Source organism: Moschus berezovskii, chromosome 11 (assembly GCF_049115385.1).
Source record: "Moschus berezovskii isolate FMDL1 chromosome 11, NW_MosBer_1.0, whole genome shotgun sequence".
Taxonomy (NCBI): Eukaryota; Metazoa; Chordata; class Mammalia; order Artiodactyla; family Moschidae; genus Moschus; species Moschus berezovskii.
This window is the reverse complement of record NC_142470.1, coordinates 38,021,686-38,286,679: the sequence shown is the minus strand read 5'-3', so window position 1 is coordinate 38,286,679 and position 264,994 is coordinate 38,021,686. Positions and strand designations below refer to the sequence as shown.

The following is a 264,994-nucleotide window of genomic DNA, read 5'->3' as shown; positions in this document are numbered from 1 at the left end:
ACTGAACACACACAGACACACACACATATGTATGGCTGGGCCCCTTCACTGTTCGCCTGAAGCTATGACAACATTGTTAATTGTCTGTATCTCAAGAAAAAATAAAATTTAAGAAAAAAAGATGTGAGCTCACCCTGATTTCTCAGATGGGGGCGGGGTCGGGGGTTGGGGGATTCAGCCATCTGTGGCATGTACTGAGGCTCTATAGACACTAGATGGCGCCCTGTTGCCATGCTAGGGCTCCTTCCTGGGAGCTGGACTGCCACTAACATCTTCAACCCCTAGCCTGGGAAACCCTGGCTGATTTAGAGTCCTGATACCTGCTGCTGCTGCTGCTGCTAAGTCACTTCAGTCGTGTCCGACTCTGTGTGACCCCACAGACGGAAGCCCACCAGGCTCCCCCGTCCCTGGGATTCTCCAGGCAAGAACACTGGAGTGGGTTGCCATTTCCTTCTCCAATGTGTGAAAAGTGAAAGTGAAGTCGCTCAGTCGAGTCCGACCCTTAGCGACCCCACGGACTGCAGCCTACCAGGCTCCTCCATCCATGGGATTTTCTAGGCAAGAGTACTGGAGTGGCTTGCCATTGCCTGATACCTGACTCAGCTCAAAAAGCCACTTTCAGCCCCACGTGGGTTCAGTCCTTTTCTTGTCTCCTTTTTCTGCTTAGGTTCTAATTGTTGCACTGCACTTCATTTTACACAGCTTATTCGTTTCTGGGAAAAAAAAAAGCAGGCTGTGCTTCTAAGCCCTTGTTTCAAATGCATCTCTGATGAGGCACCCAGTTCTCTCATCCTTGGACCCCAGCGCCTGCCTTAGTGCCTAACTCACGTTTGGTTTTTATTGAATGAATGGATGATTTTTTGAAACAATTCAGGTGAATCCTGTCATTTAAAAAGACACCATCTATTCAAGTTTCTAGCTGAAAATATCAGTACATAAAGGTTGCCTAGGGACAAACGACTTTCCTCTGAAAGGTCCCTCAGATGTTGTATAAGGTTTAGTTGCATGCTGATGCTGAGCACCGTTTTCTGACCAAGGGGACAATTCGGACCACCTGTGAAAAGTGTTATCAGGCTCTATCTGAAAACATTTTCCACATCTTGACATTCTGGGGACTCAGGCATCATTTTCTCTTACACATTCAGAATTCAGTGGTATTAACCAGTTGGGGAAAGTCCCAGAGACTTTTGCTTTCAGGGTGGCAGTGGCAGCTCTGTGGGCAGTGGGAGGGGGCAGGTCCTGGTTATTGAGACATCTCCATCCTAAGCCTCAACATCTCCCCCTGCTGGCAGAAGTATATGAGGCCAGCAGTTGCGCAGCCCAATTCAGGCAGGGAGCGGGGGTGGAAGGAGCAAGGCTCACCTAGGTGGGTAGTCTGGGTGTTTTTTGTTTTCCTGGAAAGCTCACCATGGGGCCTTAGATGCATTTCCTAACTTCTCAATTCAACTATTTACAAATGTTATGTGTGCAGTTGGAGGAGGCTGGACTGTGTAACTTCTAAATCTGCCTCTGGCTGGAGATAAATTTGCCAAGAGCACAGACTGGGCTTGGAAAAAAAAAAAAGCCTGCCTGAGTCTGGCTCCACCATTTACTAACGTAAGTTACCTTTGGTGAGTTGCCAATGTTTCTGTGGTCCACAGGATGGTGTGGATCACGTGTCATGTGGTTATGATGGTGAGCTGCTTAGCACCCAGCCAGGCCTCTGCTATGGTTTACCGTGGACCCACAGGAGGGGCCGTCTCCACTATGCAGTGGCCCCAGGATTCCCTCAGGCATGAAGCCAAGTGGTTTCTGAACCAGGGCAAACCAGAAGCCTCAGGGCTCTGATGCCTGAAACCCAAGCTTTAGTTCTGCTTGGAAAACATGGCTTTCAGAGCTTTCATACAAAGAATGTTTCCCAGATTCATTTTCCTTTTGGCCGAATGGAAGGATCAAAATGATCTTTGTTCTGACTTCTCATTGACTTCACATCAAGTCACCCCCAAGAGGGAGTGTCATCGAGGTTGACTGTCCACTCACTCAATTAATGGCCAAATTGCTCTTGAGCAGTAACAGGAGAGGCAGCCCAGCCAAGGCCACACAGTGGCCGCAGCAGCCTTGCTCAGGCAGAGCGGGCAGACCAGCTTGCAGCCCTGGGCCAGCCCCTCTGCTCTCTCACCCTCGGTTTCACACACACGCAAAGGAGTGGACTTGTTCAGGCCCCACAGCAGGGATGACTCCCATTTTGCATGGTCCAGGGTTCTCTGGGTACAGCTTGGATGGTTGACGGACACAGAACGTTCTTTTCCTGGTCTTTGGCCAGGAATCAGAGGAGTCAGAAATTGTTAGAGGGCCTTGGCCAGGACTTTCATGCTGGAAGGGCCATGATGTTCTCAGGACCCCTGCTTCTGGGTGGGGGCAGGGCGTCTGGAGGAGGGAGCTACAGGGGGCCCTCCTGGGGACTCTGGAGGTTGTGTGTTTGAAGTTTGGTTTGTAGGGGATACCTGGAAAGGGGCCTGAGAGACTGTCGCTCAGGCCTGCTCACTGCTGCCTGGGTGCATGTGTGTCTGACACCCAGGCTCCCAGAATCAATGGTTTCTTCAGATCAGGCTATGTGGGACTGGAGGCTCAGGAACTGAAAGGAATTATGAATCCTTCAAGGTCTGCTGTGAAAGTTGGGGTCCTAAAGGGGGTAAGGATGACTCAGGAGTAGGCTAGTAAAAAGGGCAACACGCCTGACCAGAAGCCAGATGATGTGAGCTTATGTCCCTTCTACCAGCAACTGGAGGTAAGGTTGGGTAGCCTTAGGAAAGTATTTGACCTCTCTGAGAATCGGTATAGTCATCTTCTGATTTGGGATGGTGACTCCTGGCTCCCAGGATGGTGGCAAAGATTAAGTAAGATTGTGAGTGTAAGAGAGAATTGCAGATTGTAAAGTGGGGGCTACTATTCTAGTGCATAGACCTGGAGTCATGTGTGTCTGCTGGATTATTTGAAAATATTTGATTCTACTCTAGAAAATAAGGGAACCAAACAAATAAAGAGGATAGATAAAATTTAGTATAGAAGCAAATGGCTTGAAAGACAAATGAGAAGTAGATAAAGAGAGTGAGCCACAGCGTGAGCATAGGAAGGGATGGAGAAGAGTGGACTCTGCATATTCATGATTCGCACTAAATATACACGAGGCACGTGAAGCATCAAATATTCAGGATACGCCAAACGTACATGAGACTCAGTCTTCAATCAGCTGCTCGTCAGTGACGCCCATCTGGTCCCATTCTAACCCTTAGAAACGCAGATAAGCAGCTCGGCTTTCAGCTGACTAAATCGATGATCTGCAGCTGTGCCCCGCCGTCCCTGCCCGAGGCTCACTGATAGAGCACCTGTGTGGCTGGGCCCAGAACCTTCTGTGTTTTACTCAAAGCCTCAGCTCTGTTGCTTGTGACCACACCAACAGCAGGAAGGGCTGATGTGGCAGACGGACGGGACACCCAGGATTCGGTGGTGTGGTCCTTTCCCAATACCCTGAGTGTCTCTCCCCACCTTGCGTTCGCTGTGTTTGAAATTGATCCAGTCACCCACGTGAGCTGCAGCTCTTGCTTTGGTCTGCGAGCCTTTCGGCTTGGTGATCTGTTGGCAGTGGAGTTGGACGCTATCCTTGCAGCAAGGTAATCCCCCCAGGACACCTGGGGCCAGAAGCAGGGACTGGGCGCTGGGGGTGGGAGGACTGCATGCTTCCAACTCTAGCCCAGCTGCTGAGATGTGGGTGCTGTGTCTGCATGTGTGGTGCGTGGAGGGGTCCCTCAGAACTCCCCCGTACCCCCGGTCAGGTGGGTCAGCTCTCACGCAGAGCGCTGAATGGTGCCCAAGACTACACAGTGGACAGCATCCCAGGGGTCCTGCCACCCTTCTCCTCTTGTCCTGAAAGCGCAGAAAGTCAAGTGACTTCAGCAACCACCTGACAAAATTTCCTGCTCTCCTCATTGTCCTGACCAGTGTCCCAACTTTCTTACCATCGCCTTCCCGCAGACCTTCCGAATGTCATCCTGAAGAGGCTACGTGTCAGAGAGCAAAGAAAACTGGGTCAGTGTCCTGCCTGTCACGTGAGATATACATGAGTCCCCTAAACTCTGTGCCTCTGTTTCCTCATTAGTAAAATGATGCCTGACCGTGCACTTATAACAGCTGATGTTTATTCAATAAGCCCAAGTACAAACAAGGCAGGTAGTTGTTTGTTTTATTTTACTTACGGTGCTGCTGCTGCTGCTGCTGAGTTGCTTCAGTTGTGTCCATCTCTGAGGTACACTATGGACTGTAGCGTGCCAGGCTCCTCTGTCCATCGGATTCTCCAGGCAATAATACTGGAGTGGGTTGCCATGCCCTCTTCCTGGGGATCTTCTCAACCCAGGGATTGAACCCACGTCTCCCTCATTGCAGGTGGATTCTTTACCGTCTGAGTCACCAGGGAAGCACCTTACTTACTCTACTTGATTTTATTATTTAGATTTTTAAAAAAAATAGACATACAGGTGCTGGCCTAGATCCTAACATATGAAGATGAAAATTTAGCTCCTGTCCTTAAGGAGATTGCAATCTGCTTGGAGGAAAATACTAGAAAGTAGCTCAGTGTAGAGGGTAAGAACATACCTGGGGAGCTCAGGTTCACTCAGGGAGTCTTGGAAGAGTTCCTGGAGGATGTGGTACTTTGCTCAAAGTCAGATCCAGGGACAGAGGTTGAGCTGAGTCAAAGGAATGGCATGGGAAAGGACCGAGGATTAGAAAGTGGATTTATCAGAAGAGGGACAAATGTTATAATGACAAGTGGTGTAGAGGATAGAGGGTGATTTGGAGAGATTGTTCTAGCAGCTTAGCAGAGGACAGGTTGGCAGGAGTAGAAATGGGAAGAGTTCAGAGATTGCAAGTGACCTACTCAAGGTCCACAGGAAGTGGCAGGTCCCCGTGACTCAACTCTCTCTGGGCCTTCTCCTCAGGTTTCTTAGAATCCCAGAAGGGCCTGACCCCAGGTCGGTGCCTTTCCAGACAAGTTGTTGTCAACCCCACCCTGGCAGCTGTAGATCAAGCTGTTCTGGAGGGAAAGCCGTGAGGAGGCTGCCCCATCCCACATCATGTCATCAGACACACAGACAAAGGCCACGCTGAGGGTGTGACAGGGACAGCGTGGCTCTGGGACAGGCAAGGGTGGAGCGGCAGCCTCCCCAGAACCTGTGCCCTGCCCAGCCATCCCTCCTCAGGGGTTTCCTGCAGGAGGTAGAGGAGGAGAAGGAGGAGGAGGCGACTTCAAGCTTCCCCTCACTCCTCAGTATCGCTCCCTCAGCCAGAAGGCGTTTGGTTTCAGGAGCAAATGGGGCATTCAGTGAACAAGCAAGGTCCCGACCCCACCGCCAACCCCTCTGACTCGCACTACACAAGACCAGCCCTCTGAGCATGCTAAGTAGCATCAGTCATGTCCGACTCTGCGACCCCATGGACTGTAGCCTGCTAGCCTCCTCTGTCCATGGGATTCTCCAGGCAAGAATACTGGAGTGGGTTGCCATTTCCTTCTCTAGGGGAATCTTCCTAACCCAGAGATCAAACCTGTGTCTCCTGCATTGCAGGAAGTTTCTTTACTGTGTGAGCCATAATTGGAAGTCCCTTTATTAAGAGGCAGTGGGAGGTTGAGGAAGAGAAGAGATCAGCTCCTGTCTGGGCCTCCAAGGGGCTGTACGGTAGTGTGACTTTCACAGCTCAAGATGCAGCAGGTCAGAAACCCCGGGTCACCCGGAAGTGACCAGTCTCTGGACAACTGGGTCCCCAGTGCCTGCTCATGTCCTTGTAATGCATCCTGGAAATGCATCCACCTGGAGGAGGCTCTTTTAGGGTGACTAGATGCTCATGTCCACCCTCCAAGAAGCACCACCTCTGGGAACCTGGAAAAGCAAACAGATCATTAAATGACTAAACAGACTTAAAGCCCAGGGAGTGAGACAAGCCTGTGCCACTGCTGCACAGGCCTTCTGAATGATTAAATATTTGTGCTGCCAGATGCGCACTCCCATCGTCTCCCTGGACGGCGCTCCACAGCCTCGGTGGGCTCTGCCTTCCCGCTGCGCCCCCATCAGCTGTCAGTTACTTCCATCCATCTGCTGGCGCTTGTATGACATCATCTCCATCTGAACACATGGAGCGTCTGTCGCAGGCCGCGCTAAGTTTACAGATCATTATATGTTGATTGCATTTTTGAGTGGCTGCTTCCCTGAGCCTGTGGGGAGGGCCTATAATTCACCAGGGCAAACTCTCAGTCACTGCCCCAGCCCGACTTACTCCAGGAGAGATTTCCTTTTAGACAGTTAATCCCCGTCAGGAGTGTAGATTCCCATTTGTTTTGATCAAAGAGATTCTCTGTGATCTGTCCTACCCTTAAAGCACCATGTGTGTTGGTTTATTTCACTAAAAACTGCTGCCTTTAATGTTGCTGGCAGCCCGTGGGAGCTTACATAAATATCCTTTAAGCCAAAAACAATAGAAAGTGTGTAGGGGCCTTAAGGAAGGCCAACCTTTGCGTTAAGAGTTTTGGATTTCGAAACAGAAAGCTTTTCCACTCCTCAAAAATAATTCTTTTTTTTTATAAGGCAAGCAATTAAATGTTGTTAATAAATGTTGTTAATAGGCATTTGGGCTTCCCTGGTGGCTCAGAGATTAAAGCGTCTGCCTTCAATGCGGGAGACCCGGGTTCGATCCCTGGGTTGGGAAGATCCCCTGGAGAAGGAAATGGTAACCCACTCCAGTATTCTTGCCTGGAGAATCCCATGGACGGAGAAGCCTGGTAGGCTACAGTCCACGGGGTCGCAAAGAGTCGGACGCGACTGAGCGACTGAATGGAACGGAATAGGCATCTAGAAATTAATTTTTTTAAGAAGAAACAAAGACCTTAAAGGTCAACCCCAGGTCTTTATCTTCAAGTGTGAATTTCTCCCTCAGACTCCCACATTTTTGAAGTTCCATTTGGGGAGTACCTACTTCTTGTCCCCAGCAGCTTTGTTTCCTAATGGTTTGTAAGAGTTCTCACTATTCACTCCCATTCATAAGGGAAGTGGTCTTTAACAGAGCTCAGTTTTGCTTCAGAACTGAGGTTCTTGATTGTTTACTTGGTTTAGACAAGTGGACTCTGGAATTTGGGTAATTGACATGCTGTGGAGAAGGAAATGGCAACCCACTCCAGTATTCTTGCCTGGAAAATTCAATGGACAGAGGAGCCTGGCAGGCTATAGTCCATGGGGTCCCAAAGAGTTGGACACGACTGGGCAACTTTCACTTTCATTTTCAGAGGACCTGGTTACCTCCTCAGTGTGTCTGACCAGTGTGACCTTATATCAGATTGCCTGGGGCTTTTAATTGCACAGCTTTCAGGAGCCCATAGATCACCCTCTTCATTTTAACATGTGGTACTTTCAGGCAGGGCATGGCATGTTCTCCTAGCTTATAGATGATTTTCTGTTGGTTGAACTTAAGAATGGCTGATTCTCAGGGAATGCAGGGAGGCACCTTCATTCACCACTTAAATCTGAAATTCTGGGGCCAAGACGTGAAAGTCCAAGTTTTCACACACACACAAAAATCACTAAAATGATTCTGATGTATGCAAAGTTCTGATGTTATTCAGAACCAACTTTGCTTTGCCAGATTTCATTTGTTCCCTGTTTCTTTCCAAGATGCGCTCCAGAGACAGGTTTCTGGAACACACCAGCGTCATATAAGGTACCCATCAGTTGGGCACTGGTAGCACTCACCTCGGAGAAGGCAATGGCACCCCACTCCCGTCCTCTTGCCTGGAAAATCCCATGGATGGAGGAGCCTGGTAGGCTGCAGTCCATGGGGTCGCGAAGAGTCAGACACAACTGAGCGACTTCCCTTTCACTTTTCACTTTAATTCATTGGAGAAGGAAAAGGCAACCCACTCCAGTGTTCTTGCCTGGAGAATCCCAGGGACAGGGTAGCCTGGTGGGCTTTTTCTATGGGGTTACACAGAGTCGGACATGACTGAAGCGACTTAGCAGCAGCAACACTCACCTCTTGGCATAAAGGTAAATGCTGGGCGGTGTACATTTCTGCATCCTTCCTCCTCTCCCTCTTAGACCTGCACTTTCTCCAGAGCTCCCCGATGTAAAGAGATCTGAAGATGCCTAATGTGGCCTGTTGGCAGTGTGTGGGTACCTTTCTGAGAAGAGGATGAAGTGAGCATTTAGCTTCCTGGTGCTGGCATATACACGTTCATTTTAGGGTCTTCATCTGCTTTGGTAGATAAATCGCAAACATTTCCATGAATAACTGCGTCTGTTATGCAAATTGATTTCCGTCTGCTGGTCTGTAGAGAATAATGTTCCATAATTACAACAGTTATTTACTTATGGGCAAATCAGCTTTCCTACCACCTTCTCCATTTGGGGGAGGCCTCCAGCTGCCGCGGGAGCCTGTGTATCTGGAAGGGCTGGGGGGCTCTGCCTTTGTGGGCCTGTGGTCTGAGTTTGCAGGTCCTGAGACAGAGAAGGATCCAAATGCCATACATTACTTATTTGTACATTTATCCTAGGAGTGTTTATTGAGCACCTACTTCATGCCAAGAGCTGTGCCAGGCTAGGTATTCAGAGATGAACAGACCCAGTCTTATTCTCCATCATTCACAGTCTGGTTAAAGAGAAGTCAGCTTGGTATTCTGGTAAGGGGACAGTGCAAGGGGTCATGTAAATCCAGGGGGGATCCATAGTCCAGGATCAGGAAATGCTTCCAGGCAGAGGTGACGTTTTCTCACTATGCTGGTCTGTCCTGCTGTAACAGATTCCTCCCAACACCAGGGAATTTTCATTCTCTGTTCCCTCAAAATTAAATGCTGTTCCTCCCTCTTTTTGGCTATGTCCTCCCCTACATCTTCAGGTCTTCGCATAAACACTGTTTTCTCAGGGAGGCTTCCCCTGGCTTTACTCCCCACAAATCTAAATGATGATTCCTCTGCCGCGTCTCTTCCCTACCTTCCCATTCCTTTACAACACAATATATCTATATCTGTGGGCATGCGTGTGTGCTAAGTTGCTTCAGTCGTGTCTGACTCTTTGCAACGCTATGGACTGTAGCCCGCCAGGCTCCTCTGTCCATGGGATTCTCCAGGCAAGAATACTGGGGTGGGTTGCCATGCCCTCCTCCAGGGGGTCTTCCCAACCCAGGGATCGAACCCATGTCCTCAGCACCTCCTGCATTGGCAGGCAGCTTCTTTACCACTAGTACCACCTAGGAAGCCCATTTGTATCTATGTGAGTCTTTAAATAACTGTTTATTGTTCTTACCAGCTGTAAGCTCCTCAAGGTAGATTTTCCTCTGCTGTGGATATAACTGTCTGCCACCCAGAAGACACTCAGTAAATGTTGGTGGGACACGTGAATGAACTTACCCAACAAAGGCGAGTCAAGAAGCCTTCTGGATTTCAGTTTGTTCCTCTGCAAAATGGGATTTAGGTGTGCCTGCTCTGTAGGATTTCTAGAGTGTGGTTACCCGAGCAATGCCCCCGTCGCCCCCAAGATTTTCACACCCTTGGAACCTGTAACTATGTGACCTTATACGGCCAAGGGGACTTTGCAGATGTAATTAAATTTTGTAATTTGAATGTAATTAAACCTTGAGATGGGGAGATTATCTTGGATTATGCAGATGGGTCTGGTGTAATTGCAGGGGTCTTTGTAAGGAAGAGGCAGGGGACCAGAGGGACAGAAGGCAACGTGGTCACAGAAGCAGAGAGACCAGGAGACGTTACGTGACTGGCCTTGAAGGTGCGAGAAGGGGCCACAGACCAAGGACTACAAGTTGGAAGAGGGAAGAAACAGATTATCCCAGCGCCTTCATAAGGAAAACCCTCCCTAACCCCTCTGACACTTTGATCTAGCCCTGCAAGACTCATTTTGAATTTCTGACTTTCAGAGCTTTAAGAGAAAAAAAAGGTGATTTTAAGCCCATCGATGTGTAGTAATTTGTTACAGCAGCAATAGAAAACTAATACATGTAGGGATCCAGTAAGATTGTGTGTGGGAAGACTCTCAGAAAAACACAAAGCCAGGAGTCATTATTAGTTTATGACAACTCACCCCTTGTTTATTCCATTTCTGTGCAGTGCTATGTAAGTTTCAGCGATGATAATGAGGCGAGATGCTTGAATAATAGCCTTACACCCCAAGGAAGGGTATTTTTTCATAGTTTATAATTGCCATAGAGCTTGAAAATCTTCCAGGTCTTATAGTTCTTAATTATGCTCTCATGCATATGTATCAATTACCCACACGCTCCTACCTAGCTTGTTACTGCAAAGATATTTTAAAATATATATATTTGGAACAGTTTCCTCTGCATGCATCTCTGTCTGAAAATATCCTATGAAATATTTCACCTCCACTGCAATAATCCGTGCCGGTTGGGACATGCTTGCCAATCTTCCCCTGCATGATGAAATTAAACCTCCGCTGTTGTCTACTGCAGTCTCAAGCCTGCTCATTCTACCTGGCAATTACTCTCCTTATAGCTCTCAGTGGCTTCATTGCAGATTTGGTTCTCTGGGTTTGTGTCTGCTTTGGTGGGTATGGTCTGCAATCCAGGAAGGATCAGGGATTGCCTGACCCAGGACATTATATTGAAATGGCAGTGGAGGGGAAAGAAAGGGTGTTGATAGTTTTTCTCACTGTTTCTCCCTATTAAAAGTGACTCTGCAGAGTCTGTACTTCTGGGCCAGTGAATTCTCACAAAGTCTCAAGTGTTAGGGAGGCAGTTTTATCTGCCAATCAATGACTTTACCAAGTGATAGCACATGAAGTCCTCCAGTGGCCCTTTAGTGGTGATCTTCTGATTTACCTGACTCAGTTTTCCAATTTGCAAGGAGATTTTCTTCTTTCCTGATTCTCCTTTTTCCTTCTACTCCTTTTCTTCCCAACTATTTCCCCTGTCCTGGAGCTGCCCATAGGAACTATGCCTGCTTGTCTCTGTTGGGAAAATCATCTGTAAATCCTCATCTGGCATTTTCATCAAAAGGACTGATGGCATTCTGTGGATGAGCTAAAACGTGGTGGTCTGCCTCAATTTTTTAACTGTTACACTGAACTTACAAAATTTTCTTTTGTGAAAGAGATTTTTACCTGTGGAACCTCTGTTTTATAACATACACATTTTATCATTAGGTAAAACATTTAACCTCTCTCCATCTTGGTTCCTTCATCTATAAAAGGGAGGTAGTAATATAAACACTGTAGTGTCACTGGGAGGATCACATGAATTACTATGTAAAATGCTTGTCACGCCTGGTGTACAGTCACTTGTAAAATACTTACTGTCTCCTCTGCCCCATCACTCCATTCTCGTGCTTGAGATGCACACACAGTCTCTGGTGGATTTGCTTTTAAGAAGGATTCTGGGGTTCTAGTTCTGAGTCGATTTGGTTTGTCCCAGGAGAAGCCTGGGAATCTGTGTTTGGATTCCCAAAGCTGACCAGGTGACACTGACTCAGGTGTTCATCAGACTCTACTTTTAGAGACTGTCCTGTGGGCTGTAAAGATGCTGAGCTTGTACCTTAAGCATCTTCAGGGCAGTGCCTGTGTGCTGTCAGTTTGTGGTTAATCACAGTGCCTGTCACAGAAGAGATACCCAACACACATTGGTCAAAGATAAATGAGTACATCCATGCACTATCCATATTACCTGATTTATTTTTTCAAGTTTTACTCCTCTCTGGGCAATCAGAAGGCTATCTATAAAGTACACTCGTGTGACAACTCATCCTCAAGCCTGAAACATATCCCAGGCAACATTTGAGTCCACATTCTCCTCCGTTCCTGCAGGTCTACAGCTATCCACCTTTCAATAAGCCCCCGTTTCAAGCCATGATCTCTACGGCTCCTTCTCTGGTTAGAGTTAACATTGCCCTTCTCTTCAACCAGCTTCTGCATATCATGTAAAATAATTTAACTCACAATATGTATATTCGTTGTCTCTCTCAGCAAACTGCAGGCTCTCAGTGGTTTTCAAATCCACCCCCTTTCCCCATCTGGACCACAGTTGGCTCAGTCCCAGCTCCATCATCTTGCTTGTATTTATGACATTAGCTGCTGCTTTGACTGAGTTGGGTGACTGTGAGTTCTATATCTTTTCAATAAACTCTCCTTTAAGTAGGCTAGCTTGAGTGGGTCGCATTCATTCTTTATCTTCGAAAGAAATGTGAGAAGCAATTGGGCATGTCATGGAGCAAACAGTTGGAATTTGAGATGAACCTGGGTGTACTCACCTTTCTTAAAGATGGGAGCCACAAACACAGCTTCAGAAGAAGCAGGCTGGAAATATCATGCTTGTCTGCAGCTAAGCTGAAAGCCAGTTCCTGTGTTTATGTATAAAGTCAACATTCTCTGTTACTCACAGTTAGGTGAGGGAGACTTTCCTGACTGGATATCTGACCCAGAACGACTTGGGCTCATAGCGTGCTATGGCGGAACTGCTGAGACTGAGGTTCGATGTGGAAAGTCTTTTCTGCTGCCTCGGGAGATGGTTGTGGAATTGACAGGCACAGAAGGAATCGACCTAGCTCTTCCCTCTTCCAGTCCAAGGGCAGCCTGGCCTGGCAAAGGGCTTATACAGAATTTCACCTGTTCTTCTAGGTTATTTCTAAGGTGTTAGCACCACGCTGATGCTCTTGTAAAATCACACAGGCTGCTAGTCCCTTTGAATGGTGTCTCAGCCACCAGCTCTAAATGCCTTCAGATGTTCGAGTCAGCAGACCCTGCACTGTCCTCGCTGGCCAAGGCACTGTCACCTAGTCAGCAGGTGCTTACAGAGAGTCCCCGAGTGCCCATCTCTTTACCAGGCACTCTTGCATTTGGCTTATATGTGTGAAGAAAACTGTTAATTGCCTGTTGGACGTGCTGTTCTGGAAGGGTTCTGACACTTCGGCGAGCATTGCCAGGGCAACCAGACCAAGAGTCTGTTAGTTAATTAACACTGCAGTGATCGCACCCTATTCTAGCTTCTAGAGAAGAGGAAGCTGGTTGGGGTGTTTTCTTCCTCTGTTAGCAGTGGGAGAGAGAGAGACAAGGAGTTTCACAGTAGAGGCTTTGTCTCAGCTTACGGCCAACTGGGACCAGACACAGAAAGAACTGATGTTGCGGGGAGTTATAGATGAAAAGAGTTCAGCTCATAATCAAGTGGATGGCCAGCAGAAAAATGGTTGAGGGTTTCTTAGGACAGAAGGAAACCACAGCACAAAGGGTCTTTCAAGGGAAAAACTTAATTGCTTCAGGTTGAGTTGGGGTCCAGGTTTCACGCAAAGGTTAGCCTTCCAATCAGGGCTCCTGAGAAGATCACTTAGAAGGGCTTTTGTAGAAACAGTTGGGAATTCATGAAGAAAGACACACCCATGTGGATTTTGTTTAATTTTGTGTGTGTGTATGTCATCATACATACAAAAACAAGGAGTGACTGTTCAAGTTCCTCATGGATTATTTGGGACAATAACTCTTTGGTTTTTGTGATTACACACACACACACACACACACACAATTAAAGACTGTGCCCATAATGGGCTTCCCAGGTGGCGCTAGTGGTAAAGAACCCGCCTGCAATGCAGGAGACATAAGGGGGTTTGATCCCTGAGTCAAGAAGATCCCCGGGAAGCAGGGCATGGTAACCCACTCCAGTAATCTTGCCTGGAGAATCCCATGGACAGAGGAGCCTGGCAGGCTACAGTCCATGAGTCACAAAGAGTCGGACACGACTTAGCACATGCACATAGTGGTTTTTTACATAGGGATACAAATCATTTCTGCCCATAGTCCTGGCTGCCTTTTCATGCTCTGAACCCAATTATGCAACCAAAGGTCTTTGGAATTAGGGTGGACTCCTAAGGAACTCATTTATAGGTTGGGCACAGCCAATCAGATTCTGTCTTCAAGACCTGCACTAAAAAACTGAATTAGTTGCTAGTCAGGAGCCTGAATGGGGAGGGCAGGACACGGACACCTATGCTAGGCAGCCATGTCTTCACGAGCACCCAGACTCAGAGAGCAGCACTCAGGTAGCAGGGGAGGCAAGGATTATTCACTCATTCTTCATTCACCCACCCATTCATTCTTTACTCAATCAGAGCTATTTACTTCTCTCCTCTATACCCTCCTCAGGACACAGGTGATGCAATAACTACAACACAGTCCATTTCCCCATAGAGTCTACATTCTAATGGGGCAGAAGGGAAACATAAATAAACATCCACTATATGCTCTGGCAGAGGTAAACACAATGAAGAAAAAGAAAAGTCCTAGGACCAGAGAGATAGAAGGAATTGAGAGGCTGCTATTTTAGATAAAGAGGACAGGAAAGGTGAAACAAGCAAACAATAAAGGTAGTGACCTAGGAGGAAAGAGTGAAGGGGTGGCTGGGAGGATTAGGGTCAAGGTTTCCTCTGGTCACAGAGAAAAGGAGAGAGGGATTCTTTTGAGATCTGGCTGTCCTCACTGTCCTTGGGTTCTGTGAGATCCCCTGCTGTACATCTAGTGAATTACCCCGTTTTGCTTAAGCCGGTTTGAGTGGCTTTCATTTTCTTGCAGTTATCAGATTTCAAAGTCATCTACAAATCCACAAGGTGAGTCTAAAGCAGTTATAAGTCCCCCTAGAATTTCTGTCAAGGCGCCTTAGTCCGAACACATGGCTCTTTATCTCCACCTGGTGCTGATTCCCTTGAGGTGCAGGTGCCTTAACAAAGGGGCAGAAACCTGTTTGTGAGCATAAGAGATAATGCAAATGTTTCTTATCCCAGTTTTAGCAAATTTTGAAAATGGAAGAAATTAAAATCTTGAAAGCATTAAAAGGGGGACTGCAAAGGGATCCAACCAGTCCATTCTAAAGGAGAATCAATCCTGGGTGTTCATTGGAAGGACTAATGCTAAAGCTGAAACTCCAATACTTCGGCCACCTCATGTGACGAGTTGACTCACTGGAAAAGACTCTGATGCTGGGAGTGATTGGGGGTGGGAGGAGACGGGGATGACAGAGAATGAGATGGCTGGATGGCATCACCGACTAGATGGGCATGAGTTTGAGTGAACTCCGGGAGTTGGTGATGGACAGGGAGGCCTGGCGTGCTGTGATTCATGGGGTCGCAAAGAGTCAGACACAACTGAGCGACTGAACTGAACTGATTCTTGCTAGGATCCACCCGTTTCATCTGGAGGATTCTAGGGAACTTAGAGATATTAGTTGTGATTTCTTTGAACTGAGGTCAATAGCTGGTCCTGTCTTGGAGTCTGGTCCCATCACTCTGGATGGCTCTGAGTGATTCTACATGTAAACCTGGGGTACAGTTCATTCCTGGTCTTTTGATCTCACTCTAACTAGAGAATCAACCAACAAGATGGGATCTCTCTAGAACTCTGTGGACCCCCAAGATACCACAAATACCCCAGTGTCAAAAAGGAACATAAAAAACACTGTAGCTTAAGGTTCTGACTGCTGTTGGACTTGTGTTTAAGGGAAATAGTATTTCTTGATTTCTCTGATGCCAGGCACTGAACATACACCATCTTTTTCTATCCCTAAGGAATTAACCTTATTGTAAAAATGGGGAAGCAACTCCTGAGATTAAGCATGTTGCCGGATCAGTCAAATTCTGGGTTGCAAGTTCCAGAAGATTACTCTGGCGGATGGAAGCAGAATACTGAAAGGAATTTGGGAAACTCACAGAGAACCAGGGCTAAGCTTTGAGAGGTTTGCCTCCAGTTGCTCTGGTCTGATGAGCAGACAACTAGATACCAGATTTGCACCACTGCCATTTTTGGCAGAAGCTGTTGCTGTGAGTACCAGGCCTCTTCTGTGTCAGAAATTCAGCATTTCAGCTGTCATGACTCCCACACCCCTTTGTTCTTTCTCTTTTTTCTCATCAGCTCCCATGTAAAAATTTGGCCAAGTGGTCTGATCAGGAGAGCATAAATCTGGGTTTTAGCTGCAAGGGAGGCTAGGAAAGGTTGTGCTGGTATTCTTCAACTCTTTTGAGAGAGGCTGTTTCAGTTCCTTATCAGGAGGGAATTCTCCCTAAGTAGAAAGGGGTTCAGATGTGGGTGCCAAACAGAGTCACGTACCCTCCAGAGCTGCCAACATACCATGTCTGGTGCCACTGGGGAGTTGGCATCTCTTTCCAGAGTCCTTCTTTCTGTCAATACAATGGAAGGAGATGCTGATGATGAATTTTAAAAATTCATCAAACAAATAGAGTATTGAGTATTTTCATCATGTCACTAAGTGGTGGGGGAGGGGTGCCAAGGTCAGAAGACACGGTCCTTGCCCTCAGGGTGATAGCTTGTCGAGCCATCATCACATGGTGGTGAGTGGTGATGATGGATGACTAGTGTACTGATTGCCTTCTGCACCAGGTGCTTTGGATCTGTTGTCTCTAAATCCTGACAACAACCCTGCAAGGAGCTATTTGTAATGCCATTTTTTTCAGATGATGACACAGTGCTCAGAAAGGCTCCATAACACGCCCACATTACACAATTAAGAAGCAGCAAATCCTAGACTACAAGCAGAGGTCTGTCTGGCCAACTCTGACCTGGGGATACTGGGGGCCAGAAGGATTCTGTAGCTTGACAAAAGTCTGCAGCCGATGGCAGAGTTGGGATTAGAACCCAGGGCTCTGACTCTGGTCCCTGTGTGCTTAGCCGCTAATTCAGACTGGCTTGACGTCATGTCATGCCAGGTGTAGGCTGACCTGCCTGTCCCCTCTTTGCATTTGTTTTTCTGAAGGCCTTTTATTCAGCCTTGAGGTTTAAAACTTGTCTTTTCCAGTCCCATGTTTTTGAGGGATGCTGTCCACCTTAGGTGATTTCAGGAGATGCAGTGTGTCATTAAAGCCAGATCACCAGAGACCCTCTGAGGACAGGCTAAGTGAGAAGCAGGACATCAGGCAACTGAGCATGGAGGTCATTTCCCGTCTGACTTTCTATCAGGAGTGCTCACTCTAGAGTGTGTGACTCCTTCAGGAGAGAAGCCCTCGATATTACCTCCCCTCTGTGAGACGGCAGGATGCTGTGATCTGAGGGCAGTCACCTTGACTGCTGTTGAGCTCCTTCCCTAAGGGACAGGAACAGGATGCTTTCTTTAAAAAACAAAGAGTTGCTGTATTCATACCAACTATTAAACATATACACACAAACTGTAAAGCTTAAGTATAGAAGTCATCACAAACCGATGGCAATTCAACATCTGGGGCTAGTGGCCAGAATGCTCAAGCGGGATAGGACCAGATCAGACTCCCACGGTGGAGGGGGCATCTTCAGAGGTGAGGTGGCCAGGACAGGCTGCTGGTGGTGATTAATTTCCTAATGAGGAAAAAGGACTCTTGCAGAAGGAGCATGCTCAGAGCCTTGGTGGGAGATGTTTTGCGAGTGACGTTATGAGGACATGCCTCCCAACTGGACAGGTCTGGCAGCACTGAGGACAAAAAGGAGAGGATATTCTGAGAGAGGCTGGGGGAAAAACAGACCGAATTAGAGGAGTTGGTTCTTTATATCTTTCTCTCCCACCTCCCATCACTGGTCCCGCTTCCACGGTAGTGATGTAGCCTTCGTTTTCATCTTGCCCCTTAATGTACCCATGGTCTGTGTATAAGTGCTTAAATATGTTTATTGTTGCTGTGTGAGCATTACTGGATCATTTCTATTCAGTTCCTGTAAATGTGAGCCTATACCACTTTCTCCCCTTTCATCTCTCTCTCTCTCACATACACACACACACCACCCGTGAAAACCTCAGAGCTATTTGCTGCACCCTGGGGATTGCTTTGTCTTTGAGAGGCCAAAGAGAAAAACCCATCAGCCGTCAAAGATTTTAATTATTTATTTTTAATTACATAAGCAATGCATGAATATGTTCTGGTTGTAAAAAATTCACATGATACATATAAAATTAACGTCTCCTCCAAGTGAAGAATTTTAAATAGCTCTGGTCCTCACTTGTCAGACCACAGCCTGCTGTGGACTGGTTCCAGGGGATGTGGGAGAATCAGGAAGGGGGTTAAGGCGGCATGGAGCCCTTGTTATACAGGGAAGGGTGGGGAAGCTGCGGTCACTTGTTAATGAAATGGGGGGGTCTCTAGCTGAACCTACCCTTTCTGTTTAGAAGCTGTGGACTCTGCCAGGAATACTCTCTTAGGTTTTTGCAGTTTTCTTTTCAAGGAGTGAGGAAGAGGATGTGTGGGGCCCTGCTCCTGTATAGAGATTCACTCTCTTCTCTAACACATGCTGCTTTAAGGCAGTCAGCATCAGAGGCAACTGCTCAGCATCTCGCCCGATGGCTTCTCTCCAGGGAGTTGCCTTCCCGGCTCAGACAGAAGAAGAGGAATCTTCCTCACACATCCTCTGTCCCATCTGACTTACTGAAGGAGTTTTGTGATATTGGTTCATACCCTCCTTTAGTTTAAAGGACCTGGACCTACTTGGCCACGGCAAGCAGGAAGACTTTCGTCAAGTACATCTCTTCTCATCAACATTTTATTAATGAGTACTCCCCTGTGACTCAACTTACCCCTTTTCACATTTGCTGCAGAACCAAATGGAGATGAGCCAAAGGTTCAGGAGGAGGAGCCAGAAGGGCACTGAATCAAAGAGAGATTGAAATGGAAAGAATCTTAGAGACCATTAACTTAGTGCCTCTCTTTACAGGTGGAGACACTGAAGGCCGGGGAAGTTTGGCCTAACGCTCCAAGTTCCACAGGCAGGGTTAGAAGCAGTGGGAGAACCAGGATTCCCAATTCCAGGCTCTCAGGTCAGTGCTGTGTCTACTACCCCGGAGTCAGAGTCCAAGCTGTCACTGAGATCCACCTGCAGGACCTGGGCATGTCATGACAATTCTTGGTCCCCATTGCCTCGTCACTCCTATCTACCTTAGATAAGAACCACTGCTAAGAACATCATGAAATAATGACTAGGTGCCTTGCAAATCACCAAGCAATTTTCAAGTACAAAAAGTAAACGGCATTTCGGTTATTGGCAAGACAAGCCTCTGCATCATTCAATCAAAAATCATCACCTACCTGAATCAACCTTTTTGGGAATCTGATCAGAAAGGTTTGCTTTTCAGTTTTGCTTTGTGTTTTTAAGTTTCCTAGAAACATGGTTCGGAGAAGGCAATGGCAAGCCACTCCAGTACTATTGCCTAGAAAATCCCATGGATGGAGGAGCCTGGTAGGCTGCAGCCCGTGGGGTCTCTAAGGGTCGGACACGACTGAGCGACTTCACTTTCACTTTTCACTTTCACACATTGGAGAAGGAAATGGCAACCCACTCCAGTGTTCTTGCCTGGAGAATCCCAGGGACTGGGGAGCCTGGTGGGCTGCCGTCTATGGGGTCACACAGAGCGGGACACGACTGAAGTGACTTAGCAGCAGCAGAAACATGGTTATGAACTGAGTGTTGTATGATCTTAGGAAATTATTTTTAATTCAGTTGTTGTTGTTCAGTCCCTAAGTCATGTCCAGCTCTTTGTGAGCCCATGGACTGCAGCACGCCAGGCTTCCCTGTCCGTCACCATCTCCCAGAGTTTGCTCAAACTCATGTCCATTGAGTTGGTGATACTGTCCAACCATCTCATCCTCTGTCGCCCCCTGCTCCTCCTGCCCTCAATCTTTTCCAGCATCAGGGTCTTTTTCAAAGAGTTTGCCCTTCACATCAGGTGGCCAAAGTATTGGAGCTTCAGCATCAGTCCTTCCAATGAATATTCAGGATTTCCTTTAGGACTGACTAGTTTGATTGCCTTGACATCCAAGGGACTCTCAAGACTCTTCTCCAGTGCCACAATTTTAATTCAGTTAGGTGTGATCATAATGTTGTGTTTATGGCCAGGATGTCATTAATTTGGAGGACTGTGTGACAAAGTATTTCTGAGTTATTGTTTAGGTGTTACATATCATGTCTGTAACTTACTTTTTAATGGTTCAGCAATTGTAGATGCAGGCTTGTGTGTGTATACACACATATGGTAAATGTTAGTATTTGAGTCTTGGTGGTATGTGTGTTCTGTGCCTGGTTGTTGAGTAGACTCTTTGTCTAACTTCCTATATGTTTGAGAGTATTTTTAATAAAATGACTAGTAAAAGTTTTCCAGGTGATCCTGATTTTCTCTAATGGTTTGAGCCCATTGATGTGGAGCTGTGAGCCGCTGACCAACAACAATGTGTGAGTGGAAAAATCTTTTTAATCCCCTGCTTGGTGTCTTGTCAGAATTGGAATCACTTTTCCTCAGCAATACTGGTGAGGTTCTATTTCCCAGGTTTCTCCTGTCTGAGTCATCTATAAGACCAAAGCATTGGAATGACAAAGCATCTTTAACATTTCCAGGCAGACCTAGAGGTGATACTGACTCAACTTGAAGGTATTGACTAGAACAGTGGTTCCCAAACCAAGGTGCCGAGGAACATCACCCAGAGAATTTCAGCAGGCTTAGGATGAGACATAGGCATCTGATTTAACAGCCATCAGAGGTAATTCTGATACATCTATATTTGAGAGCCACATTTTAGACTACGATGATCTTAAAGCCAAGGTCACAGGTTTGATTCCAAATTGAAGAGCTATTTAATTTTGCAGGAAGCAAAGTTGTGTTCCTTAATGATATCCTGCACATCTCACTTTATTCTATCATTTTTTAAATAGGGGTCCTGGTGGGAAAAAGTGAAAAAAAAAAGGACAAAGGTGAATGGATCAGAGCAATTTACTATTGTAAACACATATACAATTTATTCCCCTTCTTATGAGGACCTGATGCAGTCTATTGCAGAGATGGCTACATTTTGTTGGTGGGAGAAAAGAGGCTTTATTTGTTGTTCTCTGATTACCAAGTATATTCCTACCTCCAGAATTTTGGATGAAAAGGTAAAAAAATATCTTGTTAGTATCAGTGAATTATGATCCAAATGAACCATGCTTTTAATGAAAAACATTTGATGGACACTTACATGGCAATCCTGAAAGGAGAAACCTTGAACCTTGGGAAACCAAAAAAAGAAAAAAGAACAACCCCTCCTCACCCAACTACCTTTCTTATGAACACTTCCTGGGACACCTTACACCACCCTCAAAGAAGCCAGGAACATCCCTGCAGCCCTGGTTTCTGCAGCAGGAACCAGCAGGGTCTTTCACAGGCGTGCCACAAAGCAGCTTCCTGTGTTCTTATGTAATACGTCTTTGCAGCTTAAACCTTTAATTAACCAGAGATGTCATCGAGAAAAGTTTGCCAAGGAAGAGGATGCCTGGTTTAATTAAAAAGATCTTTAATAGTTATTAAGGAAATCAATTTGGAATTCAGGCCTGAGAGCAGTGATGGGGGAAGAAGTCACTGAAAGGAACTTTGCCATCTCTCTGGGTAATGGATTTTAACCCTTTGATCTGCATTGCATCAAATGCACAGTGGTCCAGGGGGAGGCAGAGGGATGCTTATCACTCATCACTTTTGAATCTACTTTTCAGATCCAAGAGGCAGGTCTGCCTTTATGGAAAGCCTAACCTTTCTGTTATGCAGTTATCCTGGCAATTGAAGGAAATAGAAAACCATTATAAATTGAAAATCTCCTACCTCATAAGTATAAGCTATTTTTTTCCCCCAAGAGATGCATTATTTCTCCCTGAGGATTTGTGCTTGGACTGTACATAAGGCGTCTATTACTACTCAAACCCACCTTCTTTGGATCAAGCCAGAAAAAAAAAAGGGGGGATTTGGCTCTAAGGAGCACAAGGGAAATATTATTTTCACTTGTCTCATGAAAATGATGACACAAAAGGTGAACTAGCCAGAGGATGGGCAAAATAAATTGTCTATGTTGGGGAAAACTGCAAAAAGGAAAGAGTGTGTGTGTGTGTGTTTTTTTTATAAACAGCATCCTGCCAACAGGGGGCTAGTTTTAATATCATCCTCTGAGGCAGCCCTGTTGAGTTCAAATGTTAAAAGCACTTTTCAAATAATCTATGTTTAATTAATATTTGTACAGCACTTAGCAAGGGTATCTGAAGACAGGTACAGAATATGGCTACAAAAACGATTTTCCTGTTGCAATGTTAGCTCATTCTCAGGCAGACTGAAGCACCTCTACCTGTAGTTCCTACCATTACTCAGTGGGAACTCAGTGGAAACTGAGAGGGTGGACTAGATCTTTCAGCACTCAAGCCTGCATCCTAATCACCAGCTTACACTTCCTTGAGGAGATGGGAACAGGCTGGTATTTATTGGTATTCCTTACAGCAAATTGTCCAGAATCTGTGCCCACAATATCTTTGTTGATTGCTTGGCTGATTACGTGAAACTTCTGGGCTTATTAGTCCCCAAAACTTCTCAGCTCCCTGTTTCACTTGGTCTGTTGAACCTAATGAGGGGTGTCACTTGGGAGAATTAGGGGTTTGGGGTAGATGCGTTATAATGCAAGCTCTATTGAAGAACTTGTCTTGCTAGAAATAGATCAGGTAGCTTCTCTAAGCTCCACTTTCCTCAATTACAAAGTAAGAAGCATTGAAGTAGATGGTCTCCAAGACCCCTTCTGGTTCTAACATAGTTCGATCCACTATTTCTCCTTTGTTTTCACTGGGTGTGTCTGTTCTAAGTCAGTGGACTGATAGTACACAGGAAATCTCAGTGCTTATTGAAACATTGCTGCCTGAAGTACGGGTTGCAAACTGGCAAGCAGCAGCCTGGATCTAGTCTGCAGATCTGTTTAGTTTAGCCTACCTAATATTTATTTTGGAGGAAGGGTGGGAATTGAATTCGTTTACAGCAGTTAAAATCCAAGATATATCCTGAAGTAGGACTTGTGTTTCTGTTGAGATGTTGGAAAATTCTGGTACTGCTTCTTCATGGGCAATGATCAATTAGGATTACTTTCTTGTGAGTCCTAAATGGATCCCACCACTACCCACTGTGTCTCCAACAAGCTGAATGTCAGTCCCATTGTTTTCATTGTGTTTATGCTGTCCCGACCTCATCCCACTTCACTCATTCATGGCCCACAGAGGCATGTGGGTAAAGGAAGAGAGAGTTGGAGGAGTAATTTCAGTCCAATGTCAGGAACCTCCTGTCCTTTGAAGAGACGTCCGTGCCAGGATGCTTCCTGAGATGCGTGAGTTTCTAGGTGGATAAAGTGTCTTCAGTTGGGTGGAAAGGATCAGGCATCCATTGACTGATATGGGTAGCACAATGGGAATGATTTCCCATTTAAAGCCAGCTCAGTATGTCCACACTGTTTCTCTCCTTTGAACAAATGTTTTGAATATCATTCACTCAGAATAGTGCCCCACAGGAACACTGAGGATACCCCAGTATACTCAGCACATACACAAAAGAATTTGAACAGCAAAGACCCTTTTGTCACCTAAAATGATCAATCGTCTTTTAGCGACATCAGTGGAGTCCTCCTGTCCATTACAGTGGCCATCTAATTTATCGCCTAAAATAGGAATTTCTTAAAAGTGAAAGGAGGCACTATTAATAATTATGCCAGGAAAATACTTCCCTAAACAAACTGGGGCATGTGGTTACCCTTCTCAATGTGCAACACCCCCTAATGACTTGATTACAAAAAGCTGCCATTGGCTACAGGAGGTTGTTTGGAAGCCAGATTTGTCCTATTTCCACTCCTGGGGCATGAGTGGCTCCTCTCATTGTTGAAATTCCTGCCAGATTGGAGAGGACTCATCCTGTTTCCATTTCTTCCAGGAATTGAACTCTCCTGCCCACTTCTACCTTTCACTGATGCTCTAAACTTAAGATGGCATCACTGACTCAATGGACATGAGTTTGAGCAAACTCAGGGAGATAGTGAAGGACAGGGAAGCCTGATGTGCTGCAGTCCATGGGGTCGCAAAGAGTTGGACACAACTTAGCAACTGAACAACAAGACTGTCTGACTCTCAGAGATGATGCATGTGACTTTCAGATGTGGCTCTCTGAAATTTGGGTCCTGGGGAATGAAGGAAATCTCTATTTGGATCTCTCGATTTCTTTTCCTGCTCCTGTTTCGCTCTTTCAGAGACCCTGCTAGGTAATTCAGGTTAAAGAATTTCACTTTACTTTTCTTTAAGCTAATTGGGTCATCCATTCATGCTGCTAGAGCTTTACATTTTCCATGGGGGGAGGGGTGGTCCCTGGCTCAGGTCCCTGCAGGACACCAGCTCTGAAGATCATACCACTTTCACAACCAGCAAAGGCATATCATTGCAGCAATAGTGAGTTTTATACTTGGCATTTGGGTGAGGAACAAAGAAAGTTTGGGGGCATTTCAAATAATGAAAGAAAGGAGCAGGCTTTTGAAATGCAAAGATATAAATCCCTTTCCAGGAGGCAAATTATACAGTGGAGCAGAAGGGAAAAAAAAGGGAAGGAGGGGTTGAAGGGAGTAGGGAGGTGAAAGGAGGTGTTTAATGGATAGAGAAAGATCCAGAAAGGTGAGGCTCAGATCGCTCAGATAAAGCCACCCATCTACTCAGTGAAGATAAGAGGAAAAGCCAGTTGGCTTTATTCTTTTGACAAAGATGCACCAACGTGGCAGAGAGAGGAAGTAAGAGGGTTGGTAACAGCTCATTCTCATTTACCACACAGCCTGAACTATCCTATCACTCACTTTATAGAAAGGAGTTGCAGGAGACACGGGACCTACAGTTTGACAGAATCTACAGTGGCAAGGAAAAAGAAGAGGAACACAGAGAAAAAGGGAGCTGATGTATTATTTACAGGTAGAGAACTTGAACAAAGCAGGATGCAAAAACAGGCCCAAAGACTCGTGCTTGTATGACTGTGTAATAAAGGCAGACACCTCTGAATTCTTACTGCTGTACCTTTTGCTGCTGGAGACCTCTGTCAGAGCTGGGCTGGCGTGCCTGTGTGTCAGCTCATCGCTGTGCTCCAATCTGCCCTGCTCTCGCTTACATTTCCCTGCGGCCCAGAAGGGGTAAAGTTCTCATCAGGAAGCCGCTGGGCCTCTGTAGGTGCAGTCTCATTAGGCTGGGCACAGAGGGCATCTCGCTGGTGGCGGCAGGTCTAATAAGCGTGCAGATGGAAGACACGCGCACACACACACTCTCAATGAAGTCACGCAGTGGGCAGAGAGGAGGGATGCGGGGAATCGGATCCAAAAGGAACAAAAGACTGCAGTCTCTGCAGTGAGCTGAGTGAGAGTGACAGGAGGACAGCTAAAGGCAACCAGAAGCAAAGTGTGAAAACCCACAGCCAAAGGCGCTGGGGAGCATATGCCCTGGACTTCACAGCTTCCTCCTCTTCCCAGCTCACATTGGCTCCATATGCTGCTTCACATAGCGTTCCTGGGCCATAATGGGTTTTATTCCATAGTTTTTATACGAACACGGATGACTCACATCTGCTCCAATACCCAATTCAGTCTCTAATGTCTTTGGCTGCTAGGAGAGAACTTGCCAATTGACAGGAGTGGCAAAAAAAAAAAAGTTTCAATTCAGGGATGAGGACAGTTACCACCCCAAAGGTGTGAGCTGGAAGGCCTTTGAGAGGGCAAGACCTTAGGGGTGGGAAACAGACCCTGGGAAATGAGGAATTTGCTCCAGACTATCAAGACCTGAGGGTAGAACCATTAAAGGGCAATAGGATAGTCCTAATTCAGAATGTAGTTATTTTTCTTATTTTCCTGTCATGTTAAATCTTTTGCTAGGAGCTTTTCTTCCCCATATAGACTGTGATGAGAAAAAAGTCACTTGGATTAATCACCAATGATAGCTAATCCCCCACTGGGATCAACTGTGCTCTCCATTACTTAAGCTGGTTATTAAAGTTTTAAATATTTGGGGGGATCCCTGGATAGGCTGGGAGAGACTTAAAGGGCTGGGCCCTGCATGGAGACTCACCTGGCTTCCAGATGTTTGAAGTCCCATCCGAAATCAATTTCAACCCCAATGACAGTGACTGGCTTGATAACCCAAACTAATGTGGCTTTTGGCTGGATCAGGTAATGACACTTGGCAAAACTGGATTCCCTTGACAGCTTTCATAGGACCAGGGAATCTCCTCCACTTGAATGGAGGACAAAGTAGTAATCAAGAAGCAAGCACCTTGAAAGCTGATAACCGCGCTCCCAGGCATCACAGGCCCCGGATGGAGCTGCCATGGGAGAACCAGGGCCTCAGTTTCCCCAGATGCCAGGCAGCACAAAGCACCTTGCATCCTCAGCAGCAGGCGGTGTGTGCTGCTGCAACCATCTCTAAAGCTTGGCGGTGGTGCTGTGTAACTGTTTGCCATCTGTTACTCAGAAGCAGCGCCACAAAGCGCTGAGCAATGGACTACGGAGCTGCGGCTCCTGCCTGGAGCTGACAGCATCTCAGTGACTTGCCTGGGGGTCCCCCGCAGAGTCTGCCACAGAACACTTTGCAGGCCCCAGCCCGCAGGTCCAGGGCAAGGCTGCTGGAAGGGATCCAGGAAGCTCATGATACTGCAGAAAGGGGTTATCTTGCTGCTGCCCCCGGCCCTCCCAGACCGTGATCTACCGGGACCTCTGCCCAGCCAAAGCAGTGGCTGGGGAGCCTACCTCAACCTTTCAGAGTACAGAGTTCTAATAAAGGCAAATGGTTCTGTATAATGGTCTGAGAGCTCAGCTGAATCTTGAGACGGGCTGGCAAGAGTGCTCAGCTTTTCTGGGCTGTTTTATTTTCTATCTTTGTTCCCACCCAAAACTTCTTACCTACAGCCTAGCCAAGAACACGGTGGGGCTAGGAGGAAAGACTGTCCTGTGACTGAAAGACAATGTACCAAATACAGGGGCAGATGCCTCCATTTTTGACTCCACTTTTTGCTGGCTTCGTCTTCCTGAAGAGTGAGTTCTGGAGGCCTGCTTTACACCGGCCCTGCCTCCTATGCTGGGCCCTGTAGGGAGAGGCAAAGAGGAGGATGGCTACAGTATAGGTGCATTGCTTTCACCTCACCAACAACTTGATGAGATAAGCGTTCTTCCGAGTCAGGCTCCACACATAAGATGGCACTGTTCCCCAGGGAGAGCAAGGTGTCCTTCTCCCCTCTTTCAGGGATCAGATGATCAAGTAACACCAGCACCTTGCACTTAGTTTCCACAACTATTCATTCACTTGTAAATCGTCCCCATTTTACAGATGAGGAATCGAAGCCTCCTGAGGTCTCCATGATTCACACAGCTGTTGCGGCTGGCTGGGGCCAGGAACCCCTCATCAAGTGTTATCACCATCATTCCAGCCTAGCTGAGGCCCATGTGGGAATCCAGTTCAGACTGTGCTCTGCCTCTGGACCCAAGTAGTTTTAATCTTCTAGAGGAAGGAGGATGCACTTCCAAAAGGCATTTGGGGAAAGGGGCTTTTGAAAGATAGCCCTCTGCACCCACTACCCTCCCTCCCCCCAAGTCACTTTGCAGTGTTGATTTGGGTCAACCACATGGTTAGACCCCACCCCCACCCCCTTTCTGCAAACACAGAGCCCTGATCCTCAGGGAGAGAAAAACTCTTAAGGGAGGTAATTGCACCTTAATTTTTAAAAGGATTTCTTTAAAGTTAAATTTAGACCAACTCAGCGTTCCATTAAGCAGAAAAAGTTGCCAGGCACCTGCAGGCAGGCAGAGAAATACCCTGGGGAGTTGGCTGAACTCAGCCTTGGCCCTGAACGGCCAGGAGAGTGACCCCCAGGTGAGGCAGCAGGCCCCCCATTGTCCTAAGGTCCCAGCGCCAGCTCCCCTAGGGCGGGTGCACAGAGAGCGGGACCAGGCTGCGAGCGCCACGTGCAGACCCCCGCGGCGAGCGGGAAAGTCCTCCCAGGCACCGCTCCTCCCGGCACCGGCTGGCCTTCGGGTCCCGGCGTGCAGCTGGGGGCGGCGGGTCTCGGGGACGCACCGTTCCAGCCCCGCCCCGCCCCATCCCAGGATGGCCCGGGAGCTGCGCGCGGGGCTCGGCGCGGGCGGCCCCAGAACAGCACGCGGCGGTGTCTCGGTGGGCGGGCGGCGGCAGCGCCCGCTCTCAGAGCCCAGCTCGCTCCCGCCCGGATTCCCCCTCGGAGTCGGTCTGTCTGTCGGTCCTCCCTCCCCCATCTCGCCGCTGGAGCTCCTCGCGGGGTGCCGGGCACAGCCTCGGATTCCTCCCTCCCCGCAGCTCGAGTCAGTTTCCCTCGCGGCGGCGGCGGCGCGGGGAGCACCTCGGCGGCCACCGCGCTTCTCCGGCTGGACTGGTCGTCCAGCTTGGCGGCCCCGCGGCCCTCGCCTGCCGCGCCTCGGGGCACCGCGTGGTCCCGCCTTGTGCTCGCTGCTCTCCGGAGCGGGCGGGGCGCCTGGCAGGCTCCCGCCGGTCCTCCCCGGCTCCGGATCCCGGGCCAGCGCTCGCGGGAGCAGGGCGCTCTCCAGGACACCTGCCCCGCCGACCCTGACCGCCAGGGGGTGCCCCCGGGGCGCAGTGACGCCAAGAGGAGAAGGCAAGCGGGACCATGCGGCGCCTGAGTCGCCGCCTGGTGCTGCCGATCTTCGGGGTGCTCTGGATCACCGTGCTGCTGTTCTTCTGGGTGACCAAGAAGAAGTTGGAGGTGCCGACCGGACCCGAAGTGCAGACCCCCAAGGTACGGGGCTTGGCTGCGCGCCAGGCGCGGGGCAGTGGTTGGCAGGAGGGCGCGCAGCTCGCGCGCGGGGTTTGCGGGCTCCCGGGAAGCCAGGGCGGGGGTCTGGGTGCTGCGAGCAGGTAACCGGGCGCCGGATGCGGCTACAGTGTGATATTTCTGGATTTTACAAAAGCTCAGGGGCATCCCCGGCCCCGCGCTGTGTGGAAGTGGGAGTGGGTGTGGGTGGCGGGCGCGCGCTGGCTTGCGGAGCGGGGCTCTTAACTTGGGTACAGCTCGCCTGGGTCCCGGGGCGGCGGGGGCGCAGCGGTCTAGCCGCCCGGGGATTGGTGGTCCGTGGACGCTACGAGACAGTAGCTGGTGGGGGTCGGGTGGCAGGGCCGGCCGGCGCTTGGCGCCCGAGAGAAGTCTGGCGGCCGCGCTGACCTCCTTCCTTCCCGCAGCTGCCAGGCCGGAGCAGGGGAGGCTGGAGGCCCGGGGGTGCTCCGCGCGCGCGTGTGCGGCGCGGGCGAGCGCTCTGCAGCCTCCCGGGCGGCTGCCGCCCGGGCCCACCCAGCCTGTCGCAACCCTTGCTTTATAATTGTCCTCGATCTCTTCAGCTGCATTGGAAGTTGAAATGAATGTGCCCTGAACATCACTAAAGAGCCTGTAAAAACAGACGCCTTGGTATTGGTGGGGAGTTGGGAAAATGAGAGTCTAAGTGGCTTTTCCAACTCCTGCCCAGGCGGTTCATCTGAGCGGAGCCACTGGGCTCTCCCTGCAGGCTCAGTCTTACCTTTACTCAGAGCCCCCTTTCCTCGGTCTCTTCTTCCACAGACCTGACCGTGGGGCACAGAAGGGGGCCTCAGGGGGGTTTCCTGACCAGCCAGGCAACATTTATGAACAGGGTCCAGAGAGGTCGTCCAGTAACTGTGAAAGAGCCCTTGGAGAAGCTTATGGTCCCAAGCAGGAGACTGAAAATAATGGGGAGAGGAGTAAATACCGTGCAGAGGACCAACTAGGTGCCAGGTACATGTGGGTGCTTCATAAATAGTTGTAGGAGTTGGGTGGGATTCTTATTCCATAGATTAGGAAACTGATTCAGTCTTGCCTTAGGATGCTACTGATTTGAACTCAGACCTCCGATATTCAGGATCTTTCTACTATATAAAGTTGCCTCTGAGATTGCCTTTTAACTGTCTTTGGGCACTTACATTCTGAAATCTTGCCAATGCTCGATTGGATTCCCCAAGCATTTATTGATGATCTGCTGTGTGCCAGGCAGTGTGCTAGCTGCTGTGGGTACAAAGATGCAGAACCTATTCTCTGCGGGCAGGGGACTTGCTCAGGAATGGACCAGGGCCATACATTGTGCACTAGGTGTCATGGGGGCCTGGGGACTTAATGGAGAAGGAGGAGGAGGGCACAGGGAACTGAATAGAGAACGAAGAACAGTAGGTTTGGCACTAGGTAGGGAGGGCATTCCAGGTAGAGGTTAATTGCACCAAACAGGCCGAGAGGAATGACACAGCATGCTGGGTGAGTTTGGCACAATTCGAGCATCAAAGCATGTGGTTGATGGCGGGGATGAGGTTGGGGGGAATGTGTAAGAGTCCTGTTGGGTAGGACCTTGAGGGTTCCAGGGGGCCTTGAGGCTGCACTAAGCAGGGGAGTGACAAGGTCAGATGGATGCCTTCCAATAGCCTTCATCACACTGGATCGATTTTCTCACTCACTTCGGACCCGCCCGTAGATCTGGGGAGCTTTTCCTTTTTCCCTGGGTGGTTCTGCTCCTTGTGATGCAGTTAATGATGCCTGCGGGGACATGAACACTCTCTGTTTTGCGTTGAACGTCATTACCTTAAGCTTGCTTATTCTAGTTTACTCCAGGGAGCTGGGACCAGAGGTCTGTTGCTTCCCTTGTGCACTTTGTTCTTCTTCCTTCCCTGCTTCTTCTCATCCCGCCGTGCGCTGAGCACACATTTATCCAGTGCAGCCACAGGCCAGGCTCTGTGCTGGGTTTGGGCATTGCTATGAGAAGCACACTTTGCCTCTGCCGTCTGGGGGTGGCTCTCACAACTTCCTGGCTGAGGCAGAATTGCCAACAAATGAGTAGTGGGTGGGCTGGGGGCAGTGGTCTAATGTCAGATATAGTGCTGTGCAGTCATGGAACAGGGGTCTCCTAGTTTTGACCACTTGCTCTTTGTCTTAACATCTTCTCCCCCCCCCCACATTTTCTGTCTCCTTTATAACCGTGAATTCTTTAGCCTTTAGCAATCTTGATACTTCTTATTGTTGGTCACCCTTTCTTGTTAGTCTATTTCTTCTTTCTCTCTTTCACCTGTATTATGACTTTGTGTCTACATATATATGTTGTGTATATTTGTAGGTGTATTTTGTTTCTGGTGGATGAGCATCCCTCTGTATCATGGTGCGTATGTATCTGAGGGGAGGGATGGAGAGACAAAGAGAGGCCCTTCTCAGTGCCACAACAGTCGTTCCCATCACTGATCTATCAGGAAATGTGCATGTCAGTTCCCAAGGAGTGCAGTAGGATTCCAAACCTGACTCCACATCAGAGCCACCTAAGAGAGCTCGTTTAATATACACTTTTTTATATTTACTGCAGAGATTATGATTCTGTGGGTTTTGGTAGAAGGTCCTAGAATCAGTTTTTTTTTTTTTTTTAACAAGGGCCCTGTGTGAATCTGAAGTAGCCTATTGATGGATGGTTTTGGAAGCTAGTTGAAGAATACCAAGTATCTATGGGTTTTTTTGTGGTTCAGCGGGCCCCGTGTAAATATGGCCAAATAATTTCATTCTTCTTGAGTTCCTGGTGGTCCAAGCTTGTGTGAGCATGTGCATTCATGTGAAATAACAATAGCTAGCATTTGCATTGGGTTTTACAAATTCACAAACTCCATTTCACATGTATTAGCTCATTTAAGCTTCACAATGACCACAAACAATGAGGCAGATCATACTTTAATGCACATGAGATTGAGCAATGAGGTTAAACAATTGGCCCAAGATAGCAGGGCTGTTATTAAGTGGCAGCATCAGCACAAGAATGGAATTGGATCATCCTGGCAACCACCCACACCCTGTGCTCCTTCCTTGCCACCAAGCCACCTGGATGCCTGGGTCTTTGCTAGGGGATGATGGGGTGAGGTCAGGGATGTTTACAGCTGCATGGTGCCCACCTACTTTCCAAGTACTTCATGACTCATGCCTAGGTGCTGGTCTTTGTAGAGCTCCAGGGAGGTTGGTGCAATCTGTGGGGAAACTACCTCAGAGGGAATCCTGCCCTATCCATGGAGGAGGCCATCTGGGGCCGAGGAAGCGCTTCTGGCTGGACAGAGTGAACCCTGATGGGACGGGTCCAATGGGAGGCTGCAGCGTCATTGGGTGGTTGCAGGTGCTTGCAGCACCCTTAGTCTAGGAATCATTTGCCAGGGCAGAGATTGTTTCCTCGACAGTGAGAATTATCCAGGGACATTTGTCTACTATAGGGCAAAAAATTTGGTTTTTGGGTGAGTTCAGTATCCCAGGTTTCTCTAGATGATGCTTCTGTCCAGTCCTGGGGAGACCTCTTGCCTTGGATGTGTCTGAAGCCATGGGGACTCTGCCTAGGGCTCTTCCCAGTGTGGTAGAGGGGTCAGTTTATTTTCCAAAGCAAGAGCTGTGGGCTCCCTTTCCTCTGAAATATTTAGAGAAGTTGAAATGGTGGAGGGGTTGGACAGGAGAGGGCTGCAGCCAGGGCTCCTTGGCTGGGGACTTCCCAGCTTGTCTATTCCATGCAGCCAGTTGCCTTTGCTGGGGACTAGGCCCTGACTCTCTTTCTCAATGTTAGGAAATATCCTCACTCACCCGGCAGTGGGATCACCAAAGTGGGCCTGATAATAAAATAAAAACTATGCCCCGTCACAATCCAAGTGATATGGAGAAGCCAGGCTGCACTCTTGGTTTAATAAAATTAATTGGATTTTTTTCTTAGTTTCAAGAAGGGCTGGTTCTATTAATAGCTCAAATAAAGACTTATTTAAGTTTGACTTTTCAATGTTGATTTGATTTTTATGGGGATTCCAACCCCCAAATTCAGCAAAGCTCTAATTCCTAATTGAAAATCATGTAACAAGCTTGATGCTTTCATTTAAACAGGATTTTAGCCAAAAGTACTGTACCACTAAAAAAAAAAAAAAGAAAAACGTTTCCATTTCTTCTGTCTTCTATCATTTGTTTGCCATTTGGAGAATTATACAATAACTGACAGAAATTTTTTTTTTTAAAAAACAGCAAATTTGTCTCTTATTTTCAAGAAACTAAATTTAGGCCAGGGGCTTAGGGCTTAGTAAAAGAAGAATTTGAGGCCTGAGGGTACTTTTGGAGGAAGGTAGTGGAAATGTAAAGGATTTGAGTAAAGTGCCTCGGGCCCATGTAAATGTATTTGTGCTGTGCTAGAAATAAGGCAAACACTGTCAGAAAGGAGCTTGTTTTCTGTAATATTTGCATACTGCACGTCTTATGTATATGGCACTTATTCCCCATTTATTAGATAATTTCTGCCACACACACACACACACACACACACACACAATTCATCAATTTTAGAGAGAGGCCCTAATAATCCGCTGAAGCTCCGTGGGCATATTTTAGATTCTGTTCAGGGAATTTCAACTCTGGCATGACCAGAAACAGCCCGTTTTCAGGTGAACCTTCATCCCTCGTGAACATTCATGCCTGTGTGTGCTGGTGGCCACGCTGGGCACTGTGCTGATTTCCCATCTAAGGCAGTTCCTGGAGAAGGTGGCGAGGATGATGCTGCCTTCGTGGCCCAGATGTGGCTACTGTGAGAAGCTGGGAAATATGAGACTAGCAGGTTAGAACTCCAGGTATTCAAGAAATAGCATGCCTTGCTTTCTAGATATTAACAAGCTTAAAACAAAACAAACCACCGCCCCCACCCCCACCTCCCATAAACGAAACCAAACCCTGAGCTCCCCTGTACTCCTCTCTTGCCTTGATCAGCCCCATCATGCTGGTGGGAATTTCTCTTCCCTGGGTTATTTTTGGCCTGCCTCGGGTTGTACCCTTGTCCCAGCTAGTATTCTCCCCCAGGCCGTATCCCAGGGACCCACAGATCTATTTTAAGGGAATCTCTTTGAGTCAGTCTGGGAACCTCTCTCTCTCTCTCTGTCCCTAAACCCTTATTCTCCTAAGTTGCCTGGTGCTTTTGGAAACAAAGACCAGGAATCCCTGTCTTAAGATTTCCCAGAGGCTCAGAATGATACTTGTTGCAATCAGAGAAGACACAGGGACAAAACCAGAAAGGAAAGAGAAATTAATGTCCCTATCACAAGCTTCCCCAGCCTGTCTAGAGACTACCCTTTTCCAAGGGTAGTCTCATCTGTTTTATCATTTAAAAGTGCTAATCTCCACTGATAAGAGTTCATTTATTAGCTCAGCAGGGACAGAATGAGGTTGCCCTTGGCTGATGCCTAAGAGCCGGGATCTTTACAGGGCCAGGTTCACATGCCATCTCGTCTGCTTCCTCTGTCTTCTTCCTTTCCCACACCTCTCCCATCCCAAATTTCCAAAATAGTCTTATGCATTATCAGGCACCCAGGAACAAATTTTGAAGAAATGCGTTTCTGTGCCTCTGTTTAGTTTCTAACGTTTACAGTTATGTCATACTTCCAGAGCATTTCGAAGTCCCTGATGTATTTTTCGGAAAAGAAATCTGAATTAGAAAGTAGGGACAAACCCCCAGCCCCTTCTCTGGGGGCGACTGTGAACCCCGCTATGACTTTTGCACATTCCACTTGAGATCAGTGTTATAGACCCGCCATCTGTTTGGGGAAGTGAGTCTCTACAGCTGGCTGCTGCCTCTTCCCACTTGCCTGTAGTGACCCGGAGCTGGGAGTTGGCCTTCCTCCTTGTCTGGACCTCAGAGACTCAAACTGCAGCAGGGTCAGAAAATGGAGACCCCAGCCCTCTCGTGGCAGCTCCCGTCATGTCATAATCAAGTGTGGGTTTGCCTTCTGGTTTTTCTAATACACCTGGCAGCCCAGGTGTCTCTTTCTGCCATTGGTGGTTTCAGGGGTCACTCAGATAGTCTTTTCTGGGCTCAGTCTCCTCATCTGTGAAATGGGAGCAGCATGCTACAGCCCTGCCTATCCATCTCCCACTTGCCTTGCCAGCAGTCTGAGTCATTTTGCGTTACTTGTGAATAACTCTGAAGTGAAACCTCATGGCTTTAAATAATTATACCACGGATACTCTGAGTCTATTACTTATCTTTTAATTATTTTACCAGAAACGCTAGATTAACCAAACACTAAATCAGTTTCTGAGTCCTGAGATGTTGAGCTGATTAAGAAAGAACCCCTTTGGGACAGTGAAAAACACGCGCATGCACACACACGTGTACAGTGGCACGCTGGGGAATTCTGCAGAAGCTCCCGAAATTTGCTGGCTCTGGCATTTTGGTATTTGAGGATAAATGGCCTGAGATGACCTTCTGGGGCAGCAGCCTTTGCATTCGGTAGCAGATGCCACCATCATAGGACCTAATAGACACTAGGAAGCTGACGGCGAGAGGAAGGAAGACCCGTCTACAGTGACAGGAATGTGTATGCCTGCCGGGGAGTCCTCTTTCCTCCTGCTTTCCTTTCCATCACTTCCCTCCTCCCTTTATCACATTCTTCCTCCTTCTCTTACTCACGTTTTCTGGGAAGCAAGAGGGCCCTGGAGCAGAGAGGCCCAGGGCACTTGGTCAGGAGTCCCGGAAAGAAGTCTGGAGGCCTGGGAGCCTAGTACCTCCCTGCAGGCTCTAACCAAGGTCAGGAGCGGCTTGCCTAGCTGCTGGTCTGGACGCAAAGGCAGTTCTTTCTGAAGGAGGGATGTGGCTGCTCTGGCCACCCTGAGCCATTCTACTCAGACTCCCTTTATCAGCACAAACCCTCTTGGCTGGAATTAAGGGGCCAGCGGACCACTGCCTCCAGACAATGCCGATTTCAAGTAGAGTCTCTTCTGCCTACCATTTCCCAGAGACGAGATTAGGCACTTAAAAAAAATAATTAAATTCTCCTCATATCACTTGTCTTCTTAACTGTGAGCACTACAGAGATCTTTCAAGGAAATGCAGGGGCGAGCAGCACAGGCACTTGTTCCTGCCACTGGATCTGAGTGCCCAAGCCAAAGAGAGCCACCACCCAGCTGCCTCTTTCTAATGATCACGTTGTTTGAGCCTAATTTGCATCTCATTCACAGCCAGGAGAGCATGAGGAACATCTCCAGGGTGGGGAGGACCGCCCCGTCTTGACACGCTCTTTCCCAAGAGGCAACCAGTCCCTTTCCTCAGTCCTCACTAAGGTTTGGAAATTAGGATTTTTTTCCTCTAATGGCCCAGGCTGAGGATTTATGTAGCTCCTGTTGTTCCTCTGAGAGCACTCTAATCATTAATTTCCCCCCCAGCCACAGAGAGACTGAGCCGATCAATATTTATGCTCCCATTGCTTGCAGCTGCAATGTGTAGGCATAGTGGAGGCCAAACTCCTTGATGGTCATTGAGAAATTAGCTGGCATTCGTATTTCAGGCTCATTGTTTTCTTGGAGCTCCGGGAGATCAGACCACGTGGTCCATGGATTAATTAAGCCACCCAGATAATTGGCTGTCAATAGACGGGCAGTTGATAGCTGGCAGCTGAGCGCTGAATTGACAGGTCCTGATTGTGGTGGGCTGGTGGTCTTCACCTGCAGAGGGACTGCGCAAAGACCTGAATGATTAAAGGTGAATCAGAAACTGGAGGATAAGAGAGAGCTTCCTCCCTCCTCCTCTTCGTGTGATGTTACAGGGTTTACAGAGCATTTTTATTCACAAATGACTCCTTTGATTCTTCCTGCAACTGCGTGTGGTGGGTGTTATTGTTACCCTCGTTCTCTGAAGTAGGATGAAAACTGAGGTTACAATAGGGAGGAGACAGGCAAGCTCGCCCAACCGTTACATGGCCTTGAACTCACTTTTCTGACTATAAAGCCTGTGCTGTTTCTATCATGGCTATGCTCAATGTCCGGCTAGCTTCCTTTTCCAGGGGAAGTGGTAGTACTTTTATATGTGTATGTGCTTTGTGTATATTTTCATCTGGACAAAAAGCTCATGCTGAAAAATGATCTCTATACCTCTGATAAAACACCAGCATTGCTTTTCTGCACATAAAGGGGAATGGTGGGTCAGGTTAAGGGAACTGTACAACCTGTCTCTGAAGGGCCACCAGGACTTTGTGTTTTCTCCCAGGACAGGCCAAGTTTAACTCAGTCTCAGACTCAGCAGAAACATGCTCCAGGTGATTTGGGGAAGATACTGGGCTGGACTGGCAGACTCGTGGTCCTGGGAGAAGTGGAGAGAGTCTTTCGTCCCCCTTCAGTCCTATTGTCGGTACTGGCTCTGTCTTTGTATTAGTGATGCCCTCCCCCCTCAACCCCCATCCAGGATTGGCAAAGTTTGACAGCAGGAAATGAAGCTCTGCTGTCATTCAAGAGGCTGCTCAACTCAGAAGTCAATGGGATCCTGCAATTAAGATGGAAACTGTTGATCTGTATCCATTTTGTGATGAATGTGGTTCTTAAACAATCAGAAGCAATTTCCCTCTAAGAGGAAAAATGTCATTTGAAAGAGCCGAAGACATCCTATTTGAAATGTGAGGCAGGTAAATGGGGGAGTGACTCCAGGGAAGTGACTTTGGCAGGTACCCAGCATCACCTGAGAGAGCCTCGCGGCTCAAAGATAGAGGGCGCCCTGCCTGCGTCGTGATTTTCAGCCTTGAAGGGCCAGGGTTCAGCCATTTGGTGGCTGCTTTGGGGGTTGGGTGTGACTAACGGAGTTGCTGCCCATGTATATGCTTAACGTTATGACAGCATAAAATCAGGAGGTTGCTGATATCTTCCTGGTATTTTTGTCTGCAATTCTGGTGAGCTACAAGAGAGCTCATGGTAATGCTTTTGTGATGTGGCCTGAATGTCACAGTCTGTATTGCGGGATCCTGGGCAGAAACATGACTTTTCTACTCTTGTGCATTTCTGCAGAGCATGGCAACATTAATGGGGACAATATTTTTTAAGGATATGCTTGGAGTAAGAGTGAAAGGGAATGTAAACCTAGAGAACTCTGATATTTTCCCTCTCTGCTCAAAAGTCCTGATGGTTTTCTAATCATTTGTTTAATTATGGATCAGATAAACCCTCTGTAATTCTCCCTGCCTCTCTTAACACTGAGATTATGGCTTTTGCTTCAGATTTTAGCTTTTCTGCTAAAACTGAGTGTGTATTTTGGGGGCAGTGTCTTCTAAAGCTGAACATATGTATAATATATTAATATTCCTATGACTCTGCAATGTCACTCCTAGCCATAAGCCCCAAAGAAATGTGTTCGTATTTCAACGAACACCTTGCATTCCAATTAAAGTCAGCACTTTTTTCTGTAAAGGGTCAGATACAGTAAGTCCCCTATATACAAATGAGTTCCATTCTGAGAGCACATTTGTAAGTCCAGTTTGATTGCTAAGTCCAACAAAGTTGGCCTAGGTACCCAACTAACATAGTCAGCTATATAATATTGTACTATAATAGGTTTATAATAGTTTTCACACAAATAATACATAGAAAACAAAAAACATTTTTAATTGGAGAAGGAAATGACAACCCGCTCCACTATTCTTGCCTGGAGAATCCCATTGACAGAAGAGCCTGTCTAGGGTCCTTTGGGGTCACAGGAGTCGGACACAACTTAGCGACCAAAGAGACAGAGAATCTTACACTACAGTACTTTGAAAAGCACAGTATACGACAACTGGCATACAGGGGCTGGCATCGAGTGAACAGGCAAGAAGATTTACTGGCTGGAGGAGGGAGAGGAGGTAGGAGAAGGTAGAGCTGAAGGACCGTCAGCAATAGGAGACAGAGGACAAGCCGCCATTTCACTCATGCCTGACACTGATGGAACGCACCTGTGCATCTTTGAAAGTTTGCAATTTGAAGGTTCATATGTTGGGGATGTACTCAGAATCTTTTTTTTTTTTTTTAGATTGTATGGTTTCTGTTGTAACTATTCGACTCTGATATTGTAGAGTGAAAGACATTATGTAAATGAAATGAGCATGGCTGTGTTCCAGTAAAACTTTATTTATGGACCCTGAAATTTGAGTTTCGTGTAGTTTTCCCATCTCATGAGATATATCTCTTTTGGCGTGATTGTCAAAGATTTACAAATGTAAAAGCCATTCTTAGTTTGCAGGGTGTCCTAAGACAGGTGGCAGGCCAGATTTGGCCTTCAGGCTGTGGAAAGAAAGTGAAAGTGCTCAATCGTGTCTGATTCTTTGCGACCGCATGGACTGTACAGTCCTTGGAATTCTCCAGGCCAGAATACTGGAGTGGGTAGCCTTTCCCTTCTCCAGGGGATCTTCCCAACCCAGGGATTGAACCCAGGTCTCCCGCATTACAGGAGGATTTTTTACCAGCTGAGCCACCAGGGAAGCCCAAGAATACTGGAGTGGGTAGCCTCTCCCTTCCCCAGTGGATCTTCCTGACTGAGGAATTGGCTGTGGAATTCTACTTAAAATACAAGAACAGGCCAAACTAATCTGCAGTGTTTGAAGTCAGCTTCATGGTGACCCTTGGTTGGCCTCAGTGACCAGAAGGGAAACTGTGGGGCGGGGGAGGGGGGAGGGTGCATTTGGGGAATTGGTACCCTGTTAGTTTCTTGATCTGGGTGCTTGTAACTTGAGTATGTTCGCTTTGTGGAAATTCACCGAATGCTTGCTCTTTTCTGTTTGCATATGCCACCTCAATAAGGCCTTCGAAAAGAAAAGAATGAGTGGGTGGCTTCTGACTCCGGGTATTAGCACCTCCTTTGAGGTCAGAGTGCAGAAGTTTTCATTCTTGTAGCCACTGGCTTCTGTTTCTGAACAGAGAAATGTCTTGATAGATCTCCCCCGTTTCCCAATACCTACTCCCTTTTACATACAGGGAGATGTTTCACAGCTAGTGTGGTACAGGTACCAGCCACCCAAAATACCGTACCTGGAAGAGTTAAGCTTTTAGTTGCTGAATCATAGGAAGATGGTTAAGGGAGGGGAATTCTAAAGGAGACCCAGGCAGTGGGAACTGCTAGTAGGAATTCGGCTGTTAGAGCTGCTCCATAGTAAATCTAGGCTGAAATCTACCTTTTTATGGTTAAGATGTGGAGGCTTAGTTACATATGTTGTTGGTTAGTTGCTCAGCCCTGTCCGACTCTTTGCGACCCCATGGACAGCCTAGCACCCGCTAGGCTTCTCTGTCCATGTGATTTCCCAGGCGAGAATACTGGAGTGGTCAGGATCTTCCTGACCCAGGGATCGAACCTGTGTCTCCTGCATTGGGAGGTGGATTCTATACCATTGAACCACCAGGGAAGCCCTGTTTACAGTGAATGGAATTATATGGCATAAGCTACTGGCTTTTAGAAAACCAGCTTTCCCCGCCACCCCCCATCCAGCAAAAAAGCAGAGAACTAAGGACCTGAGCTCCTGTGAGTGCCAGGTGCTTCCTGTGTCAGACATCTGTTCTCCTAACAGCCCTGTACAGTAGGCATCGGTAGCTTTGTTCTTCAGGTGAGCAACATCAAGGCTTAGGGAAGTTAAGTGACTTTCCCAAGGTCATGCCACTTACCAGTGGAGGAAGTGGATTCCAACCCAGATCTGTCTGGCTCCAGAACCCACCTCTTCCCATTTTACCTTGCTCACCCCGGCTTCTTTCTCTCCCCTCACAGTCACACCGAATCTGGTCTCCTAAAAGAGATGCTGAATATATTTTCCCCTTAGCAACCTGTCATTAAAGCGGCCTTTGTTCTGCTTCCTAGAATTACACACATCTTGTTGAGACCAGAAGCTGTTGAATGAAATAGTTTATATCAGAAGCTATCTCTTCCAGGACAAGTCATTTTAAAACAACAGGCAAGGAGAAACTTTACAACACTTTCAAAGAGAAATATACTGTGCTTTCAGCTTTGTTTGCTATCCCTTGTGAACATGTCCAACCTATAGAGGACTGGAGATGTTTCTGGTCCCAGGGGTAAACTTTAAAAAAGGATGTCTTCAAGCTGTCACATTCTTGAGAGTATGCCCCCAGACTGATTAAAGAGGGGATGGCATGGACTTAATCAACAGATGCTGAAAATGCAAAGGCTGTTGTGAATGGAAAACAACCCCTCCCCCACAGCACCCCTCGGAGAGGAATAGTCCTGTATCCAGCATAATAGCACCAATTATTTGGTTGTTTGTACTGAGGAGTTGAAAGCTATCATGTGCCGGGAAAATACTCAGCATGGAGCAGTAATTATGGATCAGCTGATAATAAAGGATGCTCTGGATTGACTACTAATTAGATTATTAGCACCAAAAACAAATACCTACTATTAACCATGAATGAGCCACATTTATGGTATTCCCTACTTTTAAATGTGTATTCCTTTTTATAATGTGCAATTTCCTTTCTTCCCTTTCTGTGCCAAGACTTCCCATTTTCCCCAGTCATATTAAGCATCATTGTCTGTTCAGCTGTAACCAAGTGGTTTTCTTGTTTCCTTCCAGTCTCAAAAGGCGCTGAGAATGCTGATGAATTGAGTGTCACATGTCAGACCCTATGTGATACATGCTAGGTGTTTTCAGGGGAGAAGCCAGGATTATTACAGAGCAGGATCCAGGTCTTTCCCAATGGGCACAAAGTCTTTATAAGGGGTAAGGAGATGTATGGGCTTCCCTAGTTGCTCAGATGGTAAAGAATCCGCCTGCAATGTGGGAGACCTGAGCTCGATCCGTGGGTTGAGAAGATCCTTGGAGAAAGGAATGGCTACGCACTCCAGTGTTCTTGCCTGGAGAATTCCATGGACAGAGAGCCTGGTGGGCTATAGTCCATGGGGTCACAAAGAGTCAGACATGACTGAGTGACTTTCACTTTCACACTTTCTTTTCACAAGGGATTGTACGTTTTTCCCTGTCAAATACGTGCTAGAGTTTTGTGGCACTTTGAGGTTTGGAACTTGTCTTCCCGATTTGAGGAGATGGGATGGGCATTTGGGTGCTTTGAGTGTCTGCTTCCACCCTCCCCAGCAAGTAAGCCATCTTCCTACAAGTATGTTGACAATGCATTCCCAGTAGAATGAAATTCTAGCTATTTTCTGCCTGGGGCGGATGTGTGTTCTGTGGGTAGGACCATGTGGGAAGAGCCCCCTGGGATGTCTGCAGGGAGCAGCTGGCTATGGTAGGAGTCAGACGGCAGAGCTAGCCATGCCTTCAATAAGTGGTGAAAGTGACTCTCAGGAGTCCTGCAGGAAGTGCTAGTGATGGAACTTGTTTGTAACCACCATTATAACTAGGAGGGAGAAGCTTCCTTGGGGAGAGGGGTGAACAGCCACCTATCAGGAGAAATGTGAGGTTGCTCTATCTGTGTTAAGTATTCGTTCTTTCCAAGGCCTACCACGAGACAGGCAGGCGAGATTTAGTTGGTACTTGCCAGTACCGTCATACTTGGTGTTTAAAACTGGCACCTTTCTGATTAAACAGTGTCTGAGCCATATAGATTGTTCAGATGTTCTCTTTTGAATATTATCTCTGGATGTTGTATTGATTACTCTTATTTTACCAATGAAGAACTTGAGGTTTTATAGTGAAGAACTTGAGGTTTTATAGCATCCAGTGGGAACTTGCCTAAGTCTACAGAACTCGTGAGTGTTGGAGCCAAGACAGGTCTGGTTGATGCTGGGGTGCCAGTGAGGGAGTCAGCAAGTGAGAAAGACAGTGATCTCCTTGAAGGAATATCTCCCTTTGAGCACTCACTCAGCATGGGGAGAGAGGCTTGTCAAACAGGGGGAGACAGAGTGGGCCAGTTCCCCTGCACCAGGCCACGGGGTCAAGCTCATCTATTCATTCAGCAAACCTATATGGGCATTGCTGGGTGTGAAGTGCTGTGCAGGGGGTGGGAGATGACTGAGCCTGGTTCTGCCTGCCTTACCCAGGATGAATGCTTAGAGAATAGTAGAGTGTGGCCCTGTGGCCCCCAGCTGGTGCCTGGCTATTTCTGTCTCTAGAGCCCTCTCTCCTTCTTGGACTTTAAGGTGTGTTGCTTTATTCCTGGAAAGATAGAACTGTGGCCCTGGGATGGCTGTTTAATGGTAAAAGGGGCTGCAAGATGGCTGGAAATCTTTTCTGTCTTTTGAGTTAAAATGGGATGTAAGACCAAGGGAAATGGAGAGAATCTTTACACGGGTTCGCCAGATAGAAGTTTGAGACAATTGCTTTTGAATTTACTAGCAGTTGTTCTGCAAGGTTGAATTTCTTTCCCTGATCATGTCAGTCTGCTGTTAGCTCAGAAAACTGTGGTTGAAGTTTAATCTCCTCCTTAAAGCTCTTTCACTAAAACAGAAACCTATTATTCCACAGGGCCTCTTATTAGAAGTAGAAGGATTTAGGGCGGCCTTTTAAAGTCAGTTCAGTGAGTTTTGAAGAAGTCCATTTGCCAGGACCCACTTGTCCCCAAAGTGTCTGCTCCTTGAAAAGCACAGCACTAGTGGAAGGATAATGGGAAAGGAAAACCAGCCTCAGGATAGAAAAATAGGCTAACTGAGCAACCCACTTTAATTTAGTCAAGGAGGCCTATTGTGGCTTTTATACGGTTTTGGACACTGTAATTCAGACCCCACCTCCTCCTCTGCTTAGTCTGTGGGCTAAGAATGTTTTTTTAAAAATATTTTTGGTGGTTGGAAAAAAACTAGAAAGAAAAATATTTTGTGACACATGAACATTATCTGAAATTCAAATTTCAGTGTCCATAAATATAGTCTTATGGGAACCATCACCCTCAATTATGTATTATCTGTGGCTGCTCTCACCCTCCCGTGGGTGGCGGAGATGATAGCTGAGATGGAGACTAGGTGGCCCACGAAGCTGGAATTTTTACTGTCTTTTTAGGAAAAGTTTGCTAACCCCTGCCTCAGACCTTTGCTTCTCAAAGTGTGTTTTGGTGGTAGTTTGTTAGAAATGCAGTTTCTCGGGCCACTGCACAGCTACTGATTGAAAATCTGCATCTTAACAAGATGCTCAGGTGGTGTCTGGGCGATTAGCCTCTGAGAAGTCCTGTATCAGATGACAACACTCTTGCTCACAAAAAGCTAGTGTGAATCATACTTCATGGATTGGGGTCTGGAGTCAGTGCTACATTTCCCTATTTATTGAATTCAGCCTGATTCTGAGCTCCCATTCCCCTGGGTTGAAGTGGGGATTCCACATCTACTCACAGGTTCAGAAGGGTTGAGAAGGCTTCCTCATTGCCTGGTGACATGGGAAGGGCCTGGACCCTTTTAGCATCATGGTCATGTCTGTAATGTCATCATTTTAATGCTCTCAGGCTGGTGGGTTCCTTGTGATGCTGGGAGCCTGGAGCCCAGGGCCCAGCCTCCCTAGGGGCACCACACAGCCATTCCTCTTGGACCCTGCTGTCCCTGGGGTACCCACCACTTTCAGGACTGGCTACCTTTGTTATCTTGCCAATATGGAGGAATTCCCTTTTTCCATCACCTTCTGGGCTGCTCATTCTTTCAACATACCTAAGCTTTTATGTACCATTTCCCTGGGAGGGAGGGAGTGTCCTGTCCGAGTTATATGCTGAGGTTGGAGGCTGGTACAGGGCTGGGGTGAGAGTGAATGGGTGGAATGCAGTGAGAACGAATACAAATGAGGATCCTGGTACATTATTCTACCACTGTAGTGTATTAGGGTGCAGCTGGGGACATGACCAGCACAATGCAGTGGCAAATCTAGGATATCTTCCTGCAGAACAAGAAGAAATTCTGAAGGAATTTAGAGAAGGGGTGATTGTGTGGGTGGCAGGAGTGGAGAAGTTATTCCTAAGTTAGTGGGACTCAGCAGGAATGGCCAGAGGTCCGTGCAAACCAGGAGCAGCCCAGATGGCGGAAGAGTCTGAAAATAAAGCCATTTGCTTATTTTTGTTCTCAGATGTGAATGTGTATGAAAGTAAGTGGATCTCTTCAGTTGGTAATGTTATAGTATACTCACTGGGGACTTTGTTCAAGAAATGTTTTTAATTTAAGAATTTTTAACTGCTTGGAGTACATTAATTGCTCTTAAAGGGGCAATTCTGTGAAACTTGAACATGGCATTCCCTTTCTCTTGCTCCCTTGCCTAAATGAGAGCTGCTGTGTTCTGTATTTCTCTTCAAGGCTGATTCTGGTTTTTCTCGACCACCTACTTTCATCTTTAGTTCATGTAGTTGCTCTTACAGAAACGCCTCATGGAGAAGTCATCTTTTCTGTCTTGAATGAGGTCTTGGCAGGGCCATGGCCAAAAGTTACCTAGAATAGTGAAGTCTTCTGAGTTCAGAAGACATGAATCTGTGTGTATTCATTGGTGGAGCAAGAAGTGAAGACATCTTGGCTGGTGTTATCAGGAGGATGGATTGAGATCAAGGCCAGGGAGATTTCTTTCTTCTTATATATACCAGGTAACCCAAAGGCTGATGCCTTCCCTGCTGGCATTTGCTGAAATGTATGGCTAATCCACTGTATCTCTCTCCAAATTATCTTCTTGGGAAACTAGGGGAGGACCTAACACAGTGGACATGTGATGTGCCAAATTTAAAAAAAAGGATTCAAACTTTTGTTCATAGTAGCATCTGGTTTTGTTAAAAGCAAGATCAGTTCAGTTCAGTCGCTCAGTCGTGTCCGACTGCAGCATACCAGGCTTCCCTGTCCATCACCAACCCCCAGAGCTTGCCCAAACTCATGTCCATCGAGTCATTGATGCCATCCAACCATCTCATCCTCTGTCGTCCCCTTCTCCTCCTGCCCTCAATCTTCCCCAGCATCAGGGTCTTTTCCAATGAGTCAGTTCTTTCTCATCAGGTGGCCAAAGAATTGGAGTTTCAGCTTCAGCATCAGTCCTTCCAGTGAATATTCAGGACTGATTTCCTTTGTATAGACTGGTTTGATCTCCTTGCAGTCCAAGGGCCTCTCAAGAGTCTTCTCCAACAGCACAGTTCAAAAGCAAGATATCTATTGAAAAAAATTTGAAACATCAAAGTGGGTGATTTACATAAGTGGGTATCGTCTGTGTTGTATTTCTGATTGTGAAAGTGTTAGTCACTCAGTCATGTCCGACTCTTTATGACCCCATGGACTGTAGCCTGCCAGGCTCCTCTGGCCTTGGGATTCTCCAGGCAAGAATCCTGGAGTGGGTTGCCATTTCCTTCTTCAGGAGATCTTCCCCACTCAGGGATTGAACCTAGGTCTCCTGTGTTGCAGGTGAATTCTTTACCAGGGAAGCCCACGTATTTCTCATTGCCGTCTATTGATTGATTGATTTAGGTTTATCTTCTCCCTAATGCCCTCCACTCATCTCTCCCCTCCACTTTAAAAATAAGCAAACTAACAACCTGGATGTGTAAACTCCCGTATCTTTCTCTGTGCACCTTCTAGTCAGTATGTAAGCACATATAAACATTTACTGATCTACTTTGATCATTAATTATTAAGAAGGAGAGAAAGAGTGATCATATTATATGTACTCCTTTGTATCTTATTCTTCATTGGCCATGTCTCTTAGAAATCCTCAGGTCATTATTTTTAATAACTGAATCATGTTCTGTGGCATGGTAGTGGCTTATTCTAGACAACCCTTCCATGTATTGGGTATCTGCCTTGTCTGTTATCTCTTGTCACTACACACAGTGCTGCAGTAAATATCTATGCGTACTTATTCTTACACACTAGTGCTTTTACTCCTATGGGATAGCTTTGGAAGACTGGGAATTCTTAGTCAAAGGAAATCTAATTTTTGTATTAATAGATATTAAGATTGCTTTTAAAAACAGTGTAATAATTCACATTTCCACTAGCAAAGTGAGTATTCTTTCCCCAGTAGCCCCTTTAGCATGAATATTGTCATTTTCATTTTGCCCATTTTGGGTGTAAAATTGAATCCTATTGTAATTTTATATTCCTCTGACTACTGGAGAGGTTGAGTACATTCTCACATGTTTATTGCTCTTAAGGATCTGTTGTTCTGTGAAGTGTTTTTTCATATCCTCTGCCCATTTTCCACTGAGCTGTTTATCTTTTGTTGTCAGTAATGAGTTCTTTGTAAGTTACCCCTGCTGCTGCTGCTGCTAAGTCACTTCAGTCGTGTCCGACTCTGAGATCCCATAGATGGCAGCCCACCAGGCTCCCCCGTCCCTGGGATTCTCCAGGCAAGAACACTGGAGTGGGTTGCCATTTTCTTCTCCAAAGCATGAAAGTTACAGATAGCTCTTTATCGGTCATATGTAGTGCAGATTTGTTTCTAGTTAATTGTTAAACGTTTGACTTTGTTTAAAGCAGAGACATTACTTTGCCAACAAAGGTCTGTCTAGTCAAGGCTATGGTTTTTCCCGTGGTCATGTATGGATGTGAGAGTTGGACTGTGAAGAAAGCTGATCGCCGAAGAATTGATACTTTTGAACTGTGGTGCTGGAGAAGACTCTTGAGAGTCCCTTGGACTGCAAAGAGATCCAGCCAGTCCATTCTAAAGGAGATCAATCCTGGGTGTTCATTGGAAGGACTGATGCTAAAGCTGAAACTGCAATACTTTGGCCACCTCATGGGACGAGTTGACTCACTGGAAAAGACTGATGCTGGGAAGGATTGGGGGTGGGAGGAGACGGGGACGACAGAGAATGAGATGGCTGGATGGCATCACCGACTCGATGGACATGAGTTTGAGTGAACTCTGGGAGTTGGTGATGGACAGGGAGGCCTGGTGTGTTGTGATTCATGGGGTCGCAAAGAGTCGGACACGACTGAGCGACTGAACTGAACTGATAGTATATATTACCATATAATTTTTTACCTGTTTTTAGATAGTTAAATATGTCTTTAAAAGTAGTTAATGAGTGTTCTGTCTTATTTTTTTATTAGAAAGATCTTCCTAACTACTAAGTTGTATATAGAACATCCTAAATTTCCTCTTCTATATGAATTTCAAAAAAACTTTTGAAACTAAGTGCATCTGAATTTTATTTTTATTTCTAGTTTGAGGTGGGGATTTAACTCCATTTTATTCCAAATGGATAGTTATTTGTGTCAGTATAGTTAATTAAATGTCATCATTTTCTCCACTAAACATTGAGTTTTAACTCTAGGATCTCCACTCTGCTCTGTTGATCTATTTATCTTATTATACCAATATCATACTTTGTACTAGAATTTTCTTAGTAAACCAAGGTTACACGTGTTAATTAGCCCCATTAGATTTTATAGGCATAAAATCATATCATTATCAAAATGAATTAAATTTATCTCTTTTTTTTGAATGTTGATCTTGATTATTTCATTATTTTGTTTTGTAACATTCATGAGGACATTCCAAATAAAATACCAAGTCAATATAAGACTCTTGATTTTGATGCACATGGCTTTAGTATTTTATTATTTACTACTTCACATTTATGAAATATTCTTTATCATACTGTAGTAGTTTCCTTTCCTTTCCTGCGTTACTTCAGGTTTTTATTAGAAATATTTTTGGATTTTTAATTATATTTCGATTGAATCATATAGTTTTTCTGTTTTATTGATGCAGTGAATTATTTTGACTTCTTTATTTTTGAACCATCCTTGCTTTCCTGGAATAAACCCTTCATGGTTATAGTTTATATTTATTTATGCTACTGGATATTATTTGTTGGCATTTATTTGGAAGTTTAACAGATATGTTCATGAATTAGATTGATTTATAGTTTTTTTGGTACTCTATCAGGTTTTAAATTTAAGAGTATTCTGCTTCCACAAAGTTGATTAGGGAGATTTGTGTCTTTTTAAATGTTAAATAGTTAACATAATAGTTTAAATAACTTTAATATCAATAATCTCAGATATGCAGATGACACTACCCTTATGGCAGAAAGTGAAGAGGAACTCAAAAGCCTCTTGATGAAAGTGAAAGAGGAGAGTGAAAAGGTTGGCTTGAAGCTCAACATTCAGAAAACAAAGATCATGGCATCTGGTCCCATCACTTCATGGGAAATAGATGGAAAATCAGTGGAAACAGTGTCAGACTTTATTTTTTGGGGCTCCAAAATCACTGCAGATGCTGATTGCAGCCATGAAATTAAAAGACGCTTACTCCTTGGAAGGAAAGTTATGACCAACCTTGATAGTATATTAAAAAGCAGAGACATTACTTTGCCAACAAAGGTCCGTCTAGTCAAGGCTATGGTTTTTCCAGTGGTCATGTATGGATGTGAGAGTTGGACTGTGAAGAAAGCTGATCGCCGAAGAATCGATGCTTTTGAACTGTGGTGTTGGAGAAGACTCTTGAGAGTCCCTTGGACTGCAAGGAGATCCAACCAGTCCATTCTAAAGGAGATCAATCCTGGGTGTTCATTGGAAGGACTGATGCTGAGGCTGAAACTGCAATACTTTGGCCACCTCATGCGACGAGTTGACTCACTGGAAAAGACTCTGATGCTGGGAAAGGTTGGGGGCGGGAGGAGGAGGGGACGACCGAGAATGAGATGGCTGGATGGCATCACCGACTCTGTGGACATGAGTTTGAGTGAACTCCGGGAGTTGGTGATGGACAGGGAGGCCTGGCGTGCTGTGATTCATGGGGTCACGGAGAGTCGGACACGACTGAGCGACTGAACTGAACTGAACTGAACTGAATATATCTGTACTTTAATGGATACATAAAAACTTAGCTCTGAAGCTGTTAACTTCTTAAGTGATAGCTCTTGATTCCCTTGAATACCTATTTTCATTTTTCAATCCAATCTGAAAATGTTAGTGTCTTAATAGGAATATTCAACATATCATAATTAGTGAAATAATTGACATATTGAATATTTACTTCTTATTTTTCTTTCTCCTTTTTATTATTGTCACTATTTTAGCCAGTTGTTATTTCAATTTCTGTTTCCTTTTTCAATCTGGAATCTTACTTTACCATCCACACTGACTGTTACCTTCTTTTTCAGGACATTAAAATAGGTACTTCTATAAAAACAAGATACAGATGAGTTTTCCCCACAAAAATGTTTCACTCATTTATTATCAATCTAATACATCAGGCTTTTTAAGAGTTCTTATACTTCTTTACTCTGTCTTACACTTAAATGGGGGGACCTTTACAAGATTTTTACTCACCGTCTCCCCACCGCCACTAATTTCTAGGTTTTGCTAAGATAATTTAACATTTCTAGAACTAAATGTCAATTTTCTCTTTGCAGAGTGTCTCTTTTTCAAGTATTCCTGTCACTTTTGTTACTTTATATTATCTGTTTAGAGTCAAGTGTGCAAATTACACAGTTCATCACTCACCACTGTTTTCTCTTCATCTCATTCATCTTGAGATTTCTGTTTGAATTCATTCATTTTTTGACCTGAGTATCTTCCTGAGATGGGGTATGTCAGTTATATTTTCTACGAATGCTTGCATATCCACAGATATCCTACCAGTCAGACAGGTGGGATAACCTCTGGCTTAGCTGCCTGGCCATCTGTGGATGGTTTCCCACTGTCTTCTAGGTTCCCATTTTGAGGATGGCAGGTAATTAATAGCTAATTACATTTCCTTTGTAAGTTACTTATTCTTTCTGTCTGGCAGCCTGTAAGATTTCCTTCTTGCCTTCAGAAGGTCCTTTCCCGACACTCCTGCAAGAAGCTCAATTCCATTTGCAGACATCAAGGGAAACCCTCTTCTTTCATTTGTTTAATTCTTGTCTATTCTTTTATTTGTTCCTTTTTCTCCTTCTGGGATTACTCTTATTCACAAATTAGGTCTTCAGAGTAGACCTGCTATCCAAATTTTTCTTTTCCCTAATTATTATTTCTTTGTATTTTTGCTCTTATTTTTTATTTTTTCTATTTGATCTTCTGAGCCACCAGTTCTGGTCAGTACTGTAGCCATTCCTTTACTCATTCATCTGATGAGATTTTTACTTTTAAAATCATGATTTTTTGTTCTAAAACGTCTTCTCTTTTTGGTGCTGTTGGAACATCAGTAAGTGCTATTATTTTTGTCTGTGTTGTTCTTTGGCTTTGGTGGCTTAGTTGGTAAAGAATCTGCCTGTGATGCGGGAGGCCTGAGTTTGATCCCTGGGTTGGGAAGATCCCCTGGAGAAGGGAAAGGCTACCAACTCTAGTATTCTTGCCTGGAGAACTCCATGGACAGAAGAGTCTGGCAGGCTATAGTCCATGGGGTTGCAAAGAGTCGACACAACTGAGCAACTTTCACGTGCCTTCTCCAGCAGCTCTGTTTCACCAGCAGCCTTCCCCTCCTGTGTTCTGCTCACTCATCTCTCTGGCTTCTAGTCCCCTCTGTGGGCAACTTCTTTCCTTTGTCTGTTGGATGAGTTGCTGCCTTCAGGTGAGAGCAGCAGAGAGCGGTGATGGGATTACAGTCTTGGCTCCTGTACTTTGGAGTGGTTCCACCTGGCAGGTAGCCAGTTCCCTGAGACACCAAAAGGAACTCCTGAGCTGCTCTGGCTCCAGGCTAGAGGGGACTTAGCAGGATTCTTCAGCTTCCAGCCCTTCCTCTGGGCCGCAGAGCAGGAGGTCCTCTCTGAACACTCACACCAACTGAGCTGCCTTGCTCCTGGGGTCCATCCCGCTCTGGGCTAGGCTGCCCCCAGGATTTTGGGAGCTCCGAGCTCACTCTGGCCTCTCTTCTGCTGCTCTCCAGGCTCTCTTTCAACCCCACATCACTTTCTCCATCCAGCTGTGCAGGACCTGAGGTCTCTCTCATTGTAGACTCCAGACCACACTTGCGTGCTGGCCTCAGCGACTGCCAGGCTCACGACAGCAGCCTGCAGTTAGTTGGATTGGCATTGAGAGAGACAACTCCAGCTGTCAGCAGGGGCACGTTCAAGACCATTGTCTAAAATTGCTTCATCAACTCCTGAATTTTCAGAAGTGAGTTTTCAGAAACTCTCCAGCACATTGTTTTGAAATTTAGGTCTCTTTGTGTAGCAGTTGAGTTCTAGGAGGAAGATGAGAAGACAGAGTCTTTGCCTGGACTTTAGTAACTTGCCATCTTCAAGGAGGAGCTTCCCTGTTGGCTCAGTTGTAAAGAATTTGCTTGCCAATGCAAAAGACTCAGGTTCGATCCCTGGGTTGGAAAGATCCCCTCAAGGAGGAAATGGCAACCCTGCTTCAGTATTCTTGCCTGGAAAATTCCATGGACAGAGGCACCTACAGTCGATAGTGTCACAGAGAGTTGGACATGACTGAACACTGTCACACCCCCACACCTTCAAGGAGAGGGGGTTTTACTTTAGTTTTGAAAGAATTTCTATGCATTGGAAAATGTTACTGTGATTTTATAGTAGCTGCATATGATAATACCACTGGATTGGCCGAATTTATTTAGACCAAAATTACTTCCTTATGGGGTCGTTTAGTCCACTGCAAAGTAAGAGTTCCAGAAGCATATGGAGGTGGGATTCTCAAACCAGAGGAAGGAGGACTTGGTGTAGCCTGAGGATCAAAGAGGAGAAATTGGGGCTGGCAGGAAGTGGAAGGTTTGAAGTAGAATCAGGGCCAGACTCAGTGGTGTTGTAGATAATGAGCATGACATGGGGTCTTGTTCCATAGAGTGGACAGGATGCCAAGTGGACCCTGGGTCACTGGAAAATTCTTTGGTCAAGATGTTATCAGATGTCCTTTTAGGTTTGGAGAACTGGAATATGACCTAGGTCGTGAATGTTGGCCATTTTCCCTTGAAGACCATGACCTGTCACAAAGCCTACCTTACCAAGAATTCAAGAGATCCTTGTGTTCTTCAGAATTTATTAAACATTGGTTCCATACAAAAAATTGTGCCGAGTACCCTCCCACACATCTTGTTTGCTGCTGCTGCTGCTGCTAAGTCACTTCAGTCGTGTCCGACTCTGTGCGACCCCATAGACGGCAGCCCACCAGGCTCCCCCGTCCCTGGGATTCTCCAGGCAAGAACACTGGAGTGGGCTGCCATTTCAACTCTTCACCAAATGATCTATGTTAAGCAGTGTTTCCCCAGTTTACCTAAAGAGCAAGAATGAGAAGTGAAATGACTAGTTCAAGGTCACAGGTCAATAAATGCCCAGCATGATTTATTTGCTGGGCAGGAGGTCCAATTCCCATGTGACAGTGTGGTTGAAAAGCAAAGGTTTTTGCCCAGAATTTACTCAAACAGTGGTCGGAATAAGAAAGCAACCACGGTATGTTGGTTACCCTGTGCCCTGTGCTGGCCCTCTGTGAGGAATGTTTCAAGGACCTTCTGCTGAATGGGCAGGAGTGTGACCACTGGCGGTCTCCCCAAGGACAGCCTTTTACAGAATTGGCTCGAAATAGTAGCTCAGGTCCTCTGTGGAACAAGGGGGCATACAAAGAAGAAAAGATGAAGGAAACACACAGAGCTGTAAAGAGAGAAGGTACATTTCAGGAGTCTCCAGAGGGCTAGGTTTAGGGGTGAGCTTTGGGTAGTCTATGATGGTTTATTTTCGGTTTGATGGGCTGTGGTTTGAAGTCCTGGATGAAAGCCACATAGGGGGTGGACAGGAAAGCTGTCCCAGTCAAACCAGCCTGGCAGCCAGCAGAGAGGGGCTTTCCTGCCATTGATTTAGTGAACAGATTAAATTCTACAGATGTTTAGATGAACATCTGCTGTGTGTCCAGGGAGGAACTCAGCCTTGTGGGAATAAAAGTTTAGCCCTGGTCCTTATCCCTGGAGACTTGTGAAGTCTTGCAGGGTGGCTGCCCTGGGAGGCCTGCATGTCCTTGGGGGTCGCTTCTGCAGAGTCCTGGGGTCTCCCTTCTGGGCAGCTCAGCGATAGCATTTCCACATCTGCAGCCTAGGGGCTTCAGAAAGGAAGGGGAGCCTGCGTGTGTTTTCTGCCTCACCCCGGCTTGTTCCTTTGAGACTTTGGAGCGCCTAGGGGTTTCAGTTCTCTTGCTCTGCTGGGAGAGGGGATGGTTTGTCTAGCTGTGTCTTACAAATGGCCTGCATACACCAGGGAGGACTAAAGTCCTTGACTCCGAGTCATTCAGGGGTTTGCAGTTACAGTCCAAGTTCCCTTAACCCACGTGAGTCGGGTTGAGTCACATCTTTGAAAATCTGACTTGGAGATTTTTTTCCCCTTATGAATCGAGTGCCTACGGGAGAGTTGAGTGAGTCAGTTTTCCCATTCAGAGAAAAAGACCAATCAGCTTGACATTAATCCCCCCAGATTTTCAAGCAGATGGTTTTCTGAGCACTTAAGAAAAAAATGTGATGGTTGCCAGGGCTAACATGGCTCTTCTCAGGACAAAGCATGTCTTCCTTCCTGTGGCCGTTCTAGTGGGGGATCAGGGAAACGTCACAGCAAGGGATGGCCAGCATCTGGCCCGCGTGCTGTTGCTCCTTCCCCAGCACTCAGTCCAGGAGAGACAGTGCTAATGGTCCCCTCTGCCAGCATACGGCCACAGTACTCATGGAAGCCAGCGCCAGGCTTGGTATCTCCTGTTCTGCTTTTGTTTTGCTCATTAAAGACTGCCTTCTGGGTAAGAAGCAGGGTTCTTTCTTTCTTTGTGTGACTTTTAAAATCCTTGGTCTGTTTAATTTCCAAGATGCCCAGTGTGTGGAAGACGTGTTCTTTGGGGTCAGTGCAGGTAGACAGCCTTTGACTTGATGAGCCAATGAATGGAGTATCTGAAAATAGGGGCCAGGAGGAGGTATTTGTGTGCTTCTTTGTGTTTATAGTGAATAAAGAGATTGAGGAAGTAAGAAGGGGAGAAAGAAGGATTGAGTATGGCAATTCAGACACCTGGATTATTGTTTCAAAGACAGGCAGTGCAGAAATTAAACCATTTTTTTTTTTTTAAAGAGATGGGGCTCAAAGACAAGGAAAGAATGGATTTGTTTTTAACGATTTCAAGTAGAATTGAGGCTGTTCCTGCAATTGTTGGAAATAAAATTGGTTAGAAAATGATGTCAGCAGAGAGTGGGGACTGTGAACCAGGAAAATAAATGAGCTCTGAAATCACCTTCTATTTTATAAATATTGTTTCTGGAGCTGAGAAAATTGAGACAGATTATTCCTTCTTCTCTCTCCCCAGCTATGGGTGGAAGAAACCCTGAGTATCCCATTTGGACCTTGTGAGGAGTGTCCCATCTTGTCCTGGCGCGCTAAGTAGCTTTGTCTGCATTTAGACACACTCCATTTCCCTCTCAAGGACTGCTATCAGCAGTAGCCAATTACAAACACACCTCATAACACATTATTGAGACACACTGCACACAAATAAGCTGGAGAGATGTTTAATGATTGTACCACATCGCGTCCATTCCAATCTGTCCGTACTGCCAGAGGACAGAGGGGCTAGGCCGGGGCGTGAGCATCTCTGTGTACGTGTACTTATGTGTATTTCATTTCCACTGTGCCCTAATTGGACATAATTCGAGCCAAACCAGTTTATACTTTCTAGGAGGGAGAAAGGGCATCATTTCACATTCTGACAGGCTCCTTTTAAGCCTAAGATTCCTTGTCTTCGGTTTTCTAAAAGTATTGGCGCTATTAGCTGCCTGAATTCATCTGAGAACAAGGGGTGATGTGTTTTCTGACTCCATGGGTGGTTTTCTTCTGTTGTCTGTTTCTCGTGGAGAAGCAAAAGGTGGGCAATTTAGAGAAATGCTACTTAGGCAGTCACTTCCTCCACTCTTTCATCTGTGGGTTTGGTTTTGCAGTAAGAGTTTGCTGAATTTTATTTTCTCTGCCATTTGCCATCGCTGTCGGTTTTGAAGTAATGACTGCATTTTGCCACGGCGACAGCTGCATTCCAGGCCTGGGAGAAGTCGTAGCTGGTTCAGAAAACATAAGGCCTTCCCTTGCAGTGTGGGGTTAGGGGGATCAGAACTGGGAATGACATAACAGACAGGCTCTGGGGGGTAAACTGGAATTCTCCCATGTTGAAGCAGGCAGCCTTTGGGTTTATCAGACCCACTTGCTCATCTTACATCTGACGATGCTGGGACTAGGGAGATGGTACCCTCTCAATAGTACTCGGGGCTTCCCTGGTAGCTCAGTTGGTAAAGAATCTGCCTGCAATGTGGGAGACCTGGGTTCGATCCCTGGGTTGGGAAGGTCCCCTCAAGGAGGGCATGGCAACCCACTCCAGTATTCTTGCCTGGAGAATCTCCATAGACAGAGGAGCCTGGTGGGCTACAGTCCGTGGGGTCACAAAGAGTCAGACATGACTGACCAGCTAAGCACAGCACTAGAGTACTCACTAGTTGGCGGTGGAACTTACCTGGAACCTGGCCTCTTGGTACTGAGTCCAAGCTCTTTGCATGCTGCCTGTTTCAAGCTGGGTACATTGGCCTTCATCCAGTGTAGAGCTCAGGGGGAAGGTGGGAGCAGCTGAGGGGGATGTTGGGGGGCCCGCTGCACCCTCCGTCCATGAAAACCATCATGGAGCATGCAGACAATGAACACTTGTATAGTTCTCATTCCCCAAGGAAACTCTTCCCATTCCACAGAGCCTTCTGAATGAGGGCATATGATTTCAAAGGATTATTTTATCAAAGGATTGTTTTTATCCTCCTTCTTTTGGAGAAATGGCATGCCCTGTGTTCCTCCCCATGTTGCCTTGCTTGCATTTCACTCTTGTAGTTCTGAGCCTTCCTTGAAGGGTAGCAGAAAGAAGAGAGAACAAACCTTTATATCTGCCTTGAAATCAGTCAGGAAGGTTTTCAGCTGGACGGAAAACTGGGTCGGGTCTTCTAGAGCCTGTTTGTATAGCTGAGTGGGTGACGTGTCCAGCCTCCCAACTTGAAAAAATTTACTGTTCACACTTCATTCATATGTTCCCTAGTCCTTGGCAAGCGAATTGCTTTTGAAGAATTTATGTTCCCATCTGCCACTTCTATTACCAAGGGTGATGTTTGTGACTGATACGGTGACGGCAGAGTCCTGGGACCTTGGTGATTTGACATTGCTCATCTGTAGCTGAAACCTTGGGGTTCATGTGGGGTCATGAGTTTGATATTTACTGAATCACACCACCTGGCTGAGGGAGTCCGTGTTTGCTCACAGACAGGAGGGTGGTGCCAAGTAGTGGCACATTCCTACTGCTCCTTTTGCAGCCAGCCAAGGAGATGAGACAGGGCAGCCAGCAAATTGGTATTTTGAAGAACCTGCTATGTCTGTGGGTGTGAGTGTGGGTGGTATTGGGGAGGTGGTGAGAGTCTGGAGTCTAGTCCTAAAGAACCAGCTATTCGCTGGCTGGTGGTCTACAGAAGAGCTGGTGCTGAAGGGGAAGTAGGGTGGGAGGTAAGATGATCAGCACCATGGAAAGCACCCTTCCTAACCCCAGGGAGACTTGCCTCACATTTGCACCTCCCATACTCTGCTTTCATCATCTTCAGAAGGAGCTGGGAGAAGGACAGCTGTTCCTTTTGCCCATTCTGCTGACGGGGAGACTGAGGCTCACGGGATGACAGGTTTGTGACCCAGTAGAACAGGCAAGTGGAACTTCCAGCATATGGTTGTTTGTGTAAGACACCGTCTTTTGCTTTCCGTTCTTGGATATTCTACAAAAGCAACAAGGAGAATAACTTAAAAATGCAAAGTGTCATTTCAGGTGGAATTAGAGAATAGGTATAGTCTGAAATCTGTGAAATCTGAAATATGTGCAAGGGCTACCCAGGCAGCTGGGTTCGGGAGAGGCCACTGGCGGATATGAAGAGGTTTAGAAGAACAGCGGGAGGGCCTCAGGGCAGCAGATGGCAGAGAGTGTCAGCAAGATATGTGTCCTGGAGGTGCAAGGGCATCCCAGAGAGCCCTAGCTGTATCCCTTATTTACAAATACTGGGCAGGGACTGGCAGGAGCTGAACTGAAGGAAGGTGCCTCTTGGTCCTCTGTTTCGCTTTAGAAAAGCAGAGGAGGTGGGTTGATACAAAGGATCCTCCAGAAAGACCTATTTGCAGAAAGTAATGTCTGTTGCAGCAGAGAAACATCATCTCTCACTCCCTCTCTTCCTCCCTCCCTTCCTTCTTACCTACATTTTTCTTGAGTTCTAACATACATGCAATAAAGCATGTAACTGTTTTTTAGCTTGATGAAAATTTATATATGTGTACACTTGTGTAACCATCTCCCAGTTCACGATCTAGGGCATTTTCGGCACTTGAGCAATCTCCTTGTATCTCTTCCCAGTCATCCAGTCATTACCCCTTCCCACAAAGAGCTGTTTTTTTTTTTTTCTTAAATAATAGTGAAGGGTTACCCTGGTGCTTTCATCTGTCCCTCAAGGACTTCCTGCAAAACAGCTGGTCTGAGAAAGTCCACTGATACAATAGTAAGTAATAAAAGAGAAATGAGAAATTGAGAGTGTCGGTAGAATAGAAGCAAAGATTTTACAGTGAAAAAATATCAACAGTGCCATAAAAAGTACCCCAAATAAGGAACATTCCCAGGTAAGTGTAAGGAGGAGATGAAAATAATTGCAATGAAGTATTTCACCATGAATTTAAAGAACCCAATGAAGCAATCATTTCTATGAAAAAAAAAAACAAACTACAAAGCAGAAATAAGAATTCTGGAAAGGAAGACAAGATGGCAAGAGGTGGTGAAACACGAGCTGTCAGAACTCAGGGAGGAAATAGGAGAAAAAAGGCGAATCTATCTCAGAAATGAAGATAAAGTTGGAAGGACCTCAAGGGAAAATAGACACTAGAAAATTCAGTGCAGAACACAGATAATAGAAATGAGGACAGTGAATAATGCAGTTGAAATAAGGGAAGTGCTCATAAAGATTTGAAAACAAAAAAGTAAATGTAGAAGACATGTAGGAAATCCAACAGAAGCATCATTTAAGTTCCTGAAGGAAAACACAAACAATTGAATAGAATAAATATTTAAAATATAGATTAAGAAAGCTTTCGTGATATACAAGAAGATTTAATATCTAAATGTTGACAGAACACAAATTTGGGCTTTTGGGGGAAAGTTACCCAGAAAAGTTAACGCCAAGATATAGCTTTAGAAAGTTATAGGCCTTAAAGAAAGGAGATCATTCCCTTCTCTCCTTTCTCTCCTCCCCTTCACAGCAGAGTAGAGAGTAGGTGTGGGGCTGGCAGGCACAGAAGCTGGCCAGATGATTGGGAGATTAGTTATAGGGCAAATGAATTAATTTACTGAGCAAGTAAATATATATAGAGAGGATAATTGGATCCATGTTTTTCACTGTTTGTGAGAAGATTTATAAACAAATAATGAGGGAGGGCTAGAAAGAACCTGGGGTGCTGGGATGGGATTAGAGGTATCCACGTGTATGTGTATATATGTGTGAACCTACATACATATATTTCCTAACTCATTCTGCTGAGATGGTCTGGAGGCAGTGAACTGCAGCAGCAATGACTGCACACTGAATACTCAGATCCTAGTCTCTAAGGACTATTTTCCACTAGGAATTACTGGAGCTCCTCAGAGAAATGGCTGATTTAAGGGAGGGGGCAGAGAAAGTGTAAAATGAACCTGAAATATTGTTTTTCAGAAAGTCTGGAAAAGATTGTAACATGTCAGAAGGACACAGAAACCAGTTTGGAGTATCTGCAGGCCAAATTGAGGACAGTATGAGCATCAAAGTAAATAATGAGTATCGGATTACAACCTATTGTATAAAATAGGAATCCATGTTATAAATGATAGATGAATGGCTGGATGGATGAATCAGCCAATATATAGATAAAGAGATAAGTGGGGGGGGGAGGGGGAAAGTTTTACTTATAGCAGAATGCCAACTGAGAAACATAGAAGGAATGATGGAAATAGATATTCATCACTTGACAGCTATCATAATGAGAGTTTAAACAGGCAGGAGTTGTCAATGGATGCCAAGTTTTGTGGATGGACATTTCATAAGACTCAGTGTTTCTGGCAAACTGGAATAGCTTCCCCCCAAATTGTAATCAAATACAGTTGGACACGACTGAGCGACTGAACTGAACTGAACTGAACAGTGGAAACATGGTAAATTGTCAGTGGCAAAACCTTGCAGACACTGCCTAGGCCAGATAATCAAAGTTAGCATTACTAGTGGTGGAGTGGGTTGACCTAGGGCATCCTGGATGTGATGCACTGAGAACACGGCATCATTTCTCTTGTATTCCTGCCATGAATGCATGGTCTTTGGTCATGGGGAAGCACTGAATGTACCATTGCCCTTCAGAATGAAAGGCCTGAAACTGAAGCTTTGAAGGACTTGAGAAACAAAGAAAGACTGAGGGATTGTTCCAGATTGGAGGAAACTGATAAGACTTGATAACTAAGTGGAAAATGTGTTGATGGATAGACTCCTAGACTGGGAAGGGAAAGGAGGCTTTGTTAGGACAGCTGGAGAAATTTGATTGGGCCTGTGGATCAGGCTGTACCATATCAGTGTTGAATTTTTGACTGGAAGGTTTTGTATGGTGGTTATACTTAGGAGAAGGGTCCTTATCTTTGGGATGCATACATGTATTTAGAGGTGATAGACACACCATGTCAAAAGAAAAATATCTCTCTACAGATGGGAAAAGTACAGTAAAATGTTCTCATTTAGATAATTTGTGTGGAGAGGGTCTAAGAGTTTGTATTGTTCTTGTAGCTTTTTTTTTTTAATATTTGAAGTGAAGTGAAGTGAAGTTGCTCAATCGTGTCCAACTCTTTGCGACCCCGTGGACTGTAGCCCACTAGGCTCCTCCGTCCATGGGATTCTCCAGGCAAGAATACTGGAGTGGGTTGCCATTTCCTTCTCCAGAGGATCTTCCCAGCCCAGGGATTGAACCCAGGTCTCCCGCATTGCAGGCAGACACTTTAACCTCTGAGCCAAGTGAAAGTGTCAGTCACCCAGTTGTGTCTTTGCGATCCCATGGACTACAGCTTACCAGACTCCTCTGTCCATGGAATTCTTTAGGCAAGAATACTGGAGTAGGCAGCCATTCCCATCTCCAGGGGATCTTCCTGACCCACGGATGGAACCTGGGTCTCCTGCATTGCAGGCTGATTCTTTACTATCTAAGCCACCAGGAATGCCCAAGATTTGAGATTACTTCAAAATTAACAAAAGGACTGTGAAAAAGACAGTTGCAAAGAAGGAAGGAGAGAAGAAAGGAAGAAATAAAAGAAAAGAAAGGTAGAAAGGAAAGAAGGACAAGGGAAAAAAGATAGGAAAAAGGAATTCATGGAGAATCTGGGCGAAGAACTCAAGTCACTTCAGTTCAGTTCAGTTCAGTTCAGTCACTCAGTCGTGTCCGACTCTCCGCGACCCCATGAATCACAGCACGCCAGGCCTCCCTGTCCCTCACCAACTCCTGGAGTACACTCAAACTCATGTCCACAGAGTCGGTGATGGCATCCAGCCATCTCATTCTCCGTCGTCCCCTTCTCCTCCCTCCCCCAACCTTTCCCAGCATCAGAGTCTTTTCCAGTGAGTCAACTCGCTGCATGAGGTGGCCAAAGTATTGCAGTTTCAGCCTCAGCATCAGTCCCTCCAATGAACATCCAGGATTGATCTCCTTTAGAATGGACTGGTTGGATCTCCTTGCAGTATAAGGGACTCTCAAGAGTCTTCTCCAACACCACAGTTCAAAAGCATCAATTCTTTGGCGATCAGCTTTCTTCACAGTCCAACTCTCACATCCATACATGACCACGGGAAAAACCATTGCCTTGACTAGATGGACCTTGGTTGGCAAAGTAATGTCTCTGCTTTTTAATATACTATCAAGGTTGGTCATAACTTTCCTTCCAAGGAGCAAGCATCTTTTAATTTCATGGCTGCAATCAGCATCTGCAATGATTTTGGAGCCCAAAAAAATAAAAAAAATAAAGTCACTTAGAAGGAGAAAAATAGCAGGTTGGCCCCAGTTTCCTCTGCAGAAGCATTAAATGCCTGGAAGTCAGTGAAACGTCTACAAGATAAGCAAGGGAAAAGGATATGAGCCAAAATTTACATCCATCCTAGCTGTCTTTTACGTATAAAGACAGTTTTGAGCATGTGATAACTCAGAGAATATTGTTCCCATGAGCGCTTCCTGAGCAAACTAGTAGAGGATGAACTTCAGCCAGCAAAGGGAAGACAGAGGGTGAACAATGAGTAGTTCCAACTGTCAATCTATACTAAAACTAAAACAAATATAAGGATTAGAGCAACAGAGGAGAATGTAAATGTTCTGTGCCCTGATAATGCAGAAATAATACAGCCAACAAATACTGGAAGGGGAAGGGGTAAAAGTTAGTTGTCTGCCTCATTCAATACTAGCAGGGAGTCAAAGAATAAAATTTAGAACTGACAAGTGAAGTAATATAAGCATAATTATATTTAACAATAAATGGTAAACACTACGAAAGATAATATTATTGACTAAAATCAGGTGATGGAAGAGAAACACAGCCTAGCCAGAGTAAATGGTGCCCAAGGGGCTCTGTAATGTGTTTGTCATCTCCCTCCCTGCGTGCAGCTGCCGCTGTGTTAAATCTCAGTGAATTTTTATAACTGGCATCCAGGGATGTGTATCTTTTTCTCTTCCCACCCCAACTACATCTTTGCTATTCTGCCTCTGTGGAAAGGGAAGTGACGGGGAAAGGAGGAAATACACCAATTTTATCTTTGCTGTACTATCAGTTCAGTTCAGTTCAGTTAAGTCGCTCAGTCATGTCCGACTCTTTGCGACCCCATGAATCACAGCACGCCAGGCCTCCCTGTCCATCACCAACTCCCGGAGTTCACTCAGACTCACGTCCATCGAGTCGGTGATGCCATCCAGCCATCTCATTCTCTGACGTCCCCATCTCCTCCTGCCCCCAATCCCTCCTAGCATCAGAGTCTTTTCCAGTGAGTCAACTCGTCGCGTGAGGTGGCCAAAGTATTGGAGTTTCAGCTTTAGCATCAGTCCTTCCAATGAAAACCCAAGATTGATCTCCTTTAGAATGGACTGGTTGGATCTCCTTGCAGTCCAAGGGACTCTCAAGAGTCTTCTCCAGCACCACAGTTCAAAAGCATCAATTCTTCGGCGATCAGCTTGTACTATAGGACTCATAAATCACATCTAAAGACATAGATTAAAATTATTATATAATGTTGTAGTTATGAAATGTAACCATTAGAATAAAAACATGAATCTTCCCAGAAGAATCCTACAGGATAAACAGTCACAGAAAGACTAAAAATAATGCCAAGAAGCCAAGAAACATGATATAAAATGAGAATGAAGAACAAACCCGTTTGTCATATGGCTAAATACAAATGAATTTAGTTCACATTTTAAAAAAGATTTTCAGATAGGATAACAAATCTAGATGTTGTTTAGAGCGACACCCCTAAGGAAAATGATATAGAAAGGCTCAAACTACAGGAAGAATGCATAAAAGAGCACCAGGAAAATGTTTAAAGTGGTTAATAAAAAGTAAGCATAAAACTAAAGTAGTAATCACAGGCTTGCATCAGAAAAAGTAGTGTGTGCTGTGCTTAGTTGCTCAGTTGTGTCCGACTCTTTGTGACCCTATGGACTGTAGCCTGCCAGGCTCCTCTGTCCATGGAATTCTCCAGGCAAGATACTGGAAGGGGTTGCCATGCCCTCCTCCGGCGATCTTCCCAACCCAGGGATCATACCCAGGTCTCCCACATTGCAGGCAGATTCTTTACCATCTGAGCCACCAGGGAAGACCAAGAATACTGGAGTGGGTAACCTATCTCTTCTCCAGGGGATCTTCCTGACCCAGGAATCGAACCAGGGTCTCCTGCATTGCAGGCAGATTCTTTACCACCTGAGCCATCAGGGAAGCCCAAGTTAAAATGCATGAAATGAAATAAAGGAATTTCATTGTGCTAAATTGTGCATTTCACAATGAAAAAAAACCCAGCAATATTGAGAAAAAAGAAATTTCAGGAGATGCAGGGAGAAATAGACCAAAGCACACTAGTAACAGATCACTTTAATTTGCATGTTTTAGTCTCCAGATAGCTGGACAAGAATAAAAATCAATATTGGAGACCTAATTAACATAAGTAATAAAGCAGATCTGATTGATAAATAGCAAACCCAGGAGATTAAGTGAAGAGAATGCACCTTTCAAGGGCCCATGAAACATTCACAGATATTGACCATATATTAGCAGGCAAAGTTAGCCTCAATAAATCCCCCAAATTAAAGAAAAAATGCAAACAGTATTCTCTGATTAGGCAGCATTAAGCTAGAAAATAATACTAACTCAGAAAATCAAAAGGCCATTCCATTAAAAGTAAAATCAAATCAGAACAAAAAGACCCCTTCAATGTATGGCTCAAAGAGGAAAACAGAAACTGAAATTTCAGATTTTCTGGAAAACAGCAACTGGTATGAACACTAAAAATCAGGACAGATGTGATAAAGCTAAAGCAGTTCTCAGAGGGAAAATGATGACTTTAAATATTTATACAAAAGAATGAAAGCACATGAATTAAGTCATCTTATACCAGAATAAAAAGATTATAGTAGAGGGAAAGCAGAAGGAAGAAGTAGATAAAAGTAAAAATTAAGGAGTTAAGAAAACAAAGCAGTTGGAATAAATTTCAAACCTGGTTTTGGGGAAAAAACCATGAAATAGATAAACTGCTAATTTGTGGGAGCAAGTGCAGAGATATCAAATAAGAAATGATATGTGGGAAATAGTGACAAAAGAAGGAAGTTAAAGGAACCACAAACGCTACTTTGCTCAGATTTATGTAGATGTATCTGAAAGTCTGAATGCACTGGATTATTTTCCAAGAAAATAAAATTCACCAAACTGACCTCGGAAAAGAATCCAAAATGTCTAAGGCAGAACACAAAAAGCAAACAAAAATTCCTTTTCAAATGGGGATACTCCACCCCAAAGAATAAAACAATGCAGATGGTTTTACAGAGGAAATTTTATCAAACCTTGACGAAACAGGCGATTCCAGTACATCCCAGAGCATAAGCAAGCAAGATAAATAGTTACCAAAATCTAACAAAGAAGGCACAAATAGAAAGCCAAAGACTAATCCCACTTATGATATCAATTCAAAAATCCTGGGAAAAATGGCAAAGCAATTTCAGCAATACACCTGAAGACTAATAAGTCATAATCAAGAGAGTTTTAGTCTTGGAATGCAGATATAGTTTTACATGAGTGAACATTAGCAGAAAAATGATATGGTTATCTTGAGTAGCACTGACATACATATATACATTACCATGTGTAAAATAGATGGCCGGTGGGACGCTGCTGTACAGCTTAGGGAGCTCAGCTCTGTGCTCTCTGATGACCTAGATGGGAGGCTGAAGAGGGAGGGGTGATATGTATACATATAGCTGATTCACATTGTACAGCAGAAACTAACACAACTTTGTAAAGCATTATATTCCAATAAAAAATGATATGGTTATCTTCATAGATGTTGAAAGGCCTTTGAGAAAGTTCATTCATCATGTTTTATTAATATATGTAAGAAAACAGGAACAGCTGGGTACTTTCTTAACATGCTAAAAATACATCTATTTCAGATTAAATGCCAGCCTCTTTCTAAATGGGGAAATGCTACAGGAATTCTTACTAAAGAAAAGAACAAGGGTTTACACTATTAGTACTGTTATCCATCACTGTGCTGGTGATACCTTCCTGTGCAATTAGATAAGAGAAAACAATTAGAAGAGAGAAATGGGGAGGCGGCAATACTCACTATGTGAGGTACTGTGGCTGCATGACTGGAGCACATGCAAGGAATCGCTGTAAAACTCTTTCAGACGATAAAAGAATCCCATGAAATGGCAACGAACAAAAATTGGTAAACAGAAATCAATACCTTGCATATATACAGACGTCAAACAGAATGTACATTGGAAAAGCCCTCAGTTATAACAACAACAAAAAACATAAAATGGTAATAAAACTTAGCAAGAAGATATATATAGGGTATATAAAAAGATTTTAACATATTACAGAAGGTTACTAAAGGAACCTTGAGCCAATGGAGAGAGAGCTCATGTTCACTGATGGAAAAACAATAGATGTCATTCTCCTTATAAATTTAAAACAATCTAAATAAAAATACCAGTAGATCCCTTTTCCTAAAAAATAGGTGAGTTTATTTTAAAGTTCACATAAAAAATGAATAAGAATAGTCAGGAAAATTCTGAAAAATAAAAACAATGTGGGAAGACTGGCTCTACCAGTTATTAGGATTTATCATAATGCCTCATTTATTGAGGGACTTCCCTGGTGGCTCAGTCATAAAGAATCTGCCTGCCAATGTAGGGGACTCAGGAGATGCAGTTTCGATCCCTGGGTCAGGAATATCTCCTGAAAGAGGGGAAATGGCAACCCTCTCCAGTATTCTTGCCTGGAAGATCCCATGGACCGACGAGCCTGGCGCCTACCGCCTGGCGAGTCTCAAAGAGTTGGACACAACCGAGCACACACTCCACACTTGCACTCATTCATTGAAACAGTGTTATAGGCAGATGCCCAAATAGTAAAACAGAATGGATAGTTTAGAAATAGACTCAAATACATGTGATTATTCAGTATTTGATAAAGGTAGCTTAAAATTTAAAAGTTTAAAGAGATCCCTATGAGAGAAGAATAAAATTGGAACACCATAGATATGCCAGGATAAAATTCAAAACAAAAATAAGATTTAAATGTAAAAACTATAAAGATGTCAAAACAAGACACAGAGAAGGCTTTTCTAACCAAGATTTAAACCCAGAAGCTATAGAAGAAAAGTCTGATATAACTTGATAGGTATTTACATTTGCTTCTATATGCATGGAAGATTCTGGGAGGATATGTAACAGACTAACAGTGGTTTGCATTTAGGGGTGCTGATGTGAACTAAGGGTGGACAGGGGTGGAGGGAAACTTCATTGTGTGTCTTTCTTTCCCCAACATGTAAATGCATTCATTTTTAAAGGGATTATTATACTAATAGAATTATGACATATTCACTGACATATTTACACCACAAAATGCACATCCTTTTATCCCCTGCCTACAGAGCAGTAGTTACATCTGCTCTACTCCAACAAGATGTAATTTGCCTTAACATTCCCCCCCTTAATAAGCCGTGAAGATAGAGGCAGAGCGTCTCTGCGTCTGCTGTGAGTTTTTCAGGTAGCGTCAGCGTCATCTCGAATCACTGACTTTTATGAGGCACTGGAGCGTTTGTTTGCAGAATGCAGCGCATTTGCCGAGTGTGCAGTCTGCATCTCCCCTGACAGTTTGGTGGGGATGTGGATCAAGTGTTAGATGCTTGTCTTGCAGCTTTTTAATAGAGATGTACAATGATGACTAACACCAGCTTGAGATTACTCAGTTCCCAGCTCTAACGTAAGTCTAAACTGTCTTGACCATAAGACAGCCTAGGACGTAAAATGGAAGGCGTGGAATGGATCATTGAACTCACTGGTCATTGTGGAAGGTACTCGGCTAGTCAGTGCTGAGCTAGAACAAAAACCTTGAGGTTCTGAGCTGGAACCTGCCAGTTCTGGGTTCTTTGCTATCTCCCCCTTCCCCATGATCACAAAGGTCTTGGCCAAGTCAGTATAGTGTGTCTCTGTGGACAGAATGAAGGAGGCCTGGTACTGGAGGATGAATCCCCCTTGTGCTAGGACACTTGCGTGTGGACAATAAACAGAAGAATTAAGCGAACGTAACCTCAGAGTAGGAAACGACTGAATCGCCTTAGCAGCAGCAGCAGCAGCAGCAACCTCAAAGTCCAGGTAATACCCTTGGTCTCTCTCTGTAACAAAAACCCTATTTTATTTTCTCATAGCCCATAACACTCTCAAAAAGATCTTGCTGGACTTTTGTTGTTGTTCATTTGTTTATTTTTTAGTTCTGTGACTGAAGAGTCCTCATCTGGCTTGTCTCCTCCTGTACCTCTGATGCCAAGAACACATGCCAGGTGCTCAGTAATTACTCGTGGGAGGAGTTAGCTCTCTGCCCTTGGAGCAGAGGATGGAGGATGGAGCAAACACGTGGTCTAAGTGTGTGGAGAGGAATTGTCCCCAAACGGTATCGAGAGGTGACAAATAGATGCCAAAATATAATAAATTTTGGCATGAGGCCAAAATATAACAAATGTCTACCATACCTCAAAGACTTTCAGGTAATCTTTAGTTCTCTTCTCCTTCCTTGTGCCCTAAAAAATGTCTTAATGTTCATGTTTTCCCTTTTGTTGGATTTGGCTCAAGAGGATGGGGAGAAGCTTGCATAATGGTAATAGGCACCTCGCACAACACTTGACACTCACACTGCACAGTGGGACTCTCCCCAGTCCTTCCCCAGCTAGAGGATCCTGACTGCCTCTCCGTGATCTAGACCCAGGACTAACTTGGTGTGGAGTCTAACAGCAAGAAAAGAGGAGTATGGTTTTAGGAGGAAACTTTCAGCGGGACACAGCCAGAAAGAGGACTGAAATTCAAAGATGTCTTGATTCCTAGAAGCTGTGAGTATGTTAGGTTACATACTAATATGTATATTAGGTTACAAAAGGGAGTTAAATTGCTGATCAGTTGACCTTAAAATAAGGAGGTTATCCTGGGTCATCTCGGTGAGTCCAATGTAAATATCAATACAAGAGTCCTTAAAGGGGAAGAAGGAGGCAGGAGAGGTCAGAGTGATGGTGTGAGAAGGACTAATCCAGTGTGGCTGGCTTTGGCAGGGGTCCCCAACCTCCAGGCTGCAGACCAGTACCTCCTGTCAGATCAGCAGTGGCATTAGGTTAGAAAGAAAGTGCACAATAAATGTAATGCCCTTGAATCATCCTGAAACCACCCCTCACCCCACCCCGAGTCCGTGGAAAAATTGTCTTCTACGAAATTGGTCCCTGGTATCAAAAAGGTTGGGGACCGCTGAGATAGAAGACAGAGTCAAGAAATACAAGTGGTGTCTGTAAGCTGGAGAAGAGAAGGGAACCCATTCTCCCCTGGGGCCTCTGGAGGGACCACACCATTGCAGACAGCTTGATTTTAGCTCACTGACTTGTGTTAGCTTTCTAACCTGGAGAACTGTGGGAGAATAAATTTAACATTGTTTTAAGCCACTAATTTATGGCAGTTTGTTACGGCAGCTATAGAGAAGGAATACAGGTCCCATCCCTCACATTTAACTAGGCACAGAAAGGAAGAGGGACTTTTTCTAGGTCATAAGTGTCAGCTACTTTGGGAACTTGTTTTAGATAAAGGAGTTGCCATGCCAAAAATATTCCATAACTACTATGGGAGATAGCCTGGGAAAGATTAGGATATTAAATAGCTAGTCTTAGAAATAAATTTTCCTCTTTTTAGCTAGCTTGCATTCCCTCTATGGAGGGTCAAGAGCTATAAGATTTTTCAGTGACCTGATGTAATCATTGCCTGTCCTGATGAGCTGGCAGGTTAACCTTCTCAGGACCAAAGAACATCTTGGTGAAAGGTAAAATGTCGGAAGTTGAGGCAGAAACCATTTTTGTATAAGTGGAAGTGGGGACTTTGGCATATGCACTTTTTTCTTTTTTTCTTTAAGGATGATTTACCCTGTGTTCAGTTAGCCTAGGTAGGAAAGGAGTGGGCTTCCCAGGTGGTGCTAGTGGTAAAGAACCTGCCTACCAATGCAGGAGAGGTAGGATATGTGGGTTCAATCCCAGGGTCGGGAAGATCCCCTGGAGGAGGGCATGACAGCCCATCCCAGTATTCTTGCCTGGAGAATCCCCATGAACAGAGGAGCCAGGTGGGCTACAGTCCATGGGGTCACAAAGAGTTGGACACGACTGAAGCCACTGAGCACGTGCACAGGAAAGGAGTAGCTTAATGCAGGGCCCGTGCTGTGGCAGATGCTCAGCTTCTGGTTGTTCTATTGCCCAAGCTGAGGCATCTTCGTTAGCACACCTGGAACAAGGACACTGAGTTCTGGGTGGGATCCGAGTGGTTACCCTACCTTGCTTTGTGTTGATGACATTAAGCTTTTGCAGTGACAGATGTCTGCTAAGATGCAGTCATCTCTGATTTTGCCACCTTTCTTTGTCTGCTCCCTGTTGTTTCCATGATTGTTCTTTTCTCTTTTGTAGTTTTCTTGGTTTATTCAAACATTTTATGACAGCTTGATGTGTAATAATATAATTAAACTTATTTTCTAATACTTTTTATTTGAGTTTAAAAAAATTTATTTATTTAAATTGGAGGATGAATACTTTACATTATTGTGATGGTTTTTGCTGTGTGTCAGCATGACTTGGCCATAGGCATACATGCCCCTCCATCCTGAGCCACCCCCCACCTCCCTCCCCACCCGTGACTGTTCTGCTGTTCGTCCCTCTTTAGCTCAGCACATGATCTGTACCCTCAGTGACTCAGCCAGAACACGCTCATTGATTCCACGCCAGACGGGACGTCTGCCTGGTGGTTCTTTCCGCTTAGTGTCCAACCCTCTTTCTCATTTCGATCTTGATGCTCCTCCCCCGTGCCTCTAACCCGACTTCTGGTCCAATCCGCTTCTTGGACAGATGAGCTCCTAAGGGCGGAGAGGAGACATGAGCCACGTGGGGTCCCATGTTATTGGGGCAGCAGTGGAACCAGAGCCCACTTGCCTCTACTCCAGTCTTTGCCCCTCACTAGCACGTTGCCTGCAGTGTCTGTGGGGACATCACTGCTGGACCAGAGGCAGCCTGTGCCTTCCAGTCTCAAGACCAGCCTCGTGTTCTGTGGGAAAATTACTTAATCATAAACCTCCATTCTCCATGAGCAAAATGGAGAGAGCAGAGAAGAAGCTGAGAGATACCGGGGGAGCAGTAAAGTCTGGCATGTGTGATAAAAATGAATCAAGGGAACCTCAAGGACATCCTATTGCCAGAGCAAAGAGAGTAATCAGGTGCTTCTGGCCACATGTTGCCCACGGCCGCTTTCACAAATAGCTTTGGTCTCTGAAGGGACCAGGTTAAAGCTTGCAGCTGGGGTAGATCTTATTGCACCGTAAACAAATGTGAATGACCTGAATTCAGTGAGCTTCCATTCCATCAACATGCTTGGGAGGGACTTCTCAAGTCCCGCTCAGCATAGGTCTTGGAATAACCCGGCAGCCTTACTGTTATGCTCCTGGCTATTTTTCTTTATAAGAGGTTGCAAGCCTGCAAAAGGGTTTTTCAGTCCATTTGCATTCAACACCTGCTGGATGCTACAGAAATAAAGTGATGTATACATGATAGATAATAATAAGAAATGTAGCACTTGTCATTTGTTACCGCTGCTATTCATTATTCTTTGCAGCAGTGTGGTATGATAGATTCGTCTTATCTTCTTCCTAAAGAGGAGAGACAGAGGCCTGGTATGTGGCAATCAACATACCATATCTGTGGTCCCTGCTCAGGATGTGCAGCCTGGAGTTCCCAGGCACAGCTTCTAGAAGTGGCATGGCCTTCTCTGTTGTACTAACATGGCCTCTGGGAATATTCTACCCTGTGGATGCTTGTGGTGTAGTTAAGGGAGCCTCTGTAAGATGAGTAGTCTAAAAGATGAACAGATGCTGGTCACTGATCACTATATTTTATATTCACAACATTGTATATTCACTACTTGGAGAATATGTAGTGATGGGGAACTCATTGCTTGAGGCAGCACCAATAGCCAGGATGCTTCTTTAGTTTGAGCTGAAATGGGTCTTCAGTCTTTCACTTACTTCTTACAGCCACGGAGAAAGATCCTTATCTTCCTTCTTTCTAATAGCGCTTTGGATAATTGAAGCTCCCCCTTTAATTATGTCTCTAGCCATTCTTTCTGTGACATGTGTCTGAGTCCCAGGACATTCCCGGTTGACTACCTGAATGTGATCCATTTTGCCCATACCTCTATTAAAGTAGCATTCCCAGAATCAAATCGAGACTCATTCTAGATCTTTTTCTGGAGTAGCCTTGGGGTAAGTAGAAAGAAGTCTATATCAGAAGTTGGCAGACTTTTCCATTGAAGAACCAGTTAGTAAATAATTTGGCTTTACAGGCCATATGGTCTCTGTTGCAGCTACTCTGCTCTGCTGGTGTAGCTTGAAGGCAACCACAGATAATATGTAAACAGGAGAGCATGGCTGTGTTTCAATAAATCTTTATTTATGGACACTAATTTGAATTTCATATAACTTTTGTGTGTCACAAAATACTCTCCTTTTGACTTGTTTTTCCAACTGTTTAAAAATGTAAAAACTGTTCTTAGCTCATCTTTCATACAAAAATAGGTGGTGGGTCAGATTTGGGCAGTGGGCCATAGCTTGCTGGCCTCTGGTCTATGTCTGTATTTAAGATCTTAGGATCTCCTTCAGTCAAAACAAATACAATTCATGGTATTTCATTCATGCTTGAAATTCTACTGTTGATGAAGATGGAAACATTACCCTCCTTGCAAAAGGGAAGGGAGGTCAGAGGGTCTGTTTAAAAGTGAAAATATTTGGGGTGAGGGAATCCAATCTTTACAATCTTTAGTATGAATCACTATTAATGACTTACCTTGTAAAATGCTTTCCAGTTCATGAAGACACATTATTTAATTCTATCCTCAGGGAACCTGTGCTTCTGCTGCTGCTAAGTCACTTCAGTCGTGTCTGGCTCTATGCAACCCTATAGACGGCAGCCCACCAGGCTCCCCCATCCCTGGGATTCTCCAGGCAAGAACACTGGAGTGGGTTGCCATTTCCTTCTCCAATGCGTGAAAGTGAAAAGTGAAAGTTAAGTCGCTCAGTCGCCATGGAACCTGTGAGGTGTATATTAAAATATCTAGCTTCACAGTAGAGGAGGAAGTCCCTCAAAGATGAAGTGACTGCCTCGGGCTCCAAGGTTCAGGTAGAGCTGAGGCTTAGTCCAGGCAGGATGAATTCTCTGCTGCCTCCATTGTTGCTGCTGCTGCTGCTAAGTCTCTTCAGTCGTGTCCGACTCTGTGCGACCCCATAGACAGCAGCCCACCAAGCTCCCCCGTCCCTGGGATTCTCCAGGCAAGAACACTGGAGTGGGTTGCCATTTCCCTCTCCAATGCATGAAAGGAAAAGTGAAATTGAAGTTGCTCAGTCGTGTCTGACTCTTAGCGACCCCATGGACTGCACCCTACCAGGCTCCTCTGTCCATGGGATTTTCCAGGCGAGAGTACTGGAGTAGGTTGCCATTGCCTTCTCCATTGTTAGGCTATAGCAAAACATTTATTCAGCACCCACTTGTGCCTAGCACACTGCTAGAGAAGGAAATCGGAGAAGGCAATGGCAAGCCACTCCAGTACTATTGCCTAGAAAATCCCATGGATGGAGGAGCTGGTAGGCTGCAGTCCGTGGGGTTGCTAAGGGTCGGACATGACTGAGCGACTTCACTTTCACACATTGGAGAAGGAAATGGCAACCCACTCCAGTGTTCTTGCCTGGAGAATCCCAGGGATGGGGGAGCCTAGTGGGCTTCCGTCTATGGGGTCACACAGAGTCGGACACGACTGAAGTGAGTTAGCAGCAGCAGCAGAGAAGGAAATACATGTGGGTAAGACATAGCCCCAGACCCAGAGAGCTTAGAGCCTTACATACTCAGGCATCTTAGATCTTTAGATACCTAATGTCATTGTTGTTGTTTGGCTAGAAAGTAAGAGTAGGGTGCTTCTGTAAGCTCAGGAGAGGGGACCTTCACCCATAGACTGGAGGCCTTCTTGAGGGACATGCATGTGTTCATGCTAAGTCGCTTTAGTCCTGTCTGACTCTGTGATCCCATGAACTGTAACCCTCCAGGCTCCTCTGTCCATGGAATTCTCCAGGCCAGAATACTGGAATGGGTTGCCATTTCCTCCTCCAAAGGATCTTCCTGACCCATGGATCAAGCCCACATCTCTTCTGTCTCCTGCACTGCAGGTGGATTCTTCACTATTAGAGCCATCTGGGAAGCTTTGCTCTAGTAGAGAAGGGAAGGTGGGCTGGCTTGATGATTCTGGTGTCTGGCAATGAGGGGAACTTGGGAGGGTAGATTGAACCCCTCTAGGGGATGGCAGGTGAGCGGCCTCCCCAACTTTACAAGTTTGCTGTGGTAGCCCTGCAGCCTGGGGTGTTCTCTGGACCAGTCCTATTTCCTCCACACATAACTGGTGGGTGTTGAAGGACCTTGTGAAACTGTCAGGTTCCTTGAACCGAGACTTCAAGGCACACTCTGCTACCCTGGCTCAGGCTGGGAAGGCCTTTGAGAGCTAGCTCCCTCTGATCTCTCCCAGGTATAAATAAGATCTGCATAGCTGGGATGCAGGAAGCAGGCCGGCTGCTTGTTATTTCTGGGACCCCTTGTTTGAAATACAGGCTCCCGAGCATCACCTGTCAGATCTGCTGCCTTTTGTTTCATTAAAAATAAAACAGAAAGCCCTCTAAGCAATGGCATTAAAGCACATCTGGAAAATAACCCTTCTGCTTTCCCAGGGAAGATGTCAGTACGTCCAAGGCAGAATTGATAAAGGAATTTTTGAAGCAGTCCAGAAAAAAAAAAAAAAGACGGATCAGGCTTCAGGGAAGTTGGCATAAGAAGTGAGAAATAAAATAACCCCAAACCAGAAAATGTGTCTGTCTCCAAAAACAATAGTTCTAGTGACTCTTTAACAGCTAGTCTTGTCTGATATGTTTTGGTCCAAGTCAGCTATTCTAGAAGATGAAACAGTGATAGACAAATACTTTTTCTTTTTAAGCCAGTTAACATGTAATTATTAAGCCTCCTCAGCATGACCATAACTATGTCATTGGTAAGCAGACGGCATGGCCCATGTGTCTTATCAGGCTCAGGTCCAGCAGAGCGAAGGGTAGGCATTAGTCCTGCAGGAAACAATGAGAAGGCTAATCAGTATTGGACTGGGGTTGAGATTACAGATGCTGTAGGACAAATGAGGTGTCATGGTAATCTAGGGTAGTTAGGAAAAGGTTTCAAGGAGAGAGTAGGGCTTTTTATAATCTAAATCAGTGGAGAAAATTAGACATTTAAGGAAAGGCATATAGCAGGCAAAAAGGCCCCCCTCACCACCACCAAGGACACATCCTACAAATGACCTAGCATCTTTTTTCCTTGAGAAGTTCGAGTCCATCCAACCTGAGCTCCTCATCATCCCTCAACCAGACTTTTAAATCTTCTGATGTCTGTACCCATCTTTTTCTCTATTATTATATTGGAGGCTATATCACCCTCCACTTACCTTAGGCCAATGTCTCCACTTGTCCTCTGGACCTCCTTCCTTCTTGCTCTTTCATGGATGATGCCCTTCCAAAGCTATCTCACATCTCCTAGGCAGCAAAATCCTCTTTCATGTCAGTAGATGATTTTCCCATTAGTATACAAACATACTCTAGTATCACCTATCTTAAAAAAAATAAAGATATTTGAACACATACTTTCCCTTGTATTAGTCAGTCATATCCGTAATCATGCTGCATAACAAATAAACACAGTGTCTCAGGCATTCATATAATAAGTGTTTTTTGCTCGTTGGCCTTTGTGTTGGCTAGGAGTCCACAGATCTAAGCTGGGCTTCAAGCTGTGGGTTGTGTCCTAGTCTGTTCCACATGTCATTCATCCTCCTTCATCCAGAAGCTACCCAAGGTGTGTTCTTCTTCTTGTTGAGAAAGGAGCCACAGAGAGTGGGCCCAATCAGGCAAGTGCATTTCAGGCCCTTGTTCAGGGCATATCTGCACATCTCATTGGCCAGATCAAGTCAGGTGTCCAAGTCCAACATTAGTGGGGTGGGAAACACACTCCTCTCCTGTGGGTGGTAGGAGAGAGAGTGAATGCTTGATGAGTGATAATCTACCATGTTCTTTCATCTTCGGGCCTTTGTTCTGTTTCTCTTGATAGCCAGACCTCTGGAAGAGGTTTGCCTGCACATGGGTGTCCCCAGTTCCTCACCTCCTGTTCTGCCTCTGTCTCTTCCAGTGGCTTCTGCCACAACCACTCCACTCTGGTCAAGGCCCCTCTGGTCAAGGTCACCATCGCCGTCCACATTGTCAAAGCCAGTGATGTGTTTCCATCCTCATCTTACTTTCTCCATCGCTCAGCAGCATTCCACCCAGGAAGCTGCTCCCTCCTTCCAGAATTCCTTTCCCTTTGGGATTTCATGGCTCCACCGGGTCCTGGTTCTACTCTCCCTCCACGACTGCCTTGCCTTATCTCCCTCTTCTCCTCTCCACCAGCTCAGCAGTGGTGTTTCTCAGGATTGATCTGAAGCCACTCTTGTCTTCTTTCTCTAAACTCCATCACTGTTGGCAGAGTTTGAGGTGCTGTCTCTGTGCTAATGACTCTGGAGGTGGGTGTCTGGCTCAGGGATTGGGTGTTCGCCTCCTCTCTATTCAGCTGTCTTGATGGTGCTGTTGGGATGCCACGCACAACCCTTGAAGTCAGTACACCCAAATAGAATTGTTTTTCTCTATAACGTGCCCCTTTAATGTCCCCATCTGCAGCCATAAAGATCTTAGACTGCATTGGCACCTGCCTCAGAGCCTTTGGAAGGGCTGTTTCTTTTTCCTGGAAAGCCTTCTGCCCTCCTTCTCCCCACCCCACCCCTTCCCCTGGCTGGTGTCTTGCTGTTGTCTGGACCATATAGTCCAATGTTACTACCCCCAAGAAGCCTTCCTTAGCTGTTCTCTCTTAAGGAGGCCACTCCGCTCACACTGCTCATTCTTTATGTCCTGTGTTTCCTACCAGTTACCATAATTAGTCATTCTTTCGAACTCATTTTTTCTGTCACTCTAACTAGAATGTACACTTCCTGGCAGGCACTCAGTAAGTATTTGTTGAATTAATGACCTTCAAAGGCCCTCGGAGATTATCTAGTCCACTGTTTGCCAACCTACAGGCTGTGGACCCCTGGGGGACTGTGGAATTATTACCCTGGGTCCAGGAAGCCACAGTGTGCCAGTAATAATAGACCTCACTCATCTATGTACTACTGTTTTTCAAACGATGGTGTTGTAATGAATAAGGTACAAGTTCATTTGAAGGTATTACTACATTCACAGGGTCTTTTTTATCTTACCTTCTAATGTAATTAATAGAAGTCTGTCCTTAGAGCTGTAAATCCAGCTCCAGAGGGTTGAAGTTACTTTCTCAAGGTCACATTCTGCAGCAGTAGGAAGGCCTGGAGGGGGATGGAAAGTAAAGGTCAGGGTCCTGGGGAGCCATGAAGCCTGCTGAATAAGAGCATGCTGTGAGCAGATGCTCTGGAGGGATCCGCTTCTGCAGGCAGGCGGGCCCATGGGCCTGAGCTGATGTATGAGACTAAAAGGCAATGATTTGGAGGGTACTAGCAGGTGGCAACCCACTCCAGTGTTCTTGCCTGGAGAATCCCAGGGACGGGGGAGCCTGGTGGGCTGCTGTCTATGGGGTCGCACAGAGTCGGACACGACTGAAGCGACTTAGCAGCAGCAGCAGCAGCAGCAGGTGAAAGCTTTGAAGAAGTGACAGCTCTGTGTGCCTAGAAATCACACTCTAGTCTGGAATAGTGTGGTGTGTCCAGAGGTCTTGGAACATAGTGAAGGCCTGATGGTCAGGGTGGGACATGACAGAGCAAGTGTCACCCATGGGCAGGAACTGAGCATTTCAATGAGAAGAGCAACAAGAAGGCACAAGAGAGCTGAGGGGTCACAGCGATGCACAGAAAGGAAATGGAGTGACTTCTAATGATCTCATTAGAAGGTGGTGGGGGAGAGATGACAGGGAGATGGAGAAAGTGTGACGGAGGTGGCGGAAGTCAGGGTATGGCTTGGGTTTTCCCGGTGGGGACACCAGACCTCAGGCCCAGGACTGCAGAGGCAGACTCTGCGGCTATGCTTGGGAGCATCTTTTAGACACTCTGAAGTCTTTCCTCTCTCTGGAAGCCCTTCTTGTTGTCCTGGTCCTGGTTTGCCTTTTGGGATGACTGCAAGACCAGGAGTGAGGAACGGAGGCTTCAAGTCAGGCTCCTAGCTAGACAGGTCAGTCTGGCATGGTTAAAAGCTGTTAATGGGGGAATGCCCATCGATTCTGTTTGGCTTAATGGCCTGGCACCCGGGTGGGTTAGCAAATGTTGCTCAAAATAATCTTCCCTATGTATGGAGGGCTACCCTGTACCGCATGCAGTGCTAAGCACGTCAAACATGCTATTTTTTAATAGTCACACCAGCTATGGGTGAGCCAGGTTATAGATGAAGAGACAGATTCAGGGAGGTTAAGTGACTTGCTGAAGGCTGCCTAGTTACTAAGGGGCAGAGTTGTGATTCCAGTCCTAACCTGTGGGGTGTACGAAGCCATGCTTCTTCAATAGGCACCACAGCAGTGTTTCCAAAGAGGAGTCCCCTGTCCATCCCACCCGCCAGGACCCAGTCAAGCTGAGCATCAGGTCAGGGCATCAAAGAGCTTAATAAACATAGAGGAGCTGGATACATCAGCTACGAGGCTTCAAACACCACATGGGATGGCTGGCCCAGGGAAGACTTCCTCCGGCCCCAGGTCCCTGGGTCCTCACATCAGCCACCATCAGTTGGGAGCATGTTCCTAATCCCCATCCCCACCCACATCTTTAAAGTCCCAGAATCAACTGCTTTTGCTTCAGCCAGCACACCCAGCTCCTCAGTAGCTTTGTTGCATGAACAGCTCACTTCTCTTAGCCTCGAATTCCACCTCGCTGAGATTGCTTCCTCATCCAAAAAAAAAGAGACATAGTAATGCTTATTTTGGAGTCTTATGCTGAGAATTAAATGAGGATAAAATTTGCAAAATAGCCTTATGCGGTGGCTGCTCCCAGTGCCTGTCTGGCGTGTGTTAGCTCAGGCTGAATTTGGAGGGTGATAAACATGCAGTTTGGGCTTCCCAGGTGGCACAGTGGCAAAGAACCTGCCTGCCAATGCTGGAGACTCAAGAGATATGGGTTCGATCCCTGGGTCAGGAAGATCTCCTGGAGAATTAAATGGAACCCACTCCAGTATTCTTGCCTGGAGAATTCTATGGACAGAGGAGCCTGGCAGGCTATGGTCCATGGGGTCACAAAGAGTCGGACACGGCAGAGCGCAGCAGCAAACATTCAGTTCTGTCGGTCAAAGGTGCTTTCTCCGAGTTTACTATACAGCAGCAGCCTCTAGGAATCGTGTTCCTAAGCCCATCCCTAAAACCTCGGGGAACCGAGGGGTCCCTGGCAGCTTCTCCCACTGATAACCTCTCACCAAGCTTCCCCCAGGCCCTCCTTGTTTCCCCTGTTGCGGGTTTCACCAGCAGCAGGACGTGGAGTAGGAATGCCGTTGGTCAGTCATGGCACCCCATGGACTGCAGCTCACCAGGCTCCTCTGTCCATGGAATTCTCCAAGCAAGAAGACTAGATTGGGTAGCCATTTCATTCTCCAGGGCATCTTCCTGACCCAGGATGCAAGCCGCGTCTCCTGCACTGCAGGCAGATTCTTTACCATTTGAGCCACCAGGGAAGCCTCTGAGGTTGTGTAACTGCCCTCTTGTTGGGTTGCATTTAGGGTCTGGTTATGGGTTATATGGAAGGCCTTAGGTCTTGGCCCCTGACCCAGGAGACCAGGGCCTGTCCACTGAACCAGGGCTCCCTGATAGTAACCCCAGCTGAGAGCCTAGGCCTCACTGCAGAGACACGTCCCAGGAGGCAGCAGATCAGAACTCTGGGCCCATCACACCACTTATTTGGATGCCACGCGTGAGGCTGAGTGCCCACCACCCTCCAGGTTCCTGCAGAGAGTGAGGCTCTGTAGGTACCCAGTGAAGTGTGGGGAGACCAGCTGAAACTTGATGATCCCAGGAGCAGCCAGACCCGGCTTCCTACCATCCCCTCCCATCCCCTTGTTCTGTTTTCTTTAACTGGAACCGACAGGAGGAAATGATTAGACTGGGCAGCTCGTTAACGATCATTGATTCACCACGTTCACTTCACCAGGTGCTGTGACGGGAAAGGCCAGACCATGATCCGCAAATAAGAAAACTCAGTTTTCCCCCAGAAAGATGCAGTACCTAGTTCCCTGACCCTGCTGGCTTCTGATGGCCACAGCTGAAGGCACTTAAGCCCACCTGCAGCTTCTGCCCCCCGCCCCAGGCTCTGTGATCAGTTTGAAGGGCGAGAAGGACCAGCCATCCTGGTTTGTCTGGTTTAGTCCTGGATGAACCACATCTTGGGAAATGATCAGTTCTGGGCAAACTGGACAGTTGGTTCCACTAGCAGGGACTATTTCATCCGCTTCCTCATCAGCAATAACTAACATCGAATACTTCCCATGTACCAAGTTGACCTGTGCCACACATTCTAAATCTTTAGAAAGTCGAAAATCCCCCTCAGGAAGCTGAGACAGAGGTGACAGTTAATTTACCTGGTCAGTTTCTGCATGACTCTCTTTCCCCAAACCCCTAATTCATGTTCTTAGCAGCAGGTCAGCCTCCTGCAGGGGCTTCTCTAATCCTCTGGTTCCCCCTAAAATCCCGCCTTGTCCTGGTCCCTGGCTCTTAGCCCCTGCTATGACTGACATCCGCTGAGTTCTGCAGTCCCCCAGGACCAAGGTCAGCCTTGTTCCTGACTTCCATCCTGGAACTGAACAAGAGCCTGATTGTCACACTTGAACTTCTACCGCTGAGGCTTGGCCTTTATACCTGCACTTGGATCCCATGTGGCTGCCTGTTCGTCACTTAGTAACTATCGTTGGTGCTTGGTTGGCCTTCCTGGAATTATCTGCAACTGGTCTGGGCTTGCAGAAGGCTGCGCTGTTGCTGTGTTGGCAAGGCGTGGAGAGTACAGCCCTTTTCATATCACTGAACATCCTATAACTAGAGAGACAAATAGACCACTGGAAATAACATCATGCACTCCAAAGGCATGTATAAATGACTTTTGGAAAGGGTGGGCTCGATTAAAATCAAATTGATTCAAATCATGATTTGAATCACTAGTCAGGAAGAGTCGATTAAATCAATATTTTCCCTTCAAAAATGCATTCGTTTTTGATATAATTTTAATGCACAGCCTTCACAACTCTGACAGAGATAGATGTGGTTTTCATTTTTAGAAGTTACATACCATGCATTTTTAAGCTGTGATTTATTTTGACATTTCGTTGAATCAATTTTGCAGCCACGTCTGAGTCTTGAGTGATGACTTGGTTATTTTATTTACCAAAGCTAATCAAACAAATGTGTATAATTTTCCCAACAAAATAAGCATGTGCACTTTTGAATGTTTAACTGTTTTTTTCTGTAAATGTAAAAATGTGTCTTTGCTGAGATGAAATTAGGCTGTTTTGGGCAGATCCAACCCCAAAACACTTTTTATAGTTGGAGTTAACTCAGTCTTTACCTTTCCTTTCTGCTTACATGAATATTAGGAAAGAAAGGGTAAGCTTTTCTACTTTTGTAGTTCCCAAGTGATCGTACAATTTAGACTGAATTTGTCTTCTTTGGGAGACACTCTTGAACCTGTCAGTCCTAAAGGAAATCAGTCCTGAATATTCATTGGAAGGACTGATGCTGAAGCTCCAGTATTTTGGCCACTTGATTTGAAGAACTGACTCATTGGAAAAGACCCTGATGCTGGGAAAGATTTGAAGGCAGGAGGGGAAGGGGATGACAGAGGATGAAATGGTTGGATGGTATCACTGACTTGATAGACATGAGTTTGAGCAAGCTCTGGGAGTTGGTTGTGGACAGGGAAGCTTGGCATGCTACAGTCCATGGGGTCGTAAAGAGTCAGACGTGACTGAGCGACTGAACTGAACTTGAACCTGTAGAGAAGAAGTAGCTGTGATCTCACAAACTTGATATTTGTCCTAATCGTTGAGAATCCAGTGCTTGACTTCCGCCAGCCTTTGGTACGACCTTCATGAAGCTTTGTCAGCATCTTTCGTGATTAATTGAGCTTTACCCTGTCTGAAACAAATTGTCTTCATGAGGATCAGTGGATTTTATTTTCAGAAAGTATTTTCACAACAACAAATCCTTTTAAGACATACCTTTGGAATTGGATACAGTCTTAATAGGGCTGTTTATGGAAGGGCTGTTCTCTCTCCTTTTATCAGCCTGGGAAGGTTTTGGGATGGACACCCATACCGTAGTAGAGGTCCAGGTAACTTACTTGGGTTCATCTTTTCTGATCCTATTTCTGTCCTCCACTCATGACATTTTCTGTTAGGGCAGGACCATATGAATTCTGTGCCTGCTGGGAAATCAAGTGTCTACAAGTAGATGAATGGATAAAGAAAATGTGGCTTATATATGTGATGGAATGTTATTCAACCATAAGAAAGTTGGAAATCCTATCATCTGTGAGAACGTGGATGAACCTGGAGGACATTATGCTAAGTGAAATAAGCCAGACACAGAAAGAACAACACTGCGTGATCTCATTTATATGTGGAATCTAAAACAGTTACATACTCATAGGAGCAGAAAGTGAAGTGGTGGTTATGGGGAGGGTGGGAATGGGGAGATGTTGGTCAAAGGGTACAAAGTTTTAATTATGAAAGATGAAGAAATTCTGGAGATCTAATATATAGCATGATGACTCTAGTTAATTAGACTATATACTTGGAATTCACTAAGAGGGTAAACTTAATTGTTCTTACCCGCCCCCCAAAGTAACTATGTGAGATGATGGATACGTTAGAAAGAAGAGACCTGCAAAGAAAGAACCTGCATCTTTTAAGCTGAAACGGGTGCCCTCTAGTTTTGTTTTTCTAGGACTCAGAACATAAATACATTTGTTTCACCCTGTTCATATAGTTCTAATTGAATTGAATCATAACATTTTAGGGTTGGAAAGAAAATACACATTTCCTAGTCCATCCTCAAACTAATTCTTTAATGTAAACATTATTATATGTGACTTGCGTAGGTCACAAGCCTGGGACAAGAAACCATGTCCTCTGAGTCTCCTAGCACAGTGTTTCCTGTAATAAGTCATGCTTGGGTTTGAGTAATTTCTCCTCTTAGTCTCCCTCTTCTGGAAAGTAATGGTTTTTAAAAACTAATTTCCATATACAAACATCTAACTTTTGTTTATTTATAGCTGTCCTTTGCTGGACTTTCACAGAAGTGCACTTAGAGTCTAGGTATAGAATGGATATTACACGGTTTTCTGGATGCCAGATTTAGCAAGTGAAGAGAGGGGATGCCCAGTTAAATTTGGAGTTCAGATAAGCAATGATACTTTTTTAGTGTAAGTATGTCCCAGATATTGCATGGGGCAATGTAAGTTTTACTTATACCAAAACTTAACTGGGCTCCTCTGTTTACCTGGCAATCCTGTTCTCCCTATCATTCAGAGTAGTATATTTTATTTGGTTTCCCATGCTGTTTCTAAGCATAAGCACGAGCACATGTGACTGTCTGACTGCAAGAGCAGCCCTTCCTGGCCATCATTTTCCCTCTGGATGTGGCATCTGGGCTGTGGCTCTTGGTTCAGACAAGCTGGTTTCCCAAAGGAGTGATCACTTGAGCCAAATATCAGAAAATGCATTTCTGTTTCTTGTTTCTTGATGTTTTCGTGAATTAGAAATGGTCTGCAGCTGAGGTCAGGGACCCTCATCTCTGAATCCAACCCTGGGCCCCTTATGTAGCTCCCTTGTTCTCCCTCCAAGGCCCTGAGGTGGGTATGCACAGCAGCAGACCTGCCCACGCAGCTTCCTGCTCCAGTGGACCTGAAGTGCCTGAGTCTGCAGCCCTGTGCTCCTCTGATCTATGCACTAACCCTGCTTTGCCCTGCTCTCTGGCACCCGCGTTCTCCCAGGCCTGTGTCTTGTCCCGTGCCTTGATCTCACTTACCTGTCTCTTCTCTGTTGCTCATCTTGGTGGCCTCACCAGGTTGCCCAGCTTCTGAATCTTTGCCATGAGTGAACACTGTCCTGAGTGGGCAGGAGCCAGGGCCTGGGGGCTCCCTGGTCCTGGCACTGCAGCAAGGCTGGCCCCAAGACAGCTCGCATCAGCAGGGTAAATGGGCTGGTTTGACCTGGGTCCAGGGAGTGGAAAGAGAAACCTTTAGTAGGCCAAATCCTCCCAGGATTGCTTTGATGAGAAATTCCAATCTCGACCCTTTCTTTTGAAGTCATTTAGTTGGCTTTAACTCTGGATGCAATTTTCTGGTAACCTTTAAAACAATAGGGTTTTCTTATCAATCTGTGTTTCTTTAATAAGGGAAGGGCTGATTAAGACAGGAATGGAGGTGCAAACCTGGTGAACTTATGTATCTAATGTTATCAAACCTAATTACCATCTTCAAAGCCTGGCTGAAACACGCACGTTGTTGAGCAGGATCATTACCATTCAAGTTTTCTCCTCCTTAACAAGCCTGAACTTTATCTGCCATAGCAGAGCCTGATACTTTTGACGGTTGTCCCTACTGACTAATGAACATAATTGGTCATGGCCTTTTTTCCAGCCTACTCATTTCAGACCCAGCACAGTCTCTGCTGGAGCCAGTCTTTTCTTAAGATTGCCTGTATCTCTGCACTTTTGCTTCTGTGTTGTCACTTCCGGCATGACGTAGCAATGTCCTTAGCTCCCAACCTGAGCCTTGTGGCCTCCCCTGGTTGCTCTTGTCCCCCGGGTAGTACTGAACCAGCTCCATCTGTGACCTGGAACACATTTCCCCGTGGATACAGCATGATGAATCTTACGTTCCTCGGCCCGTCCACCATAGCCTTTCAGTGTAGACCTACGCTGAAATGCGATACGTGTGCAATGGAAAATAGGCAGTGCTGTGGCTGCCCACCTCATCAGGGGATGAAACCCAAAGGTGATGAAGCTGAGTGAGAAATGTGTGTATTTTGCTGGTACCCAGGGAAAAGTCGGTTTAATTAAAAACAGATGAAGAAGTAAATAGAGATTTCTGGGGATTGTACAAGGAAACTTCTGGGCACTTTCTGTGTCATTATTGGATGATATAACTGTTTATTATTTTAAATTTTATTTTACAACTTAGACTTTCATTTGCCTTCATGAAGGAACTCAGGCTTATCAAACATGATTAGTGAGCATCTTTGGAGATTTGTAACAGGAATGGAAATGGAGAGAGTGATATTTAGAGAGAAGGAAAAAGTATTATTTCCTGAGATAACTGAAGTTTTGGAAAGCAAGAACAGATGTTAAGTAGGGAAACATGTTATAATGGAGAGAAGAAAACTGCCTGAAATGGCAGGAGCTGCGCTGTGGGTGGTGAAAGATGGATGTGTATATTGGATTTCATAACCTTCTTGAGGAATACAGGTCAGAACCTATAGTTTGCAATTAGGACAATGCCCTTCATATTCAGGCAGTGCTGAAGTACTCACTGTTGTGGCCACTGGACATGTCACTTAACCAAAACTCTTTGTTCCCTGTTTTACTGTCTGTAAAATGGGTCTAAATAATGCCCCTCTCTTATCGTGAGAATCAAACAAGCTGATGTCTAATGGCTTAGCACATTGTCAGGCATATCTAATCAGCAAAGCTGCATTTATTAAAAGGATTGTTACTATGATAATATAAATAATAACAGAGGATTCAGTGCTGTTGTCAAAGGGACAAGGATGTGATGGGGTGGTACTGTGCAGAACTCAGCACTTGTATAGGACACTTGAAAGTGCACTCTGTGTATGTCTGGCTGGCATTTCTGACCATCTAGCTACCTGAGGTGACCTTACATCCTGGTTCACCTTGGCCAGTTCCATTTATATCTTTTTCCCAGTGCCATTATTAGCAGTGTCTCCTTTCATTCTTGAGAGCATTCCAGTGTGGATGACAAATCATATAGTTATCCTACATGTGGTTCTTACTGTCTAAATCAGTTAGACAGTGTTATTGTATTATTCATTGTTTCCCATTTTCTCAAATGGATTATGAGTTTCTTGAGGCCACTCTCTATATGCGTATGTGTAAATCTGTGTGTATATATCCACACAGGTACACACACACACAATCTAGTACTTCTGTATTTGCATCATCGCTTCAACAGTGCTCGTCATACAGAGAGGGAGTGCCCTCATTCACAGTGGTCATCTCTCTGAGACCCTCCCCTCCCACTGTTACTGCTTTATGAGCCCCTCCCTCATTGCTCACAGGGAGTCATCAGAGGACATCGGGTATGAGGAGACGTGGAGACACAGTGTTCATAGGAGCAGTGTTAGTTGCTCAGTCATGTGCGTCTCTGCAACCCCATGGTCTGTCCATGGAATTCTCTAGGCAAGAATACTGGAGTGGGTTGCCATTCCCTTCTCCAGGGGATCTTCCCGACCCAGGGATCGAACCCAGGTCTCCTGCCTTGTAGGATTCTTTGCCGTCTGAGCTACAAGGGAAGCAGAGTTGGTTCTAAATGAACTGGGGACCGACCATGGGTTTGCACCCTCAACTTCTCCTGGGTCAGTCACTGAACTTCTTCAAGTCTATTTGCTCATATAGAAAAGTGAGTAACCTGGAAGGCTTATTGGAAGGATTGCATTGCATGGTGCCTGACCGTAATGGATGCTCAATAAATGGGAACCCTGAGCAGGATAGCCCTCTAAATACACATGGGCAGCATCATGTCCCTGCCTGCTACTTCCCAGTCTTTCCTCCACTTCTCCCAGCTGTTCCTTCTATATTGTGGTTTCTGGTCCATGGGTGACCTGGGTATGCTTGTGAGAAGACAGTTTCTGGCCAGATTGACAGACAGGTCAGTTCACATGGCTGTCGAAGTTCTGGGGTACTTTAGAGAGTTCTCTCCCAGATTCATGAACACATGTGTAGAACCCGCCAGAGTCTCAGAGCCCAGTGTTGGGGAGAGGTCTTCCTACGTGGGCTTGGTACTTCCTGCTTGCCTTGAAGTTCATTCATGTTATGCAAACGGGATACTTGTGATTCAATAATCAATTCAACAGTGAAAGGCAAAGGAGCAGCCTGCCAGCCCTGGTGGAGTAAATCACCCCGTAAGCATAGGAGGACAGCAGCCCCTAATAGCTCTTGTAAACATGCTGTCAGTCTCGGGCTTGGGCGCGGTCCAGCCAGACCTCTCTCTGATGTTCGTCTCTATTTCTCGGAAGCGCTGTGAGAACCAGCTGTGACATGCATCCTGTACCAGTCAAGAAACACTTTTCCAACCCATGTCTCTACCAGCCTGAGATTGTTTCCGATCGTCTGCAGGTCAATCAAGAGGTCTTTTTGGAGCCACTTCTGGGTGGGGGCTTGGGGGAGGCTCAAGGATGCTTGAGCCAGATTTGCGTGTGAAGGATGCATGGGGATGGTGGAAGCCCTGTTCTGAGTCACACTCTGCATAGAATAGTTACATCTTTTGTTCGAGATCCTAGAACTGCTGAGTGTTGGGTCCAGGCTGTTGGACTCCAGTTAGAGCCCTTAAGTTGCTATTCCCAGGCAACCGCTAGCTCCCATCACCAAGAAGAGGTGATTTTCCCAGCAGAGATTGCCTGGCCTCTTTGGTTTCTGGTGTTTCCTCTGAACCCGGGTATTTTCCTTACCCACATCTTCTTTCATGGATCCAACACTCAGGTGTTTAAGTGCACAAGACAGTTTATCATCATATGTTGAGAAAGTAGGGCTTAAGATACACAGACAATTAGCAAGGCCAGAGCAAGGCACAGGAGCACAAGGTTGGAGTCCAGTGGCTAGGCCACCCTGTCCGGCACACTTCTGCCTGGGGTCCTAGTGTGAATGGCTTCCCTCACCCTCTGGCCCCATCTGCAAGGGGAGGGGAAGTCTGCTGGTCCCCACTCACTGTGAGGAGTCCTGTAGGGACATCGTCTGTCGTGGGACAGGATGTCCTCCAGGTCTCCTTCAACTGCAGGTGTCTGTGGGTCAGTGGGTCCACTAAGGGGGAAGCCAAGGAAGGCAGAACTGTCCAGGCAAACTAGAGCAGGGGAGGGGAGTGAGCACCCCTGAGCCGGGGTCACCCTAGGCTCCCCCCGCACCCCATCCACCCAGCACGAGGTGATCATGCCCTCCATTCCATCCTCCCGTCCTGCTTCTCTTTCCCCAGGTTCGTCTCTTCTTCCATGTGTGTCTGTCACCTCCCTTTCTGCCCCTCCCGATTCCCTCTTTGCTCACACATAATGAACTCTATACTCCACAGTCCACACTGTCCCAGGGTGACAGCTCCTCTTCTGGGGGTGCTCAGCACCTCCAGTTCAGGTGTCTGGTTCGGGGCAGCTCCCAGAGCATGGCCGGCTTTCTGGGCCAGTGGTTCATGCAGCCGCACATGGCTCTGTGCTTGGCTTCAAGTCTGCTCTTGAAATTCTTAGTGAGTTTTTGAACAAGGAGCAGAACAAACTGCGCTTTTGTTTGCACTGGGACCTACCAGTGATGAAGCCAGTCCTGCCTCAGAGACTAGAAGGCCACCGAGGGGTCTGAAGGATGGGAGAGACTCCAGAACTGAGAGAAGGATAGAGGTGCGAGCAAAGGAGGCCCAGACACACCAGGCCAGGTGAGGAGGCGGGCCTGGCAGCAGCTCAGAAGCTGTGGGGCAAGTTCCTGGGACTGGGTGAGCCCCGCAATTCTGTAAGACAGGCCAGGCCAGTAGGGACACTCAGAGTCAGAAGCTCCTGGGCCCTGACTCTGTGTGGCTGGGCAATGAAAGAGCCTGGAACAGCTGTGATGAGGAAGAAGATGTCACTCTTCACCAGTTTCTGAATGCAGCTTCTCTGTCCACCTTTGGTTTTAGATTCAGGTGACTGTCCTTGAAGCCTCTGGCTCTCCGTTCTGCTCCGCTGTCCTTTGGACATTGTTCAAGTCCGAGGAGGACTCAGGTTCATGATAAGCATCCTTGACTGACCCTGGTTCTACTTTGCTCCAGGTTCAAGGAAGGCCCTGGCATCTCTCTGCCAGTAAAGATGGCCCTTACTGCTCCTGCAAGCGTGTGCCCAAGCCCAAGTAGGGCCGCTTCCCTCTGTCCTGCAAACAAACATTGAACCCACACTTCCAAATCTGCAGTTTTGCAATTGGGCAAAGGATCTTGGATTGTTCCACCCACTCAGTGGTTTGGGCATTTGCTACACACTGGAATTTGGATGCACCTGAAAAAAAATTCAGGCTCCAGGATATAGGATTTCAAATTAAAATTAGAAGCGTGGTTCACAGCATTGCTTGTTTCGGCTGCACTGGCTCATGGCTGTCAGCTGCCTCCCCTTGGGCTCACTGATAAATTGCTGCTGAGCAGTTTTCGGGCTGGTAGAAAATGGATGAATCACAGGGCTTGTGGAGCCTAACTGCAAGCTTGTGTAAGTTCAGCGTGAAATGGCAGGTGGAAGTAGACGGCCTATGAGTCAGGGCCCCAAAAGGGGGACAGAAACACCTCTGTGTCTGAGGACAGGACCTCCTGGGCAAGATTTCTACAATCCTTTTGTGTGTTTTTTTTTTTTTTTTAAATTTTTTTTTAAGGTCTATTTTGCATTTCTTTTTTTTTTCTTTCTTTTTTTTAATTGGAGACTAATTATTTTACAGTATTATATTGGTTGGTTTTGCCATACATTGACATGAATCTGCCCTGGGTTTACATGAGTTCCCGATGTTAGGACCTAGAGTGCCCCCTTTATAGCCCTCAAACTGACATCCTAGGTTTGTTTCTGGGTTCCTTTTGGGATGGTAGACAAACACTGGCTGGATTGCCAACTGGTACTTGGCAAGTGGGTGCAGGCTTGAACGCACGATTGCGTTGAACTTCTTGGGACTCTGCTCAGGTGGTTTGTCTCTTTCCTCTCAGAGGCCCTTGGAGGATGCTTTGTGGAACTCCGAGGAGAGGTGTAGGTGGATGGAGGAGAGTGTGGCTTGGCTGTGGGCTGAGTGATTAAGCTGTTCTCCGTTCCTTCACCGGGTCTGGGCCAGTGTTGATGGATCTCTCTCCTCCCTGTCCCAGTGCCGGCTTCTCCCTGAGCAAGGCTGTTCATCAGCCCATCGGGATGGGGAGACAAATGACAGCAGTAACGTGAGCTGAGAAGGATTAGATAAAACCAAGGAGCTATCACACACAACAGTGGACAGTCATTTAAAAGGAGATCCATCTCGTTGTGGCCCGAGGCCTCTCGGGAAGAAAAAGACATCTTCCTAGCGCGAGTTTGGTTTTTGTTGTAGGGAGTCAGCTCCTGCGGCGAGCTCTCCCAGGGTCAGGGGCAAGAGGGAGGGCTCCGGAGATGCACCGCCCAGTTCACACGCAGGGTCTGCCTGTCCTCGGGCAAGACAGCACATTTAACCTCTCGGGAGTCCATTTCCTCGTTTGTCCAGTGCAGATAATAAAAGCATTTCCCTTATAGGGCGATCGTGAAGGATAAATGAGGGGATACAAGCAGAGTGCTTAGAGGGAACCAGGATGCAGGCAGTGATAAGCATGATGATTGTAGGGTAGGTGCCGGCATCTAACCTGTCCATAGACAAATACACTCCAGTGAACACAGACCCTCTGGCCTTCCTGATGTGGCCTGGGGGTAAATAATCGTGAGGATGTTTATTGCTGTTTCTGAGATACTGATTTTCTCCCTACCCCTCTCTAGAAAGGAAGATAAAGGACATGACCCAGCATCTTCTTATTTTTTTAATAGCTTTATTGAGATATAGTTTGTATACCATAAAGCCCACTCATAGAAAGTATACATTCAGTATTTTAGTGTATCCACAGGGCTGTACAGCCATCACTGTCCGTTCAGTTCAGTTCAGTTCAGTTGCTCAGTCGTGTCTGACTCTCCGCGACCCCATGAATCACAGCACGCCAGGCCTCCCTGTCCATCACCAACTCCCAGAGTTCACTCAGACTCAAGTCCACAGAGTCGGTGATGCCATCCAGCCATCTCATCCTCAGTCATCCCCTTCTCCTCCCGCCCCCAACCCTTCCCAGCATCAGAGTCTTTTCCAGTGAGTCAACTCGTCGCATGAGGTGGCCAAAGTATTGTAGTCTTAGCTTTATCATCAGTCCTTCCAATGAACACCCAGGATTGATCTCCCTTAGAATGGACTGGTTGGGTCTCCTTGCGGTACAAGGGACTCTCAAGAGTTCTCCAACACCACAGTTCACTGTCCGTACAACCATTGTATTCCTAGAGCATCTTCATCCCTCCTCCCCGACCCTGCCAGCCCCTGCTGCCCACTGGTCTACCTTCTGTCTGTATAGATTTGCCTGTTCTGGACAGTGGATACAAATGAGCTCATACAATGTGTTGTCCTTTGGGACTGGCTTCTTTCACTTGTTTTCAAGGTTCATCCACATGGTAGCATAAGTACACGGCATTCTTTTTCATTGGGAAATAATATTTCCTCGTATAGATGTATCTCATTTTACTTACCCGTTCCTCAGTTGGTGGGCACTTGGGTTGTTTCCATTGTATTGTGAATAACCCAGCATCCTCTTAAACACCCAAGGGCTCCACTGCTGTCCTGGGCTGCCAGGGGCTGGTGGTGAGTGGCTGTGTGCTACTCCCAGGGTGACTCAGCATCTGGTTTGGATCCTCTGGGGTTGGGAGGAGAAGGGGGATAGCTTAAAGTGAGTATCCTGTTAGTTAGGGGTCTTTCTTGGGGTGCAGCCCTTTGTTCTCCTTCAAAATCAGCCAGAACCCAGGTACCTGCAGGGCCGGGCCCCACAGTCGTGACCAGAGGCTCCAGTTTGGGGAGTGACTTGGATCCCCTTTCTGAGTAGAACTGGGGGCGGGATGGGGAGTGGAGGCTCCTGAAGTTTGTTGCTGTCCAGATGGGGAGAATCTACACCCGCAGGAAGGCAGAGCAGACTCAGGGACGAGGCACCGTGGCCCCAGCCTTTCTTCCCGCACCTCCCCCAGATCGTGACTCGTGGGAACATTACTGCTGAGTGTGTCCAGATTGCCTGCAGGTGGCTCAGCCACAGGGGGCCATTGAGCAGTACCCCTGAGCCCCAGTCCTTGTCTAAAAAGTAGGGTGAGTCAAACTCACTTTCTAAAATGTAGATGAAAATTCAGTGAGCTGATGAGAGAGGAAGCAGAGTGCAGCGTTTGTAACAGAGGGTCATTTTTACTGCACTAGTGGGGTCTGCGCCTGTGTCCTCCCTTTGCAATAGGACAGGCTCCCCTACCCTTGATGCCAGGAGGCAGCCTCAGTCTTAGTGCCCCTAGGGGCTGAGCCAGGGATCCTGCCCAGTTTCACAGTAGATCCACTCACCTGCATATGCCCCACTTTCCTGAGCAAATGTGTCTGCCTGTCACAGGACTCTCGGGGATAAGCTTGGTATTCTGTTAAGTCCTCAGGATGCGGTGGAGACAGCCCAGGCCTCAGTGATTCTGTGCCTCTGCGCTCACCAGCTCGTGGGCCTCTGCCCCTTGTCCTTGGCTCAGAGAGGGGGCTGCTGCTCCAGTCTCTGGACTACCTATCTGGGTGCCAGGATGGGCCCCCAATTCTCTTCCTCATCTTCACTCGGATCATCTGGGCTTGAGGGGATCTTCCAGCTAGCTTACCTTGCCCTCGTCCACAAGTAGTCATGTATGGATGTGAGAGTTGGACAAGAAAGAAAGCTTAAGCACCGAAGAATTGATGCTTTTGAACTGAAGTGTTGGAGAAGACTCTGGAGAGTCCCTTGGACTGCAAGGAGATCCAACCAGTCCTTCCTAAAGGAAATCAGTCCTAAATATTCACTGAATGCTGAAGCTGACATTCATTGATGCTGAAGCTGAAGCTCCAATACTTTGGCCACCTGGTGCAAAGAACTGACTCTTTGGAAAAGACCCTGATGCTGGGAAAGATTGAAGGCAGGAGGAGAAGGGGACAACAGAGGATGAGATGGTTGGATGGCATCACCGACTCAATGGACATGAGTTTGAGCAAGCTCCAGGAGTTGGTGATGGACAGGGAAGCCTGGCGCGCTGCAGTCCATGGGGTCGCAAAGAGTCTGACACGACTGAGCGACTGAACTGAAAACTGATGGCCAGGGAGGTCTAGTGGCTGGGTGAGAAGCACAGGGTGTGTCTGCTCGCCTGGATCCAGAGGGAGGGAGTCTGAGTGGATAAAGTAGTCCCTGAGGGAAGGATGATGCCGTGGCTGCTGGGGGGCAGAAAGAAGTCCTTGGCTGAGCCAGAAGTGGGCACCATCCAGCCACATCACTGGTGTTTCTGGGTGTGAGTGCCCCTTGCTGGACGGGATTGGGGTTGATGTCCTGAGCATCCCCGCATGTGGGTGAGGTGGGCCTGCAGCCACTGCCCCTCTCAGTCTCCCCCTTCTTGGCATTCCTGCTCAGCTCAGAAACCAGTATCTGCAGCCGATTTTATCTTTATGGCGGGATCTTTAGGATGAGGATGTTTTGGCCGAGAGGTAGTTCCTGTCCAGCCCATGTCAGCATTTCTGAGGGGAAGATCTCTAATTAAAGCCTTCCCTGCACAGCTCCTTCCCTGCTTGCTCAGCCCGAGGACATGAAGAAGCCCCTTATTTCTCTAGCACCAGCAGAACGAGACCCTTAACAGGTGGCTGGATGCCCTCTCCCCCAGCTCCACCCCCTGGCGGCCACTGGGAGTCCTGGTTAGAGTCTGTGAGTAACTGGGCCACTGCCCCAGCCTCAGCCTCACTCCTCTAGCTTCTGACAGGCTCTTGAGTGCTTTACAGTAGGGGATGGTGTTATAAATGCTTCCCTCTGCTTCTGACAGTGATGCTCTGGCCCCTGGGGTGGCCTGAGAATGGCGCAGCTGAGGAGTCTGTTGGTGAGAAGCATCTTACAGTGGGTACACAGTGGAACCTTCAGGTTGTTGGGAAGGGGGGAATCGGGGTCCCAGGAAGGGGGCATCTGCCATGTGATGTCCTGCCCTGGGGGAGGCACCTTACCTAGGATCTCATCTCTCTCACATAGCAGCCCTGGGAGCAAGCTGAGGAACAGGAGTCTCAGAGAAGTTGAGCCACTTGCTCTAGGTCACACAGCTAGGGAGAGGCTGGGCAGGGATTTGAATCCTGAGCTGAAGGCATACACCCTGGGCATCACAGTCTACTGCCTTTTGGGGCAGTTGGTGGGGTTATTTGGCACGAATGTGTCAAAGCTAGAACCCAGACCCAGGCCCACCTCCTCCCTCTGCCCTGCTGTCCTGCTCCCCCTGGGCACCCAGGGCAAATTTGATGGACACCCAGGATTTGTTGGGCACCTGGGGAGGACATGTGGGATGGCTAATTGTGGTCTTTCTCAGAGCAGAAGGTCCCCATGCAATTTGAATGTGAGTCCTTTCACAATGCTTCGTCTCACATGTCATTTTTTAAATCTGATGATATGAGCGGAACCTAGAAATCTGAAACTCAGGAGGGGCCATTACCAAGTTGATGGGTCTGAAAGGTGCCTGGCAGCATTGGGCCATCCCAGGCCTTCCTCCTGGCCTCTTACTGGTGGGATGCTGGCTGTCCCCACCCAGCACCCTGCCGATCTTGTCCACTGAGATTTATCAGACATTGAACTAGACTTGGTCTTAATTCTAACCACTCTTGAAATTATTCTCCTACTTTTCCTGTGCAGAAAATGGAGCCAGAGAGAGTCAGGGGACTTACCTAAGTTCCCACAACCTTGAAATAGAAGGGAGGGATCTGGACTAACTCATAGCAATGCTCTTCCCAGGTCATCTCAGCCTTTCATGGAGGGAGGGGAGAGGAAGGGCGAGGCTTAAAGACAGTAGTGTAAAACAGATGAATTTACTGACAAAGCAGAAATAGAGACACCAATATACAGAACAAACTGGTCATACCAAGAGGGGAAGGGAGGGTGGGGTGAATTGGGAGACTGACGTATACACACTTTGTATAAAATAGATACATGTATAACTAATGAGAACCTACTGTATAGCATAGGGAATTCTACTCAGTGCTCTGTGGTGACCTAAATGAGAAGGAAATTCACAAAAGAGGAAAACACACACAGACACACAGACACACACACTCACACACACACACGGCTGATTCACTTTGCTGTACAGAAAAAATTAACGAAACATTGTAAAGCAACTATGCTCCAATATAAAGTAACAAAAACATAGAAAGCAAACAAAAATCAGGCATTGTCTCTGCCCTCCAGGTGGACTTCAAGCGTTCATATAATAGTTAAAATAAAAAGGTGAGTGATAAAGTATGTAGATGGATGCATAGATTTCTAACTCAGTGGGAGCCCAGAGGGGGTCTTCAGGGCTGATCTGGAAAGGAAGAATTCAGTTTGGGGCTTGCTTCCAGCTGCTCCTCCATCGCCCCCACTTTTCATCCCCGAGGAGAAGCACGGCCAGCCTGAGACTGTGAGCGCTTAATCTGCTGGGAATGAAGGAGGAGATGAATCTCTTTAAGCGTGCTAACAGTTTTTCACTGCTCTCTCCCTTCTCCTCTCTGTTTATTCTGGAGATCAATACAGACAAAGAAAAAGTTATTCCCCGGAGAGGACCTGGCTGTGTAGTTTTCAAAAATATCCTTAGTCCTTCTTTCTGGTCCTGCTTGCCTTCCTCCACCACGTTTATTCAGAGCAGAGCCATTTCTGAGAAGCAGCACTGGGTAGTGTGGTGCTGAGCCTAAGAGCTCTGATTATTGCAGCCTGGGCCTTGCAGGGCCAGTGGAGGACCCAGATGCCTAGGTCTGAGGGATACCCAACACAAGGAGCACAGCTCTTTCCTTAACACAGGGATGTTCACTTCATGAGCCAGAGCCTTGGTGGGAAAGTGCTGCAAAGGCAGAGGACCCATGCTGGGTGGGGAAGGAGACGTAAGTACCCTCTTGGCTTCAGATCTGAAGGGGTAGAGGTGTCTGACAAGATCTAGTTGGATGATCTGAAATCTGCCAGTCCAATAGAAATCAGTTTCCCCTGAGCCATGTATTCTGACATGTAAACATACAGTCTTGGCTACTCTATAAGCTAATTGAATGATCTAGGAAATTAGAATAGATGTTAACTTACACATGTTACCCTTGGTGAATCCTTTTCATCGGATTGATGTCTGCCATGTCGCAGATATGAACCAGATTAAAGTGTAGCTTTGGTTTTAGGGGAGCGGGGTTTGGGACAGACTCTACAGCCCTAGTTTCTTCTCCATGCTTCTATAGAATTTGGGTCTCTGAGGGCGGTAGGGGAAAGCACTGGAGGAGTTGGCCCCGAAGGTTGTCTCTAGCTCTGATAATCTAGAAATTAACTTACATTATCCTACTCTCTCGGTTGTGTCTAGACTCTCCACAGAGCCTGAAAGCTGTGCGGGCAGACACTACCTTCCATTTGATTTGTACCCTTGCACACAGTAGGAGCACAAGAACAGATTTGTGCCCACTGGAGTCTCAATCTTTGTTGCCACTGGAATCAAGGATTTGCAGCAGGTTCTTCAGAGGAGAGAGCCACTCTGCACCAGTGTAGGTGTGACATCCATTCCGTGTTCTGGTGGACCTGGCTAGGAAACTTGCCGTTTTCTTCTCTTGCCATCTATGAGATAGGACTCTGCCCAATAGGGTTGAAATGAGAATGAAATTCTCACCTTGGAAGTCCCCTCCTGTCTTTTCAAATCTTTTGCATCCAGGCAAGAGTTTTCTCAAGTACTACTGGGGAGGAATTCAGTTCATTTTTAAGATTTTATTGAAACCGTTTGGTTCAGGCACTGTATGAAATGTTAGGAGTAGGAATGAACTTAAACTTAGATCTTGTCTTCAAGGACTGTTCAGTGTGAGTGGGGACAGTAGGAACGTGGGGGAAGGTTTATAACATGTAGTGATGAATACTCAGAAAAGAAGCAAGTTTAGAGTCAGTTATAAGACTTTATTCTGAAAGGGCCAGGAAACTGGGCCGAAAGTATGAGCGATAAACGAAAAAACAGTCCAGGCAGGGGAAGTAGCATGAGCAAACCCTTCATGTATCACGATGCTGGTGCTCTCAAGGTCGCACAGTACTCTGGGGTAAGTGGGGAGGGTCTTTGGAGGTGAGACTGGCCAGAGGGTTTGGGTGCCAAGGGGGAAAGTTTGAAGAGTTTGCTTCCAGAAGGGGAATTTATGGTCATTTCTTAGTTTTGGGGAAACCACTCTGATGACATTTTTGAGGAAGCGAATTGGAGTAAGGAGCAAGAGGCACTCAGTTGTCCTAAGCAGGGATGATGAGAGTCCAGACTGGGATGGGATGATTTTATTTGGAATGGGAGTGAGGAAGGAGGCAGATGCTGGACATCTTTGAAAGCAGAATTAATAAACCTGTTTGTGAGGGTTGAGGAAGAAAAGGAAGAGACCAAATGTCTGGTTTGAGAAACTGAATGGAGGAAAGAACTTGCAGCTGAGTTTGGAGCTGGGTGGAGAAAGAGCACGTTGGGCTTGGGAGGTGGAGATAAGGCTGGAACCAGGCTGGGTTTGCAGAGTTTATGGGATGTCCAAGCGGGACCCCTGGAAGGGAGTCTGCAGCTCAGGAGAGAGCCCTGGCGGAGTTTGGCATTTGGGTGATGGCTGACTGCCTGAGTGTGGATGGCCACGGGGCGGGGGGGGGGTCACTTGAAAGCTGGGAAGAGAAGCACCAACACTTAAGAAGGAAATAGAAAGGAAGATGAGAAGAAATGCAGAACGGAGAGCCAGGAGAAGACCTGTCTGCTCCTAAAAGCCTACTGGGGAGAAATCTGTGATTCCTGCAGCCTGTTCATCGCAGATCTGTCCTGGGGCCCGCCGTGTCCTGGGCTTCCCCATGGGAGTCCTGGCTGGGGAGGTGGGTTGCAGTCAGACTCTGGGAAGAGTCAGTTGGTTCTGCAGAACTGAGTGTCTCCTGGGCCACACCGGCTTCCCTTGGAGAGAGGCGACCCCACTGGGCCCCAGTGCCGAGACTCACTGGGAGAGCTCTTTAGCTTAGACGCATCGCCCAACCCCGGCCGTAGGGTGTGCAGCCGGGCCCCAGGAACCACGCTGACAGCCGTGGGCCTGTTAAAGGTGCAACGAGACTGGGGAGGCGCCCCTCTGAGGCGCCGCTATGAACAGTGTTTAATAGCCAGACTGTAGTTAATGGTTAGCAAATGTTTTATGAACAGATTCCTCGTGCTCTGTGAAGGCGGATTCAATTTATTCAGAAAGGATTTGCTTTCCCCTGTTAAGCTCCGGAGTGTGTAATCAGCTCCTTCCGTCCACTGAAGGGCTTTCTCCCTGGCAGAGGTGGGGCCTCTTTAGCACTGGTCCTGTCCAAGTTCAGTAGGAGGCCCTGGGTGGGAGGCAGGTGTGTCTGCAGGTCTCGTGTGGATAGTTGGCAAAGCGGAGGCTTGAGGGACTGATTGATGCTGGGTGGAGAGGGGCCACTGGAACAACTGCACGATCATAACAGCATCTCCCCAGCCTGATAGAAAAACCCCTGACCTGGGTGCTCCCTGCTTCCAGTCCTGGCTGCAAGGCTACTTTCCTCATCACTCTTGGTGGAGCCATTTAGCGTCTCTCTGCCTCTGCTCTCCTCATCTGTGAAGTACAGCTAATAACACCTCTCACCCTCTCGGGTGTGCTGTAGGGATTAATGACCGTGAAACATTTCAAGCACTGGGGAGGGGAGAGGGCTGGGGGTGGCGTCCTTGCTAAGTGTTCAAGGAGTGTTGGGAATTCCCGTTGAAAGCCGGGGGTGGGGGTGAGGGGGTGGAATATAATTTGGCATCGCCAATACATCGTACATTAAATTGAATTTCTGGTAATATTTATTCAGGCCAAGTCACATTTTAGGAGAGGTACAGAAAACACTGGATTGTTTTTGTTCAGAGAAGAAGTGGGCTGCAAAGTCTCCTTTTAACCCAAGAAAACGATCACTGTTTTCTCCTTAGGGCTGGATGGGTGAGGAAGAAGGCAGAGACTCCAGGCAGGCTCACTCGCTCTTAAAACAAAGGTTGAGAAAATATTGTCCCTTGGGAAATAAAAAAAAAAGAGTAGGACTTTCAACTCTCCAACTTTTACTTAAACATAAGATACTTCTTTTGAGGACTTCCCTGGTGGCTCAGTCGGTAAAGAGACTGCCTGCAATGCAGGAGACCCAGGTTCGATCCCTGGGTCAGGAATATCCCCTGGAGAAGTGAATGGCAACTTACTCCAGCGTTCTTGCCTGGAGAATTCCGTGGACAGAGGAGCCTAGTGGGCTACAGTCCATGAGGTCGCAAAGAGTCGGACATGACTGAGCAACCAAACCGTCCGACCACCAACATGCTTCTTTTCTCTCTCTGCTTTTCCCCGACATCATTTTCACTAAATTACACAATCAAACCATAAACACTCAGTGACTAGTAGATAGACAGCCGTGTCTCCTTTGTGTTTCTCAGTGCAAGAGGCTGTCTTTCCAGCCCAAAGACTTACTGAAGGGTGGGGGTTTTGTGGAGTCATTTATATCTGCTATCTGAGCGCTTTCTGCTGGGAAAGCAATTGAGACATTGGTTAGAAATTTTAACAATGAGGCCTGGTTTTGGTCTTCAGGAGGATGTGTGATGCTGGACAAGCCTTCCGTGTCCCTGAACTTTGTCTCAACTCCCAAATAGGTAGGGTAGTAAGGCCCACTTTATAATATTGTGAAGATCAAATGGGCATCATCTCTGAAAGCTCCGTGCACCTGTCAGGTGTGGGAATGTATTACTGAAGTGGGAAAGAAGAGGGAAAATGAAGAGGAAACCAAGGGGGTGTCACCCCCTAAGCCAGATGCTCCCCAGCTCCCAGCCTGAGCTCCTCCTCCTTCTCCCATGGGGAATGGTCCCCTGGTTGCTGAGTGCTCTGAGGAGCAATAGGCCTCTGAGCCCTGTGTGTCTCCAAGAGACCTCTCCCAGAGTACTTCTGGCCATTTTGGACTAGAGATCCACTAGGTCTGTTTACCTGGAACAAGCAGCAGGGTCACCTCTCCTTGGAGCACCTTGCTGACTCTCATATGAAGATGACTTGCCGGGAGCTTCCCAGGCCAGCACCCTGCTAAACACTCTGTACACACCGTCCTGCTTCATCCACACAGGCCCCCAGTTGGGAGTGGGTGCTGCAGTTTCCCTTCCATGGATTAAGAGGCTCAGATTGGTTGGGTGCCTTGTTTAAGGTCATGTAGCAGGGCAGGGTTGTATCAGCTGGCACACACAGTGTGACTCAGGGGATCTTAGTGAAGAGGCTTACAAATTTTTAATTTTTAATTGGAGGATAATTGATTTACAATGTTGTGTTTGTTTCTGCCATACAACAGTGTGAATCAGCTATGCTGCTGCTGCTGCTGCTAAATCACTTCAGTCGTGTCCGACTCTGTGTGATCCCATAGACGGAAGCCCACCAGGCTCCCCCTTCCCTGGGATTCTCCAGGCAAGAACACTGGAGTGGGTTGCCATGTATACATATATCCCCTCCCTCTTGATCCTCTCTCCTACCCCCCTCCCCAATCCCACCCCTCTGGGTCATCACAGAGCACCAGGCTGAGCTCTCTGTGCTATGTAGGGACTTCCCACTAGCTATCTGTTTTACATGTTAGTGTGTACGTTTCAGTGCTACTTTCTCAATTTGGGGAAACAATGTCAGACTTTATTTTTGGGGGCTCCAAAATCACTGCAGATGGTAATTTCAGCCATGAAATTAAAAGATGCTTACTCCTCGGAAGGAAAGTTATGACCAACCTAGACAGCATATTAAAAAGCAGAGACATTACTTTGCCAACAAAGGTCCATCTAGTCAAGGCTATGGTTTTTCCAGTAGTCATGTATGAATGTGAGAGTTGGACTATAAAGAAACCTGAGTGCAGAAGAATTGATGGTTTTGAACTATGGTGTTGGAGAAGACTCTTGAGAGTCCTTGGATTGCAAGGACATCCAACCAGTCCATTCTAAAGGAGATCAGTCCTGGGTGTTCATTGGAAGGACTGATGTTGAAGCTGAAACTCCAATACTTTAGCCACCTGGTGCGAAGAGCTAACTCATTTGAAAAGACCCTGATGCTGGGAAAGATTGAGGGCAGGAGGAGAAGGGGATGACAGAGGATGAGATGGTTGGATGGCATCACTGGCTCAATGGACGTGGGTTTGGGTGGACTCCGGGAGTTGGTGATGGACAGGGAGGCCTGGTGCGCTGCCGTTCATGGGGTCACAAAGAGTTGGACACGACTGAGCAACTGAACTGAACTGAACTTCTTCCCCTGCCGTGTCCACAAGTCCATTCTCTTTTCTACGTCTGTGTCTCTTATTCCTGCCCTGCAATAGGTTCATCAGTACCATCTTTCTACATTCCATGTGTATGTGTTACTATATGATATTTGTTTTCTGTTTCTGACTTAATTCACTCTGTATTACAGGCTCTAGGTTCATCCATCTCAGTTCAACTGACTCAAATTTGTTCTTTTTTATGACTGAGTATTATTTCGTTGTAAAGAGCTGTAGGAGGGGTAAGGAAGCCATCAGGGGACAGAGAATCCCCCAGGGACCAGCACCAGCAGGAAGCAGTTACTCCCCAAGGCTGGAGGGGCAGGAGAGGAGTGGTGTTACTGTAGCAGGTGCCCAGGTAGAGGATGGGTCTGCAGGGGTCAGCTCCCAGGGTGCAGAGCAGGGTGGAAATGGTCAGAGAATATATCCAAGGGCAGATGGAGAATAACAAGGTGCCAACCTGATTCTCAGGCATCAAAATGGGGCCTCGTTACCATGTCATTAAGCTCAGCTAAGTGTTACCTGTGCTCTCAGGTAGCCTGTAGCTGTCATGCAATGACACAAAAGTGAAGCTCCTGGCGATTGTCCTTCCTGACATTTGTAAAGAGGTTATCTGTCCTTTGCTCCTGGAGCCGGACCTGGTGCCTCAGTGCCTGAACAGGGCTTCTTAACTTGCCCTAGTTTTACACTTAGACGGGATGCAGCTGCTACAGCTCTTTTGAACTTTTTTTCCATCTTGTTGAAAGGTTAGTTGCTCAGTTGTGTCCGACTCTGCAACCCCATGGACTATAGCCCACCAGTCTCCATGGAATTCTCTAGGCAAGAATACTGGAGTGAGTTGCTATTCCCTTCTCCAGGTACTCTTCCCATCCCAGGGATTGAACCTGGGTCTCCTGCACTGCAGGCGGGTTCTTTACCATCTGAGCCACCTGGGAAGCCCTTTTCCATCTCGTTCAGTTCAGTTCAGTTCAGTCGCTCAGTCGTGTCCGACTCTCTGTGACCCCATGAATCACAGCACGCCAGGCCTCCCTGTCCATCACCAACTCCCAGAGGTCACTCAAACTCATGAGCACAGAGTTGGTGATGCCATCCAGCCATCTCATTCTCTGTCGTCCCCTTCTCCTCCCGCCCCCAACCTTTCCCAGCATCAGAGTCTTTTCCAGTGAGTCAACTCGTCGCGTGAGGTGGCCAAAGTATTGGAGTTTCAGCTTTAGCATCAGTCCTTCCAATGAACACCCAGGATTGGTCTCCTTTAGAATGGACTGGTTGGATCTCCTTGCAGTACAAGGGACTCTCAAGAGTCTTCTCCAACACCACAGTTCAAAAGCATCAATTCTTCGGCGATCAGCTTTCTTCACAGTTCAACTCTCACATCCATACGTGACCACGGGAAAAACCACAGCCTTGACTAGACGGACCTTGGTTGGCAAAGTAATGTCTCTGCTTTTTAATATACTATCTAGGTTGGTCATAACTTTCCTTCCAAGGAGTAAGCGTCTTTTAATTTCATGGCTGCAATCAGCATCCACAGTGATTTTGGAGCCCCAAAAAATAAAGTCTGACACTGTTTCCACTGTTTTTCCATCTATTTCCCATGAAGTGATGGGACCAGATGCCATAATCTTTGTTTTCTGAATGTTGAGCTTCAAGCCAACCTTTTCACTCTCCTCTTTCACTTTCATCAAGAGTCTTTTGAGTTCCTCTTCACTTTCTGCCATAAGGGTAGTGTCATCTGCATATCTGAGGTTATTGATATTTCTCCCAGCAATCTTGATTCCATCTTGTTACTGCCTTGAAATTATAGTAGTTCTTAAACCACTGTTAGATTTTGTTGAATGCATTAATAAAGAAACACATATATGCTATATCGACTTAAGATTTGTTGAAAACCCATATTTGAATAGAATGTTTCCTCTGTAACACTATGCATTTAATTTTGTGCATGTATAAGCCTTTTTCTGAGAAGGGCTTCCCCATAGCACGTAGCCCCAACCAAAGGCTCAGAACCTCTGGATGGTCTGGACCCTACATAAGTTGTTGCAGCAATAGGGCTTGCAGCTGGATTGTGGTGATGCTTTGAAGGTTCAGGTCATAGGACCTGGCCAGGGGCTCCCCAGGTCCCGAGGTTGAGAGTCCTGGGTCAAGAATCAGGAGTGTTTGAGGATGGTTCTGGCTCTTTCTACCTCTGGATTTATTAATGTAAACACCGATCCTTTCTCAGGATCACACTTCTGAGACAAATGTCCTGAGGAGGGCAAGTGGGAATGGATAAGCCTTAACCTACTGAGTAGACAAGGGTAAACCAGCTCATCACCTTCAACTCAAGAGTTTCCTCAGTATGTGGTCTGTTCATCTCCTGCCTTCCTCAGAATCACTTGGGAAGCTTATTAAAATGTAGATTCCCACTCCAGACCTCCTGAATCAGAATTTGAGGAGGAGAACCTGGGAATCTACATTTCATGGGGTTTTTATGTAGTTTGAGGGCACACTGGTATTTGAGACCCAAAACTGCTGCTTTGATTGGCTGTGCCCTGGGGCTTTTAATTTGACCTAAAGTTCAAGATTTTAACTGGGTGTTCAAGAGCACATCTAACTTCTAAACCAAGTTCCATTCCAGTTGGAGGGAAGTGTGCATGGGAAGAGATTCATGGCTTCTCAAATTGTGCTGGTCTGTCTGGCTCCTGTCCAGCATAACTTGAGGTCTTCTTATCAGGTTCAACTGTGGCTCCAGCTCCTCTCTGGCTGGACCACTTTTCATAAGAGAAAGAAGGCAACCAGTGACTGCACTAACAGGGTCTCATCTCCTCTGCTCTGGAAGGCACAAGAAGAAACAGATCCATTGGACCGTCCTTCAAGTAGAGACCTTCAAGTCCTTGAGGCCATCGTAGCCAGGGACTGGCCAGGAGGGAGTCTCTGCCCTTTGCAGTGAGCCTACTCAAAGCTTCTCATTACAGCAGGAGGCCACTCACAGCACCCAGTGCACTGCAGGTGGGTGGAACAGACCTTTGGGTGTGAGGGGCACGTCAGAGTCAGAGAGCAGGTGATGGTCTAATGGTCCCTTTGGCTCCAACAGCTGGAATCTCAGCTGACCTGGGCTGTTCTCTTTCTACTCTAAAAGTTTTTTATTGCAATGGCCAGTCAGTGAATCAGTGAAATGACAAGGCAGTGGTTTATCCAGCATCTTTAATCCCGGCATTTAAAGAGCTGTTCAAAGGTCAGCTTCTGAGGAATTAGTGCCCATGTCATTTAGGCTTTTTAAAATATTAGGGAAAATGAAAAGCAGTTTACTGGCACCTTGCTAATGGGTGCATACTTTCCAAATTTTCATTAGCCCTTCTGAGGATTGCCAGTGTTATATGGATGATCCGCTTGACAACAGCAAGCTTGAAGATTCATAGTATCTGTGCTGCAAATAATTTCAGCTTTTATGTAAATTACTCCTTTTTTCTAGAACGGGATTTCTTTTATGTGCATTATTTTCATGGCCAAGTCTCAGCCTCTTTTGCTCTGATGGTTTAGTGGGCAGACCTCTGGCCCAGGTTTCTTGCTCTCAATAAGGCTTGGGCCTCAGTCTTGCCATCCAGAAAATGGACAGCTATTCCTAGTCTCTCCTCCACTGCAAGAACCTTTTCATACTTTTTAATCTTGCTTTGAGGTTTCCTGTCTTGAAAGATGTTTTCCACTTAATAAACAGCTTTGATGTTATAATGCTTTTGTTTTCCCGCTTTTAATAGTCAAAATATATTCACTAATTAGAGTGTCTGGTTAGCAAGGGAGCCAGTAATACTAACCAAGTTGAGATCCTTGTAGTCAAAGGCAAAAAAAAATGTGACATTTTATTTCTCTTGTGGGGCTTTATCAAGGGTAAGCAAACAGATGAAGCCTGTTAGGCTTTGGAATATAGGAAATTAACTCACAGGAGTCCTGGAGGTTGGAAACTTCTGGGTGGTTGTCCTTTCTGTTCATTTATTTGTTCTTTGTTTGTGCACTATACTTGGTTGGAGGCAACACTTGCTGGGTGCTGAGGGTGTAGCTTCAAAGGGGACAGGCAATAAGGCAGGAGGACCGGTGAACAGAGAGGCCAGGCCCTGAGAAATGCCATCATAATGATGGGGCAGGCGGCTGGGAGGGAGAGTGATGGGGCCACTTTAGATCAGGCAGTTGGGGGTGGTCTCTGAGGGAGGAGACATTTAAGGCGAGACAAGAAGGACAAGAAGGAGCCAGCCACGCCAAGGTTACCTCTGGCCACATTGGCAGAGTGGCCTAGTAAGTCTACACACGTGTAAATGTGACTTCAGTCTTATTGCCAAGCATTTTTTTCCAAAAAATCTGAACAGACATTAAGTAGACAGCTCACCCCAGGGGCTCAAAGCATTTGTCACATTTCTGTGAAGTGTCTGTCTCCTTGTCTCCCTCCCTAAATAATGTGTGACCCCTTTGAAGACGGGGACCCTGACTTGCTCTTCTCTGTAGCCACAGAACCTGATGCGTGCCTAACTCAGGGGAGGCCTGCAGTCAATTCAGTGGGTGGGGGAAGGAAGGGAGGAAGGAGGGAGGGAGGGAGGCAGACAGTGTTGATTTTCACTCTGCTCAGGCTTTGTGGTGGGACAGTCTTGCCAAGTAGTGACAGAGGCTTAAAGATGGGTGGGAACTGATAAGTGGAGTCAGGAATGGTCTTCCCAGCCTTCTTCAAGGGACTGATTTGCTAGTCCCTTGAAGAGTATGGTCTGAAGACTGCAGGCAAATGAAATCTTGTTAGTGAAATATTAATGCCCCTTGTTAAGAAAGCATGGGTGCCCGAATAGCTAAGAAGCCAATCTGATCAGACTTCTGAGCTGCCTGGATCAGCCGTGTCTATAGGGAAGGCTGAGAATGGGAGCAGAGGACAGTCCTGGGCTTCAGGCTGCAAGTGTAGCAGGGGCCTCAGGGGATGCAACAAGATGTCTGGGTTTCGTGATTCCTGGGGCATTTTTGTGGGTCTTACTGTCAAAGGCAGTCCTGCTCGGCACCACACCTGGTTAAGATCTGGTCCGCAGCCATCAGAGCTGGAGATGGGCTGGAAGGGAGAACAGGGCAGGTGGGGAAAACAGGCTGAGAAGAGTTCCCCTCACCTTGCGTGGGCGGCTCACCCCACTGCAGGTAGAGAGGGTGAGTGTACACCTGCAGGCAGCATAGCGTTTGGGGGCTGTAGCTGTCTTCAGTCAGGGAGGATGGGGCACCCAAGAAAAGTGGCCTTCCGCACAGTATGCCGGCTTTAGGCCCATGACCCAAGGTCAGGCAAAGGGCCTGTGTTTTAGGCAGGTCCCCATGATAGCTCAGTTGGTTAAGAATCTGCCTGCAATGCAGGAGACCCTGGTTCGATTCCTGGGTTGGAAAGATCCGCTGGAGAAGGGATAGGCTACCTACTCCAGTATTCTTGGGCTTCCCGTATGGCTCAGCTGGTAAAGAATCTGCCTGCAATGTGTGAGACCTGGGTTCGATCCCTGGGTTGGAAAGATCCCCTGGAGAAGGGAAAGGCTGCCCACTCCAGTATTCTGGCCTGGAGAATTCCATGGATTGATAGTCTATGGGGTTGCAAAGAGTTGGACATGACCGAATGACTTTCACTTCACCAGACCTCAAAGAGGGGCCGAACAGGACCTTAGCACAGGTTTAAGAAGTGGATCATAAGACTAAGGGCTGGGGCCAAGAGAGGGTCTGTTGGGAACACTGGGGCTGTGCTTTGCTGTGTCTGGAGCTGCTTAAACCCTTTCTGTCTCAGCTGAGGGGTGGGCCCAGCTGTGAGGAAATGGGATGAGAGGCATGAGGCTGGGGACCAGCAGGGCTTGATGCTGTCACCCTCCTCCCCACCCCGCCACTGACCCTGGCTCTCCTGTGCTGGAAGTAGGGCTGTCAGATAAGATACAGGACACCCAGTTATATTTGAATTTCAGAGAAACATCAAATAATTTTTTTCCTTACAAGTGTACCCCAGATATCACACAAAGTGTATTTGTAGTTGATCTGAAACTCACATTTAATTGGGCATCCTGTATTTTTATTTGCACAATCTGGCAACCCTGATTTAAAGGTAGACGCTCCCAAATAAACCGCCGATTTCTGGCACATCAGCTGCCTGGCTGTTGAGGCTGCTGGAGCCCGTGCCTATCCTCCAGCTCCTGAGCACGTGTGCCCCTGGGTCAGCCACTGGCCTGAGGAAAGCAGCCCGAGTGGCCAGGCTGAGGCCGAGGGAAAAGGTGTCCAGGCCGAGTGGAGGAGGATGTCCCGCTGAGGAGGATGTCCCGCTGGGCCCCAGGCTGCTGCTCCTTGCTCCCCTTCCTGAAAAACTGTCCGAAGTGAAATGCCCAGAGTCCCATTTTGTCCTTGAGTGTGTCCTCCAGCAACACCTAGGATGTGACCTCAAGGATGTCATCCACCCAACTACGTGGGTGGGGAGGGCCAGGCTTGCGGAAGATGAGTGCGCTGTGTGGGGTGCTGGGGGCATCTGCGACTCCTGGCAGCTCCGTGGAGGTTACTGGTTTCCTTGATGCTGAGAGAAGGAAAGCAGCCTGCACCAGTGGCTGGTTCCGCTCTGTGCCATGCTAACCGGTGCCCCAGTGAGGGTATCTCCTTGGCAGCTGGCATGTTTGTTTTCCTCCCCAGGGGAGTTCCGTCAGCCTAGGCTCACGTGGCTGTGGGTAGCTGAGTGATGGGCTGTTATCTTTGAGTTGAAAATGAGAGGCGGGCGGAATGTCCACTAAGCTATTTCTGAAATGTTTGTCACTTCCTGTCCCTTTTGAGTACAGGGAAGGGCATTCTCTTAAGGCGATCAGTATGAGCTCTTTATTTCCGTGAGGGAACGATGAAGCTGGGGAGCACCAGGGATGGGGTGTCACCATCTCCAGACTCCCAGAGGGGTGTCACTGCGACCTGGGGTGAGGTTGCAGGGAAGGCCCCTTCACTGTGGGCTGCTCCCAAACCACACCCGCAACCCATGATGGAGACCCCTCACCTCCAGGAAGGTAGCACATTCAGTTTTTTTTTTTTTTAATTAAACTTTTAGTTTAGAATAATTTTCAATTCATAGGAAAGTTGCAGAGCTAGGACAGGATTCCTGCGTACCTTCACCCAGTTCCCCACAAATGTTATCCTCTTACATCACATGGAACTTTTGTCAGCATGAAGAAAGCAACATGGGCGCATTAACTCTGGGCTTTGTGTGGGCATCACTAGTTCTGTTCAGGGGCCAGTCCAGGAGCCCCTGGACTCAGCGCTTGTGCTCAGCGCTCCTCCACTTTCCAGGCAGGCTGGGTCTGTCGGCGTCTTGCTTCTTCTCACCACACCTTTTCCAAGTCTCCCCCGCTCCCCCGGCAGATGCGTGTCACTGACCGGAGCTCGTGGCCATGTCTGTTGATCTTTCTGCAGAGGCCTAACCTGGAGCTTTCTTCTCTCATTCACGCTGGGAGAAAGGAAGCCATCCTGGCCACTTGGTAAATATTTTACAACATCTAATGGAATCAAGTTGTTTACTCTGCAGGAAATAGAAAGGCATTCGTTAAAGACAGTAACAAGCTGGCTGGTTGCTGACACTTCAGGTTTAGCAAGAGACCTGGGAGCTTGAATGATTTTTACTTTAAGAAGCTTTAGTGCCGGCCTGCTGCTCAAGCATCCCCGAAGTGACTGGCTGATGCGTCTTGGGGCAGGGCTCTGATTGCCGCAGGACCTAGGAGCCAGGGTCCCCACAGCCTCAGACTCACGGGACCTCGTCAGGTTCCTGCTCAATTCTGTCCCCAGAATGTCTCCCCTGCCCCAAACCTCATTCCTCCAAAGTTCTCCTCGTGGCCTTCTCCTTCCCAGCCCTACTCTCCCAGCCTGTGCCCTTGGGGGTGTCATCCTGAGCCTGTTGTGTCTAAGCCTTACTGGGACCCCGATGAGCTGTCCCATCAACATGGCTTCTTCCCCATGGACCTGGCTTTCTTGTCTGGAACGAGAAGGACAGCGCTCAACACTCTGCCCAGAGACAGAGTGGAAAGGGCTTCTCCTGTCGGCCGGGTCTGGGAGTCCCTCGTTGCCCCAAACTGCCTTATTTCCTGCTCCTGCCCCCTACCCCTTCCTCTTCTCCCACCTCTGTTTTTCCGTACTTGGTCCCCCAGGAGTTTGATTTCACAGACAAGTGAAATAAAGATATTTATTATTTAAACCAGGGCACATAAAGACTGCAGTAAATTGTTTTGATGCCGTTTACAAGGTGTGCCTTATAGTAAAGTTTAATGTGAAGTCACAAGGGAATCAGTGAAGGAGGTCTGAGCGGAATCGTGAATGAAGAAGAAGCGGATCTTACAGATCCTCAGGTTTGCAGTTTCATCCCCTGTTGGCTTGTCACGCTAAGGAGAGCGCTGGCCTCCTGGTCCACCCTGCTCTGCCCCTTCTGCTTCCCTTACTTGGCTGGCACCCCATCGTGCACCCATCCTGTACCCCCATTTGTCTTCCTGACCCCTGCCATATGCACACCCAGTTCCGGGGCCTCCATGACTGAGGGTGTCAGCGGCCTGCTGATTCCTTGGCGCCTCGTTCCGGCACCGGCCCTCTGTCCCTGGGGACCTGTGATCAGCGTGGCTCTGGCTTGGAGCACTCAGGAGCCTCCGACTGGATTTTGGGGATTTACGAGGATCCTGGGTCCTCTTTCTCAGTTGTCATGAGTGATCGTCATTCCCGCTTTGGGCATTTCACCAGTGCTCGTTTGCATGTGATACCTGAGAGCAAGCTGAGACCCTAAGAAGCGGGGACCCATGACAGATGGCACTGAAGTGAACAGACGGACAGCTGCACCCCGAGTACAGCAAACAAGTGAGCCAGGGAAGGGGTCTACTACAGTGCGGAGAAGTAGCTGCATGAAATACATGTTGCGGGAACCTGCAGGGTGTTCAAGGATAGCAGGGGAGACTTGTCATAGCCTGGAGGCTCCCTCCTCATTCGTGCGGGAAGACTGGCCGGGCAGGGTGAGGGGAAGGGAGGAAAAGGAAGGAAGAGGGGTCTGTGGGCTGGAGGGGGCATCAGTCCAGTGAAGGGGTCCTGGTAGGAATGAGCAGGTCAGGGGAAGGGCCCTGAATCCTGGTTGTGGGGGAGTTCAGTCCTCATCACAGGGACCGAGGGGCCTGTCTGGGGTCTTGGGGAGAGAGCTGACCTGGCCCAAGGTCAAGAGAGTGATATTGTTGTTTAGTCGCTAAGTCGTATCCGACTCTTTTGCAACCCCATGGACTGTAGCCCACCAGGCTCCTCTGTCCATGAAGTTTTCTAGGCAAGAATACTGGAGTGGGTTGCCATTTCCTTCTCCAGGGGATCTTCCCGACCCAGGGATCGAACCCGCATCTGCTGCCTTGGCAGGCGGATTCCTTACTGCTGAGCCACCAGGGAAGCCTGCAAGAGACTGATAGCAGCAGCATAAAGTGAAGGAGTCAGCACAGGGCTCTCGGTACATCGAGGGAGGGAGGCTGAGACCGTGGCTCATGTTGGGGGCTCAGCATCGGGGAGCGATGTGGGGAGGCAGGTGAGACAGGTGTCAGGGTGGGGAGGCTGTCCCCAGGCCTGGTCACCTCTAGCATTCCGTCTCCCTGTCTTTCACATTTTCTGCTTAGAACCTGGCCATTCACTGCTTTAGCCTTCAGAGGCTGGCAAGTGGTGAATTTGGAAACTGGATGAAGGTGGGGTAGGGTAAGGCCTGCTCCAGGCTGGAGCTCCCAGTTCGGGCTTTGCAGTCCAGCTTCCATGAGGGCTGTCAGCTAATTAGCTAATGAAGTCAATCTCTCTCCTCCCTCTGCCATTCTCCCTCATCAGAGTCTCCAGGGGGAGAAGTGGCTGGTTCAAGGTACATTTGGGCATTCCTATACCCCTTAGCCAAAAGCCATTGAGCCAGCAATGCATCAAGCCTGTATTTCCTAACAGAAGGCAGGAAGAAAGATGAGTGCAGGTTTCCTGCTATGTGCCACCCCCTACCCTGGGATGGGCAGCACATACACCCAGGAGCCCTCTTCGGGGGCGATGAGGTTATCCCTGACTCTGAACATCACCGCATCTGGGCCCACAGCCACTGGGTTCATGGTCTTTGCATCTGGGCCATTTCTCCCAGAGAGCTGGGAGCTGGCTCTCCGGCATTTGGAGTCATCCCACATGCTCAGCAGCTTTGGATTAAAATGTTCTAAATCCGCCTATTATGGACCATAAGCTGGAGCCCCAAGAGGCTGGCACTTGGCTGTGAGCCAGCCCTCCCCCAAATAGGTTGGACATTGGTGCTGAAAATGAGCATGGAGACAAAGCTGGGTGGGTCCTCTTTCTGGTCCTGGCTGCTGAGAAGACTGCACCTCAGCGTTGTCCTCTTAGGGAGGGAGTCCCATCTGCAGAAGGTTGATGTGCAGAGTCCAGGGACTTCTTGCCAAGTTTGTGTTTTAGTGTGTCTGGGGTATGGCCTGCATTTTGACAAAGATCTCCCGGGTGGTCTTAAAATGCCTGCTGCCAGATTTGGGAAAGCTTGCTCGAGTCCACCCTCCTAGAAAGACTCCCTTCAAGGTCAGTAGCCCAGGCTGTCATGGATTTGGATGTGGGAAAGAGACTGGGAAATACCCTGGGGCCTTCCTCCAATTTGATTTTAGTTATACAGAGGGAGGAAAAGTTACTGTAGTGCCCACTAGACTTCAGAGTATAGAGGCCTTGGGAAGACCTGATTCTGAAGCTATTCAGAGCCCAGGGAGTAGCTATGAATGGGGCCTGGGCCCCAGAGACACCCTGCCTCATAGTGAAGGGATGAGGTAGGGAGGAACATAAGGAGGATGACTGGCTCTTGCCAGTGGTGGGGGAGGCAGGGCTGCTGGGGGGTCTCCTCGCTGCTTCTCTCAGCTACGTGAGGCCCATTCCCAGCCTCCTGCCAGATGGCCTCTGCTCTGTGCTCTCCTGGAGGAGTGCTCCAGCTCGGTTGGTGGCTGGTGCTGTGCTCCCTCTGCACTGTGGGGTTCCACTGGGGAGGACAGTCTGTCCTGGGAGATTTAGCCCCTCAAAAGGAAGCAGGAGGCCTGGATGGAGTCTATTTCCAGCCTTATCACTTCCTAGCATCTATGCCCAGGTGAGGGCTCAGCCTCCCTGAGCCTTAGTTTCTCCATTGGCAAAAGTGGGGGGTTGCTCCTTGGAAGAAAAGCTCTGACAAACCTAGACAGCATATTAAAAAACAGAGACATTACCAAAAAAAAAAAAAAAAAAAAAGTGGGGGGTTGATTTCTGTCTTGCCTCCTCTATAGAAACATTTCAAAGACCACATGAGTTGAGAGATGGGAGAATATCTTGAAATTCCTGAAACAAGTCCATGATCTTGCTATGTGGGACTAAATGAGTGAGCTGGGCAGTGAGGAATGGCTGGAGCTGCAGGGAACTGGGGGACAGAACTGGATTCAATTAGACAAAGTCAATACTATGGGCTCTGAATAGCTCATAGATGGGACCTAAATTTGGCTTTGCAGGCAAGCAGTTCACCTTTGCTGTCCAGTGTTATTCAAAAGTCAGGTAGTTGTCACAGATTTCCATACCATGTCCATCAGCTATGATATAGTAGCATTGCAAACAATGGCCTGAAAAGTGTTTTATGCCTGGACTTATATATATAAAATGTGCCGTGCTGTGCTCAGTTGCTCAGGCGTGTCCAACTCTTTGCAGCCCTGTGGACTGTAGCCCGGCAGGCTCCTCTGCCCATGGAATTTTCCAGGCAAGAATACTGGAGTAGGGTGCCATTTCCTACTCCAGGGGGTCTTCCTGACCCAGGGATCGAACCCAGATCTCCTGTGTCTCCAGTAGCACCATCTGGGAAACCCTGTATGTTTACGTGTGTATGTGTGTGTAGGCTCTAAGATTTGCGCTCCAGAGTCAGCCTGCTTAGACTCAGATCTGGTCTCTGGTGCTTCAGTTCAGTTCAGTTCAGTTCAGTTTAGTCGCTCAGTTGTGTCCGACTCTTTGTGACCCCATGGACTTCAGCACACCAGGCTTCCCTGTCCTTCACCACCTCCCAGAGCTCGCTCAAACTCATGTCCATTGGGTCAGTGATGCCATCCAACCATCTCATCCTCTGTTGTCCCCTTCTCCTCCCACCTTCAATCTTTCCCAGCATCAGGGTCTTTTACAATGAATCAGTTCTTTGCATCAGGTGGCCGAAGTACTGGAGCTTCAGTTTCTGCATCAGTCCTTCCGATGAATATTCAGGACTGATTTCCTTGAGGATTGACTGGTTCGCTCTTGCAGGCCAAGGGACTCTCCAGAGTCTTTTCCAACACCACATTTCAAAAGCATCAGTTCTTTGGTGCTCAGCTTTCTTTATGGTCCAACTCTCACATTCATACATGACTACTGGAAAAATCATAGCTTTGACTGGACGAACCTTTGTCAGCAAAGTGATATCTCTGCTTTTTAATATGCTCTCTAGGTTTGTCATAGCTTTTCTTCCAAGGAGCAAGAGTCTTTTAATTTCATGGCTGCAGTCACCATTTGCAGTGATTTTGGAGCCCAAGGAAATAAAGTCTGTCCATTGTTTCCCAATCTATTTGCCATTGAAGTGATGGGATGGGATGAAACAGCTGCACCTCTCCTTGTGAGACCTACCCTGAACCCAGGGCAAGAAAGCCATCCCACCTCTGGTGCTTAGACGTGTTATTTCTATTTTTCCTACTCTCGTTTGTGTGTGTGTGTGTGTGTGTGTGTGCGCGCGCAAAATGTGGATAATAACAGCACCTACATCGTTAGAATCCTATGTGGATTAAATGAGACAATCCATGAAAAGCTTAGCCTAATGAGTGCCCATTACTTGCTAAGTAAAAGTCCAGTATGATGGTTGTTGTTGTGTTATTGTTATTTTTTTCTGCTTTGTTGTACAAAGGATTGGAGGGCCATATGCAGTATAACAGTGGTAAAACAGGATAAGAGATGGTAGTAAAGAAGAGTCAGAACTTAAGAGCAGACAAGGGTGACCTCAGAGGTCTCGTGTGGTTCCTTTGGAAAGTTTGTATTTTACTTTGAGCTTCCTGTTAACCAGAGAGACCAGGGAGAAATGGCCAGTAATAAGCTTCTTATCAAAATGGAAGAGGGATCATGGAAGCTCCTTCTGGATCCACCCTTATCTTTTGTTCAAGAAGAAAAAGTGGAAAAAATTTTCATGCTTGGTTGAAATGACTGTGAATGTACCTGAATAATAGGTGTGTGGAGTTTGGAGACTAGTGTTCCCTCACTGGCAGGTCTGAGCCCAGTGTGATACCTTGGTTGTTTTTAAACTTCAGTGGTCCCCAGGCACTGGGACCTAGAAATTGTCCCCTCTTGGCTAGTGCCTCAAAGTTTAAGATTTGGGCCAGTGTTCTCATCTCCCTGAATGTGCCAGATCATGGGTGCTGCTCAGATATCTACAGTCCACGGAGTCGCAGAGAGTCGGACACGACTGAGCGACTTCACTTTACTTTACTTTTTTATCCTCGTCTGCACCTTGTACCTAACCCTCTCCTGCAGCAAACTGGTCATTCTTCTCTTGCCGACATACCAATAGCTCTGACGTCTGCCTTCTGTCCTCCCATCTTGAAGCTCTTTATTTCTTTTTTTAAAATAAATTGAAATTTTAAAAATTAATTAAGTTATTTGTTAGTTTTGGCTGTGCTGGGTCTTCGTTGCTGCACGGGCTTTTCTGTGGCTGCAGTGAGCCGGGGTTACTCTCGAGTTGCGGTGCCCGGGCTTCTCATCACAGTGGCTCCTCTTGTCGAGGAGCATGGGCTCTAGGGTACACAGGCTTCAGTAGCTGTGGCTCCTGGGCTCCAGAGCACAGGATCAGTAGTGTGGTGCATGGGCTTAGTTGTCCCTTGGCATGTGGAATCTTCCCGGATCAGAGATCGTTAACCATCTCTCTTGCACTTGCAGGTGAATTCTTTACCACTGAGCCACCAGGGAGAAGCCCTTGAGGCCTTTTCTGAAGGTTTTCTGGGTGCTGACTTCCTGGGTGCAACCCTTCCTGACTTGGGTTCCCAATGCCTTTGTTAGCTCTGACACCCCATACTTCTGACTACCCAAACGTTCCTAGCAGAGAATGTCACTAGTATGTAATTTCTAGAAGACTCCTTTCTGGTTTGTGCACTGTTATTATGGAACACTGAAGTCCAGCTTTCTAGAGTACACAGACCACACATTGGTTTATCTTACTCTAATTTATATTCTATGCACAGAAGGATACTTAAAGCAATGTCCTGATGAAGATGGGGGTAGTGTCAATAAATGATAATAATTGGGGCAGCACAAGAGGAAAATAATACCTGATTTAAATACAAACCTTGAGTTTTCAGAGGAAAGCAAGCTCTGTGCAATGTATTTATTTTAAGAGGGCAGTGTGTTGACTTTGCAAACCACTGCTGGATGAAATGAGCAGTGCATTATTCTATTGCTGAGTCCTTCCAAATGTTTTTGGGAACTCTGATGTGTCAGGACAAAAGGCCTTCTTTTTACAACAATGCATGTCCTTAAAAGTCTTACTAATGGAACATGGAGAAACAATTATTGAAAAAAAATTGATTTTTGAATGATTAAAGTAGAGTAAAAGTGTTAGTCGCTCAATAGTGTCTGACTTTTTGCAGCGTCATGGACTGCAGCCCACCAGGCTCCTCTGTCCATGGGATTCTGCAGACAAGAATACTGGAGTGGGTTGCCATGCCCTCCTCCAGGGGATCTTCCCAAATCAGGGATCGAACCTGGGTCTCCTGCATTGCAGGGAGATTCTGTACCATCTAAACCGAAGGATCTTGTAAAAAGTTGTTGGTCCTTTGCTATGCTGTTGTAGGGTCCAGTACATGAAGTGGGCAGTCAGGAAACGCGACCCTGTTCCCAGATGGTGGGTCCTCTGGTGCTGGTTTCTGCGGTGCAGGAAGGCACTCCGTAGCCTGGCTGTCCCTTTCCCTGCTCATCCGTTACCCCTGTCCACTCCAGCACCGGCTTCACCACTGTTGCACCTGTGATTCCAAGGCACCTTGTATAGATGTCAATATTGTATTGCATTATAATTCTTTGTTTACATGTTGATCTCTCTGGACTCTGGGGAGGGACCAGTGTGGTGTGATGTTGTATTAATCTTCATATGCACAAGACCTAGCATGTGGAGGCCCTCAGTATATATTTGTTAAATACATTACTTTTGGAAAAACGGTAAAAAATAACCACCTGGTCCATCTCTTCTGGTATGGTGGAGGATCCCAGAGAGTTTTAAAACCTTGTCCAAAGCCCTAGATCCAGAATGTGGCCCGTACAGACTGGATCTTTAGCTTTGTGTTCAACTGCAACATTTCTGGCTGGAATTGTCAAGTTGTGGTTTTTTCCCTTCTTGTTTGATTACACAGTTTTTTCTTCTTTACACTTTCGTTCATTGACTCATTCTTATGTTGTTTATTGAACAGCTACAGTGGGCTAGGTACAGAATGGACAAAGAATGCTAATGGAGCTTCTGTTTTAGCAGAGGAAGATAGTCAATAAATAATAAACATAGTTTATAAGGAAAGTATATTGTCTGTCAGCAGGAATTCATGCTATGCAAAAAAGAAACAGGAGAGGGATTTCCCTGGCAGTCCAGTGGTTGGGATGCTGAGCTTCTCATGCAGGGGGTGCAGGTTTGAGCCCTGATTGAGGAACTAAGATTCCACATGCCACACAGCACCCCCCAAAAATGCGTAAGCACTTTCCCCAGTGCCTGTTCAATACTAGGTATCCAATAAACATGAGATTTTTTTTTTTTTTAAAGAAACAGGAGAGCAAGAAGGGGGCGTGAAAATACTGAGGCGGAAGCTGGCAGTAGGTTTCAGCATTTCATGGGGTGAGAGTGAGAAAGTAAGATTTGAGCACAGACTTGAAGGAGGTGAGGGATTACGTCTGCTGCTTTCTGGAGAAATGTGTTTCTGGCTGAGAAAAGAACTAAAGCAAAGGCTGGAAGGTAAGAGTGTGGTTGAAGTAGTGAAAGCCAGGGGCTGGCAGGGAGGAGTGGACTGGATGGGTGGAGTGGGAGGTGTAGGAGATGAGACAACCAGAGCCATATGAGAGGAATTTTGTAAGCTGTAAAGTTTGGCTTAGCTTTGGAAGGAAATGGAGAGATGTTGGGGGCTTACCTGGTGGCTCAGATGGTAAAGACTCTGCCTGCAATGTGGGAGACCTGGGTTCAATCCCCTGGGAAGATCCCCTGGAGGAGGGCATGGCAACCCACTCCAGTATTCTTGCCTGGAGAATCCCCATGGACAGAGGAGCCTGGCAGGCTACAGTCCATGGGGTCACAAAGAGTTGGACATGACTGAGCAATGAAGCACGCATGGAGAGACTTCGAAGGGTTTCAAAGAACGGAATGATATGATCTGACTTGTTTTTTAAAGAGAACCGACTGTTGTATTTAAAACAATTAGGAGGGCAAGAATGCAAGCTGTCCACTGACCCACCGGGTAAGCCCGAGATTTAGGAGACTATGGAATGATCCAGACCCAAGATGCTGGTGGCTTGGATCAAGATGGTAGCCACAGTAGAGGTGGAGAGAAGAGTCAGATCCTGGGTATGTTTCAGAGGGAGGGCCAGGAGGGCTTCGTGATGGCCTGGATACTGGGGAATACAGGGTTTCCCCTTAGCAGATGGAGGGATGGAATTGCCATCTAGGTGATGGAAGGGCTGTGGGTGGAGCTGGGTCCCCCCACCACCACCACCACTGCACTGCTTCCCTTCCTGGGAAGGAAGGGGAGTGAGGAGAATGTGGAAGACCACCCATCCCAGTGAGATGACAGTCCCCCCTTCTGTTTTGAACCCTGAATCTTTTTTTCTTCACCAATTCAAATGCTGCCTGTTAAGTATCCTCCTTAAGATTCATCCCCTCATTTATGACATCTACCTTGATTAATTTTACCTGGCTGAAGTCTCCCAGTTCACTCCATATTCATACAGTGATATGTTTTACTTAACAGGAGAGTTTTTAAAGAGAGAGGTGTAAGTCACCTTTAAAAAAATATTAAAGCCTGTCTTATGTTCACTGGGGGAATGAACTACTTAAAGTGTCCTATTATTAATACTTTTGTAAGGTGAAGAATCCTTTTGTTGGATGACTATGGATCTCCAGTAATTTATCAGTTTTGAAAGATCAGGTTGAAGATATGTAACACTGATTGCACACTTATATGGTATGTCTCCATACGTGAGGCCCCTGTTAGGCATCTCGTTCCAGGGCCCACTGGGACCTCAGACTCAGTGCATTCTCACCTGAGCTCATCATTTTCTTTCTCAACCCTTGTCCCTCTGTACTCCCTGCTTCACTCAGGCCTGAAACCTCAGAGGCATCTCTTGATGTCTGTCCTTGACTCCTTGTCCTTCTGTCTGTCCCTCGCACCCTCGGCTTGTCACTTCACACCTGTGAGCTCCCTTGCATCTCCTGCATTCTTTCCTTGACACTCTGCCTCTATAATAGTTCAGGTACATGGACTTCTTAACTCTTCTCCCTGTAACAATTCTGGCTTGTTCTCTAATGCATCATTTCCCATTCAGCTATGCGAGCAAACTGCCAAAAGCATCATTCTTATCATGATCCTTCTCTGCTCAAAGATCTGTAATCTCCCCATCACCTTGCCTCCAGCTTGCAACTAAATACCTGAGTGTGTCATCCAAACCCCTACCTTCACCAGCCTGCATGCACCTTCATCACCCCTGGCCTGGAGTGCCCCTTGGCCTGCCTTATTCTGCTCGAATCCTTTCCATTTTCAGAGACCTCCCAAGTGTCCTTTCCTGCTGGAAGAAGTCTGTCCTTCAGACAGAAATGACCTCTTTTTTTTTTTTTTTTGTGTTGAACTAAACTTTATTTATTTATTTATTTTTTAAATTTTATTTCTAAAAAAGAATTTTATTAAAAAAGCACAAATGCAAAGAAATGAACAGAGGAAAATTTATGCGTCGAACCTGGACTGGTCACTTATGATAATATACATGCTACAATTCCATTCTCTCCAATCATTCCACCTTCACCCTCTCCCACAGAGTCCCAAAGACTGTTCTAAATGCCTATGTCTCTTTTGCAGTCTCTTATACAGGGTTCAGGTTACCATTTTTCTAAATTCCATATATATGCGTTAATATACGGTATTGATGTTCTTCTTTCTGGCTTACTTCACTCTGTATAATTGGCTCCAATTTCATCCACCTCATTAAAACTGATTCAAATGCATTCTTTTTGATGGCTGAGAAATACTCCATTGTGTATATGTACCAAAGCTTTCTTATCCATTCATCTGCAGATGGACATCTAGGTTGCTTCCATGTCCTGGCTATTATAAACAGTGCTGCAATGAACATTGGAGTACATGTGTCTCTTTCAATTCTGGTTTCCTCGGTGTGTATGCCCAGGAGTGCGATCGCTGGATCATATGGCAGTTCTATTTCCAGTTTTCTGAGGAATCTCCACACTGTTCTCCATAGTGGCTGTACCAGTTTGCATTCCCACCAACAGTGTAAGAGGGTTCCCTTCTCTCCACACCCTCTCCAGCACTTATTGCATGTAGACTTTTGGATAGCAGCCATTCTGACTGGTGTGAAATGGTATCTCATTGTGGTTTTGATTTGCATTTCTCTGATGATGAGGGATGTTGAGCATTTTTTCATGTGTTTATTAGCCATCTTTATGTCTTCTTTGGAGAAATGTCTGTTTAGTTCTTTGGCCCATTTTTTGATTGGGTCACTTAGTTTTCTGGAATTAAGCTGCAGGAGCTGCTTGTATAATTTGGAGATTAATCCTTTATCAGTTGCTTCATTTGCTATTATTGTCTCCCATTCTGAAGGTTGTCTTCTCACCTTGCTTAGAGTTTCCTTTGCTGTGCAGAAGCTTTTGATTTTAATTAGGTCCCATTTGTTTATTTTTGCTTTTATTTCCAATATTCTGGGAGGTGGGTCTTGGAGGATCCTGCTGTGATTTATGTCGGAGAGTGTTTTGCCTACGTTCTCCTCTAGGAGTTTTATAGTTTCTGGTCTTACATTTAAATCTTTAATCCATTTTGAGTTTATTTTGGTGTATGGTGTTAGGAAGTGTTCTAGTTTCATTCTTTTACAAGTGGCTGACCAGTTTTCCCAGCACCACTTGTTAAAGAGACTGTCTTTTCTCCATTTTATATTCTTGCCTCCTTTGTCGAAGATAAGGTGTCCATAGGAGCGTGGGTTTATCTCTGGGCTTTCTGTTTTGTTCCATTGATCTATATTTCTGTCTTTATGCCAGTACCATACTGTCTTGATGACTGTGGCTTTGTAATAGAGCCTGAAGTCCGGCAGGTTAATTCCCCCAGTTCCATTCTTCTTCCTCAAGATTGCTTTGGCTATTAGAAATGACCTCTCTTTCTGCAACACTTTATGCAGGTTATTCTCATAGCCAGCGTCCTCCTCGTGTGTGCTTGCTCTGCTTCTCCTAATCTTCCTCACCAACCCGTATGCTTGCTGATGCTGGGAGCTGTCTTCATCCTCACTTTCTCTTTCATGTCTTACGTGAAGTGAGTGCTTAATAAAGATGTGTTATAGGACTCTATAGCTGTCCTTTTCCTTCTTCTTATTCGTGTTTTACTGTTGACATGTGCTGCCCCCATTAAATTATAAGTTTTGTAAAGTCTGTAACTGCCTTTGGTTTTTTACGTCCATCCTTACTGTGCAATCCCCACCGCATGCATGCTCAGTTACTAAGTTGTGGCCAGTTCTTTGTGGCCCCATGGACTATAGCACCCCCCACCCCCGGTTCGTCTGTTCGTGGGATTTCCCAGGCAAGAATACCAGAGAGGGTAGCCATTCCCTTCTCCAGAGGATCTCCCTGACCTAGGGATCAAACCTGCGTCTCTTGCGTTGACAGGCAGGTTCGTTACCACTGAGCCGCCAGGGCAGCCTACAGTCCTCATCTCTCTCACTCTCTCTCTTTAGTCGCTAAGTCATGTCCAGTGCTTGCCACCCCGTGGACTGTAGCCTGCCAGGCTCCTCTGTCCATGGGATTCTCCAGGCAAGAGTACTGGAGTGCATTGCCATTTCCTTCTCCAGGGGATCTTCCCGACCCAGGAATTGAACCCAGGTCTCCTGCATTGCAGGCAGATTCTTTACCAACTGAGCTATGAGGGACAGCCCCCATAGATGGTGTTTATTATTCTAAGTGCTGAATTTTCCATTAGCCCTTGTGTTTCAAGGTTGTACAGCCCTAATGGTAGAAATACAGCAAATTGGCAATTCATCCCAGGCACTCTGGCCTCTGGTTTGTTTATTCACTCATTCATTTATTTATAGCCCACGTGGAAGGTACAAATTTCAGGCCACAACAGTAGGGTGCAAGAAATGTCACATTTCTTTATTTCTCTAAATCAAATTTAATCAGTGCCAAGCTTCCACCTGCTGAGCTGGCAGGAAATTCAATCTGTCTTTTGAGAGGCCCCGCTCCCATCCTCCCTTTGAGGATTGTATAAAAGCCTCGGGGTTCTCACTAGTTCCGAGGAGCTGAGGAAGGACCCTTTTGTTTGGGGTCCATACCAGTCACATCCTAGCTCACATGGTCTGCAGGCCAGTGGCTCCTCTGCTTCTGTGTTAACAGAGCTGGAGGGCTCAGGCTGGAAGCATCAGGTACTTTCTGAGGTCTCCTGTGGTCCCCCAGCACTACAAGGAGAAGAACCCTAGCCTCTACCACTCAAGATTTCTCCAGAAACCAGGCTCCATCACTCCAGGGGATATTCTCAAAAATTCCTCCACATGAGAGAGGAAAAATACCTCTTGTTCTTTTTAGCCTATTTCAGCATTGCCTTCCTAAAATCGATACCAGAGTGATTTTTCTGTCATACATATCAATAAACTGACTTATGCTCAGCACACATGTTATAACTTTGTGACAGTATAGAAACAGAAATAACAAATTTGGGCCAGGAAAAGAACTCAAAGTCCCAGTAGCTCTAATTGCTATAGTTAAGCTTCACATTTGACTCTAAACTTTCTGTGTTCAAGTGAAAAGGGAGATGTGGCTTCATAACTTTGTTATCAGAAAGGAAGAATCCTAACTCTATTATCAGAAAGGGAGAAACAGTTTCTCAAGAGAGGCAAAGATTTTTCTGTTACTTGATTCTACACTCAATTTCTCTCGTGAAGCTTTTTCGAGGGGACGAAGCGAAGCCTTCTGAGCCCTCCCATGCAGGTTCTGTCACTGTCCCTTGAGCCTGTTGTTAACCACCTGTGAGTGTAAGTGTGCCCAGGGCCCTACACATGGGAGCATTGAGCACCGATGTTGGCTCCTTCTTTATCTTCCGTTCACATGTCTAAGTATGGCCAGATATTATTGATATCATCACCGCACCACAGCCTAAGTGGACCAAAGGTGGAAATAAACATCTACTAAAGATTGTGACCTAAGTAAACCCAAATGTATGTCCAATCTGCACAGGTCGGTTCTGCTTCTGATATTGTCTCTGGTTATTGATGGCTCTTGGCCAATATTTTCTTTTGCTGAAATCTCTTTGAGCATTGGAGCTGGGACTCTTATCTTCATCACTGAATCACCAGTGTCTCTCATGATGCCTGGCTTTGAACAGGTGCTGATGAAATCATTGTGAATTCATATGCTTGTTTTTTTCCCCTCTATTTCATATCTGTAGCATCATCTTTTAAGTTACCCTCCAGGGTTTCAGAAATAATGTGGAGATAAATGAGAAAAGAGTTCCTCCAAGGTGGACCTTTTTCCACCTCATACTTGACAGGTCTAATGAAATAGGTCTGAGGATCTATCATGGATTTAAGAGACAGAGAAGAATTAAATGAAAGTATAGGAACATTGTTTCATTAAATAGAAAATATCAGTAAAGGGATATTTTATATATGTGTGCACACATATACATATACGTATATAAGAGAACCAAACAGCCATTCTGGAGCTAAAAAGTATAATAACTAAAATGAAAAGTTCACTGGAGAAATTCAGCAGTATATTTGAGTTGGCAGAAGAAAGAATCAGTGAACTTAAAAATAAGTCAATTGAGATTATCCAGTCTGAGGAACAGAATGAAAAAAGAAGGAAGAAGAACAGACAAAATATGAGAGACTTGTGGGGTGCCATAAAGCATATCAGCGTATGGGTAATGGGGTCCTGGAAGAAGAGAAGCGAAAGTGACATGAAGAGTATTCAAAGAAATAACATGCAAAAGCTTCTCAAATTTATGAAATACATTCATCAACACATCCAAGAGGCTCAATGAATTGTAAGTAGAGTAAGTCAACGAAATCCACACTTAGGTACACCACAAACCATAGAAAGTCAAAGACAGAGAGAGAATTTTTAAAGCAGCGGGAGAGATGTGTTATGTACAAGGGATGTCAGTAAGATTTACAGCTGACTTCTCATCAGAAAGCTTGGAGGCCAGAAGGCAGTGGTTTGGAATATTCAAAATGCTGAAAGAGAAGGATGGTCAACCAAGCATTTTATATTCATTAAAAACTGTCCTTCATAAGTAAAGGAGAAATTAAGACTTTCTCAGATAAACAAAACAGAATTTGTCATTGGAGGAGCTGCTGTACAAGAAATACTAAGGAGAGTCTTTCAGGCTAAAGTAAAAAAGCACGAGATGTAACTCAAATCTATGCAAAGAAATAAAGAGCAGGAGGAAAAGTTACTTTACAGTGTTAACGTATTTTTTATTTGTTATTCTTTTATTTTCCTATCTGATTTAAAAGACAACTATACAAAGCAATAATTATAAAGCTGTGTTGATAGGCTTATAATGCATAAAGATGTGATTTGTTTGGCAGTAATAGCATGAAGTGGGAGGAAAGAATGGAGCTATATTGGAGCAAAGTTTTTATATACTATTGCAAACAAATTGGTATTAATCCAAACTAGATTGTTATAAATTAAGATGTTAATTGTAATTTCCAGGGAACGCATTAAAAAAAAGTTCCAAAAAAAAAAGAAGCAGCAGTGGGTAATAAAATGGCACACCAGAAAGCATCCGTATAACGTAAAGGAGGCAATAATGAGAAATAAAGGAAAAAGAGATATCCACTAGAAAACAAAGAGCAAAGTGGCTGACATAAATCCTACCTTATCACTAATTACGTTGTATTTAAATAGACTCAACACTTTAATCAAAAGGCAGAGACTGGCAAAATGGATTTAAAAAAACACACGATCCTGTCTACAAGAGATATATTTTCTATTCAAAGACACAAATCAGTTAGAAGTAAAAGGAGAGTTAAAGCTCTAACAGGCAAACAGTAACCAAATGCAGCTATACTAATACCAGACATAATAGAAATAGAAAAATTTGATTTCAGATTTTTATTGGAGACCAAGAACATTTTACAGTGATAAAAGGGTCAATTGATCAGGGAGAGATAACAAATATGAGCATAATCACTTTAACAGCAGAACCCCCAAATATATGAATTAACAGAACTGAAAACTCAGCAGATGGCCGACAAGGAAAAATGGCTTGGGCACTAGAAACCAACTAGACTTAACAGATATCTATAGAACACTTCACCCAACAATAACAGAATAGACATTCTTCTCAAGGGCACGTGGGACATTCTCCAGGGTAAACTATGTATCAGGCCATGCAACAGCTCAATAAACTTAAAAAGATTGAAATCGTGCAAAATATTTCCCCAACCATGGTGGAGTCAAACTGGAAAGCAATTACGGAAGGAAATTTGGAAAATGAGCAAATATGTGGGAATTTAAGCTATATACTTCTAAATAACCAATGAATTAAAGAAGAAATCACAGAGAAATTAGAAAATACTTAGAGAAGCGTGAAAATGAAAACACAACATACCAAAACCTATGGGATGCTGATAAATCAGTGTGCTTAGAGGGAAATTGATGGCTGTAAATGCCTATATTTAAAAAGAAGAAAGATCTCAAATCAATAACCTATACTTCCACCTTGAGAAATTAGAAAAAAGCAGATCAAAGAGATGGAAGGAAATTAATAAGGATTAAAGGAGAAATAAGTCAAATAGAGAATAGACAAGCAAGCAAAAGACTAGAAAAAGATCCAAGTCAGTGACTGGAGTACCCAGCCTTAGAAGGCTCAGGGGAACACTCCAGGCAGGGCTGCCAAGGATGGGTACCATTTTGTGGAGGGTCCTAGTGCTGGACTAAGCACCCTGTTTTGAAGTGTGGGCTGGGAGAAGTCCTTGAAACTTTTTTCCTGGAAGAGTAACAAAAATAAGATAGGTATTCTAAAGGATTATCTGGAGTCAGTGTTCATTATTTGGGGGTGTTCAGTGCATTTTAAAGGCCAAGGAATGAAATCAGTAAAGTGAAGCTAGAGATTACTGCAGTAGTCCAGGCAGCAGGGACAGAAGTCCAGGGTCAAGCCATGACAATGGAAGGACAGATTTACTATTAAACAGATTTGTACAGAAGGAAGACTTCATAGGATTTGATGGCTGTCTGGATCTTTGCTTTGAGAAGTAAAGAAACGAGCAAGACCGAATTCAGTCTTGGCTCCATCATGGACTTGCTATTTGATTTTAGGCTATTCTTCTGAGCCCCCAGGTCCCTCATCTATGAAACGAGACTAGCAGTGCTCACCTGGCCTACATTCTAGGATTTTTTGTGTGATTGAAATGGAATAATGGGCATGAAAGAGGTGTAACAGCCCCTCGTGAACGTTCAAACTCGACCAGTGTGAAGGTTTGTTTGCGGTTGTCATGAGTTCTGTTTCTGATGTGCGTTTTCAGTAGTGGCTGAGCTAATGGTTGGAAATGTAGGAGGAATTCTGGAGAGAAGCTGGTGTCAGAACCAGCGTTTGTGCCTCACTTGCCTATTGCCTGTCTCAGGGAGAGGAATGGAGAGAAGTGGGGTGGTGGCGGGGTGGGCAAGGACTCTGCCAGCTGGGAGATGGATCTCCTTAGGGGCAGAGGCAGGCCAGGGTGGGAAGGGAGTGGGAACTCACTTGGGGACAGGGTTTCCCAGAGTCTCAGCTCTGAGTTGGGAGAGGGAGAAGTTAACAGGTTTGGGGATGATGGGGTATCTGAACTACACACAGGAGTTTCTGTGGAAAGCGATGAAAGCAAAGGCAGCCTTATCTGATTTTAGCTGGAGCATCAAGGGTAAGGAAAGATAGGTCACGGGAGACAGTGTTCGTTTAAATGACTGGCTTTGGATGAGAGAATTGGGACAGTCTCAGAATCCTGCATTGAGGTGTCATTGCTCTTTATTTTGAAATAGAAACTGTTGTGGTTCTACTGTGTGAAGTGTCAGGGTCATGAGGGAGCCACCAGCGAGGACAGGTGCATGCGGGTTTGCAAGTAGGAGCCATGCCACACATCACATAGAGGTGGGGACCCCCATCCGCAGGAGCAGGAGGGAAATGCCCACAAATTAGAGATACCCTAAAGTCAAGTTTCAGGGCCTGTCTGAGCACCTGGAGAAGCAGCCCCCTACCCACCCACCCTCCCCCCAGGCCAGCAGTGCTCATTTTGGTGACTTGATGCCTTGACTGCCATCTGTCCCCTTCCCTGCTGCCAGTCGATTCCCCAAGCCAACTGCTTGCTGATCAGTTTAGAGCTAAACCTGGGCTGGGTGTGACTCCATGTCCCTCCCAGGTCAGGGCCCCTTTGGGAGCTAACCAATTCAGTGATGCCCTTAGGGTGTGGGAGGCAGCCATTCCTGGTTCTCTCTCTCCCAGAGCCTGGCAGAGCCCAGCTGTTTTTCCAGCATGAAGCAAAGTGCTGCCCGAGGCAGGGCTTCCTGGCTCTGGAGTGCAGGACTCATCTTCTGGTCTTCAAGGCAGATCAATGGGAGGTTGATCTGACCTTAATGGCTCAGCGGTGCTGCTGGCCTGTGCTGAGCAGGGGCTTCCTGGGCCAGAAAGAGTTGGAGGGTGGAGGTGGGGACGCAGAGAGGAGCATTCTCAACAGCTCCCCTGGCTGGAAGATCGCAGAAGCAAGTTGTGACTGTGCGTCCATGGACCTCTGGCTGCTTCTGTAATTTCACAGTCCCAGGATGCTTTTTTTTAAAAAAAATTATTTTGCATCTCTTTGTTTCTATATGGGAAGAGCTTGAATTGTCTCTGCTTTTTGAAAAAAAAAAAAAAAGCAGAGACATTACTTTGCCAACAAAGGTCCATCTAGTCAAAGCTGTGGTTTTTCCAGTAGTCATGTATGGACGTTGAGAGTTGGACTATAAAGAAAGCTGAGCACCGAAGAAGTGATGCTTTTGAACTGTGGTGTTGGAGAAAACTCTTGAGAGTCCCTTGAACAGCAAGGAGATCCAACCAGTTCATCCTAAAGGAAATCAGTCCTGAATATTCATTGGAAGGACTGATGCTGAAGCTGAAGCTCCAATACTTTGCCCACCTGATGCGAAGAACTGACTCATTATAAAAGACCTTGATGCTAGGAAAGATTGAAGGTGGGAGGAGAAGGGGGTGACAGAAGATGAGATGGTTGGATGGTATCACTGACTCAATGGACAGGAGTTTGAGCAAGCTCCAGCAGATGGTGATGGACAGGGAAGGCTGGCGTGCTGCAGTCCATGGGGTCGCAGAGAGTCGGACACAGCTGAGCGACTGAACAACGATAATCTACTTATTTACTTTTTAACTTATTTATTCTACTTATTTGCCTACTGGAGATGACAATTCAAGTTCAGTTCAGTTCAGTTCAGCCGCTCAGTCGTGTCCGACTCTCTGCGACCCCGTGGACTGCAGCATGCCAGCCTTCCCTGTCCATCACCATCTGCTGGAACTTGCTCAAACTCATGTTGCTTGAGTCAGTGATGCCATCCAACCATCTCATTTCTATCGTTCACTTCTCCTCCTGCCCTCAGTCTTTCCCAGCATCAGAATCTTTTCCAATGAGCTGGCTCTTCACATCAGGTGTAAAGATAAGTAGGCATGAAATAAGTAGATAGTGAAAATTATTTGATATCTGTTAGATAGATTTAAAATATTTTTCAAAATTGGGTCATCTCCCAGGATGAAGAAGGTATTTATTCCTGTGTATCAGGATGCTTTTTTTTTTAAACTTTTTATTTTGTATTGAAAGTGAAGTGAAAGTGTAGTTGCTCAGTCCTGTCCAACTCTTTGGGATGCCATGGACTGTGTACCTTGTCAGGCTCTTCTGTCTGTGGAATTCTCCAGGCAAGAATACTGGAATGGGTTGCCATACCCTTCTCCAGGCGATCTTCCTAACCCAGGGATCGAACCCAGGTCTCCTGCATTGCAGGCAGATCCTTAATCATCTGAGCCACTAGGGAAGCCCTATTTTGTATTGGGGTATAGCTGATTAACAATGCTGTGATGGTTTCAAATGAACAGTGAAGGGACTCAGCCACACATGGATGTTTCTCCATTCTCCCCTAAACTCCCCTCCCATCTCAGGATGCTTCTTAATATGCTGGGCCTCAGAAGGCACCAGAAAACTAAAAGCAGCAAAAGTCAAGCCCAGCTACCCTGAACTGCTGGCATCGTCTATTTCTTGAAGCCTGGAAATGAAAATTGCCTCTCCTTTGGTTGCTGTTCAAGACATCCTGGAGCCCTGCACGGTGGTCTCCCTACCTGATCCCCACACCCTGACTTCCTCTTCCCCAACCTGGGCTCAGGTAGGAATGAAAGTTCTGGGGTGTCAGTGGCTGGAGGCATCTTGAGTGGGTGAACCCCCAGCCAGCCAGCCCCACAAGTTCCCCAGGGACTGTGGGTACAGAAGACTTTCTGAGAAGGGCTTTGGGCCTGAGCCCTTGACTAGTCACCCACTTTAGGGGGCTGGTCTCAACATCATAGACCTGAAGGGTTTCTTTGTATTCATGAGTCTGGCCCTGGGCATCCGTCCCTCTCCAAGCCCATCATGGCTTCAGCATGGCCTTCCTGAAAGGTGAAGAAGACTCCTTCTAAAGGCAGGATGTTCCCCAGCAGATAGTATGGCAGCTCCAAGGAGTTCCTCTCAGGAGGTGGAGGGGGCAGGGCACAGCTGGTCAATACCAGGGACAGCAGGTCCCAACCAGAGGACACTTACTGAAGCCAGAACATGTTACCCAGGGTGTATCCCACCCCCGCGCTGCTCCTTCTCTGAGTGGGAAGAGGAAGGGAGCCTCTGCCCCTTCTTACAAGTCCTGATATATAGCCATCCTGCATCCAAAGCCCCATTTCCTTATGAGATTCGAAGGGTGGCAGATCTTTTCAAGGCTCAGGCAGGGCATGTGAAAACTTCCTTTTACTACATACGACCATGTTTGGATGCATTGTGATTTCGAGAGGTGAGCCAACAAGCTGGGATGGTTTGAGAATGAAGAGGACACAGCCATGTGCTCCAGCTGCTCACTGTTTGGAAGACACACATATTACAGTCTGTATCATGTGCCCTTATAGAGTGTTTGTCAGAGAGTGGGTGCGCTGTGGCTTCCCCGAGCAGAGAAGGACTCTCTTCCAGGAAGGACAGTGAGTGTATCTGTTAGGATATGGGCTGAGCTGCTGTAATAAAGACATCAAAAATGATAGTGGTTCCATCAAGATAGACACTGCTTCTTTTCTCTCTGAACAGTCCAGAGGTGGTCCAAGGTGGGCCCTGTTCCACAGTGTGAACTCACATGGAGAGCCCAGCTGTGTGTTGCTTCTCCATGTCTTAGCGTGTCGTCCTTGTCCCCACAGCTGAGACTGGCCACCACCATCCCATCCATGTCCCAGTGCAGGGGAAGAGGGAAGGAGAGGAGCAGGGACAGCCCATTTCCTTTATAAACACTGTGATCTGTACGTCATACACGTAATGTCCACTCATCTTCTATTCATTAGGTGGTTCCATCTAGCTCTAAGACAGGCTGGGAAATAGTCGTTCGCTGGATGAACATGACCAGCTGAAAGTCAGAGATTCTGTTCCCCTGTAGCTCAGCTGGTAAAGAATCCACCTGCAATGCAGGAGACCCCGGTTCAATTCCTGGGTCAGGAAAATCCACTGGAGAAGGCATAGGCTGCCTACCCACTCCAGTATTCTTGGGCATCCCTGGTGGCTCAGCTGGTAAAGAATCCACCTGCAATGCAGGAGACCTGGGTTCGATCCCTGGATTGGGAAGATCCCGGGAGAAGAGAACGTCTATCCACTCCAGTATTCTTGCCTTGAGAATTCCATGGATAGAGGAGCCTGATGGGCTACAGTCCATGGGGTTGCAAAGAGTCGGACGCGGCTGAGCGACTTTCACTTTCACTTTGTGTTTCCAAAGGAATGAAGTGGAGAGAGACTCAGGGAGACAAAGACCAATCTTTGCCCGAATGGCTTCGCTGCCAGGGCACGCAGGTGCTACTGGAGGACTGGGTGGTTGGATGCTGGTGGCCGTGAGGAGGCATTTGGGGATGATGGTGGTGGAGGCACCGGGGGTGATGGAGGCGGCAGAGGCACCTGTGACAGTGAATGTGGTGGGGGCCATGGGGCAGAATATGTTCCTGACTTTGGTTCTTTGTGTGAGAGTCACGGAGCTTATCCAACACTTCATTTTGCAAATGAGAAGACGGATCCAGAGAGTTAAGTGACTTTCTCAAGGTCACACCTCTCTTGAGTTGCTGAAGAGAAACTCAGAGCCGGGCCTCCACTCTTCTGGGCCAATATTCTTCCCTTCACACCCGTTAGGGTTTTCTTGGGTGGGACAATTTGATGTGTGGGCGCACAGGGAGTGCCCAGGGGAGCTGAGGGTTGTAAGAACATGTGAGACCTGCTACAGACACCCTCAATCCTGGCCCCCCGCCTGCCTTCTGAAAAGCAGTGCTTTCAGTTTTGTTTTTTTTTTCCCCTAACACAGCCGATCCCTCAACTGTAAGCTCTTCTCCACCCACTGCTACTTAGCATGTGAGCTGTCCTTTCCTGCTCCTCACCTTCCTTTCCCCGCTAGACATCGTGGCAATGAAATACCACCTTGGCAGAGTTGGGGAATTTGTCATTTTTACATCTCCACATCCTAGTGTCTTCTGCTCCCAGTGACAAATAAATCCCCGGGCTGATGGCTGGCCCCGGCCATTCATTAAGCAAATAAAGCCCCAGCGTTCGAGCCAGAGACTCGTAAATAATCCCTAGTGTTTTATCCCCGTCGCCTGCTGCCTCCCAAGCTTTGCATATTTATAATCCAGGAGCAGTATTTCTGACACAGCCTATTATGTGTGGGAGACGCGGGGGAGAAGGACAGACAGTGGAGGCCTAGTCACCTGGCCTGGCTGCGGGCAGCGGTCCTGCAGCCCTGGGGTGTTGAAATCACCCTCCAGCAGGGCTGAGTGAGGGGCTCTGTCACGTTGGGCCCTGGCTCCAGCTGAGATGCAGAGGAGGATGGAGACCTGGGCCGAGTGGCAGCTTCAGCCCGTCCTGTCCCGGGGATAGAGGACCATCATCTTGGAGAATGAAGTGACTGTAGTGTGGGGGAGCTCGTGGCAGCTAAGTGCTGGTCGTGAAGGCTCCTCACAGAGGCCAGGCACCCTCATGCCTGTCTCCCTGGGCAGTCTCATGGGTGAGGAGGTCAGACTTCCGCAGTGGGGAGCAGGAGGAAGACGAGAAAGTTGACGCAGGTAACAGTGAGAATGAGGAGAGTGAACACTGAAGAAGAGGGTCTGGCTCATGTCACGTTCACGTGGGCTCCATGCTTCACCGCATACGTTTGCGTGATGCGCCCAGCAAACCTCTGTTATCTGAGGAGGGTGTCACCATGCAACACCCTGCCCCCATGCGCACCCACATACCCACACACATGCACATGCACACACGCACACCATAACCCGCTTAGCGGGTCACATCCCCCAGGCGGCGTTTGTTGCCTAAAGCCTCTAGAGGCAAAGACTATTATCTATGGAGGTGCGCAGTGTACACAGCTATGCGATGGTGGCTGTGAATTTCATTTCGGTTCCTATTTTAACCACAAAGTGTGGGCACGTGAAGTTGTGGTGAGAAAGAGACACACAGGTAATGGGCAATAGATACTCTATACCAGTCCTGGAAGGAAGGCTGGGGACACACTGTTAAGCCACTGTTATCCACGTACCAGGTCTCTTCCTAAAGTAGCCACGGTCGGCTGATCCCACCCAGGACGCCTTTTGTCTACAGTCTCTGTGCACTGGCCTCGGACCACCGAGTTTTGCTCTCTTGACTGGGCCCTGTGACACCTCAGTGTAGGAGAATGCTGAGAGCAGAGTTGTCTCTGGCTCTTGGTGAGAGCATGTGGGTATCCCGTTTGGTGGGAGGTGGCCCAGAGAGTTTGTTTAACATGGATTTTGACGCATCCCTGAGCTGTGTTTTTTTTTAAATGCATGGAGGGTTGAATGAGTAAGCAGTACAAGCAGAAAGGAAGAGTTGGATTCACAAAATGTTGGTTTTTGCTGTGTTTGCAGGTGTGTATGCTGTGTGGGTGAACTGGCCGCAGTGTGTCGTGTACTCCTTACCTGGAGTTGCACTCAGCAGGTGGGCAGTTTGGGGATGGCTGGAGAAGAAGGGGCTCTGAACTTGGGGTTGAAGGTCCTGGATTTGGTTCCCAGGTGTGCCCTGGAGTCCTTTTGCACATGTTCACACTCCCTGACTCAGGCCAGTCCCCAGTCTATACATGAGCATGATAGAAATCACCGGTCACGGTGGCATGGTGGAATGGTCCAGCCATAAGACAGCTTGGAAATAAGCCAGGTCAGCGTGGAAACAGGTGCTGCTAGTATTAAAGAACCCTCCTGCCAATGCAGGAGGCATGAGAGATGCGGGTTCAATCCCTGGGTCGGGAAGATCCCTTGGAGGAGGGCATGGTAACCCACTCCAGTATTCTTGTCCCATGGACAGAGGAGCCTGGTGGGCTACAGTCCATAGGGTCGCACAGAGTCAGACACAACTGAAGCAACTTAGCCCGTACCACAGGTGGAAGCTCAAGGCCAGAGATTGGGAAAGGCTGGTCCACTGTCATCTGACACATTAGTGACCAAAGCAGGACTGGAACCCTTTGTGATCCTTGCCCAGCCCCCCTTCTGAAAAGCCGTAAACACAGGGCATTATCTTAGAAGCAAATGGCTCCATAGAATGGCCAGGATAACCCTGGGTCACCGCATCCTCGGCCTCATTCATCTCTGAGCCAAGGCAGGGCGGCCTCTTACACCATTACAGTCCAGACTCCAGCGTCTGTCTGGGGAGAGAAGACAAGATATTCTGCATCCAATTAAAAGCAACAGGAGAGTGTAAGGGAGACAGAAAGTAATTCTCCTTCTTGGAAGCCAGCCAGGGCATCCTCGTGCCAAGATTAAGAAGGATAATAACAGCAGCCATAATAGTGGGAAGGAAGAAGCTTCTACAAGGCCTCAGGGACCTGGCAAACTAAGAAGAGGAGAGGGGGAATCAAGATGGACACTCTGACCTTTGCAAATCTGGAGAAGAGCCAGTGTCCAAGCCCCTCACTGGAGAGAAATGACCTCCTGGAGGTGCCCTTGGGTCTCCGGCTGGCTCTGTACCCTTGGAACGTCTGAGGACGAGCCCACTGCCGTGGTTAAATGCCAGGTGTCAGCTGGGCAAGGCTATGGGGCCCAGTTGTTTGGAAGCAACTGGTCTAGATATTGTTTGAAGGTATTATAGACATATGATAATCATTTAAATCAGTAGACTTGGAGTCAAGCCGGTGACCCTTGGGAGTGTGGGTGGGCTCCATCCAATCATTTGAAAACTTCAAGTGAGGTTTCCTGAAGAAGAAGGAATTCCCCTCGAGATGCTATCCTAGAAAGCCTGCTGGAGTTTCCAGGCTTTGGACTCGAGCATCCACTCAACTGGATCTGTTTCTTAGGAGAAGCCTGACAAATACTTTCCTCGGCTCATCACCAGATCTTCTCCTGTCCCAGGTCCCTGCGCCCTCCTCCCCACCCAGGTTAGAGCTCTCAGAGCTGACCTCGTCTCTGGCCTCCTCTTCTCTCCGCCCACATCCAGTGGGCCCCCAAGCCTGTGATGGTTTTCCCACTACTGTGGGACTGTCGTTTGGTACTGCCCGTCTCACATCCCGCCCTGACTTATCTTTCGCTAGTTGGTCCTGTTTAGCGCCTCACATCAGGACGATCGCGGCAGCCTCTGTAGCTGTCTCATGCTTTCCTTCTCCACCTCTCCGTATTAGAGACTATTAGTGGTGGGAGGGTGGCTTGCTGATCATGAGATCTAGCTCATTGGTTCTGGAATCAGACCTCCTGCGTTGGGATCCAGGCTTGTTAACTTCTTCACAATACCATAAATCTTTTTGTCTCAGTTTTTCCATCTCTGAAGTAGGGACAATAATAACATCTACATCTTGGAGTTATAAGAAGGATTAAGTTAGGTGAGCCACTTGAAGTGTTTAACCCAATATAAATACTCAGATCAATGTTAGTTTCATTGTTATCACAGAAAAAAAAAATTGACCCAAATGGGGATGAAGTGACTGGTTTGCTGAAGAGTCTGTGGTGTAGTGGAGACACCTGTCAGATGTTCTGACTTCCAGTCATGGGCTGTTTCTCTCCTGTTCCAACAGCTCACCATCTCTGCCTGGAAGGCTGTCCTGGAGCCAGCTGTGTGGAATTGCTCTTCTCCAAAGTTTTCAGTGGCTCCCCATTGCTTTTCCAAATAAAATCCATACTCTGGGACCTGACACTTATTCAGCAAATATTTGTTGAGTAGGATTACATGCTAAGCCTTGGACTGGGTGTTAAGGATACCCAATGGAGTTCCTGTCCTCATGGGGGTTATATTCTAGTGAGAGGAGAGAGAAGACAAATAGGTGTATAAAAATCTCCATGGTGCTAATGAATGCTGTGAAGAGAAAGAGAACAGAATACGGGGAAGGGTAGCCCAGAGAAGTCCTCTGGAAAGGCGAGGTGAGATGTAAGCAGGAGGTGGTGAGACATGCAGCTATCTCAGGGAAAGACTTTCAGGTGGAAGTAACAGCACATGCAAAGGCCCAGGGGCGGGTGCTTGGCAGGGGTGGTGGAGGAATAACCAGGACCCCAGTTTGATTGGAATGGGGTGACTGAGGAGGAGGAGCAGGAGGTGAGAATGTGTGGGGTCTTTGAGCCATTGTAAGGTTTTTGTTCTTGGGGAGCTGTTCAGCCAGGACATGGTTTGGCGAAGAAGTGTGTCATGACTTGACTTACATGTTCAAAGGATAACTACTGATGACTTATGTGTGGAGAATAACCTCTAGGGAGAAAGGGCAGAAACAGGGAGGCTGGTTAAGGGTTCATATGAGAGGTGACTTTGGCTCGGGCTCTGGTGATAGTGGTGGGGGTGCTGAGAGATCACCTGGGATGCACTTCAGGTTTCCTGTCAGTGACAGGAGTCGAGAGTGACACATACATTGAAGGCTGGAGAATCGAGGAGGATGGATTTACCTCATAATGAGATGGGGAAGGCTCAAGAGAAAAGGGAAGGAGACCGTAAATATGGGATCTTTTTTCATACAAGGGGATTATTGCTGGAGAGCGATCTGGGGGTCAAGGGAGTATTTTTAAAATGGCAAATATGTTACTAGGTGTGGTGCTAGTGAGCTGATCCAGGGGAGAGGGAAACTGTGATTACGTAAGATAAGACCAAGAGGATGCAATTACAGTAAGGAATTCCTTGAGGAGGCAAGAGGGCAGGCAAGTAGCATTCCCACAAGACCTGTCCCGGAAGTGGTCCCTCTTGGCCATCTGTGCTGTCTGCCTGGGCTTTCCGAGCACTTTTATCATCAGTGCTGAATTCACTAAGCAGATGAAGTTCATGCAGAGGGCAACAGCATAGCAGGACCACTGTGGGTGGGGAGTGAGGGAGGGAATTCAGCTTCCATCAGCTTACCCAGGATTTTGGTATTGGAAAAGCCACAAAGCTACTGTCCATTCCAATATACTTGTAAATATACTTGTAAGCTTTACTGTGGCATGTTGTGTTTATTTAAAATTATATATGGGAGACATCACGATTTCTTCTGGCCTTAGGACCCCTAAAGATCCTCATCGGATCACCCTCGCACCCCCTTCCTCCCTCAGGAGGCTGTGAGTGCCTTGAGGATGCATTGCAGCCCACCTGTCTTGGGACCCCTGAGGCATCTCCTTAGCTCCTAAAGATACATTTGCTCTGTTTGAAAACACTGTTTAGCAGAAGTGTTAACATGGCAACTGGAGGCCCCGTGTGGGATGGTATTCTGACTTTGAGAAGGGTAGGGTGGTGGTGACGAATGGTCGTATTGCAGAACTTGGGGAGAGCAGGATTGCAGGGGTGAGACTGGAGTCATGATCCATAGACTCAGCCCAAGGGGAGGCTGACCAAAGCCAGGTGTTACGATGGACCCCACATCCCAGCATCTGCCTCCGAGGAGACCCCCTGGGGGCTTTGTGACCATATTTTAAGTGTGCCGGTATCCATATTAAATGAGAAAAAGGGCTTTGATTAGAGTGCTCATCCATATTTCTCCTGAGAAAATCAAGTGGATGTCAAAGAACAGCTCTCCTTTCTCCCTTCCCTTCCTCTCCTTTCTGACCCACATCTCTCATCTGTCCATCCACATATTCACAAAACACAGTCAAGGTCTCTGAAAATATTCTAGCCCACAGAGAATAGTCTGCAGAGGCATATTTCAGAGCCACAGGGGAAGAAAGGTTCATCTCTTCTATTGATGCGTCTGCCTTCCAGGCTTCACTGTACACACAGATTAGTCCATTTTTACGAATTAGGACAATGCCCTTTAAAGTGGATGCTATATCCCCATTCTATAGACGAGAAAAACTGATCCATAGAGAAGTGAAGAAACCTATCCTGGGCACTCAGCCAAAACAGGACAGAGCACACGTTAACCTCTAGTCTCCTGGCTTCCAGGATCCAGGCCAGTGCTCTTTCTACTACACCAGGGGCTGGAAAATGTTTCCTATAAAGTAGATATTTTAAGCTTTGCAGGCCGTATGGCCTCAGCTCTGCTGCTGTAGTGAGAAGGCAGCACATGGTATAAATGAGTGGGTGTGACCGGGTTTCCATAAAACTTTATCAGTGGAGTTGGCGGCTGGATCTGGTCCAAAGGGCTGAGAGAGAGGACCCGAGACCTCCTTCAAAATGTCTTCTCCCTTCACGCCCTTCTGTGACCCCAGCTTCACAAGGCCTTTGTAGGGTTCCTTCCTTGTCTATGAACGGGCCTGTGCCTGTGGCGCCTGCTGGCTTTTCCAGCTTCCGCTTGTGTCTCTCTTAGCTCCAGTATGGGCATTTCCACTCCTGCCTTCTCTCTAGGCCCATTGGCAGGTGATTAAGAGCCCAGCTCTACATTTCTGACAGCAGTGGCTGGCAGGAGGGACCGCATGGCTGAGATAAGCGAGCGTGTGCTGGGGAAGGGGGCCGGCCACGTGGGATGAGGGTTTCGTTCCTGGAGAGGAGTAATAAGCATGTAATTGGCTTTTCAGAATCATGCAGGCTACTGGAAAAGCCTGTCTCTGTCCCACACCGTGTTCTCTTCTGAGCGGCCGAGGCTGGCTCACCCAGAGGAGGGATGAGCTTGATGATGAATTCTGGGTCGGCAGGTGGGGGCTGCCTTGTCCTCATCATGTAGGCTGTATGATGCTTGGGAGCGGAGAGGCAGGTTAGGAAAAGACAGAAAGTAAGTTGTTCATAGCAGCAACATCCCCCCACGGGGCAGGAGAAGTGGGTCTGGGAGGACCATTCCTAGACCCAGCATGACTGTTGAAGAGAAGAGAATTAAGTAGCTTCCCCAGGGTGCTGGGTCCCTTGGGGGTCTGTAAAATAGACCATCTTTGCATGACCGTTAAGGCCACCTTAAACTCCAGGCAAAGGTAGGAATTCTATATGCTCCCCAGGGGGCAGATCTCTGACAATATTTGATGGTGGGGAGGGCAAGGGATGCAGGAGGTCCCCTGCTTTTCTCTAAGCCTCTCTGTTTTCTAGGTGTCACTGACCCACATGAAGATACTAACAACTGCAGCCTTTTTTTTTTAAATGAAGCTGTTTTTACAAAAACCAGCTTTCACTGTAGGTTGTCTTTAGTTTAATTCCCCTTTAACGAACACAATTAAAATGTAACATCTATAGCATGAATCTGTGTTCACGTCCCGGCTAATGATCCTGCACTGCTTTGCGTGTTATAGCAATGAAACATGTCTGTCTAGCGTGTTTGTTTCCCAGTCCCTGATCAATCAGCACTGGTCCCTCCAGCAGGGATGCTGCTTGTAGGGTAGATGGTTTGAGGACCTCTCACTTGTATTCTAGTACAATTCTATGCTTAGATTCTGGCACAGTAATACTCTCTTACCCTTGTAGAGAGCTCTTAGAGGTTGTCAAGGCACTTTAATATGCACCTTTTTACTTTATTCCCACAGTGACCCTGAGACTTAGGCAGCTCCGGTATCATGATTTCCATCTTACAGAAGGGCTAGTGGAGGCTCCAAGGTTGGACTTTTGAGGTCACACAGGGACCAAGTGCTGGCCTCTGGGAAGGGACAAAGCTGGTTAATATCAAGGAGAAACGCTTGCATCTGCCAGGCCAGCCCTGTCATAACCTTCCTGACCTTTCGTGTGGCCTACTGTCTCCTGACTCAGATGGTGTGTTTGCGTGTGTGTGGCCTGCTGCCTAGCCCAGGATTCTCAATGAGTGGTCATTAAATGGGTGAATGGACAAGTGACCCTGGGCCCTTCCTAAGTGACACATCAGGTGTCAAACTACAATTCCAGAAGGAAGAATTCTTTACAAATGAAAATTAAAGCAACACCCACTCAAAGTAAGCTCTGATGTCAACAAATTCTCAACCTGTCTGATTCTAAATTAAGTCTACACTGATTCGTGTTGACCTAGAGTTTCTGTAGCCGTGAAATTAAAAGATGCTTTCTCCTTGGAAGGAATGCTATGACAAACCTAGACAGCATATTAAAAAGCAGAGACATTGCTTTGCTGACAAAAGTCTGTCTAGTCAAAGCTATGTTTATTCCACTAGTCATGTATGGATGTGAGAGTTGGACTATAAAGAAAGTTGAGCCCTAAAGAATTGATGCTTTTGAATTGTGCTGCTGAAGAAGACTGTTGAAAGTCCCCTGGACTACAAGGAGATCAATTAGTCAATCCTAAATATTCATTGGAAGGACTGATGCTGAAGCTGAAGCTCCAATACTTTGGCCATCTGATGCAAACAGCTGACACATTGGAAAAGACCCTGATGCTGGGAAAGATTGAAGGCGAAAGGAGAAGGGGACGGCAGAGGGTGAGATGGTTAGATAGCATCACTGACTCAGTGAACATGAATTTGAGCAAACTCCACTGTCTGGGAGATCGTGGCCGACAGAGGAGCCTGGAGTGCTACAGTCTATGGGGTTGCAAAGAGTCAGAAACAACTTGGTGGACTGAACAACAGCAACACCAGAGTTTTATTGGAGGACCTTTCTGAGACGGTCCCATCCTTGGGGCTTCCATCCCTCCCACCCTGGAGGCACACAGGGTGGTGATTTAGAATGTCTGACTGCCTTCTACCAGCTTGTGGCCTTGGGGACGTGACTTAATCTTTCCTACCTCGTGGCATTGTTCTGAGGATGATATAAGATGATGTCCAAGAAAGCACTAAGTGTCGTGCCTGCAGACGCCTAGCTCGTCCACCACCAGTCCTGTCACACGATTATTTGTGGGGCCCAGGGTCACTGTTCATTCACCCATTTAATGACCAGTTGCTTAGAATCCATCTGCCCTGCCAGGCCTGGGCCAGGCAGATGGCCGAGGGGGTCCACCACACATCCTTGAGCCTGCAGGTCATAGTGAAAGGCCATGCGGTCCTGAGGGCGACACGCTGAGTGAAATTGTGTGCTTTATCATCACCACCCCTGACCTCATGCTCTCACATCCCCAAGAACCTGGACACATTTCCTTACTCCTCACTCCGTCCCTCCCCGAAAGTCTTTACAAAGTTCCAGATATCATTTGTCTCCAATGAAAGTGAAAATGAAAGTCGCCGAGTCGTTTCCACCTCTGCGACCCCATGGACTATACAGTCCATGGAATTCTCCAGGCCAGAATACTGGAGGGGGTAGCCTTTCCCTTCTCCAGGGGATCTTCCCAACCCAGGGATTGAACCCAGGTCTCCCATATTGCAGGCTGATTCTTTACCAACTGAGCCACAAGGGAAGCCCAATACCTTCCCAATACCACAAGGGAACCCCACTATTGGAGATCATTTGTCTTCAATACCTTAAAAAAGAAAAATGGAAGAAAGAAAATAGTCCACTTCTCTAGACTGTTCAGCAGAAATGAATGATAAGTGACGATTATTTCTCCAAAGCCCTTCGAAGCTGATGCTGCCGGGTGTCTAAGATGGGTGACCTCCTTCCATCATCCAGGCTGGCCTGGAGGCCTTGCTGCCCTGCTGGAGTGAAGCCCCAGAGCGCTGGCCTGCCCTCCTGCTCTTCGAGAGTTTCTCCCTTTCACACATCCCCAGGCCCCTTTCTTCTCAGGAAAATTGCTTTTCCCGGAGCTGGGAGGCCGCTGAATTGTTGGTCCTGACCTGAGTCAGGACGCAAGCAGAGAACCGCCTCCAGGGTCCAGGGCCTGCGGGAGGGTAATTTCACCCTTGTCGCTATAACTACAGACGCCGTTATTACTCACACACACGTCTCACCCTTGTTTAACAACATATTAAACCATTAGTCTCCGTGCCAGTGGGTTCAGTTAGTTCACAGTGGCAAAAGCTGATCATTAAATCCCCTTTTCCCTGCTTAATCTCTTTTAAATTGGTTGCCTTTTAATTTCATCAAGTGCCCTCTCTTTCAACCGCTCCATCACCCGGTGCAGCAGGGCTGCCATGTTCCTAGGTGAGAGGGGCTGCTGGGCTTTCTGAGTCTTCCCCCAGTGGGCTCTGTGGACTGCAAGGCCATGGGGCAGAGGAGGCTCCCTTTCCCTGCAGAACGGCCCCGTGAAAACTGGGCACCCTGAAAGGGTTATGGGCTTTACTCTCCTCTCACCCGTATCTGACTCAGTACCTGAGGCAGATGATTCCAGTCTTTGGACATTTTGCTGCATCAGTCTGTCTAAGAACCTGGATCCCCTGTCGGTAAAGTTAAAATCTTGTGTTTTTTTAGGAGGAAATTTAGGTAGTCATAAAAATGGACAGCATATATATATATGTATGTATGGGACTTCCCTGGTGGCTCAGAGGTTAACGCGTCTGCCTCTAGTGCGGGACACCCGGGTTCGATCCCTGGGTCGGGAAGATCCCCTGGAGAAGGAAATGGTAACCCACTCCAGTATTCTTGACTGGAGAATCCCATGGATGGAGAAGCCTGGTAGGCTACAGTCCACGGGGTCGCAAAGAGTTGGACACGACTGAGCGACTGAACAGAACAGAACAGATGTATGTATATGTCTGCATGCAAAGTTGCTTCAGTCATGTCCGACTCTTTGCAACCCCGTGGACTGTAGCCTGCCAGGCTCCTCTGTCCGTGAGATTCTCCAGGCAAGAATACTGGAATGGGTTGCCGTGCCCTCCTCCAGGGGATCTTCCCGACCCAGGAATGGAACCCGTCTCTTAATGTCTTCTTCATTGGCAGGCAGGTTCTTTACTACTAGCGCCACCTGGGAAGCCCCATATATGTACTTACAGTAAATTCGAATGTCATTAGAGATGTAATGGGCTTCCCTGGTGGCTGAGATGGTAAAGAATCTGCTTGCAAAGCGGGAGACCTGGGTTCAATCCCTGGGTTGGGAGGACCCCCTGGAGAAGGGAACGGTTACCCACTCCAGTATTCTGGCCTGGAAAAGTCCACAGACAGAGGAGCCTGGTAGCCTACAGCCATGGGGTCGCAAAGAGTTGGACATGACTGAGAGACTAAGCGGAGATGTAATAGGAAGAGGCATGTTCGTATCGTTAGGACCCTGTCAGTTAATGGCTGTACTCTGTACAGTATGGCTGAGCACCCGGATGCCAGGAGATGCTCCAGGGAGTCACCCTGCGTGCCAAGCCTGTTCCTCCCCTCCCCTGCTGTGTAGCAGCTCCATCCCCTCACCTGACCTCAGTGACCCTTCTGGTCAGATTATTTAACTATTTTCTGTGCCTGCTGGTCTCTTGATAAGAGGAACGAAACCTGAAGGGGTGCAGCCATAGCTTTCAGTGTAAGGAGCTCTGTTCACTCAGGTGGGACTGAAGGGTGGAAGCATCCGTTGGCACACAGGTGCTCAGCCATAACTGTACAGAGTGATGCGCGTGTGGGCCCGCTCCTGCTCCTCGGTTCTCAGATCCGTCCGTGAATTCGGAGTGTTGGCTGTAGAGCCGCATTCTGGCCATAGGTGCACGGCGGCACCCTGAGGACTGGTGTCCTGTCTTCTCAGGGCACCATGGCCATGCTGGTACCTCAGCTATGCTCTCGTAGGCGCGCGAGTTTTCGATGGCATAGTGTGCTTTAGGATCAGTGGATCTGTAGTCTTGTATACACTGCTTTTCCCCTTTGAGATAAAGCAAGTCCCTTGGTCTAGGATGATATCATTGTGGGGAATCCTCTGCTGGTAGGTCAGGCTTTCTGTGAGCCTCAGCAGTGGTACTAGTTGAGGCTCTGTGGACAGGAGATTCAAACACATACCTGGAATGTGTGTTCATCTGGAAAGGATGAATCTCTGGCTGCCTTTTCCATTGTGGAAGGGTGCAGTGTATACCCTTGAACAACACAGGGGATGATCTGAATATAATTTATGGTTGACCTTCCGTATCCATAGTTTCTCTGCGTCCAAAGATCCCACCCACAGATCATGTAGTACTGTTTTATTTGCTATGGAAAAATACCCATGTATGAATGGACCTCTGCAGTTCAAATGCACATTGTTTAAGGATCAGCTGTAATTAACTTGCACCCAGTGGTTGGTTGGTCTCAGCAGCCAATGGATGGTGCTATACTGGGCTCAGCATTGGGCCCCCATTGTCAGCAGGTTGACCATGCAGCTGTGGCTGTGGCTGGCTCAGACTTGGTGAGAGAGAGAGCCCAAGCTGCTAAACCCATCCATAGCCTCTATCTTTGCCCTCATGACTACTGCTTCATTCCTGAACCAGTTGGGAATGCACTAGGGTGGCTGAGGACAGAGGCTGGCTGGCTTCTGAGGAGTTGTCATGGCCACTGACTGTTCTGCCATGGATGTTCTTGGTAGGCATGAGGATGTGAGAGTTCCTCACACATGCCTGCGTCCATAAGGCCATCACATGCTTCTACCCAGACCTCCTTGTCTCCAGTCTCTTAATCTTGCTCCTTCCAGGCCCTTGACCAACCAGCTCAGCCATTCACCACTGCTCATCAGGCCACGGGTGTCCTTTCCTTCGGCCACTCCACACAAGGTGCAGGACTGGGCGCCTTGTCTGAAGCTTTATCCTCTGGGAGGATTTCCCTTGGCACCATTCCAAGGCCAGATCGGGGTGTGGCTAATGCAACCACAATCTGTGGTTTGCGTCCATCTATGGATCCAACTCGGAGAAGGCAGTGGCAAGCCACTCCAGTACTCTTGCCTAGAAAATCCCATGGATGGAGGAGCCTGGTAGGCTGCAGTCCGTGGGATCGCTAAGAGTCGGACACGACTGAGCAACTTCACTTTCTTCACTTTTCACTTTTACACATTGGAGAAGGAAATGGCAACCCACTCCAGTGTTCTTGCCTGGAGAATCCCAGGGACGGGGGAGCCTGGTGGGCTTCTGTCTATGGGGTCACACAGAGTCGGACACGACTGAAGTGACTTAGCAGCAGCAGCAGCAGCAGCATGGATCCAACTAACCTGTGAACAAAACTCAAACTTTCCCTTTTATCTGTCGTGGGAAACTCCGACCCTTTCCCCGTGAGGCCAGATTAGTGAGCTGAGTGAGCAATGTGGGAGGAGTCATTGTAAGGAGGAGGAGTCTGGGCCACTTGTTTGTGCAGTCTTCTTTCTAGATGTGCTTTAGCCTAGTTCTGGGTGTTCCAGCTCCATTTTGTGATGGCTTCTCTAGGGCCTACTCAACCTTATCACTTGCTGGGTCCCACACTCTCCAGTTCACTGTGAGTAGTTTGGGTTCTGTGATTGCTTCATGTCTCATGGTTAGATTTTTCTATGCTTTTCCCAGGGCTAGGGGTTTGTGTGTGTGTTTTAATATTCTGTTTCTACTAGAGCCCAGAATTGTCTCCTGGCATATAGCTCCATGCCTCAATGGTGTATGTAACATTGCCATAAAGTCCTATGGTTCTATGTTGCAACTCCCCTTTTGGTTCCTTCCAGAAGCTAATGCAGTGTTTTTCTCTACCACGATACCTCTAGTACCATGGGCTCTTCCAGGTTATATGCCCTGAGTGTCAGAACTGCTTGACATGTAGCTTTGATCTTCTGTGGAGCCTGTTTTTGTTCTGGGTCTTCTTTAAAACCAGTAAACTTTGAAGTTACCCGATAAATGTGTAGGAACAGTATTCCCAAGTATGGAGTATGCTGATTGCAAACCTGTAGACACCTAGCAAGTGCTGTGCTTCTGTTTCAGTGGGAAGGTGCGAGGTGTGAGCCTGTGTCTTTCACTTTGGAGGGGATGTCCTGACAGTCCCCAGGCCCTGGGATCCCTAGAACCTTAGCCATTGGTCAAGGTATTGCATCTTCGTAGGGTGCATCTCCCACACTGCGCAGCATGTGTGTCTCACCAAGACTTCCAAGATCCTTGCTAATTCTCCTCGTCCAGCTTGGTTGACATGATGCCATCAGTGTAATGGACCAATGTGATAGTCTGAGGTATGTCCAGATAGTCTGGGGCCTTTGGATGATATCGTGACAGAGAATTAACACAGCCCTGGAGCTAGCCTGTGAATGCATGGTTGTTGGCCTTTCCATATGAAAATAAACTTCTGGTCTGCCTTCTTGAAAAGTGAAAGTGAAGTTGCTCAGTCTCCAGACTCTTTGCGAACCCGTGCACTGTAGCGTACCAGGCTCCTCAGTCCATGGGATTTTCCAGGCAAGAGTACTGGAGTGGGTTGCCATTTCCTTCTCCAGGGGATCTTCCTGACCCAGGGATTGAACCCAGGTCTCCCGCATTTTAGGCAGATGCTTTCCCGTCTGAGCCACTAGGGAAGTCTTGCTTGAAGTGTGAATAAAAGCATCACCAGATCAGTAGCCGTGACCCAAGGCTGTGTCAGTCTGTTCTAGTGAAGATACCACATCTGGCATGGCTACTTCTCTTGTGCCCACCGTCCGGTTAGATCTGTGGTTGTTTATTATCATCTGCCATAATCCATCTGGTTTTTGCCTTGGTCAGGGTAAGGTGGTGATTTAAATAAGTGTTGACAGGCATCACTGCCTTGTCATTTTTAAAGCTATGTGAGTAGTGCTTATTTCCCAGGGGAAACAGGATTTCGGAGTCTTCCACTTGTCCTTTCCTATCACAGTGACTCTTACACTATAGGTCAGAGAAGCAATGTGGTATTTCTGCTCTCTATTGGACATAGGTCCTTTCCAGTTTTATATTGAAGAATCAGAGAAACGACCACCAGGTAGGCCTGTGGATTGGGTCAGGCCTCCATTTCTTAGCTGACCCCTCTCTGCCCCCAGTCCAGCAGAGGTGATGGCACTTTGGGTCACAAGGTGTCAGTAGCAAATTAGACCCTGAAATTTATAGTCTTCAAAAAACCTGGCTATGGTTACCTTTTTGAAAGAGGAAAAACTTTTTTCTCCACCTAATTCCCATGCAGCCACCTGATTCCACCTGCTGAGACACACCTTTTCACCTGTATCCTGTCTGGTCCACCACACAGATGTTAGAAATAACACAGTTTCTTCCATCTGCAGTCAGTGCTGGGGTCCTGTTGCTATCTAGCCAGTATGTTATCCATCTCCTTAGAGTCTGACCCTGGAAGCAGAGCCCGAGACAGGGGCCCTTGTGAAAGTGTTGTACTTGGGATGGGCTTCCGGGGGAAGGACCTCCGGGAAGCAGGACAGGGCAGGGATGTACTCCTTGGAAACCTCACTTTAGCCTGGTCCCACAGGGAGCTCTGGATTAGGAGTTGCTTCAGAGTTGGTCCCACTTTCGTGCAAGAGGACTGGCCTGGGGTGCCCTGTGCCCATCGGTCACTGACTTCTGGGTTCCTCCCAGAAAAGGACCCTGCTGGACTCCTGCCCAGTGGGGTGAATTCTATGGAGAAGGAGACAGCATTGAGTCATTAGGCTATCGGCAGCCAAGAGCCAACTGAGGGATGAGCATCCTGAGCCCAGAAAAAGGCTCAGGGTGGGACACTAATGCATCTAAAGGCACCTGGGATCCTCTCTATAGACCTGCTGTTCTAATCTCATTTTACCAGTGAGGAAACTGGGGCATAAAGAGATTGGGTAGGATCTCAGGGGTCATCTAGCAAGTAAGTGTCCAGGCTGGGCTTTGAACCCACACTCTCCATTCTTTGAATTTGGGACTATGTACATCATGGTCGTGCTTCACTGCTTTCCAGGCTGCCAGACCAAGGCCTGCATCCACACACACACACACACACACTGGGCACAGCAGGGGCAGGAGTGTCTGGCATTAGTAGAATGGACTTAAGTAACGAGGTAGGAGGATTACTAATTTTAGAGAGTTCAGGTGCCCATGAATTTGGGCAGATGAAGGCTTTTTAAAAACAACTTGTTATTTTGAAATGATTTTAGATTTATAGAAAAGTTGTAAAATAGTAAAAGAATCCTCCTATACCCTTCACTCAGCTTCTCCTAATATTAGCATCTTATATAACCATAGTATAATTATCAAAACCAGGAATTAACACTGGTATAATACAGCTAACCAAGCTACAGACCTGGTATAAACTAGGCTGCAGTTTGAAAGCTCCCTCAATTTTTCCACTAACGTCCTTTGTCTCTTCTGGGATCCAATCCCAGATCCCACTTTGCCTTTGATTGTTCTGTCTCCTTGGTCTCTTCCGGGCCGTGACAGCTTCTCTCTCTGAGTCTTCCATGCCCGTGACAACTTTGAAGAGTACCGGTCAGCGATTTTGTAGAATGTCTCAATTGAGTTTGTCTGATGTTTTCTCCTGAGTGGATTGAGGTTCTGTGATTTGGGTGAGGATGCTATAGAGGCCACTCTTGGTGCATCACTTCGGGGGTACCTGCTGTTGATATGTCTTTTTAGTGTGGTGTTAACCTTGTCCCCCTGACTAAGGTGGTACCTGCCCATTTTCTCCATTGTGAAGTTAACCATTTTCCCCTTTTGTAGTTAATAAAAAATCTTAAAGGGATATATATATATATATATATATATATATAGTCAAATATCTTGATTTGACTCTAGTTTTAGGATAGACAGATGCAGTTTTTATGCTGTTTCCTGGACTCTTTTAATAAGATAGAGTTGACTTCTTTCAGCAGTTCTCTGATCAGGAGTGGAATTTAGGGGGCTCCGTGCAGGTTGAAGGCAGTGCCTCCCAGTCCTCCCTGCAGGCAGGCAGCTGACACCCCTTTCTGGCTGTTAGTCATGGTTGGTTCTGTCATGGGAACATTATTAGCCTTTTCTGCTTCCTTTCCTCATCCCCTCCTCTGCTCATTTACACTTCAGTCCCTGTGTTTCCTGGCCTTTCCCCCCTCCTTCCTTTGGTTTGCTTGTTGAATCAACTGTAGCCACAAAGACTCCCTGTGGGGCTTGCAGTCGGCTCAGAACTCTGCAGACTACACTTACAGTAAACCAGAGAGCTTCGAGATCACCAGCTCCCACCCTCATCCTTCACGGGCGAGGAAAGACACAGAGAGGTGTGGAGGGGAATAAGTGAATGCCACAGCTGGGTCTAGAACTGGGCTTCCTGACCTCCATGCTTTCTGTTCCCCAGGGTGCTCCCTCCCACGGGGCTGATCCTGCAGAGATCAGGAGGAGGTCCCTGCTGACTGGCTACCTGGAACCTCATCACCTCTTATCCCGCTCCTCACCTGTGGGGGAGTCTGGCTTCCTGTCCTGAGAAAGGGGACTGCTGTCTCTGCCTGGTTGTAAACTAGGGGCCCCGCATCTGGCTGTGGGGAAGGCTTCCCTCTGCGGGGTCTTGGGAGACCCCGAGTCTCCTGCCAGTATCCAGACCAAGAGTGGTGGTTCCTCCTCTTGCCTCTTGAGGACCGGGTTGGGGTCGGGGTGCTCACCTTTATTCCCAGTTTCGACCTCATCTTTGGTCTCCTTCACCTCTTGGTAAGCTGGTAAGTCACTTCAGTTGTGTCCGACTCTGTGTGACCCCATAGATGACAGCCCACCAGGCTCCCCCGTCCCTGGGACTCTCCAGGCAACACTGGAGTGCGTTGCCATTTCCTTCTCCTCTTAGGGAACAGTTATTATGTGCAAATCACTGCTTTTTATATGTATTTTCATTGAATCCTTAAACTCTGTGAGATAGGCATGAGTCTCCCCATTTGGCAGGTGAAGGAACTGAGGCTCAGGTAGGTTAAGCAGCTTCCTCCAAACTGCAGAGACAGTGAGTGTTTGAGCTAGCATCAGAGGTCTTGAGAAAATGTAGGTCTATTTTTGTTCCTTATTAGCAGCTTTTATGATTGCTTACAGAGATAGAAGCCTAAAGCCATTATCCACATTTTATTATTTTCAGATTGTCAGAGTCTATAACATTTTCACAGTTTTATATGACCATTCCCATAGCTGCTTCTTTTTAATTTGATTGTTAAATAGATTCAATGTGATCCTGGTTCGTATGCACCATTCCTGGGCTTTTCATTCTGAACCATCTCTTCATTGGCTGGATGTTATCATTTAGTACAGCGGTCCCCAGCCTTTTGGGCACCAGGGGCTGTTTTTATGGAAGTCAATCTTTCCATGGACCTGGGCGGGGGGTGTGGTGAGGCAGAATGGTTCAGGTTTCTGCCGCCGCTCACCTCCTGTTGTACAGCCCAGCTCCCAACAGCCCACAGGCTGTTACCGGTCCAGGGTTGGGGACCCCTGATTTAGTAGATTGTTCAAAATGGACTCAGAGGTGCTATGATCCCCTAGGTCCTTGATGGTGGGAATGTCAGTCTCTTGCCTTCCGTGTGTGAACAGGTGAAGATGCTGTCAGGTCACACCTGGAGTCAGCCTTTGTGTCTCTTCCTTCACTGTCGATGAATGTTGCTCTGGGGAGGTCTGAGGTCAGCAAGTGCTTTCCCTTTTGTAGATGAGAAGATGGCTTAGTTCTGCCCGGGTTCTTGATGACTCCTGTCTCTGTCAACTATGTTCAAAACCTAAACCAAGAAGCATCTCTGGGGCCGTTGTTCCGCATCAGTTTTTCGTGGAACATGGTGTCCTCTTTGGTTGTACACATTCCATTCTTTATTCTTCAGTTCAGTTCAGTTCAGTTGCTCAGTCTGACTCTTTGCGACCCCATGAACCGCAGCACGCCAGGCCTCCCTTTATTCTTATCAGGGGCTTAAAAATAAACAAGAATGAATACCTTTTTGCGTGTTCCCCCGGCTTCAGGTTCGCTGATTTTCTGATGTTGGGTTACCTTTGCTGTTTCAGCGTATTTTATTTTCTCTCTTCTAGTTGCTTCAGTAACTTGAGTGCTCCTCCTCTGCACTCTCTGACTCACCCAAAGGTACTAAGTTGCTTCAGTCGTGTTTGACTCTTTGCTACCCTGTGAACTGTCGCCTGCCAGGCTCCTCTCTTCACGGGACTCTCCAGGCAAGAATCCTGGAGTGGGTTGCCATGTCCTCCTCCAGGGGATCTTCCCCACCCAGGGGATTGAATCCGCATCTCTTATGTCTCCTGCATTGGCAGGCAGGTTCTTTACCACTAGCGCCACCTGGGAAGCCCCATTCTGTCAGTAGGATCCAACTGTATTTTAGAAAAGTCACTCCAGCAGCAGTATGAAAATTAAACACACACTCCAAAGCATATCTGTTGGTCAGCTCTGCAAAGAGGCCATAATGTGGTTTAGTCACTAAGTCATGTCTGACTGTGACTCCATGAACTGCAGCAAAGAGGCCAGGGGAATATCTTTTGTACTTGGAGCTGGGGCACCGTGCAGTAGAGCGGTTTCTGAAACAGGCTGACACCCCCTCCCCTTTCTTATCCCTGCCCCACTGCAGACACCCTTAGCTTCTGAGGGCAGCTGAAGAACGCCCAGCTTCTCCTCCCACTGCTGTTCCCTCGTGGACTTCTGGAGATGGTTTCTAGAGCCGTCCAGATGGCAGCCAGGGCCAGGGGCTACACATCTGGATAATAGATCTCAAGGTTGTTGTGTTTTCCCAGCGCAGCACAGAGCAGGGACCAATTATGGGGTCCCTCTGCACAGCAGGGCTCATTACTGTGCTCAGCATGGATGGGCAGAGGCGGGCAGAGCTGGGGAACTGGCTTTGGCCCCCTGAAGGGTAACTTAGCAGGGTTGGTGGGAGGAGGAGAAAATCATTGATTCCTTCTCTGCCATGCAGGTCTGCCCATGTGAGCTCATCTTCAGGGAGGTACTCACACCTCTACTAGTCTTGAGAGCCAGATGCCTCCTGGGGCTCCAGGGTGGCCCTGGGTCCTTGATACTATAAGCAGAAGTTTGTATCTGTGTCTCTAAAGACATTTCTCTGGGAAAAAGGGCTTCCATCATATTGAAAAGGGGGCTGTCTATCCTCAGAATAGTTAGGAATGCCTGCTCTATCTCGGAGAAGGCGATGGCACTCCACTCCAGTACTCTTGCCTGGAAAATCCCATGGATGGAGGAGCCAGGTAGGCTGCAGTCCATGGGGTCGCTAAGAGTCGGACACGACTGAGCGACTTTCACTTTTCGCTTTCATGCATTGGAGAAGGAAATGGCAACCCACTCCAGTGTTCTTGCCTGGAGAATCCCAGGGACAGCGGAGCCTGCTGGCTGCCGCCTATGGGGTCGCACAGAGTCGGACACGACTGAAGCAACTCAGCAGCAGCAGCAGCAGCAGCTCTATCTAACTCCTACACTAGACAGGTGAGGAAAACTCACCAGAGACCCAGTGAGTAGAAGCAGTTTACGAAAGAATGCAAGGGAGTGGCCAAGGCAGATCTAAAAGTCAGGTCTCCTGGCTCCTTCTGGGAGTTCTCCATGCCTCTCTGGTCAATTACTTCCTGCTCCACAGGTCACCATGTTGTCTTCACTTTACTAACAAATGAAGTTGTAACTTCCATGTACTGAGTGCTCATGTGTGCACAGCACAGTGCCCAGCGCTTTACTTAGTCTGTTTGTTCACAAAACAGAATCATGATTTTACAGACTAGGCAGCCAAGGCTCTCCCAGTGGAGAGGGAAAGGTTAATTGCTTTGCCTGAGGTCAGAGACAGTAACTGGAGGACAGAGAGGGCACACTCAACTCTTTGGGGCGTCCATTCTACCCGTCCCCACCTCCCCTCTCTTTGGACTCCTGTCTCAGTCTGCGCTTTCTCTCTGGGCCCAAACCAGGGCTTCCCCCTCTCTGCAGCGTTCGCTGATGGGCCCAGCCCTTGCTGGTCTTCCTGTCTCTGGGAAGATAGGACCACTGCAGGTTCTTCGTAGGTAAATGATTTTGGTTCAGCTCTTGATCCTGCTTCTTCCTTGGTGACTTCCCTTGGGCATATTTACTTCTCTCCTAGTTCTGCTTGTGTGTGACATGGGAATGGTAATATCCAAATCTTTGGGATTTTAAGAGGATTAAATGAGATAATTAATATCCATTGAGTCATTTATTCAACAAATATTGGAGAACCTACAATGTATTGGGTTTCCCAGGTGGCGCAGTGGTAGAGAATCCACATGCCAATGCAGGAGATGCAAGAGTTGTGGGTTCGACCCCTGGGTCGGGAAGACACCCTGGAAGAAGAAATGGCAACCCACTCCATTATTCTTGCCTGGAAAATTCCATGGATAGAGGAGCTTGGCGGGCTACAGTCCATGGCGTTGCAAAGAGTCAGACAGGACTGAGCACACATGCACACCATGCACCATGCCCTATGCCAACAGTGGTGAACAAAACAGAAACAGTTCCTGCTCTCAAGAAGGGTGTGGCCAAGTTGGAGAGACAGGCATGAGATATATATTATAATGAGACAATTTTGCCTAATGTAGGCTGTGACTTCCAAGTTGTATGAAAGAGATGTATAAGGTTCTAGGAGAGTATAGGAGGGAATTTTTTTCAACCTCAAGATTCATAGAAGCCCTCTTTAAAAATATAACACTTGGTTTGAGAGCTGATGGATGAAGAGGAATTGATTAGATGAAGAATATCCCAGGCAGAGAGCATGGCAGGTATGGAGGTCTGAGATGATGTATTTTTTGCAAGAACTGCCATAACAAATTGGGAGGCAGACTGCATAAGACTGGGAGGCTTAAACTGCAGAAGTTTGTTTTCTCAAACTTCTGGAGGCCTGAGGTCTAAGATCAAGGGGTTGACAATGCTGGCTTTTCCTGAGGCCTCGTTCCTTGGCTTGCAGATGGCTGCCTTCTCATTGAGGTCTTTTCTCTGTAGGAGGGCAGATTTACCAGATTTATCTCTACCTCTTTCTATTTTTTAAGATTTATTTTTTATTTAGTTTTCTGGCGGTGGTGGTCTCGTTGTCGCACATGGGCTTTCCCTCGCTGCGGTGGGGACGGGGCACTCTGCCGTGGTGCACAGGCTTCTCATCGCGGTGGCTTCCCTTGATACGGAGCACAGGCTCCAGGGCACACGGGCTTCCGTAGTTGCGGCTCACGGGCTCAATTGCTCCACAGCATGTGCGATCTTTCCGGACCAGGGATCAAACCAGTGTCCCCTGCACTGCAAGGCAGATGCTTAACCATTGGACCACCAAGGAATCCCTCTACCTCTTTCTATAAGGACACAAGTTATATGGGATTAGGGCTCCACTCTGATGGCCTTTTATAAACCTAATCATCTCTTTGAAGGATCTATCTCCAAATGCAGTCACATGGAGCAGAGCACACCCAAATAACCTCATTTAACCATAATTACCTCTAAAGGCCCTGTATGTGTGTTCAGTTGCTCAGTCTTGTCTGACCCTTTGCAACCCAGTGGACTGCAGCATGCCAGGCTTTCACCATCTCCTGGAGTTTGCTCAGTTCAGTTCAGGCGCTCAGTCGTGTCCGACTCTTTGCGACCCCATGAGTCACAGCACGCCAGGCCTCCCTGTCCATCACCAACTCCCGGAGTTCACTCAGACTCATGTCCATCCAGTCGGTGATGCCATCCAGCCATCTCATTCTCTGTTGTCCCTGTCTCCTCCCACCCCCAATTATTCCCAGCATCAGAGTCTTTTCCAGTGAGTCAACTCGACGCATGTGTCTATTGAGTCAGTGATGCTATCTAATTGTCTCATCTCCTCTCCCCTCTTCTCTTTTTCCCTTCAGTCTTTCCCAGCATAAGGGTCTTTTCCAATGAGTCAGTCTTTGTATCAGGTAGCCAAAATATTGGAGCTTCAGCATCAATCCTTCCATGAATATTTGGGGTTGATTTCCTTTAGGATTAACTGATTTGATCTCCTTGCTGTCCAGTTCAGTTCAGTTGCTCAGTCGTGCCCAACTCTTTGCGACCCCATGAACTGCAGCATGCCAGGCCTCCCTGTCCATCACCAACTGCCAGAGTCTACCCAAACCCATGTCCATTGAGTCGGTGATGCCATCCAACCATTTTATCCTCTGTTGTCCCCTTCTCCTCCTGCCCTCAAATCTTTCCCAGCATCAGGGTCTTTTCAAATGAGTCAGCTCTTCACATCAGGTAGCCAAATTACTGGAGTTTCAACTTCAGCATCAGTCCTTCGAATGAACACCCAGGACCGATCTCCTTTAGAATGGACTGGTTGGATCTCCTTGCAGTCCAAGTGACTCTCAAGGGTCTTCTCCAACACCACAGTTCGAAAGCATCAATTCTTTGGCGCTCAGCTTTCTTTATAGTCCAACTCTCACATCCATATATGACTACTGGAAAAACCATATCTCTTGACTAGAGATAGCCCTTTGTTGACAAAGTAATGTCTCTGCTTTTTAATATGCTGTCTAGGTTGGTAATAACTTTCCTTCCAAGGATCAAGCGTCTGCAAGGGGCTCTCAAAAGTCTTGTCCAGCACCACAGTTTGGAAGCATCAATTCTTCAGCGCTCAACCTTCTTCACGGTCCAATTCCCACATCTGTACATGCCTACTGGAAAAACCATAGCTTTGACTAGACAGACCTTTGTCAGCAAAGTAATGTCTCTGCTTTTTAATATGCTGTTTAGGTTTATCTCCAAACATAGTTACGCTCTGAGGTATTGGAGACTTCAACAGATGAATCCGGGAGAGCCAGAATTCAGATGGGGAAGAGCTTGACTTGTCTTATAAACTGAAGACAGGCCAGTGTGACTGGAGTATAATAAAGAGGGGAAGGGAGAAGTGGGTGAGGCTGGAGAATTTGCAGGGCCAGACCAGGAAGGGCTTGGAGGGCCATGGTACAGACTGCAGATGCTGTTCTGAGTGTAGCGGGAGTCCCTGGAGGGATTTTGAGCCAGAATGGGAGAGAGGGGATCGGGTGTCATTTTCAAAGGTGACTCCTAAAAATGAATTGTCGGGGCTGGAAGTAGAATATGGAGTTGGGGCCTTTTGCAGTCAGGATTTCACAAAGGAGTCAGTGGTGGTGAGCATTGTTGTAGAGACGGAGATGGTGAGGGGAAGGGTGGAGTAGGTAGGATCCAGAGGATGTGGTGATGGGTTAGCTCTGTGTTGGGGAGGGGGAACAAGTGATCAGAGTAAAGACGATGTTGAGAGAGGAGTGTGAAGGGTGACTCAGATTCCTGGCTGAGCAGCTTTACAGATGGTGGTGCTGTTTCCTCAGTGGGGACAGACTGGAGGAGGCGCCGGTTGTGATGGGAAGAGCAGGAGTTCCATATGGGACCTACTCAGGGTGAGACGCTTGTGAGACATCAAGTGGGCATGGCAAGTAGGCATCTGTTTAATCTAGATGTGAGCTCGGAAGAGATCTGGGCTGGAAAGATGTAGTGAGAATTATCCACCTGTAGAAGGCTTGGAAGACATAGGAATGGAAGAAGTCACCTGTGAGGAGCATATAATGAAGGTGGGAGGGAGGAGCAGGATTAAATCCACAGGCAGCTCCAATGTTTAGAAACCAGGGAGAAGGAGAAGCCAGCAAAGAAGATGGGGAAGAGGCCAGAGGATGAGGAAAAGCCCAAGAGAAAGGGCTCCTGGGAGCCAAGAGGTAATAGCACCAGAAGGGGATGTCTTTGGCTGGGGCAGATGCAGCTGAGGGTTCAAGGAAGAGGAAGGAACCAAATCCTGGCTCCATGGTGGGCATTCAGTGGGTACCCGATTGACATGGGCTTCTTTTCCTTACCCCTCTCTCTATCTTGATTGGTTTTTATATGTCTGAATATCTATCGCCTTTTCCCTCAGAGGACAGAAAGAACCCAAGAAATAGTGACTAAAGTAGTGTCTGACAAGGGCAGTAAGATGGGTGGTCCCCAGGGTGAGGCATAACTCCCCTCGTCTCCTCTCCTGCATCCCTGGGCATCGATTTTGTGCAAGGGCGAGGCTGGGCGCAAGTCCCCTAGATACCGATGGCTCCTGTCCAGCAGAGGACCCTGCAGGGAGCCACTTGCCATGCTTGTCAGGCATCCTGGCCTGAGCAGGACCGAGACTGTCCCCCTGGCTGCGGGCACAGGGAGCCGCCTCCCCCAGCAGGTTGCCGGAGTTCCGGTTGCCTTTCCTCCCTGAGCGGTGTCGACTGCACTGTAATCACACAATTATGATGCCATTAAAATGTCATATTTGGAGAAATCCATATAAACAAAGCATTAACAACCGCTTGAAAATTGTAGTCTTTACCACTAATGACCTACTTTCTCTACATACCCCGCTCTCCCACCACCCCCGACTCAGCTGCCACTTTCCCCAGCCTCACTTTCGGAGGCAGACCAGAAGGTACAGTCGTGTCTGCTGCCTGGTAAGCCTTAATGTTTAATGTGCTTGGAGAGGCTCTTTGATGGGTCCAAAGATGGCAGGCCAGGGGGAACCTGGTGCTGAGCCGCTTAGCAAATGAGATAAGAGGATCGATAAGAGGATCCCAACACCCCACCCTCTCACCTTCCCCACCTACCCGGCCCCTGCTCCCCCCCAGGTAAGATCCTGATGATGCAAGAACCCGCTGAGAGGATCTGTGTGTTGTGCTAGGTCGCTTCAGTCATGTTGGACTCTTTGTGATCACATGGGCTGTAGCCTGCCAGGCTGCTTTGTCCATGGGAGTCTCCAGGCAGGAATACTGGAGTGGGTTGCCATGCCCTCCTCCAGGGGATCTTCCTGACCAAGAGACTGAACTCATGTCTCCTGTGGCTCCTGCATTGCAGGCGGATTCTTTACTGCTGAGCCACTGCGGAGAGAATCTGGTCCCTGGAAAACTGAGGACGGTGTTGAAAGACATGAGAGTCAGATTTGTGCCATTGGCTTTGACTCCTTCCTTTTGGGAAGAGATTGAATGAGAAAGGCGTGTAGGAGGAAAGCGTCCTGCCCAGGGCCTTGGGCCAGAGTGAGTCCAAGCTGAGAATGCAAGGGATTGGAGAGGCACAGGGCAATATGGTTTTTACCTCATTCCCAGAATAGTGCTCTGGAGAAGCTGAGATACTGACTTTTGTCACTGGAGTCTAATTTTCATGCACCAAGGAAATGGATTACTTAAAGGAATCTTGTAGTGAGTGCTCTTATGCAGTAAAACATAAACCAAAGCAGCTCTGGCCAAGTGATTAATCTCTTCCTGATGTATCTGAATTGCAAATCTGGATTCCCAGAGAGTCCCATTTGTAGTTTAAGTCAGAGTAAGCTTTATTCTGAAGAAGCGAAAGAGAAGACCACTCTGGGCTTAAAAATTTGAATTAGAAGATAGGAGGTGTTTTATTTTTACTGAAGTATAGTTGATTTATAATGTTGTATTAATTACTGCTAACTCGGTGTAAAGCCCCAAAGGTCTGTTACTTATTTTTATTTTATATTGTACTATATTTTATTTACAGTGTTGTGTTTGTTTCAGGTGTATAGCAAAGTGACACAGTCATATATATATATATATATATATATGAATTAACAAAAGCAGTTCCCGTCTTTTGATGGGGAGCTCGTGGTTTATAACGTAAATGGCATTATTTTGAGAGAGGGATAACTTAGTTATGGCATTGGGTTTTTTTTCTTTTTGCAGCTTGCGGCAGTTGTAAAATAACTTAATGTAGCTTTTTACAACTGTGTATTCTATAGTATTTTTTTCATTTGGTGAAATTTTAACTTAATGTTTTTGGCATTGTGCTTTGTATAAAATTTATTAAAAAAAATTACTGCTGTGCAGCAAAGTGATTCAGTTATACCTAGGCATATCTATTCTTTTAAAATATATATGTTCTTTTCCTTTATAGTTTATCATGTGATGTTGAATATAGTTCTCTGTGCTATACAGTAGGACCTTGTTTATCCATTCTATATATAAAAGCTTATATATGCTAACCCTAACCCCCACTCCATCCCTCCCCCAACCCCATCCCCCTTGGCAACCACCAGTCTGTTTTCTGTGTCTGTTAGTCTGTTTCTGTTTCCTTGATAAGGTTCATTTGTGTCACAACTATAATTCAAAAAGATACGTGCACCCCAGTGTTCATGGCAGCACTGTTTACAGTAGCCAACACATGGAAACAACCTAAATGTCCACTGATAGAGGGATTGATACGGAAGATGTGGCACATGTATACAGTGGAACACTGCTGCTGCTGCTGCTAAGTTGCTTCAGTCGTGTCCGACTCTGTGTGACCCCATAGACGGCAGCCCACCAGGCTCCACCATCCCTGGGATTCTCCAGGCAAGAACACTGGAGAGGGTTGCCATTTCCTTCTCCAATGTGTGAAAGTGAATGGAACACTACTCAGCCATAAAAAAGGAATACAGTCATGCCACTTGCAGCAACATGGCTGCAACTAGAGATTATCCTACTGAGTGAAGTAAACCAGAAAGAGAAAGGCATAACATCTAACATCACTCATACGTGGAATCGAAAATATGACACGTGAGGATAGAAGATGTTTTAAATGTCACTCTGGCACTTGACATCCCTCTCAGTTCAGGATTAACCTGCAGAAAGGATTGTGCCACCGGCACTTCAATGAATGGACAAGAAGGGTCAGTGACAAGCATGTCGTTGAGGGAGTGATTATTTGTGCTTCCTGGGGTGAGAGAAATGCCCCCGTGGGTCTTATTTACATAAGCAAGTGCTTTATAAACCCCTTCTTTGTAGTTCATGTAAGACATCATAGACGAGATTCCTGCCAGGCCGTAAAGATGGTCAGTATTTAGGTCAGGCTTGTAAGGGTTTCTCCCACAGCCATCATCACTCCCTGTTTTGCCTGCAGCACTAAATTTGCCCTTGGCGGAGGCGGGCATCCTGCCCCCACCTATTTCAGTGGCCATGACGTCGAGTAATCTGGGTCTGCTTTTGACATAAAAGAGCCTCTTTTATGAAAGTCAGCCAGCAGACCCCATGGAGTCCTGGGAGATAAAAGTCCTTTCAAAGTTATTCACTCCAACCCTATACCTACATATTCAGCAGCTGACCTAGTTTTGAGAGAGCTGGAGGGTATCTGGGTGTCACCTTATTTACAGAGAGGATAGAAAATGCGCTAAGCTCTGGGCCCTGCCTGCACGCGGTATCTGGGGAGATCTAGCCGGCACCTCAGAGGCAAAGAGAGAGGAACAAATTCTTCTCTGTCAAGCGCTAGAGGCTTCTTGCTAATGTCACCTTTGGGGAATGAATGACAGGGCTTAAGGGACGCAACTCTGAAACATTTCTAGCCAGAAAATCCAGTTTAGCACCTTTTGACCTGTTCATTAGGGGAGGTGTTTGTAGGATCGCCTTGGTGGAAAGGGTATGATAGGCTTCTGGTGGGCACCTCCTCCCCTGTCCTTCCTCCATCCTTCACTAGGCAGAGCTGGTTTTGAAGCCTTATTCCACGAACGACCCTCTGCCATTGTAGATCCTGGTAAAGGACACGACAGAGCCTACCTGCCCTGGTTTAAGTCACCTTGACTGAGTCCCTTTAGTTCCTCGAACCTCAGTTTCACCTTCAGTTAAAATAGGTTGGTGGTATCACCTGCTTCAGGTTTGTCCTGAGTGCTCGGTGAGTGACATTTTTAGGACAGAGCCTGACACAGTAAATGCTAGACAACTGTTGGCTGTGGCTGCTGTTCTGAGCAGCTCTGTCTGGTGTGCGAATTGTTCACCTCTTCTAGTCGGTCCCTTTCCCTGGCTTCCCACAGCCATTTCCATCTTGGCTCCCCCAAGGTCACCTTGGCCTGAGAAGAACCTGGAGTGAGGTTTGGGGAAACTGCAAACCCTGGTGAACACACTCCTTGTGAGGATGACTGTAGGACTGGCCATTCCAGCTCTTGGGAGCCAAGTCCCAGGAGGCACCAAGGAGACCCTACGGGGCTGCTGCATCGGACAGGGAGAGGGGCCAGCGCTCGAGCAGGGAGCCCTGACACCCAGGCTCCTTGGCCTGATGGAGCCTCGGCATCTCAAGCAGGCTCTGGTTTCTGACCTCACCTCTGAGATCCCGGGATCTCCACCCAGAATCGCCCAGCATGGCTTCCGTGCCTGCCCTAGGTCCCACCTCCAGCCACATCATAAAGGGAGTTTGCACAGAGGCCTCGCAAAGCTAGATTTCTACCCTTCCAAGCTGGCGATGACCTGATTAAAAGTAGTTTCCTGGCTGTGTCATTTGCATGGCTCTGTGTTCAAACCCATATCTGAGATGGGGCTTTTGGGTGGATGAGCCCTCCTAAGCCCCAGGCAACATCAGCAACCTGTCTCTTTCATCACAGGCAGACAGGAAGGAGGCACCGTCAGAGACCCCATTTCTGCCACAGGGAAGGAAGAAGCTGAACGTAAATTAGCTGTGTGTAAATTGTAAAATTGTAAATTTTCTCCTCATTAGCATTCTGTCCCCAAAAGGAATAATAGTAACCACAGCAATGCTGACAATAATAATGGGTTACTTTCGCCTTACATTTTGTCCAGCAATTTTTCCTGTCTTATTTCTGAGACTTAACTCAGATCTGTAAAATCGTGTGGGGTAAAGGTTCATCTTGCCCCTGGGGTGGAGGGAGAAATCTACCATAAGAGGTTGAAGGGACCTGGCTCTGGTAGCAGAGCCCGGCTCGGGGCCGGCTCGCCTGACTCGTGTTCTCCGATGGCATCTTCAGGACCATTGAGGGGAATTGCAGGATCTTCTCTGGTGCTGTGCATCCCTTTCTTTGCCCACCTCCACTTTCCCACACCTCAGAACTCTCTGCTGCATTTCTGTCCGTGTGAAATTGGGTTGAAATGTACAAGGGGCCCCTTGAAGGAGAGAGATGTCACAAAAGCCTAACACGTAGAGTGAGCACCTTTCCCTTTATTTCATTCTTCCCTCCTTTATCTTTCTTTACCCCCTTCCTTTCATTCCTTGATTGTCGCTGGGTCACAATTTGGCAGCCTGCAAACTCAACCCACAGGCATATATTGTCACCAACGATGGAGGATGGCTCCTCCATCCATGGGATTTTCCAGGCAAGAATACTGGAGTGGGTTGCCATTTCCTTCTCCAGGGATCTTCCTGACTCAGGGATCGAACCTGGGTCTCTCTCATTGCAGATAGACTCTTTACCATCTGAGCCACCAGGGAAGCCCTGTTTCACCCAAAGGGGAGATTTAAGGCAGTGTCACTAGGAGGGTGTTGTGTGGCTCCTGGAAAGTCTTTGCTCACATTTCTGTTTCCCGTGTCCCTGAAGGCATGTTCACACGTGACCCCTGCCACACGCTGTGGTTCAGTACAGCCCCTTGAAAACTGCTTGCTTCCAAAGCTACTCCTTGAGGCTAATGAGACTTCTGATGAGGCCTCAAGATATTTCCCAGCCCTGTACAGGTGAAGAGGGAGACCTCTTCTGTCACTGGGGAAATCCAAAGCTTGTTTTTAACATTTTGGGTTTTTTCCTGCTTCTAGTGACCAAGAGGCTCTATCTCTGTCCTGCTATGGCCACGCTGTTGGGATACCCCAGGAGAAGTGGCCTCCTCTTCCCTCACATCCCTGCCCTGGGACATGGCTGCAGTGTCAGTCACCTGTCAGACCTCAGTCTTTTGAGATCCCAAGATGACTCAGCTGTCCACTCCAGGGACAATGAGTTTCAGCATCTGGTTCTGTTCCGCTGGGGGCCTCCCTTCCTGAGCCTACTTCTGGTCCCCTCTCCCAGGTGTAGGCCCTCTCCTTGGTCCCTCCTGAACACTGGCTCATCTCTTCATGCCTGCTGTCCTCCAGTGCCAGCTTCCTGGTGATGGGGCACAACCACCTGCTTTGCACCACCATGCAGTCCACCAAATCCTCTTCCTCCCGAGCCCCGGGTGGTTACTTGGCTCCCTCTGCACTTGATCTCTTGCTGGGTTCCAGAGCTGGAAGGGACCAAGGCTTCTTTTGTTTCCGTGTCTGTTTACTGTTTCACCTTTGAACTCAAAGAAGATGCAGGAGTCAATGCTGCGGTTAAGACCGGCTCTCTCTGTCTTCCTGCTGACCAGCAACTGGGAGGTGTTCTTCAAGCAAACAACAAATGACCTGAGATGCCCATATCCATAAAGGAGCTCTGGGTTTGGTCTTTGGTGGTAGATGTATAAAGTGTGGGGTAGGAAGCAGACACGTAGCATTAGAGCTCACCCACCCTGGCACGTGCAGGGGGACCAGACCTTCTTGCCCAGTCACGCTGATTTGTACTTCCCTGGCACCTCCCTCTCATGCTAATTAGCAAGCAAATTAATCTCCATATAAGGCTCAAATTGCATGAGATTTTTTTTCCCCCTATTCCAGAAACAAAAGTTGGGCTTCTGTCCATTCTGTTAATCACATTATATTTCACAGTTGGAGTTTTCAGGCAATTATAGTAATTATCAGAACTTGTCTTCTTCCAGAAGGCTCATAGCACCTCCCAAAGCTGTGATGTGGTGAGTGTGTATTTTGGGGCCGTGTTGGGGAGGAGAGATCTGGGCGATGGTGGTTCTGATCAGAGACCAATTGAGACTGAATCCAGCAATAGAGAGGGGTCTTGATGTGGGACCAGGCCATCAGAACTCCCAGCAGCTCAGAGAAGCCACAGCAGACCCCATTCCTTGGCACCTGGCTCTTGAGGGAGTGGGGGTAAGAAAGAAAGTGGGGAGAAGAGACAGAAGGAGGTAGAACAGAAAAGTAAACTCACCCTACTGAATGATCTGCTACCTCATTTGGTCTGAGAAATTGCCCTTTCCTCCTCTATTATATGTCCATTCCATCTACCAAATTCTCTAAGAGTGACTTTCATATAATTAATACTAACCATTAAACTACAACATTGAAGGAGCAATTGCCTAATTCTGAGGAAAATTTAAATTTATTACCAGCACCCGAGATAAAACGAATTCTAAAGAGAAGAGAAAACTGTGCAGAAGATAAATAGAAAGCCAAGTGGGATATTGACTTGATCCTTCTCCAGTGCAGGGTAATTTGGCTTCTAAAGTGAGTTAGATCATAATAAATTAAATTTAGATTTCTGCACATCAGTTAAATAACTCCCCAGACAGAATTCCAGTGAGAGGGAGAGGTGATAATACATGGTGGAAATATTAAAATGGAGATCTTATCTAATAATCCATAATTGATGTGCTGTCCCCAGATGAGGGGGAAGGATTTTGCAGCTCTTCCCTGTGTCGTGAACCCAGGTGGGGTGAACAAGGGCTGGCTTGTCCCTCCCTCTTTGTCTGAGCTGATCCTGCACACTGTGGGGAGTCTGTTACTGGCACTCACTCCTCTCACAGACCACCCTTGCTAAGTAGGACTTACCTAGCAGTATCTGATGTGGGATCATGCTATCCTCTCTTGACTGACCCTCTGGAAAAACAAGGTCACTCCCTGGATGGGTTGACAGTAGAATAGTACAGACATGGGCATATTCTCCTGTATTCTTGTGACTGCCTAGCAGGGGGAGCAAAGTGGCCCCGTGAATGAGTGACACATCTGGTGATGGGGAGGGAACACCGGTTTTGAGATCGGAAGACTTGAGTTAGAGTCTCAATGGTGAGCTCTCTATCTGTGTGATCTCGAGAAAGTTCTTTTGCTATCGTGAGCCTCGGTTTTCCAATCTGCAAAATGGGAACAACCTAACTGGCCTGCTGACTAAGTAGGGACAGTATCAATGAGACGTTCTCGTGAAAATGCTATGACTATTGTAAGCATTTGTTTGACTTTCAGTCATTAGTATATATATATATTTGTTTCTAGAAAGTCTGTTTGGTTCTTTTTCAAAGGACTTTTGTTCTTTGGTAGTTTTTCATTCCACGTTTCAAGCTGCATATGCTTTATTCTGTTACTTAATTTCTGTGTCTGAATTTCTTAGAGGATCGGAATATGTTCTTTATAGTTTCCACGGACTCTCCCTTATAGTGACTTGTTTCCTTGTGTGTATGATCATTTTTTATTGTGAATTCATCTTTTGGTGAGCTCCGTGGGAATCCTGGGAGCCTGCCTTGGGACTGCTTTCCTCCAGATAAGGTTTATGTTTTCCTTTGCTGCGAGCCAGCTCAGAGCTGACCTGGGACCATTTAGTCCCTGTTCTCGTCCTTAACTGGGTTTCCCTGATGCCTCATCAGGTAGAGAATCTGCCCGCAATGCAGGTGACACAGGAGATGCGGATTTGATGCCTGGGTGAGGAAAATCCCCTGGAAGAGGAAATGGCAACCCCCCCAGTATTCTTGCCTAAAATTCCACAGACAGAGTAGCCTGGTGGGCTACCAGTCCATGGGATCACAGAGTCAGACATGACTGAATGACTAAGCCTTAATTATGGACGACTCAGATTCAGTGTCTCCATCTTTTAGGAGGTGGGCTTTACTTTCTCAATGACCATTACCCCTGGGGCAGCCTCCCATGTTGTCTTTACTTACAGTCATCTATCCCACCTCTGGCTTCACCACCCTATATTATCCCTGGCCTCATCCCTCATCTCATGGTGAAGATTTTCCTTCTAGAAAGTCCAGCAATGCATTAGAAACCACATTTGTTTTTAATTATGCAAGATGTGGCTGGAGTTTAGCATGGAAGTCCTGGCATCCGGTCTGCCATGGTGCTGGAAGCAACGGTTCCAGTGGGTGAAAGGCAGGGGCAGTGCCCGGGGTGGTGCTTGGAAACAGAGACTGTGGTTCTGGAAGTAGCCTGGGTGCAGGGAGGTACGGGAACTCCAGACTGCATGGCTGGCCGAGAAACTGCGTCTGTAGGCTTTGAGACACACTTCTCAGTTGTGTAAACTTGGGCAACGTATTCATCCTACCTGTGTCTGTTTCCTCATTGGGAGACTGGGGGTGCAATTTTCTGTTTGTAAGGGTTAGACATCATTTGGGGGACCCCTCCCTCTAGGGTTCTGACAGGGGAGCTGGGATGGGTAGTTTTATGTGTCCAGTAAGTAGTGGGCATGATCAGGGTAACAGCACTTTAACAGAGCAGCTTCCATCTGCATATGAAAGTTAGACTCTGTCGTGAGCAATGCCTCTCTCCTTGTTCCACACATATGGAAGGCTTTCCAGGGTATTTGAATTCCTTGATGAATCCCACCCGACTTCACTTAGTCATGTTCTCTTGATCCTTTGGTAGATCTTTGCACTCCTCTGGGTCATTTTATCTGAGATACAAGTCACATAATGGCGGAGGGTGTGCTGGAAGACCTAGAGGATACAATAGTTGTCATTAAATATCTCAAGGACATGAGAAAGGAAGGTCAGATTTGCATCAGATATCCCTGGGGATAAAAACAAGCTCCCAAAGGGAGATATTATGAGGAGGCAAATTCTGGTTCAAAATTAGAAGAAAACTTCTACAAGTTATATATAGTCCTTTGAAGTTTGGAGTGGGCATCTTGGGGCCTCTGTGTGCCTAACTGGATGGATGTGCTTTGGATCCAGCAGAATGTTACACTGGAGTTTCACACATTGGTTGGATAGATGAATTATATCGTCTTTATTTTTTTTAAGATTTTTTTTTTGATGTGGACCATTTTTAAAGCCTTTGTGGAGTTTGTTACACTATTGCTTCTGTTTTATGTTTTGGATTTTTGGCCATGAGGCATATGGGATCTTAATTCTGGACCAGGGATCAACCCACACCCCTTGACTGGAACATGAACCCTTAACCATTGGACCACCAGGGAAGTCCCTATACTGTCTTTAAATGATCAGTTCTATCATTTTTTTTGATGATGACCTTCTCTGTGCTACTCTATCACATTCCCATCTTCCTGCAGGAATCTGCCTGCAGACCTCCCCCTTTTGCTGCCCTGGGCTGTCAGGATCAAGGCCACTGTTGGGAGAACAGCTGCCTGGATGGGGGAGTGAAGAGCAGGCAGGGGGGTGTTAAGAGAGGTGTACCATTGTCTTTGCCTGGAGGAAGATCTCTAAGAAAAGAAAGAACTGGACCTAGAAAAATGGTGGGAAACACATAGACAGTCTTTGAAGACCCAAGAAAATGGCAGTGAAGATGAATCCAGGCAGAGTCACCTAATGGCTGAACACATGGAACTGAATCCAGGCTACCCTGGGGTTCAAATCCTGGCTCTGACACTTCCTCTCTGTGCCTCAGTTTTCCTAATTACAAGATGGGGACAGTCCTATTGATATCCATTATAGTAAGGATTGTGGACTTCCTGGGTGGTGTAGTGGTAAAGAACCTGCCTGCCAATGCAGGAAACTTAAGAGACATGGATTCAATCCCTGGATCAGGAATATCCCTGGAGGAGAGCATAGCAACCCACTCCAGTATTCTTGCCTGGAGGATCCCATGGACAGAGGAGCCAGGTGGACTACAGTCCCTAGGGTTGCAGAGTCGGACAGGACTAAAGCAATGCACACATCACAGTGAGGATTAAATGTAAATGTTTAGGACACATGGTGGATGCCCCTCAAGGTGTTAGCTGTTACAGGGTGACTCTGAGATGTTCCTTGAGGATCAGGGTAGTTCAGAGTAGGATGGAAGCCTTCGCAAGGGCTAGAGATTTTTCCATTTGAAGAAGAGAATTAGGGCACTAAGAGAAAACTAGCAGTGCCAAGCTGGGGGAAGAAGGGAAGGAGACAAAACCATTAGTGGAACATAGAGGCAGCCTCAGAACCTAACAGAAGGGAAGGCTACCCCCGTGATTCCTGAGCCAGATAATCAGCTGGAAAACAGAGCGAGAGAAAATAGGCCAGGGAAGGATGGAGGGAAGGGGTTCCAGATTTCTCACAGAAGCCTGGTGGGAGGAAAGACATGAAGCAGCTTAACAGATGTGCTTTTGAGCTTTTGATTTTGGTGCCAAGTTATTTAAGCACTGGTCTTGGCCAGGGGGTTGGCTGGCTTAGTCAGAAATTTTCAGTTTAAAAGATGATCTTTGTTTCTGTCTGTGGCTATATACCCCTCTTTGGAAACACGCCCACTCTGGACTGAATAAATTTTGGTCAGAAATTCAAGTGAGGGCAGCTTGGGGGGAGCCACATGGGAGTGGGTGCAGTTCTGGGGTGGGTCCTCTGGGGGCTCCCGTGTCCTTGTTTGGAGCAGCAGCATTCTAATTCCTGGGCTAGGAAGGCTTGTTAAGGTGAAAATGCATGTTCAGAAGCTTTCTGGGCATTCACATGAGCCCAGGAAGCAAGGAGCCCAATGCATGGGTACAATGTACGTGCTCTGGGCCCTTAGACACCAGACGTGGGACTTAATGGATTGAAGAGCTTGGAAATCAGCCCCAAAACAGGCCTATGAAGTCACCGCCCCTTCAGAAGTCCTTGGAGGACTGTGGTCACTCTATTCTGGGGACAAGTAGGGCAAGAGGGGCTGGGGTCCTTCCTCTGGTATGTCCTCCACCCAACTCCTCAGAGGGGATCTTTCTCTGCTGCCTCACCCTCAGCAGAGAGGACAACCTTTGTTCTGTCCATGGTGCTGGGACACTCTGAGGAGACTCTGCAGGGGTCCCTTCACTTACCAACTGTCAAGCATGGACGAGCCACCTTACCTCTCTAAGCTGACCCCTCCTCATCCAAATGGGGGATTCTGCCATGCACCTGCAAGGTACTTTGTAAAACAGAAATTGCTACTCAACTGGTAGCGTTGTCTTAAACACAGCCTCACCGTTACTTAATGCATCCAGACTTCATTATAGGAATACCAAGCTCCCAGTACAGGGAGATCCCCACAGTGGATCCAGTGCAGGGAAGTATGAACCTGCTCCACACCCATGACTATCTGAGTGAGTGGTCCCCTGCAAGGACACCTCGAGTGACTGTTCAGACAGTTTCTCTTGCCAGCCTGGCTGCTGCTCTGGTTCTAGGATTTCTGGAAGCCAGCTCCATTCTCATGGCGCCATCTCCAAGGATGCCAAGGGTGCTTAGCTGCCCTAGGGTGGCAATTGCCAGGCTGAGCAACACCCCCGACCTTGTGTCCTCTTGGCCTTGAGCCTGGTCTGGTGTGAGTAGAGAGCTGGGGCAGGGATGAAGCCAAGGTTGGTCGAGTGCTGTCTCTGCAGGTCAAGTGTCATCTCTCTAGCCCCCGTGCCTCCCCACAGGGCCTGCCCCACCACCGGGTTCTCCAGCCAATGGGCAGAACCATCCACCTGGACCCCAGCAGGCTTCCTTTCCCAGCAGGCTCAAGGGCTAAGGTCACCTCCCAGCTGGTCTCCTTGGGGAGCTCTCTTCCCTCCCCTCCCTTCTAAACATGTAGCCAGACACTTTCCCCCAACCTGCTTCATACAGAACCATCTATGTTCCAGAATGTTCTTTCACTCATGCTCTCTTTGCATTCTCAGCTCTGGCTTCCCCAATCCTGAGCTAGCCATTCCCCGATGGCTCTAAGCTGTTGTGTCTCTTATCTGGATTTTCACTGCACGCACTTCCCTTCCCATCTCCCCTTCAGCAAAGCAAAATCCCAGCTCATCCTTCAAGCCGTAACTCACTTGATGTTTCTTCTGGGAGGCTGTTCCTATTCCTATCCCTCCTCTGTTATAGACATCTTCATGCAACGTTGCAACCCGCTGGAGGGCAGGGGACTGCTGTCTCCGCATCTCCTCCTCCCTGGCATACTGCACTGTAGGGGCCCACAAATTATTTTGAGATTTGCAGTAAATTCAGTTGGGCATGAGCCAGCTGCATGGCCCTTCCTGCAAGAGTGGGATGTCAGGGTAGCCCTGAGGTCATGTTCCGAGCACAGATGACAGCTGTCAGGCTATGGCATGGCACAGCCAGGCTGGGGTTTCAACACCACCCCCCCCCAATGTCCCCATGTAGCAGCAATATCACAGGACATTAATAAAATCAATTATTGGATAAAAATCATTGGTTTCCAATGCTTCATTTTGTGCTATTAGCAAGAGAATGCTGTTTCAAAAGAAGATAACAGAGAGAGAGTGTGAAAGGGAGAGATCAATTACCTGATAAGCTGGAGGGCTGCCTGAGATGAATGTGCATGTTGGCACGAGTGGCCCGCCTTACCTGCCAAGTGTGGGCTGAGTGCCTGCACTACTCTCTGTGGTGCCTGCCCTGGGCTCTCCTGTTAGGTGCCTGGAGGACAGAGGGCATCCTGGTAGTGACGGGATGGGTGGTACCCAGGCAGCTTCAGATACTTGCACAGGGCCAAGGGTCAGTAACACATGAATGAACATCTCATCCTTGGTGACTATGCCAGCCCCGGGGCTCCAGCTCTCATGGTCCAGGTCAGAGCCTGGTCAATAGGTTTTTCCAGATGCAGTGTTCTTTTGGCTTTGATGAACCTAAAAGGTCTGAGCTTTGCTGATACAGACTGCCTCTCCCCTAGCAGGGGCAGTGCTAGCATCCACTGGGCAGTGACTGTCAAGGGAAGCACCCAGCTTGCAGAGGCCCTGAAGCCCACACCCCCTACTGGCTGTGAGGAATCTCTGGTGGCTGCAGAGCTGGGTGGGCAGGGCAGAGGCGGCAGCCCTGGGTCTGGGCGGGAACCGGCCTCCCGCTGTGTGAATCCCCTTGCCTCCTCTGCAATGGAGGGTCCAAGAGACAGAGCTCTGCTTGGGCTCTGCCACCATCCACCTGGGGACCTCAGACAAGCCAGGAACCTTTCTGAAACTTTGTCTTCCCTACCCTGCGGAGGGTCTTGGTGAAAATGAATCGAGATGATGAATGCAGAAATCGCTTTACACATTCTAAGGTGCTGTCTCCTCATATGATGAGGGTTGTTACTTGCTCCCCCTTGGAGGCTTCTTAAAATAACCATAGATTCCTGGGCTGGAGAAGGAAATGGCAACCCACTCCAGTATTCTTGCCTAGAGAATCCTGTGGACAGAGGAGCCTGGTGGGCTGCTGTCCATAAGGTCGCATAGAGTCAGACACGACTGAAGCGACTTAGCATGCATGCATGCGTTGGAGAAGGAAATGGCAACCCACTTCAGTATTCTTGCCTGGAGAATCCCAGGGACGGAAGAGCCTGGTGGGCTGCCGTCTATGGGGTGGCACAGAGTCGGACATGACTGAAGCAACTTAGCAGCAGCAGCAGCAGGCTGGGTTGGAGGAAGGAAGGAACACACAAGGTGTCTGTCCAGCAGGTAGCACCCCCCGTTATAGATGGATCGCTTGCTTTCCATTGCTGCCCTCCTTTGGCAGAGCAGGGAATGGCACTCATTGTGCACCTACTATGTGTCAGCCATTGTGCCGGCACATTCCATCACGTGTCTCAAATTACCCCAGAGAGGTGGCCTCTGGGGTTAGTATTCTAGAATCCAAGTCCCAGCCCTGTTGCTTCTTAATTGTGGTATCTTGAGCAGGGTGCTTGGGCTGGTGAGACGGCTTCCTTGTCTGTGTAGTGGGGATACGAGCAACATCCATTTCCTCAAATTATGAGAATTACATGAGATAAGTGTGTATAGATCCTAACCCAGTGCCTGGTATCTGAGGACGGCACTCATTAAATGGTAGCTGCCATTGTTGTCGTCCTCATTTATTATTACTGCTGATGGTTTTATTAATGTCCCACATCTGCCCCCATCTTTGCACTGAACTTTGCTGGCACATGCTTGGTCTCTGGGCACTGACAGACAGAGGGAGCTGAGAGGGCCCGGAGCCATCCTCACCGACTTCCCCTTCATGTCCCGTAGATTTCAGATGGTGACTGGGATGACCTATGGAACCAGTTTGATGAGCGGCGGTATCTGAATGCCAAGAAGTGGCGTGTCGGCGACGATCCCTATAAGCTGTATGCTTTCAACCAGCGGGAGAGTGAGCGGATCGCCAGCAACCGGGTGGTCCCAGACACTCGGCTTTTCAGGTACTTCCTCCTGACCCCTCCCCAGAGTCATGAGGGGGTAAGTTCAGTGCTGGAAAAATGGGTGTGGAGTGTTAGTCATGAGTGGGAGTCCCAGCGGTTCTCAATCCAGGCATCTCCTAAGAATTACTTGGGGAACATTTAAAAAATGCTGATGCCAGCCTCCAACCAGCTGAAGCGTCTCTTTTCTGAGCTCTCAAAGTGATTCTGTTGAGCAGCCAGGATTGAGAATTGCCACCTCAGGTAAGTGTTTCTTGAACTTAAATCATCTGAGGTTCTTGTCACACTGATTCAGCAGGTCTGCGGTGGGGCCTGAGAGTCTGCATTCCTGTCAAACTCCCAGGTTCTGCTGATGGATGGTCCAGGGTTCACATCGAATAGCAAAGGCTTAGAACGGTAGTTCTCAAAGTGTGGTTTCCCAGACCAGGAGATCAGCATTGGCGTCACCAGTTAGAACTGCAGATTCTAAGCTTCCCCCCAGAACTACTGAGTGCGGTGCTCTGGGGTGGGGCCTGGTGACCTGTGTCTCAACACGCACCACCAGTGATTCTGACGGCTGCTCAAATTTTAAACCACAGAGCATCAGCTGGCGCTGTGGCTTTGTTTTGTAGATCAGATATAGTCCATGGTTGGTGGGTGGGTCCAGTTTAGAGGCCCTGGGTTTGAGTAGACAGTAGGCCCTGGAATAAAGATGACTATTTGCCTACACGCTGTAGCCCTCTGCCTCTGTCCAGGAGACAGGCTCTGTCTCAGTTCCTTTGGAGACCTCTGGCTTCTCTGGTTCCTTCCTGCCCCCTCCTCTCAGTTTCAACCACAAGGGTCAGTGTGCTGCCATTCTGTTGGCAGCTGGCATCACCTTTACCAAGAAGCTCCTACTGTAACTCTTGGCCCACCCTGGGGACGACTCCATAGACAGTTTAACCTCTCCCTTTTCCCATCATGCCTTGCAGCTAAGGTTCAACTAGTTATGACACCAGTTGCCCTCTAGGGAGAGAAATCTGTGATGTGTGATAGGAATTCAATAAATGTTAGCTGAGCAGATGAAAGGGAGAATAAGCCTGGAAAGACAACTGACTGCTCTCTTCCCATCTGCCTTACGAGTAAACAGGACAAAAGGAGCTAGAGGAAGTCCCCTTCTCCATATCCTCCCATCCTCATGGGCTTCAGATAAGGAATCAGGAGAATAGCCTCCGTTAAAGGGAAAAAGGCCTTTTCCCTTAAAGAATTCTCATTACTGAAAAGAGAAGAGTGAAGAAATAGCATGTGGGAGGGGGCTGAGCTTATTAAATTTGCTTCCAATTTCCCTACCACAGTAATTGCATTCTGAGTTATAGGATGCATTAGGACAGTGCCTGAGACCCAGAGCTATTAGCTGAGCATTAGAGCAGGTGCTGCTGAGAGGGCGGGCAGTGGGGGGCATGGCTTAGGAATCCACAGTGGCATGGGTGGAGAGAGGAGGGGAGAGAGGAGGAAGGCTGTGAGTGTTTCACCAACAGCCCGCTGTGCTGGTTGAAAGGTCAGTGCACTGGGGGCATGGAACCCGATATACTAGTCACATTGGGGCATCATGTGATAGAAGCCTCGGAGGGGCGGGGAGCTTGATTCTCTGTGTGAAATTGAGCAGAATCCCCATCTTTCTCTTGGTCCTTTTTCCCATGGAGTCCATGGTATTTTATGGGAGGCAGTGGGGTTTACCTGTAACCTGGAATGACTGAGTTGAAGAGTAAGAGATAAGACTGGGGCAGGTTTTGAACTCCCCATTGCAGGGTTTATGGGAGTCTTAGGGTCCATGGGGTACGTGGTGAGGATAGTTTAGAAATGAGTGACTACAGTTTCCAGTGAATCTATTCATTCACCCTATGAGGTTATCAACCTTTTCCTGCCCACCCCACTCCTTATGTAACACTTGACATTTTCACAGTCTTGAGATAGAAAGCTGCTGTCTTGGGTCTTCAGTCATGTCTTTGCTGCCGCTCCATCTCCCCATCCCCGATTCAAGCTCAGGGAGAGGAGTTGAGCAAGGTGACCAGCAATGGCCTTCCACCCGTCCCTGCCCCTGTCTTAGGTTTGTCTTCTCATCTGTGCTTGAACTTGAAGCTTTCTCACTCCCCGAGTGCCGCACAGCTGTGATGGGTTCGTTCTTCCATGGTTGACCTTCTCTTTTTCAGATATAAATACGTACATACACTCTGCTCTCCCACCCGCCTTGGTCTCATGTGAAGACTACACGGGTGCTTCATTCATCAAGCATCCAAATTTTCCCCTAAGGCCCATAGTTCTGTTAATGTGGATGAGAGCCTTAATTTCTAGTGGTCACAGGGATGAATAGATGTGGCTGCCTGTGTCGGGGGTGGGGTGGGGGTGGAGTACCATAAATAAGTATTTCAATGTGAGGAAGAGACAGTGTCTAGCTGGGGTGAGTCTGAGAAGATTTCCCAGGGGAGTTCCGCTATTTATAAAGCATTGACTGGTACAGCAAATAGTCCCCGTTTCCCAGGCCTGCCGCCCCCACCCATCAGCACATTCTGGTGACAACAGCTGGATTTGCTATCATCCAAGTAGCACATAAAACATCTGGCAGACAGGAAGCCATTAAGTGGAGGCACACCCCTTGAGAAGGGGGGAAATATTTTGATAAAGCACATGTATATTTTTGCTGTTGCCTGGCAATGCTTATTATGGGGTTGCTTTGATTGCAGGGGAGCAGGTGGCAGGGTGGATGCGCCCAGAAGCTATGGGCTGGTGGGGGGTGGTGTTGGTGAGAGCTGGGAAGCCCCATTAGTTCACCTCCCTCTGGCCAGGCTGGGTCTGAGTGTTCCCCTTGGCATATCCTCCTGGGCTCTGTCCAGTGCAGTGCTAAATGGTTCGAACAGTGGGATGCCCATCGCTTGCCTGGGGGGAAAATTCCACACTTCGATGCATCTCACTGGGAATACATTTTTCCTTTGCTCTTTTCCATCCTGGGAAATGAAGGGGCTGTGGCCCCATCTAGGATTGCATTTCTCCCTCCTTGTATTTACTCAGTTGGAATGGCTGTCAAAGATGATCATCATTTCTCTTCTTGTACTCGTCACTTAGTGGTAATAGGATAAAAATCTTTATGGTTGGAATGGCTAAGCATAAAAGATGTGCATATTCCCTCAGAGTCAAGGCGATTCCACTAGCTCAGCACGGAGTTGGTGATTCCACGTCAAGGTGCAGGGAGGGGAGGGGAGACCCATCGCAGACACTTAGCTTTGCAGACAGGCTCGCCCATCCACTGCGTTCTGGTCGCTCCTCTGCACCATTTTTCAGCACAGGAGTTTGTGAGCCTGGTGACAGTAGTTCTCGGAGCGCTTCACTCCAGAGCACTTCAGAGTTTCAAAGGGCTTTGAAGGAAATAGTGGGAGGAGTTTCCCAACAGCCTGGAATCTCAGCAGGAGAACTGTGTCTGCTGCCCTGAGGACCGCCTGCAGGGCCGGGAAGGGGTTCTCACCAGGGTCTGGGGGAAGAAAGACCACAGAGGCTGAGACAGCAGGCGCCTCTGGGCCAGGATTCCTTCCACTCTGGTCCCATGTCTCTTGCCTGCTACCCCTGCAGGCTCTTCCCTCACCCCTACCCCCCCGATCCTGGTCTGCTCTGTGAGTTTCAGACAGATTTCCCTTATAGTTAATTCAGTAAACATTGGGCCACTTTCACTTTCACACTGGCCCTACCTTATCATCGTAGCAACCCTGAGAGATGCCCTAGCCAACACATCCCTGCATAGCACAATGTTCTGAGAGCCCCTGCTGGTAGGGGGACCAAGCTCAGTCTGAATCAGGAGCCCACCCAAGGGGGTGGAGTGCAGTGTGGGATCTTGGCTCTGAGGCTCTGACATCCTCAGAGTAGGGTATTGGGTCTTAGACCTGGGAGTTTACTTGGAGGTGAGGTGGAAGAGATGTGTGAATTCCAGTCACATTTTGCAAGACAGTTTGTTCATTCTCATTGCTGTATAGTATTCCTTTGGAGGAGAGTGTTACAATTTGTATATCTAGTCTACTGTTAATGCTTATGTACGGTTTTTCCAGTGTGAGATTCTTCTGATAGAGTGCCTATGAGTATAGGTTTCTGTAGGGTGTGTCCCTGGCAGCTTTTCTAGATATTGTCAAACATCTAAGGAAGTGGTCATACCATCTCCACCCCACCGGCAATGCAAGAATTCCAGTGGCTCCTCAGCTTTGTTGCTGGTCATTTGCAATTGTCTGTCTCTTTCATGTTAGCCTTTCTAGAGCCTGAGCAGTGGTATATCATTGTGGTTTAAGTCTGCCTTTCCCTGCTAATCAGTGAAGTGGAGCACCTTTTCCTAAGCATATTAGCTACTTGCATACTTGATCAAAGGTCTTGCCCCTCCCCTGTTCCTCTTGCTGTGCTGTTTGCTCAGGAACCAAACACGAAGCCTGGCTCTTAGGCCTTCCTCAGTAATCTGCTCCTTTTCTGATTAGTTTCTGGCATTTTGTCCTGTATCTGGGCAGCGTGATAAAATGGGGGAAACAGCTGGACTGAGCATGAGAAGAGCTGAGTTTTGTCTAAGTTACTTCCCAACTCTTCAGCTCTCTGGGTATGTTTCTTCACCTGTAAGAAATAAGAGAACTTCCCAGGTGATGCAGTGTGAATCTGCCTGTTGATGCAGGAGACATGGGTTTGCTCCCTGGGTCAGGAAGATCCCCTGGAGAAGGAAATAGCAACCCACTCCAGTATTCTTGCCTGGGAAGTCCCATGGACAGAGGAGCCTGGCGGACTACAGTCCATGGAGTTGCAAAGAGTTGGACACAACTGAACAACTGAGTGCAAACACACACACACACACACAAGTGAGAAGTAGCTCAGAGATTGTGAATAAGCTTACCTCCAGTTCTGCTGCTGGTGGAAGGTACTCTGCCAGTACACGCCAGAAGTAACTTAGAAAGTGGCTCAGGTTGGAGGCAATTTCCAGATGCAGGACTCCCTCTGACTCAGCAGCACCTCCCTGCTCCTTAAGGCCCTGGATTAATCCTTCTTCTCACACACAGGAGGCAAGGATTCCACAGAACCCGTAGAACCATCCTCTTTATTTGTTGCCATGGCCATTTCCATGCATGGCCTCCCTCTCCCTCTCATGCCTTCCCTCCAGTGGAGGTGACCAGACGCCCTCCCAACTGGAGATCCCAATGTAAGCTGGTTTAACACCGTCTTTGCATTTATCTAAACATCTCAGGACCTCTTAAACACAATGACAACAAAACTGTTTGCCCCTGGAGTTGACATGTCACGTGGATGGCAACTTGACTGCAAACTGCAAACTGACCTGCCCACGTTTTTCAGTCTAAGTATAGGAAGTTGGAACATGTGGCTTCTTTCCCTTTAAGACCTAGGATGTTGGCATGTTCAGTTACCATTACCCACTAACACTTTGAAGAACACTTGTGGTGTGATGCCCCTAATGCAGAGAGAAGCAAGGCTAACAGGACTGGGTCGATGAAGCTGAGGGGATCTCAGGATACCTGCTGCAATTTCTAAGTGAAAGGCTGAACCTTGTGGTGAGTCCCTCAGATAAGGATAGTCACATCTTATATTTATAGGAGACTTTCCTAAGCCCTCTCACATCTCCTGCCCTTGATGTCCTCAGTACCCTCTGGGTGAAGGGGCCATTGTCATTTCTCAGTGGATGAAACAGAGGCCCAGGCAAGGCTACTGGTTGGCTAAGTGGAAGGTAGGTTTCCTCACCATGTGAACTTGGAGAGAGAGCATCTTTGCCACTTATCAGCTGATGCTGGTGTGAGTTACTTAACTCCTAAGCCTCAGTTTCCTCATCTTTAAAGTGGGAATAATAATGGTACGCAGGGTTACTGTGGGGTAAGCACATCCATCCATGTCAAATGCAGAGCCTGGTCTTTAACCCCTCATAAGCATGCGGTGACTGTTAGCTGTGGTCATGAGCAGTCAAACTGGTATTAGTCTGAGGACCAGCATTAGCGCTCAGACCCTGGGGTCTTTTCCACTGCTTCTCAGCTGTGGGTAAAAGCAGGCCCAGGAGGTGGGTGTAGAGAGGGTGACTGAAACCAGGAATAAGGGCGACATGGGTACGTTTGGAGCGGTCCTGGCTTGGCACCTGCCCCCCACGTGTTCTCCGAGAGCTAGGTAGGCAGGGGTGGAGGGGACGGGGGCAGGGAAGTTGTGCAGAGAGCGTCGTGCCTCAGCCTTGGCTCTCAGCACCCAACACTTCACTTGCTGAATGTCAGACTTACTTTGAAAATGAGAACGTGAAACAAGCCGTGAGGCAATCGCAATGCCGCGTCTGGTAAAATTTGCACTTTTCAGATCCTAGGGATAGATGCCAAGGCCAGCAGAGGGAGTGATTTCAGGGCTGGGGGCCAGGAAGTACAAAATGTGTTTGACAAGAGCTGAAAAGAGCAGAGAGGAGATGACAGCTGTGGGTGGGAGAAGCCGTGGGAAGGAGGCCACCAGTGTGGTCCTGGTGACAGACGGTGGGATGAAGTGACATGAGCCTCGGGCCCCAGGGTGCCAGGAAAACTCACTGGGGGATGTGTGATGTGACGGAAGAAGGGCTGTGCTGGGGGACCTGTGGAATCACGCGGCAGCCGCGCTTCCATCTGGGCTGGCGAGGGGCACAATCAGCAGAGGCCCCTTGTGGAGTCCTGGGTGTCCTGGATGCAGTAAGAGGAGCCACTTACTTTGGATTGAGGCGGATTATATCCAACAGCTCTCACCTCCTGCACTCACCTCACCCTCCCAGTGACCCTGAAGCCAGCCCCATCAGGCATCGTTACCTCTGTTCTCTGGTTTTCCTGCTTCCCCCTGTCCCTCCTTGATTCATTAAGTAGACACTTCCTTTTTTCCCTTGCCGCAAGCCTTGCTGAGCCTGCTTCTCAAGCCATCAAGTACCCAGTCTGCTTTCATGTCTCCGTCTCAGGGCAAGCCCACTGCCCACCCTGTGACTCAAGCCAACCCTTTGGTGTCCCTCCTCCTTGCCCACCCTTGCTTTGTTGAGTCTGCCTCCTGGATAGCTCTTGGCTTCTGACTTTGCCCCCTGCTCACTGCTGCCCCCTCTACCTGGGTGACAGCAGCGGCCCCCAGCCGCCCTCCCACTGGGCTGTGGTCCCACCCCCGTCCATCCTCCACGGACAGTGTCCCAAAGGCGGATGCATCGAGCCCCATCCAAAGCCCTGCCCTGCTGCCCGCTCACCCCGCCCGTGAAGCCACGCCCACCCCAGCCAGGCCCAGGCTTGCAGCTACTTGACTCTGCACGAGGGTTCATGCCTTCTCACCTTCTCATCTTCACAGCCCTCTCTGCTCGGGATGCTCTCTCACCTTTCAGGAACTCGGGTGGATGGGGTTCCCCACTCCAGGGAGACATTGTGCCCCCTCAGTCTAAGTAGGGCAGCACCTCCCACTCCCGTGCTCACCTCTGAGCAGCACCCGTTACCCCAGTTTCAAGCTCTCCCTCTCCCTTCCTTGAACGACCTGGGTAGGCATGCTGGCTTATCTTTGCACAGAGCCCCGCAGGGTACCTGGCACTCAGATGCTTCATCAGTCTCAACTGATGACTGATGGATTCAAAGAACACCCCATTAGATTCATTCTCAAACGATCTGAAAACATCAGGGTTTGCAAGTACAGGCGTGGGAATGAATCCTCAGAGCAGAGGGAGAAAATCAAATCACGGGAAATTTAAAACCACCTTCACTCAACAAAGAATTCTCCGTGTTAGCACATAAATCCAGGACCATAATCAGCCAACATTTATTGATCAAACTATTCCCCTGACACGTGGTAGGCACCTTATATTATGTTCTTTCAGTTAAGCCTCACAACAACTTTGCTATGATCCAGGGTTTAAAGAGGAGGAAAGTGACTGCAGTCAGTTGACTATCTGGCCCATGGGAACATCAAGCAGTAGAAACGTGGCCACTACCTATGGAGAAGATGGCACAGCTGTGCAGAAGTGGGAGGGAGGCCAGGGAGCCCGTGAAAAGTGCAATGGAGGCACTGACCTAGGCTGAGCATTGCACAAGTGTTATACTGAGGCAGCTGTAGAAAGGGTGATGGCTGGATGGGGAGGCATGTGGAGATCACTATGCAGTTATGACCAAGAAGGAGTGGACTGGGTTAGTAGAGCTAGAGGGCTCAGGTGAGAGAATTATCGGGCAGGGCTAACACAATGGTGGGGGCTTTGGGATACAGCCAAGGTTTAGCTTAGGTAACTACCAAAGGCAGGGAGACTTAGATATGTGAAGCAGGATGTTAGGAAGATTAATGTGGAAGGTTGGGGGGAAGGAATGAGATGAGCTACAGTCAGAAGGCCGTTGCAGTCCCACAGACCATGGGGGTGGGCCGGGCTTGGGCAGATGGAAGTGATAATAAAGAGATGGAGATAAACTTTGGTGCATGACTAACCTGGGGATGAACCAACCATCTAGAAGGGTGTGGGTAGACATGAGCAGTCTTGGTTTTTTACCTCCTCAGCTCAGACCTTCCATAAGGCCACTACTGTGAGTTCCCTGGAGAATAAGAGATGTTGGATGCTTGGCCTTCAAGCAGATCATTCCCGATCTCAGTGTTCTGGGTCTGACCACATCCCTGGAGTCACTCGGCTATCTTACCTCAGCTGCTTCAGTTAGAGGAACATTTCCCCATTCAGGTAAAGGGAAGGAATGACTCTTCTCTGATCCTTTAGCTGGAATGTCTGACAAATACCAGGAAATAGCTCAGAGAAGATCAAGGGAGGACATCCTTCCTTCTGGACAGCCAGCTTTGTGATTTTCCATCTTTCCAGTACCTTCCAGCGTGCAGACTTCAAGAGCAAAGACAGAGAGAAAGGTCAATATGAACCAAAGGTTTTCAAGTGAGTGAGCTGGCTGACCATCAAGGGGCATTCTAGTGGAGCATGAGAGCTCAGAGTTGGGAGCCAGACCTTCTGTTGTGACACTGAGACGTGGCTGCTTACTGACTGTGACCTCACAGTCTTCTCCAAGATGGTCTCGGAGCACTTTCCTCAGGGAATGATTGTGCAGATTTAAAGCTCTTGGAAGAATACCTGAGACATAGGGTTCCGTCACTGTTATCTATTATTACTACTGTGTAATGTGATTCAAGCAGGACTAAAATAAGACTTGGAGAAGCCCTAGTCTCAGGCACTGAGGAATCTTTTTCAGGAAACATTTCAAAAATAAGCCTTGGCCCACCTCCACATGTCCGGGTCCTGACTAGACTCTGCATTTGTCTTTTGAGAACATGCTCCCCTGCGCACACACATGCACATATGCGGGCACCCGGTTACCCTCTGGGTGGTGCTTGGTACCAACTGACATGGGGCCTGGCAGCATCCCAAGAGAAGCCTCTTTGCAGCTTCCTGAGAACAGCCGATCTTCTTGGGAAAAAGGTGCTGCTACTTCCCTGTGGTTTCCACCAGACCTCAGTGTTCCACTCTCTTCAAAGGGGTTGCTCAACCAAAGACCGAAATTAGTTGTCTAGGAAAACACAGTGGTGCAGAGTGGAGCTGTGGTCATTTCTAATAAATGCGACCAGAGGTGTCCGCATTCTGCTGGTCAGCTGTGTGTCTTGAGCCCAGATAGCACGTGATTGCTAGGGTGGCAGCAGTGCGTGAGGAGATAAACTGGGGCTGTGCTGTGCTCAGTCATTTATTCATGTCCCACCCTTTACAACCCCATGGACTGTAACCAGCCAGGCTCTTTTGTCCATGGGGATTCTCCAGGCAAGAATACTGGAATGGGTTACCATGCCCTCCTCCAGGGAATCTTCCCGACTCAGGGATTGAACCCAGGTCTCCCTTTCAGGTGGATTCTTTACCATCTGAGCCATCAGGGAAGCCCAAGAATACTGGTGTGCATGGCCTATCCCGTCTCCAAGGGATCTTCTGGACTCAGGAATTGAACCAGGGTTTCCTGCATTGCAGGCAGATTCTTTACCAACTGAGCTACCAGAGAAGCCCAAATTGGGGCTAGAGATTGGAAAAGCCATACCAACTCATTCATATCAGCAGCACCAAGAATAGAGCTGGGGATGTTGGGTCCAGAGCAAAGTGTGGTGATGCTGTGTCTCCTGCATTTAGCGTCCACACTGTCTGTGGAGGGTGGACACAGGTGCATTGTTATTTAGTGGGACACATGCTTGAACTATACTTTCAGATGCCATATGCTATATCTGTGCAGATCTGATCTGTAGAGTTGGGGAAAGGAGGAGATGCTGAGGGAAATTTTCTCAAAACTTAATTTTATGATTTATAGTGCTTTTAATTATTCTGAGGTTGTGGCCTTTTGAGTATTTAACACCCTTTCTTTGATGAAATAACAATGATGCTAGATGATGAGAGTCTTACAATATATTTTTGCTGCAAAAGAAAATGGTACAAACCTAATAATGGCCTTGATAATTTTTAAAAATTTCATTTTGCTTACATGAAAGAACCCAGTATCTAGAAACTATTGTCTGACACTAATGTTGAAATTTTAATTTGCATTATATACAAGCTTTAGTAATGACCTAGGACAATGGTGTCTAATAGAAATAGATGTAAGCCATATAGGTAATTTAAAATGTTCTAATAGTCACATTTTAAAAAGTAAAATTTTAAGTGAAATTAGTTTTAATAATATATATTATTTTAACCCAATCACCTGGAGAAGAAAATGGCAACCCTCTCCAGGATTCTTGCCTGGAAAATCCCAGGGATAGAGGAGCCTGAAGGTCTACAGTCCATGAGGTCGCAAAGAGTCAGATACAACTTAGCAACTAAACCACCAGCACTACCACCATCCATGGGTATCATTTTGACATATAATCAATGTAAAAAAATTACTGATGTGATATCTTACGTTTTGTATCAGTGTTGGAAATCTTGTGTATATTGCACACTTACAGTGTATCTCCATTCTGATTATCTCAAGTGCTCAATAGCCACATGTGACTGGTGGCTACCATACTGGACAGTGCAGGTCTGGGAGAAGAGAGCATCCGAGCTATAGGTTGGCAGCCCTACTGGATAGGATTCAGTCTCTTTCCTCCCATGTAAGGAAGCATTGTTCATCCCCAGGACTCACTGAACAAGGAAAACATCCCAGCATTTTAAACACAGATGAGTATTTTCACTGCAACAGAGAATGCCCCAGAGCCTCCACAGACACAAGATGACTATCCCAGATGTCTTCCTGGACAGCCTGAGCCAGAGGCTCCCTGTTTTCCCCACATGGTACCATTCTCAGTTTTGGTGACTTGTTTGGTCTCCTCTGTATGACTCAAGTTGGCACCTCACCCAACCTGCAGTTCTGCAGTTTTCCTTGAGCTGGTGTCACTTGTCACTTGGCAAGGGACGTTTTTTCCTCTGGCTTTGACCCCATGAAAGCCTTACCTGCTTCCTCCCCCACTCATCCACCCACTCATTATTCAGACGTTTATCGTATATGTCTACCGTGTTTAGTCACCATGCCAGGTACTGAAGTTAGAACTACGAACGAGCCCTAGGTTTTGCTGCAGCTAACAATCAGGAGAGGAGACAGAGAAGTAGTTCCCAATGCCTGATCGTAAACTGCACTGATGAGGGTAGTGCAGAGTCCTAGGGGAGCACACTAGAAAAGCCTTAGATGTCAAGAAAGGATTCCGGGGGAAGTACCTCCCAAGCCAGGATTAGAAGAGGAGAAGATATCCAGGCCTGGGAAAAGAGGAAAATACATTCCAGACACATGGGAGGGAGGGCTGCACCTGCAGAGGTCCAGAGGGAGAAAGAGCAGGTCAGGCAGAACGTGGCTGAAAATTGGAGGATGTGACGGGAGGAGTCAGAGGTGGTGCCGGGTCACCAAGGATGGTAAGCGGTATTTGGAGTTTCAACTTTATTTTGTGAGCACTTGGGCAGTGTTGAAACATGTTAAAGATTTACAGTTTGGAATGATCATTCTAGCTGCAGCATGCAGGAGAGATTGGATAGGGATAAAGTCAGCTAGGAAGTGGCTGCAATAATCCAGCAAAGACATGATGGGAATAGGGAGAAACAGCCAGGTCTAGAGATAAGTAAGAAGGATTGACAGGACTAGGTTTAGTGAGATTGGATGTCGGGGAGGTAGAGGCAGGATTTGAGAATATCTCTTGGGTTTGGGCACATGGTAGGTGGTGAGTTGGGAAACATGGAAAGGTCAGCAGACTTGGACAAGGTGAGAGAGGCAGAGGGCAGCTGAAAAGTTCATCGCATGGGGACATTCAAAAGAAGATGTTCATCAGGCTAAGGTTAGGATTGGGATCATTAGCAAACAGATGGGAAATTGAAGGCTTCGAAACAAGTGAAATAATCTAAAGAAAAGGAAGATTGAAAAGAGGATGGCTTAGGAGAAAATTTTGGAGGGGAACGCCAGAATTTCAGAGGGGAGAAAGAAAAGGAAAACCAAACCAAGAAATAGCTTAAGAAGAGGAGAGCCATGCTAGGGTGATTTCACCAAAGCCAAGGGCAAAGAACCAAACATTTTATGATATGTGTGACCTTCGATATTAATTACTACAGAGTTGACAAGCAAGATAAAGACTGAAAAGTTTCTGTTAGATTTAGCAACATAGATTGCTTCTTGGCCTTTTGGCTAAGATCAAGTGTAGATTGAGTGACATAGAGAAATAATAGGGAGTTTGGTGGGAATGTTTTGAGGGGAGAGGCTGATAAAGGGCACTGGAAAGCAGTGGTCAGTAACCCTGTATGGACTGGGGCTGCTGTAAACCATCTGAAAGTACCCCCGTGAGCCCCCACCCCCCACCCTCAACCAAGCCTAAGTGCTTTACTGCTGCTAAGTCACTTCAGTCGTGTCCGACTCTGTGTGACCCCATAGACGGAAGCCCACCAGGCTCCCCCGTCCCTGGGATTCTCCAGGCAAGAACACTGGAGTGGGTTGCCATTTCCTTCTCCAATGTGTGAAAGTGAAAAGTGAAAGTGAAGTCGCTCAGTCATGTCTGACCCCCAGCGACCCCATGGACTGCAGCCCTCCAGGCTCCTCCATCCATGGGATTTTCTAGGCAAGAGTACTGGAGTGGGTTGCCATTGCCTTCTCCGTAAGTGCTTTAAGGAAACAGTAAGTTCAATAGACAAGAACTAGGAGATCTTAACTTAGCCACTACCTAGTAGCCTGACCTTGGCGGGTCAATTCACTCTCTGTTCTGGGCCTCAGTTTACACATCTTTTTTAAAAAAGGGAGCTAGAAGCAGTGTTTTTTAAAATCTGTGTCCTACAGAATTCTGTGTGGTAGGATGTTAGGTGGTTCAGTATATTCCTTAAACATGGAGTCCCCATTATATGCGAAGGATTACAGGGCAAGCTCAAAGCTTGGTAAACAGGGGCTAGTGGAAGTCTCGGTGTGCAAGGATGAATCACGAAAAAAGTAATAGTTTTCCAGTATTTCTCATGCACCAAACTTATCTGACTCTTGTGGACTTTCTAAAAATATATTTATTTATTTGGCTGTGTTGGGTTTTATTTGCGGAGTGTGGGCTCCAGAGTGCACAGGTTCAGTAGTTGTGGCTTGTGGGCTTAGTCGCCCAAAGACATGTGGGATCTTGTTTCCCTGACCAGGGATAGAACCTGCATACCGTGCATGGAAGACAGATTCTTAACCACCAGAGAAGTCTTATAGACTTTATTCACAGGGCATGCCTAGACTTCTCTTAGAAATACAGTCCAGAAGCTCACAGTGTAGGAACTGATCACCAGAGGAGCTCTGTGCTCCTTTCCCATCCAGTACAGCAGTGGTCCAGGGGTTTGTATGGAGCCAAAGAGGGGAAGATCTTCCATCTACTCTGGGCTGCAAAATGGAGGCAGAGACTGAGCCTTTGGGGGCCTCCAGACAATGTGGCCCTTTACATCCTGGTGACTCCCTGCCCCAGTTAGCTTCCCAGTTTGTCAGCAAAGACCCTTTGGGTCTTTGGGGCATTCTTATAGTACATCGCCAGGAAAATGCAGAATTGACTTAGGAGATCGCCATTTTATTTACAGCCTGCAGTTAATAATGATAGTTTAATAATGATAGTGGAATTGTTCTAGAATTGTCAAGATGTAGATTTTTCTTATAAACCTGATTCTAATGGAAGTAGTGGCTAAGAAATCTAGAGGGTCCTCTCAGGAGCGGGAAGTGAACTGCAGACCTTGAGCTGGCCTGACAGATAGATTCAACCAAGAACAAGGTGATGGTTGGTACAAGGGAATGTTTTTATTGGCCTAAATAGGCCCACCCTGAGAACAAGTGCTCTGCCAAATGGCCTTGTGTTTGTGGAATGGAGCGATGTCTGTAATGCCATCCAAGTCAATCTTTCTTAACTGAACTTCTGCAAGTGAATCAGGCCTTAAAGCCCTCTGGCATCATTGTAGGAAATGCATTAACTTCTCTGTGCATGGAAGGGTACTTACTAGTTATGCATCATCCATGGGAGAAGTGAGAAGAGAGACACTGCAACAATTTTTCCATGGATTGTGATTCATATTAAGAAGTCCTCAAGAGCTGAAATTAGACTGCAGCCATGAAATTAAAAGATGCGTGCTCCTTGGAAGAAAAGCTGTAACAAACCTAGAGAGTGTATTTAAAAGCAGAGACATTACTTTGCTGACAAAGGTCTGTATAGTCAAAGCTATAATTTTTCTAATAGCCATGTATGCATGTGAGAGTTGGACCACAAAGAAAGCTGAGCACTGAAGAATCAATGCTTTTGAATTGTGGTGCTGGAGAAGACTCTTGAGAGTCCTTTGGTCTGCAAGGAGATCAAACCAGGGAATGGCTACCCACTCCAGTATTCTGGCCTGGAGAATTCCATGGATTATATAGTCCATGGGGTTGCAAACAGTCGGACACGACTAGACAACTTTCATTTCACTTCACACCACCCCCAGAAAGTTCCCTCAGGTCTTTCTCAGTTAACTCTCAAGACCCCAGAGGCAACCATCATTCTGATTTCCATTGCCTGTGCTAGAACTTTATGTAAGTGGAGTCATATGTGTTTGGTTTCTTTCACTCACATATTTTTAAGATTCATCCATGTTTTTGTGTATATGAATAGTTTACACTTTATTGTTGAGTAATATTCCATGACTATTCCATGGTGTGGGCTTCCCTGGTGGTTCAGACAATAAAGACTCTGCCTTGTATATGAATATGTGGGTTGCCATTTCCTTCTCCAATGTATGAAAGTGAAAAGTGAAAGTGAAGTCACTCAGTTGTGTCCGACTCTTAGCAACCCCATGGACTGCAGCCTACCAGGCTCCTCCATCCGTGGGATTTTCCAGGCAAGAGTACTACAGTGGGTTGCCATTGCCTTCTCCTCCTAGGACACTAGAATTTAATTATGCACTCAGCAATTCAAAACATGGCAGGGTCAGGGAATTGCAGATCTCACTGTTATCTTAAGTGTCTTTTATGAGATGCAGGATTTCTATAACACTAAGTTAGAGTGGCTGTGGAGGCAAGGAGTCAGAGCAGTATATGTTTATATGGGTGAACAAATTAATCTGCATGTGAAATCCCAGTGAAATTGACATGAAATAAAAATTTCATGCCTTACAGTATATCAGTGTTGCCCATGAAATGAGATTAAAAGGAATTTCTGGTTTTACAGCTGTCGTACTTTTTAGACTGCTTGTGTTTTTCTCTTCCAAAGAGTCAAGTTGGAACCTCGAGGCCAGTCACAGATTTGGCATTTCATAGTTTTAGGTCCTCTTCCTTTTCCTCCTAGCTGAGAGTGGACTTTCTTGCATAGAACTGAGCTGGGGATGGAGTAGTTGTTCTTGCTCTCGGTGCAGAGGAAGCTGACATTCTGGAAGACTCATTGGGCCAAAAGCTCTTCCCCTTTTGTCCTTGCTTTGTCACACACATCAGTTTTGGGGAAGTGTTGGAGGCAGGGGAATGGGGAGGAGATGTGGTCCCCGTGGGGCCTCTTCTGGGCTCGTGTGGAGGGCACGGGGGACAGAGATGAAAGTGGGGAGCAAAGGAAGGCTGTGCCCCAACCAGCTGCATGGGAATCTAGATCATCACTCCCTTAGGGACCGTGTTCTGCTGGAAACTAGCCCCACCCCCACTTTCCATCTTATGCCTGGTTCCCTTGGCCTTTGTGACCTTAGAGTTCAGGCAAGTGGCCCATGTGGAGATGAGAACCCAGTTGTTTTATATGCCTGATCTGGTCTCTGGAGTGAGTGCTGGACCTTCGGAAACTGGAGGGACAAACCATAGCTTTCTGTTTAAAAACAGGTTCACATGCCTCCCAGGGCCTTGTTGAAGTTACCCTGCCCTTTCAGGCTCCATCTGGGTGTTAGGGAGCCTCTGTTAGGATGTTCCTGTGGCGGCTTAGTTGGCAGTGTCCTGGTCTTCCTGTGGCTACCCAGAAATGGCAGGCAACCTGGCCCTCCCTGTGGGGTTCTAGAGCTCAGTAGAAAGTGTGCCTTGGGGTGGTGATGGTGTGTGAGCCCTGTGGTCCACACAGTATGCAGGGCACAGAGTACACCGCAGGGACAGCTGGCTGCCAGTGGCACAGGAGGTGGTGGCTTGGTGACGTGGATGTGCGGCAGGCCTGGGCTCACTAGCTGCAGTGAGTTACCTAATCTCTCTGCATCTCAGTCTCCTCCTGAACGAGTCCATACAGTGTCTCTCCACCCTCCTTGTAGGGCTGTTGTGAGCATTAAATATGAAGGTGCTCAGGACAGAGCCTGAGCAGGGACCACTAAATGGTCATTTAAAAACCTTCCCTGAGGTGGATCATTTCATCACAGTAGTTGCTTTCCAGCTCCCAAGTGATGAGGTCTTGGCCCAGTGTGTCCCACCCCAGGCCTGTTTGATTTCCACTGTGTCATGCTGCATCTTTGCGTGACCTCTCCCCTTTCTCTAACTGCTCTCAGCCTACCCTCTTGGACACTAGAGCCTCCCTTCAAGATTTTGCCTTCTGGATACAGAGGATTGTCAGTTCTGTACATATTAGTAACAGTAATTACACTGTCCTCTCTGCTTCAGAGTTACTGAGTCTGCCTCTCCATCAGTCCCTCCTGCTTTTATACTTGAGAATAAAATCCTGAATGTTTATAATTGATGACCACTTCTTTTATTCCATAAGGGTGGCATCATGCAGGGGAAGACCGTGTGTCCAAGAAGCAGAGGACCATGGTCGTAGCCCCGGCAGGCACACCATGGGCAGGTCCAGCAGGAGCCCTCCTGCCTGATGATAAAATGGGGATGCAGATCATCAGAACACTCTGTTTACGGGCCACTGTCAGTTTAATGAGCTTATGCAATAAAATAAAAGGCATGTGCACACATTTCATTTCTGGGATAACTGACAGCCATCCTCGCTTGGTGTGTTTCTAACATCCCTGCTTTGGCACCTATTCAGGTGCAGAGACGAGGCGGGGTAGGCAGCAGAGCAGTGATTGGCTGGTGGAGAGGTGGAAAGAGATCCAAGAAGGAGCTCTGACCTCGTGCCAGGGGTTAGCATCTCAGAGCACCTCTCTGGAAGCATCTCGGTGGATAACTGATGGTGAACACTCAAGAAATGGATGGTTAGGATGCACTGGGAGACCTACCTGAACTTGCAGAAATGAAGTCAGTTGACTCTTAAAAAAAAAAAAAAAAAAAGAAACTACCCATGGAAAATCAGCTCAGAGGAGCGTGCATTATTCAGGAGCTGCTGTGGCAGTCAGGATGGCAGCTCCGGGCTGGCATCTGTCTGCGCACACAGCGGTGGTCCCGCCCTTCCTCCCCCGATTCCACCCCATCCCCAATCTTTTCTGCTCACAGCTCTTCTCTCCAGTAAAACCCTTGAATCTTTAATAAATTATAAACTTGCTTTCTCGTCCGTCTGCCGGCGCCAGATCTCAGTGTTGGCAGCTGTCTCCATTCCCCTGGTACCCCTAATAGATCTCGCTGTTTGATTAATCTTTTAGATCCTCTCACAGAAAGCCAAGGCACTGTCTGACTCTCCTCACGGCAACCAGTTTTAAGGACTTTTCCAGGCACCTCGGACTTGTTGCTGCCAGTGCCCGGGGTCATCCCTAAGTGGTTCTGCAGCTCCCCCGAACCTTAAAGTGCAGGCAGGTGGCTTGTGTGCAGGGCTTGGGAAGGGGAGCCCTGCCCAGCAGCAGCTCCTTGGGCTCCTGAGCCTTTACCTGGATGAGGTCACAGAGGGATGCTAGGGATAGATACCACGTTAGAAGTCTTGGAACCTGGACGCAGCTCATCTTGGCCACTCACCAGACACGGGGCTTTGAGCAAGATCCCGAGCCTCAGTTGTCCTCTGAAGAGTAGAGGTTCTCAGAGGCTGTTGTGAGGGTCAGAGGAGACAAAGGGAGTCCAGGCACTTGAGCTGTGAGCAGGGGTGGGAGGAAGATACTACCCTGTGCCAGGAGCTATAAGGCACCTCCCTCCTAGAGCTCACCTTCCCTGGGCCTGTGCACACAGGAGGCGCTCATGGGGCTCTGCCCTGTCTCCAGGAAGAGCCTCTGTCCTTTATCCTGGAGGCCCAGGAGGCTGGAGGGGGCAGAGGCCTGGGAGCACAGCAGCACAGGTGCCCATGGAGGCCTGTTAACGCTACCAGGTTCAGCCCAGTTTAGGAGGCTGGACTGGATTGTCTCCAAGCCCCTTCTTTGGCTGAATTCTTTCTGCAATTCTTTGCAGTTCTAGTCCATAAGCATTGAATGTAGCCTGGAGGGACGGTTCAGCCACTGTGTAGTTATAACAGTAATAATTCTCACCACCATTTATTCAGCAGCTGTGAAATACCACATGTTTTGCCTGCATTCTCTGCAGTCTTCACCTCTTCTCACAGATGATAACATTGAAGGTCAGAGAAGGGAAAGGACATGTCCAAGGGTACACAGCCAGTTTTTCAGCAGATCCAGGATTTGCATCAGCGTCACAGCCCAGGTTTCTTTTTCTAACACGGATGCTACGTCTTTGCTCTCTTCTCCCCGTCTTGCCTCCCAGTGCCCTTCACCCACTGCGGGACAGGGCAGGGCCACTCACCAAAGGTGCCTTTCCAGCCCGTGCGATGCTTGGCTCCACCTGATGGGAGGAGGAGACTGCAGGCTTCAATGTGACGTTCAACATCATGATAGTTATTTGTCAAGCTAAGTACCTAACGTTGTCACAATCCAGGGGGGAAAATCTACAACCTAAAAATTATCTCCACATTCCAGATGAGTCTTAGAAAAGTATTAATAAATGTGGACGTCCAGCTACACAGTGGACTCTCAGCTGCCGAATGGTTTTTGCAGCATTTCGTTCGAATCAACCACACTTATTGAATGTCAGCTACAATCAAAGCTTCTGATTACTGATGCTTGGAGAAACTTGAGCAGGAGAGCCGTGGGCCCAAGCCCTGTTTTACAGATGAGCAGACAGCAGCCTGGAGAGGCGAGTGGTTGACCCACCATCTCACAGCTGCTCATTGGTATCCAGACCCTCGGGGGCCAGTATCCTGTGAGCTGCTTCCCTGGGCCTCTGGCATGCAGGTCCAAAAACTGTGCTGTGACGGGGATGCTGTACCCCATATCTCTCCATCCATCCCTATGTCACCCTGAGACCCAGCACCTCCTCCTCCATGAAGCCTTCTTTACTCCCCATTTGGGGGCCCGCTTCCCTCTGCTCCCCCAGCACCTGTGGGGCCACACTCTGTCTCCCAGCTGGATGCCTCCAAGGTGGGAAAAGGGGCCCATCCAGCCTTACTCAGGTCCTCTGTGTTCAGGGTTTGCTCTTATAGGAAAAAGTGTTCAGAATTATCAGGGAGGCCAAATGGGTGTCAGGCCCATTGGCCTAGGATCGAGGTTCTTAAGTGTTTCAGTCCACAGGCTTCTTTGAGAATCTACTGAACGCTATGAACCATCTTCCCAGGAAAAAAACAAACACATATTCATATACAAGCTTGCAGCTGATTTCAGAGGGCTCACAGTACCCTTGAAGTCCATCCTTCGGTCTCGGGACCCCAAAAGCCCCACACTTGGAAAGAAATTGAAAAGCAGACAGAGGACATGTTTGACTCACCGAACATCTCTTATTTATATCCTCATTTACTACCCCTGGACATAAGCTTGGAGAAGGCAATGGCACCCCACTCCACTACTCTTGCCTGGAAAATCGCATGGACGGGGGAGCCTGGTAGGCTGCAGTCCATGGGGTCGCGAAGAGTCGGACACGACTGAACGACTTCACTTTCACTTTTTACTTTCATGCATTGGAGAAGGCAATGGCAACCCACTCCAGTGTTCTTGCCTGGAGAATCCCAGGGATGGGGGAGCCTGGTAGGCTGCCGTCTATGGGGTCGCACAGAGTCGGACACGACTGAAGCGACTTAGCTTAGCTTAGCTTACTACCCCTGGAACAGTGAGAAAAAGGAGGAGGCATTACCCAGGGATTGCCCCTGGTGGCACTGGCCTCACTAGGTGCGTTTATTTCCATTATTATAGTAATTTTCAGGCTGCGGGCTACAATTTTCACTTGCAGTGAGGTATTAAATTGAAATTACCCTAGATGTAATTGTCATACGAAACGATCCTGGACACGGGGAAATGAATGTCTTTTCAAGATGCAGGTTTATTGCATATGCCAAGTTTTAGGGCTCAGCCTCTTTAAACATACCAGATTTTGGTGTAGGTATTGAGACAGCAGGAGGTCAGGAATCAGCACGGTGTGGTGGGCTGAAGCTCCTTGCCCAGAACATGGTGAGATCTCGGCAGGCCGAGATTGGCACAGACTGGGCTGCGGAGCCTGAGTTTGAGCGTGGGCTTGTGCGGCTGCCAGAAACCACTGTGCAATGCCTCAGGGATGCGGGAAGTCCCACACTGATGTTGTGTTGTTGTTGTTGTTCAGTTGCCCAGTCGTGTCTGACTGTTTGCGACCCCATGGGCTGCAGCATGCAGACTTCCCTGTCCGTCGGTATCTCCTGGAGTTTGCTCAAACTCACGTCCATTGAGTCGGCCATCCAACCATCTCATCCTCTGTCACCCCCTTCTCCTCCTGCCCTCAGTCTTTCCCCACATCAGGGTCTTTTCCACTGAGTCAGCTGTTTGCATCAGGTGGCCCAAGTATTGGAACTTCAGCTTCAGCATCAGTTCTCCCAGTGAATATTCAGGACTGATTTCCTTTAGGATAGACCAGTTTGATCTCCTTGCTGTCCAAGGGAACTCTCAAGAGTCTTCTCCAGCACCACAGTTGGAAAGCATCAGGTCTTCGGCGCTCCACCTTCTTTCGGAGAAGGCGATGGGATCCCACTCCAGTACTCTTGCCTGGAAAATCCCACAGACGGAGGAGCCTGGTGGGCTGTAGTCCATGAGGTCGCGAAGAGTCGGACACGACTGAGCGACTTCACTTTCAGTTTTCACTTTCATGCCTTGGAGAAGGAAATGGCAACCCACTCCAGTGTTCTTGGCTGGAGAATCCCAGGGATGGGGGAGCCTGGTGGGCTGCCGTCTATGGGGTCGCACCGAGTCGGACAGGACTGAAGCGACTTAGCAGCAGCAGCAGCCTTCTTTAGGGTCTGTGTGTTAGTCGCTCAGTCGTCTCTGACTCTTTGCATTCCCATTGAATATAGCCCGCCATGGAATTCTTCTGGCAAGAATACTGGAGTGGGTAGCCATTCCCTTCTCCAGAGGATCTTCCCAGCTCAAGGATCGAACCTGGATTTCCTGCATTGCAGGCAGATTCTTTACCATCTGAGTCACCAGGGAAACCCCAAAATGGCCTGTATATCCACTTACTTCGGCTCTAAGCCCAAGCTCCCCGAGGCCAGTAGGAGATCCAGCTGTAATCACTCTCAGAGCTTCCCCTCCACGCAGTAGGACCAGGTGAGGCTCTGGGGTCTTACGTGGTGCTGTGCAGCTGTGGTGGCCCCACCAGACACCAGGCACCTGTCCACTCCAGTGATGCCCACGGTTCCAGCCCTTTGTGTCTGCTCTGTCTCTAAAGTCCTTCCTGTCCTGCTGTCTTTCCTTCTCCAGATGCACGCTGCTGGTGTACTGCGCAGACCTCCCTCCCACCAGCATCATCATCGCCTTCCACAACGAGGCCCGCTCCACTCTGCTCAGAACCATCCGCAGGTAAGAGCCTTCCTGTCTGTCAGCCTCCAGGCCGGCACTCGGTGAGGGTGTGTCTGCTTACTGGGGACTGGTTCAGGTGTTTCTAAGCACCCACCAGGCGCTGCTCAGCGCACTCCACGTGCGTCCACTAGGGAAGTCACTCCTCACACGCCTATGAGGGTGGCCTTTATCCTGTTATATGGGAGGAAAGACGGAGGCCGAGGCATTAGGCTACTTATGGAAGGTCACTGAGAGTCAGAGAGGACTTGACCCCAGGGCACTTGCCCTTAACCACTGCACAGGTTGCCTCTAGGACAGGAGTTCACATTATCACAGCCAACAAGGGAGCTGGGGCCCCGAGAGGCTGAGTACATCCTCCACCCTCAGCATTCAGCTGGGGTTAGAACTCTGGTCTGCCAGGTGTGCCCATCCCAGCCCCTGCCCCTCCACTGCCTCCCGCACCCCCACCAGGGACCATGGTGCAGGTCAGATCAGCCCGAAGGGAACAGCTGGTGTCCGCTTTCTTGCCCATCACCTTGTATTCCAGCCCTGGTCCCCCTCAGGTCTCTCCGTCCCCCTCAGCTCCTAGTCAGGGCCATGCCCTTGCTCTGATCGGTGTTTTCTCACTGTGTGTGGCCTGCGTGGATTTTCAGTATGCAGCACCCGCCCTCAGCAGAACTCCCCTTAGGTCACAGTCTGCCAGGAAAGCCTCGCCTCCCGGGTTGCGTCAGCTCCCTTTCCCTACGCCACACCCCTTCCTCTCCTCTGGAGCCCCTCCCATCCTCCCATGGCCGCCCTCCCTCCGGCATCACCTGGCCCGCCCCCCTCACTCAGATCCTCAGCATCGCTGGCCCCTTAGGTGTTACCACTGTCGCTGAGTCCCCTGGAGGACAGACGCACCTGAGCTCATGCTCTCAGGGACTGGCCACTACTGTGCCCACTTCACAGCGGAGGAAACTGAGACTCGGAGATACTCAATTAAGGCCTACTGTTGCTCAGCTGCCAACAAACAATGAGGCAGAGTTTCAACTCTTGCACTCTGACCTCAGAGTTCTCAGCAGTCTGACAGGGCAAGGCTAGTCCTAGAGGTGGCATTCAGCTTCTCTGGGCGAGGAGTTGGCACCAGGGTGCTCCCAGTCACACTTCCAGCAGAGCAAGGGGCTGGCCTTGGGGTAAACTGCCCCACGTCCCTGGGACACAGCCCCTTACAGCCCGTCCTGATCTGCTAGCCGATCACATGGTCAGCTGATCCCAGAGAGAAGGAGGTGAGATTAAATGTGGGCCAAGAGTACAATCAGGCACAGCCAAACCTCTTGCCATTTCCATCACCAAGCCACACCTTCTGCTGTCCTTCCCGTACGGGCATGGCTGTGGGCAGGCGGGGCGGTCCAGGTGTTGGGAGGGTGTCGGTAATAGGCTGACTCTGATGGTGGGCAGTGTCTTCAGTGCCACCTGTCACTCATGATGCATGTCCGCTATGCTGGGTCACGGTGTCCCTTGGAAACTCAAGAGGGCAGAGCCCAGATGCGCTGTCTTCAACCTGGCGCTTCTCACATCTCTGGGGGCAGCTGTCTGTATCCAGCTATCCTTGGCCACAGACTGACTGGTTCCTCCTGCCAGCTGCTTGTCCCATCTGCCCTGGTTTCTGCATTCACCCCACAAGCCACTGCCTGATTCGAATTTGATTTCCCAGCAAGGCTTCAGCTCTTGACAAGAAAATGTCCCAAGTCACTGTCAGGTGTCACCGTGAGTCTGGACATAGATTAATAAACTGCCTTTGTGATATGTGAGCTGGTGCAGTTGTGTGGGGGCACTGGGCTCAACGGTGGTTCAATTGATGATTTATCTGCGTCTCTTTCTGCTGAAGGGAGAAGGTAGTGTCAACCCACTCCAGTACTCTTGCCTGGAAAATCCCATGGATGGAGGAGCCTGGTAGGCTGCAGTCCATGGGGTTGCTAAGAGTCGGACACGACTGAGCAATTTCACTTTCACTTTTCACTTTCATGCATTGGAGAAGGAAATGGCAACCTACTCCAGTGTTCTAGCCTGGAGAATCCCAGGGATGGGGGAGCCTGGTGGGCTGCCGTCTATGGGGTCACACAGAGTCGGACACGACTGAAGCGACTTAGCAGCAGCTTCTGCTGAAGGGAGAATGGAGTTTCTGAACCTTGCAGACAAAGCAGGTCTATGGGGAGCAGAGGGAAGTGATTCCACAGTGCCAGACCACAGCCTGCCCCGCCATGCAAGGTTGCATCTGGGCATGTCTGCCGGTTGTTTCCATGAGGACACCAGAGCATCCGAGAGAGGCTCCCTTCCTTCCAGGCTGGCCGTGCACCTCCATCCCACTCAAAACACACACGTATAAACACACACACACACACACACACTCTCTCTCACACTCCCTCAGGGACCTCTTCTGGGCTCCTTCTCTGCTCATCTCAACTCTTACACTTAATGCATTTTCCCAGACGTAATCCTCAGTGAACTGTTGGTGAAGGCCTGTATCCTATTCCTGTCTTACCTACCCTCCCTGTGGCATCCGGATCAGTCCTATAGCTGAGAGCTGCCCTGATTAATTCTGGTAAAAAACTGAGAACTGTGCTGGCCTAGAGCACAGTCCTGGGTCTGTATGGCTCTGGAGCACTTTTAAAGGGGCACCACACCTCGGATCTGAAGACCTGTGTCCAGTCCCCACCCTACCATTTCCTAGCTTTGTGACCTTGGGCATGTTGTTAGCCACATTGGTATTGATGATGATAAAAATACCATTCATGTTTCAAGTTCTCTCACATTTCCCACAAGAAGACATTACCCTGGGACGTTTGGGGGCTGTTATAATGTGAGGACCGCGGTCCCCCATGTTTCTTTACACCGTGTTTGTGTTCTCGGGGACACTTCAGGTACTGCCCCCAGACTCATCCCTTTCAGCTCCAAGATGTATTTCTCTTTCTCTTCCTGCTGTTCCTCCAGCTCTTTATAATAGTAATAATGATACTTTATGGTAATAATATTAATATCTTAATATTAATATTAATGCTGAGTTTTATGGTCCACAGAACACATTCCATCTCTCACTTTATCTGGAGCCCCATCAGGGTCTGTGAAGTCAGGGCACACATAGTGAATGGAGGCCAAGGCCACAGACCTGGGAAGTGCAGGAGCCAGGACTCAGGTTTCTGGCTTCCTGGGGGGGATTCGGGGCAGCCAGGGTCTGCCCCAGTGTCTCTGTCCACCAGCCTGAAGGAAGGCCTCCCCGGAGGCCCTGGTGCCCTGCACTCTGGAGGGGGAGCGGGGGGCCCATCAACACTATACTTTTCAGAAGGCCCCATGAAGTGCCAGACGCTACACCACATTCTTCTGGGTGCCTTGCTGGCCGAGCCCAGGACCTCTTTTCTGCTTCTCCGGAACTTCAGTGTGAGCCAGCCTCCCCCCTCAGATCCAGTGGCCCATGAAAACTACAGAATGGGGGCCCAAGAGCCAGGTGTGAACAGATGGGCTTAACATCATCAGTGGGCAGAGTGGAAGTGACTTTTAGGGGTGGAGGCGAGGAAGATTACTTCTGGGAACTTCCACAGCCGGATGTCACTTGCCTTGGGAATCCGTACTTCCCTTGTATTCCCTGTTCTATCGCACAAATAAATCACTAGCCACTGGGATATTGAATGAAGAGCACTTCCTGTCTTACTTTTGTCATTGATGGAAGGATCTTTTCTAAGGTGTTTTTCATCTTCAAGTGAGTGAGTTGCTCAGTCATGCGACCCTGTGGACTGTAGCCCACCAGGTTCCTCTGTCTCTGGAATTCTTCAGGCAAGAACACTGGTATAGGTAGGCATTCCCTTCTCCAGGAGATCTTCCTAATCCCTGGGATTGAACCTGGGTCTCCCACGTTGCAGGCAGATTCTTTACCATCTGAGCCACCAGGGAAGCCCATTTTTCATCTTTAGTTCTCTAGAATTTGGATGGCTTTGCTGCCAGGCTCTGGCAAGGGAAAGATGCTTGAGGAACTGGGTGGGGAGGACTGAGTTGCCTTCTGGTTCCTCCCACCCAGCACCTAGCCAGGCCTTGGTCCCTCTGCCCATCCCTGTTCCTGCATTAGCCAGGGGAGGGGGCTCGGAAAGTGCACATGGGGGCACTCAGAGCCAGGCAGAGGCACGATGGGGTGGGCGATGGAGGAGGGGAGAGAGTCACAGTCTTGATGAGTTAGGGCACTTTTCTCACTTAAGGACAGAGAAAAGCCCTGAACAGCGGTTTCTCTTGACTGCTGCTGCCACGAGTCCTTGTGTCTATATGAGACTTAGGGCCTCCTCTTTCCTTCTAGAGCATCCTCCTGCCCCTTGCCTCCCATGGGGGCTCTGGAGCATGGCCAGTTTATATCTTGATTCTCCTCGCTGTGGCTTTTCGTAATAATCGAGATTTAGAGGAGCAATCTCTCAGATTAAGGTGGTGAAGAAATTGGATGGTGGGGCCAGATACTCCCACTCTGTCCTCACCAGCTGTGTGACATCTGGGCACCTCTTCACCACTCTGCCTCAGTTTCCTTTTCTGCACAACAGGAATACTGTTAATGACAGCCTCAGATGATTGTGGCGAGGAGTGAAGGAGTTCAGGTGGTTAAAGGCCTTGGAACAACGCCTGGCACAGAGTGAGCCTGGACAGGCGACAGCACGTGCCATGAGGCACCTCCAGCCCAGGGAGACAGCAGGGTTCTAATGTCATGGCTCCCAAGCTTGAGTGGACATCAGAATCCCTGAAGGGCTTGTCAAAACACAGTTTCCTGGTCCCTACTCCCAGATATTCCAACTGAATACATCTAGAGTAGGGCCCAAGAATTCGTGTTTCTGACATTCCCCAGGTGATACCGAGGCTGTGCTAGCTCCAGGATCACACGTTGAGAACCAGAAGTGAAGTGTGAAGTTTTGGTCGCTCAGTCGTGTCTGACTCTGCGACCCCACGAACTGTAGCCCGCCAGGCTCCTCTGTCCATTGGGATTCTCCAGGCAAGAATACTGGGGTGGGTTACTATTTCCTACGCCAGGGGATCTTCCTGACCTAGGCATTGGACTTGGATCTCCTGCACTTCAGGCAGATTCTTTACCATCTGAGCCACCAGGGAGACAGTATCGTCACAATTGTCAAGCCCCAGATTCCAAGAGTGGCTGCTGCACGCCAGGCAGGGTGCTAAGCTCGTTCCCTGCGGCTGGGGCGGTTGTGTTGGTGGTTCCATACTTCCTGAAGGTCTCCAGCTACTGAATGGCAGATACACAGACACAGCACTTGAACCCAGACACAACACTTGAACCCAAGACGGTCTGACTCCAGAATGACTAAACTCAACTGTCAACCAGCCTCAGGTCTTCATTCAGTTGGCATTTATGGAGCGTCTGATAAACGCTGCCTGCATAGAGCCCCATGCAGTTCAGAAAGCAATTTCAAATACATTTCCTCATTTCATAGACACAAAAGCCTGTGAAGTAGGTCAAGTATTAATATCGCCTGCCTTTACAAGGAAAATGTAATTACAGATGGAAATGAAGGCTGGGAGCTGCCCGGCGTCCCGCTCAGGATCGCACAGTTGTAGATGGTGGAGGCTGCGTGGCCTCCCACGCTGCTGTAACCAGCCGCCTCTAGCGGGGCTGGATGGGGGGGAGCTGTGGTTAGGGTGCAGTGGGCAGAAGGTGTAGACCCTGTGGGCAGCTACCTTCTGGCAGAGAGTGATCTGTGGATAGGAAACTCATTTCCTGGATAATTCCCAGGCTCCAGCGTGACCGGGATGTGCCTGCGAGACGAGAAGCCACTTCCCTGTGAGACTGTGAAGGGAAGGGGCACAGAACAGCCACAGTGGGGTCGAAGCAAGGAAAAAACCGGGCTCTGGAGAGAAGGGAGGGCTGGTTTGGCTTCAGAGGGGCTGGTGAGGTGTCCTGGCAGAGAACTGGTGAGACCAAAGGAGGGAGGGAGGTGCAAGCCCCCAAGGTCTGGGTGGCGGGGATGAAGGTAGGGTGTGCAGAAGAGAGGACCCAGGGGGACCATCTGGGGACTTGAGTCAGGTCCCCAGGGCTGGACTTGACCTTTCTCCTTCTCCAGCCACCCCAGACACCCAAAGCCCCTGCCCATCTCAGCTCCTCCCAGCCCTGAGCCACTTTTTTGGCACCCCCCATCACTCCAATTGCTCTGTTTAGAGGAGCAAAAACCAGCCAGGTGTTACCGGGAAATAGTCTAATTAGCACTTACTGCTGACGATTTCGTTCTTTTTTTCCTTTTTTACACCCTGGACATTTTTTATTCGCTAATCATCTCTCAGTTCAACCAGCACAGAGCTGCACGCGATTTACCTTTTGATGTTCACAGAAGAGAACTCTTGAATTTCAAAGAGCGGGCAGGGATTCAGGGGGAGGGGGATGCAGATCGCGTGAGAAGCTACAGCCGTAATCAAACCTCATTAGAGGGTATTCTTCCAGCAAGTTTTCCTTCTCTCTCTGCCTCCCTCTCCCCCTGCCCTCTGATTGGAGGGCTGGTTGTTGAGTTTGGTGTGTTTGCTTTCGATGATGGTGGTGAGGTTCCCCTCGCACCACCTCCTGCTCTCCAGGTGTCACCTCCCAACAGCAGTGGGCTCAGGGGCTGGGGTTGGGGTTCCTCTCTCCACCTTATTCTGGTTGCCATGGTGAGAATTAAGGCTTCATAAATAAAGGTAGCTCCAGGGGAAGTTCTCCTCCTGGGAAGTCTCTGCATCTTGCTTAGAAAGGACGGCTCACCAGAAACAGGGCTTGGTGAGCACCTCTGCCAGGCCTGTCTGAACCCCTCCCCACTACACATGGGGCTCTGGGTATCCTGTGGCAGGTGGCATGGCCTAGGAGTGTTTCTGAGGAACCACACGGTTTGGTGTGTTTAGAGAAGCAGGATGCAGCCATCTCAGTCAGGACTGAGACTCGGAATAAACACGGAAACCTAGTCTTGCCTGGAGGCAACAGATTCCCTGCACAGGAAGGGAGATGAAGTCAGTTCAAAAATCACCGCTGATCCAGAAAACAGTAATAATTGTTACAGCTTTTTATCACTGTTATCAGCAGATGCTGTGCTGAATGCTTTAGAAACGTTCCCCTTTAATTCTCCCTACATCCCTATGAATGATGGGTACTACTCTTATTATCCCCGTTTCACTGATGGGAATACCTTACTGCACAGAGCAGGAAAGTAACCTGGCCAAGTTCACACAGCTTGTAGTAAGTAGCTCCTAGACCACAGCTGCTGAGGGCCGGGTTCACGTCTCCCTTGATCCGCATCACATACGCAGTGCCTAGCATATAGTAGGTGTGCACTAAACATCCTTGGAGGGAATGGTCATGGGCTAAGGTGCAGCTGCACTCTGGCAATACAGAGAGTAGCTTGACGAGGCCACTGCCCCTGGGAGGGGACCATCTGGAGGGGCCAGGAAACCAGCCCTCATAGTCAGGCCGCCGTGAGAGATGCAGGAAGCTTCAGATACAAACCGCTGAAGGATCCCGGAGGAGGAAGCAATTCATTCTCACTAAGTGGATTGGAAAGCTGTTAGAGAGGAAGTGACATTTGAATGGGTCCTTGTGACAGACGAGGGGCATCTCACGCTGTGACAGCAGTAGGGGAACCGGCCTCAGTTGTAAGACGCAGGATGTCTCCAGTCAAAGGCACTGGGAGTGAGGAGGCTGGAAAGGGGACTGGCTCCAGACTGGGAAAGGCCTTGACAGTGTGCTGAGGGTTTGGGGTGTAGATCGTGGGGAGCCTTTTTGTTAACTTCTCTATTTGCGTTAGTGAGGGAAGTCACACGAATGAAGATCAGATCTATGCTTCAGACAGCTCACTCTGAAGGTCACAGGAGGATAGCCTGGCAGCAGGTCAGGCTACTGCAAAATAAACAGGCAGTGGTCTGTTCCCTGGTGGTCCAGTGGTTAAGAATCTGGCCACCAGTGCAGGGGACATGGGTTCGAATCCCTGGTCCAGGAGAATCCCACATGCCACTGAGCAACTAAGCCCTTGTGCTTCAACTGTTGAACCTGCTGCACTCTAGAGCTCATGTGCCATAAGAGAAGCCACCATAGTGCGAAGCTTGTGTGCCATAACGAAGAGCAGCCCCTGATCGTCACAACTAGAGAATGCCTGCCTGCAGCAAAGGAGACCCAGCACAGCCAAAAATCAATCAATAAATTTTTTTAAAAAATATGTGTTTAAAAAACCAGGCAAAAGAAGTTGAACCAGAATGGAGGCGTAAGAGGTGAAGGTGATCTGAGTGATGTTTTCAAGGAGAACCAGCACATTCTTGGTCACTGGTGTGATTCAGGATTTCGGGGAGAGGGAGGGTTGTTGAGGGTGGCTCTGGAGCTCTGGGTGCTAGGTGGGTGCTGGTGATATTTACCAAGACAACTCAGAGTTATATCCCAGTGGCTCAAAGGTGAGCATGTGACTGGACAGGTTTTTGGGTTGCTTGGAGTCTTTATTCTTCAGATACAATGGCGTCTACTTAAAGCTCAGGTTGATACGTAGATTTGACTCTAGAAGTCACAGCGATCTTTCCTCTTTCCATCTCACAGCATATTAAACCGCACCCCTATGAATCTCATCCAGGAAATCATATTAGTGGATGACTTCAGCAATGACCGTAAGTACCATTGTTGTCCTGTACTGTGGACACAAGTGTCTGTTCGCAGCCTCTGTGTCGCGGGCAAAGGTGAACTTGTTAGTTCCCTGGGGATGGAGGAAAGCCTGGGTTTGTGGTAGGTGTGGAGGACATTGAGTGTCCTTGTGGGTCAAGAAGTACATGAACCTTACGTTTGGGAAGCAGTGTCTCAGATCCTCTGCCATGAGTCTTTAAGGACCTAACCAGATCTGAATTGTAGGTTCTTACTGGGTTTGGTGGGCTTCCCAGGTGGCGCTAGTGATAAAGAACCCACCTGCCAATGCAGGAGACAAAAAAAAAGGTGCGTGTTTGATCCCTGGGTTGGGAAGATCCCCTGGAGAAAGGTACGGCAATCCACTCCAATATTCTTGCCTGGAGAATCCTATGGACAGAGGAGCTTGGTGGGCTACAGTTCGTATAGTCGCAAAGAGTCAGACACGACTGAAGTGACTTATACACGCATGCAGTGGGGTTGGTATGTGTATGCATGTGTGTCACTGCCCCCAACCTGTTGATTCATTCCTGGACTTGAAGAGACCCTGCACCTTCAAAGAGACCCCGAACTCTGAAGCAATACCCATGAATAGGGATTTCCGACTCCTGTGCTCTGATAATCCACCAGCATGAGCCAAGGCCACCTACTCTCTTCCTCTCATTCCCATGGCAGGACTTGTGGGGGAAGAGGGGGCTCTGTCTTTGGGACATCCCATCACTTGGCCATGACACAGTGAGCAGCTGCCTTCCAACTTTCCAACCACTGGTCATTACCCATCTCCTAGCTATCCTGCCCAAGAACCTGGGTCCCACCCAAGTTCACAGCCCAAGTCCACTTTCCCTGAGGAAAGCACGCGGGAGTTTTCAGATACCTGTGTGTTCAGTTTGACAGGTGCGATCATTGCAGAAGTGTTGTTACACTTCAGGTATGTGGTGCTCAGGTGTGTAGGAATCAGGTAGTACTGATTCCTGTCCAAGAGCTGTCGTCACAGCCTGGGTGCCACTGCAGGCAGTCAGCCACATCCAGGCAGAACCGCCTCTTAGTGATGAACCGGAGGAGGCAGGTGATGGCCTCCGGGGACAGCTCTCAGTCCCAAGGGAGTGAAGTCTTTCCGCACCAGCCCTGATGCTGAAAGTTTGACGTAGGAGACACTACCACACAGGGGTCTACTGTCGGAAGGCTGGAAACCCACACACCTAACGTAGCCTTAGGAGCTTGGGAGTTACGCACAAGTGGGTCGTGTACCAGATTCAGGGTGATCAGATCGGACTTGAGCTCTGAAACTTGGTGATCTGATCTCCCTTCCCCAGTGTGGAAGGGGATGGAGGCAGGGAGCAACTCCTCGTGTCAGGAGGTAGCTGGTACTCAGGCTGGAAATTGGGAACACTGCTGAATTTACTTAGAAGCAGAACAGTTTCAGTGGTTAGAGTATCACCTCTGGAGCCAGCTGCCTGGCTTCAAATTCTAGACCTCACTTACTAGCTACGTTCCTTGGGCAACTTATTAGCCTCTACATGCATCGGTTTCCTTACTTGTAAAATGGAGATAACAATAACATATATATGGTTTATGTAAGGATATAAATGTGTTGATACATTTAAGTGCTTAGAGCAGTACCTGGCTCTGAGGAAGCCCCTGTAAGTCTGTGTGGTCACTCCGTAGAGTCCAGAACCAAGCAGAGAAGCTAAAGTTTGGTAAAACCAGTGAAGCAAAACCACAACTTATGACAGTGGAGTTCAGAGCCAAGAATTGGTGAGCCAAAAGCATGCTGGGGCAGGCAGGCAAGCCAGGACAACCCAGGCTGAGTACCTAGGATGGGTCTCTTGCTCAGCCCCACACCTTTCCCCCATGTGGAGAGCTGAACCAGCTCTGCGTGACGTGATATCCTGGAGAGATCCCCTGATAAATAGGGTCTCCTGTATTGAGTCCGTGAGCTGAAAGGAAACGCCATGGTTTGTCTCATCCATCCTCCCATCCATTCTCCAGCCCCTTAGCATCTTTTTCCTGCTGCTGCTGCTGCTGAGTCACTTCAGTCGTATCCGACTCTGTGTGACCCCATAGACGAAAGCCCACCCGGCTCCCCCGTCCCTGGGATTCTCCAGGCAAGAACACTGGAGTGGGTTGCCATTTCCTTCTCCAATGTGTGAAAGTGAAAGTGAAGTCGCTCAGTCGTGTCCGACCCTTAGCGACCCCATGGACTGCAGCCTACCAGGCTCCTCCATCCATGGGATTTTCTAGGCAAGAGTACTGGAGTGGCTTGCCATTGCCTTCTCCTAAACCCTACCAAAGTGAACAAGACTCCCACCTCATGCTTCAGATAAGCTACAGAAAAGGAGAACTGTCCCCAGGTGACCATCTGGCAGTGTTCTAGCAAGTACACAAGTGCCAGTGTGTGACTACCTTCTCCAGAGGCCCCTGACACCCACTTTGCAGAGAGCAGGCCACACTGTATGTGGCTAGCCGTGGTCAATCAGCACCTTCCAAAGCCCACAGCACCCTGGAGTCAGGGCAGGGCAGTGTGGTTGGCGGTGGGGACGAGACGCAGGGTGCCTCACCGACTCTGCTGGTTCACCTCCAGCCCCGGGCGCTCAATCACGTGCCCTCTTGTCTTTGTAGCCGAGGACTGCAAACAGCTCATCAAACTGCCTAAGGTGAAGTGCTTACGCAATAATGAGCGGCAAGGTAGGTCTGCACTGTTGAGTGTGCCCGGGACAGGGAGTGGGGACACATTTGGGTATGTGTTCAGTGTGGTCTCCTTGGATAATGGAGCGATGGGGGCACTCCCTTGGCCGATTGTCCCTCCTGCAGGTTTGGTGCGGTCCCGGATCCGAGGTGCTGACATCGCCCAGGGCACCACCCTGACTTTCCTCGACAGCCACTGTGAGGTGAACAGGGACTGGCTCCAGCCCCTGCTGCACAGGGTCAAAGAGGTGAGTGAGGCGTGTTCCAGCTCACTTTCTCCAGCTTGGCACTTCATATGTACCCACAACCCCTTGGGAAGTGGAGCGGGGGATAGATTGCAGTGCCCATTTTATAGATGAAGAGACTGAGGGAGAGAGGCCTGCTTGGGGTCACGCAGCAGACAGTGGTAGAACAAAGCCCAGGAACAAAGTCTTCTTTGCCTCACAGTGTCACGTACAGCAGGCCTGCAGGTGGGGCACCAACAGCTGGGACATGCCGCACACAGCTTCCTGGGCAAGAGAACGGCCCGAATCAATTTTTCCCAGATGTTAGAAGGTTCCAGAAAGGGAGCCCTGATGAATGCCATTTGTGAAAAGGAGGCAGAAGAATTATCAGGGCCTCATTACCCAGTTCCTGGGGCCTCCACTGTACCTCTAGCCATGTCACTTTCACCCAAAGACCAAGACACAGGGGGCTGGATGCCAAGAGACCTGCATTCCTTGTCTCTGTCTGCCCTTATGTTATTCTAGAATTCTGTCTGCCTCCTCTCTCTGTGTCTCTTATTCCTTTTGAAAGTGAAAAATATGTTTTTAATTCTCCCATCAATATTTTATATCCCCCGAAATCTATCTGCCCTCCACCCCTACCTGCAGAAGGCCCTGCATATTTAGATGCCCGTGTCTGTGACTGGCATTCATGCTGCTCGTTTTCCTCCCGTGTTACTGACTCTGCAGCCGCTCTGTGAAGTGGGAAGCCAGGTATTTTTGTACATATCCGTTTCACAGATGAGGGTACAGCTTCAGGGACAATGGTATACCTTGGACCGATACTCCCTAGCTGGTGCCACCAGCCCTGAGGCCTTCAGTGTCGCCGCAGCAGCGTCTCCTTTGTGCTTTGTGCTGTGGTTATTTCCCTCCTCGCTCTTCGAGGTGGCTCCTGGACTCCTACCTACACAATGACAGTGTCAGGCAATGGAAGAACTGAGGCACGTGAACTGCTCAGGATACGAAGAAATCCTTTCCCGCTTTGTCCATCCAATGAGAGAACCCAGCTGGGTATACAGAGTTCTCACGCATGAGCCTGGATGTTACAACCCAGCCCGTGGCCACTTTCCCTAAAGCTGGGAGGGCCCATACACATGTGTGATGGTGAAGAGGTCTGGATGGAGATGCGGTGGGTTATGAGTAGACCAGTCTGTTGAGGGGCCTCTCCAGGCACTGGAGGCCCCCCCAAGCTCCCCTCCCTTGGGCTCCGTCTATAAAGGCAGCCAGCCTCCTGGTCTGACGCTTTTACAAAGTCGGGCTGTTCTCTCTAGCTGACTGTGCCCGTGTCTAGTGCTTCATCTCCCACCAAGTCCTTTCTGTCCCTGGATGCCCTTCGCTTCCTTTTCACAGCCCCTTGTTCTCCAGGGCCTCATCCATGTCTCCTCTCCTCCAGGAAGCCTTTTCTCACTGCATGGCCAGCTAGGATCACTCCCAGAAAGAATTGTCCATTTGGCCCCACAGTTTCCTTTTCTGGGTTTAGCTCTCTGTCTCTTCTAACAGATTGCAAACCCAAAGAGGGCACCAGTCACCTCCTGGTGATCCTAGAGTAAGGTGCTCAGTGTTTGGAATGAGAATAAGAAACTAGATGCAGTGGGAAGTGATACCCTTGGAATAGGAGGAAAATGTGCTTGCTTCCTGACTATAAATTAACAGGTATTTATTGAACACTTGTTTTGGGCAGGGTTTTGAGGAAGAATTGGGGATGGACCACATAAAAGGAATCCACATCCTGCTTAAGTTCCCCAATCCAAAAGCTCTTCAAACCATGTTGTTTAGGGTTGTTATGGAGACTTCTTTACGTAGTTGAGCTCAGTCTCTCCTCTCCTTGGGGGTGGAAAGAGGGGAGGTCAATGGGGAAAGAAATGTGAGAGAGCTGGGGGTGGGGCTGAAGTTTCCAGCCCCTTAATCACAGGGTTGGTTCCTCTAGAAACCAGCCTCCGTCTTCGGAGAGTTGCCTCATTAGTATAAACTTAGATATAATGAAAGAGGCTCATTATGAGAAGAAAAGATGTTCCTGTCACCCCAAGTTAAAGTGAAAGTGTTAGCTGCTCAGTCATGTCCGACTCTTTGCGACCCCATGAACTGTAGCTTCTGTCTGGATTTCTGTAGCTTGCTGAAATTCCTCAGGCAAGAATACTGAGGGGGTTGCCATTCCCTTCTCCAGGGGATATTCCCAACCCAGGGATCAAATCCAGGTCTCTTGCAGGCAGATTCTTTAGCTTCTGAGCCACCAGGGAAGCCCCTCCTGTCACCCCAATTAGTCAGGTACTTCCAAGAGTTTTAAGAGGAAGAAAGGCTAAATATATTTCTTATTATATCACAGCGCAGTGTATATTGCATTTTATTTATCCACTTGTCTACTAACGGGCATTTGGGTTGTTTCTGCCTTCTCACTATTGTGAATAATGCTGCTGCAAACATTCATGGACAAGTTTCCCCCTGAATACCTCCTTTCAGTTCTTTGGGGAACATACCAAGGAGTGGAATTCCTGGGTTGTTGGTGATTCAGTGTGGGATCTGTAGGGACCTCCAAGCTGATGTGTCCCTGCAGGATGCCGTCCTCAGGCAGCCTTAATGAACCTGGAGGCCCTTCCCTTCCCTGTGGCTCTGAGTCCACCTCAGAAGCCCTCTTTGAAAAATGCCCTCTTGTGCATCCCTGGCCAGCTTCACCTGCACAGCAGTCCTCCTGTAGCAATCATACAGCCCCAAGAGTGAGCTCAGTTCCCAGGGCCAAGCTCCCAGTCCCCATCGCTGTCTGACCTAACGCTTTCATAGTGGAGGATTGCTCAGACAAACCCTGACTGTGGTCCTGCCCTGCCCCTACAGACCCCGACTCTTGATGATGAAACGGTTCTGCTGAGACATCACTTTCTGGATGGGGAGTGTGGGTGTGTGTCAGTCTCTGTTTCCATGACTTTGGATGCGTCTCATCTCAGAGTAAGACATGATTTGATCTTGTGAGTGCAAGTGGGAATTTTCAGCTGTAATTGGGCTTTGGAATTTTCGAAAATAGAGATAAGAAAGAGGCTGGGCTTGAGCTGTCAGAAGCTGTCCTCAGCTGGTGTTTTCCACATGGAAAATCTCCTTGATTTCCCTTCCTTCCCTTCAATTACTTGATGATACTTGAAGCAAGCACCACGTTGTTGGGTTTCTTTAAACAGAGTTTTCTTCCATCTTCTCCTTATCTACATATTCCTTTAGTAGGAAAAAAAAGATTTTAAGAAATTTCCATCCCAATAGCATTTGGCAAGTTGATATAAATAATGGCTTACATAAGCTTCAAAGCCCTTTCCCATGCTTTCCTCTCTTGTTTCTTCCAAAAGCCCTGTGAGGAAGGCAGGGTAGTTTTGCAAATTATAGATTGTTTTTGCTTCATAGATGAAGAAGCAGAGCTCCTCAGAGTATGCTGCTTTGCTTTAAGGTCAAATGTATTCTGCACGGCAGAACCAGAATAGGAACCCAGGTCTCTGGCCCTGCTCCTGCTCCCCGATCCCTCCCTCCAGGCTAACAGAGACCCCACACTATCATCCTCTGCTCTCCAGGCACCGCCTTCCCCAGACAGCAAGATCTTAATCATCTTTGTGCCAACCACAGTCCCTAACTCATAGCTGGTACTCCAGTAATGCTGGTGGATGCAATGAGTAAACAGTCATCTCTGGAAGTCTCTTGACAGCCCATTCACAACGTGGTTTTAATTATGGTGGAGAAAGAAGAGACATAACTGGAGGGGTGATTGATGGCCATCGGCTCTCAGTGCGGGTGGGGGGTAGGCTTGTATTTGTGTGGGGGAGAGGACAGGGCCTTGTTCTGGATCTGTCAGGCATTCCACCAGATGCTGCTGGAGCTTACCCGTGGACCTAGCCTAGAAGATACAGCCACCTGAGCACACACGTGGGAGCCTGCGGGGATCTGGGCATATTTATGGAGCATACATCCATCTCTGGAGAAGGCAGTGGCACCCAACTGCAGTACTCTTGCCTAGAAAATCCCTGTAGGCTACAGTCCATGGGGTCGCTAAGAGTCAGACACGACTGAGCAACTTCACTTTCACTTTTCACTTTCATGCATTGGAGAAGGAAATGGCAACCCACTCCAGTGTTCTTGCCTGGAGAATCCCAGGGACGGGTGAGCCTGGTGGGCTGCCGTCTATGGGGTCACACAGAGTCAGACACGACTGAAGCGACTTAGCAGCAGCAGCAGCAACAGCAGCAGCATCCATCTCTAAGCCTACAGAAGGCGAGGCCATGTTGCTCAGCCATAATTGGCCCACCTGCTCTGTCTCCAGCCACTGACAGTGTCCTCAGAGGGAGTCCATAGCTGCCCTCTTTCACCCAGTAGCAACTGAACACCTGCTGCCCAGCAGGCTCTGGACTGGGGGGTGGGCAGGGGCTGCTGAGGAATGCAAAAATGGAGCAGATGAGACCCCCAAGGTCATTCAAGAAGCTTGTGTCCTGGCTTTAAGAGGTCATGTCTAACATCCCCTGCAGCCCTCTTGGCTCCACACATCACTTAGCCCCAAACATCCCTCTCTGCCTAACTGGCCCTCCACTGTGTCTGAACCAAGAAGCTGCCACAGCTAAGTTGTGATGGGAATAATAGAAGGGTAGAAATGCTCCAAGAGAGCTTCTCGGGTGGCGCTGGTGGTAAAGAACCTCCTGCCGATGCAGGAGATGTAAGAGATGCACGTTTGATCTCTGGGTTGGGAAGATTCCCTGAAGGTGGGCCTGGTGGCTTACTCCAGTCTTCTCGCCTGGAGAACCCCGTGGACAGAGGAACCTGACAGGTTACGGTTTACAGGGTCACAAAGAGTCGGACGTGACTGAAGCAACTTAGCATGCACGCATGCAGAAACCCTCAGAACACATAGGAGAGTACCCAAGAGCCTGTTGTAGCCCTAGAGGCTGTGCCCATGTGTGGCTTCTGGGGAAGTCTGTGTCCAGAGTAAGCAACCAGCATTTTATTTTGCATTTCACTTTCCAAATATTGAGGAGAAAGTTAAAAACAAAACAGGATTTCAGTTTGGGGTTTCTAAGACCACCCTCATGTTCAACAATTCACTAGATATGCCTGGTTACTATGTATTACCACAAAAGGATATGGATTAAAATCAGCAGCAGGAAAAGGTGCATGGGGAGAGTTCCGGGCATGATCATCCTAGAGCTGGTGTGTGGGCAGCACTTGCTTCCTGCTGCCAGGACGTGCGGCAGCATGTGTGGAGAACTGCCAAACAGGGAAGCCCACCTCAGCCTTGGGGTCCAGGGTTTTTATTGGAGGTCAGCCATGTAGACATGACTGATCACTGCCACAGTCTCCATGCCCCTCCAGAGGTTAAACTGAGTTGGTACCACATGGCCCAAGGCTCTCACCACAAATCTCCTTGTCAGCGGAGTCTAATATAGCCCAGGGCTCCCAGGTGAACAGAGACACTTATAAGCAGAACAAGTCAAGGGCTTAGAAGATACCTCTCAGGGGTTGGGCAAGGGCTAAGCATATCTTTAGGTCAGTCCTTTGCTGCACAAGGGCCTACCTAAGGATTCGGTGAAGCTGCAGAGGCCAAACTCAGCAGACAAAGGCAAAAAGAGGACTTTGTCAGACCCACAGAAGAAAGTCAGTCTCTGAACTTCTGAGAACATTTCAGATTTCAAGTCAGGAGTCGGGTGTGCCTCTGTGTAGGTGGTGTGGATGGGGGTGGCTGTGTGTGCATGCAGTGTGTATACACACCTGGACACATGAGGGCAGTGGCCCCAGAGCACTGTGGCAGCCAGTCAGAGACGGCATTGACTGTGCTGGAAGCATCTGTGCACATCCCAGAGGGGGAAGCAATGCACTGAAAATGAGCATTTCCTTCCACGGGAGCCAGTTGGCGTCAAAGGCACCTGTCACTGTCGGAATGAGTCCTGTATGGAGACTGAGGCCAGATTAAGTCTGTGAGCGTCAAGGCAGGTACTCAGTGATTCTGAGCTTAAAGTAAGAAGACAGCCTCATTTAGGGGAGAGATTGAACCAGGAAATTAAATTGCTGCAAGAGAAACAGAAGTGCCTGCCCATGCTGACCAGGACAGGGAGGGGCAGAGGACTGGAAAAGTGGTACTGCCTGGCTGGTCCAGGCCTGTTGGCTCTTCCCAGCTCCTGGACTCTCATTCATCCTGCCCTTGGGGCCCAGTTTCCCCTCCTTCACATCAGTATAGGAGTGTTCACCCAGCAGTAAGGAACATTTTAAAAATACATGTAATGCCTTGATGGCCCCTGAAAACTGACAGATTTGTCTTGCAGATTTTGAAACTATCCCTTTGCTGACTTTGATGCTTATCAGCAGGGTAGCCTGGGGGAAGGAGCAAGTGATGAGGCTGGAAAGCTAGATTGTTGTTTAGTTGCTAAATTGTGTTCGACTCTTTTGTAACCCCATGGACTGTAGCCCGCCAGGCTCCTCTGTCCATGGGATTTCCCAGGCAAGAATACTGGAGTGCGTTGCCATTTCCTTCTCCAGGGGATCTTCCAGACCCAGAGATTGAACCCGCATCTCCTACAGTGTGGCAGGTGGATTCTTTACCACTGAGCTACCTGGGAAACTCAGTGGAAACTAGATACAGGCCTGTTATTGATGGTCTTGGATGCTGGGCTAAGGAGTTTGAACCTTATTTTCAAGGCAGTTCAGGTTTTTAGCTGTTGAGCCGCAGAGTGAGATTTGAAAGTCAACTGTGTCAGCCACCTGTAGAATGACAGGGAAAGGGGTGAGGGGGGAGGGGAGGGTCAGGAGTTCGTTGCCATTGCCTTGTACTCCAGGGGTGAGGGGATAAGAGAGAGCTTCCATTCAGAAGAGCGGTTTTAGAGTTACAGTCAGCAGGGTTGATCCAGTTGGTTTGCAGAGGTGGGGCTTCTTAAGTTAGTGCTGGAGAGGAAGGGGGCCATGTTGACAGAAGTAGGGAACCAAGGGAAGGAACGTGTATGGGGAGGCCGGTGAAGGCACCACTGCGGTGCTTTGCGAATCCGCACGGAGGGGCGGCTGGTGTACTGGATCTGCTTGAGTCAGGAAGTGAGGAGCAAAGTCGGGGCTGAAGTTACAGATTCGAGTATCACAGGTGACAAGTGAAGTTAAGAATCTCTGGAGATGCTATTCTCAACCTGCGCATGAACCATAGGCATAGAAGGTTAAGTACTGGGAAATTCCCACTGTGAGGGGAGCTGTTGAGGTCACCTTCCCAGCTGACTATGTCCACTGCCTCCTGAGAGCTCCGGGACACTGAAGGACTTCCTGGGCCCCCTTCTTCCTGATGTCCCTTTCCTCAGCGAGCAGCATACTCCAGCCAGCCTCCCCGTGTCCCCACCATGCCTAGATGGCTATGAGAAGGCTCCCAGGAGTAAAGGAAAAGCTCTTAGCATTGTAGGCATTGTGGAGAGGTCACAGTGTCTGATGGCCCACTTTATACACGAGAAATGTTGAAATGCAGAGAGGAAAGTGCTTGGTCAAGGCCCTGAAACCCTTCTCCAGGCCTCCCTTTTGTAACCCCATGGACTGTAGCCCGCCAGGCTCCTCTGTCCATGGGGAGGCAGGCCTCCCCATCCCAGGCCTGCCTCCCCGATGCCGCCATCTGAGTGCGGGCCTTCTGTTTTCCAGGACTACACACGGGTGGTGTGCCCCGTGATTGATATCATTCACCTGGACACCTTCAACTACATTGAGTCAGCCTCGGAGCTCAGAGGGGGTGAGTGGGGCCAGCCAGTGCCCTCGCCCAGGAGGACTTTTTTCTCCTAGTCATTACTGTCATGGAACAGAGAGGAAAGGCCTCCTAATGGTTTTTCTGGAGCCTCCAGCCCTGCATCCTGTAATGTCAGTAGCTGCAGGGTGGCCCTGACCACGGGCACTGTGCATGGAAGGATCGGAGAGGGGGCAGGTCACCCCAGGGCCTGAGGATGGGAGGGAAGCAGGGCCCCCCTCCACACCGCCCTGTGGGGCCTGCGTTGTTCTGACACGTCAGCACTGGGTGCCTCTCTCTCCTTGAGGCCCACCACAGCTGTGCCCAGAGCTAAGCGCTGACTCCCAAAGACCGATTTGGGGTGATTCAACCCCTCACAGACCTCCTGCTTACACCCCCCACTCCCAAGACTCATGGCCAAGGGCCGCACTCTGGAATTGCCCATCATGTCCCCCTTGGGTACCACTCTTGGGGTATCTCAACTCCCACTCTGTATCCTCTGCCCTTCTTCCCTAAGTCCACCCAGCAGAGAAGGCTCAGAGAGGCAGGAGGGGCTGGAGAAAGAGAAGAAGCAGTGGAAGGGAAATCAGGCAGCTCTGTTGCCAACCAGCCTGGGTGAGACCTCTTATCCCAGGACCACCTGGGAAACTGGATATGTTCATGAGCCCGAATGAGCAAGCTTTGCAGGTACATCAGAGAGACGGAGTCAACCATGTGGATGCTGTGTTTCAGGGTTTGACTGGAGCCTGCACTTCCAATGGGAGCAGCTCACACCAGAGCAGAAGGCTCGACGCCTGGACCCCACTGAGCCCATTAGGTGAGTCAGGGCAAGGGTGGAGTGGGAAGATTCATTACCACTTGGCCCTTCCCTCTGTCACGTGCTATAGGGAAGCTGTCTACAGGAGAGGCTCAAAAGATTGGCCAGTAACCAAGAGGACCTTTTGCCAGGCCAGCGCCACTTTTGCCCTTATTTTAGGAGGTTTCTGTCCTTGTGGAGATTTCTGCTGGAGGGATGGGGGCTGGTGCAGACCTGTGCTGAGGACTGGCTCAGCATCGTTCACATCTGCCAGGATGTACTTACGTGCATGTGTGCGAAGTTGCTCAATCGTGTCCGACTCTTTGCCACCCCATGGACTATAGCCTGCTAGACTTCTCTGTCCAAGGAATTCTCCAGGCAGGAATACTGGAGTGGGTTGTCATTCCCTTCTCCAGGGGATCTTTCCAACCCAAGCATCAAACCTGGGTCATCCGCATTGCAGGAGGATTCTTTACCATCTGAGCCACCAGGGAAGCCCTTTCAATGAACTGACTTAAGTCAAATAGAGGCCTAATGGGCAGTGAAGGACTGAGTGGTGACAGACAGACGGTGGAGACGGGGAGAACCCTGCAGTAGAACCTCTGACGCAGGGACCAGCCGGGCCCCTCCTCCCTCCTCCAGCCTTCACGGTCTGGAGTGACGCCGAGAGGGAGATGGGAGCTACGTGGCACACCGATAGTGCCCTTGTTCCTCGAGGGAGAGCAGAACCATCTGATCACCCTGAGGGCCATGCAGCCCAGCAGTGCCTCGGTTACTCGCCACACTCCCAGAGTCACCTGATGCAGCAGTAGGCCGAGGCAAGGACAGGGAGGCTCTGGTTTCCCTTCTCTGTCCCAGGGGTGGGGTTCTCAGGGCTGGTTCTCTTCCTGTGGGAATATCTCTGCTCATCAGAGGACAAGTGTTTCCAGTTGTCAGAGGACAGTAGGACGTCATGGCATCGGGAGACCGAGCTTCTGACCTGCTCCGTATCAACTGACTGTTTGATGTAAAGCTCCCTTCTGTGGACCCGCTGAATGAGGGGCCTAGTACCAGGGGCTCGCCCTCCACCCCCACCCCAGACACCCCTCCTTGTGCTCATTGGGGTGTTTGACTGGATGCTGCAGCTCTTTCCTTTCCAGGTAGCTTCTTTGGAAGCTTCTCTCAGCAGTCAAGGAGTGGGGAGGGGCCCCCCAGGAAAGGGAATGAAGGTGAAGGCTGCTGCAGCAGAGCCCCACAGGCTGCGGGGCTTAAACCATAGAAATGTGCTGTCTTGAGTTCTGGAGACCAGAGTCCAAGTTTGAGGTGTCGGCAGTGTAACTTCCTCCTGAGGGCTGTGCGGGACCCCGTCCTGGGCTTGCAGAGGGACCCTTTCTCTCTGTGCATCACCCGCCTGGCCAGGGGTCTCCGTGTCCTTGGGTCACCTGGGCCTGTGTTGAAGGTCAGGGAGATGGGCAGCAGGTCACTCCTTTGGGGGAAGACCCTCACCTCATCTTCTTTCTGTGCATGTCTGTCTCTGCGACTGAGTATCTCCTTTTATAAGGACCCCGGTCCTGTTGGATTGGGACCAGCCCCATGACCTCATTTTAGCTTTATCACCTCTCTGAAGACCTTTTCTCCAAATAAGGTCACATTTGGAGGTGTTGGGGGTTGCGTCTGTGCTAAGTCACTCCAGTCATGTCCGACTCTTTGTGACCCCATGGACTGTAGCCCACCAGGCTCCTCTGTCCATGGGATTCTCCAGGCAAGAATACTGGAGTGGGTTGCCATGCTTTCCTCCAGGGGTTCAAGGGGATCTTCCTGACCCAGGGATTGAACCTGCATCTCCTGCATTGGCAGGCGAGTTCTTTACCACTTTCACTACCTGGGAAGCCCACTGGGGGTTAAGACCCCAGCACATTTTTCAGGGCATATAATTCAGTCTGTAGCAGGGCGGGGAAGGGGTGGGAGGGGAGAGGGACCAGTCTCACGAAATAGATGTGCCATTCACAGTGCTGCCCCAGCTCCTCTTCTGTGCCTGGTCAGTGGCCCGCAGTCCCTGCCCTCTGTTGTGGGGCTCCCAGGAGAGCCCCGCTGGGCAGGGCCTGTGAAAGAGGCAGGGAAGGCTGGACTTCTGAGCAAATTCCGAAACTCCCCACAGGAGGTGTGCAGATGAGTGAATTAGCCTGTTTGCAGGGTCAGTAGATTTACAGTCAATGGGAAAAGTCCCAGAGTGTTTGGGGTAAGTGGACCATGTGTGGGTCTTTCTGATGAGGAGCAGAAACGGAAAGAATATGGCCTCAATGTCAGGACCGAAATGGCAGAAGAACATGACAGTGGTCCCCCTCCCTTGACTGACCCTCTCTCTTTTCCTTCCAACTGCACAGGACTCCCATCATAGCTGGAGGGCTCTTTGTGATGGACAAATCCTGGTTCTACTACCTGGGGAAATACGACACGGACATGGACATCTGGGGCGGGGAGAACTTCGGTGAGTCACTGGTTCTGCATTTTGGGGCCTGGCCAGGGGTCTTTGTGTCCTTGGGTCACCTGGGCCTGTGTTGAAGGTCAGGGAGATGGGCAGCAGGTCACTCCTTTGGGGGAAGACCATGTGGGGCATCAGAGGAGTGGTTGCTGGAAGTGGGGAGGAAGGAGATTGTTTTTCCATGGGGCCACATGGATGCTGAGGACCAGGGAAACATGCCCAGGGGAGAAGTTGAGATGCAAAAGCCAGAAAGACCAAGGAAGAGCACCAAGTCTGAGGGCGGGTTGGGAGTAGACCTGAGCTAGGAGTGCTGAACTTTGGAAATTTAGAGTTGGAAGGAGACTGGGGATAAAAGTATGAGGAAGATTGAAAGCACCGCCACTAACATCTGGATCACATCTGTTGGCTGCTCTAGGGGTATAGTCTGGGTTAATGAGGAGGGTCTGAATATTCACTGGACAGACTGATGCTGAAGCTGAAGCTCCAATACTTTGGCCATCTGATGTGAAGAGCCAACACATTGGAAAAGACCCTGATGCTGGGAAAGATTGAGGGTGAGAAGGCGACAGAGGATGAGATGGTTGGCATCACTTACTCGATGGACATGAGTTTGAGCAAGCTCCAGGGGATAGTGAAGGACAGGGAAGCCTGACGTGCTGCAGTACAGGGGGTCGGAAAGAGTCGGACAGGACTGAGCGACTGAACAGTAAGAACTGGGTGACTGCTACAGAAGCTCTGGAGGCAACTTGCTCTTACCGTTTCTTGCAAAGTGATGCAAAGTGAAGGGGATGGAGGGGCTGGGTTCTAGGCTCTAGAACTGTGCGAACAGATGGCCAGTTGTGGCCACAGTGGCATAGGGCTGCCATATACAGATACAGGGGAAAGTAGTCAGAGACCCGTTCCGTCTTGCTGATGACACTGACTGACCCTCCAGTTTCCTCATGTGTTAGAAGTGTAACACATGATGCTTGGGAGTTGTTGTGGAAATCCATGCAGGTCAGTCTGTAAAAGCTCCGGGCACCATATGGATACAGTCTGTGTTAGTTACTGTCCCTTCCCTCCAGCAGGTGAGACCTAAGAGATGGCCAGTATGTAAGCTGTACAAGGCAGGGACTTGGTCTGTTTGTTCTTGGCGAGCTCCATACGGTGCCCTCCGCGAAGGAGGTTTCAGTAACTATTTGATGAACAAACCAGAGGAGAGGAAGAGGAAGAGTCTGGGATGTCAGGACCCCTTCCGCCTCTCTGGACACCGGGGAGCCGGTTTGGCACAGTCACCCCCCGGGCAGTGGTGCGAGCCAGGAGAATGATCCATGGGGCTCATCCTGGCATTGAGCGGTAATGCCATGCATTGTCCTCTGCCATTGTTTTCTCCTGTCCCTGCCTCCAGGCTGCTTTATGGCTTTCTTCCTCAGTCACCAAGAGTTATTTCCTGGAAATTTATCGCTGTTGGCCTGACCAACGGCATCTGTTTTCCCAAACTGGGCCGTGTAGAGAAATCCATCAGAAAAATCCGTCTCCTGCCATATGGGGGCCAGATTGGAAATTCCGCAAACAAAGCAGAAAACCCCAGCTCCTACAAACCAAATATCCTGCCTGGGACTCAGTCCTGGGATCCCATGAGGGCCTTTGAAGTGGAGTTTGAGGTGGGATCTCCCTGCGCCAGCCCAGGAGAACTTGGAGCCAGCTACGCCCTTGGTGTTTGTCCTCAACGGGGACGAGATCTCTCTCTCTCTGAACAGAGCCCATCAGATGTCCTGATGCTCACAGTACCTCTCATTATTCTTCGTGGTGTGCTCTAGCCTTTCTTCCCATTCATGGAATCCTTTCTACAGCTCTTTTGATAGACAGCAGTCATCCAGTGTCCCCTCAGATGCTGTTTATGATGATGTGTTTGCTGCTTCACAATCTGGCAAGTTCTGTCATTGAGAATGTTTGTGTTGAATTGTTAGTAAATCTTCTAAGTCAAACCAAAGCCCAGCTTCCATCTGTTGGGCCTTGTTCTTCCCTGTGGACCCTCACAAAATGCGTGATCCTTCCTTACTACGGCAGCCATGAGTAGATGCAGGCAGCATGTTATTTTCAATGATGTCACATTCTGCTCCAACCTACCAGTGCGTCTGTGCTAAGTCGCTTCAGCCATGTCTGACTCTGTGTGACACTATGGACTGTAGCCCACCAGACTCTTCTGTTCATGGGAATCTCCAGGCAAGAATACTGGAGTGGATTGCCATGCCCTCCTTCAGGGGATCTTCCCGACACAGGGATCAAACCCGCATCCCTTATGTCTCCTGCACTGGCAGACAGATTGTTTACTACTCGTGCCACCTGGGAAGCCCCAGCCTACCAGTACCATCTCTCTATAGCAATGTTGACACACATCTGCTCACATCCAGGGTGATCCCCTCCAGTTGGCTTCCCAGTGGTCTGACGTTAACAAGTGCTGATTGGAACAGGAGAGTAGAGAGAGACTTCAGGGGAGGTGTGGGAGAGACATTTTATAATCATCACAAAATGTTTTAAACCACACACACAAAAAACCCTGCAGACAACTATCACAGGAAATACTGTTTTCTCCAATTCCAACATTCCATTTGTTAGAGCCAGCTCATAGCACTTTAAAAGTCATTTCTGGACATTTTTTTTTTATAGCATTTTACATGCCAGAAAAAGCAATGCCTTTTTTTTTTTTTTTAAAGAAAAATTGAAGTATAGTTCATTTACAATACTGTGTTAGTTTTAGGTATACAGCAAACTGGTTCAGTTACACATATACCTATAGATTCTTTTTCAGGTCCTTTTCCATTATGGCTTATTGTAAGATATTGAATATGGTTCCCTGTGCTATATGGTAGGTCCTTGTTGGCTATCTATTTCACATATGGTCATGTATAGATATTAATCTCAAATTCCTAATTTATCCTTCCCCCACCCTCCACTTTCCCCTTTGTTAGCCATAAGTTTGTTTTCTATGTTTGTGAATCAATTTCTGTTTTGTAAATAAGTTCATTTGTATAATTTTCTTAGATTCCACATCTATGATATGTGGTCATATGATATTTGTCTTTTGCTGTCTGACATTTCATTTAGTATGTTAATCTGTAGATCCATTCATGCTGCTGCAAATGGCATTATTTCATTGTATTTTTATGGCTTAGTAATATTCCGTTATGTGTGTATATATCTATATACATGTCTATACATAGATATATATACATATATGTACCATATCTTCTTTATCCATTTATCTGTTGATGACATTTAGGTTGTTTCCATATCTTGAATATTGTGAATAGTGCTACTGTGAACATTGGAGTGCATGGATCTCTTCAAATTGGAGTTTTCATCTTTTCTGGATATATGTCCAAAAGTGGGTTTGCTAGATCATATAGTAGCTCTATTATTAGTTTTTTAAGAAGTCTCCATACTAATCTCCATAGTGGCTGTACCTGCTTACAATCTTACCAGCAGTGTAGGAGGGTTTCCTTTTCCCCACACCTTCTTCAGCGTTTATTATTTATAGAGTTTTTGATGATAACCTTTCTGACAAGTGTGAGGTGGTACCTCATTGTAGTTTTGATTTGCATTTCTCTAATTATTAGTGATATTGAGTATCTTTTCATGTGCTTTTTGGCCATCTGTATGACACTACCCTTATGGCAGAAAGTGAAGAGGAACTAAAAAGCCTCTTGATGAAAGTGAAAGAGGAGAGTGAAAAGGTTGGCTTGAAGCTCAACATTCAGAAAACAAAGATCATGGCATCTGGTCCCATCACTTCATGGGAAATAGATGGTAAAACAGTGGAAACAGTGTCAGACTTTATTTTTTTGGGCTCCAAAATCACTGCAGATGCTGATTGCAGCCATGAAATTAAAAGACGCTTACTCCTTGGAAGGAAAGTTATGACCAACCTTGATAATATATTAAAAAGCAGAGACATTACTTTGCCAACCAAGGTCCGTCTAGTCAAGGTTTTTCCCGTGGTCATGTATGGATGTGAGAGTTGGACTGTGAAGAAAGCTGATCACCGAAGAATCAATGCTTTTGAACTGTGGTGTTGGAGAAGACTCTTGAGAGTCCCTTGGACTTCAAGGAGATCCAACCAGTCCATTCTAAAGGAGATCAATCCTGGGTGTTCATTGGAAGGACTGATGCTAAAGCTGAAACTGCAATACTTTGGCCACCTCATGCGACGAGTTGACTCACTGGAAAAGACTCTGATGCTGGGAAGGATTGGGGGCAGGAGGAGACGGGGACGACAGAGAATGAGATGGCTGGATGGCATCACCGACTCAATGGACATGAGTCTGAGTGAACGCCGGGAGTTGGTGATGGACAGGGAGGCCTGGCGTGCTGTGATTCATGGGGTCGCAGAGAGTCGGACACGACTGAGCGACTGAACTGAACTGAACTGAACTGATGCCTTCTTTGGAGAAATGTCTGTTTGGGTCTTCTGCCCCTTTTTTGATTGAGCTTTTTTAATATATCAAGTTATGTGAGCTTTTTGTATATTTTGGAAATTAAGCCCTTGTTGGTTACATTGCTTGCAAATGCTTTCTCCCAGTTCACAGGTTGTGTTTTCATTTTGATTGTGATTTTCTTTGCTGTGCAAAAGCTTATAAGTTTGCTTAGGTTCCATTTGTTTATATTTGCTTTTATTTCTTTTGCCTTGGAGACTGACCTAAGAAAACATTGGTACTATTGATAGCAGAGACTGTTTTGCCTATGTTCTCTTCTAGGAGTTTTATGGTGCTATGTCTTATACTTAAGTCCTTAAGCCATTTAGAGTTTATTTTTGTGTATGATGTGTTCTAACTTCATTGATCTGCATGCAGCTATCCAGCTTTCCCAACACCACTTACTGAAGAAACTATCTTTTCTCCATTGTATATTCTTGCCTCCTTTGTTGAGGATTAATTGACCATAGGTGTGTGGGTTTATTTCTGGGCTCTCCATTCTGTTCCTTTGATCCATATATCTCTTTTTGTGGGGAATAACAGCAGGAAGAGATATCTCTTCTTTCCTAAGACATGAAATTTCTGTGCATTCCAGATGTGGTTGCTTTTGTTGCATTGATTTGATTTCACAGCACAAAAGCCCATGAGATCACCGGACAAGGCTCCAGCCAGGGTGACTGGGACCATCCTCCGTGGTGTGCTGCCTCACCCGCCCATCTCACTTTCATCATTTGGGAGCGAGCTCAGCAGCCACTTGAATGCCAACCCTGCTATGCAGTCAAGCAGCCCGACCCTGGTGCCATTATTCCCACAAAGCGTTTCTAAGAGGAACTGAAGAGTGTTGATAATTACATCTGCAGTTCAGCATCGAAGCAGGCTTTGGGGAAATGTGGCTTTTAGCCTTTTTTCCCCCAGAAGTTGTTTTGCATTAATATTGGATGTTTAAACTCCAATTTGCATAACACAGAATACATGAAAAATATCTAATACATCTACTCACTTTAGCTTTTGGTCTTTAGAGATGAAAGGAGCCTATTGCCCAGTAGAAGTGTGTGTGTGTGTGTGTGTGTGTGTCTGTGTGTCTATGTATATATGTATATGTGTGTGTGTGTGTGTGTGTGTGTGTGTGTGTATGGTGGGAAAAGATGTACATTTCAAAAGTGGAGGCCTTGGTAGATATATGAAGGGAGAATATGGGATTTCTGGATTAAAAATGGCGGCGGGTGGTTTCCCAAGCATAGCAGATACAACAGACAATACTGAGGGGAGAGAGGAGAGGTGGGTCCCAGAGGAGCCGCCACCACCACCTCCCCCACCCCCAGAATGTCGTCAGGGACGTTCGGCTGGCTCAGGCTTGGAGGATCGCGTGTGTGTCAACACGGGCTGTGGGGTCAGACCGGCCTACATGTGAATCCTGTGGGCGTCCCTGGCTGTGTGTCCCTGGAAGAGTTACTTTCCCTCACTGAGTCTGCAGATGGCTACTGCATCCTAAGCTAGGACAGCAGCCTGGGTTATCCGGGGGCGCCCAGTCTAATCAGGTGGGCCGTTTAACGCAGAGAACTTTCTTTGCCTGGAGAGAGAGGAGATGGAGCAGAAGCAGTTGAGAGATTCACAGCCTGGGAAGGATCGTCCAGGTGTGACGAGGAAGGGACCGCGCGGAAGGAAGAAGGGGGCTCCTGACCTACAGCCAGCGAGGAGGAGAGGACCTCAGTCCCACGACTGTGAGCAGCTGGGTTCTGCAAACAAGCTGAGTGAACTGGAGAGCCTCAGAGCCCCCAGACAGGAGCCCAGTCCTGCTGATTCTGGCCTTGGGAGACCCTCGGCAGACCCCCAGGCTGGTGTGGTAATTTGTTAGGGCAGCAGTGGAAACCATTAACTCCCCAGGCCGCCTGCCTCCTCTCTGGGCTGCGTGAGCGGGCTTGTCAGAGGAGCGCCCTGTCAGACCCGCAGCGGCAGCGGATCCCTCCTGCTTTCTCTTTGGCCTCACCCTCTTTGGCCTCAGGGGCTCAAGAGAAGTGGCCTCATCTGAGAAGAACATCCAGGTCTGATGAAAAGTCATCTTTCCCCCCATGTGGGGCTGCTTGCTGAGTGCCAGGCCCAGGTGTGGTCCCTTAAGACCACCCATTTCCAGAGGCATGGTGGAGAGGTAAAGGGTGTGTGCCATGATATTCTCTGGACGGCCCGTGGTGACCGTGGTGAGCCTGTGCTTACACCTCAGAAGTCGGGAGCCTGGATGCAGCCCTGACTGTCCCCAGTGATGTGAAGCACAGTTTTGTTCACAGGTTCAAGCCTATCCTTTGTGGCTCAATAAGATTGCTTCTACTCGAGTCTGTGGACTCATTAAAAAATAAAAACAGAGGTTTCTGGCCATGTGTCCCAAAGGACGTAAAGACTTTTTGAAAGGAAAATCTTTGTCATCACATTTGTCTCTGTGGACTTATGAGCGACTGTCTCTTTCTGCCCATCACTGTCCACTCCAATCCCTTTGTCCTCACGAGATTTCACCTTGTCCAGTGGTAAGCAGCTGATGCTGTTATATAAAAGATACCTGTGCACAGTCCGTGAGGCTCCACTTAATATAGGCTTACTGCCTTAAGTAGAGCTGGGTCTAATGCTCCCATTGCCTTTGTCCAGAAACCAGGTTATCAAAGGAAATTCCAGCCTTGACCTGTATGGCTGAGAAGTGGCAGAGGAGTTGGTGTGATTCTGGGGGAGCGAGCTGTCCCCTCTCACCTGGTCTCCTGTTCACCATCATGGCTTGTCAGGTGGACGTTGGTTCTGGTGAAGGGTTGGGGTTTTATGAGCGCTGGTAAAGCTACTGATCAGTTGATGTGGAGACAGAAGGGAAAAGCTGAGAACAGAGGGTGAGGAGGGCAGTTTCTTCCCAAATATTAATCTGAAGTTTAAAGAAAATAAGGGAACAGCACCCCCAATTTGGATGGAATAATTGCACATCTCCCTGCCTGGAATTCAGAGTGGATTTAGGTCTGCATGACATTTGTCATCGGGCAGTTTATGCGGGTGCTGACTCAGCAAGAACCACCCCCTTCCCCAAACTCCCTACATTGTCTTTTTGCTCCTTCACACGAAAAAGTGATGACTTTGCAGGAGCTGCTGACAAGTGGAGGATCAGGACTGCACCTGGAGAGCCTGTTGCTTTATGCCTCGGTCTATGGCCCCCACTGCCTGGGGCTTTGGGTTCACAAGGCTTTCCCAGGGGTTTCAGCATAAACCTGTGAGTTACCGGGCCTGGCTCCCAGTCCTGGGAGGATGCACAGCGTTATCCTGCATTCGTGGTGTAGATATGCGTAGGATAACTAGAGGGATGTCCTAGGTCTTAAAAAACATCCTTACACCGCTCTGGACACTTCAAGCTTCCTCACTCAGACTGCCTTGACTCTGGCCGCAGTACAGCAAGGCACGCTGCTCAGGTCATCTTGGATACGACATTCTGGACTCCAAAGCAGAGATGCTCTTACTGCCTCTCAGGCTGCAGGCTCTGGGGGCATCAGTTAACCAGAAGGAGAGGTGAGACAGGCAGCTGTCAGGAGTGGATGAAGGAGTAGATGAGGTAGAAATGGGACAGCTGGTTATAGACTGGCCTCTCTTGTTCGTCTGTGAGTACCCTGAAGTCAGTATCTTTGTACCTACCCTGAAGTCAGTATCTTTGTACCTGCAGCAGCACTGGCTGATGGTGGGGGTTCACACTGAGTGAGGTGGGATCAGGGCAGGGGCAGGAGTTTTGGACCTGGGGAGATGCGCTTTGAATGCTAGCCGCCCGCAGTCCCATCAGGACTGCTTCTGCTTTGAAAAATAACATCCACAACCACGAGTGGGCTTGTTGGGACAACTCATAAGTTACTGCCTGAGAGAGGACCCAGCAAAGCCCAGCCCAGGAGTAAATGAAGGGGTCCTTTCCTCCCGTGGCTTATGTCTGCAGAACTGAGATGTTTTCAAGCACAGACACAGGAAAACAAGCAGGGACGATGGTTTTAGAGGTGGAGGAAAAGAGGCAGGCTGCAGAGGGCTATGAGAGGAAACTGATGGGTAGAAGATTTACTGCATCTGAGGGCATCCAGTGTATCTGAACAGAGCCACAGGCAGCCATTGGAGTTGGTCCTGGAGGCTAGAGGAGAGCTGGGCTGGCAGAATGGGAGTGAGTCCTCAGCATCAAGTGAAGGTTGGGCCAGATGAGGAAGCAGGGACAGCAAGGCACTCAGACCCAGAGCCTTGGGGTGGAGAATGCCAGGAGCCCAGATGGAAGGTAGAGAAGGACCAGGGTCAGGGGTCAGTACTTTCTGAGATGGGGATCTCTGCATGATGGTGGCAGAGGAGAAGGGGGACAATAGATTCAAAGCAAAGCAAAATGGTGGGTGAAGGAAGCACAGGGAAACAGGTTTAGTGGGAGCTGGGGCTGTGGAGACTGCATAGGTTGGAGGGATTCATTTTGCAAATGAGGAGGGACATATGTCTCATTTGAATGCAAGTAAGGAAGAGACCACAGAAACGTATGCGTATTTTTGGAAGAAAGCTTGCACAAAATTCACAGGTTATATCCAGTAAGCAAGGCCTCCATCTCAACTTTTGAGGGGTGTGAGGGTTTTCATTTCTGGGAGCTAGAGCGAACCGTGTTTTGAGATCCTGGAGAGGAGTTGATTGAAGTCCAGTAGATCTTAGCCCTGGGGACTAAATTCACACACATACCATCACAGTTCTCTGCACTGAGCCCTCCTGCCCCTCTAAGCATCACTACACGCTGGAGAGCTGGATGTTGGCCATCAGCTAAGCTCACTGATCATCTCCCGCAAACACTAGATTGGGGCCCATGATTCCACCATGCCCCAGCCAAACGCCAGGTTACCATGTATCATTGACTTTTGTGGGGAGTCAAAATCTCGTCAGGTCCACAGATTTCAAGCGCCTCCTGTGGCAGAAACAGGAAGCTGTGAACCGTCTAGGAAGTTGAAAGTGGGCACAGGGGAGTGATGTCATTGGCATCCATGTCTTAAAAAGACTGGCTTTAGAGGAGTGTTTTGTGTCCCTGAGCTTTCCATTGCACTTAAGAGTTTTCACATTTACTCTCGAAGTTCCACTTCAATAATACCAACAGCAATCCTGTGGTGTGATTTTATGATCTTCGTTTGACAGGTGAAGAAGCCCAGCCTCAACTAGGTCAAGTAGGTTTCCCCAGGGATGGGGCTAGTGGATGTCTGCAGACTCAGGGCCGCTGACCCCAAAGCCAAGCCCTTCCAGTCTCTCCCCACCATATGTTCTTGCCAGCATTTGGCAGCAATCTTGAGAAGTCCCTTCCCCACCCTAGTGTCCATGTTGCCTCCACTCTGAGGGAAATCTGAGCAAGCTGGGAGTGAGCTCTATCCTGCTGGGGAGAGCGCCTGGGCATGTAGAGACAGGTATCGAGGAAGCTTGTCAGGAGGGGACAGGGAGAGGGTGAGAGAGCAGGTGAGGATCAGGATGAAGAATTTGTGTCCACGCACTTGCTTGCAGGGTTGAAAAGCAGGGAGAAAGATAGCAGGACGTGGGAGGGACAGAGGCTAAGGGAGAGAACCCCATGGTATTGAAACCCAGGAAGGTGGGGCCCAAGGTGCGGAGGGGCGGGCACATCAGATGCGGTGGGTGGTAGTAGAATACCCACATCCTAGGTCCCCGCTCGTGGACGCCAGTCTGCTTCCAGAGGTAGTCGCCCACCTGCCTGAGTGTTTCCTGAAGCAAACTCCTTTTTCTTCAGCTTGACTAGAGAAGCATGGCCCAGGCAGGCATTACAGATATGAAACTGGCTCTTCCCACTGGTGGCATGTCCAGCAGGATGTGGGGGGCAACGGCACTGGGTGCAGTCAGTAAAGGGGTGCACCATCTGCAGAAAAGTTAGAAGCAGGAATGAAATGCCCTCACAGCATTCAGCGGTTCCAAACAAAGGCAGTGACGGGGTCCTCCCCCACCACCCTGGTATAGCACCGCTTCCTTCTCAGGCAGGACCACTGCTCCAAGCCTGCGGAAGCAGCTTCAAGGGAGAAAGGCACCGGCCAGCATGATCTCAGCCCACCCACCTCTGCTGACTCTACCTCACCCCCCTCCCCAAGGTCCCTGCTACAGCAGCCGACCGCGGAAAATGGGTTTGTGTGCAAATCCCTACCCAGGCAAGCACCCCAGCAACAGCTTGGAGGCTGCCAGCACTTTCTGTGGTTGTTCACAGCCCTTGGCTATGGCTATGGCTTAGACTTCCTTCTCCGGGCTATGATTCAGACGCCCTTGCAGGAGAGAGAATGGCCTCTCAGCATTGACACCTTGTCCAGGCACCTCCTGGAAACTGGTCTTGTCTGTCCTATCCTGGCCATGTGGCTTGCCAGCCTGTCAGAGTGGGAAATGCACTGACTCCATGACAACCCCTTCTATCTGGACCTTGACCAGCAGAAAATTCTCCCATAGTCTCTAATGGAAAAGTCTTTCTCCTTGGTCTTGGTTCTGACCTTCTAGGGTCATAGGAGCTAGTCTAATCCATCTTCCACCCTGAAACTTCCATATGCTCAAAAGCAGTTCTCTCATAGTCCCTGGGCTCCTCTGTTCCAGGCCAAAGCATCACACAGAGGCCCCCCCCCCCGCCGCTGGCCCCTGAGAGTGTTACAAAGGCGCAAGCACAGCCCTCCATGTATTCTCCTGTGTCTGCCAGTTTCCTTGTTAAGGCAAACCACCTTCCCAGGTGTGAGTTATTAGCATCCTCGTGGTGGGCAGGGAACCTGAGGTAGCAGGCCCGGGGAGCACACAGTCTGGCTGTGGAGTCGGCGCCCTAGGCAGGCTGGTGGCAGCCCTCCCCTCGCCCTGGGGCCTGGGATTCCCTGGCGCCTGGTGTCTCAGTGCTGCCATCCTGTGTTGCTCAGCCTGGGAGGCAGAGCAGTGATGGGGCATCGCTGTCTTGCAGAAATCTCCTTCAGGGTATGGATGTGTGGGGGCAGCCTGGAGATCGTCCCCTGCAGCCGAGTGGGCCATGTCTTCCGGAAGAAGCACCCGTATATTTTCCCAGATGGCAACGCCAACACGTATATAAAGTAAGTATGGGTTGTGGGAGTTTGGGTTCCCCGGCGGGGGCAGTGGCCATAGGCTTTTCTGGTGATGGGCTGTGGCTGTCCCGGGTTCTCTGATAGGTTCGGCTGCCTGAGTGTCATGAATGGACAGGGGCTGCATGTTATGCTTGCTGGGTCACAGCCTGGGCAAGAGAGGTCAGGCCTGCCCATCCAGGTCCAGGTTGGAGACCTTGAGGCCATTCTCCACCCTTGACTTCTCCCAGGCTTGGCAAGGCCCTGCCTGTGGTCTTGGGGGCTTCGAGTCACTGGGCAACACCCTCCTGCAGGGCTCAGGGCTCGTGGGTATTTTGTGTTCTTTGGGGTGGGAGGAGGGCAGCCATTTTTTGCCCCTGAGTTCTAGAAGATCCCCTGCAGGGATCTGCACAGATCACCTTCAGGCTGGGTCACCAGGGGAAAGGCCCTTGGGGAAGATTCGGGAATGGGGAGGCACAAGTGGGTACAGTCCAGGTGACCGCTCCAGGGCCTCGTGGGTGCACAGAAACGGCCAGGCTGGCATAGTCCCTGAGGCCCTGGGCTCCTTTCCTGGGGTCGCCACTTCCTGCCCAGGGACAGGACGAAGATCGTAGGGTCTCAGTGACCCAGCGATGCCCGCTTGCCTGTTCTTGCTTCCTTGCTCCCTCCATACATCCGTCTCCTTTTCATGATTTCTTCTCCTTCAACGTTTTTCCTCTTCTTTAAAAATAATTCTGTACCTCCTTTTCTCCTGCTGCTCCTCTTTTCCTCCAGCTTCTTCTCCTTTTCTCTCTAGTCCTCTTGTCACTTGACAACTTTACTTCCCATTTATTCCTCCTTCACCCTTTTTTCCCCTCATTTGGCCCATTTTGGGGAGGGAGGAACAGAGCACCTCTCTGAGTGTTTTTCTTCCCCTGCAGTGTTTTCTTCGGGGTTCTCTCATCCTGGTTACTCCCGCGTGTGGGCAGGTCTAGGGGAGCTGTAGGCTTGACCAGTGAGAAAGCCGACCTCATGCTGGGCAGGGTAGGGTCATGAGAACCCCCTTAGCAGGGACTGGAACAAAGGCAGGGCTGCCTGGGGTCTTGACAGGGAAAGGTGAGCTGGGATGCCTGCTGTAGGAAAGTCAAGGGGCTATGATGTGGAGCGGGCGCCAGCCGGGGAGTGGAGGGGCAGAGCCTCGGGCTCTGGAAAGTTCTTTGCATTTGAGACTGGGCCCTGCTTGCTACCAGTGGAGTTGAGGGGAAACTTGGGGCAGTGTGGTCTCGGCAGCGTCCAGTGTGCTGATGGTTAGGCCAGTGGAGGGAGCCACCAAGAGCTGGACTGCATGTGCAGAACTCCTTCAGGTCCACGGGCTTGAAGGGCAGGCCGCGCCCTCTTGGTGACACCCCCGAGGCCACACACTCAGGCTTCTGATTGTTTTCCCGTGTCTTCTCTTCCTGGTACCCTGCTGTCCCGGACAGCTGAGCGACAGCATCCTCCGTGTCTGTCTCTCTTTCTGTGACCTTTGGGGTCAGACTCACTGCAGATAGTTAATTTTTTAAAAAAAACTTCAGAGACCTGGCAAACATTTGACCAAGATGGCTTGGTTACTTTACTTCATTCTTTACACCTGTGCCAAGCTAGTCACATGGCCTGTGCAGATCTCGTGCGTGACTGGCTTCCCCCTTGGAGAGCCGTCCCCTTTGCTGATGGGGAGAGTTCTAGAACAGGAGCCCACGGATGGCCAGAGATGAGATGGTTAACACTCTCCCCTCTTGTACTGGCACCAAAGGGGCACGCCAGATTCTCCTGGCTTTTTTTTCTCTTTTTCTGAGAGCCATGGGAAGTTCAATTTCTGGTATAATTTCTCTGGTCTGTGCCTTTTGGGAAGAGGATATGTCATGACTACTAAAATCCTGTGTCTTGGGGGAGAGGCCCCCTTGGAGACTGGTGGGCTTAGCACCTGGGGAGAATAAAGTTACTGGACCGTGGTGGCTCCCATGGGGGTGACACTGCCCACTTGTCACATGTGTGTATTTTACCTAGATATGTCCCCGGTCCTCTCAGACAGCCCATCCCTGACACCCCTTGTCTCCCCAGGAACACCAAGCGGACAGCTGAAGTGTGGATGGATGAATACAAGCAGTACTATTATGCTTCCCGGCCATTCGCCCTGGAGAGGCCCTTTGGCAAGTAGGTGTCTCCCCTGGTTGGTTTGTGTGGACAGCCCAGAGCCCCAGCTCACCGGCCTGAGGTGAGAGGGTCTCCCAGGCCGCCAGGCCCCTCCAGGGCCAGGGCTAGGCCTGTTCTCCCTTTCTGTGCCTTCTTGCTCCTGCCTAGTCCTGGGTACAGGGCCCCAGGCCACGCCTGTGGGAGACCCTGGCAGCCTGGACCATCCACAGGGCATGGGTAGAGCCATGCCCTGTGCAGTGGACTGGTGTTTCCAGCTTTTTACAGAAAGGTGGGATGATGGGCTAAGCAGCCCTGCTCCCTCTAGATTAGAGTTCCCTCCTCCTCCTTCTCAGCTGCTGAAGCCTAAATCCTCCTCTTTTTAGGAGGAACAGTACTGTGTGGACCTCCTCTAGAGCAGGGCTCCAGCTTCATGGGGGTGGAAGAGGACAGGGTGAGGAGTTAAAGGCCAGATGCCATTTCATGAGATGCCTCATTAGTCCTCTGCAAACTGAGAAATGGGGATAATTACTCCTGTTTTACAGATAAGGAGCCTGAGGCTTCTACAGCTTCAGGTACTTGCCATGGATCACACCATTTTAGGAGGAGAAGCTCAAATCACACCTGTCTGATCCCCAAACTTTGTGATGTTGTATTCCCCAACTCAGGGCTGGTTTGAGTAGAGAAAAATGGCAACTTGACTGATGTTATATTCATCTTTTTTGAGAGGGGGAAACTGGTGGCTTTTGTCATCTGATGTCCCTCAGTCGTACTAAGGCTGTGGAGCAGATGGCATGTTTGCAGCCTACACTCCATCGATCGAGCCCATCACTCCCAGGTGGATTAAATCATGAGCCTGCCAAAGTGTGTGCATTTCTGAAGCTGAAAACCCACGCTGGTCTCCGCTTCTCCTCAGAGCCTCCCACAGTGTTTGTTCTGAGTCCTCAGCTAACTTCCGGTTCACTGGCCATGTCCGTCCACCCCTCCTTTCTGCACTTGGGTTCTACTTTCTTGCATAAGCAGAGTGCTTAAAAGATGTTGTCCTTGAATCTCTTGCCATGTTGGGCATCTACCCACCCTCCCAGGCCTCCCTCTTGACCTTGGGTGAACCTGACTTTGTGCCTTTTCCTCCCTGCGGAAGGGCTGCTGAACAGCTCTGGGAGTATCAGCCAGTGCTGCTAGGCCTCTGTGGCCATCCGGCTCAAGGAGCCCCTCCGCGGGCCTCTTAATCCTGCCCGCTTGCCTGGCCGGCATTCTCCCTCAATCTCCATTTGTGCCTTTTCCATTTTTCCCTGCTGCGGAGTCCGCCCTGCTTTCACTCACAGCACGTGACACCTCTGTTTTATAGATGAAATAGACAGCACCAGCTTCCTGAGCCCGACCACTCTGTATACCTGCACTATCCTCCTGTCTCTTTTATCTGGAAGGGTAAGGGGTGCCTCCCGCTGCGGCAGGCCAGCCCTCTGCCCGTTCCCCAGCTGCACTCTTCTCTCCTGCATTCATTCATAGATCTTCACTGATCAAGTTCCCACTGCCTGGCTTCATCTCCTCCTGCCTCTCAGCTTCTCAAACTTTAATGTGCACACAGATCTCCCGGGGATCTTGTTACAGTGTGGATGTTGGTTCAGTAGGTGTGCATTTCCACGAGCCCCAGGGGGTGCTGGTGGTGCTGTGCTGCTAGTCTGAGGACCTCAACTCAAGCAGAATTCCAGGGTGATGGTTTCCAGACTCTCTGCACGTCTCAGTCACCTGGGGAGCTTCAAAAACTGCTGCTGCCTCTCTTCCAGCCCCAGAGAGTAGATTGAGTCTGGGCTGTGTCCTGGGCTATAGAATTTGTAAAAGATGCGCGCCCCCCCCCCACTAGGTGACTCTAACCTGAGGACAGTGTGGGAGCCCCTGTTCCAGGGGACTTCGCCCGCCCTGTGCCTTCATGCTCCCTGATCACCCAACTCTCTTCTCTATTGCATGGTTCCCATTAGTATTTAAATTTATTCTGTATCTTACATATGTTTTAAAAAATAAGAGAAGGAAAGAAGACAAACTATAAGAACTCTCCCTCAATCCAGCGTTGCTCATCACCTATACCCTGTCTTCTGCTCCTTCGGAGCCAAGCTTCGTGAAAGAGCTGCCCACATCGCTGACTATGGCTCCCCGTTTCCCTTCTTCTGACTGTGAGCTGAGGCCATGGCCTCCAGCCCCTACAATCACTCCCACGTGGCCCACCCATGGTGCCCTGGGACCCTTACCTTCCTCAATTACTCCATTGATATGAGTCTTCTCCCTCCCAAACCCCTTCAGGCACCTCTCTGATCTCGGTTTCTAGAACTGAAGTCTTGGCTCTCATCCTGATATGCAAGCTGCACCCACCCTCTCTGCCCACTCTGCAGGCTCAGGTCCCTCTGCCCACCCTTGTATGTTGGTCTTCCCCGAGGACCTGTCATAAACCGTTGTCTTACTTCAGGCTTTCCCTGCCATCAGCCACCTCTGTGCTGCCGATAAGCACCTTTCCATCCCTCTCCTGCACCTCTCCTCTGAGCTCCAGCCTTTAGAGAAGGAAATGGCAACCCAACCAGTATTCTTGCCTAAAAAAATCCCATGGACAGAGGAGCCTGGTGGGCTACAGTCCATGAGGTCGCAGAGCTGGACACAACTGAGTGATTAAACACATCCTGCACCTCTCCTGGGCTCCAGTCCTTATGTCCGAATAGCAACTGGACATCTCTGCCTGGATGCCCACCAGGCTTCTCTGACTCAGCAAGTTCTAACTGAACTCTTCCTGTTTGCTCCTAAACTTGCTCCTTTCCACCATATTCCCCACCTTAGCTCTTTCATGCATCCTGTTGTCAAACCAGAAATCTTGAGTGTCAACCTTGACTTCTCCCTCCCCGTCCCCCCACACCTAAACAATCACCAAGTCCCAGAGACCCTGCCTCACTCATACACTGATTGTCTGGATTCTTGAAAATACTCAACATTTAGTCTTTTTCAGATGATGTCATTCCTGTCCTCTGGTTGCTTAGCGTCAGTGAGGAGATGCGGTTAACGCTGTATAAGAAGTTCCAGTATCGTGAGGGCACCCAGTCCAGTCTTTAGGGTGGAAGGAGGCGAGGCTTGAGAAAGCAGGGCTGGTTCTGTGTGGTTGCCCGGGAAGAACAGGGTGTATGTGGAAGTCAGGTGTACTGGTGGAAGAGGAGAGAGAATGAAACCTATCCCTTCTCTCCCATCCCACCCTCCTCCCCTGCCAGAAAGCACGGTCAGCACCGGGTTTCGACAGTGATCTCCTAACTGCGCTCCCAGCTTTGGGCACCAAACTCATTTACCTGCAGTTGCTATTGTTCAGTCACTCAGTCGTGTCCAACTCTTTGAGACCCCACGGGCTGTAGCACGCCTGGATTCCCTGTCCTTCACTATCTCCCAGAGTTCACTCAAACTCCTGTCTGTTGAATTGGTGATACCATCCAACCATCTCATCCTGTCGTTCCCTTCCGCTGCCCTCAGTCTTTCCCAGGACCAGGGTATTTTCAGTGAGCCATTTCTTTGCATCAGGTGGCCAAAGTATTGGAGCTTCAGCTTCAGCATCAGCCCTTCCAATGAATACTCAGGGCTGATTTCCTTTGGATTGGCTGGTATGATCTCCTTGCAGTCCAAGGGACTCTCGAGAGTCTTTTTCAGCACCACAGGTCAAAAGCATCGATTCTTTGGCACCATCGGTAGGTGCTCTGAAAGGAGTAATACTGCCACATTATACTGTTTCCAGCTCATCCGTGGCAGCCCATTGCCCTGACAATAAAGGCCAAGCTCCTCCTTGGTATTTCACAGGACCTTTATGACTGCACGTTCCCCTCTGCTCTCACTCCCCTCTCCCCACCCCCCACATTCTAACCTGCCACCTCTGCTACTGCCAACAGACCCCTTCCCTCTTCACATGCACCGGTCTCTCTTTGCTGTTCCCCTGCCACTGCCAGGGGCCCCACTTTGCCCTCTTTCTGGTTTGTCTAGACAGTGTTCACTTTCCTTCCAGCTTCCACATCACCACCCGACCACCACCAACCCAACAAGCAAGGGGCCACCCCTGAGGTGCTCCCACAGTGCCTGCACACCTACTCCACTTCCATCCTGGGCTGTGAGCATCTGGTTCATTACTTGTTTCTCTTGCTTGAAAGCTCACCATCAGGTCCCTCTTGGGCACAATGCCTGGCACATACTAGGTACTCAGTAAATATGTGATGGCCAAAGCCCAGAATCAGCTAAAGAAGAGAGTTCTCTGAGGCTGGCTTGGCCGGGCTGGGGGCAGCGGGTGGGGGAAGTAAGGGTGCTATTTTCAGAGCAGAATCCAAAGGGGGATTTGTGAGTAAGTGGACCCAGAGCCCTGGCAGTGAATTATTAACAGCATGCCAAATGTTCTTGTATCTTTGTTTTTAATGAAGAGTAAAAACACCCCCAAATTCTATTTCCAAGTAAAAGCACAAATCTTTGGTGTCATCACCACTCCACTGTGAGGTATTGCCAAGTGTTTCCACAGCTCTCTTTGGGGCTCTGAAAATCTCTCTTAGTTAATTTCTCCAGCTCCCTCCAGAGATTCGTGGGTGCAGAGAGTGGGCATGTTCTGCACGGGGCACCTCCCAGCCTGGAGGGTGGGTGCCCCTGGGCCCATGTGGCTGGTACCTGACTCAACCAGCTGTGTTTTGTCTCCGTGTCTCCCCGCCTCTGCCGCCCCCAGCATCGAGAGCAGACTGAACCTGAGGAAGAACCTGCAATGCCAGAGCTTCAAGTGGTACCTGGAGAATGTCTACCCCGAACTCAGGTATCCACCCTGTGCTTTGAGCCTTTGCTACCTGCAGAGAGTTAGCAAACCCTCTGCTAACTTGGTTTGGAGGAGGGTCTGCCCGTGGCCATCTGTGTGAGGGTTTTTAACTAGATGGAGGTCTGAAAAGACCAGTTGGCTCCACTTATCCCGGAAACCAGAGAGAGAATTTTATTCATTGGTGGCATGAGGGATTGAGGTTGGCTTCTAGCAGTGTTTCTCAGCTGCTGGGGTTTGAGCTCTGGAGTGTGACCTCAGGGGTGGACTCACTGATTCCAGGCTCCGGACTCCTGAGCCATTCCTTGCTGCCTCACTCCTAGGGGCACCTCTCCCATCCTCAGGCCCTGAGTTAGTACAAGTCATTGTAACAGAGCCAGGGTGACATGCCCCTGCCGTTTTCCAGACACTGCCCGACCTTTCCGACATCTGGTGTTACTGTTGATCCTAAGAACTGCGGATTCTCATCCCTCTCGTGGCCTTCCTCTAGGGTGCCCAAGGACTCTTCCATCCATAAGGGCAGTATCCGACAGAGGCAGAAGTGCCTGGAGGCTCAGAAGCAGAAAGACCAAGAGATCTCCAACCTCAAGTTAAGCCCCTGTGTCAAGACTGAAGGCAAGGATGCCAAGTCCCAGGTAAAGTAACCTGGGACTACTTGAATGGCTGGGGATACTTGAATATATGAATGTGCTTGGCCTCTGCTTCCTGCTTTTGCATGAACCAGGTGTCTAGTTATACCTGGAGCTCTACAGCAGAACAGGAGAAGTACAATGCCCCTCACTCTGGGACTGGGTTCACTCCGCTAGTTTTCCAAGTGCATGGGCTTTCTCTTAAGATGTCTCCCCGGGCAACTTAGCACCTCTAGGAATTAACCATTAAATTAGCAGGAGTTGAATGAGGATGTCCAAACTGCTGCTGGTAAACGTGGGCTGGATCAGGCAGGATGGGCAGCACGGCCACCTCAAAAGTATAAGGTGCGAACTGAAAAGCCCCTGCCTCCAGGATGAAATACCTGCTCTATGAGTCTCCCTGCTGATCTGACCCTGTCTTCCAGGCAGTCACATCAGTGGCGGCATAGCCTTCCCCTTTGTCCACCATTCCGGTCTCTGGGCAGGTCCCTTGATCGTCGCTCTTCTGCCCTCCGCAGGCCTATGGCTCCACCTCTGCTCTCTCCTGCCTCCCCCAGGTCCAGAGGGACCTCAGTCGCCCCTTCTCAGAAAGGTTTCCTTGCGCCTTAGCTGATTCATCAACACTCTGTGGGTCAGTGTTCTGCCCTCTGAGGATCGAGCTCTTTTAAAAGTCACTGGCACATTCACAGCCTGTCTCAACCTCTGTAACACTTGGCCTGCTGGATGCATTAGAGCTTGTCCATCTCGTGACTTCCCTTCTGGCTCTGGGGACACGGCACGATCCCGATTGTCCTGCATTTCTGTTCTTTCCACCGCTTGTTTTTACTGCTGGCTCCTCTCCCCAGCTCTCATACCCTTATGAATATTCACCAAGGTTCTCAATTCACTGTTCTTTTCTCTGTGAGTGGCTTCTTGGAAGTTTTCTTCATGCTTTCAGCTTTAGTGACCTCCTCTGTCTCACTGATTCACGAATTCAGTGCCTTCACCCATCCGTGAGTTCACTCACTCATTCACTCGGCAAACATGTATATTCTCTGCTGACTGTGGAGATGCACAGACGAAAGGCCACATTGCCGGCCTCGGTGGCCCCTCGGGGGATCTAATGTTCCTCGAACAAGTCAGCAGCCACCGTGATCTAATCTCTGCCCTGGAGAGAGTTTGGTCCACGATGCTGTAGAAGTGCAGAGTGAGGGTGTCCAACCTCTGCATGAGGATTGGGAAGTCTTCCCAGAGGACCTGAGCAGGAGTGGTGTCCTCAGAGATGAGTGGAAACACGCGGGTCAGGAAGGAGAGAAAGAGCAGGTGGGGAAGTCCAGCGTGTACCACGCCTTGCGCCTGGGAGGCTGGGTGCCTTTCAGGATGTAGTCAGAGGGGTAGAATGTGAGGGAGCTGCGAAGGTGAGGCCGGAGAGGAAGAGGCACATCACAGCCTCTTTTCCCAGCTGAAGAGGTTGAGTTTTATCCTCAGGAGTAGGAGCTGTGCAAGCCCAGGAGATGGATGGAAGCTGGCGGGTTTACACTTAGCTGACCCTCCCAGACTCTCCCTCTTAAACACTGGGCGATTGAGCCAGAACACGGCCATGACAAACCCCTCTGAAACTCAAGCCAACAGATGGCTCCAAGCACCTATCAGGCTCCCCAGCCATTGCACTATCCCACTAATTCTGAGTGGTCACCTTTCCCAGGCTCTGAGTTTCCAGTCCTGACTTTCATCTCCTGTGGCTCCTGTTTCTCCTGCATCCCCCATTCCTGCAAGGCCCAGCCCTCCTCCCCTCAGATTAGCTGTTCTTGGCCCAGGCATTCACTTCTTCATGCCAGATCAGCAGCCCTCCAGGCACTATTGACAGTTGGGGCTGGGTCACTCCGTGGTGGGGACCATCCTGTGTGCTGTGGGCTGTCTAGCGGCTCCCCTGGTCCCTGCACACTGGATGTCAGCATTCCCCCCCCACACACACACCAGTCATGCCAATCAAAGCTGTCTCCAGTCTTTACCAAAGGCCCCTGGGGGATAAGACCACTCTGCTTGGGAACCGCCATGTTAGATTATGGCCACTGCCTCAAGTAACATGTGGTCCCCATCCCCACGCAGCCTTCAGTGGCTCCCCAGAGTCTGCCACAAAAACCCACGGCCTTGGCCTGGCACTTGAGGCATCACACCCCCACCCCCAGCCTCCAGATTGCCGAGATTTTTCCAAAAATCATCTCTGCTCCAGCAGGACATGGGAGGGGGCTGCCTGAGTCAGACAGGAAAGGGGGATGGAGACAGAGGTGTCAGCTGTGCTTGAAGTGTGGCAGCGTGGCTGAGAATGATCCCACTTGTCGGTGGTGTTTTATAAAATGTGTGAGGAGATAACGCACATCGCTCTCTTCTGATTCTGTGTGTGGGCCCTGCTTTTGGGGGATTGCAAACAGCCAGAATGTCATTGCCCCCCTTTCCCTGGAACAGAAGTTTGCCTTGTCGGTTTGTAGCAGAGCAGGGGTTCTTCTGGTACTTACTGTCTTTGGTTGCATAAGAGGTGGCAGCGGGTAGCCACAGGCTCTCTGGGTCTCAGGAAGGAGCCTCCCCGCCCCTGTAACCTGGCCAAGGGAGATGCTGCCAGGCCTTCATTTGACTAGAAGGGAAGGGTCCCTCTTCTGGCTGACATTCTGGTGGAGTGAGGAATGGGAGAACAAAGAGCTGTCACTGTTGGAAACTACAGCTTATCACGGAAACAGTCTTCAAGTGAGCAAAGAGTTCTTTTCTAGAAGATCTTGCCAAGCTGTCACTCCTCTCTGCTTTGGAGAGAACAGTTGGGTGTATGTGGCAGCAGTTTGAATTCGGGATAAGGAAAGAACACATGAGTTAGGAAGAAGTTCAGTTTTCATCAACAGATGACCCCTACTGAGTGTGCTTGGTGCCCCAGGCACCAGGCTGCATGCTGGGGTGCAGGGTGGGTCTAAGCCGGGTTAGACACAGCTCTCTCCTAGCGGGGCCCACAGCCAACAGCAGGCCTGGGGCCTGTCCAAGTATTCTGAAGGTGTTGAGCCCATGAAGAGAAACCCACATAGTTATTTCAGCCAAGCTGGTCCCCCAAGTGTGTGCCTGGGGGTGCATGCGTGTGTCTCTGGGTGTGTGCGTGTTCAAGCCCGTGTGTGCCTGGAGTGTCACCCTTGTGGGATTGCCTTGGGCTACCTTTCTTTTCTGTCAGTGTCTGCCCCTCCTTCCTGCGTAAACTGCCTGGCCTGTCTTCCTGTTTCCCGACCCCTCCTGCTAACGCACTCACCCTCCTTTCCTGCTCTCTCTTCCCACATCTCTGGCTTCTACCCCTTGGCCGTTCAGAGATGTCGCATTGCCCCTCAGACCCCGGACTCTCTCACCTTCTCTCCTGACCCCGCCTCTCTGTCTCTGAGAGGCCATGTCAAGGAAGTGATATAAAAACCCAATTAAGTAGATATTATCCTCATTTTGCAGTTAATGAGACTGTGGTCTGGAGAGATGATCCTAGGTCAGACGCTAGGAAGTGAGGAAGGCAGGATTTGAAAATCTGGCCGCCAGAGTACATCAGTTGTTGCTGCTGCTGCCGCTCAAGTCATAGCTGATCCCAGGGCTCTTTTGTTCTATTGAATCTCAGGAGAAGATGTCCATCTCTGGGCCCCCTCCTCCCGGTTGTAATATTAAAACTGGAGATCAGGTCCTCCTTGACAGGAGATAGCTGGCATGAGGTTCTTCCTCTTGGCTTGTTTCCAATGGCTGCCCCTATGAGGAGGAAACCAAGGTCACGCCCCATGTCAGGGACCTGGGAGGGGGCAGACCTGACATCGATGGGAACTGAGCAAGAATGTGAATGGAGGCCCACTCTCTGCAGACGCCACACCAGCCCAGGGGACACATGCAGCTCTGCCTTCCAGCCCAGGCTGCCCACTTTTCTTCCCACCTCGCCTCTGTCCCCACTGTGAACTCCCAGCCTGCATCTCACCGTGTGGTCACTCCCCTCCAAGCAGTCCCCTTAGGGCCTGGGTGTGGGTACTAGGGACTCAGTCAGTCCTCTGGAATGGACCCAGGGAGAGAGATCCATGCAGGTCCTGAATTGGGCTTGGGTCATTTGGGTGGTAGGTTCTGGGGTCCTTGACTTGTGAGCAGAGCATGGGGGTCTGGACCCTTGAACTCTGCTTCCAGCTGGCCACTCACTCCCCAGGTGGCATGTCCCTGGGCACGTGGGTGTCCACGATGTTGAGAGGAGTCCATATGACCATGGCTGTTTTCTGGCTCCAATGCTGGCTTACCACCCTGTTCTACCCGCAACCCCATCCATCCCTCACCCTGCCTCACCTTCCTTTCTTCGCTTGTTTGTCATCCTTGGGAACAAAATAGCTAACCTGAGTGTGTATTCAAGATGGTGGCAGCCTGGTACCTTGGGTAGAGAGTAAGAGAAATATACCATCAGTTTGCAAATATGTGAAGCCCAGGAGCCTCCTGGGTAATAAGTTTCCTGTCAATTTTATTAGATTCCCTAGAAAAATATTTGTGAAGGATAGAAAGAAGACAGATGTACCAATCTAGCCATATCCCAATTTAAAGAAATGGGAAAAACATAAAACTTTTCAATGTGTCCTCCTACCTGGAAGCCCAACAGTTCAGGCTACCGGCTTGTGAAGGATTCAGGCAGGCAGCTGGGTGGCCTGGAGATGAAGATCAAAGCCCTTCCCCCCAAACCCACACTCACACTGGCGCCTCTCCATGAGTCTACACATGGGACAGGCTGCCAGCAGTCACTTCCCCACCTGACACCACCCTTCCTCCCCAGCTATCTCATCGCACCCTTGGGCGTGACCCCAGCACCACTGCCTCTCAAATGTCTCTCCTGGGAGGTAGAGCAAAGGCAGTTTTCCAAAGGGAGACCTCCAGGGCTGTCTCTCCTGTTGGCATCCTGCACCAGCACAACCAACAGGCAGTAACTGAGCTCTTGGTCCGTGGCCAGCACTGTCTGGACACGTCTGCGCATCACCCTCATGTAAGGGGCTGCTGTTACCTTCATTTCACAGATGAGGAGACTAAGGCGCAGAGTTAAGTAGCTCATCCAAGTTTGGGGGTTCATAAACAGGCGAGCCAGGATCCCTCCCCTGGCAGTCACTCCAGGGCCCAACACAGTATGTACTGGATGTATTCTCACAGCGTGGAAGGAAAGGACAGGATGGACTGGAAATGAAGACTCCAGAGTGAGTCTAGTGAAGATCCCAACTAAAGGAGGGGAGCATGTCCCAGAGCCTTCCTTGGTCAGAGGGCCCCAACCTGGGCGTGGCTGAGCTCTGTCCTTGCGGGTGGTGAAGCCCCCCCAGCACGGCTGATCAGTGCATCCAGGGGACCCCACAGCTATACAGGTGCATCAAGAGGTCAGCTAAACGTAATGTTCACTTGAATCCACCCATTCATGCCCAACATCTTGTCTGAAGTGTGCTTCTAGGGCATGTTTGATGGACTAGTGTGATGCCTGGAGTGGCCTAAGAGGTTCAAGGCCAACCCATGGCTCTGGGTGTGCTAGGTTCGGATCCCATCTCACCAAGGGGGTCCCATGTTCACAGTCTACCCTGGGCTCTGCTCCTGGCATTGCCCAGAGCAACCGTTGACCTCAGTCCCCCTCCCATCAAATCGTACCTACCTCCCACAGTGGCTGTGAGGGTCTTGTAGACAATGAAAGTGAAAGATCTAGGACAGGAGCACCCCTTGGCATTACTTAATTGTGGCTGCCTAAGTACTCTTGCCTGGAAAATCCCATGGACAGGGGAGCCTGGTAGGCTGCAGTCCATGGGGTCACGAAGAGTTGGACACGGCTGAGCGACTTCAGTTTCACTTTTCACTTTCATGCATTGGAGAAGGAAATGGCAACCCACTCCATGTTCTCGCCTGGAGAATCCCAGGGACGGGGGAGCCTGATGGGCTGCCGTCTATGGGGTTGCACAGAGTCGGACACGACTGAAGCGACTTAGCAGCAGCAGCAGCTATCACAGAGCAGCCAGCAGGGCTGACTCCCATCCTCTGTTTCTTCTCTGTTGTTTATTCTTCCCCACGTGGGGGAATTTTTGAAATGGAAACTTACCACCAGCAGAAAATGAGGTGCACTTCTGCCTAAAGGAAAACACAGCCCCCTAACTTCTGTCAACTTGGGAATGTTTCTCTGTCCTCACTCAACCACTCCTCCTTCCCATATGTTGGGAAAATATTGTTCACGGAGATTCTGCTCCAGGGGCCAGACCCGTGGAGTTCCACGTGCATCTTACTTCACCTGCACAACAATCTCATGAACCATGTCAGTACCCCCATTTCACAGATGGTGTAAGCAAGGCTTAGACAGATTGACCAAGGCTACCCAGGTCATATGAGAGTCTTGCCAAAACAGGGTTCAGACATGGGCCACCTGCCTTCGGAGAGCAAGCTCTTAGACTAGGCTAAGTTTTCTCAACCACAGCACTATTGGCATTGGTATTAGATGATTCGTCATTGTAGGGACTGTCTGTGCATCGTAGAATGTTTAACAGCATCCCTGGCCCCACCTACTAGCCAGTAATATCCCCAACGTAGTGATAGTAGTCAAAAAATGCCTTCAGACACTGCCCAGTGTTTCCTGGGAAGGTGGCTGGAGGCAAAAGCACCTGAGCTGAGAAATACTACCCTAGACTTATTGCTTCTTACTTGCTAGAGGTGACTCTGGACCATTCTAGGGTCAAACCCTGTGCTGAGCCCCTGACTTAGCTTCCTGCCTACTTCCTTCAGAACTTTGCTCCTTCAGGTATCTTCTCATGAGAACTTCTTTCCTCTCTGCTTCTCCATCCAGGGCAGGATGGTGAGCCCCAGGCTGGGTACCGTGGCCAGATGGGCATTTACTAGAGAGAGGCCTGCTCTCCACTGACAAGCACCATCATCTCCACTCACACTGGCAACTCCAGAGATTTCCTCTGAGCACAGAAGGCCTGCAGGTGGTCCAGCCTGGACCATACCCTTCCCATTATCAGTCCCCATCTTTCAGGGCAGAAGCAAAGCAGTTCAAGGGCCAGGAGGAGATGCCCTCCTCCTCAGCCCCTCATCAGTCTGTCCCGGAATGGGGCAAGGCGGCCCATGCCGCCTCCAGGATGGCCTCTGGGGTCTTCCCATGGATACGGCTGTCTTTGTGCACTGGGTTGGGGGCTGGGACTTCTCCAGTCCCCCAGATGGAGCTGTCAGTGCTTGGCGATCAAGGCCAGGCCGGCCTGAGCCACCAGTGCTGCCTTCTTGAATTCATTTCTGACTCTGAGATTCATTTAATAAGCCCATTCATCACTGGCCATTCTGGGAAGCCAGACAGGCCACAGAATGGGAATTGGAAACCCTCACCTCACTTCCTGCCCTGCCTGCTCCTGTGTCGTGCTTCCCGTTAAGCTCTCTCCTCTCCTCTGCGCTCCTCTGGGGAAATGCAAGACTAGTAAAGCACCAGCTAATGGAAAGTCCACGTGGTGTGAGGACTTCGATCCCTGTCTGACCTCCCTGGGGGGTGGTCGGCTCAGCCCCCAGCTCCCCAGTGTACCATGTGCGTTCCTTCCCAAAAGGCATTTGTGGATGGCGGGTTATCTCGGGGCACAAGGATCCCCTTTCCCCACCCTCCCGCCTGCCATCCCCAGCATTTCTGGGTTTTGAAGTCCCTAAGATACTTAAATGCCAAAATGGGTTTCCAGAAATTGTGGTATATGTTAAGTTTTTGTGTTTAATCAGTTAACTTTTTTAACATAGAAAAACACAAAGCTGGTGTATTATAGTGATCATAAGGTAATTACAGGGTTTATTTTTAAAATGATAATTCATGGTTCACTGCAAGTTGTGTGGTTGGGTAACAGGACAGAGCGATGAGCCTCATCTTCTTTCTGTATCGCTGTGTGTTTAGCCTCATTTCCCGACAATATGGAAGTCTAACATTGAGGCCAGTTGTACTGTGGGCCTAGGCAAATGGCCCCCGGGCAGCCCTGCCCATGAACACCAGCCCTTCTCTCCCCTCTCCACTGGCCAAGGGATTGTCTGGGCTCACACCCAGGACCTGTGTCCACTTTCTTCATTACTCTCCCCAAATGTTTCGGACCCTAGAACCCACCGCTGAGCCTGATTCAGGACCCACGTGGATCTCTCTCCCTGGGTCCATTGCAGAGGATGGACTGTGTCCTTAGTACCCACATCCAGGCCCGAGGGGACCCCTTAGAGGGGAGTGACCGTGCAGGGAGGTGCAGGCTGTGAGTTCACGGTGGGGACAGAGGCAAGATGGGAAGTAAAAGTGGGCAGCCCAGGCTGGGAAGCAGAGCTGCGTAGGTTCCCTGGTCTGTTGTGGGGTCTGCGGAGAGGAGGCCTCCACTCATATTCTTGCTCAGTTCCCATCAGTGTCAGGTTCCCCCCTCCCCAGCCCCCAACATGGGGTGTGACCTTGGTTTCCCGTCTCATAGGGGCCGTTGTTGGAAGCCGGCCAAGAGGAAGAACCTGCTGCCAGCTGTCTCCTGTCAAGGAGGAACTGATCTATAGTTTTAATATTTACAACCTGGAGGAGGGACTCTCAGAGACAGACATCTTCTCCAGAGATTAAGTTGAATAAAAGAGCCCTGGAACCAGACATGATTCCAGCAGCAGCGGCAACAGCAGCAGAGAGGTTGGGGAGAGTGGGTGCTGGGGCCACTTCCTTAGGGTGACCTCTCTGACCTTACCTTCCTCATCTATAAAAGGGGGGTGATAACAGTTCCTACCTAATTGGAGTCGCATGGTTAAGTTAACGTGTGTAAAGCTCCCAGAACAGCGCCTGGTACACGGTAAGTGCTCGAGAAACGTGAGCTGGCGTTAGCCGTATCGTCATGGTTCTGGCATCACCTCCATGCGTGTGGGTGTCTTCCCCTTTCAGCTAACCCTGGAGGAAGGCAAATGGTACGTGTAAGATGGTGATGTTCACCAGGCCAGAGGAGTAGTATGCATTTCCTAATGTGTTTATTATAAAACAGTTTTGAATAGATATAGAACTCGTTGGAGGAGTATGAAGAACCCCCGTGGACGCATCCCAGGCTTCAGGAATTTTCACTTCACAGCCAGTCTTTGTTTGCCTCTGTGTCCGTCCTCCTCCCCAGGAGTAGTTTCTGGACTAGGCCTTTTCCTGGCACCGGCGGCCTGCTATGGCATCAGAGCATCAGCTGGAGAGTGGGGGTGTCATGGAAGAGGAGGGTTACAGTGCTTACTGGGACCCTCTCTGCAGCTCCCCTTGGGGCATCCAATTCACAAATCTTCTCTATCCCGTGATGAAGGCGAAGGACAGACGCTATCCCTGTTTTACAACCTGGGGGAAAACCTCTTGAAGGTTCGCGTTTGACAACTAATATGTCAGCATTCCCGCCCCTGATCTAAGAGCTAGGCAGTGGCCCGGGCTGCTTCAGCTGTTGGCTGCTCTCCGGCCTGTCGCACTTGGAACTCGTTTCTCATGTGAGCCTCACTGGACGCCCCTTTCCCTCTGCCACCAGATCTCCTCTCATCCGTCCAGTTCCTCAGCTCCTCCAGCTGCAGGAGCCCCAGGGCCGAGTGCTGGGTTCTCCTGGAGCACTGGTGTGCGTGCGCCCCCTTGGAACAGTTTTATTTCTTGTGACTTCCTTCTTTCCATCCTGCTCGTCCTCCACCCCTCTGTCAGAACACCTCCTCATTCCCCTTGTCCCTCTGTCTGCCTGTTGTCAGAGCTCTCATGTTCTCAGGGCACCGATTTGGACGTCTTTTCAAAGAAGAAGAGATGTTCTAAAGCCAACTGCAGGGGGCGGGGGGATCCCTGGTCACCTGCCAGGTGGCTGCTTTAAACATCAAGTGTGGGGAAGAGACACACATCGAAACAGAGAAACTAGAGGCTGTGACGCTTAGCTGGGGTGTCATTCAGTCTCCTCCCAAGCCCAGAATTGTTCCTTGCCTCCCAGTGGTGACCTGCCTGCCCCAGGCTGGTCCCCTTCATTGGAGTAGGGGCAAGGACTTCACTGGAGGTGTGACCTGAGAGTCTCTGACTCTTGAGTGGCATTTTCCCAGGTGACCTGTTGACAGTGGGGTCCTCCTAGGACCCCTGCCCCAGTGCTTTGTACCAAGCTGTGCTAATTGTCACATGTGGGCACAGTAGTGTCCCACCAGGGTGGCTTCTAAGCACCCTGAGGTGACCCTGCCTGGCCTCTTCTCTCCAGATCTGGGCCTTCACCTACACCCAGCAGATCCTGCAGGAGGAGCTGTGCCTGTCGGTTATCACCTTGTTCCCTGGCGCCCCAGTGGTTCTTGTCCTTTGCAAGAATGGAGATAAAAGACAGGTAAGTGCTCAGTGCGTCCGCCCTGGGAGGTGGCCGCCTGTGTAGGTCTGAGTCTGTGTGCAGGAAAGAGAGAGGCTAGAGAGGAGGGAGAGTTGATAAAGAAGACATCCTTCTGGCTAGGAGAGAGGAGGGGAACTCTGGTACCATCTGTGGTGCCCAGGCAGCCATCAGCTACCATGTGAAAGCCTGTTGACCGTGTCGGACCTCTGCTTACACGTGTGTCCTGTACTACCCAGTCTTGCTCAAACGCCCATCAGGATCCCAGAGCATGCTGGGACAGAGGCTGCAGGGCCACTAGGAACCTCGAACCTCTGCCTTTGGGGGTCTTGCCTGGGCTCTGGCAGAATGTCCCGCAAAGTTCATCGCACTCTGGATGCATGACGTGCCTGGTTCCTGTGGGGGCAAAGTTGTTGGCTTCACCCAGTTTCCCACCAACCGGGTCTTGTTTGGTGGGAATGCCCATTTTATGGCTCACCAGCTGTGTGACCCTTGGCAGGTTAGTGGACCTCTCTGAGCCTCAGTTTCCTCCTCTGTGCAATGAGGCTGGTGAGGTACATCGTACAGGGCTGCTGTTTAAAGCAGTTCACCGAGTCATCCATCCACGACACCTGGTCAGCGGTAGTTCCCCCGTACCTGACATCCCCTCCCGCCTTGTCGTGTGTGGTGAGGTGTGGGATGCAGCCACACAAGACCCGCTCTCTGCTTGGGCCCTTGTGTGCTGAAGCTCTTTGGAGGAGCAGAGATTCAGGCACAGGGAGCTGCCCTTCCACCCCTCCTGCTTCACCACCCGCCCCCCTCCCCCCAGCCACTCTCACCCACTTCATGACAGTGTGGATACCGAGTGTGGATCATTTCTTTAGTTGCTTCTGTGACTAACTTGCTTCACATTTTCTGGCCTAGTGCTTGGAAAGTTATTGCCTTCTAATGAGTTTTCCTAGCAAACATATTGATTTTGCTTTTACTTTTTCTAATCCGATTTTTTAAAAAGCCAGCAACAATACCTGGGAAGGCAATTGCAGCTTTCTTCCTCCTTGAGACCATGAAGTCAAGTCTCTGGATGACCCTAGCTCTGTGGTGTCAACATTTCTGATTACACTGGAACTCCTGATACTGTTGCTAGGACCCAGGGCCTTAGTCGGAGAATCCCGCTTAATCCTCTCCCCTCTCCGTCTCTCCAGCAATGGGCCAAGACTGGCTCCCGCATCGAGCACATGGCGTCCCACCTCTGCCTGGACACAGACATGTTTGGCGACGGCACTGAGACCAACAGGGAAGTCGTCATCAATCCATGTGAGTCCTCACTCATGAGCCAGCACTGGGACCTGGTGAGCTCTTGAGCAAGCACTCGCAATGAGCAGGGGCCATGAGGCAGTGCTTCCCCGGGTGAGATGCAGACTGGAAACCAGGCTGCACGTGGCCGTATGCTTAGCAGAAGCTCTGAATGGGGAGATGGACGCAGAGCTCCCCCCCACCCCCCAGGACGGGAGCGGATGTCTCAGGGAGGATGCAGGCAAAAATGCAAGCCAAGAGGAACTCGGAGACAGATCCCCGTGTTCTCAATGCCGTTAAGTTCCAGTCCTGGCCGGGTGTGCCCCAGAATGGTGTCTGGAGACAGAGATCGGATGGAAAATGATGTTTGTCCCCTGTCTTACAAAAGAGGCCAGAGAAGAACAGCTTTCCTTATCACTAGGCCAGGACTCCAGTGAAAGATGAAGAGTGGAGGTTGTTTTCAAAACAAATAAAGAACTTTAGAAGTTTTGTCTGTGTGTCTCTTACTTTGTTTCCACTTACGTTTGCTCAGAGTTAGGTTAAGTTCTCCTTTGAATTGGGGCGTGGGGCTGATGGGACTCGTGGATGAAGAAGAGGACAGGGAGATGGAAACCTGCACCGCCGACAGGCTGTGCAAACTTGAAAAGAGATATAACTTCTCTGATCCTTCATTTCCTATGATGTCAAGCAAGGGAGTTGCAGTGTTTCCTCCCAGGGGAGTCATAGTCTCTCTCACCCAGGAATGCTGAATCTATTTAGGAACCCCAGGCTCTGCCTGTGGAGACCCTGCTGCGCTGGATCCAGGACAGAATCCAGGCTCCTCCCTGGCTGGAATCACTGCCCTAGGCATCTCTGTGGGCCCTTATGATTTTATAGTCTGTGGCCATTGGTTCAGGAGTTTCTTCCGCTGACAAATACCCAGTGTGGTCTGGGAATTGGTTCTGTGGTTGTCCATTCTTAGTAACTAGGGTTTAAGAAAAGAACAGACCCATATTGTTTAAAAGTTCCCAGAATATGCCAGTACATTCTCAGCCAAGGTAAGTTCACTGCATGTCAATTAGTAATGGTCTTAGCTGTCTATCACCAAGTAACAAATGACCCCAAAACTTAGCAGCTTAAAGCAAAGCACATCTCTGATCGGACAGTTTCTATGGGGTGTGGCCTCACCAGGTCCCTTGCTTCAGGCTGACTTCAAAGGTTGCAATCAAGGTGTTGCAGTGGTTGTTGGTTCCTCACTGTTGGCCCAAAGCTGCCCTCAGTTCCCTGCCATATAGGCCTCTCCAGCCCAGCGACGGAGCCACGCGAGCCAGGAAGGCAAGGGTGCGGGCGAGATGGAAGTGACCGCCCTTTCCAGCCTCATCTCACGTTACCTTCCATCACTTGCGCCCCATTCTGTTTGAGAGAAGCAAGTCACAGGCCCAGCCACACACAAGGGGAGAGGATTTCACAAGACAGCTGGTGCCAGGAGGTGGGGGTCACTGGGATCTGTTTTAGAATCCATCTCCCATCTTATACACTAAACAGGTGTCTGTCTCCCATTCATCCAGAAAGCCTTCGGCAATGCTGTTCAAGCTCCTCATTATAAAATCTGTTACTGTGGAAAGTGAAGGGCTGAAAGTGCACACCCAGCATCTCCTCTGGTGACTGAATTTGTTTATGCTTTGTCTCCTATTGCCATGTTTAGTTACAATTTGGCTCTTTTATGGGGCTGTGTCACTTCCTACTGTGGAAAGGAGACAAGGCCACAGTAAAGACATCTATAGAAGTGTTCTATTGGCTCCTTAAGCTACGTGTCCTTGGGGTTTAAACCAGGCTTGCAGAGAACAGTTAGTTTCACTAGCGCCCTCTCCCCTAAGTCAGGGGAGCAGATTCTACACTAGAATGGCTAAGGGAGCTGGTCTGAGTCCTTGTCTCCCTCCATCTCTGTACCTATCTGGGACTTCCCTAGTGCCAGGAACACTGACTCGTGCCTTGCTTCAGCTCCAGCACTGGGTCATCACGCTGACTGTGAATGTCTTCCTAAATGATGATTGGAAACGTTATTTCTTGTTCAAGATCAAGTGACATTACTTTTTTACTCGCCCTGTGTAGTCACAGTGTAGGTGATCATAGGTCTCTCTCAAATACCCAAGAACATAGGGAAACAGAAATGGAGGCCTCTATCCCAGAGGATTGCCGACATCCATCGGATCATCGAAAAAGCAAGAGAGTTCCAGAAAAACATCTGCTTTATTGACTATGCCAAAGCCTTTGACTGTGTAGATCACAAAAAATTGTGGAAAATTCTTCAAGAGGTGGGAATACCAGACCACCTGACCTGCCCCCTGCGAAATCTGTATGAGGGTCAAGAAGCAACAGTTAGAACTGGACATGGAACAACTGACTGGTTCCAAATCAGGAAAGGAGTACATTAAGGCTGTATATTGTCACCCTGCTTATTTAACTTCTATGCAGAGTACATCATGAGAAATGCTGGGCTGGATGAAGCACAAGCTGGAATCAAGATTGCTGGGAGAAATATCAATAACCTCAGATATGCAGATGACACCACCCTTATGGCAGAAAACGAAGAACAAAAGAGCCTCTTGATGAAAGGAAAGAGAAGAGTGAAAAAATTGGCTTAAAACTCAACATTCAGTAAACTAAGATCATGGCATCTGGTCCCATCACCTCATGGCAAATAGATGGGGAAACAATGGAAACAGGGACAGACTTTATTTTGGGGGGCTCCAAAATCACTGCAGATGGTGACTGCAGCCATGAAATTAAAAGACGCTTGCTCCTGGGAAGAAAAGTTTTGACCAACCTAGACAGAGTATTAAAAAGCAGAGACATTACTTTGCCAACAAAGGTCCGTCTAGTCAAGACTATAGTTTTTCCAGTAGTCATGGATGGATGTGAGAGTTGGACCATGAAGAAAGCTGAGCACTGAAGAATTGATGCTTTTGAACTGTGTTGTTGGAGAAGACTCTTGAGGGTCCCTTGGACTGCAAGGAGATCCAACCAGTCCATCCTAAGGGAAATCAGTCCTGAATATTCATTGGAAGGACTGATGCTGAAGCTGCAGCTCCAATACTTTGGCCACCTGATGTGAAGAGCTGACTCATTGGAAAAGATCCTGATGCTGGAAAAGACTGAAGGCGGACGGAGACGGGGATGACAGAGGGTGAGATGGTTGGATGGCATCACCGACTCAAAGGACATGAGTTTGAGTAAGTTAGCTCCAGGAATTGGTGATGGACAGGGAAACCTGGTGTGCTGCAGTCCATGGGGTCGCAAAGAGTCAGACACGACTGAGCAACTGAACTGAACTGAATCCCAGAGGAGCGAACATTTAAAAAAAATCTCAGCTGCTTTGATGTAGCAGAAAAGCTTAGCCTCTGGGTTACCTTCCTCTTCCTAGTGAAAGACTCCAGGATGATAACAAAGACTCTGTGGAGGAGCTGGGGAGTAATCTGCTAATGGAGATACCAAAGGTTCACATTTGAGCTTCAGGGTGTGCATCATAAGGCCTCCTTAGTGGAAAGCAGAATTTAAAAACTGATGCAAATAGCTGCTTATAAATAGCTATATCACTGCCTGTGTAGTGTTATCCAAACAGCCTCTCTTTACTAAGTTGATACTGATGAAGCCAAAGTAAGAGTAAATTGTGATTTAAAAGCAAGAATAGCAGTGGTTCCAAAGCTCTACCAATTCAAGACAAAGCTGATGAAACCTGGATAGGACAGCAACCTGCTCCAGTCTGAGATGCCTGCATCCTGCAAATACAGCAGAGCGTGTGTGGCCAAGCTTTGCCCAGAGGCCAGGTCTTTTGGTAGGTGCTGAGTTAGAGGCCTCAGTCAACCTGATTATTGAGCTTGAATGTCAGATTTCAGGAACATGGAGAGCTCACTTTGTGGGTCACTGGTGGTTGTGGGTGAGCATTTGTTAATGATACAAGTGTATGAAAACAGGAGAGACCCCTACTCTTCACATTTGCCAGGCTTGCAAGATTGAGACCTGAAACTGAGCTTGAAGAGTCACCACTCTGGTACAGTCTCATTAAGCTGCCAGGTGAGGAGGTGACTGGGTGTGGCAGAAACTCCTCACCAGGGATCACATCTGGCTAATGCAGACAGATGTGAGCAATATGGGCTCCTAAGTAAATGGTGTGGTGTGTGAATTAAATGAAAGGAAATTCATGCATACATTTATACATTTATGAGCTTGAGAGAGGCAGGGCCTTCAGGAACTCTCTAGTACCTGGGTTAGAGTTGGAGGGATGATGGTGTTGAATAGTTGGGCAGAAATGGGAGTTTTTCTGTAGTTCTGGGGTCAGCATAGGTGGCAAAGCTGGGTGCCATATTGAATCTGAGGCTCACTCTCTTGGCAGTTTCTTATGTGCTGTGTGACTTCTCTGTGTAAGTTCATCTCAGCGGGCGTCATTTCCTCTGGGCTGTGGAAGTATTCCTCAGGGAAGGGTCAAGTTTGCCTCTGTTGGTTTCTGTTGAATTCAAACCTGTTTGTACACTGATTTTTCCTGTTGTGGTTTCCACTGAAAGATGTGGAACCCCACATCTAAGCTTGGCACAAGCTTGGATTTTGATCCTTTGCAGATTATCTTTTCTTTACCCAAATTGTTGTCCTGCTTCCCTGCCAACTAGTAGGTAGGTGGGGTTTGTTTAGCTCTTCTAAAGCTTCCCTGGTGGCTCAGATGGTAAAGAATCTGCCTGCAATGCAGGAGACCTGGCTTCGGTCCCTGGGTTGGGAAGATACCTTGCAGAAGGAAATTGCAACCCACTCCAGCATTCTTGCCTGGGAAATCCCATGGACCCCGGAGCCTGGCAGGCTACAGTCCATGGGGTCGCAAAGAGTCAGACATGACTAAGTGACTAACACTTTTACTTTCTAAAGCATATACATAAGTCTCATCTGTGGCCCCAGCTACTCATGAAGCTTCCTATGTGCCTCCACTTGGGTGTTGAAATCCCAGCCCTGGTTATAATGGATATCTGGCTTCAATTCCCTTTTAGCTCTCATTCACCATGCTGACTTTGAATTCCCACTCATTTTCAGAATCTGGAATTTCTCCTTTCTTCTTCTCAAATGCAACTGTGATTTCAAATTGTTTTATTGTATTTTATCCAATATTTACATGTGTTTGTGGCAGGGAGCTTCCTGTGTCAGCTCAGACCAAAATTCCTTAGTGCTCTAATTAGCCATCAACACTGTCTTTCCCCCTGGCTCTGGGACCATATCTTAGTGTAGACACTCCATAAATTTCTGTGAGTGAGTGAAAGAATAAGCCAGTGATTCTTTAGTACCACTTCTCAATTACCTCCTGGCTATAGCTACCAGACATTAGAGTTTTAAAAAGACAGCAAAGGCAAAAATGGAGGGCTGAGAAGACAAATTTATAACAATGAAATCTCATTATAATACACATAGATTTAGGGATCGTGCATATTTTACTTCATAATGACAGAGTTTAATACTGAAAGTCCTAACTGGAAAGAACTATCAGTAATGGAAATCTTTAATACTGCAGTCGAGTCTGGCATGAGAGACTCAGTTCTCATAAACTCATGGTGGTGGGAGGGTAAGCGGGGTGCACTTGCATCTCCCCTGCAAGCATCTCAGGTATATTCACCTGGCATCTGGTAACCTGGGTCCCGCTGGCCTTCAAGGAGAGGCTCACCTTTTATCTGTGCTCCACCCTAGTCTACCTGCATGGGAGATAAACTTCCTCCCTTTCCCCACACCCTACATTGCTCCTGGAGACAGTGCCATGACTTATCTGTTCCCTTGGCATGTGATGGCACCTGGGCAGCGTCTGGCACACAGAGGAGCACAGCGAAGTGTTGCATGAGAGGTCTAGCAGCCTTGCACACGTGGTGGCCTCTGGGACATCCCCCGCGGTGGGGGGGAGCCTCTGCCATCCCCAAGCACATAGAGTCAAACTCCTGAGCTCCCCGGTGGTCTAAGGTCTCGGGCAGCCTAGCTCAGATTAGCAAAATCCCCAGCTCCGAGCGCTTTTCCATTTGCCATGGAGCTGACTAATTTAATGAAGCCATCACAGAGCAAACCTCAGGGCTTATTGGAAAAGGACTCGAGCACGACATTATTTCACAGCAGTAGATTGCATCATTTTCATTTCACAGCTTTCCAATGGGAAATAATAAAACAAAATTACAAACATAATGAAGAAAGAAAGGAGAAAGAAAAAAAAAAAAAAAAACCTTGGGTGAGAGCTGCATCCTTTGTGCTATGAAAGGGCTGGTTTACCTTATTCATTGGAGGCAGTAGATATTACCTGGCTTTGCTTGCAGGAAGGAGCGCAGCCCAGGATGTTCCACCTGCTGCTGAAGATAACAGGCTGCAATAAGTCACTGCCCAGTGCAGCGAGGAGCCTGGAGCACCCCTGCAAAAGGCTCGCTCGATGGCCTGAGAAATTCCAGCCTCCAAAAGCGCAGCCCTTCCAGGCCAGCCACAGTGATGGGGTGAAGGGCTGCTGCTGGTGATGGCCAGGCAAGGTGTGGAGGATGCACTGCACCTCCCTTCCCTCTGGAAGAGAAAGTGGCAGCAGCAGTGGGGCTTCACTCGTCCCCAGTATGGAGGAAAGAATAGGCCCCTCCCTTCCCTGTATGAGCTGAAAGCCAGGGGCTAAACAGGCATCACGGGAGAGACCAAACTCTTGCCAAAGCTGTGCTCGTGCCACACTTGAGGTGTCAGAGTAGGGGAGGCAGCTGGCTCCTCTGGGCCTTTTATTCCATCCTGCAGACCTGTCTCGGGCTTGAGGCGGTGCCTGTCCCCACAGCCAAGAGACTGAATGCCATCCATCCAGGGCCAAGTTCCTGCCCTGCCTTGTACTTTTCAGTTATTTTTCATAACTTTCTCCTCAGCTAGTGCAGGGCTTTGAGGTCCCCCTCTTTCCCGCAGGACTCACCGCCTCCCTTGCTTCTCCTCCCCATCGTCTTTGTCGACCCCTCCTTGTGCCTTGACCCTCTTCTCGATCCTGCAATTAAGACTTCACTCTGCCACCCCCTCCCCATTCACTGAATAGTGTCCTGGTTTCTCCTACTCTGACATAAAGAAAAAAGCCTTCCCCTGACCCTGGTCTCCCCTTTTCCTTTGTCCAACATGCTCCTCTAAAATACAGTAGCTGGTTCCATGGACTTGGGTTCAGATCCTGGTCCTTCCAGTTCCCAGCTGTGTGACTAGGGGCAAGTGACTTAACTTCTCTGAACTCAATTTTCTCCTCTCTACATCGGGCTAATAGTGGGGTCTGTCGTACATGTTTATGGTGAGATTAAATGAAGTGACTCACGTGATGCTCTCAGCATGGTGTCAGGCACGGGTCATATCGAAAGGTGCTGGTCATTGTCATCGGTCTAATTGTGAGAAACAGTTTCCAGAGCCGGCCTGGGAGTGGGGAGGGCTGACCCTCAGTCCTCGAGAGGTCACTTAGAAGTCAAACTGGGGCCTGAGACCTGCTATGGGGTTGTCAGGAGAACCCTTTGACAACCTTGCTCTTTGGTTCCGAATGGGTGATGGGCCAGGAGGGGAGGAAGCCGAGAGGAGCGGCCAGGACAGTGAGGGAATGGCAGTCCCCCCGCTTCCCCCACCCTCGCGGGTGTCGGCCGATGGTTGCCTGCGGTTCACCGTTTGCCTTTCCTGGTGCTGCCTCACGCTGTGTGTTCACTGCTCACACAGGCACGCTGATGACTCTGTCACCCGTGCGCTAGGCCCCATGTGTGCCGTGGCTTCCGCGGGAGGCCGGGTTGCCCACGGCACCCGCAGTGTCAGACGAGGACAGGGGCCAGGCATGTGAGTCAGGCGTGGTGAAAGAAGTCCGGCCCGGCCCCCCCGGAGCCCCCCCACCCCCGCGGGGTGCTCATGCCACACCCCCGACACCCGGCAATGTCTCCAGCTTGGCTTCCAAGCCTCTGTTTGAATCTTCATTCTAACCTCAGAGTTCAGCTGTCATGCCTGAACTCTGCCCCTGTTCCCTTGTCAGCCTGGCCCTGGCGTGACCTTCGGATTTAGTGTTACCCCAGACGCTGCTGGACACGTGTCCAGAGTGCCTGTCAGGGCTCAGTCCCCCAGGCTTCCTCCTGCCTTCCGGTGGGGTCCCCTGCTCCAGGAGTGGCGTCTGATCTATCTCACCACACCGGCTTCCTGGGACACTCAGTTCTGAGCAAGGCGGTAGGATGTTAAGGGCCCAAAGCAGTTCAGACAGAACGTCACATCTGAAAAAAGGTTCCAGTAAAGAGCTATGAGGTTCAAAGGAAGAAAAGAGCCCATGTGATATGAACTTGAAACATACCTGAGACTTCCAAATGTGGACTCAGGGACGTGTGCTGGGTGGTAAGAACAGCCTGAACAAAGCGCAGAAGCAGGAAAGGATGGGGCTTTTTTCAGAGAATATGGAGCAGGTCAGCTAGCTGCTGGTAAAAAGACATGGAAGAGAGCAGAGAGCCAGTGGAGGGGGGCATCAGTTAAGGCCAGAGAGGGGGCTTCCAATGCCAGGCAGAAGATGCTAAACTTAACTGGGTAAGTACTTGTGAGCTACTGAAGGTGTTGGAGCAAGGAAGTAACATTGGCCAGGGAGGAAAAGGAGGAAGCCGGATGGCAGAGCTGGTGTAAGATGGTTTGGGGATGAGATTCTGTGAAGAGGGGCCTGATGGAGATTCCAGAAGTAGCCTAGAGAGAGTATGAGGCCTGAGCTATGTCACTATCAGTCAGAGAGGAAAACAGAAAACAGTTATGGGAGACTCTAGCAGTGGGCGTGGGAGGGAAGGAAAAGGAGGAAGAGGAGATGGAGCAAGGCGGGAGAAGGGCCTCCATGTCAGATGGAGTCTGCTCTGCCTGCTGAGCAAGTGCCTTCGTGGGCCCACATTTAATTGAGTATCTGATAACCAGGCTTAATTATTTAATTGTAAAACATTGCAGATACAAAAGAAGACCGGTAGCATAGCAACTGCTTACACAGTGATTCCTCTGAGCTTGGCATTGTTCTAAGAGCTTTAAAGAATTTAACTTAGTTAATCCTCCTGATAATAGTAGTGACATAATATAATAACAGCTATTACTATCTCTGTCTTACAAGTGAGTGACTTGAGAGCCAAGAAGGTTAATAAGCAGTGGAAGTGAGATTCAAGTCCAAGAAATCCACTCCAGGGTCTGGGGTTTCCAACCACAGGACTATGCTGCTTCTCACTAAAGGGACAGAATAGCAGACATTCCTTTCCTCACCAGAAAGAACGGGCTACAAATGCAGGGAAGTCCCTCGTGCACAATTCCCTAGTGGGCTCACTTTTTTTCAAACTAAGTAGTTCTACGTCTTTAACACCTGGTGAGCCATGTTGACCTTCAGATTCATGTATCTATCAGTCATCCTCCGTGAAGTAGGATGGGCAAAGGGAATTAGTGTTAAGGGAGTTATAATTATTTTTATTTATTTATTTGAATACCCTGGGTCTTAGTTACAGCATGCAGGATTTTTTATCTTTGCTGTGGTATGTGTGATCTTTTTTTAGTTATGGCATGTGGGAGCTAGCTCCCTGACCAAAGATCAAACCCAGGCCCCCTGAATTGAAAGCACAGAGTCTTAGCTACTGACTGCCAAGGAAGTCCTTAAGAAGCTACAGTTATGTGCCAACTATATGCTTATGGGCTCTGTAGTCACTATTTTGTGAAATGCTGACAACATCCCGTGAAGTAGGTTATTCTTCGATTTTACTGATGGGGAACTTGAGTCTCAGAAATGAAATAACCAGTCAAGGTTGCCCACCTGTTAGGTGGCAAAGCTGTCTGCCTCTTCTCAGTGACCATCAAAGCACAGCGATTCAGTCCCCAAATGTATATGATAATCACTAAGCAATAAATATTTACTGGGCACCTGTCATAAGACAGGCGCTATGCCAGGAGCTGGTCACTGACCTTGCCCTCAAGGACAACAAGTGAAGGATAGAACAGAGTTTTATTTCAGAGAGAGTGGAGGATGCAGGGGTAGAGAGTCGGGGGGAGGGTCGGGAAGGGTGTACGACTCAGTGTGCCCCTGGCTGTGAGAGATCCCTTGAAGGCAAGGGGCATAGGGGAAAGGATGGGAAGGCTTGGCAGAGGCTGGGATGGAGTTGTGAGCCAATGGGATTAGAGGAAGAGAAGGCGGGATTACAGACCCAGGAACCCAAGTTTGCATCTCCACACGTCTCAGATCCCCTGGCTCAGCCCTAGCAGTCATGGAAGGGGGGGCATTATCCTTATAAACTTCACTGAGAAGTTGGAAGACAACATGGGATGGAAAGAAGGCCGAGGCATCTCCTCGGAACCCCTTTCTGGGCCCTCCAGCAGGAAGGACTTGGGGAGACTAGGTATCCCCTCTGCGTCCCCAAGATACCTTTTGTCCCCATGGAAGGCTCTGTGTCTCCAGGTCCTCCTGTGGGAACAGCACCCTCTGCACAGCTGATGCAACACTTACTCCGTGGCCTGCACGGTTACCTGGCCCCTCACCCCCATTTGTTTGGATGCTCTTCCCAGGGTATGTGTTGAACTGAACCACCTGCATGGACCAAACTAGACCTTCCAGGTGAAGCTGCTCCCTGGTTTAGTCCCGTATCCCACCAGCCAGGCCAACATCATAGACATGTTTCTGTCCAGAACATGCCCTTGCAACGTCAGCAGCACCGACAGGCTCTAGTTGGATCATGATGCAGATGAAAACCTCTGAAGGATAGTCAGGAGCCTCTGCCCTGAGGCCTGGGGACTGACAATACAGACTCAGCAGGGGTTTTGGAACACTCAGAACTGTCTCGAGGAGCTCCGAGGTCTTCAAGGACTATTCAGCCTTAAGCAAGACTGGCCCTTCTAGAATGTCAGGGCAGTAGGCCAAGAGCCCAGAGGGGTGACTACTGACCTCCCTCCCCGTGCAGGTGGCTTTGGGACATCCAGACTGACTCAGCGTCAGGGTAATGCTGACAGTGAAGTGATGCCTGGGAAGGGGAACCTGTAGGAAGGCCAAGGTGGGCACCAGCAGTTGTGTTCCAACCACAGGACATAGTTCAGATTCTAGAACCAGAAACTCCCATGTGGAAGCATCAGCTGGGAATTGGTGAGGCCGAACCTGAATTCTTCAGTATGAAACAAAGTCACTCCTGGGGAAATAGGTGCAATTACTGGTTTCTCTTCTCTCAGTTCAGTTCAGTCGCTCAGTCGTGTCCGACTCTCCGCGACCCCATGAATCACAGCACGCCAGGCCTCCCTGTCCATCACCAACTCCCGGAGTTCACTCAAACCCATGTCCATCGAGTCGGTGATGCCATCCAGCCATCTCATTCTCTGTTGTCCCCTTCTCCTCCCACCCCCAATCCCTCCCAGCATCAGACTCTTTTCCAGTGAGTCAACTCGTTGCATGAGGTGGCCAAAGTATTGGAGTTTCAGCTTTAGCATCAATCCTTCCAATGAACACCCAGGATTGATCTCCTTTAGAATGGACTGGTTGGATCTCCTTGCAGTCCAAGGGACTCTCAAGAGTCTTCTCCAGCACCACAGTTCAAAAACATCAATTCTTCGGCGATCAGCTTTCTTCACAGTCCAACTCTCATATCCATACATGACCACGGGAAAAACCATAGCCTTGACTAGACGGACCTTGGTTGGCAAAGTAATGTCTCTGCTTTTTAATATACTATCTAGGTTGGTCATAACTTTCCTTCCAAGGAGTAAGCGTCTTTTAATTTCCTGGCTACAGTCAGCATATGCAGTGATTTTGGAGCCCCCCAAAATAAAGTCTGACACTGTTTCCACTGTTTCCCCATCTATTTCCCATGAAGTGATGGGACCAGATGCCATGATCTTCGTTTTCTGAATGTTGAGCTTCTCTTCTCTACCCAGTCTAATTGCAACAGCCCAACTGCATTTCCTTGCATTGTGTATTCTCATGGCAAAAGGAAAGAAAAATCTAGCATAGTGAGCACAAAAGAACTTTGAAAGAGCATTTCTAATCCAACTCCAGCTTCTTGGCAGGCCTGTCCCCAAATCATAGCAGCCATTTGCTTCTATTTTTAAATGCCTTCAGAAATCACTCTTAATTTGCTCAAATCAAATCAATACTCAGTGGTGCCTACTTTGTGCAAGAAGTCAGGGTTTGCTGAAGCTAGGGTGAAGTGAAATGCCTTTCCCCACCTGTAACCAGGCTTCCCAGGTGGCACTAGTGGTAAAGAACCCACCTGCCAGTGCAGGAGACCTGAGATGCGGGAAGATCCCCTGGAGGAGAGCATGGCAACCCACTGCAGTATTCTTGCCTGGAGAATCCCCATGGACAGGGTAGCCTGGGGGGCTACGGTCCGTAGGGTTGCACATAGTCGGACACAACTGAAGCGACTTAGTACTTACATAGGCATGCCTATAACTACCTTGTGAGGAGGGTGACGTTTGCCTCTGTTTGCAGAGCAGGAAACTATGTTTCAGAGCAGTGCAGTACCTTCTCCAAGGGCACACAGCAAGTAAGGAGGGTGGGGGTCGACAGGCAAGGCTGGACCCACCTCTTTCTACTCCAGATCCCAGGTCCCTGTTCTCTTTCCTTTTTTTTTCAAGAAAGTCTGACTTTAAAAATCTAATCAAGAAAAACATGAAACTGATATTGTATATGGGCTTCCCTTGTGGCTCAGCTGGTAAAGAATCTGCCTACAATGCAGGAGACCTGGGTTCGATCCCTGGGTTGGGAAGATCCCCTGGAGAAGGGAAAGGCTACCCATTCCAGTATTCTGCCCTGGAGAATTCCATGGACCGTAGAGTCCATGGGGTCACCAAGAGTTGGACACAACATGATATTGTATATAATGTAACTAAAGAGTTCAAAAATACAGCACATTTTAAAAATTGTCATTTTTGTTCATGATGAGGAAAGCTGAGATGTGATGACTAGTTGGGCTGAAAAGAGATCCAGCCCACTGAAAGACTGGGCCAGCTGTCTGTGTTATTTTGTAAAACTCAATTTATATTTGTTAATTAGTTTTTATCAAAGTAATACTTCAAGTAATGTTTACATACAAAAACCCCCCATTCTATACATACTACCTCCCCTCAGAGAGACCATCCCTCACATTTCCAGGGCTTCCCCCTGGCATTTACCTCTGTCATTTGAAATTATCCTGCTACTTCTTGAAATACCATTTTTAGACATTATCTATTGACTTTGGGCTGTGGTAGATAAGGATTTCATTTTTCCATACCGCTGCCCACATTTCTCTCCTTTTACCCCTGTGACACATTTTATAAAATAATTTTTGGCAAAGATCAATAATAAGCCCTGACACACTGAGCCAAATGGTGAAATACAACCAAACTCCTTTCTCATACAATCTCTTGTTTGCCTAGAATTAATAATTGCTTCAGTTCAGTTCAGTCGCTCAGTCAGCTTCATTTGTTGTCAATTTACCTGGTTTTCTGTGAATCTTTCACCCTTTCCTCAATTTTTTCTATATGTCAAAATAATACTTTCCATAATTTCAAACAAATCCTCATTTCTTTGTTTTCTTTTTTTTTTTTTTTGCTTTGTTTTCCTTAAGAGTCTTCACTTAGAAGCCCTCTGTTCAAATGTTCCAACATTGATTTCATTACATGCTGCTTAGCAGACATGCTGGGAACTTTTTTCTCCAGCCTCTAATTTTGGTTCCCCGCTTTCTTGAGTCATATATCTTCTTATTTCTTAATTTTTTCCATCTTATTTTTTTTTACTGGACAGCATCATAGAGTACATTCCTAAGAATGGGCACATTGTATTTTTTTATTTTGAATTTGTACAGGCATATTTTTTAGTTGTAAAAAGTCTTTATTCTACTTCACAACTGTTTTCTACTTTGGTTTTGTATGCAAACCTAAGATGAAAGTTATTTTCCTTCCAAATTTTGAAGGCATCGCTGTCCAGAACTGTCAAGGGTCAAGTTTTACACTCCTTGCAAGGTAGCAGCTGGCTGTCAGTTTCAGCAGGACAGCATATTACTCACAGCAGTGGGAGAAGCCAGAATATCAGCAAGTTTTGCACCTATTCTCCTAACCCCAGTTCTCACAAAGAGACCGAAAGACATCTGCACACACAGGCAATGGTTGTGTTACAAGAGAGTAACTCTGAGCTTAGGGAATCCAAATCTTTTATAATGGGTGTGCTTGCCTTTTGCTGTGGACAGAAGCACTATATCTTCCAAAGCTGTTCACTTTTCAAATATGGTTGGAAAGGTAGTGCATCCAAAACAGAGGGTAGCTGGGGCCTCTCTCATCAAACACTCAGAAAGGCAAGAGACACATGGCAAAGTGTCTCCTTGCCTCCCAGCTTCCCCCACTGCTCCTGAGCCTCCACTGACATCCATGCAGCCATTGTCTGTAGTTTGTTTCACCCTTGGAAGACCTTGGATCGTCTTCTAAAATTTCAAACACCAGCTTGGAAACTGTTATATCCTGTGTTTCTAGAGATTTCTCTATACTATCCATTTGATTATTAGATGGTCTCCTTCTCCTTTGTACCCGTGCATGGAATTCTCTATTTTTCTTTGGATTTATTTGCCTTGTCATTCAGGTTGGAGGATTTTTCTCACGTTTCCAATGGTCTATAGATGTAACAGTATATTTAAGAATGAGAGACTAAAACAGCTGGTAATTCTGTATCTGTGGCCAGGGCATGCCACCTGCTGGGCTGAACCACAGGGTAATCAAGGGTGATTTGGCCTTTTCATTGGGGGGCGGAGTTCCCAGTTGTCAAAATCAGTAGGTGTTTGCTCTTGACTCTTAATAGTTTCTCTAGAAAATAGTCTATTGGTTTCTTACCTGGGAGGTTTACGCCAGGCTTGGCTTTCTGGAAGTAAGACAAGGAAATAGAGATGCCACATTTCAGAAAGCATGTTTACGAAGGGGAAGAAATAAATATGTTTGGTTAACTTGACCCTATTGTCCCCACGGTGGTCCTGCCCTCATCCCCAGCCTCTGAGGGGCCAAGCCTTAGAGCCCGAGACTCCTTGTCTCACATGGAAGAAATTATAATGCCTGGAAATGGATCCAACCAACAGGATATACGATTCAGTACTTCCTGATTCAAACTGTGCTCTCATACGAACACTGTCATTCTTTATGGGTCTGTTTGAAGGGGGATGTCTGACGTACTATCCTGAAGAGAGAACCTGGGGTCCTGGTGGTGGTAGCATTCTTCAGGAAATGACTGTTTTCATTTTTCTCTTTATGTAATTTTACCCTGGTTTCTTGGAACACTTCTTTTTAAAAAATTTTCTTCACTAAGTATTTGTAGGCTCATCATGCTCATTTTCTGAGCATCTGGTCCACATGCCTTGAAGTCCTCCCGCCTCTTGGTTAACCTTCATCAGTGTTTGAGTTTCAAGGTCATTGCTGTGAGGAGGGCTTATTTAGTCATCGCCAGGTAAGCTCACGCACTCACAGAGCAGGAGGGCCCATCGTCTCTTCCGACAGTGTGTCTGATTTACTCCATCAGAATCTCTCCAGCTCTGGAGCCTGAAAATCTGTATTTTGAGAAAACCCCTAAAGTCATTCTGGGGCCCTCCTAGTTGACGGGGTCTGCACACCCTTCCCCTACGTAAGGAATGCCTGAGTTTGGAGCTGTGAGGTCCCTGGCCACATGCCCCTAAGTCAAACTACTTGCCTATTCCAACCTCTACCAACCCACTGCCCTGGCTGGCCAGGGCCTAAACCCCAGACCTTAAACTCTGCATCCCCCCTCAGCTATGGTCCTCCCACCTGGCTCTTTTCCATCTTCACACTGGCCTCCTGCACTCAGGAGGGCTGATTTGCCCTTTCCAGAACTCATTTCCTCCCTTGCCTGTCATCAACCACCACTCTCTGTACACCCAAGTCCGATATCTTGCTCACTCTGCCCTGGCCCACCTGGATCTGCCTGAGTTCTGGGTCCTGTAACTAGAAAGGATGCTACTGGGTATTATGCAATTTGGTCTAATGAACACTGCAGACAAAGAGCGCTGAAGAGGAAGTGATGGCCTTAGGCTGGCATCTCAGGGAGGTATCTCACTGAAATGGGATTTCAGCTGGACTTTAGTGGAAGAATATTTTTGCATATTCGTAGAGGAGGGTGAAGTCAAGTCTAGAAAATTCTCATCAAATGTCTCCTGCTATTATAAGTACTACCGCTACTACCACCATTCCTGCTGATAATCATATATATTATCAATGAATCTCTATGATAAGCACTGCATATGTGTGTATGTGTATATGTATGTATAATTTATATATATTATATGAGACTTTTGACAACCCTACAAGAGAGGCATGATTGTCCCTATTTTACTTATTTATTTTTAATGTTTTCATTTATTTATTTATTTGGCTGGGCTGTGCTGGGTCTTAGTTGCGGCATGTGGGATTTAGTTTCCCAGTTCAGTTCAGTTGCTCAGTCGTGTCCGACTCTCCACGACCCCATGAATCACAGCACGCCAGGCCTCCCTGTCCATCACCAACTCCCAGAGTTCACTCAAACTCATGTCCACAGAGTCGATGATGCCATCCAGCCATCTCATTCTCTGTCGTCCCCTTCTCCTCCCGCCCCCAACCTTTACTAGCATCAGAGTCTTTTCCAGTGAGTCAACTCGTCACATGAGGTGGCCAAAGTATTGCAGTTTCAGCTTTAGCATCAGTCCTTCCAATGAACAGCCAGGATTGATCTCCTTTAGTTTCCCAACCAGGGATCAAATCTGAGCCGTCTGCATTGGGAACGTGGAGTCTTAGCCCCTGGACTACCAGGGAAGACCCCATCCCCGTTTTAGAAATGTAGGAAGTGAGGCACAGAGAACTGTCCTTCCAGACCCCAAGAATACCAAGTGCTAAGAGGAAGACTGGCAGCCCCGTCTGCCGAATGATTTCTTTTCTCCTTGCAGTTTGCTCCTGCTGCTTCCCTGTAATTAAAGAAAGCAGCTCTCCCCTCTGGGAGCAGCAGCCTCCTCTCTGTCTTCCCAGGGAGACATTTGCAAATAAAACTCAAATCAAATCACACTATCTCCCCCTGCCCGCCACCCCCTCAGCATGTAGACCTGCAGGCAGGCTCCTCCCTCGAGGGCGTCCATTACTCTGGTAGGTGAACTGTGGCTAATGGCGATCTTGGTAATTCGGCGGCCCTGAGAGTTGTCTGAAAGCCCGGTTCATGCTACACCCTTTTTCATTCCCTGTAGCTTTCTGAGACATTTACCCGGAGACTAAAAACATTCATGGTTCGATGCAGCCCCAGATCTGAATGACTTTGTGAAACTTGCTAAGTGCTTTGAGAGTTAGGCAAGCAAGAAAAGATTTGACTTTTGTTCTAATGAAAGCAATTTTTATCATTTAAAATATGGAAAACAATCCCACTTTTGCACTTCAGACACCAATATTTGCCAGCATGTGTGGCCCTATAAGTGCACAATCCATGAAAATCTAGATTTGCAGAAAAATTAAACTAGAGGAGATTATTTATGTGTTTACCAGGATGCCTTTGTGCAGAAATTGCAAGTAATTTGAAAACCTGAATCCTAGGTCAGGCCCTGCCACTTCTTGGCATAACCTCTCTGCACCTCAGTATACATCTCTGTACAATGGCAAGATGTCAGATTATGCCATTTCACTTGTCCCTCGAGGTTGTCACGAGAATCCAATGGGCCATAGATTGTAGACTGAGGCATATTTAGAAAGGGGAGGACCCTTTGATAGAAGGAGAGGGCTGGGGCCAGGGGAGAAGACCGTCCTGTTCAGGGATGGTACCCCAGGTTGCTGGGGAACCAGCCCCTCTCCCCAGTTCGATTAGCTTGTGAATAGGCTCCCACCGCAGAAGAGGAGCCATTCCAAGTCCCATTATCCTGCACATTCTCACCCTGCAGCCTTGCTGTTCACTTAAACACCACAGCTCCTGAGTACATTTTAAATCTCTGATCATTAGTTACAAGATTTTCTTGTTAATTCTGATTCAGCAGATTTTGCTGAGACAACGCTCTTTTTTCCCCTTTCATTTTGGTCACGTTGCACATAGCCTATTCAGACAGACAATAAATCTGGTGGCTAACCTCCCTCCCGAGGATGAATCATCCAAAACTCTGCAAAGGACACAGCCACAGGGGTGGCCACAGGGAGGGGGCCTCCTCTCAGGCTCTTTACAGGTGACTCTGGGGGAACGTCGTGACTCTGGCCCCGGGACACAAACCTGCCTGTGGTGATTACATCGGATGTAACAAGATTACCCCAGAGCTCAATAGCAGGCAAATCAGGGAGGAATTAAAAAAAAAAAGAACAACCTAGGACAACTCAGCAGAATCAGTTCCTGCCGCTTTTATTAGATCACAGGTATCATGCATTGAATACGCTGTGGTTTTATCTAACCTGGAGATACAGACAGAATTTTGCAACCAGCAAGATTGATTTGGGGCCCTGCACTTCCTTCTCTTTTCCTTCCCTCCTTATTTCTGGTTGCTCGCCCTGACCTTTGGCATGAGTAGGTTTATTGTCTTCCTTGGTCTGGTAGTTAACCCCTCCTAACCTTAGACCTAGGAAAACTATGAGCTCATTCAAACTAAAATGTTGTTCTGATCAGTTGTAAGACCCTTCCCAGTGGTCTTTTCAGACATTCTTAAGAAGAGCGGACACTCATGGAGGATTTACCATGAACTGGGCACTCTTTTTTTAAATTAGTTTTTATTGGAATATAGTTTCTACTGTACAGCAAAGTGAACCAGCTATATGTAAATGTATATCTCCTCTTTTTTAGGTTTGCTTCCCATTTAGGTCTCCACCATTCTCTGTGTTGTACAGTAGATTCTCCTTAGTTACCAATTCTATGCATGTGTGTGTGCTAAGTCGCTTCAGTTATATCTGACTCTTTGCGACTCTATGGACTATAGCCTGCCAGGCTTCTCTGTCCATGGAATTCTCCAGGCAAAAATACTGGAGTGGTTGCCATGCCCTCCTCCAGGGGATTTTCCCGACCCAGGGATTGAGCCCAAGTCTCTTACGTCTACTAGCATTGGCAGGTGGGTTCACTAGCACTACCTAGGAAGCCCTATCTGTTTTATACATAGTATCAATAGCATATATGTATCAATCTCAATGTCCCAATTCATCCCATCCTTTGTTTCCCCCTTGGTATCCCTGTTCTCTACATCTGTCTCTCTTTTTGCTTTGCAGATAAGATCATCTATACCATTTTTCTAGGTTCCACATATATGCATTAATATACCATATTTGCTTTTCTCTTTCTGACTTATTTCACTCTGAATGACAGTCTCTATGTCCATCCACATCTCCACAAATGGCCCCAATTTGTTCCTTTTTATGGCTGAGTAATATTCCATTGTATATATATGTACCACATCTTTTTTATCCATTCCTGGGCACTCTTTTTAACACTTCTTATGTATTAACTCACTTAACTTCACATCAGCCCTGTGAGATAGATGCAATAATTTCCCCCATTTTGCAGATGATGAAACTGAGGCACACAAATGGGTAAATAACTCTCCGTAATCACCCATGTAGTAAGTGGCAGGGCTTGGATTTGATCTCTAGTTCCAGAGTCCATGCTCTTAACAGTTGCACCTTATTGATTAACTTGACTTTGTTGCAAAAGACTGCTACAGTGGCATGATGCAATCTCAGGATAGCTCAGTCTTAGGGGAGAGAGAGGGTCTGGGTTAGACCTATGACAGGGATGGCCTGCAGGAACAAACCTAGCTGTTGGCTAAGAGGAGGTCCTATCTAATGGAATCCAATACAAGAGGTAACAGTCTAGACAAACAATGCTTGTCATGGAAGCTGACATAGGCTGTAGGAGTGTCCCAGACCAACAGATAATTCAGGGCAAGAAACATGTAGCAGGGCAAGCATCAAGGGTAGCTGCCAGCAGGCTAGGGGACCCAGATTGCATCCCATGATGAAGTGGGCTTGGGAGCCGGGGTTAACAGTTAGGAATACCTATCCCATATAATATACAAA

At 48.3% G+C, this 264,994-nt stretch overlaps 1 protein-coding gene across 1 annotated transcript; it reads left to right on the top strand.

The window, feature by feature from the left end:
- Window positions 1–28,435: 28,435 nt before the first annotated feature.
- On the top strand, window positions 28,436–245,476 carry GALNT14 (polypeptide N-acetylgalactosaminyltransferase 14). Its single transcript, XM_055399652.2, has 15 exons — window positions 28,436–28,608; window positions 169,634–169,803; window positions 191,768–191,866; window positions 200,403–200,470; window positions 203,100–203,165; window positions 203,292–203,413; window positions 211,043–211,130; window positions 211,854–211,938; window positions 214,281–214,384; window positions 225,767–225,893; window positions 227,961–228,053; window positions 232,750–232,833; window positions 233,321–233,465; window positions 243,641–243,760; window positions 244,939–245,476. The coding sequence occupies exons 1-15, from the start codon at window positions 28,480–28,482 to the stop codon at window positions 245,095–245,097; spliced, it is 1,659 nt and encodes a 552-aa protein (XP_055255627.1). The 5' UTR covers window positions 28,436–28,479; the 3' UTR covers window positions 245,098–245,476.
- Window positions 245,477–264,994: the final 19,518 nt, after the last annotated feature.

Bases quoted from the DNA above. Each gene is read 5' to 3' on its own strand.
- GALNT14 (XM_055399652.2), top strand. From the start codon at position 28,480: ATGCGGCGCCTGAGTCGCCGCCTGGTGCTGCCGATCTTCGGGGTGCTC. The intron at 203,414-211,042 runs GTGAGTGAGGCG...TCTGTTTTCCAG, and splicing joins TGCTGCACAGGGTCAAAGAG to GACTACACACGGGTGGTGTG. The intron at 243,761-244,938 runs GTAAGTGCTCAG...CCGTCTCTCCAG, and splicing joins AGAATGGAGATAAAAGACAG to CAATGGGCCAAGACTGGCTC.